The sequence below is a fragment of the Emys orbicularis genome, chromosome 8 (assembly GCF_028017835.1).
Source record: "Emys orbicularis isolate rEmyOrb1 chromosome 8, rEmyOrb1.hap1, whole genome shotgun sequence".
Classification (NCBI taxonomy): Eukaryota; Metazoa; Chordata; order Testudines; family Emydidae; genus Emys; species Emys orbicularis.
The window spans coordinates 23,946,596-24,229,058 of record NC_088690.1 but is presented as its reverse complement, the minus strand read 5'-3'; the positions used below and the strand labels follow the sequence as shown (position 1 = coordinate 24,229,058).

Below are 282,463 nucleotides of genomic sequence, written 5' to 3'. Positions count from 1 at the left end.
GAAAGCCACTAATATTTGTTGCTATGCTCGGGGGTGCAGTGCTTGTAATGCTAGGAGGTGATTGGTGCAGATGATACAATTATGTTATACCCACATATTGTATGTTGCTTTGCAGGGCTCTTTTTGCTTTCAATTAATAGGATAAAGTTCAGGAGCACTTGTGGCACCTTAGAGACTAACAAATTTATTAGAGCATAAGCTTTCGTGGGCTACAGCCCACTTCTTCGGATGCATTGGCCAAACCGGACAGTCTCTATGCAAAAGAATTAATGGACACAAATCTGACATCAGGAATCATAATACTCAAAAACCAGTGGGAGAACACTTTAACCTGTCTGGTCATTCAATGACAGACCTGCGGGTGGCTATTTTACAACAGAAAAACTTCAAAAACAGACTCCCAATGAGAGACTGCTGAGCTGGAATTGATATGCAAACTAGATACAATCAAATTAGGATTGAATAAAGACTGGGAATGGCTGAGCCATTACAAACATTGAATCTATCTCCCCTTGTAAGTATTCTCACACTTCTTATCAAACTGTCTGTACTGGGCTATCTTGATTATCACTTCAAAAGTTTTTTTTTTTCTCTTACTTAATTGGCCTCTCAGAGTTGGTAAGACAACTCCCACCTGTTCATGCTCTCTGTATGTGTGTATATATATCTCCTCAATATATGTTCCATTCTATATGCATCCGAAGAAGTGGGCTGTAGCCCACGAAAGCTTATGCTCTAATAAATTTGTTAGTCTCTAAGGTGCCACAAGTACTCCTGTTCTTTTTGCAGATACAGACTAACACGGCTGCTACTCTGAAACCTAGGATAAAGATGGCTTTCAAACCAACACAATTCTTTTATTAAAAAACAACAACTGGAGGAGAGTCAAACAAAAAAAACCCACATCAGCAGTGAGGGGGATGGGGGAAGGGAAGGTTCCAGGAGGAGGTGGGGTCCAGGGACAGCTAAAGATTTGTGTATGTCCAGGGATCATATCCAACCTTCTCCTTTGGAGTACAATGCGCAGGTACTGTACTTCAGCAGGGCCAAACTGCAGAGGGATGGGTGTTGAGTGCAGTGGGTACTGGGAGTCCACGACCGAGAGCCAGCGGGCCTGGGAGGGGTGGGGGAGAAGTGTGAGGGGGAGGAGTGGAATGCCGCAGGTATAGACTGGAACCAGGAGGTTGATAAGAGTGTGTTGGCGGTGTCTGGGGGGTGCATGGGAAAGAGTTTTGTGATAGCAGCTGCAGGGGAGGGTGGGTCGGAGCTGCTCGGTTTGCAGTGCTAGTATTGCCTGGAGCATGTCCGCTTGGCGCTCCATAACCTTTAAGAGCTGCTCCATGGCCTCATTCTGGCGTGCCGCATTCTCCTTTTGGTCCCTCTTCTCGCTGTCCCGCCACTCCTTCAATTCCTGTTTCTCGGTGGCGGAGTGCGTCATAACATCATGCAGAAAGTCCTCTTTAGTTCTTCTTGGCCACTTTCTAATTCTGCGCAGCCGTTCAGCCGTCGATAACAAAGAGGGAGGCTGTGCTCCCAAGGTCATCTCTGTGAAGTTTAAACGCAACATTTTACAGAAGCAGTATTGTTTGCAACACACACAACACTGATTCAGTGATTTAAAACACAGCCAGTACTCACGCACCTGTCACTAACTGGCTGACCCCAGGCAAGCACACATGAGCCACAAGGCCCCCAAAATGGTGAGTAGCCGCAGGGGCAGGGTAAATCACTCTTCCCAGACCCTGCTGTACACTGGGCACATGGCTCTTGGGGAGAGCCAGTACTGTAGGGGGGCCTGATAATCATTCCTGTCCCCACACTTTCCACAGGAGGTGATCATTATGGAAGATATCTCGCTGCTGATGGTGAGCAGGGAATCAAGGGAGGGTCTTCTCCAAGACTGCAGCTTCCACCCTGGCTCCTATGCAGCTCGCCTGTGTGCAGCAATGGTCTGCACCCCACCCCCCGTGATGGCACAATGATGCGGGAATGTTACTGTAAATGGGGCAAGAAACAAAGCAGCTCTGCTGAAGAACCTGTAGCAGCGGATCGCACAGTATCTTCATGAGAGTTTCCTGGAGATCTCTGAGGAAGATTCCCATGAAGTGAGGGAGTCAATCAACAGCCTGTTCCGCTGCTCAGACTAGGATCTGGGGTGGGGGCACTGAAGGTAATGGGGTGGGAGCTAGGATCTGGGGTGGGGGCACTGAAGGTAATGCAGACTTACACATCTGAAATCCAGAAAATGAATAGTTAATATATACATTTTCCTGGTGGGGGGTGAGGGGTGGGGCTGATCAGAGTGTGTGGGGAAGGGACCTGGGCTGGTTTGGAAGAGGGGGTCAGAGTGGAGGGACCTGGGGCATGGCTTCCCAGCCTGACTGAAGCAGGGCCTGGGCCTGGGAATCCAAGCTGGAGGTGGGTAGTGGGAATGAGGGGCCCAGCTCAGAATGCACTCAGGCTACAAAACCAAGGTAGCATGCAACCCCCACCCTAGTAAGACACTGCCCATGATATGTGTACACAGCAGCATAGGGCAGAAAATAGCAAGGAGCAATTTCTTACATGTTAATGGCTTCTACTATGCCAGCTGATGGCTTAATTGGAAGGGGAAAGGAAGCTGGAAATGTTGGTGGGGGAGGGGTACATATTGCAGGGAATGGTTGGGCAGGGGATGAAGAAGGCTTCTCTCATATACTTAGTTATTATAAGTATCATGTGATAAAACTGTCACAGTTTTGGCACATAGATTGATGAGATTCTCTCATTGGCCCTGTTAGTAACTATGCATTGCAAACATTTCAAAGCAGCACCATTATCCTCATTCTGCTATAACAAAATGTAGAGGAGCGGAAAGGAGCACAGATGACATACATACCAACTGGGTGGCCTCGTGGAAAGAACACTGGACTAGAACTATTCCTAGTCTTGCCACTGGCCTGGTGGGTGACTTTGGGCAGGTCACGTTACCTCTCTGTGCCTCAGTTTCCTTTCTGTAAAATGGGGATAATGATGTAAAGTTCTTTGAGATCTATTGCTGAAAAGTACTATATAAAAACTAGGTCTTTTGACTGTTGTCTGGCCACAGTTGTGTATCAGCTGCAGACCTATGTGAGGACTACAACTGTCTAAATGAGCACTCGCTCCTACCAACATTTCTCTTTCTGTTTAAAAAAATAGGAAATTAAAGGGCAAAAACTCAAACGTCTGAAAACTAGGAAATACAGAGTTAAGGTAAATTAAAAATACAGTTATGTGCATCCTTAACTCTACTCTGTGTGATCAATGCACCCATATCACATACGTTCCCACTCTGCCTTTTCACTGTAATGGACAGGCACTACCTGCACTCGTCCTACGCTCCAACACTGAACCTGTCCCCCAACAGAATTCCAAACTTGTAAAATTTAACAACCACTTTATACCCTTCTATCACCGCTTCACATTTGCTCACATGATATCACTTAAATCTGTTCTTTCCCTATCCATCATTAAATCCACAGATTGCTTTCATATCCCACTAGTGGGAAGAAGACCCTAATGTCCTGATACTGACACATCCTACACAATTCTATATTGAAATGGTGCAGACTGAAATGAAACCTCTTTCCTTTGATAACACTCATGGGAGGACTCAGACCCAGATCTCTTCATATCACAGTCACAGCTCTCCCAAGCTTGTCTAGTTTATTCCTCCACCATTTAAGACAATTACATTTAACAGTGAATGCAGCTGCAGTGCATGAAGCTAATTCCCAGTGGCTATTGCCAGCTCCTCGGAAGCAGAGTTAAGGTTGCATGGGCATTCTGCATTACTTGGTTTTCAGAAGGCTGAATTTTGTGAACTCCACATGCTGAAAGGGAACAAGCTATCAGCAGGCAACCTTAACACTGTGTTAACGTTTTTTGCCATTTAATTATATGATAGTTAGAAATGAAGACGTCTGTAGGAACTTTGGTTTGTTAGATGAATTAAGAACAAGAAAATGGCTAAATTTGTTGAATTGTGTTACAGGTATAAAAGACAGTTATTATTAGTGTTGTGTCATTTTTGCTCATTAAACAACAACAATAATGTGAAGATACTACTTGGGCACAGTTGTCCAGGGATGCTGGAACAATTTTTATAGGGGGGGTGCTGAGAGCTATTGAACCAAACTGTAAACCCTACATATAATGGAATCCACTTCAAGCCAGGTGATGCGGCAGCAGCACCCCCAGCACCTCGAGTTCCAGCACCTATGCAGTTGACTCCCAGATAATTATGTTTATTAATTGTATGCAAACATAAAAGACCGGGCTTAACGCATATTGCTGATCTGAGTGGTTTCTGATGGGGTATTTTAAACTGATGTTAATTTTCACATAAATTTCCCAGTAAATATGGGGCATTCGATACGAAAGTGGTGGATGCTCTAGTCTATAGATAAAAAGATTTTGTAAGGATACCTACCTATCTTTGAGTTATATATTAGGACAAACGGCCCACGGACATCATATCATCCTGTAATCACCTACAATTAATACATAATTTCTGGACTCCCAAAAAAGGTTATTGGGGATTTGAATAAAAATGCTCACTAACCACTTTCAAAATAAATATACATAGTGAATTCAATTTCTGTATAAAGGCCAAATCTAAAAATAATGTACCAAATAACCTGTTTCCCTCACTTTTTTCCCATTAATGTTTGACAGAATCCTCATTTTAAAGCAGCTTGCTAATCTGAAGACATATATGCTGGAGAGCAGTTTAGATACAGTATCAGTTTAATGGACAGGTATTTTAAATCTCCATGATTACTTTGATGAGTTTGATAAGCCATGATTGTCAGTAATTTAAAAAAAAGGCAATTTTAGGCAGGAGCGGCGCCAGGGTTTTTGCCGCCCTAGGCGGCAGCGCTCCTTCACAGTAATCGGCGGTAGCTCCTCCTCTGAAGCTGCGTTCTCGGCGGCGGGGGTCCTTCCACTCCGGGTCTTCGGGGCACTTCAGCGGCGGGTCCCAGAGCGAGTGAAGGACCTGCCGCCGAATTTCCGCTGACGACCCGGAGCGGAAGGACCCCCGCTGCCGAATTTCCACCGAGGGTGGCGAAAGGCCGCCCCCCACATCCTGCCGCCCTAGGCGACCGCCTAAGGTCGCCTAGTGGAAACGCTGGCCCTGATTTTAGGTAATAGCTTTGTATGGCCCCACATATCAGATTACTCTTGTGGTGTTTCCTTCTTATTAGAATCTTTTCTGTGTTATTTCTTGGAATATGTACTTACTGACTGATAAACAGAGGCTGATTCTGATCTCACACAGGCTTTACATCATGAGTGTAACTCCTTCGACTTCATTGAGGTCACACCTGACTTGCACCAATATAGTTGGAATCAGAATCAGGTCCATAGTCTCATTAACTAGTATCCTATAACTACTTTTGATAGATGCAGTATAGTTGTAGCCCTGTTGGTCCCAGGATATTAGAGAGACAAGGTGGGTGAGATAATTTCTTTATTGGACCAACTTCTGTTGGTGAGAGAGACAAGCTTTCAAACCACACAGAGCTCTTTTTCAGGAAGCTTGTCTCTCTCACCAACAGAAGTTGGTCCAATAAAAGAAATACCTCACCCACCTTGTCTCTTTACTTTTGATAGAGGCATTTTTCCAGGTGGAGACACTTGATTAAATAGACAGACCACTGGTTTTAACTCCTTTATCAGTACATGTTTCTGTTCTCACAAGAAACATAGTTCAATAAAAGGTCTAGCCACAATATAGGACTCTGTCTTGTTTAAGTAAATCCTCAAGATTTTGGTGTATGCTAACTATATATTTCTAATGTGCTAATCACCATACTACCTAGGTCACAAATAAAAGGATTCCAAGTTTCAGTGTTCTCTTGGAATGGCTACATCCTAAATAGGGTGGTATCCCATAGGTCATCTTCATGGGAGATATCTAGGTGAAGAAATTCATCAGTCAGTATATTATTGCCTCTATTGAGGCAATTTAACTACTTAATTTATTGAGCAGTCCACCTTTCTATCCATCTATCACCTATTTCTCTAGGTATTTATCATTGTAATAAGTGAACACCTCTGAGTGAATTTATCCTCACAACACCCCTGTGATATAGGGAATTATTATCCCCATTTTATAGTTTTGATACTGAGGCACAGAACAAAATAATGGCCTGATTTTGATAGCCTTATTTCTACTGAATAGCACCTTACTTCATGTATAGTCCAGCTGTGACTATTCATGGAGTAAGGTGCTAATAAACAGGAGTAAAGGTTTCAGGATCTGGCTATAAGGATGGGATTCACAAGGTATTTAGGCACCTAGTTTCAATTGAAATCAATAGGAAGTTAGGTGCCTAAATACTTTTTTGAATCCCACCCTAAGTAACTTTCTCAAGATGACACAGAAGTCTGTGGCAAAGCTATGAATTGAACTCATGCTGTGCATGTCTTACATTGGGACAATTTCTATTTCAGTGATGTCCCTTTGATGTAGCACCCTTCCTTGACTGAGCATGGCCCAATGAAACTGTAGAAAGCTGCTGTAGAAGTAGAAAGAAACGTTTTTTAAAAATTGGTAGGACAGTCACAGTTTTCGTAATCTGGCCCTGCATCTTGCAGGCTTTTTAAAAATCTTATATTTACTTCTGGTTTGACACAACAGCAGTTTGTCCACATCTTTGAGTTGCAATATGGGGACAGGCTGATGCAAATATCTTGTCATGCAGTTTAAAAATAAGCAGATGTCCTTACTGACAGTCACAACCTTAACATTACATAAAACTGAAATGAGAGAGCTGTACAGAAATCATTCTAGACAAAAGATACCTACTGCCCGTTACGGGTCCTACACCACTGTGTAATATCCACATTGAGTTGGTTAAAGCACTCAAGCCTAGCCTACACTAAATGGTTAGATTGAAGTAAGCTGCCTTGTGTCAACCTAGCTGTGGAAGAGTCTTCAATTAAATTTGGTTCCCACTGACATAAGGGCCTCTCTACTCCAATTTAGTAACACCACCTCCCAGAGCGGCATAGAGACATGGTCGATGTAATTAGGTCAACACGGTGTCAGTGTAGACACTGTGCTGCTTACATCGACTCTTACTGGCTTTCAGGAGCCATCTCAGAATGCCCCGCACTGACAATACAATCAATACAAGTGCTACTAGTGAGGTTGCGCACCACCGACACAAGGAGCCAAGTGTGCGCGCACACAAACGATTTAATAACTGTGGTGGCTGTATGCTAATCTAAATTAGGTCGACATAATTTTGTAATGTAGACATGGCCTCAGGGTCTTCTATGGACCTATCCAGCAAGCGTCCTCTCCTGTTATTATTCACCCCGTCCTCCACAGTAAAATGGTATGTTTGTGTTTTCCCTTATAGACAAATCCTATAGAATTTAATAGGGATTAAACCAGCTGAATTCTATAGAAATATAATTGGGTTCTATAGACATTACTTTAAAATGTCTGTAGATTTGAATAGAAAAGGCTATCCTTCCATTAGGTTTTAAGTCATTCTATAAAATTCTACAGCAGAAATATAATTTTTCAATAAATTCTATAGCATGATCAAAAACCCTTGTAGATCAATGACTGTTTTCTATGACATTCAACATCCACAAAGGTTTATGAATTAAACTGAACTAAAACAATTGTTTTAATAAAATCCTGTGCAAACAGTAGCAGCTAACTAAGGTGCTATATATCCTACAAAGATAAAAATGTTTTAAACATGGTTGTTACCCTACCATGTTATAGCATTGTTGGTTTGTTTTTGTTTTTTTATCTTATCTGTGTGAAATGGAAAAAAATGTAACTCTGTTAGGCAGGGAACTTGTTTCACTCCTTCACTTCAATCCCTCATTTCTCTTCCTCAGCCCCAGTATCTTGGCTTCTCCTTTGCTAGTGAGCCTACAGTACTTTTTACGTTTCATTCCTCCTGTGAGATTTCCCCCCCTCAGTGTAGTGTCCATGCTGGCCAGAAAAAAAATGTCACATCCTGCTTAAATGTGGCTGTGATGCAGTTATTTTTGAAGTATAGATGGAATGTAGAACAGTCCCATACCTCACTGTGGGGAGGAAGAGTGCAGGGGTAGGTTTGTTGAGGAGGATGCAAGTGGAGGCAGGGACAGACTGGCCAGTGGAGAGAGTAAGTACAGAGACAAGATCTGGCTTGGGCAGGGACAGTCCTGCTGGAGAAGAAAGACAAGCTGGCTGAGAGTGGGTAAATTGGGAATAGGGACAGACTGGCTGGAAGGATAGAAGTGGAGACAGGGACACCAGGATGCTGGCCAGGTGATAATGCTGCCGAAAAGGATCTGGGAGTTCTAGTGGATCACAAATTGAATATGAGTCAACAATGTGATGCAACTGTGAAAAAGACTTTTCTCATTCTGGGGTGTATTAACAGGAGTGTCGAATGTAAGACATGGGAAGTAATTATCCAGCTCAGTCTGCACTCTGCTGGAGTACTGTGCAAATCCTGTGTACCACACTTTGGAAAGATGTGGACAAACTGGAGAGAGAGCAACAAAAATGATAAAAAGTTTAGAAAACTTTATCTATGAGGAAATATTAGAAAACACAGGCATATTTAGTCTTGAGAAAAGAAGACTGAGGGGGGAACCTGATAGTCTTCAACTATATTAAGGGCTGTTATAAAGAGGACAGTGACCTATTGTTCTCCATGTTCACTGAACAGGGCCGGCTCCAGGGTTTTGGCCGCCCCAAGCAGCCAAAAAAAAAAAAAAAAAAAAGCCGCGATCGCGATCTGCGGCAGCAATTCGGCGGAAGGTCCTTCGCTATGAGCCGGAGTGAGGGACCGTCCGCCGAATTGCCGCCGAATAGCTGGACGTGCCGCCCCTCTCCGGAGTGGCCCTCCCAAGCACCTGCTTGACAAGCTGGTGCCTGGAGCCGGCCCTGTCACTGAAGATAACAAGTAGTAGGTTTAATCTGAAGCAATGGAGATTTAAGTTACATATTAGGAAAACCTTTCTAACTATAAGGGGAGTTAAGCTCTGGAATAGGCTTCCAAGGGAGGTTATAGAAACCCCATCGTTGGAGATTTTTAAGAGCAGGTTGAACAAACACCTGTCAGGGATGGTCTAGGTTTACTTGACTCTGCCTCAGCATGGGGGTGAATTTCATTACTTCTGGAGGACCCTTCCAGTCCTACATTTCTATGATTCTATGAATAGGAGGCATCAGCAATAGCTGTGAGGGAGATTAGAAGAAGTCCCCAGTCAAGGGCAGCAGCAGTAGGCAAAGGCAACTCAGAGCTAGGACACTAACCCTTCACACCCCCAAATAATTGCTTCCCCACTGCTACTTCTCATGTCTCCTAGTGGCAGTGTGGGATATTCCATGTCAGACTTCTCCAATGCCTCATCAAGACCCTGAGACACTCAAACTTTGAGGCTCCCAGAACAGGTTCAGCTTGTTCATGTTGTGTATTGAGGACTGTGTTGGAATTGCAAGCTATCACTTTAAGAGTGGGGGGTTTTCCTGATCCTGCAGTCAGAGTCAGCCTGGAATGAGCAAGTCTAGAACAAGCTAGGGTGAGTTACACCTCACTGCCTTAGGGAGCAGCCTGCTTTGTCTCTCTCTGTTTTTGGTTACTGTGTATTATTGTTCTGGATTAAAGAGTGTAGTGAGGCTCCCCGCCTCCCCGGAGACGGAAGAGCCCGTCCGGAGGCCGGAGTGGGCGGAGCTAGGGAGCTCTGAGCCCGCCCCTCAGAGGGTCAGGTGGCGACCCGGAAGTATAAAGGCTCGCCCTCAGAGCTCAGTAAGGCCCCAGCCGCCGGAGAGGCCAGATGCCTCCAGCCTAGCCCATGACTGGGAAAACCTCGCAGCCCAAGGCCGCTGCCAGGATTGGTCGGGCCTGCCCTGTGCCGCTTGCTGAGGAACCTATGGTGCTGGACTCCCCAGAGTACAACACCCTGACTCAGTTACTACCCGAGGGGGAGTCTGGAAGTAACCCAGGGGCAGCCGACCCTAGTCTGGCTGCAGCACTACCAGAGCCCATGTCAGTGTGTTGCGGCCAGGATCCCCACTGACTAAGCAGCGGGTCTTCTGCTGCTGCTAGGGCCCCGGGCTGGGACGCAGTGGAGTGGGAGGGCCTGCGTCCTCCCTGCCACCCAACTTGTGGGTGGCAGTCTCCCCCTCTTCCAGGCCTTTGGAGGCTTGGGCCTACTGTCACTGCTCAGCTCTGCGTGAGCCCCTGACTCATTACTGTTTGTACTGTGGTTGCTCAGCCCTGCCTGAGGGCCTGAGCTCCTGACTCAGCATTGTTGCCCCGTCCTGACCTAGGGCCTGGGCTTGATACTGTTTGTACTTACTGCTCAGCCCTTCCTGAGGGTCTGAGCTCCTGACTCGGCATTTGTTGCCCTGCCCTGACCTAGGGTCTGGGCTTATTGCTACTGTTTATAGTGCCAGTGCTCCGCTCCGGCCCGAGGGCCTGAGCACCTGACCCAGTGTTGCCCCGCCCTGACCCAAGGCCTGGGCTTACAGTATTTGTTCCTGTTACAGCAAGGGCTGCCGAGGGAGACCCCATGGCCAGACTAATTCCCCAACATCAACTGTGTGTAGTGAGCCGGTGTGGCTCCCCGCGGCCCCAGAAAGGGTCAAGCCCCGGTGAACCCTTGTACAAGGAGTCAAAGTAGTGTTACATTGCAATCTTGCAGTAAGGTTATTTCATATTTTCATCCAACTTCTCAATATGCATACCATGAACATAAGAGTTCACATGAGAAGTGAACATGCAAAGAATTTTCTACATCTCTGTTGGGCAGGGGTGTCGCATTTCCAACTGGAATCCTACCAGAATCATCACAGGAGAGAGAAAGACAATCTCTCTTCCCGCCCGCTTTTCCTCTGCGTGAGCATCCAGGCTACCCCTTTGCTAATAAGCCTGCAGTAATTTTACTTATTCCTCCTGTGAGAATTTTTTTCTGCAGTATAGATTATATATTGCTTAGCCCAGTTCATTAATACAATAGAACATCCTATTTCATGCTAATGATCAGGAGACCTATTGATTATTGCTGAATTGTATAAATTAGCAAGTAAACACAATACAAAAATAAGGATAATGTACTGCAAAATATACTCAGTTCATTTATTTTGACAGTTGCAGTCTAGGCCTAATTATGTATGTTAATATTTAATAAGATGTTATAGAAGTGCTAAGTATTTTTATTATTCTTATTATTACTAGTAAATGTACTGCAGTATATTTTTTATTTAATTAAGTCTTAGCAATATCAGACCTCACTACAGCATCTGCTATGAATTTTTTATTAGAAATTTTTCTGTGTGGCCATGTAGTGCAGATTAGTGAGGCTCTAATGCAAAAAAAATAATAATAAAATAAAATAAAATTGTAGCATTGGTATCCTGAAGTCAAAACCTACAGACTAGGATAACTTCAGAATAGGGCAACCTAACAAGCATGGCAGTTTCCCTTTAATAAAATTACGGAATTTATTTTTTATAAAAAAAATATTAATCATTGAATGTACTATCACAGTACTGACTATAGATAAGGCTGAGATAGAATCTTTATTCTAAGTGGCTGTTTTCAGACTCTTGCAACTTTATCAAAAACAGTATTTTCTTTAACTGGATAATAGTTCGAAAGTGATATATGTATTTTGGAAAGTTTAGGAAAAAAGCCTACATGGCTTTTTTTTTTTCATGTGAAAAGTATAAACTGTTCAGTTGTAAACATTTTCAGATATTTGTTTTATTTTGTGCTTGGATAACTCAAATTGCTTTGTTTCACAACTTCAGTAAGGACCGATGGTTGTGCCTCATTGTTATTACAAAGCCACATTTGTTCAGTCTTGGAGTTTTTTAGATAGGACACTGAGCATGCCTACACACAGAGTTTAATTTCTTGCCTTAACTTCAGAAAAAAATACTCAGGTATGTTTATTTTAATATCTAACACATACATTTGAGAATAATGGATAGTAATGGATACCAATTTAAAACATTCATATTGGATTTATAGAAAAATTTGTACAATTAAAGAGACTCAACCTGCATTCCTGGCACACTCAAAACTTCCATTGACTCGTCACTGGGAATTTTGGATGTACAAAAATGCAGGCTCAAGCCACAAATCTCAGACTTTTAATGACACACATAATGGTACCTTGCACTCCTTTAACATCTGCCTACTGAGGATCTCAAAACACTTTATAAAATTTAAGGAATTTAACCTCAAGTAAGTAGTGATTTCGGCATAAGTGATTGACCCAAGCTAATACAGGATGTCAATGGTCGATCCAGGAAGAGTACTTATGCCTCATGCTTCAGTGATAAGACTATCCCATCCTAATTTGTTTTAAAATATTATGTATTCTCCTCTATGTTATGTGAATGGTAGATTCAAACCTAGCTTCTGAAGAATTTTTTTAGAAACAGTTTAGTTGGACAACCATGGTTTTAATTTGCTCTGTGAGTGAAATATAGGCAGGTTAAAGACGTAAAACCCCCAAACAAAACAAAATAGCCATTGGGGGCAGGGACACTGCCTACCACTGGATTTGGAAAGCACCAGTGATACTAATCCAACCTAGATAATATTAAAATATTTGCTGCATTGAGCATTTTAGCAGCTGAAAAAAACTTTCAGATATGCTGCTCTTATTCCCTTTCTGCCTGGGAGAGCCATATTTTAAATATTTAACAGAGCTGCCTAGTTGCAATGAAAGCATCTACTTGTCAAAAATATTTACCATTTAGAGTAGCTCGGAAGCTGGAACAGTAACTTAATAAAAAGTATTTTATGGTTAGAGCTGCTGTGTGGGTAGGGTAAAACTACTTATAACTCTAATATTCATAGCCACTAAGTACCTTTGAAAGGAACTCTTTGTTGAAAACATCCTGTGTTTTACCACTTAAATGTTTGAATAATGTGAAAAATATTGTGCACAGTGAAAGAGAGAGCATATTTATATACATGTATATGTTTTCAGTGGCAAGTCCTTTTGTACTGTGGAATTGAGACGTTTCTTAATTTTGCCTCAAGCTGAACAAACGTTAAATTTATTTCTAAACTGTTGTTAAAACTTTTTTTTAATTACTTGATTTAAGAATGAGACAACAAAACCATGCTGAAACAAAGAGTTGCTTTGTGGGCAGTTACATCTGAGGAAAGGGAGGCACTGTGTGTGATTATTTGAAGTGGAAGATGGTTTTCTTAAATTATACAGTTAAAAATTCTGTGTGAACTACTGTTCATAAAAGTATGAAGTTGTAGTTTTGGAGTCCAAAGTCATCTCTGCCATAGAATTGTAGCAGAGCAAGCTTCTCTAAACTGTCCCACCAATGTACCTCAACCCTGCTCTAAAGTGTCGCTGGGGTGAGAGGGGAGTTCAATATCCAGTATCAACATGGGGGAAGATTATTGCCAATTGTAGCGTTGATTGTTCCGCATGGATCCCTGTCGACAGAGAACTGAACTCAGTCCACTAAACTCATTTCACATGGACTACAGAATAGTGATCAGATTGTAAGGACTTTTGGTCACTAGTATCCAAGATTGTATTTGAAGTGGTAGTTTTGTAGATCAGTTTTGGAATCACTGGAAGGCTGAATGATGATGTGCATTGAATTATAGAAAAACCAGGTAGCTTCCATTTTTATTGTACATCAATAAGACTAACTTGCGGTTTGTCCTATCCTGTCACAGAAGTCATTATTTATCTACTTATAATGTGTAAATTCAAATTAATATAAAATTTAAATCGCAAAGTAACAGTAGAGGGTGCTGTGGTAAGAGACTGCTGTCTGGATTTTTAATAAATGTTTGTATTGACATTGTCAGTAATTTTAAATAGATAAAACAACAGAAATAGTCATCTAGTGATAAATAAAAGCTACATATTGAACAGCAAAGTATAAATGGATGTTGGCTTAAAATGCAGTTTTAAGAATAATTATATAGTGAACTTCATTTATTTTTAGCAGCTGCAGCAAAGGACTGTATGCAATTTACACTTTGAAGCAAATTCTCCCCTCAGATACCTGGGTGCAATTCCCTTAGGGTATGTCTACACTACCCCGGATCGGTGGGCAGCGATCAATTTGGGGGGGGGGGGGTGCTTTCCCATCGACTCCTGGACTCCACCGCCGCGAGAGGCGCAGGCGGAGTCGACGGGGGAGCGGCAGCAGTTGACTCACCACAGTGAAGACACCATAGTAAGTCAATCTAAGTATGTCAACTTCAGCTACGTTATTCACGTAGCTGAAGTTGCGTAATTTAGATTGATTTCCCCCGCCCCCCCCCCCCGTGTAGACTAGGCGTTAGTAGTAGAGAGGAGTTGTGCCCATCTTTTCAGGGAAGAATGAGATGCTGATTATGCTGATACTGGTGCTGATGATTATTGTTTTTAATTGTCTGACAGTAATACCTAGAGACCTCCACAGAGATTAAAGCCCCATAGAGCTAGGTGCTGTAAAAACACATCAAAATGAGCATTGTCCTAAAAAGAGTGGTGTATATATTTATATGACAGACAATGAGTGTGAAGGAAGACCTAGAGACAAAAAGGTGAAGGCTTTCAATGACTTAATATGGTAGCTGGGTGCCAGAATCCCTTAGACCCCTTTGACAATCCCAGATGAAGCGACTGGGCCAAGTTCACACAGCACATGAGTTAAACTTGTTTTAATACTACAAATGATGCTGGGTTACTCTTTTGAGAAAATCATAGGAGCCCAATCATAATAGTTAAAAATTGGCAGTTTATTAAATAAACAACCAAACAATCCTAACCAAAAGAATGCCTAGTGTGCATGGCTGTGTTCTGTCAAGACAGACTTGAGAGATTAAACTACAGAGAGGTGCCTGGTTCTGGTAATTATGCTGACTGACATCCATAGGTGTCAGATTTTAATTTCACTTTTTTCCTCCAGCTAGACATTGCTTTGGGTCACACTGATGCCCCAGAGGTAGTGCTTTTCTGCAGAACTGGTTCCGTAAATTCCATTACTTCTGGCTGTAACCCTCCCTGAAAGTCAAATCCCATGACCAGTCTGAGTAAGGGGTATCCACATGAGGGGAACAGGGAAAGGAATTTCCCCCCATATTCTGAAGTAGTGAAATAGTGGTGGAGCTCCATGGAGACTATTTCAGCTCACTGGTTAATGTACCTCTTCATACACCCAATGCTTCACCACTGCAGTGTGGAGAGAGCCAGAGGATCATTTTGCCATGTCCTTGATTATATAGAACTGTCCCCCACATAGCCCCTCTCCCATATACAGCCCATCCCTTTGCACAGTGGATAGTTTTGCTCTCAGGGGGACCTGTGGTAGTGGGGTGGGTCAGGATTTGCCCTTTAATCATCAAACTCTTCCTGGAGCAAGACTCTTGGATGAAATGAAGCCTTCTGTTTAAGCTGGTAAATATCTCTATCCCTTTATTTAAACCTCACGTACAATAAGGCTGAGAGCCTATATACCCCTACATTCACTCTTACAATTGCAGCAACTATTCTCCATCCCTCTACAGTCTACACCATCTATTAATTTAGAAAAAAAGAGAAGGAGAAACATGGAAAGAAATCAATACAAGAAACAGATATGAAGAAATAGAGAGTTATGGTAGCTGACCAGGCTCTCAACAAATGTAAGTTGTAAGTCACTTGTTCAGCAGGTACTGTCAGGGCAGCCACATCATTGCGAATTGAAATAGGTGCCTGCTATATGCGATCTGCCTGCATCCCTACTATCGAATGATTGTGTTTGCAGTGTGAGTGTTAGCGGCACTGGGGTCATATGTCTACATTGCCACTGTGAGTGACCCTCCTAGCCGACACAGACAGACTCAAGCTAATTTGCCTCCGGTTTCTATAAAAAGAAGTGTAGAGGTTGCAGCTGGGACTGCAGTTCCTGCTTTTAAGGCCCCCTGATCTCCTGGGCTGAACTCAGGTGGCTAGCCTGAGTGCTGCCAGAGTCTCAACTTCTACATGGCTATTTTTAGTGTGTTAGCTCCAGCAGAGCTACTGCCAATCTGTCTACCTAGCTGGGAGGCTGCTCCCAGCTGCAGTGTACACATACACTTACACACACCCACCCAGCTCAGGTGTAAAACCCCACTATAGTGGAGTGAGAGTTTTCTGAGTGTGGATGGGACTTAGGTTAGGGGCAACACTCAAGTAAGAACCTGAGTTAACTTTGCACTGAAGACAAGCACTCTCTGAGTCAGCAAAGCCCTGATGCATGTACCCAAAGCCAAGTACACATTTACATACTTTGATGAAATGGGGTCACTTTGAGGCAGTGGTTCTTAACTTATTTACCATCGTGGGCTGCATATGCAGCTCTTTATGTGTTATATGGGCTGCAGCCACACAATATATATACTATGTCTATGGCCCTGAGGATGTCACATGGGCTGCAGCTGTATGCTGATTGGGCTGCAAACGGCCCATGAGCCACTGGTTGAGAACCACTGCTCTGAGGGAACATCTTATCCCAACACATAGGGGTATCAATCCTTGCTAACTGAGGCAGGAGGAAGGCAAATCTCCCCTCTTTCCCCCCCTCCTCACCCCATGTTCAGGGCCGGATTAACTCTCCTGTGGGCGCGGGGCTATTAGATTTTGTGGGGCCCATGTATACAAGTCTTTTTCCTAATTTAAAACAAAATGATCACAATTATGGCATCAAGTCTATTAATGCTATACTAAACTTGCCTTTTAATTAACATAAAGCCATTCTGTGGTTACATTTCAGTCTTAAAACATGTGGAATATAGTTGAGTTAATTCAAAATAGCCTACTTCTTACCTTAGAACAGCTGTTATATTAGTTTTTTTCTGGGAGGGAGTTTGGGTGCAGGAGGGGGCTCCAGGCTGGTGCAGAGTGTTGGGGTGCAGGAGAAGGTGAGGAGTGTGGGCTCTGGCAGGGTGTTTGGTGCAGGAGGGGATTCTGACCTGAGGCATGGGGTTGAGATGCAGGAGGGGGTGAGAGATGCAGGCTCCGGCTGGGAGGCGCTTACCAAAGGTGGCTCCCGGCCGGCGGTGCAGCAAGTCTCAGGCAGGCTGCCTGCCTGCCTGCCATAGCCCCACACCGCTCCCGGAAGCAGCCAGCTGCTGGCACGTCTCTGCACGCCCCTGGGGAGAAAGGGACAGCGTGTCTCTGTGCACTGCCCGTGCCTGCAAGTGCCTCCCCAGCAGCTCCCATTGGCCGGTTCCTGGCCAATGGGAGCTGCAGGGACAGTGCTGAGGGCAGGGGCAGTGCGCGGAGCTGCCTTCGCCCCCCGCCAGGGGCCACAGAGACGTGCCAGCAGCCGTCTGCTTCCGGGAGCGATGTGGGACCATGGCATGCAGGCAGCCTGCCTGAGCCCTGCTGCGCCGCTGGACTTTTAGTGGCCCAGAGATCACGATCAACTGGCAGAAGCTCCAGGATCGACCAGTCGATTGTGATCAACAGGGTGGTGACCACTGAATTGTATATAATTATGGATTTATTTTTGCGGGGGCCCTCCTTAGTCCGAGGCCCTGGGCTGCAGCCCCTTAAGCCCCTGCGTTAATCTGGCCCTGCCCATGTTCTGGGCCCCTCTCCTTTGAGAGAAAACCTGCCCTGGGCATAAGCTAAATTCAGATTTTTGGAGCAGGAATTCAGCCCTTCTCTAACCTACCCATTTTCTTACCACTAAAGGTGGTTATGCTCTGAAAATGACTTTATAAATGGTATTGCAGAGCTCCATGTTTACTGTTTCAGTGATATTGAGACCATCCTTGCTCACTTTACTTGTAACAGGCACATAGACAACCTTTTTAATTGGGGGGAAGCAGAATTAATTAAAGGACACATAAGAACTGGAGAACAAATTGCAGGAACTGCAAATACTTTCTCATGATATTGGGTTAGAAGTGAACATGTCGAAGACCAAGTGGATGCAGAATGAGCATTGTGCAGAAGGAATCATCTCTGTAAACGGGAAAGAAATCGAGGCGGTCAACAAATATATTTATCTGGGTCAGCAGCTGAGCAGAGACAACTCATTCGAAGGGGAACGCAGTAGGAGGTGAAATGCGGGGTGGGCAAGTTTCAACAAAATAAAGGCGTCTCTAACGGATGATGAACTGCCCAGGAAGAAAAGGAAAGAACTGTTTAACTCCCTGGTTCTGCCAGCAATGATATACAGAGCGGAAAGCTGGTCAATGACGAAAGCAGAGGAAGAAAAACTCGCTGTCACCCAGACAGCAATGGAAATGCAAATGTGTAAGATATTGCTCTGTGATCATATACTGAATGAGGAGATCAGAAGGCGTACAGAGGTGACTGATTTGGTGCAGGCAATATACGATGCAAAGCGAAGATGGGCGGGTCATGTAGTCCGCAGGCAAGACCATAGGTGGATAACCTGCATCAGTGACTGGATTCCCAGAGACCACAAGTGACTGCTGGGCAAACCAAAAATGCTCTGGGCCAATCCCATGACAAAACTCTTTGGCCAGAAATGGAAAGAACGTGCTCGCAACAAAATAGAATGGTGTGGTGTCAACTTGCATTAGTGGAGGGACGGACTGACAAAGGTGAGAATTAAAAATAATAAAATAATATCTGTTGAATCTCACTCTAATGAGTAGTTTTGTACCAGGATTAAATTTGTACCAGGATTAAATTTGCCACTTTTAATTAACAAGTTTATGTTCCAAACTCATGTTTCCTTTATTTATTAACACAATCCCTAATGGGCGGGGGGGGGGGGGGGAGAGGGAAGGGGTGCTCAGGCCCCTAAGCTCCCAGTTGTCTATGCCCATGGTGTAAATAGATGGGTTTTCTAATTGCTAGCCCAGACATCTCAACCTAGAATCTGTAGGTTAGATTGTGTTCTCTTTCTGCCTTATACATCAGGCCACTTTGGCAACAGAGATTTAGTGAACAGATCTGTTGATGTTACCTGAGCCAAGGAAGAATCTTATTTGTTGTCCCAATGTTGCAGTGGCTCTGCAGTGCTAAAAAGTAGCAAAATCTTATTTTTGAAAGCAATATAAAATGCTAGAATTCAGAATACACACAGGTATCAGAGCTGTTGAACAGTAACTCTTCTGGCTGCAACGGCATTGCAAAGGGAAAACAAATGTTGCCATAACCTGGTGAAACTTGACTCCCTCACAATGCACAGGGATGAATGTATAGGAATGACTGATTGCAGCTATTACTTCAAAACTTGTAGGTAAAATAACTGAAAATCATGGTCTTCCTTTTGTGTTTTTATCCTGCTGTCTCAGTAGATGTATGTGAACAGCTCCCATAGTTTAGTTTTCACATGCACATGAGTATAATAAGTAATATTATTTGGCACTTATTAGCACCTTGATTTGAGGATCTCATCCTGCTTTTCAAAGAAAGTATTGTCACAGGCATTCTTTCCTTCAGGCTTTGGATAGTATCCTTCCCCAATGTCTTTTCTTTATATACCGACAAACTATAAATCTTGGTTTTGTAGGCAGGCTTGTGTCAAGAATTACATAGGGATATTGCAAAAGCGGGAAGGGGGACCAGCGATCAGAAACGTACTGCTTAATCATCTTAATGGCACCGTGCTAACAATGGACTAAACTGTAAATCTGAGGCTGGGATTCGATTACAGGGCCCTTTTGCTGCAGCACTGACTGAGCCATACTGATTTTCAAAATGGAGCTCAGCACTGGATTAAGCCTTCCCCGTTCTTCCCGAGTGACCCCTTTAGCTGCTACAAGAGAAGGTTCCTATCGTCATAGCTAACGTACACTGCTGCTGGGATGATGCATCGACTGAGATGGGTCTTGGCCCTTTACCTGATCATGAAATGCATTCAGATCAGGAGAATGACAAATCTCCACGTGCAAGTCTTGGAAAAGTTCCGCCGCACTCAGCCCAGAGGCCATTGGGAAAGCATACAGGATGCCCCTTCTACCTCTCCGGACACAGCTATCTGACTCGTGGTAAGACACAACCCGGCTGTCCCAGACACTCATCAGCACGAGAGGAAAGAACAGCTCCATCATGGCATAACAAAATGGAAAGGAAACTTTCCAAGTCCAAAGGCCACTTGCCAGAGGCTCAAGCAACAAACTGCTGGTGAGTTCGGCATAGTTTCTATGCGTGACAAAATGTCTCAAGCAACAGTATGACCCTGTGGACACGACACAGCTTGCCAATCTTTCCAAGAGGCGCTCTTCCGACGGGGAGAGCGCTCCTTGCTGTCCTCAGCTGAACCGATTCACCCCCATCAGCAGCTCAGCTTCCGGCCTCCACCCTTGAAGCCAGATGGGCTTTGTAACTTCCATCTTCCTAGTGCAACCTCCCACGCCCAACAAGGTGCATTTGAGTTACGCCGCTACCTTCCTATCCTCGCTCCCCCAGGGCAGGCCCCGCAGCCCTGCTCAGGAGTTGCCGAAGTTATTGTGTCAGCAGGGGCCAGGCTGCAGGAGAAGTTAGGGAGGCTGCTTTTTGGGGCGGGGGGCGTGCAGCGCTCCCGGGCCGCCTGCGTGGTGGTGCTGCTGCTGCATTGTGGGGGGAGGGGGGCTCTGCGCGCGAAGTGTGGGGTCCGTGCGCTGCAGGAGGTGTCACACGCAGCCCCCCGCCCTTGCAAGGCCAGCCCGGGTTGGCTCCCTCCGAGCACACAGCTCCCCCGGCTCCCTCTCTCCTGCCTGCCGCTGCCGAAACGCCGCCCCCGCAGATTCGGCGCAGTGGCTGGTTGGCGCCCAGACGGGACAAGAGGGGTCAGTGTTGGGCGCAGGAGCTGGGACAAGAGCGGCGGCAGCAGCAGCGGAGCGGAGCCCAGCGCCAGGCTGCCCGGCCGCTGCTGCCTCCCATGCCATCACAGCAACAAAGAGCGCGCTGAGGAGCGGGGAAGAGGCGCCCGGACTCCAGGCTCCGCCAGCACAGAGGGCAGCGGGGGAAGATGGCCAGGAAGGGGGAAGCCTCCACCTCTCCCTACGGTAAGCCCTCCTGCCCCCCGCCGCCGGGAAAGGGGCGCCAGGCTGAGCGGGCGCTCGGTGCATGCGGATGGGGCGAGCCGGAGCCTCCGTCTGGCCTGTTTACATCGCGGCTCCAGCAAGTGAACAGCCGCAGCAAGAGTTTGTTTCCCTCGGCAGCTCCTGGGGGCTGGGCCCCCTCGACTCCCCGCGCGGAGCGAAGGGGCTGGGGCTCCTCTGCCTGCCCCTTGCGCGGGGGGACAGGGGTTTGGGAGCAGCTCCCTCCTCGCGGCGCGGGGGGCTTGTTGCTGCCTCCTCGGGGAGCTGGGAAAGTTGGGGCTCGGTGGGCGCAGGGCTGCGGGCGAGCGGGGGCCAGAACTCTTCGGAAAGCCGCCTGCTCCCCGGGGCCGGAGCAGGTGCATCGCCGCCGCTGGGCTCGGCTCTGGGGGGCTTGTCTGGGGCGGAGAGGTCCGAGCATCTGGTGCAGGGAGCTGGCCTTGGGCAGGGGAAGGTGCACTCGGACGGGGGTGCGGGCGGGTGCTCAGGCTAGGGGGGATCCGGAGCCCAGGATTGGGCGGCGGAGGAGGGGGGTTGGCTTTGGGGAAGGTGGTGTGCTGGGGAGGGGAGCTGGAGCATTGGATTCGGGTTGGAGTGCTGGGCGCGTGTAGACAGTATTTTGGAGCTGGGGATTGGTGGTTGTGTACGCAGGGTGGGGGGTGATGTGGCTCTGGGCGGCTTCGCAGTGTTCTGATTCGGGGCGTAGGGGGAGTACTGGTCTGGACAGGAGGTGCAGAGCCTGGAGCCGGTGTACTGGGGCTCGGTGAGCAGCTTGTCTCCTTGCCCGAGTCCTGCCAGCCGAAACGTCGCTTCCTCCAGCAGAAGGTCACCGGGGGGCACAACTTTATCTCCGTGCTTGAGCGCTGCTTTAATTGCTCCTGAGTAGCTAATTCATTTGCAGCAGAAGACAAGGTTTAGCAGGCTCCTTAATCCGTTTAAAGGCGACTCCATAAAACCAAGTGCAGTTTTCCTTTTACAATTATGCATGAGATTTCCATGGCAAAATATTTCCCTCTTTAATCTGCAGACTGAGCAGAAACCTCTTAGAAACAAGCCTCCTTTTCTCTGCATCCCAGTGGGCAGGTCATACTCACAGATAATTTACACTAAGGGGCATACATGGAAAATAAAACTCTTGCTTTGGTGTAATATGCATATTGTGTGACATGGCTGTAACTCAGAAAACCCAATTTTATGATTTAAGAACATAAGAATGGCCATACTGGGTCAGACCAAAGGTCCATCCAGCCCAGTATCCTGTACCGACAGTGACCAATGCCAGGTGTCCCAGAGGGAGTGAACCTAACAGGTAATGATCAAGTGATCTCTCTCTCCGGCCATCCATCTCCACCCTCTGACAAACAGAGGCTAGGGACACCATTCCTTACCCATCCTGGCTAATAGCCATTAATGGACTTAACCTCCATGAATTTATCTAGTTCTCTTTTAAACCCTGTCATAGTCCCAGCCTTCACAACCTTCCCAGGCAAGGAGTTCCACAGGTTGACTGTGCACTGTATGAAGAAGAACTTCCATATATTTGTTTTAAACCTGCTGCCCATTAATTTAATTTGGTGGTCCCTAGTTCTTATATTATGTGAACAAGTAAATAACTTTTCCTTATTCACTTTCTCCACACCACTCATGATTTTATATACCTCTATCAAATCCCCCCTTAGTCTCCTCTTTTCCAAGCTGAAAAGTCCTAGCCTCTTTAATCTCTCCTCATATGGGACCCGTTCCAAACCCCTAATCATTTTAGTTGCCCTTCTCTGAACCTTTTCTAAATGCCAGTACAGATGCTCCCCGGGTTACCCAAGACCTGACTTATGCAAATTCGCACTTATGGAAAAAATTCCATAAACCAGAAATAGGATTTCTGAGTTGTGGAAATTTTTGCATAACATATGAGTATATGTTTCCGACTTACGCAAAATTCGAGTTACGCAAGGCTTTCCGGAATGGAATGATTGCGTAAGTCGGGGGGCAGCTGTATATCTTTTTTGAGATGAGGAGACCACGTGTGTACGCAGTATTCAAGATGTGGGCGTTCCATGGATTTATATAAGGGCAATAAGATATTCTCCATCTTATTCTCGATCCCTTTTTTAATGATTCCTAACATCCTGTTTGCTTTTTTGACTGCCGCTGCACACTGCTTGGACGTCTTCAGAGAACTATCCACGATGACGCCAAGATCTCTTTCTTGGTTAGTTGTAGCTAAATTAGCCCCCATCATATTGTATATATGGGGTTATTTGTTCCAATATGCATTACTTTACATTTATCCACATTAAATTTCATTTGCCATTTTCTTGCCCAATCACTTAGTTTTGTGAGATCTTTTTGAAGTTCGTCACAGTCTGCTTTGGTCTTAACTATCTTGAGCAGTTTAGTATCATCTGCAAACTTTGCCACCTCACTGTTTACCCCTTTCTCCAGATCATTTATGAATAAGTTGAATAGGATTGGTCCTAAGACTGACCCTTGGGGAACACCACTAGTTACCCCTCTCCGTTCTGAAAATTTACCATTTATTCCTACCCTTTGTTCCCTGTCTTTTAACCAGTTCTCAGTCCATGAAAGGATCTTCCCTCTTATCCCATGACAGTTTACGTAAGAGCATTTGGTGTGGGACCTTGTCAAAGGCTTTTTGGAAATCTAAGTACACTATGTCCACTGGATCCCCCTTGTCCACATGTTTGTTTGACCCCTCCAAAGAACTCTAATAGATTAGTAAGACATGATTTCCCTTTACAGAAACCATATTGACTTTTGCCCAACAATTTATGTTCTTCTACGTGTCTGACAATTTTATTCTTTACTATTGTTTCAGCTAATTTGACCTGTACTGACGTTAGACTTACAGGTCTGTAATTGCCGGGATCACCTCTAGAGCCCTTTTAAAATATTGGCGTTACATTAGCTATCTTCCAGTCATTGGGTACAGAAGCTGATTTAAAGGACAGGTTACAAACCATAATTAATAATTCCACAGTTTCACATTTGAGTTCTTTCAGAACTCTTGGGTGAATGCCATCTGGTCCCAGTGACTTGTTAACTGTTAAGTTTATCAATTAATTCCAAAACCTCCTCTAGTGACACTTCAATCTGTGACAATTCTTCAGATTTGTCACCTACAAAGGGCGGCTCAGGTTTGGGAATCTCCCTAACATCCTCAGCCGTGAAGACTGAAGCAAAAAATTCATTTAGTTTCTCCGAAATGACTTTATCGTCTTTAAGTGCTCCTTTTGTATCTCGATCGTCCAGGGGCCCCACTGGTTGGTTAGCAGGTTTCCTGCTTCTGATGTTCTTAAAAAACATTTTGTTATTACCTTTTGAGTTTTTGGCTAGCTGTTCTTCAAACTCCTTTTTGGCTTTTCTTATTACATTTTTACACTGGCAGTGTTTATGCTCTTTTCTATTTACCTCACTAGGATTTGACTTCCACTTTTTAAAAGATGCCTTTTTATCTCTCACTGCTTCTTTTACATGGTTGTTAAGCCACGGTGGCTCTTTTTTTTTTAGTTCTTTTACTGTGTTTTTTAATTTGGGGTATACATTTAAGTTGGGCCTCTATTATGGTGTCTTTGAAAAGTGCCCATGCAGCTTGCAGGGATTTCACTCTAGTCACTTACCTTTGTGGAGTAAAACTTTATAACTGTAGCTGTTTAATCAAAAATTGACAATTTGAGTTATTCACACTGAGGCCCTTAAGGACCACAGCTGGTTAGCGTTCCTTCATGGAAGTGAATGGTAACCTGAACAAGCACTTGATCCATTAGTGCTTCCCCAGTAGTGGGTGTTTTGCCTGAGAAAGGATTGCAGGATGAGTCTAAGAAAACCAAGGAATTGTTTGCAGAAAGGGTAATATAAACAAACCTCTAGGGGGGAAAAAACCCTCACCAGAAATCAGAGAACTTCAGGGAAGAAATGTTATATGTTTCCAAAATATTGACTAATGCCTCTGAAGTTATTTAACTCCTCACAGGGCCTGATCCAGGGAAGTCAATAGTTTTGCAGTTAACTTCAGTGGTAATAGTCTCCAATGCATAGAAAAGCAGATAGAAGAACACTCGTCTGAAGGATCACAGAAACACAGTATTTAGATAGAATTCATACTCCTGTAAGTGCAGCATATAATTCCCTCACTTATAATCAGGAAAGCTCTGCTTTGGAAAGAAGACTTGGAAACTGTATTGTGTTATCACACAACATTGTTTTAGCTTCATTTTTAAAATATGTTACTTTGGAACATCTGCTGTCCTTTGGCATGATACTGTTACCTGTATTTACATGGAAAAATGCATTTGGAAAAATTTCTTGTATTTCAACTTGTAATTTTTCAAAACTACAAATTGAAATGTACTAACTAGAATATTTGCTGTTTTAGCAATTTCACATTCATCATAATTTTTTTCTTTCTTTTATCTCTCCGTTTGCATGTGCTTATTTTCTTAGAGGTACTACTTAGCATGTGCCTCCTAAGGAGTCATTGGAAATAATTACTTTAGTCTTATAATGAAGAAAAGCAAATTTGAATTAATCTTTCTACCTTACTGGCCTTATACTATGAAATAGTGCAATACCTTCTAAATTCAGGATCTGCAATACTGTATGCTTCTACATGAAATTGCTATAATAGTCACTCACCATCTCGATTGTTTTTTCTGACTCTGCTAATAGTTGGCTATTTACCTTCCCACTAATTTGAAGGAGTAGGTGCCCTTAGCCTCTCTTCTTGGAACCCTACTTCACCAGATCACTGTTGGTTTTACTATTTTATAAATGACAGAGGCAAACCTTTCTCAAAAGCTTCAATCTGTTGACTTCTGGCATCAATTGAATGCCTTAAAAGAGAGATCTCAAGTCAGATTCCTGGCTGACAGCAGACTGCAGGCTCCCTGGACAGCTTATTAGCTGTCTCTCTCTCTCCCTCTGAGCTAACAAGTTCTCTAACTGATGCTGGGTTATTAGATTTGGATTGGCTGATGGAAGTCCAAGATACTGGACAGTGTCTGGATGGCTATTGGAGTGAACATAGCTGGATAAAAGGCTTTAATAAACATGCAGACTTTTTTTGGGTGGGGTTGGGGGCATCTCTTCTAAAAACTACAGTACATCTTTTTAGCCATATTGTTTCTCTGCATGCGCATGAAGGGACTAGAAGATCATCCTTGAGGCAAGCTGCTTATTAGCTTTCTAAATCTAGGTAATAGGATTCATTCTTCCCTAGAACAGCTGTAAGCCTGCGACAGAGAAATGTGATTTCTTGCCCCCAGAATGGAGAAAATAGGAAGGGTTTATCAAGAACAGTGATGCTGACTTTATCAAGGCTCTCTCTTCAGCAGAGATTTTTTTTTTTTCAGTGTGAAAGGGAAATAACTGTTCCCTCAGGGAAAAAAATAAAAATCTTTCAGTTGCTATCTTCCAGTGGAAAGATATCAAGATGAAATGGAATACAGGTTTTCCATGTGTAAAAGAGCAATTACCTGCCTGCGGGGCCCCATCCCCCCATACTTTGGTCTGGTGTTGGATCATCTCAGTAGAGAAGATTGCCACTGGAAGTGGAAAAACAAAGAAATTCTTGAGCACTTGCTTTCCCATCATAGCTTAATATTGAGTTGTTGTTTTTTTTTAAATAACAATGAGAGAGCTTTTATTTTTATAATAAATTACTCACCTCTGTCACTTGACTAATTCTTGTTCTTGTTGAAACCAATGGCAGAACTCCCACTGACCTCAGTGGTGCAGGACTAGGCCATTAGCAATGCCAAATTTATGTGTTTGTGCCGTCACAGTTATTTCCATAGTAACTAATAGTGAAATAAACCCTAGATTATAACATCACTGAAAAAATGGTCGGGGGGGGAGGATACAGAATTAAAAAAAATCTTGTTTGACAATATTTTAGTAAGTAGCATTGATGAGAGGAGATACATATATAAGGGCCAATCTTTATTATTTTCAATTCACCTTGTTAGCCCTCTTTTCTTTTTTTTGCATCTGCAAATGGCAGGGAACAAGTCCTCTGAGGCAGTGACTGTCATCTTTGTTATTTGTATGTAGCCTAGTTCAACGTGTCCTTGATTGAGGTTCTTAGGTTGCAATCATAATGCAAATAAATATTAATAATTTAGGTTGGTTAGATATATAAAATCTGCTTGCTTCTCTAAATCAGTCACCTAAATTTCACTTTCAAAGTGCCTCTGCAGTTGTGTCTCAGCACCAAAAGTACTGTACAATAAACATCACCCTGTAGAATCTTACAAGATCTCTTAGGTCATCTAGTTCATTTCCCTGCCAATGCAAAATTGATCCTATTGTACATTTACTATTCTTTCCCCTGGTTTTAGAGTTCCAAAGACTAATAGACATCACTATCATTACTTTTTCTTGAGAGTCAGACTACATATTCTCTTTAATTTCATCCCATTACTAGTCATACCTATGTACTACCTGAAACAATTTCTCTCCTTTTGTGGTATTTACACTTCAACAGGCAGGTGCCAGGCACTTCAAGGCGGAATCTTCCATCACCTCTTAATTCATACTTGGCCAAATTCAAATATGATATAAGTGAGTGCAATTCCACTGACTTAAATGGATTCGAACCTTATAAATTATCTAAATTTGGTCCATTTTATAAAGGGCTTCCACTGTGTATAGTATGTCAGATCAATCAATAACTCTTTGGATACCACTGCAGCACATAAGTACAAAGAGTTCATATATGACTGAATTTTTCTAATTTGTATTGACTTAATAGAGGTTATGCACAATGGAATAAACTTGGGAGGTGGGAGAAGAGAATTCAAAAGGTAGCAACTTACTTTGTGTCCTGTTGTTTAATTAGCTTATTTTTGCAGATATTTCTTTTTGAATAAGAACGTTCTCCCTTAGTACCTCACTTCATCTTCTGATTGATCCTTTGGTGAAGTCTTGATCCTGCATGTGTTAACATTTCTCTCTCACTATCAAAATGAATTTAGGCATTTAAACTTCACTGTAGGATCAAACAGGAGGAGCATATGGATTTTGAGGACACAAACGTTTGTTCAAACTGTCATTTCTTTTATCATTAATACAAGTAGCAAGGAAAATTATTAAAAAAAACACATGAAAGATAACTAGATCCAAGATTTTTTTATTGTTTGTCCCACTATGAAATTCCACGTTGAAGAATCTAAATGTTATTTTGGCATAATTATTTTTGGGTGGGAACATGAAAACATTATTTAATAAATACAATCATATTGAATAATGATTTTGTATCTCTGTTTATGTGTTGCAAACTTTATTCATTGTAATATTGTATTACAGTGTATTCATTGAGATAATTATAAGCAACCATTTAAAGCGCGCTCGCTCTGTGTGTGTGTGTGTGTGTGTGTGTGTGTGTGTGTGTGTATATGTGTATGTGTATATATATATATATATATATATATATATATATATATATAATATACACATTTGCAAATCCATATAATACTAAAATGTCTGATCTGATTACAGTCTAGTGAGACTAACATTTATAGTAATCATTCAAAGAAGAGGAAATAAGTTGCAGACTTTAAGTGCCTTATTTTCAACTATACCTTGTGTTTCAGAGAAGTTAGGAAAGATAACTTTACATTTGTACATAGCTGCTTCCTCTTGGGGTCTTTCAAGAGAGAAATAACCATATGGCAAATGCTGTTAAATTTAGTGTACTGAAATATTTTGATGATTCTTGGCAGAGAAATACTCCCAAAGCCAAATCCTCATTTGGTGTAAATAGGATGACCAGATAACAAGTATGAAAAATCGGGACGGGGGTGGAGGGTAATAGGTGCCTATATAAGAAAAAGCTCCAAATATTGGGACTGTCCCTATAAAATCGGGACATCTGGTCACCCTAGGTGTAAATCCGAGTAGCTTCATTGAAGTTTGGCCTCCCGGTTTATACATGTTGTGAGCAGCTAATATCTAGAGATGTGTCTGTCTTTTCCTGCACTTGAAGTAATGTAGAAAGAAAGATTAAAAAGCAATCCAAGGAAAAAATACCGCTAGGCTGCGTCTTTAGCAGACATGGCATTACTGTAACATAATATTTAAAACAGTCTGCTCACTGATTCTTTACGGGAACTTTTCTGTACAGTCCCTCTAATTCCCATTAGCCAATATTGTTTATGAAATGCCCAGGAAATGCCATTTTGGTTGCAGAGTCAGGTGGTAATGTCAGAACTTTGCTACTGTTGGGCCTGGTCCTACTCCCATTGAAGCCAATGACAAAACTCCCATTGACTTAAATGGGACTGGATTAGACCCATATTTCTCTCTTTTTTTGGGGGGGGGGGGGGAGATTATAAAGAAGGATTTTTGGTGAGTTTTTGAATAAATGCAACAAAATCAGCAATAGCTCTTTAACACCACAGAGTTGGTTTCAGTAGTAGTGAGAAAATCCTTTTTTGTTTTTGTTTGTGTCCTGTGCAGTCTTAGTCCAGTTCATGACAATTTTGTTAACATTTTCAGAATACCATAACTTTAAAACTTTTCTGAATTTTACCAAATCTATCGATACCCTGGGATGAGTCATGCCATATGATGCTCCAGGAAGATAGTTATGTTTGGGAAGTTGCAGGGAGGGAATAGAAAATTGGACTCCTAGTATGATATCATCAACTATTGAGCAGCTACTGCTATTCTGTAATGCTTTTAATAGATGGCTAGGGGACTTAACCATCTTAATCTTCAGTGGGGATGGGGGAAGGATAGGGGAAAGGAGGTGTATGTCCACGTTCTTCAAAAGCATTACAATTTACCTTAAAGTTCGGTTACTTTTTGGAGAAAAAATGTTTTGTTCCTAGCTGACCATGTGTTTTTTATTATATACATTATCCGTGTCTCTCTATGAATTCAACAATTAACCCAATCCATGCCTCTAAATGAGAGAGTTGCAGATCGTGAAAGTTCTCACAATAGGAGGAAATATGGCAACAAAATTAATATAGAAAAGTGGGAGACTACATGAAAGGAGAACTAACAGTTTAACAGGTGCTTAGGCAGTATCGTGAAATAGTGTACTAGACTTTCACCTCTTTGATGAAACTTTGGACAGTCACAAATGAAACTTTGATTTCCTATTGCAATTTTGCCTATTTTAAAAAACAAAACAAAACAAAAAGCAAACCAATAAAGTTGTGTTATCTGCTCAGGAGAGTTTCCAGACTGGATTAATGGTGGTGTTGCAGTGCAGGTCATAATTAAGGTACATGTGGCAGAGCTATGCGGGGACCCTCACACAGCACGTGCCCACACAATACATGGCTCTAGCTGGAAGTTACTATCACTTCAGTTTCATAAGCATTAAATGAACTCGCACATTGGGGGGGGGGGAAATCACAAGGCCATAAATTATATTGGATGTGGGTTTGCTGATCCTTAAAATTAACACATGAGTAAGATCCCTATCTGCTATAAATATGAGAAATGCTTAATCTCAGAACAGGATTAGGCCCTACATTAGGAGACTGACCCCCTAATTAAGATGAATTAACTATTAGCTGGCTGCAAATTCTGAGAGTACTCATTAATTTTCTTGTGCCATGGCTGTGTAGCTGACAGATATATTATTTAAACTATGGAAATTCTACCCTTAGTTGGTTTTCTTATGCTTATGTATTCCAAAGTATAGAAGTATGGAGCATCATTCACTGAATAATCTACATTATCTAGAAAGATTTAAGACTAAATATCAGTTTTTTTCATGTTTTGCATTACAGTTTTGTGGCTCAAATTTGCACCCCTTACAGTCAATAGGGAATTGTCAGAGGCTTCAATGAGAGCAGTATTAGGCCCTTGATTATCCTATTTTTCCCCCCACATGAGTTAAATGATAGTATTGAAAAAGACAAAATTAAAGAGACAAATCCCTCACAGAACTGTGTGAGATTAGACACAATGGATTGCAATTGCTTTTTACAGAGATTAGTCTATTGTGTAAATATGTATTTCAGGACTGTTTAAAGTATGGATTATGTAAATACGTATTTAAGGACTTTAAAAATGCATCATATTGACAGAGCCTACTATAATAGGGTATCATGTAAATATGTGTCTAGGGAATTTTAAAGATGTATTATTATCGTTAGACTATTGTGAATATATGTATTTAGGATTTTTTTTAAATGCAGATTATTTACCCAATAGAATGTAAAAACTTTTTCAAAGGCAATATTGTTTATCATGTAAATGCATAGTGAGGGCAATTTTTGAAACTTTGGTTACTTGATAACTGCAACCTTTTTAGTCTATTGGGCAATTGTGATATTTCAGGAATTCGTGTCACTGTCAGTGGTATCTTCATGGCCTTTATGGATACTCATTATGGCCCTGATCTTGTAAATGGTTAAACACGTTGATAACTTTACTTATGTGAATTTTCCCATAAACTTCAATGAGACAACATCCCTGAGTAAAGCTATGCATGTATATAAGTTTTTGTAAGATCCGGGTGCAAAAGAATTCTTGATATGGTACAAATAATAGCCTAAATACCTTATTTGCCACATCAGACAGCATCTCAGACAGCAAACCTCTTAAGGCCAAATCCTGTTAGCTTTATTTATGACAACATGTCTGCTCATCATGTTCACACAAATATCCTAGCTGAAGTCAATGTGACTTCTGATGGACCAAATCCTAAGAAGCACTAAGTATTGGATTAGGTCCCATGTAAGTTAGGAAAAAGGATTTGGCTCATATTGCAGAACTTATAATGAGCCCAAATGGATGTTTTGTTTTATTTACTTTTGTTTCTTGAGCCAAATTTCTTATGCTAAATTTCAGCCCAGATAAGTCATAAAAATTCTGTGTGGAAACAACCTGGGCCTGATTCTGCCACCTTTGCTCAGGTTGAATAGTGAGCACTTTACTCCACAAGCAGTCTCAGTGCGGCCATTCACAGAGTAAAGCTACTACGCAAACTGAAAAAGGGTGGCAGACTCAGAACCCCCTAGACACTGGGATTTCCAAGTGGAAAAGTGGATGTAAACCTCATTACAATACACTTGCCTCGATATACAGGTAATGCACAATTCAGCTGTGGTGGGTTATTTGTTGCTTAGTGATTTGTCTCACCAGAGTAAGCACAACACCACTGAAAGATCTCCAACAGGAAAAAGAGGGTAATGAGCTAGATTACTTTCTGATGGAACAGACTTGTGTCAGAACTTGTTATATTAACATGCAGGTATTAATACATATTGGGGGGGGGGGAATTGAATTCTCCCCTCCAAAATACTATTTAACTGTGATATACTGAAACAACAATCTAATATCTTTACTCCCATTCAGGTTTGATATATAGATTTGAGCAGTTGCTCTCCCTGCACACTCTCCATATCAGTGTGGGTACATGATGATGTCACCACTCTGGAGGAAATTAACAAAATTGCAGCCTAAATGCAGCAGGCTCAGGCCTGCAGCATCTAATAGAACTCCTTGTCTGATTAGCTCTTTGTATGGCATGTTTCAACCTACAGTGGTGGTCTTTCTCTAAGCTGTATCCCTCTGAATATAAGGGAGTATACAGAAATGTCAACAGAGACCTAACTGTAGCAGAGTTATAGTTAGTGCTGTTTTAATAACCCAATGGATTAATGGCAGTTCTGTCAAGCTTGGTGAATCCTTCCATTTAGCAATAGCTTAATTGTTCTCCCTAGACTCTTTTCTTAACCTCCTGCTGAGATTTCTCAACATGACTGTTAAACATTTTAGAGATCTGCTCCTAGTGAATGAATCAGCATTTTGTTTGTTTCCAACAATATGATCACTTTTACTATTCAAGCCAATACAAGGAAACATACAAACAGATGTAATGACTGCCACTCAGACCAACATGATGATAATGCAGTAGTGACATAGAGCCTGACTGATTACTGCTTGGCATGATTTTACTGTCTGCAGTGTTGATGTGGCCGTGTTGATCCCAGGATATTAGAGGGACAAGGTGAGTGAGGTAATATCTTTCATTGGACCAACTTCTGTTGGTGAGCGAGGCAAGCAGAAGAGCTCTGTGTAGCTTGAAAGCTAGCCTCTCTCACCAACAGAAGTTGGTCTTCTAAAATACATTACTTCACCTACCTTGTCTCTCTATGATTTTACTGTGGTATACAGCCCGCTGTGGTCTACTCCTAGATAATACATCAATATCTTTGTTTCCTGTTTTCCAAACCAGCTGCACATTAAAATGTAAAATAAAAAACAGCCCTGCCTTTCGCCCTCTCCCACTCATACATGCAGTGTACTTGTGTTGTATATCTTTAGAAGCCTGTTGGGAATCTCAAGACAGGTGAGGTGGCTCATTCATACAATGCACAGGGTGAAACTGACAGTCCATGATATATGCATTTCTTCTATGTGAAACAGGCATTAAAAGAAGAATCACCTTTTTCCAGAATCAGTTTCTCTAGATAGATGTAAGAGTCCTCAGATTTTACTTTTATTTCCTGGGCAGGGAGTGAGTCCTCTGAACACTGTTTCTTCCCCTTTTATTCTTTTTTTCTGCCCGCATTTCGTAAGGCCCCACTTAACAGCAATTCTGCTCTAAACGGAAGAGGGCTGGACAGTGGTCTCTTCAAAGTCCATCAGCTCAGCTCTCTGTATGGCCCCAGGAGATGGGGAGGATTGTTAGTGAGGTTCTCCCTCTCAGAGCCTGAGCTGTCTGGCTTCAATAGCTTTCCTTGCCCCAGCCAGAGTGAGAAAAAGGGTTAATCTCTGGACATAAACTCTGATTCTGTGGGTAGCAGTGTGTTTTGTTACCACTAGACCACTGGACTGGCTTGCTGCTTAAAAAAAAAAAAAACAACCACCACACCACTGAAAGAGAGAAGAGGAAGTTGGGCCATAAATCCTCATACAAATGGAATGCAGTCACTGAGGCATAAGGGTGCATCTTCAGGAATAATGGTGGATTTGTCTCATTTACCTCTTCTGTTATCAGATTTTAATAGATGGAAGTCAATGCTCATGCATTTCTAGGAAGCCAAGGTTTTGAAGCCTTACCTGGATTTACATGTGGCTCAGGTCTTGTGCCATGGCTGCACTCTTGTCTGCCTTCCACACCTAGCATTGCTAATAGTTTCAAAATAGAAGAGTGCACTACTCTACTTGGGAAATGGATAAAGCAATTTTTTTCAGACACAGAGAGTGTTTACTTCTTATCAGCGTCACTACAGATGCAAAGTGTTTTCCCACCAAGCTTTTGCAAAGTTTTGCATTTTTAAAATCTTTCTTGAAGACCCTGTCCTTTGAAGCAGTTGATGTGGTTTTAGCCATACTGTCTTTTCAATTTTCCTTTGCTGCTTATCTTTTGTTTCTGTGTCCTGTTACAAACATGTATTCTTAGAAATAATAATACATAGCATTTAGATGCTGTTTTTATGTTTAAACACACTGGTCAGATTCTGATCTTGGTTACACTGGTGTAAATCTGGAATTACTCTCTTGAGTGACTCTAGATTTATACCAGTCTAACTGAGGTCAGAATCTGGCTAATTATCTGGTTAATCTGAAGTGAGAGCAGGGGCTTGGGAATCAGGAGACTAGATTCTTTGTCCTACTCTATTATTAGATTTCTGAGTGTGGGTTTCCCCTCTGGTGATGTAGGGAAAGGAATACACCTCTACCCCGATATAACACGAATTCGGATATAACGTGGTAAAGCAGCGCTCCGGGGGGGGCGGGGCTGCGCGCTCCGGCGGATCAAAGCAAGTTCGATATAACGCGGTTTCACCTATAACGCGGTAAGATTTTTTGGCTCCTGAGGACAGTGTTATATTGGGGTAGAGGTGTATTTACCAAACTTTGTAAAATCAAGGAGGCCTGTGGAGGAAAGGTGCTGTGTACAGTAAATGCAAAACATCGTGAGTAGGGTTTTCAAAAATGTTCAACATTGGCTTAACTCTGCTCCCATTGATGATAAAACTTCCATTGACTTCAATGGGAGCAGAGTTAGGCTAATGATAAGAGATTCTGAAAATCCCACCTAATGGATATAGGTCATATGAAACCACCCACTTCTCAGTTATATTTCTGTATACATACAATGTAGCATCTGTGTATTAAGCTCTTGCTCATACAGCTACTTTCAGTTCAACCAATTCTGTTATTGTAGCCCTAATGCTCTAAACAGTTTGAGCCCAGGAATGTGAAAAAAACACATTACCTAGACTTTTTTCCTAGCAAATCTTGGTTTTAAATTTAATTCTCATTCAAGGTTTGTTTTTAATGGTACTTTTCTGAAAAGGGGAGGCTGTTGGTTGCAGTAGTTTTGGTCATCTGTAAAATCAACTGTATCGCCTTAGCAAAAGTCCACACTTGCACCATCTTCAGTGGAACTCCTACATGTCCCTTTGGCTGTGAGCTAAGAGCCTGTTACTAGTATTGTCACAATAGCAACAAATATCTTTGAACACTAAGAATACCTAATGACTAATCAAAACATTTTGCAATAAGCTTACTGGCCATATATAGCAAACGTTCAAAATGAAATCCTGCATGATAGCTGTTGTTGGAAATGTAGGGTATTAATTACTTTTTCAGAAACAGTGCACAGTTCATGGATGCTTATACCTAAAGGCTGCTATTCAAGATAGGTTTAGAGATAAAACAATTTGTTTTATTTATGATAGGTAATTACCTTTTGTTTGATACTATTTTGAACTAATATATTCAGTTTAGTCGGTGTGCTGAACATCTCTTTCCAGTACTTTATTTCTGTTATAGTGTTACTGTTAGTAAGCAAAACACTGGCTAGTTTCATGGTGGCCTGAACAAAATTCCAGGATTAGGAGTGTTCTGCAGGGGAAGTGTCTTGTGCTAGTTATGAATCTGGATGTAGTGAAGTAGAATGAAAAGTCTGAATTGTTTTAGTGCATTATGATGGGGAAGTTGCAATTCTCTTTATAATGAACTTCAGCTTCTAATAAAGTTATCCTGTGGAGAAAAACTTGGCTTTACTTATGTAAGGGGTCTACTGAAGACCCACATCTGCTGGGGTAGTTAGAAGACTAACTGGCTGATAATGGCAAGGCTGGGGGATACTTAAGGACAGTCTATATATCTTTCTACTTTAAAAAAGAGAGAACACATTTTCAGGATATGGCCAATGATCACCATCTGGCTATTTTGCTTCTATGTTCTACTCTTTACTTCTCTCCTCTGTCCCTCTCCTTGTTTTGCCTTTTTAGAATATAAGCTTTTTGCAGCAGGGATTGTGCCTTCTCTTGTGTTTGTACAGTGACCAGCCGATTATAGATGCTACTGGAAACAAATAACAAATACTACAATCAGATGTGAAATGCGGTTTGTTACAATAAATTGGCTTTAAATGGTAAAAGCAAGTGCTGAATTACAACATGGAGGTGCTGCTGATCCAAGAAAAGTTGTTTTGAATAGACACCCAGAGCTAGATTGTGGCATTTAACCACAGTTCTGAGTTGGTGCAGAGTCCTACTGCCCTAGGGGGAGATCCAAGAGGGATGAGGCCTTGAGGGAGTTTTCTTGCTACCTCACCAGGGCCAAGGACAATCTAGTCCTAAGGTTTTCACTGAGGACAAATGTAACTAGATTTGAGCATCTCACCTATCAAAATGCAAACTTGTGTACTAGTGAGAAAACAAACAAAACTGCCTCATAAATAACCCACCTGTTCCATGAAACATTTCAGCTATTAAGTCCATATGACACTGTTGCCTATTGTATCATGTGTGCTGATGCCTCTTAGATTGGAAGCTGCTACGGGATGAGGCCCTTTCAATGCTTATGCCACTATGCAGATAAATAATGTCAAAACTGGAATGGACAGTATTTCTTGGAGATGGCTAAGGACAGGGAGGAATTAAATTTGTCTATTCTGCAGTGTGTTTCTGCCAGTCCAGTTCCCAGTATTTTCTAGCCTTTCTGTTTTCATTAGTTAATTGGCTTGCTTTCCTCCATGTTAGCCAGTTATGTGTCCTTATGCTTCAGTAGAAAGCATGTAGAGTAGCAAGCACAGGGCTCTTATAGATGAATGTGGGTTGATTATGCTGCTTGCTCTTGTAATCAAATCATGCTCAGTAATCTATCTTCACTTGGATATGGAAGCACTCCGTTTGCTGTGCACTCACTCCTGAAGTGTAAAGGCACATAGCCATCCACAGCTGCTCAACACTGAGGGTCTGTTTCTTCCTGTTGCTCTGGTACCTGTTCCAGAGACAGGCAGACATATAAAAGCAATTGCCTAGAGTATATTAATTGGGTGTTTTTTTTCTATCTGGATATGCCAAAAAAGCCAGGGAGGCTGAGTATGCTTGATGAAGACTGTTATCCTAATACAATCAAAACAGAAGCATTGATCAGGATAACATAGCTTGAATTGATTTAGAACTATTAAAACACTTAAGCCTTCAGGGTGGGTGATTAGTCTGTCTCTGATGTTATCGGCAGGCTGGGTTTGAGGAAACATGATTATTCCTGTGCTTTTAGAAGTGAACACTAACTCTGTTCTCCAGTTCTTTACCTATTTTATTTGTAATACTGCAAAGGCTAACCAAAGCGTAATATCTGATTTGGGCAATGCAGTGGATTGGTGGTTCCTAAACTTGATCATACCATGGCTAGACATCTGCCACAGGCAACTGGTCTCCCTTAGCTGAACTGCAAATTCTTTTGCACTGGTTCCCATGGTACTTCAAAGAAGATGCTGCCGGAATTGGCACCGTGGCACATGGTGTATTTTTGCTGTAGGAGCTGGTGATAAAATGGCTGAGGAAAATCTTCTTGGGAGAAGGAGAGAATAGGACCATGATCACTTAGATAAACGAATGTGACCTCCTTCAGGGTCATGGCCCACTACAGGCTATGAACTGCTACACTGGAAAAAAGCAAACTAAGAGAGATGAGGTAATAATCATATGCAGGTACTTTCTAAGGTTTCAGGATTATATACCATAAGTAAGATTTCTAATAAATAGATAATGGGAAAGACTGAAGTTCACCATAACCCACAAAGCCGCCACCTTCCCTGCCCAGAGTGGTGATTTCAGTCCACCTAATCCTAATAAATCACTCCTGTGCAATGCTCCACAGAAAGGTGAAAACCTGCAAGGCCCTTGCCAGAATACCAGACAGGGGACGTTCCTGCAGAACTTCAGATTTAGTGATCAATTTAATCCTGTAACAAGATTCAACATTATTAACCATCTAATCACACAAACTTCTAGATGCCATTAGTATCCAAGAAATGTCCTTCTTGCCTTCTTTCCATTGCATCCCTATAAAATGTATTTTGCCTTACCTCCAGGGGCAACGGATTCCAAACACCAATTGATTAACTTCTGGGGCAAAAAGCCCCCCTGTAAATTTAATCTAAACATTTGTTTTAATTTTCTGGTATGTCCGTTTGTTGTTTCCTGTCATTGTTCAATTTGAATATGTTGGTACCAAGCCTTTTGTGGTCCCCTTCTAGGTAGTTTATTCATTGCAAGAAAGCTTTTTATCTTGCCTCTAGAATTTACCTTTTCTTATAATAACTACAACCCTTATGAAAAAACATAAGGCCACTGGGGAATATCTTTATCAGGGGAAATCCCAGCAGGGCATATAGCTGATGTAAAGGTTCTGTGTCGTTCCTCAACAGGTCCTGTCACAGTGGGTCAGTAGGGGGCATGAGTGAAGTGCTGACTTGCCCCAGCTAATCCGAGCTGTTGACCAAAGAATTCTTAGGCCATAGGCACCAAGTACATCTAGGACAGCCCTGACTCTCCTCTGACTTTGACTTGTACTAGGGATCAAAGGTGCCCCAACATCATCAAAATAGTGGAGTTGCAGAGAGGCATAAAGTCATTTCTGCCCCCTTGGTACCTTGGTTAAGAAGAACTCAGATGCAGCAGTGAATTAAGCCCCGTGAGATGATTGTGCCCAAACAGTCACTTTGACATTTCAGTCCCACTCATGAAGCTAAGCTGAAGATATTAAAATGTCCCTCCTCATTGACCACAGCCAATTGCTAAGTCAAGGAACCATGGCCTAAAGGGAACAAAAACAAAACAATCCCACCACCAAACGTAGTATGTTGAGCTCTCCAAAGAAGGGAGAAATTCTCCCTTGGCAGGAAGCCCAGTGTATATATATATATATATATATATAATCTCCAACATGTGCATGATGGGAACATATTCCAGTCTGGGACTAAAATAACTTCCAGGACTGTAGCTGTGTATTAAGCATAAATTCCAGTGATCATGCTGTTGCCTGCAGGAAGGGGAGCTCTCATTTATGTGAGCTTCCCAAGCTTAAGACCATAAGAACGACCATACTGGGTCAGACCGATGGTTCATCTAGCCCAGTATCCTGTTTTCTGTCAGTGGCCAATGCCAAGTGCTTCAGAGGGAATGAACAGAACAGGTAATCAATAAGTGAGCCAATCCCTGTTGGCCATTCTGGCTAATGGAGGCTAGGGACTCTTCAGAGCATGGTTTTGCATCCCTGCCCTTCCTGGCTAATACCCATTGCTGGACCTGTCCTCCATGAACTTATCTAGTTCTTTTTTGACCCCTGTTATAGTCTTATCCTTCACAACATCCTCTGGCAAAGAATTCTACAGATTGGCTATGTGTTGTGTGAAGAAATACTTCATTTTTTTTGTTTGTTTTTTAAACCTGTTGCCTATTAATTTCATTTGGTGACCCCTGGTTCTTGTGTTATGAGAAGGAGAAAATAACACTTCCTTATTTACTTTCTCCACACCAGTCATGATTTTATAGACCTCTATCATATTTCCCCACCCCCCTAGTTGTCTCTTTTCCAAGCTGAAAAATCCTAGTCTTATTAATCTCTCCTCATATGGAAGCTGTTCCATACCCCTAATTTTTGTTGCCCTTTTCTGAACCTTTTCCAATTCCAATATAGATATATATTTTTTTGAGGTGGGGTGACCAGATCAGCACGCAGTATTCAAGATGTGAGCGTACTATGGATTTATATATAAGCTTCTACCCGATGTGGTGTGCGTGTGTTTTTCTGTACAGCTTGATATGCAAAAGGAGGGAGAGATCTTGCTGAATGAGGTGGCCCATTGCAGAACCAGTTGTGTGCAGCTCCTGTGGCCTTGCGCAAGTTTTTGTGCCATGAAGCCTAGAAATATTTTTAACTGAATTAGGGTCCTTCATAATCAATGTATTTTGAAATAATTGAACACCTTCAATAATGGCTCTGGTTCTTATTTGTACTGGATGGTACAGTACAACTGGTTTTTCATCACTTGTAGTTTTTTCCATGAGAGTTAGGATTTCTTGGACGTGATCAGATTATTAAAAAGCAGCTGACTAACAAATAATGTAGTAATACAGTATTTATTTTTAGATTTTTGCAGCAGAATAAGTAGTTTTTGTGCCATTGCTTCGCTGGTAGCTGACAAAGGGCAACAAACTGTATGTGTGAATACCCCCTTCTGTTGGTTTCAGTACAATGTGATATCTGTGCTAGTATCTAGACAGCAGTTACAAATAGCAAGAAGATAATAAATGTTATGTCCTTGTGGCCAACACACTTGAACTCTTGTAATGTTTATTCCAGTAAATAATTTGAAAGAATGAGAGGGATTTGTGAAGTATTGCGGTTTGAATATAGATGGTATTATTTCTTAGGAGCAAATGTTCTTTCTGGCATGCTCCCTTTAATTCTGGAAATGGAAAATTACTCTTGGACATAAAAGTAAAGAAAAGTTATAATCATGAGAAGTAGTTTATAGGTGGAAAAAAGTGATATATGTATACAGTGTGCATGTGCGTATGCATACATCATCTGTATTTGCTTCTCATTTATGCAATTCACATCCAGTAGAACCTTGCTAATTTGTACTAATGGGTGGGAGACCTTTGTGAATTACTGAATGTTGTGACAAGTAGAACATAGCAAATATTCCAAGCGGCCTACCTACCTGCATTGTGGGAATCCCATCTGCAAGAGACTATTCCATTCAGGTGTCTTAAAGCTCATTTTGCTATCACCAAGGCAAATTAGAAAAAAACCCAAAGTGAATGTTGTGCTGGTGAAAGGTGCTCGTCTGTTTGATTCCTGTGTAATGAGAACAGGAAAGACCTCCCTTTCTACAGAGGGGAGAGATTAAAAAAACAACCCACAGGGATCAGCTGAATGGCTTGGGACAATGAAAAACAAAACAGGAACAGGAGTGGGTCAGAGTTCAAAAAAGGGATACAAAGGGGATACTAAGCAGAGAACTCCAGACTGCAGCCATTGCTTAAAAAAGGTGAAAGGGAGTCAGTAGACGCTGCCAGTGTTTAATTTGTAATGAAAACAGTGCTGGGGTTCAAGCAATTTTTTTACATTCATAACTGATGCAGCAAGCCCCAAGGTGCCAGGGCTATGAACTTCTAAGCCTAGAGGTGCTGAGGCTTAGCCCTGGCAAGCCCTGACACAAATTAAGCACTGGACACTGCCCAAATGAACTGTCTGGATATGTGAGTTGAAAAGTGGAAGTAAGTAGGCCCCACAATCACAGCAAATCATACTGCCTCCATCCAGCTGCTTCATCCTGGGCCGCTAGATGGCCACTTTGGCTAATGCAAGACGAGGTTGATGAGGAAGTCTCTGGGTTTAGTAGGGCAATGGATAGGGTGTAGATAAACAAAAAGGGGGGTAAAGTTCAGCTAGAACTTCAGTGAGATGTTCTGGAGGTGATGGAGAAGGGGCTGCAATCTTGAGTACTGGAGATAAGTGTGCATCAGGATAACGCTCTCACCAGAAAAAAGACCAATATTGGCCCTAGGTGGAGGGAGAGGAATTACCCCAGGGGAGGTGAGTGAATCTCATGTTTTTTGGGGGGGAGAGAGTCACAGTTATTGAATGCTTGAGGATGCTGCTTTGCCAATACCAACCTGTGCAGGATGTGAAACAGATAAGGTAAAGGGCTCCTTATGCCATCACCAATCCTCTGAACCATAGTAACCAAAATAAACAATATCCACATATGCTTTTGCAAACAAAGCTTTTAAAGATTTAAAACAGCTCTGGGGACTCATTCTTTCTGATGAAGGAAGCCAAGAACTAGTATTGCAGGATTTTGCTGATCGCTTGGTGTAAGTACCCTTGAGATCTGTGGATCCCCTACAATTACAAAGTGATGGATTGCGGCTCCAAAAACACTATCTATTTTAGGGTTTGGGAATGACTGAAGGGGAAATAAATGGGGGTTTATAAGGAGGAAGATGCTGATGGAATATGGAAAGGTATCTTAGTACCTAATCCTGTGAATTGTTGAGCCAAAGGGGCATGCAACGAATTTGAAAGGTGACCTTTAGCCTACTTACTTTGTTTTCTCAACCTTTTCTCTCTTTGAAAACAATCCACAGGCTTTTCTTGATCTGTGAAGTATGCTTCTGCCAGGAGATGGACTATGATATAACAAAACAACATCATGCACTTAATTTCACAGTGAGATTTTCATTATCTGCTCTAATGGGATGTGTTTATATTTACAGGATGGTGGTGTGATTTACTTAAAATGAACAAGATTGAATGAATTAACAAGTTAATACTTTTTAATTTCTCAGTTTGAAAAAAGAATGAAAAGAAACAGCCATTATTGGAATGTATTTTTATCAGAGTGGGTTAATAGGCTTTAAAAGAGCTGGAGATCAATAATAAAAGAAAACAAATCATTTGAGATCACACAGTTGCGTACAATAATGAAATCTTTCCTTCATTATGCACTGTTATTGTTAGCATTAGAGGGCATCCTCAATTTCTGAAAAGTAAAGAGCTCAAGAGGGGTATTCTTCAATGCCTGGATTATTAATTACCAGTATATTTTATTCTTCAAAAGAGTTTTTTTCTTTTAAATAATAAAACCCTTTTTCACAAAAGGGGAAAATGCTTATTCAGTCAACTGAAGCTTTAGTGCATATTTTTCTGCAGAAATTTGAAACATGGCATCTGTGTGTCTATGCACAACAACAATTGTTCTCTGTATGTATCTGGATATGAAGGAGGGATTTAGGTGAGGAAATGCATAAAACCATATAATGCCACCAGTCTGCGGGCAGATTCCTATTGTTGGCAATCTAGCCTGATTATGGAGTCAGTAGCTGGTATTTATGTGGGATGTTATCTTTAAAAATACACTGTGCACTGGCTGTATGTCTGTTTGAAAGAGCAGTGAAATTAAAGTTATAGATCCCAACCCTCCAAACACTTCCACACGTGAGAAGTGTGACTCAACGGGACTTCTTACATGCATTACATTAAGTACATGTGGAGGTGTTTGTAGAATTGGGGCCACAGTGGCATAGTCTTTCAAAAGATTTGGTTTTCTTTTCCAGTACATCAGCAGAATGGGAGCATAGTGAATTTCAATTTATTTCTAGCCTGAATACAAAACAGAATCAAAGATCAGAGCTGATAACACAACAGGAGGAGAGCAGAGGCAGCATTTTAGAGAAACAGATGCACTGTTCCCAAATTACTGCCTGTTTTTTTTATTTTATTTTATTTTTTTAAAATCTTTAGTTGATACTGACAGCAGTTCATTAACATTAAGCTAAAAAGAGAATGGGAAAATATATTCCATGCAAAGGTTAGAAGCATAGTTTTAAGACTGCTGATTTGAAGTTGCATATTTTCAAGTAGTGGGGTATGGGAACAATAGAGACATAATGGAACTAGGAAAGTGAATAGGGGAATTTGAAAATCAAGGTTTGGAGTTTACCAAATGACATGAAAAATAAACTGGGAGAAGGAATTGCAATTGGAGCTGAACCAAGACTTCTGGGTTTTGCCTTGCAAAAGGTTGCCACAAAATGTTAAATTCCATTGTGAAACTTTTCCTAACTTTGGCAAATGTCTTGAAGCATGCAAAACTCTTTATAAAACCTTTTAATAAACAAATTATTTGAACAACTAAAAATGCCATCATTATTAGTGTATTGCTTGTGAGCAGAACCAATGTCTAGTGCTCAGAGCAAGACGAGGAGCCAGGACTCCTAGGGTCTGTTGAAAGTTCTGCCATTGTGACCAGAGACAGGTCATTCTTCTGTGCTTCTGTTTACAGATTTGGTTGATGAAACTAACAATAGTCTGTTATCTTACATAGTGCTGTAATTAAGCTTTGAAACACCAATCTGTAAAGTGCTCACATGAAATGCCCTGTAGAAGTTTCAAGTATTATATAAATAATGTATTTATTATATTAATATAACTATATAAATATTTATTAGTAGTAGAACTACTTAAATTGTAAGCTCTCTGGAGTAAGGACCATCTTTTTATTGTGTGTTTGTAATGGAACCCTCATCCTCGATTGGGGCTTGCTGGTGTGACTGCTATGCAAATTATACACCTCCCAAGTATTAATAAAATAATAATCTATTAACTTCACTGACCAGTATTGATAGGTATTGCATGACAGTCATGATCTAGGCAAACATAAATATTAGTCCTGCAAACACATTAGTACATGCTTAATTTTATTACCATATGTAGTCATGGTAGTGAGGTTAAGCATGTACATCAGTCTGCAGGACTAGTTGTGATAATAAAGCTAAACACATGCATGAGTAGTACCAGGAACTTATGCACATGTCTGACTTTACTACTGTAACAGTTCATGGTAGTAAAGTTAAACATGTGCGTTAGTGTTTGCAGGACTGGGGCCTTAAGTCATAGCACCGCTGCGCCCTCTCTCTCTTCCCCCCCCCCCCAAATAAAACAAAAAAACAAACCCAGTAACAACCCAGCAGCGGCGCTGTGGTAGCAGAAAGTGAAGCTTGTAATGATGGGTATTACTGAATTATGTAGCAGAGAGAACTTTAGAATGGGAATGGAGGTTCCTCATGTTTATGCCTGTTCTACTTCCACATGCTGCTGTAAGCTGGGGGGGTGGGAGATGAGGTGGTCCACTGGCATGTTTGTTTGCTATTTTTGGCTTAGTCTGTTAAAATTGTTGGATTAATTCCATTACTAATAGCTTTTAAAAAACCGTAAGAACTAAAATCCCGTAGATGTTTACTAATCTGTGCACTCTGTTATCTGCACTTTTCCACAAACTGGTGGTGTTGCAATCTCTCAGCAAATATTTAAAAGAAGAGTGCTATAGTGAGGTCTCATACTATTAAGGCTTCATTTATTAATACTTTTACAAGAGATCCCACAGTGCATTTACTAGCAAATGTTGAAGTTGCATGTATAGTTAATACTAAGCTATGTTTGTCCAAATACATGAACAAGTACAACTTATGATGTCTGCTCCCTAACCTGTATTACTGAATTTTCTCACTTTGGCCAAAATCCTGTGCCCAGCAAAGTAACTGAGCTGGAGTTACAAGAGGGCAGGATTTTACCACCTGCAGCCCAGATGACTCCTTCAGTCTAATTGCTGGTGTAGCCTCCAAGGTCTTTGAACCTCTCTGGGATACGGGTGAGGAAAGAGTTGGACAAGGGATCTGCATAACTGCCCTCCTCTTGCCTGTCTGTTATCCTGCCCTGCCCCCACACAGCTGGGAGGCTCCCTCTAGTGCTAGAGCTGGGGCAGGATTTGCAGTGAGTTTTCCAGTTCCAGGCCAAGTACAAAGTAATTCTGGTTTCAGTAACAGATGTCAGAAGGTGGAAGGACCATTTTTCTATTCCTCCATGTCAGGAGGGATCAGGGCTGGATTTCCAATTAGGCACAGTAGGCACGTGCTGAGGGGCGCCGGCATTCTAGGGGCTCTTAAAAATTAAAAGTGGGTTAAAAGTTTCTTTGTGTTTTCTGTAAAAAAAAAAAAAAAAAAAAATCAGCTGTAGGCAGGGGAGGGCTGGGGGGGGGGGAGGGGGCGCTGAAGATGCTGTGCCTAGGGGTGTGTAAGGTGTATACCCAGGCCTGGGAGGGATACTGTCTATTATTACGTGATTTTCCTTTACAGTGTGTGGTTGGTTTGCTTTTAATCCCAGCCATACGCGCAGACTCCATGGGTGATCCGGGGCTGGAGCACCCACGGGAAAAAAATGGTGGGTGCTCAGCACCCATCGGCAGCCCCCCTATCAACACCTCTCCCCCCCCAGCGCCTCCTGCCCACTGGTGGGCCCCGACGATCAGCACCTACCTTCCCCTCCCCCCCCACGCCTGCCACGGATCAGCTGTTTCATGGCGTCAGGAGGCGCTTGGGGGAAGGGGGAGGAGCGAGGGTGCAGCGCGCTTGGGGAGGGGGCGGAACTGGGCGGGAAGAGGTGGGGGCAGGGGTGGGATGGGGCATTGGGGAATGGGTGGAGTGGGGGCAGGGCCTGGACGGAGCCGGGGGAGAGCACCCCCCGGCAAATTAGAAACTCAACACCCATGATCCCTGCCCCTCACAAGTGCTTTTTTAAAAGACAACAGCAAAGCCAAACTTTCAGTCAGGAAGAGTGGACGGACTGACCTGCCTCTTTGGATGCTATATTTTACCCTCTGATTGGTAATTGCTCACAAACTGTAGTGTATCTTTCACTGATTCTTTAATTGCACTCCAATGGTAGCAATAAGTCTCCCCTAACCATCTGAGGGGAAAACATCCTAGCTGGGTGCTGCTTGTATCACTGACATAGGGGTGTCTCAGTAATCCTGATGGAGAACTTCTGCAAGAATAAAAAGAGGGGTAGGTGGAGATCTTAGTGGGGAGGACAAGTAGATTCTTGTACTGTAGTTGTTGTTATTAATGCATCTTTCTTTGCCTCTTTTGTTGTTGCTGCAGACTTTGCATCTGCGTTGCCTATTAGTCTTTTAAATAAAAAGGTGGTTGTCCAGATCCACACAGGTATTTAGGCTTCTAATTTCCATTGGAATTAATAGCAGTCAAGAGCCTAAATACCTCTGTGGATCTGGGCCTTGGTGCTAATAAAAGGGATACATCTCCAGCTTTGGTTTATCCTCTCCTCTTTCTCTATCCTCTTTAATTTTGGGAAATTTGTACACTCCACCCCCGTTACTGTTTCCAGCTCTCCAAATCTGACACTATCTCCAGAACAAAAACTAAATAAAAATAAAAGAGCTTGGGGGAGAATAGAGAAAAAACATCTGGTGTCTTGTCCCATGTCCCTACCTCGCACCCCCTCATCATCTGCTCAACATCCTCGCTGCCTAACTTGTCACTGTTTTGTTTGTGATCATTGATGGTCACATGGGTAAAAACATAATCATATTTAGGGTACAAGTTTCATAGCAAGCTGATTTTACTCTTTTACCTCCAGCTCTACATCCACTGTGATGCATACCTTTTATTTATAGGGAAAACCACTTCTTGCTTATGGCAAAACTTCACCAATGAAAAATGGTTGTTGGTAGACTTCTGAGCTCTCTCGCTCTCTTGTTTTGTTTTGTGTCTTTCATAAAACTGGCAGCCATATTTTAGCAGATTTTCTTTACAGCTGAAAATTAATATTTGCAAACCCTTCCAGGGTCTGTTGGTGAGTAGTGATATTTGAATCTGCAGGCAGAAATAATAAATATTTGGGTGAAAAAAATCTGAGTACAAAAGCAGGCATGGGAGGGATAGCTCAGTGGTTTGAGCATTGGCCTGCTAAACTCAGGGTTGTGAGTTCAATCCTTGAGGGGGCCATTTAGGGAACTGGTGTGTAAAAAAACAAAAAAAACAACAACTGGGGATTTGTCTTGCTTTGAGCAGGGGGTTGGACTAGATGATCTCCTGAGGTCCTTTCCAACCTTGATATTCTATGATTATAGACCAGGGGTCGGCAACGTTTGGCACGCGGCTCGCCAGGGTAAGCACCCTAGCGGGCCGGGCCAGTTTATTTACCAGCTGACGCGGCAGGTTCGGCCGATCGCGGCCCCCACTCGCCGCGGTTCGCCGTCCTGGGCCAATGGGGGTGGCGGGAAGCGGCGCGGGCGAGAGATGTGCTGGCTGCAGCTTCCCGCCGCCCCCATTGGCCCGGGACGGCGAACCGCGGCCAGTGGGGGCCACGATCGGCCGAACCTGCCGCGTCAGCAGGTAAATAAACTGGCCCGGCCCACTAGGGTGCTTACCCTGGCGAGCCGCGTGCCAAACGTTGCCAACCCCTGTTATAGACCTTGATGTGGGTTATAAAAAGTAGATCAGGAAATCTTTTCATAGATCAGGAAAGCTGCTAAGTTTGTTGGATTTCAGTGACTCAAGTAGCGATCAGGACAACAAACTTGCAGAATGTATGGAGGGAAGATCATGTTTCAAGAAATAGAACAGGCCTATTTTTTAACTTAGTTTGAGCAGAAAACACTCAATGCTATTCTAAATTGAATACTAGGAATAGAGATCAGTGATGACAAATAAGATTGAAATTTGGAGCATCTAGCTATTATCTGATGATCATAATACCATTCAATTTGATATACAGTTCTTACTACTGGCTATGAAAACACCAACATTTTTGACATTGGGAAAGATGAGTAAGAGGGAATGTGAATTATGGTACAAAATCCTGCCTGAATTCTCTAACGAGTGGGACATATTTAAAGAGACAAAATCCAGACCTGGAGGTCCAAAATTCAATGTTGTATTCTTGTATCTGCATGTTGATTTTTATATGTATTTTGAAAACATCACTGCTTCAGTACTCCAACACAGGTTGGATAGTGAGTAAGACAGGATTCAGCATGGAAGGTGGCTGGGTCTGGAAGTTCAATGAGTGAGGCAGAGGGTATATGGTAAATGAGACTGGGATGTTGGGTGAGGGGGAAATAACACATGAACATATAATTAAAGACTATACTGTATCATAACATGTTCACAAGACTACAGAGTTAACAGGCAGGCAGTCTTAACTTTAAGATGCCCTGATTTCTGAATGCTATATTCTGCAACTTTAACATTCCTTTAATGTAATTTTTTTACGTAATGAAGCCAGGAGAAAGGCTGATGGCTGGAATTATTGATTAGACACGCTTCTGGGAGTCGAGCACTGGGTTTCTATACCTGGCTGCTACAGATTTCCTGTGTGACCTTGGCCCCTCTGTGTCTTAATATCCCCCATTTGTAACCTTAATATATAATAACTTACCTACCTCCCAGGGAGTTAAGGCTAAATGTGGTGGTGGAGATCCTTGAATGGGAGGCATTATTTAAGAGCAAGATATTTTTATTAATTCACTGTATTACTCAGCCCTTCTTGTTTGTAAGTTTTTTAAAAATGAAAAAAGGAATATAAATGACTGTTGCTCAGTTCACTTATTTCTGCAATTAAAGAATTTCTTAAAGCATTGAGGACTTATTTTCATTAACATCTTAACTCTGTGCAGTGCTAACAAATGCTATTCCTTATCCATAAGGATCTGTTAGGAAATCACCTAGAGAACTGTATATTTCTTTGCAAACATTTAGGAATAATTTCATTAGTGTTTCTTTCCAGAAACCTGAACAAGTAATTATGCATTCTGTCAAAACTGTCAAATTCTCATAGATACTGAATTTACCGAGTTATAATGTGGCATAGTTGGATTCACTTGAGGGGAAAACAACTTTTAGATACAAAAATGTAGTATTTACATAAGCATATATTCCTGTTAGAGATTATTACAATTATGGTTAAGATCAAATAATATTATAGCTTGTCGTGCAATATATCTTCAAGTCATGCTTGGATTTGATATTCTCTCTTTCTTTGTAATTCATACCATCTGTATGCAGAAAGTAGCAATTTTCTACATACAAAGTGTTAATCCAGAAATGGATTTTGGAATATTTAATTCTCTTCCTCAGTATCATTTGCTGTCAGTATGACAGAAATCCTATTTTAGTTTGATGCCACATGGCCACCTACTGAGCATAACTAGTGGGCAACTAATTTTTTCTGGTGGACATATGGACAAGCCTGCTGTTGTTCTTGGCCACAAGATAACTCCTGTCTACCCTCCCACACTTACTTTGAAATGTGTCCTCCAATAGGTCCATAAAACAAGCCCCTAACTGCACCAGTCCATCCCCAGTTGGCTGCATGAATAGGTGTTGTAGTTTTCGGCCATGTTGAGGTGCATCCAAAGCTCTTTGCGAGCACTGTCTTCACTCCAATTAATCATGCTGCATTAATTGCAGTTTAAAGGGAGGTCCATGTTGTCTTTCCAGCCACAGGGTAAGTACTGTACTGCAATTGCAGCTTCAGCAGGGGAGAGAGGCTGGGGAAATGTACTGAAACATGACAAGATACAGGCTGCAAGGGGAGGATTAATGTATAATAAAACACACATTAAAATTTTAAATGTTTAATTAAAAAATCTTAAATAATTAAAAAAAAGAAGTGAAAAGACCTGTCTGTGCCATTCTATAAGCAGTAGGTCGGGAAGAACAGAAACACTACCATTGCATAGACTACATCTTCTTAGGAAAAATGTCTGGCTTGTTAAGCTAATTGAGTAATCTGAATGGATGAGCATTTGTAGTTGCTTCACAAGGTTAAAATTCAGGTTGCATGAACTGTATCTTCTTTCCACAGTCAACAGCTAATACACCTAAACTATCTTAATCAGAGCATTTATTCCCCCCACCTTTTCTGCAAAGTCTTAAATTCTAGACATAATTTGATCCCACTGTATATGTTTTTGATGTGTAGCTTTAGTATCTTTCAAAGTACTTCAAATATCTTATTTATCTTCTTAAATAAGTGAATGGAGTTGTGGCTGGGTGCCTGGGATGGACCATACTGATGATGCCACATTCAAGGCAGATTGCAAGAACTAGGGCAGACAATCCCCAACGATGGTGGTTTACTCTATAATTAGATTCACCAAGCCAGGCACAGACAAGCTTCCACAGTACCACACTGGTTAACCAGAAGCCAAAACACAGTCCGTTTTAGGCATTCCAGCCTTTGGCTCCCATCCAGACAACCCAATCTAATATAGTGAGAGGTTATTGAAAACCCATTTCACCATGTGTGAGGTTCTTTCTAATTGAAAAGTATGACACACATCCTAGATAAAACACAGCTTTTGAGAGGAGAGCGACAGTTTTAGAAAAGTGTTTTAGAAGTCCCACCTCCATATGTGTTTCTCAGTTTCTTGGATATCTATTATGATTCACAGAAAAGCTACTTTTTATTTGGGGCTATTTAGGATTATAGCCAAAGGAATTCCTTTATATCATAAAAGATTCTTTAATTTGACACTAGGATTCCCATAGTGAGTATTTTATAATGATTTTGCAGTTAATAAATTTAATCTGAGAAATTTCAGTAGTCCGCTGACAATTGCTTAGCCCTGTGGTTTTCAACCTTTTTTCATTTGCAGACCCCTAAAAATTTTTGAATGGAGGTGCGGACCCCTTTGGAAATTCAACCTGTGGTCCACAGACTCCTACCATAGAAGTCTTAGATTGAAAACTGACTAAGCAGAATTCAACTATAAATGTTGCACATACTTGGCATGGCATTTGACATAGTATGAGACAGGGCGCTAAACTGTGAGCTTCTACGGTAATGACAACACTTCTGGGTTTTGACCTGTAGGTGGGGGTATTCACATACTTTTCATTGATCAGAAAAATCAAATGCCTATTCTAGGATCTGAAACTTTATTTTCATAGTCACTTTTTGCAGACCCCTTAGATATAGTCTGCAGACCCCCCAGGGTCCATGGACCACACACAGTTGAAAATCACTGGCTTAGCATGTTTGCAATTCCTCTGGAACATTAATCACTATGTATTGGTGCTGAGACCTACAAATATACAGAGAATTGCTTTAAATCTTCAATCTGCGTTGGAATGATTGATTTAAATTTAATATTAGTGTTTGTTTACTGTAACCTCTGTTTATCGTAAAACAAAATTCTAGTGGGCTCTGCTCAGATGTGACTAGAACTGACCGGACAATCTCACCTAAAGATGACTTCAAACCTAATCCATTTTCTGTGTGGTTTTTTTGCTGAACCGTTAAGCCATACTAGTAATATTTGTTTTTGGACTGCTTTCCTGTTTCTCCACACTTTGTTGCCTCCCTCACTGGCCAAAACTGCCCCAAAGTACATACTCTTAGAACAAATGTGTTGTGAAATGGATAAGTCAAAATCCCCCTTCCCCCCCCCCACCCCCACCCCCGGTCAGATCATCTCAAGTATCTAGCACTGTAATGGAGATACTGTGGGCTGGATCCTCAGCTGAGCAGAACAGAAGGCGCAAAGATGTCTCTAAGGGCAGGTCCAGGGCCGTTCCTAGCCATTTTGGTGCCCTACGCAGCCCCCCCTCCCCCAAGCGACACAAGTTACAGCAATGTAAGTGCTGTCCACACTGGCACTATGTCAGTGGGAGATGCTCTCCTGCCGATATAGCTTCCACCTCTCGCAGAGGTGGAGTAATTTATGTTGACGGGAGAGCTCTCTCCCATCGGCATAGAACGTCTTCACCAGACTCGCTACAGTGGCACAGCTGTATCCGTGCAGCTGTGCTGATGTAGCACTTCTAGTGTAGACTGGCCCTAAGTCATCTGTGTGCCTCCCCATTCCTGGGGCTGGCTGCATGCTGAACCAACCTCTGGCATAATTTAGAGAAGCCACAGTGCCTCCATCCTACTCCTGGCCCTGGCCTGCTCCAGAATGCCTTCTGCATAGATGGAGTGAGTGATGCAAGGGGCCATAGGGAATTTCCCTATCAGAAACTCTTTGGCTTCACTTGGGTGTCTGGAACCTGAGTGCACAGGCCTAATAGCAGGGTGAGGGAAAATGCATCCTAAGAAGAATTTACTAGGTCAGTGGCTCTCAACCTTTCCAGACTACTGTACCCCTTTCAGGAGTCTCATTTGTCTTGTGTACCCTCAAGTTTCACCTTGCTTAAAAACTACTTATATTTTTATATCTGATTTTGTAAACAAGAGTGTCACAGCAACTAATACTGAAAATTACTTACTTTCTCATTTTTAACCATATAATTCTAAAATAAATCAATTGGAATATAAATACTGTACAGTAATTACATTTCAGTTTATATAGAGTAGTATAAACAAGTCATTGTATGAAATTTTTGTTTGTACAGACTTCACTAGTGCTTTTTATGTAGCTTGCTGTAAAACTAGGCAAATATCTAGATGAGTTGATGTACCCCCAGAAGACCTCTGTGTACCCCCAGGGGTACATGTACCCCTGGTTGAGAACCACCGTACTAGGTGACACCCAATGCTGGCACAGAGAACAGAACAGTTAAAGAGTGAAAGACACAACAGAAGCCTTGTTACCAGTTCCAGGATAGGCAGTCAATGCTCACTTAATGAGAAGGAGGAAATGTATTGCTTAAAAGCATGAAGAAATAGATACCACAGCAGATATAGCTCTCTCTTTCCATATAGCTGTGTTTCTATTTTCTGGATTGTGAATTTTTTTCAAATTGTGGCTAGCAATGTGGTATATATATATTTTTTAAAACTTTGCAAAAGGCATAGGCTATTGTTCTTGCAATAAATAAATAAAATAAATGAAGGTCACAAAAGAGTCATGAAACATAATGAGTAAGTCCCACAATACCACGCCTACTTCTCTGTCTCTGGTTTGCATATCATAATGACTTTGCAAGAACCCTATTCAAGCACCGTAACCCTTGCAATTAAAATTGCTCATAAATATTCCCTTGTTAAATTAAATTTCTTATTTCTTTATAGCACTGTTAGCTAGACAGGCTACTTCACTGGAAAGAATATTGTGCTTTGCCATGCTAAAATCCCATTGGTCCTGATGTTGATCCAACAGATTTTTTATTAGACTTTTGAGAGCACTGACGGTAGCTTAATTTCTCTTTGGTATAAGAACAATCATTAATCTAAGAAGCCCTAATTGCTGTATGAGATTAAAACTACAAGACTGAGATTTATGCAAATTTCTTTCTTTCTTTCTCCAAGATGTTTTTGGGAATTTGCCTTTCTAGACAAAATGTTAGGAATTGTTGATACTGATTTTTATCTTTAATGTTTTGCTTTCTGTTATGAATATAATGTGATAGTTATTGATAAATGAAGAGAAAATAGAAAAAAAATCCCATTGGAAGGGTGGGAGAGCCTGGGCTTGCCCATGGGTGGGAGAGCCTGGGGTTGAACCCACTATGGCTACAGGATGAGCCCCACCTGAGAGGGATCAGGTGATTCCCCTGTAAAGAACAGCTGGAAACTACGGGAGGGGGCGGAGAGGGGAAAGGGATGCTTAGGGGGAACAGAGACTATGAGGAATGAGCAGGCTCTAGCGATGTCCTGGGATTAAGTCTCTAGTGAGGAAGGGCTGCGAGTAGCCCGGTAATACAGGAGAGACCCTGAATAGGTAAGGGAAAGAGTGCCAAAGCTCCTCAGGAGGGGAGACCTGGGAGTAGAAAGAGAAATGCTTGTTTGTGGGACTTTAATTTTGGACTTCCTGAGTTTTATTTTGAGTTATTTTCTGTTAATAAATCCAAATCCCAATGAAGTATTTTGACCTCAGAAAAAGTGTGGAATCTGAGTATTGAGCCTTTTGAGGGAGAAGTTATTAACAAGGGTAGCCTAGAGACATTCCTGGCCAGGAAGGGGTACATGGGAGGCAGCCAAACCCTGTTACACAGGGGAAAAGAGGATCAAGGAAACGCTGTATCTCCTTGTGGCATTTCCATGTGTGCATCACAAGGTGAAGGATTTGGAGGGAGGGACCTGTGCAGGAGGCAGGGATGTGACTTTCTGGGGAAAAGAATCTGCAACCCTGTGTATAATCTCTTCTTTTGTGTTGCCCTTCATGTTGACTGTATTCGTTCTACCCTATACAACAGCTGCATGGCTTTCTGAAGAGCTGTACTACTAATGGCCATGCCATGCCCTGCCCTGCCCTGATCTGCCCCATGGGGGAGTAGACTGCCTTTAGTGAGACAACATTTGGGAGTTCATATTTCTAGTGTTTCTACCTGCTTCAGCTCTGGAAAGCTTTTTTTTTTTTTACATGGGCAGCTTGTGGTTCTCCTAGCATAAGTGTAGGTGATAGAAAATGTTCCACTTGCACTTCAAATCCATTGGGCCTATTTCTCTGTTCTCTTGCACCAGTTGTAGTCACTTGCACCCGTGATATATGCCAACATGTGCCAGCAATGCCCCTCTGCCATGTACATTGGCCAAACCGGACAGTCTCTACGCAAAAGAATAAATGGACACACATCTGACATCAGGAATCATAACATTCAAAAACCAGTAGGAGAACACTTCAACCTCTCTGGTCACTCAGTAACAGACTTAAAGGTGGCAATTTTGCAACAGAAAAGCTTCAAAAACAGACTCCAATGAGAAACTGCTGAACTTGAATTAATAAGCAAACTAGATACCATCAATTTAGGCTTGAATAGAGACTGGGAATGGCTGAGCCATTACACACATTGAATCTATTTCCCCATGTTAAGTATCCTCACACCTTCTTGTCAAACTGTCTGAAATGGGCTATCTTGATTATCACTACAAAAGTTTTTTCTCTTAATTAATTAGCCTCTTACAGTTGGTAGGGCAACTCCCACCTTTTCATGTTCTCTGTATGTGTATATATTTCTCCTTACTATATGTTCCACTCTATGCAGCCGATGAAGTGGTCTGTAGCCCACGAAAGCTTATGCCCAAATAAATTTGTTAGCCTCTAAGATGCCACAAGTACTCCTGTTCTTTTTGCGGATACAGACTAACATGGCTGCTACTCTGAAACCTGTGCAAAGTGAGTGTAAAATGCTAACAAATCAAGATGGCAACAATTTCAACCATTTCACATTGGGGTAAATGACTTCTCAAGATGGTAAACACTGGAGAAATTTGTTAGTCTCTAAGGTGCCACAAGTACTCCTGTTCTTTTTACTGGAGAAATAGACCCATTATTGCTCGTCATGTCGTCTTTTAAGAATTGCTCCCTGTTATCTTGATAACATCCTTCTTTGTACTTGTAAATCACTATTGGCTGCCCCTCTGCCAGCTGTTCTCCAGTCTACACCTAGTTAGCTCTCCTTGTATATTTTATTTTCTGAATCTTTTATTCTGTTAGTTGAACTCTCTCTCCAGCTTGTGTGGGTAAGGAAGCCAACCTTGATAAGGTGCTTTCTTGACAGAAATCTTATGTTGCCACAAATATTGTGGGCAGCTAAAGACTTCCAGGGAAAGATGATCAAAATTCAGTGAAGATAGGTCAGAGAAAGGACATGGGGGGGAGAGGGGGAGAAGGAAATTATTCAGAGATAAATTTATGTCCCCAAAGGAAAGGTGTATACTGAACAGTTATCAATACATCAGGATTATAAAAGGCTAGTCTGATGAACCAAAGATTAACACTCAATTATTTTTGGCAAAGAAATTACCAAAAGTACAGAAAAGTTAATAGGTTACGTATGAATGGAAGAGAGGAAAAATGACAAGAAAAGCAAAGGTGGAGGAGAAGAAATGCAGATAAGATTAAGAAAAAAGGCCTTTTAATATTACAAGTACATGAGGCACGAAAGGTCAGTGAATGTGGAAGAGAGGTCTCTAATGGATAGACAGGTAATTTATTGACAGGGTATTGTAGACATTGATTTGGAAAAAAATATTAAATGAATCCTTTGCCTCAGTGCTCACAAAAGAGAAGGAAGGAAGGGAGTAAAATGCCTAAAGCAAGCAGGGTTATAAAAGAATAGGTGGTCAGGAAATTAGAATGAAGATGCACAAAATTTCTGGGCCAGGTGGGATCCATTTAATAATTCTGAGGAAGGACTGAAAGAAATTAGAAGATATTCAGAATGTCTCATGACCGCAAGGAGATAATAAGGGACTAGAAAGAAAATATCTATATTTCAGGCAGAGTCTAGGGAAGATCCATGAAACTACAGTCTTGACTTTAGCATTAGGAAAATAATACTTAGTACTTTTCATCTTCAAAGCGTTTTACTAATACCACACCTTGTGATGGAGGTAAGTGGAATTACAGATAGAGAGCTAAGAGCAGGGAGGTTGTGACCTATTGGGACACTTCCTGGGGGTACCATCTGCCCTTAGTGTGAGGAAGCCTTGTCTGTGCCTGATGTGGGTCAGCTCCTCAACCCCACTGGTCAGGGGCAACACAAAGTCCCCTCTGAGCCTCACAGGCTAACAATAGGCACGCTCAAGCCCTCCAACTGTCTGCCTGGGGAGTCCTGCTCCCGTTCCACTGGATACTCGCAGTATTCACCAAATCACTGCCTCCAAAGAAACAGCACACCCCAGCTTACCAGTTCCACTTCCCATCACTGCTCTGCTTAACTCACAGCACTTAATTTGTTTATAGTGAAAACAAACATGTTTATTTAACAAAGCATAGCGATTCAATACTAGCAAGTAGAAATGTGGGAAACAAATTGTTCCATACAAAATAAAATCATAACATGCATGCTTGAGCATAGATTTAATCAACAAGACACTCTCATGTCTAGTAGAGTATTGCACATTCAAGATCCTTGCAGCACTTTACACCAGGCTGGCTGTGACCATGAGACATACGTGCTGTCAGTTTGCCTCCTAGGTGAAGGATTCAGTGTGTTTTCTTTGCACTCCAAGGTATACCAGACCAATCCGTTGCCTTTATTCTTATACAGGACACCCTCTTGCTGTTTGTTTCTTCCTGTAGATTTTCTCTCTTGCAGATTTCACAATCTCTCACTTTTTTCACACAACTTACTAGTCAACCTGTGGAACTCTTTGCTCAGAGGATGTTGTGAAGGCCAAGACTATAACAGGGTTCAAAAAAGAACTAGATAAATTCATGGAGGATAGTTCCATCAATGGCTATTAGCCAGGATGGGCAGGGATGGTGTCCCTAGCCTCTGTTTGCCAGAAGCTGGGACTGGGCGACAGGGGATGGATCACTTAATGATTAACTGTTCTGTTCATTTCCTTTGGGGCACCTGGCATTGGCCACTGCTGGAAGACAGGATATTGGGCTAGATGGACCTTTGGTCTGACCCAGTATGGCCATTCGTATGTTCTTAATTTGCACCAGCTTACTATGCAAACAGATGTACAGTTTGAGGCACAAAAAACATACATGCCAGACAGGGAGGGACATGTCAGATACCTCCTGCCTGAAAGGAACATCTCGGAGGTATGTCAGCTTCTGGTGACCTGCTTTAACTCCAAGATCTTAAGAGCACAATTTTCAATGAAGAAACATAACTCCTTAAATATTATCCATACATACATTTTGCAGTGATTATGACTATTATGCAGATATCCTACCTACGGAATCCCTGTAAAACCCTATGTACCCCCTGTAGGCCAAATAATGAATCGGTGTTCATCCAGTGTTCTGGATGATGGGATGGATTGCACCCTTAGCAAGTTCGCGGATGACACTAAGCTGCGGGGCGAGGTAGATACGCTGGAGGGTAGGGATAGGGTCCAGGGGGACCTAGACTAATTGGAGGATGAGGTTCAACAAGGACAAGTGCAGAGTCCTGCACTTAGGATGGAAGAATCCCATGCACTACTACAGGCTGGGGACCAACTGGGTAAGCGGCAGTTCTGCAGAAAAGGACCTGGGGATTACAGTGGATGAGAAGCTGGATATAAGTCAACAGTGTGCCCTTGTTGCCAAGAAGGCTAATGGCATATTGGGCTGCATTAGTAGGAGCACTGCCAGCAGATGGAGGGAAATGATTATTCTCCTCTATTTGGAACTTGTGAGACCACATCTGGAGTATTGTGTCCAGTTTTGGGTCCCCCACTACAGAAAGGATGTGAACAAATTGGAGAGAGTCCAGCGGAGGGCAATGAAAATGATTAGGGGGTTAGGGCACATGACTTATGAGGAGAGGCTGAGGGAACTGGGCTTATGCTGCACAGTTTTCTGTGCAATGCAAGACAATACAATTTGGGTTTACACTCCAGAGGAGGAGTGCACTGGAGTACTGGGCAATTCCCTAGATGAGTCCTCCCATGCAGAGCTGATTTTAGTGTCTGTGTCTGTCTGTCTTTCTGCAGCTGGGTGTGTCCCTACCTGTGTGTGTGCTGGAGGAGGCTTGAGGGCCTGGCTCAGCAGGACAGTGTAAGGGAGCCCAGGGCTCGGTGGTAACCCAATACATCAAGTAGCACCCTGGAATGGGGGGAGGGGAGGTAACCCATCACAATGAACTCATGTATATTAGAACTTTGTGCATTAGAGAAAAAAAAAGATGCAGTGGATATAATTGTTGTATAGGAAATAGACTGTTGCACAAACGGTTGATCTACTGGGTTGATAGGCATGGTACATGGAGTGCTTTGCTTAAAGTGTGAGTCTGCGAAAATGGCACCTCCTTACTGAGCAGATGTACTCCCTGTGTGTGTTCATAGTCATATCTTCAGTGATGAAATAAGTATTCATTATTTTTTACTCCCATGAGCCTGGCAGAACTACCACCACCATTTGAAAGTGAGCTGGATTCTATTCAGGCTCCCATCTCATCAACAGAGTGTTCACTAATGCCTGGTCTACACTTAAAAGTTCGGTCCACATGGCTATATTAGACAGGGGCAGGAAAAATCCACACCCCGGAGCACCATAGTTTTGCTGACCTAGCACCCAGTGTAGACACAGCTGTGTTGATGGAAGAATGCTTCCATCAATGCTGCTACCATTGCGTGGGGAGGGGGTGCTTCTACACTAATGGAAAACCCTCTTCTATTGGCATAGGCTGCATCTACGCTATGGAGTTATACTAGCATAGCTAGAGCAACCCTGCTATGCCGTATAGTCTCCACAGTGTAGACATAACTTAAGTTTCAATTGCAGGGCTAAATTCTTCCCTGGCTACATCTTTGCAACCCTAGTGGGGTTCCATGGGTTTAACAATGGGCAGAACTTGGCCTGTAAAATTATTGATTGTGTACAGGTCAGAGAAAACCCAGCTTAATATTTTTTCAGGTCCCAAGCTGCACAATGGGCAGGTAGAAGAAACATATTTTTACTAGTAAGCTGAAGAAATGTGATTGGGAAGCCACTGAGCAACAATAAGACATGGAGCCCAACAATGCCATTTTTTTTCCAGTCATCTTTCAGAAAAGAACTGGCTTAGACATGGCAAACTGAGTGACCTGTTATATTAATGTTGATGGAATATATGGGTCCAGAGAGTCAAAGGCGTTATCATGACCCTAGAACTGCCCAACGTTAAACAGTTTTAAACACGGCTCAGGCTTAGAATACAGAGATCTCAGCCTGCTTAGTATCATGGACAATATACTATTAAACGTACTTTTTATTCAAGATGCGGGCGGGGGGGAGAAAAATCCGCTAAAGCATTTGAAATGTAAAAAATTAAGGCTTTTATTTTAATCATACTCCTTCTTCCCTTTGCTGGAGAGAGTTCCTTTTTTTTTTTTTTAAATAATGTTTGACAGTCTTTTAGATGATATTGAAGATGCTAATAAGTGTCCTTTGGGGAAAAAGAGAAAAAGTTAGTTGATATGGGCTGGAGCTGTTTTTGTTAACACCTGATCCCATTTCCTCAAAGCCAAAACGATACCAACTCATACAAAAGGGGAAAGAAGAGAACAGCAAAGACAAAGTGCAGATTCTATCTCTGGTGTTGACTTTTACTTCAGCCTCACTGCTGGAAAGCCACAAACATAGCACATGGTTTTGTCAGCCAGTCTGAGACCTCGCAAATTTGTACCAGCATCAGGCTGTTTAGGATATTGCTTTTAGCTGTTTTTTGTTTTAGGTTTACAGCAATTTTGCAAAATATACAGTGTTTGCTGGCTAAGTCACTCTTATTAAACAGCAACAGAGGGTCCTGTGGCACCTTTAAGACTAACAGAAGTATTGGGAGCATAAGCTTTCGTGGGTAAGAACCTCACTTCTTCAGATGCAAGTAATGGAAATCTCCAGAGGCAGGTATAAATCAGTATGGAGATAACGAGGTTAGTTCAGTCAGGGAGGGTGAGGTGCTCTGCTAGCAGTTGAGGTGTGAACACCAAGGGAGGAGAAACTGCTTCTGTAGTTAGATAGCCATTCACAGTCTTTGTTTAATCCTGATCTGATGGTGTCAAATTTGCAAATGAACTGGAGCTCAACAGTTTCTCTTTGGAGTCTGGTCCTGAAGTTTTTTTGCTGTAAGATGGCTACCTTTACATCTGCTATTGTGTGGCCAGGGAGGTTGAAGTGTTCTCCTACAGGTTTTTGTATATTGCCATTCCTGATATCTGACTTGTGTGAGGTTCTTACCCACGAAAGCTTATGCTCCCAATACTTCTGTTAGTCTTAAAGGTGCCACAGGACCCTCTGTTGCTTTTTACAGATTCAGACTAACACGGCTACCCCTCTGATACTTGACACCATGCAAGGCACTGCATTTAGCCGTATGGAATGGAAATCTATCAACCTCATGAAGAAACTTGCACAAATACAGACAGATATCATCTTCCTTTCCAAATGCAAACGGATGGACATCATACCAAATGGACTGAAGGTGAAAAATCCATTGCTAACTACATACTGCACAGACCACAGTGAGAGATTATGCCATACACTATCAAAGAAACTGAGGAACCACCTGATCAGCATCCTATACAGCAAACAGAAAAACATCAAGAAAGAGCTCTCCAACCTGGAGACTTTCATAAATAACCAACCTTCCACACAAATGGACTTTACTAAAATAAGACAGGAGATCTACATTACACACTTCACCTCTCTACAAAGGAAAAAGGACCGTAAGCTGTCTAAAATCCTACCTGCCACATGGGGTCACAACAGGGGTACCCCTAACTCACCCAGCAATATCGTCAATTTATCCAGCTACACACTCAACCCAGCAGAAGAGTCTGTCCTATCTCGGGGACTCTCTTTTTGCCCCAGCACCCCCACAAACATGATACAGTTCTGCGGTGATCTGGAAGCCTACTTTCGCCGCCTCCGACTCAAAGAATACTTTCAAGATAACACTGAACATTGCACTGATACACAGATACCCTCCCACCAACAACACAGGAAGAAGAACTCCACATGCCCTCCTCCTGAGGGTCGAAATGACAGTCTGGACCTATACATAGAATGCTTCCGCCGACGTGCACAGGCAGAAATTGTGGAAAAACAACATCGCTTGCCTCATAACCTAAGTCGTGCAGAACGCAATGCCATCCACAGCCTCAGAAACCACCCTGACATTATCATCAAAGAGGCTGATAAAGGAGGTGCTGTTGTCATCATGAACAGGTCTGACTACCAGAAGGAGGCTGCCAGACAACTCTCCAATACCAAATTCTACAGGCCACTTTCCTCAGATCCCACTGAGGAATACACTAAGAAACTGCACCATCTACTCAGGACACTCCCTACACTAACACAGGAACAAATCAACATACCCTTAGAGCCCCGTCCGGGGTTATTCTATCTACTACCCAAGATCCACAAACCTGGAAATCCTGGACGCCCCATCATCTCGGGCATTGGCACTCTCACTGAAGGACTGTCTGGATATGTGGACTCCCTACTCAGACCCTACGCCACCAGCACTCCCAGCTATCTCCGTGACACCACAGATTTCCTAAGAAAACTACAATGCATTGGTGACCTCCCAGAAAACACCATCCTAGCCACCATGGATGTAGAGGCTCTCTACACAAACATCCCACACACAGATGGAATACAAGCTGTCAGGAACAGTATCCCTGATGATGACACAGCACAACTTATTGCTGAGCTCTGTGACTTTATCCTCACGCACAATTATTTCAAATTTGGTGACAATATATACCTCCAGACCAGTGGCACCGCTATGGGCACCTGCATGGCCCCACAATATGCCAACATTTTTATGGCTGACCTGGAACAACGCTTCCTCAGCTCTCGTCCACTCACGCCCCTTCTCTACCTACGCTACATTGATGACATCTTCATCATCTGGACCCATGGGAAGGAGACCCTGGAAGAATTCCACCATGATTTCAACAGCTTCCACCCCACCATCAACCTCAGCCTGGACCAATCTACACGGGAGGTCCACTTCCTAGACACCACCGTACAAATAAGCGATGGCCACGTTAACACCACCCTATACCGAAAACCCACCGACCGCTACGCCTACCTTCATGCCTCCAGCTTCCACCCCGGACACACCACACGATCCATCGTCTACAGCCAAGCACTGAGGTACAATCGCATCTGCTCCAACCCCTCAGACAGAGACCAACACCTACAAGATCTTCACCAAGCATTCTCAAAACTACGATACCCACACAAGGAAATAAAGAAACAAATCAACAGAGCCAGACGTGTACCCAGAAGCCTCCTGCTACAAGACAGGCCCAAAAAAGAAACCAACAGAACTCCACTGGCCATCACCTACAGTCCTCAGCTTAAACCTCTCCAACGCATCATCAGTGATCTACAACCCATCCTGGACAATGATCCCTCACTTTCACAGACCTTGGGAGGCAGGCCAGTCCTCGCCCACAGACAACCCGCCAACCTTAAGCATATTCTCACCAGCAACCACGCATCGCACCATAACAACTCTAACTCAGGAACCATGCAACAAACCTCGATGCCAACTCTGCCCACATATCTACACCAGCAACACCATCACAGGACCTAACCAGATCAGCTACAACATCACCGGCTCATTCACCTGCACGTCCACCAATGTTATATATGCCGTCATGTGCCAGCAATGCCCCTCTGCTATGTACATTGGCCAAACTGGACAGTCACTACGCAAGAGGATAAATGGACACAAGTCAGATATCAGGAATGGCAATATACAAAAACCTGTAGGAGAACACTTCAACCTCCCTGGCCACACAATAGCAGATGTAAAGGTAGCCATCTTACAGCAAAAAAACTTCAGGACCAGACTCCAAAGAGAAACTGAGCTCCAGTTCATTTGCAAATTTGACACCATCAGATCAGGATTAAACAAAGACTGTGAATGGCTATCCAACTACAGAAGCAGTTTCTCCTCCCTTGGTGTTCACACCTCAACTGCTAGCAGAGCACCTCACCCTCCCTGACTGAACTAACCTCGTTATCTCCATACTGATTTATACCTGCCTCTGGAGATTTCCATTACTTGCATCTGAAGAAGTGAGGTTCTTACCCACGAAAGCTTATGCTCCCAATACTTCTGTTAGTCTTAATGGTGCCACAGGACCCTCTGTTGCTTTTTACAGATTCAGACTAACACGGCTACCCCTCTGATTCTTATTAAACAGAAAACAAAAGGAAAGAGATAGGAAAGTGAAAAAATAAGTTAGGGAAGGAAAAGAATGTGGGGGGGGAGAGGGAACAACAAAGTCTCAAATCCAATTTGGGTGTTTAGGATTTATCCAGGAGAGGTAGAGGTGTCATCTAGGTCCTTCTGTCTGGCCCAGTCTGGTCAGGACATCTTTCAGGATTAGGACAATGAAAGCCCAATGGTGTCACAGTGGATCCAGGGTCCCAGGAGAGGGCAGGGGTGATACCCATGATGGTGAAGCTTTCTCCTTGCCCTTCTTTCAGTTAGCAATTGTTGCATTTGCTTCTCCAATTTTTCCCATAAGACTTTTCTTTTAAGGACCCCAAAAGGGAGTGATGGACAGAACAGCTGATCCCCTCATTATTTTGTTCACCACTGTAACGATGCTGGTTCTGGCGGGACCCAACTGAGACTGCCAATTCAGGACAAATTGCTTAAAACAGGGCAGTTACAGCCCAAGGCTGGGGTTTTTCCACCTCTAAGGCAAACCAAACCCGCCAGACAAAGAGGACTTTGGTCTCACCCCATTGGCTAACCATAAGTCACACAAGCAATTCCCTTAGACACTCCAGTTTCCCAGTATCACCACCAGTGCCACTCGTTATGGGGACAAATGGTTATGAAAACCAATACCCCAGTAAAAGAAAAAAGGTTCTCCTGATCCCAAAGGACCAAGCCCCAGACTCAGGTCAATATACAAATCAGATCTTACCCACAAATCACGCTGTTGCCAATCTTTTAGAATCTAAAATCTAAAGGTTTATTCATAAAAGGAAAAAGATATAGATGAGAGCTAGAATTGGTTAAATGGAATCAACTGCATACAGTAATGGCAAAGTCTTGGTTCAGGCTTGTAGCAGTGATAGAATAAACGGCAGGTTCAAATCAAGTCTCTGGAGTACATCCACAGCTGGAATGGGTCATCAGTCCTTTGTGTAAAGCTTCCGTTTGTAGCAAAGTCCCTCCAGAGGTATGAAGCAGGATTGAAGACAAAATGGAGATGAGGCATCAGCCTTTTATAGTCTTTTCCAGGTGTAAGAACACCTCTTTGTTCTTACTGTGGAAAATTACAGCAAAATGGTGTTTGGAGTCACATGGGCAAGTTCCTGCATACTTTGCTGAGTTACAAGGCGTATTTGCCTTCTCTCAATGGGTCAGTTGTATAGCTGATGGTCCTTAATGGGCCATCAAGCAGGCTAGGCAGAGCTAACACCAACTTGTCTGGGATGTCACCCAGAAGCATTGCATAAGTTTGAAATACAGACAGTATAGAGCCAATATTCATAACTTCAACTACAAAATTGATACACACATATAGACAGCATAATCATAACCAGCAAACCATAACCTTGTCTTAGACACCTCATTTGACCCCCCTTTATACAAGATTTGGTGCCACTACAGGACTTTGGTTGCAACCATGTTCTATATGGTCCCAGTTCAAATCAATAACGTGACAGCCACTTAGGCCTAATTTCCTCTGCACCAATTCTGGTTTATTAATTTTTGGTCCCACACCTTTCTTGTTTACCAGGGATGATTTGTAAAAACAGTCCTTGAATTATACCAGTAAGCCTTTTTGTATGGATTAATTCAGTCTTTATCTCCCTTTTGCACCTTTTCCCGTCAACACTTACTATGATAGGTTATTGTGATATTTTATGAACTTTCACTTACTTCTTACAGTTGAGCTCACAATTAGGGTAAATTTGTAGGCCCAATTATTACAATAGATCCCTCTGGCCAGTTAGAAGAGGTGTTAATGGACTCCAAATGGTCCTTGGCCAGAATCATAGTGACCATAACAAGATGCTTCAAAGTTGTTGGTGGAGCTTGTAAAATATAGAAAAAAAGATATGGGACAATTGCAGAACTGCAACAGGAAATGTAAGGTTTTGCAAAGAAGGAAGGGGAAGGAAGTCAATGGGAGTTGGGTGCCTAAATGCCTTTGAGGATTTGGGTGTAAGAGGTTAGATAAGTATTTAGAAAACAGATTGGGGAATACAACTGCCTAGTTTTTATAATAGATACATTTTATTGCTGAAAAGAATGACATAGACAAGCAAGGCAGATGGGAAAAACCCATAATTGAGACATGATTTTAGTGGTTCTTTGTAAATGTTGGGCACTAACCTTGTAAAAATATTTTCTCCTTTTTCTCACATGGCCTGATTTTCAGGGGGCTAAGAACCCACAACTCCCTTAGAAATCATTGGGAGCTGTAAATGCTCTATACCTCTGGAAATCAGGCCATTTGTCCCCAACATCACATGTACAGCTTCACCTAGGATGGTATGAACTGTACTCTCAGCTGCTTCTGTTCTGAACTGAAAGCTCAACTCTGGAGAAATTTTGCTGAGTCATAATGTGCAGAATTTACTCCCTGGAATTTTTCCCATGCAGAGAGGAACACTTCAAAGCAATCTTGGGCATGCAGCAGTATGGGCTTCAAAGAGCACATTTTAGGATTTTTTTTTTTTTTTTAAATATAGATGGTTGAGACTGTTAATGCTAAAAATGTAAAGGTTTTGTATCCTACTGCTCTGATAGAATATTTCTGTAGCACTTGCATGAGGCTCAGAATTTGTTATAGATGCCAGAGGTAAGCACAGTGGTTTTCAAACTGTGGGTCGCGACTCGGAACTGGGTTGAGGAATGGAAGGCTCTGGGTTGTGGCGGCTCTGGTCCGCACCGCCGACTGGGCTGTTTAAAAGTCCCATCGGCAGTGCTGCCCAGCTAAGGCAGGCTAGTCCTTACCTGTTCCGACACCGTGCTGCGCCCCAGAAGCGGCCAGCAGCAGGCCCGGCTCTTAGGCGGAGGGGCCACTGGGCTCCGTGCACTGCCCCAATCACCGGATCCACACTCCCGGCCAATGGGAGCTGGGGGGGGGGAGCGGTGCCTGTGGGCGAGAACTGCTTGTAGCCGCTTGCGCGCCTCCACCTAGGAGCTGGACCTGCTGCTGGCTGCTTCTGGGGTCTGCGGTGCAGGACAGGCAGGAAGCCTGCCTCTGCACCTGTGCTGCGCCACTGACCGGGAACTGCCCGAGGTAACCCGGCACCCCAATCCCCTGCCCCAGCACTGAGCCCCTCCAAACCTGGAGCCCCCTCCTACACCCCAAGCCCCTCATCCCCAGCTCCGTTGGGTCGCGGGCATCAACAATTTTCTTCAACTGGGTCACCAGAAAAAAAGTTTGAAAACCACTGGTATAGCACACACATATTTCCCCCCCCCCCATACCAACATTTCTTAGTTACAGGTGGGCTAGGGAGCTTTGTATCTCTCAGCTGTGCCTTATTACTTGACCACACTGCCTTCTGTGGGCTGGGGGCCAAGGGCGCTTGGATTCTCATTAAGGTTCTGCCACAGACTCAACACGGGCCTTGGGAAGACACCTACTATCTCTGTGTGCCTGCAAAATGAGGGTCATGGTAGTTGCCTAATATGGACGTTGTGCATATTAATTAGTGAGGGCCAGATCCTGAGGTGAATTAAGGTAGTGCAGCAACACTAAAGTTAATGAATCTACTCTGATTTACACCAGCTGAGGAGCTGGCCCAGAAGGTCTAAGTATACCATGTGTTAATTATTATTGTTGAACTAGATTTACCTCTATTCCAAGCAAACCTGAAGTCAGAAAAGCTAGTGCATAGAGGAATAAATTATGCATTTGCAAACCACTTGAGTCCAAAGGGCATTAATTCAGTGAGTTTAGGTGGTGTCAGTTGTTAAGGCAGATTGAACAAGAGGGGAGCCTGTACCAAGCCTGGGAGAGGAGAGACCGTTCTCCCTCCACATGTAGCAGAGAAGAGGGAGCTGTGCCCCTCCCCCCTTCTCTCCACACCTCATCCTTTTAAACTCTTGGCGGAGTTTCTGTTAACAAACCTCGCTTGGGATTTTCACTGTAGGGCAGTTTTAACTTCTGTCAGACTCCAAAAGAGCTGTGCTGAATGGAGCCAGCCACTAATGTTATACTCACCACCTGTCCTGATCATGTGTCCTTCCTAATTGCAAAGTGACTCACTGCGCCCTCCCTTTCACCCAATGAGCAACTGCATCCTGCTCCCATGGAGCACGCTTTTCATCACCAGACCCCTCTGCCAAAGTGGGATTTTCAAAACACTTAACGGAGTTAGGTGTCCACCTCCCATTGAAAGACGATGGGAGTGAGATGTCCAACTCGCTAAGGTGCTTTTGCAAATCTGAGTCTACACTAGCTTATGTAAGCGTAACGAGGGTGAATCTGGCCCTTGGTGTTTCTCGCTGTTAGTTACTATCTGCTGTTTAAGGTCTGGGATAATAATAAACAATGTTAATAAATAAAAATCTAATGCTATAGAGAATTTTAAACATATTACAAAACCTTAATTCCCATATCACTTCAAGCTTCCTGCTCTCGCTCTCTAAGAATATTTTTGTGCTAAGCTCTTTTTCATTCATTTTAAAGGGTAGCATCTCCCATTTGGGTTTTTACAGAGTGGGAGCTAAGGAGAGGCTAGATTAAATCACAAATGAACTAAATAAAGGGAGCAGGTTGTCTTTGTCACAATCACTTTTAGTGCTAATCACTGTCAGAGTGGGATTTAAAAAACCCCCATGAAATTCAGAAAAAAAAAATCTGCTGCAGCGGCAGATAATTTTAAAATTACACTGCTTGCCCCACTGACTTAGTTATATGCCTAATGGCAGAGAGAGTTCAACCAAGTCCAATTATCAGCAGCACCGGACATTCTCCTAAATTAGCAGAACTGTGGGATATCTTTCAAGAACATATTGCAAAAATGTAGGAGGTAATATGTTTGTTAAAACTCAGTAATTTAGAAGCTCTGTGCCATTTATTTCCTTTTGTTTTTTCTTTCTGGACCCAGCTCTCCTTTTTGTCTGTTCTCATTAATGTGTGCTTCTGTATGTCTGCTTCTTTGATAGGGCAGCTACACCGCTTTTACTGGTGCTCTCTGTCATCTCTCATTTCTCCTTCTCTCTTCCTGCTCTCCCACCCCTTTCTGGCTGTCTTTTACCCATTCCCATTTTTTGGATTCTTGTCCCCCTCTATTCTTCTCTTTTCTCATGTTGGCTCCCTTCTCTGTAGCTGTCCTGTTTCCCCACTTCCCTTCTCTGTTTATCTCTCATGCACCGCCCCCTCCTTTCTGAGTACACAGCTCTGTTAGGATAGCCAATAAGTTTCATTGTGCAATCCACAATCCACTTACAGCAAGTGGCATTTGACAGCTAAAGAAGGGAGAGGAGGCAGCTACTGATGGATCGGCAACCAGGAAAAGGTATACATCGTGGGGGGGGGCCATGGGCAGGGTCTCCAAAAAAAAAAAAAAAAAAAAAAAGGCATCCCTGCTCAAGAAAGTCCATGCCCTGGGTACTTTAATTGATAGGAACTTTGAGCTGTGAAAAATGCCCAGAAGTTTGAATATGTTCTAGCCAAAGGTGTTAGGGTGGCTAAGGTTGATACAGTTTGACCTTTCTATTTGCCTGGTACTAGCCTCATTTGTAACTAGGGTTATGAAAACCCTGCAGGGTTCAGTTTATGAAGAGGGTCAGGAGTGAGGGAGGCTGGTGCGGAGTTGGCGAGTCACTGAAACAGCCACAGATCATATGTGCGAAACCTTAGTTGAGCCTGAGCTAAAGTTTGTGAAGTGACACAAGGCTCATTTTCAGTGGTTTTTCGTCTGATGCGAATGTTTTTGCTTAGTACTGGTTGTGTCAAGGGGTCTGATGAAAAACTCCTTTCAGAGGCTCACATTCTGATGGGCAGCAGGACACATTTCTTCCTTCCTATCCCCAAGTTTTCTTGTGGCTTCCAGCCTCTACTAGCCTGGGGAACAAAGGACTGATATTCTGATACACTGCATGGTACTGCAGGTCCTCAGTATCAAGCCACTGAACTGCATATTGCTTACTAAGAGACTGAAAACACTCATAATACTAACATGGGTTTGTTTTCCAGTTAGATCGCTGCTCCTCGTTAGCCATGCAAAAGCTATTTTACAGATGATGAAAACAGTAACTCTAATTCTGTTAGTCAAACTGTGCACATAAAATTTTTAGACCTACCTAGTGTGCTGCCTCCGATTTATACTAATACTTTGGGCTCTTCTTCCTAGACCGATGCAGTTTGTTTGTATATTGTCAGTATATTTACTTCAAGGCCAATCAGCCTTTATTCATAATCAGACAGTTAAATCAAAAGTCTGTAGCTTTTGTCACACGCATACTGAAATGAACTGCTTAGTTATTACAATCAGTGTGTTTTTTGCATTGATATGTGAGCATTTGCAAATATGAATTACCTAATTAGGTACTATAAAATATAATCCATCTCCAAATCAAACTCCTGTTAGTAGAGGAAAGAGATTAATGTGATTATCTTACATCAGAGAGGAAGCAAAGGAGAGCGAGAGAGAATTCTTTTGCCATATTTTTAAGTATTGCTTTAGAGACTACGTGTCACATGATAATCAGTGTTGTTAATTCTTCACATGCCAGCTGCACTGACTCATCTTGAAATATAACACATCCATAGAGATTGCTGTTACCCTCAAATCTTGGTGTGATGGGCAGCTGTTGTCTGGAAAGCAAGTATGCAAAGAGCAGATCCGGCCCCCAAGTGCATGGAGATCAGCTTCTAGGCAGTATCAGGCAACATAGGTGTCCTCTAAAGAATTTCAGCTGCAAGCTTTCAGCTCTATTGAGGAAGAGGAAAACAGGCAGCACTAGAGAAAACAAAATAGTTCCAGTAAAATACCTCAGTATTACTTCTAATATGGGGCTGGGTGGTACAGCAGTTAGAAGAAGGAATGGTGTCTTTTTGACTCTGATCTCAATCCAGCAGAGTATTTAAGCACATCTGTAATTTCAGTGGGACTACTCGTGCTTAAAGTTACATGCTGTACTGGAGCAGGGTCTCGGTCACTAGCTTGCTGCTAACGTTGGGCAAGTTGCTTGGTTTCTTTGTGCCTCAGTTTACCTGAAATGATAACAATGCTTATCTACCTCTGTGTATTAAGACCCTTTGAGACAGTCACATGAAGTGGGGCATACAAGTGCAAATTATTAATAATAATATCAGTTAAGAGCTTTTATTTGAATGAAACAAATTTCAGCCTCTGAAGAATACCAGGGATTCTTTTCATTTTATGAAAAGACAGTAAAGGTAGAGAACCTGATGGCAAAAATAATAATTTTCCCATGTCGGCCCTTTTGTATGTATTTAATGGAAGATAACACTTACTGCGGTGTTCTGAACTCATTTGTAAAATTTAGAAGGCATCCTTTAATACTAAGCGGATTCTTCCCTGAAGAGTTAAGATTTGTGAAAGCTCTGGGATTAATGAATGTTGTCAGCAGAGAAACAGACGCTAGAGATCCAGGGGTAACAACAAAAACAGGCTTATTTTGGTTTGGTTTAGTTTACATTGATTTAAGATTAAGAGTGGATTATTACAGTTTAACCAGAGTAAGAATGAGTGTCCACACAGGGGTTGGTATTGGTTTAACTAAATTGGTGTAAAAACTGATGTACGTTAAACCAGTGCAACTTTCTTGTGTAGACATGAGGAGGTGAGACTCTATGCTTAGCTCATGGCTGCCCAGAAGGAACTGGCATTATGCTCACAGAACCAGAGGAAGAGATGCATGGGAAAGTCACAAAAGGGTTGGGCTCTAACAGAGATAAACCCCAGACAGTACAGACAAGTAGACTGCAGTGAATGTTTGAATGAAGATAATGGTGTCATTTGAACGCACATGGACAGTGACTAATACAACTTTAGGGTTAACAATGGGGTGAATTCACCACGATTCCTTGGGATATACTTCCTAATCACTTTTGTACTCCCGGACTAGCTCCAATTGTTATCTAGGGTTTGAATATCACCATGTCAGTTGCTAACATGTTTCTTTTAAAAAAGCAAATATGCTAAAATATTCTATTCTACTACTGTCTAGGCTTCTCTGCCAACCATAAAGCTGCATATTGCTGCTGTGTTAATGTTTCTATCCAAATTACACTGATAATCCAGTTGTTTGAACTGGGTGTAAGGATCCGAAGGTGCACATCTAGAAAGAACCCAGGGTTGTGGGAGCCCTGGATCTCTGACATTCCCTCCTCACCACCAAGGGAGATGTGCAAAGCACCATCTCACTAAACCTGGAAAGTCAGGCCCCACAGGAAGTTGTATCAGCACACCCCAGGCTTGCGGCCATCTGAATGGCCCACACTACTAGTTAAGCCTGGAAGTGACCTGGCTGGGCTGTCTGAACAACTCTGCAGGCTTCCTCCTGGTGCTGCTGCCACCATGTTGGACCCTGTTCTGCTCCTGCTTCATGCCTGATCTTTACCCCTTTCCAGTTCCTGGCCTTTCACCTTGCTCCTGACTATCAGCTCTGACTCTGGCTCAACCCTTGGCATTTGGTATCAGACCCAGGTGCCGATCCTTAGCTTCGATTCCTGGTCCTGACTCTAGCTCAACCTCCTGGCTCTGGTACCTGGCAGCTGACTCTGGCTCTGATCCCTCCCTTTTGTTCCCTGACCTGGACCCCTGCACTGCCCACTAGATCAGACTTCCTACGTCCTGGTTTCTAATATTGAAATTGTACATGCTCTGACCAAAGTGATCTACAGAGCTGGAAAAACAAAGGATTTACACTCCAGTTTCAATTAATACCATTCCTTACAACCCACATGCACAGATTGGCAGGTCATAGTTCTGGTGCATCGAAGTGTTTTATATTTTAGCAGGAAATGAAAAGGAGTTTTGACTTGTATCAAACTGTTGTTTTCTTGGACATAGAAAATCTTTCTGTTGGGGAGTGGCTTTGAGTGGTTTTATTCATTTATTAATTCAAATCTTAATGGCCCAGATCTTTGACTGCAGCCAATGAGTGCAGAGCACAGCTCAAGCAGGACTGATACAGAAATGTCTCTAAGCTACCACTGTGCCTCCCCAGTCCTGAGCAAGCTGTGTACCAGCCTGGTCCCTCAGTGTAAGTAAGCCTACAGGCTGCTCTAACTTGTGCTGATTACAAGGGGCAGATACAGTGGGTGGTCGATCACTGGGGTGTAGGGAAGTCCCTGTCATGCCGTTTTGCTCCTAGTCATGCCCCTAGGATTGTTGCAGGGATAGGGGATGGCATAGCCATTGCAATATAGCTCTATGCCATTGGAGCATCCCCCGACAGTAAGGTTAATTTCCTTTCACTAGCATGCTTTAGGTCCGGTGTCTACTGATAGAACAGCACAAAGAGGCTGTAATATGGGGAGAACGTGAGCTGAAATCTTTGAGAGAATATTCTTCTGACTGATGTGAGAGATTTTGCATATGTGGCTACGAATTCTCCGTTTGCTCTCAAATTTTTCTGAAAAACATTTTGTGCTCAGATACACTGTGCAATTTTTTCTGAAAAAGATAGAAACTGGCCTGGGTATCTAAAGGCAGGATTGGCTCCTTAATGTACTGGACCTTGGTTGTAATCGACACTTCAGCTTTTTAGTGGCTCTTAGATGCTGTTATGAAGCTAATTATGATCCCTTATTTGGGTTTTTAGCTTCTTAAACTGATTACAGAGAGTATTACAAATAATTGAATGCTGGGTTTATTCATATACTGTACCATGTGTTAAAGAAATGTGATTCTTGTGAATCTCTATGGGTGGATGGAATTGTGAAATCCTTTTAGCTTGTATATTCTTCAGGGCATGCACTCTGCTTTCCTTTGTGTTTGTACAACACATTTTGGGTGCTATAATTATACAAATCAATAACAATCCTGCTACCTATATAAAATATTCTTAATTTTAAAATCTTTATTTGTTAGTTTTCATAGAATGAGGTATCTACAGATGCTACAGACCATCACCATTCATTTATCTTATTCCAACTTGAGCTTCCATGATGCTCTTCTTTCCTGGTTCCCTTCCTAGCTTGCTGATTACTCCTGTAGAGTTTTCTTTAGTGTAGACCTGGGCTTTCTCTCTGTGTTGCATCTAGATTTCCTGTCTCTTTGTCTCTTTCTCTAGGTCCTCCAGAGCCTAGCTTGATCCCCCTCAATTTCCAAGTGAGTTTATCTGCTCTTACGGTTTCATGAACCACTTTTAGTCTCTTGACTGTCACATCTAGATCTCTGCCATTGGGCCTAGATCCTCAGCCCAACTAAGGGCCTAATTCAAAGCCTATTCAAGTTAATAGACTCCAACTAATGTCAATGGACTGTGACTCAAGCCCTCAGTCCTCTTTGTGCCACTCTGTCTGTCTACAGCATGGGGTAATGTGCTCTATGGAGGTGTGATTTCTAAAGCTTGCTAACATATTGCACATTAATTGGTTCAAAAAATCAACCCAATGATTGAAGCACCCCAACATTAGTGGACACTTTTGCATGTTTTATTCCTAATCTCGGTGTCTCTGTTCCCTCTCTATAAAATAGGAATAATGAAACCTCTCTGCCTCATTGGGCACTTGTGAAGATCCATTCACAAAGGTTTGTGATGTACTCAGATAGCACTGTGAGGAGAGTCATGGGAAAGCCCACGAGGAAATTAGTAATTCAGTGCAGCAGATAAGACTTGGGACCACGCATTTTAGGGCCCAGTTGAGAAACTTGTTTAAGTGGATGTTCAAGTATGTACTTTAAAATTAAGTATATTCTTAAAGTGCTTTCCTGAATTGCATCATAAATGAATATTGCAACAGTTGCTTCCTTCACTTAATACCATCCCTCTGGTGAAATAAATGAAGCAGGGTCTTGTGGGGGAAAATAGTATGTACTTTAAGATGGTATCAAATGCATATGCATAAGGGAGGCTGAATTAAAATTGCAGAGGCAACCTTAATTCTGACATTCCCTAATTTTCAGTGCTTGGCTTTTTAACCTGAAGTGTGTTTTAGAGGGGAGGGATTGGTATGGGATTTATATACATATACATCTTGTGTGTGTCTGTGTGTAAACATTATAAACAAGTCAATTGATTTTTCTTAGTCTAATTTTATTAAGTGTTCCTTCAGACACCAGCAGCATGATTCATTGCCATCTGTTTCTCGGAGCCATGGCCTCTGACTAAGACAACAATTGATCAGATGGGAGAATTATTTAACAGGGGCTTTACTTAAAAACTTACAGCAGAAGTTATCGCTTGCCAGAAGAGCCATGTTGTGCAGTGCAGCAGTATAACAGTTTCTTGGTTACTGTCGGGAATGTGCCTAGAGCCTGAATAACATTTAGGGAGCATTGACGCAGCACACCCGTACCATGCAGGGGGTCTAGTCATAACAGAGGTTGGTAGTGCCTGCATGACAGGACTACACTGTGTTATAACCAGGGGTGGTAACACTGTTCCATAATAAGGTTATAACACTATTTGATCTTGCCCAGTGGGACAGGACCAAGTGAGGTTCCAAGACATACCTCCAGCGTAATAAAGTCTGGGCCTTTGGGTTGAGGTTTTTGACTGGGACACCTAATACATTTTTCTACCTCGTATTTCACTTTAGATACAGATGGCTTCTGAAATATGTAAGTGTTAAAGTAGATTTACCTTAAAATTTACAAATGAAGGAAAAAGAAAAGATATGAAATGAGTTCAGGCAAGAATAGTAGTAATTAGTAAAAGTGCTGCTTTGAATTACTGCATAGAATTAATAAGCATAACAGGAAAAATTGACTATTTCTCTCTTTCTCATATTTGGGTGTTACAACTTTACTCCAAATGCTATTTAAAGACGTACAGTATGTTGGAAATAGACATTAGACTTTGGCATACATTTGTCCAGATACAAAGGAAAATGTGTCTGTAATGATTTAATTCTGTGTGTATTGAGTTTAACAAAAAACAGACGTTTGGGGAGATAATTAAACTGGAAATCAATAAACATAAACAAACAAACAGTATCATTCACAGTTATACTGAAGCTCTAACTTCAGCCCTCCTGCAAAAGAAAATCACGGGGTGCTAAAAATGAGTTGCCTGAAAGCAATCCATTTGGTGTGCTCACATAAATAAAGTTCCTCCTCTTCCCAAGTGGTGGCAGGATTGGGGATCTGGATATTTACCTGTTTCCTAAAGATAATATGCTTTTGTAGTATGCCACTGTGAAGATCCATGTTTATTGTATCTCAGTGACTTCCAGAGCAAATCTGCTTAGTTTAAAAAGGAAATATTTTGAAGGGATAGATATTTTATATCACCGACAGCCCTGATATAAATATATCACTGACAGAACTGTGATCTGAGAGGCAAGCTGGGTCCATTGCTTCCAGCACATATTCATTAGTAATAAAGCAGACCAGATCAGATCCTCCCTTACACTTGTGCAACTTTATTTCTTCCTGTTAGGTCCCCAGTGATACCTGTGGCAGGTTTGCACATGTGTAACACATTGGCACTTAGTAAGCCATTCTCTTTGCATATACATCTACCAAGCTTTATATTAGAATTGGAAAGGGTACAGAGAAGGGCAACAAAAATGATTAGGGGAAATGGAACAGCTTCCATATGAGGGGAGATTAAAAAGACTGGGACTGTTCAGCTTGGAAAAGAGACTACTAAGGGTGGGAGATATGATAGAGGTCTATAAAATCATGATTGGTGTGGAGAAAGTTAATAAGGAAGTGTTATTTACCCCTTCCCATAACACAAGAGTCATGGGGTCACCCAATGAAATTACTAGGCAGCAGGTTTGAAACAAATGAAAGTAAGTACTTCATACAACACACAGTCAACCTATGGAATTCATTGCCAGGTGATATTGTGAAGGCCAAAAAAATAACTGGGTTCAAAGATGGATTAGATAAGTTTCTGGAGGATAGGTCTATCAAGGGCTACTAGCTTAGATGGTCAGAGATGCAACCCCATGCTCTGGATGTCCTAAGCATCTCTCTGCCAGAAGCTGGGAGTGGACAACAGGGGATGGATTACTTGATGTTTGCCCTGTTCTGTTTATTTCCTCTGAAGCATCTGGCACCAGGCTCTCCCAGAAGCCAGGATACGGGGCTAAATGGACCATTGGTCTGACCCAGTATGGCCATTCTTATGTTCTTAAGAAGGATTAGCATCCGGCTTACTTTCAGCTCTTCAGCGCTGACAGGAGTGAAAACTTACTGTTGTAACTGAAGTTGGTAGATATGACTCTAATACACATAAGGTCTTGGGAACAGGTCTGTTGATTAAGAAAGCACCATTTTTACACAGTGGATCTATGCTTTAAAATATAATTAAAACTCAATAAAATGCTGAGGACAGCAAAAGATCAAACGACTGTAGATTTATATGCAATTATGTTAAAGTTTTATTCCTCCCACACATTTCCGTTTAGGAAGAATAGAACTGTAGTTAAAAAAGAAAAGAAAGAAAAAAGGCTGGCTGGTTGATGTAGTGTTCTCTAGATTGTAAAATTAAAACTGGATGGTCTTTAAACGTACAGGTAACTTTCAATTAAGTTAGTAGGATTTATGTTGCATACGTTTGTTGCTGATTCTTTATTTCAATATTTTAGGAGCAAACACATTTTTCTATGGCCAGGATTTCTGATAATCAGACTTGCATTGACTCTCTTAACCCCTCATATCTGGTACAAAATAGAACATCTCAGTGACTGTTCTGTCACTCCTTGTTTCCATGGATACTCCCTTTGAATGCAGTTATAATTAGCATGCTGTAGCCACAGTAGTTTGTCCTCTGAAAGAAAGAAGAACATCCTAGGGAGGATACGCTAAACTGTCAATGCCAGCACACTTAAACTTAAGTAATTTCTATGAACTATGAGGTCAAGTTAGTAAAAAGTGTTCTGGGGCTTAGGAGTTTAGGTGAAATGTTAAACAAACCAGCTAGAGCCAGATAGACCAGCTACAGTTGTTGGCAATACTTGTAAATGTGATTTGGTGCCTTACAGAAGATAGGATCAATCTGAACCCCAAGTTCCCCTTGTCTGTCCCCTGGACTCTATGAATGGCAGTTTATGGGAATTATGTTCTGTTAGGGCTCCTGCAGTAGTGAAATAGTGATGAATAGTGCAAGACTACATTACAATGTAGCTAGATCATTTAAACAATCTCCGCTATTAAAAGACATTATTGTTGCATGACTGCTGAAAACTATCTATCAAAGTTTCAGAAAGTACAATTCGCCTTAATATTTTATTTATAGGCAATTTCTGGGTGCTCAACATGGTAGTGAGTACCTCAGAGGGGTGTTTTGAGGTAAAGTATTATCTCTATTTGTTAAATAGGGAAATTGAGGCACAGGGCAATTAAGTGACTTGTCCAGTTCATGCAGGGGAAGTGTGTGGCAGAGTAGGGAACAGATTCCAGATGTGTTGACTACTAGTCCTGTATCTTAACCATATGACAATCCTTCTGCACAGAAGGCCCAATACTGTAAGATTCTGAATGCTCTCGGGTCCCATTGAGGTAAATGGTAGTGAGGGCCCTCAGAGGGTCAGTCCATAGCAGATCTGCTATAGCAGAGCAAAAGCTTTGGGGACCAAAAAAGGGCAAGCCTGAGGTTTACACTTCCTGAGTCATTTTCTTAAAGAGCAAAATCAGTTGCTTCTAACACTAGGTATGGTCAGAATTGGTTTTTCTTTCCTGCACGGATCAGACATTTCTTGCATCTTTCCTTGAAATTACCTCTGTGTATACTGATGGCTACATGAGTACTCCCACTCTTTATTATTAAAAAGAGCTGACCGAATGTGGGAGTTCTTGAGACAGCTGAAGTTTGTCAACTATCATCTTGGGCCAAATTCAGCTCCTATTAAGTCAGTGACATGGCTATCGTTTTCTCCAGTGGGAACAGATCTGAGCCCATTTTCTCATCTTTTAGAACTGAAGTAGAAATATATCCTTTACATTAAAGCCACCATCAGCTACAAAAGAAACGAGATCATTACTGCAGAATACTTGGTATACAAATGTAAACAGCATTATCAAGAATAAAGCATATTAAACTAAAAAGAAAAGTGCTTATGACAATGGTCTGACTAACTTTTAAGGTCCAGATGCTCACCCTATGTATATTAGTGGAGCTCCATTGAACGAATGGGTCTATGCTGACTTATACCAACTAGCTTCTCTATGGAGATTTAGGGCCAGATGCTTAAAGGTTGAATAGGCCTCAACTCTAGAGTGGTCATTCCAGATCATGTTGGGATCATATTGTTTGGACAGAGTGGGATAGCTTTCACTGCAGCTGCCTTTGTTATCTCTTTTAAGAGGCTGACTAGAGGACTTCAGTCTCTAGGGCTTCCATAACCACTACATTTTTCTTTTTAAAGAAAGAAAAATAATTTAAAAATATTCAAGAGCATAGAATTATTTATTTTATATTCCCTCTCGCCTTTCTAATAGCAATAAAACTTCCTTAGCTTGCCAACCAGTCCTTAACGTACACTAATTCACCAGCTCTCTAAAATACCAAGGGCTTTCCTTGCCGTTTCCAAAGAATAATATTGTATTACATTATTAGAATCATGAGGAACTGTAAACATTCACTTTACTTAACACATGCTGTAATTTCAAAAGGGCTTAGGTGGAAGTGATCTTTCAAAATATTGCAACATGAATGCGAAATAAAATAACTCACTTAGGGGGAGATTTGAGTACACTATTTCTAATAGTATACCAAGTTCATTGGGACCTGAACTCAGTGTGTGTGTGTTTGAGCAATGAATCACATAATGGGGCCTCCATCTAGGTACTTCCATAATAACATGAAATGAAGCAAAAATAACTAAATGAGCCAGAAAGTTTTGTCCAAAGAGGGCGGAATTGGTTGTAACATTCTCATTTAATTAAATCCTTAGTTATAACTGCCAAACTGATTTTGGATTATATTTTAAAACGTTGTATTGGGGGTTTGTTAATTAATGGCTTTTGCTGTGAGCACTCGAGTGAAGCAGTAAACAGATTGTATAATAAATATATATAATATAATGTTTGGTCTTAATGACATGGAGCAGCAATGAGCTAAGCTCTAATTCATACTACTGTATTTCTTCAGAAAAACTGAACAAGTCCTAGTTGATATTTCTTTAGAGATGACTATGTGTAGTCTGTTTTGAGTGAAATTACACAAACTTAATTAAACCAGTGGGCATTTCATGAACAAATTAAACAAGTTTAGGGCCAAATTTTACTCTTAGCTAAACAGGTTTAAATCTGTAGCAAATCAGTGGCATTCATGCATAACTATACCTAGAGCAGAATCTGGCCTTGAGTGTTAAATCTAGATATGGGCTTGAATCTAAACACCACCTCATTTTAGGGTTGCCAACCCTCCAGAATTGTCCTGGAGTCTCCAGGAATTGAATATTAATCTTTAAGTAAAGAAAATGTCGTGATAAAACCTCCAGGAATACATCCAACCAAAATTGGCAACCTGACCTCAGCTTTTGATATGGATTTAAAACTCAGTGGCTTGGAGCCCATCGCTAGTCATAAACATGATTAAGTGTGTATGAAGTGGGTCTTTGGCTGGCTGGAAGAGAAGTGTTTGACCCTTTAAGGGCACCCTGTGCAACTGGTAGCATAAGGGGAGGGAGGAGAAAGTTTACCTGGACAGAGTTGGGTAGGAGCAAGAAGCCGTTGGACCAGATTTGAGGGGGGGCACTCCCCTTTGAGCTGACTGGAAGTGGGGATGGTATTTGTACCCTGTGCAGTCTCAGAGAAACCTCTTTCAGCTGGACCAGGTTGGCAGCACCCACCCTCCCACCCATGAAGTCTAAAAAAGGACTGGCTTCCTTCATGATCCACTATGGGCATCACGCTAGTCTCCTGTTTTTCCTCCGGGCCTGGGAAGGAATTTTGCCCTCACTGCCAGATTGGCTGAGATGGTTGGTTTTTTTTTTTTTTGGCATTCCTGACGGTGAGTTTGGGACCTGGTGGCATGGGGCTGGGTTTTTAGGTTATAATGTTGCAATTTAGTACATAAAGCTTGTGGTGGATGTCTAGTGCAGGTACTCGGTATGGAAGGGCTACCATTACCGGATATAATAGATTGGAAAAGGATGTAAAGGAAAAGCATTCCCAAAGGGAGCTGAGGAAGGGGATTCGGGGCTCCTACATCTGGCACAGCAGGGAGCTGCCCCCTCCTTTTAGAACCCCTTTACCCCTCTTAAGAGGAGGGGACAGTATGGTCCCAAATATGGGGTGGCTGGAACCAGAGGTGGGGATTGTGTAAATTAAGGAAGCAATGATGACCTGCACTGTAGAATTTATTGCCGGTTACTGGGTGCTCTCAGAATTCTCTCTCATTCCAGAAAGTCTCTCAGAACACCAAGAATACACACACACACACACACACACACACACACACACACACACACACACACACACACACACACACACACACACACAGATGCTCTTCCACTTCCTAGATCGGAGGACTCCATTGCTGCTCTGCTGTCCTCAGAGCACCATCCCATGGTCGAGGAAGCAGAAGCCTTCCTGGCGATACCATCCACATAGCCATGCATTCACCTCCGGGAAATGTTTGTATTACTTCAAGAAATTGCATTTCATTTTACTCCTCTCCCATAGTATAGAATCATAGGCCTCTTCACCAGGTCATTTCAACCCTCCCTTCCTCTCTCCTCCTGACAAGGCAGGATTACTCCCAACAGAACATTTTTCTAGTGCATTGTCCCTTTCTAGTTTCAAAATATCCCATATGCTTCTAATTAATTATTTTTTTGAGTTTAACAATTAAACTGAGTTTCAAAAGTGAAAGTATAATGTCAGAAGATAACAACGTACTCTGCACAAGGCATAAGCATTAAGAGTAGGGACCAATCTATGAAAATATTTTCAAAACATTTGAGGCCCATATTTTAATCTATTTTTCAAATTAGGGAAAATGAGTTTTGCAGTAAGGCGACAAGCAAATTCAAGATTTAATGATTTGGTTCACTTGTTAGATCCATTTGTTTGCTCTAAATGTGCTAGGGTTGCCAGGTGTCCGGCTTTTCACTGGAACGCCTGGTGGAAAAGGGACCCTGGGGGCTCTGATCTGCACTGCTGACTGGGCTGTTAAAAGTGTGTTTGGCGGCGCAGCAGGGCTCTGTGCGGCTCCCGGAAGCAGCGACATGTCCCCGCTCTGGCTCCTATGCGGAGGGGCAGCCAGGGGGCTCTGCATGCTGCCCCCGCCCAAGTGCTGCAGCTCTCATTGGTCAGGAACCATGGCCAGTGGGAACTGTGGGGGTGGCACCTGCAGACGAGGCAGTGCGCAGAGCCACCTGGCCGCGCCTCCATGTAGGAGCCCGAGGGAGACGTTCCGCTGCTTCCGGGAGCTGCCTGAGGTAAGTGCATCCCGGATCCTGCACCCCTAACCCCCTCCCGCCCACTGAACCCCTCGGTCCCAGCCCGGAGCCCCCTCCTGCACCCCAAACCCCTCACCCCAGAGCCTGCACCCCCGGCCAGAGCTCTCATCCCCTGCATCCCCAGCCCGGAGCCCCCTCCTGCACCCCAAATCCCTCATCCCTGGCCCCACCCCAGAACCCACACACCCAGCCCAGAGCCTGTACCCCCTCCCACACCCCAACCCCCTGCCTCAGCCCGGAGCCCCCTTCCATACTCTGAACCCCTCGGCTCCACCCCCACAGCCTGGAGCCCCGTCCTGTATCCCAAATCTCATCCCTGGCCCCACCCCCTAGAGCCCACACCCCCAGGTGGAGCCCTCACCCCCTCCCGCATCCTAACGCACTGCTCCAGCCCGGAGCCCCCTCCCACACCCCAAACCCCTCACCCATGGCCCCACCCCAGAGCCTGCCCCCCCAGCTGGAGTCCTTACCCCCTCCCGCACCCCAACCCCCTCCCCCAGCCTGGTGAAAATGAGCGAGTGAGTGAGGGTGGGGCGAGCAAGCGACAGAAGGAGGGGGGATGGAGTGAGCAGGGGCGGAGCCTCAGAGAAGGGGCAGGGCAGGGGTGAGGCTTTGGAGGAGGGACGGGGTGGGGCAAGGGTGTTCAGTTTTGTGTGTGAGGAGAAAGTTGGCAACCCTAAAATATGCTTTTTAGGAAGTTGTTTAATTTCAGATTATTATACCTCTCTAATCTCTCCTTTTCATTGACAAAATAGTTTTAAAAATACCCAAACATATTAATTTAAAATTCTTAGTTTTAGTAGTGTGCTTAAGGCAGTAATGACTCTTAAAACACTTTTGCCTGTCACTAGTTGTTGGTGCATGGTTCATTTTTCACTGCTCTGGAAGAAAGTGTAATAACAAAACTGAATGAGCTACATCCTATTCTTATTGAAATCAGTGGTAAAACTCTCATTGTAGATTATGTTGGGCTCCCACTAAAGATTTTTTTTTTTTTTACAGCCATATACAATTTTATTTAGGACTTTTCCATTTAACAATGTATAATTTTTTTTGAAAAAAAGGCCCCATCCATTGTGTTACTGCTTTACTGTATGGCAGGATGTTGCTTCATTTAATGCTTTGCTATTAGCCTTGTTAAAATATTTTTTACACCTGTCATATCTGGCCTGAAGGGAATGTCGTATTTAATAATCTATAGTTCCTGCTCCCTTCTCCTCATAGATTACTATGATGGAAGCCATTAAAGTTCATACTCCTGATTAAGTTGATATGAATGGTTTGTACATTTATTACAGACGGGATCAGTTGTAACAATCATTGCTCTTAATTAATATTTTAACTTTTAAATTGTGATTTTTGCATTTTGAGGAATAAAATCTACAGGTGTAAAGAACAACTCTGGTGGTGTGGTGCATGCTTACTCTGTTGAAATAATAGACCTTCCACAAATCCCACTTCTGAGGCAGCTTACTCTAGTGTGATAAAATTAAACCAGTTAGTATCACAGCTAATATATCTTATGGTTACAGCAGTATAGGAGCCCCAGAACAGAGAATATCAAAGAGGAAGTAACTCAAAGTTCCTCAAAGGCAGGTTTGTTTTAAGCATATGAGACAATACTAGAATCCTGCTTGGATATCCCTGGAATTGGATTGGTCTGCAGTGTTTGCATCCCTAATGGACTTGCTAGAACAGTTTGAGTCAGCAAAATCAATGCTCTAGGCTTGGTAGAGAGACCAGATGAGTGAGGTAATGTCTCTTTATTGGACCAACTTCTGTTGGTGAGAGAGACATGCTCTCAAGCTGCACAGAGCTTTTCTTCAGGTCTGGGACATGTACTAAAAGTGTCTAGGCTTGGTAGTCAGCTATATTATGGCAGCTAGCTGGTACAGAGGGACTGAATTCCCATGGAAGATGATGTGTTGATTTTCAAGGGCTTAGTTTAGTACTGTTTTTAAAAACTACTTTTTATAAGGCTTTGATTCCAAATACTCCTCTCCGGTTATAAGAACTTTTGATATACCTTCTGTAAAGCACTACTCCTACCGTAAACTTCACATTATCTTGAGTGTGCTGAAAAATGCTTATGAGTGATTTCCACTCAGAATAAAAAAACACCAAATTGAATGCAAAATAGTAATTCAATCAAGTGGTATTCTAAAGCTGAAAAGTACAGTTTGAATGGTTTATGAATAGCACCACAACAGATATTAAATTACAGCCCGTATAACCAGGAGGACTATGAATACTAGATACATAACATACTTTTATTACCAGTTACCTATAAGGTTGAGCAAAATGAAAATCCATCATGCAGGTGCATGTTATGCTATACAAAGCACACGGCTCTTTTATAGAGGAGAAGGCAAAAACGCCGCATTTACTGAGAATACAGCAGTTAGCATATGCTTTTCAGTCATACACATGCACACACACACACAGAGTCCTGCCAGTTGATGTTTATAGTTACCAGTCCAGAGTCTGGATCAATCTAGTGGCCAGCCAGATTGGTCGCAGAGGGGAGCCGGGCTCTGTCGGTCGCAATCCGATGCTCCTGGAGTGTGGCAAGACAAACCCAAACCCCATGGCAAAGCACCCTGTTCTTAGTCTTTTTTTCCTCTGTTGAAGTCTATGGATTTTGCTGTGTCAGTCTCTGTTATCTTCTGATGTAAACATTCCAATACACCTCTGAGAGGGTCATCCTGTCCTGATTTCGATTCAGTTAATTCGTTTTGTCCTTAGGGGTGCCAGCCTTACCTCAGGGTTGTCAATCTACCCTTCCTTCATTATGGATGCGCATTGATGGTGTCCTTAAGTCTCTTCACTCCTCCTTCCTTGACCATCTGGCTATAACAATGGCCTTCACACCTTATCTTTTCCTGATACATACATTCCTCATTAACACAAACAGTCTTTGACAGTTAAAGGTATACAGCAGTTTTTATGTTGAGCAAAAAAAGGCATTGTAAATTAAGCCTTCCTAAATCTTATAATCAAAACAATTTATATTGGGGCCCAGGCCTTCAACATTCCTCTAATCTCCTTAACATAGACACAATATAAGATCCTGTCTCTTACTTTCTAAACCTTAAAACAAAGAAATGTATATTTAACTAGCATGCCTAATTTGTAATACATATAGGAAACCACAGTAGACATTATAACTTATCCTAAAACAAAAGGAACAGGAGTACTTGTGGAACCTTAGAGACTAACAAATTTATTTGAGCATAAGCTTTCGTGGGCTACAGCCCACTTCTTCGGATGTAGCCCACGAAAGCTTATGCTCAAATAAATGTTAGTCTCTAAGGTGCCACAAGTACTCCTGTTCTTTTTGCAGATACAGACTAGCACGGCTGCTACTCTGAAACCTAAAACAAAAGGGTGACCATAATCAGTCATAAGGATTGTTCTGGTCTGTCATTCCTTTCTGATATTCAAAAAGGGTGGCTGACAAGATAAAATCAAATCATACATTAATTCTCATAGTACAATTATAAAATCCTGCTCCTACAAGCAGGCCTCCAGCACATATTGCACAGCAGGATTATATTATATATGTGGAGGAGAAGAGTTTGAGATTCAAAATGGAGGAGGATTTGAGGGCATGTGATTTAGGAAAATGAGGAGGATTACAGGACATATGATACAGGAGGAAAGGGATTACAGTGCATGTGATGTTGGAAGACACAGATTACTGGAACATAAATTGTAAACCCTCACACATTTTATTTATATTTTAATCAGAGAAACTCCCTGGAGATCTGCTTTTTAACAAGGGACTGCTATCTTAACAGAACAGTCATTTTAGCAGAGTTAGAAAGGAAGCGTGAAGTCTGTTAGCTAAGGCATAGATGATGGAAATGTTATCATGCAATAACACATGGACACATGTCACCCTGGGGTGTTAATATCTCATATTCCAGTGTAAGAGCCAAGAAAATCCTGCTTGTTAATTGAAGTTTTAAAAATATATATATATATACAGAAACCAATTATGTTGGTAAAATAGGATGCCTGTAAATTTGCTAGCTAATAGTGATTTTTTTAAAAGATCTGAATAGATTACTGAACCCTTTGCAATATTTAATGTCTGTCCAGAATGAGTTTTTGCTTTTCCTCTCCTTTTTAAAGACAGTGGGTTAATGTAATGCTCAGGAAGGAAAGCCTAGCATACACAGGCAATGTGGAAGCTTCCCCTCACCACACTGCCAACCCAAACTGGCAAAGCCCTTTGCTATCCCAACCCAGAGGCTCTTCAGAGCTGAGACTGCATTGTGATGGTTTAGTAATGAAGACAAATTCTCACTTGAGGCTACCAAACTTTATTTTAATGTGCAACCTTCTCAAAATCCCAAGAGGTCAGACTGGGGTAGTGAGCTACTGATCTCTCATTTACTTAAGTACTGTATTTGCGGCCCAGTCTTGCAGCTGTTACTGATCTGAGTAGCCCCGCTCTGACCTCAATAAAACCAGTCTGAGTCTGGGTTGCATGATCAATCACTTAGGGCCCAATCCTGCGAGGTGCTGAGTGTTTCCTGAAAAGTGCTAAGTACGCTGGCACCCAGGATTGGGTCCTTTATTAGCAGTAACTTCAATTAAAACTAAAATATTCTTTAGTTTATATCCCATAGGGCATCCTATATCTTACTCTTATAAATTCCAATCCTTCCAAGCACTTAAGTACATGCATAACTTTAAGTTGCTTAAGTGCTTTGCTACATTTGGTTGGGGCTATAGGCTGATCTGTCTCCCAGTTCACCTCGGTGTGACATTGAATAGGTCATTAATGTACCTCAACCACTTGAGGAAGACGTCAGCCAAATTCAGCACTTGGAACAACCTGCTCAGAAAATTGGCTGGCTGGCTGAACCTGGGGTGTGAGCGCCTGGGCACTTAGAACATCAGCCTTTGCCCTCTGCTATTCAACAGCAGAGTACTGCCCTCCTGTATGGTGTCACTGGTCCCACACGAGGCTGGTTGATATAGAGCTTAACAAAGCAATGTGTATTGTTACTAGGACTTTGCATGCAACTCCATTGCCTCCGTGGCTGCCAACACTTAGTAATGTAGTACCTTGCCATATTCACCATTAGAAGGCCTCTGTCATGCTGCTGTCCCAGATCCATGAGAACAGCAGCCAGGCTCTGTGCCACCCACCAGCTCACCTGTCTTCTAGATGCCTTTTATGGTCAACTGCTTGGCCCAACTAGTGGTTGGCAATGACAGTTGTTAATCACTCGCTCGTCACTGACCCAACCATCTGTCCCCCAGGTTTTGATCTGCCAAGGTACCTCTGCCAAGGCATCTCTGAACTGGTTTCAAATAGGACAGGGCAACTGTGCGGCCAATCTGTATACATGATGTTTTCAAATGTGCCGCGATGCAGCTGTGGTCAACTTCAGATTGTCGCATATCCTTGATGACAATTCTTATTTCGATGTAGGGCTACCAGCTCTCCATCTGGCTGATGATGATGCCATCAAATGCCTGGACATATTGCATATGCTCTGAGAGAGATCCCCCCTGATCTTGCAAACAAAGATGGAAATTACTTGGGTGCTGACATAACCCACTCTAATTACAATTTTTCTTTGGGACATTTATCATATGCGACTAAAGAAGTTCTGTTTCTTAAAAATACCTTTGAAGGCAGGGCATTTCCAATGGAAAATATATGGTGGCAGATTCAGCGGACAGTTATAAAGCTGAAGAGCCTATTTTGCTGCATTTATTTCTGCTACTGATTTCTAGAAAATTCTCTTGCTAGTTTCAGTACTTTAAACCTGAGAAGTGCTGCTAGTCAGTGCCAAACTTGGTCAACTGTTGGGAGAGAGAGGAACTCAAGTTATACTTTTATCCTGCCTGCCCATGAGATTCTGTGTTTTTGTTTTTAACTGTGCACTAACATAAGCTTATCCCATATCTCCATATTCATACTGCATGCATGTGTATAATCTGTCAATTTGTAGGGAGAAGTTGGAGGTTAAAGTAGAACTTGATCTTTAGGTATCCCATGCAAATATTAAGACTTTTAAGCTAATAAAGTAGTCCTAGTAGTTTCAGCCAGAAGTCTCTTTTTTATATGATTTTAATATGATTTTATTGCTTAATGTCATTGAGACTGGGGCTATAAAATGCTAACTTTCTGTGACTTTTTTGTTAAGTGCGCTTTAAGATCATGAAGCATGTTTTATTTCTGAAGATGGGAAGGAATTGTCTGGTTCACTGATAGGAAAACAAGTTGTCTTTTTTTTGTTTGTTTGTTTCTATCTTATCTCATCTTTTTGTAGCTCATTTAAAAATACCTTTTAATTGTTGCATAAAAGAATAACTGTTCTTAAAATCTCCTTCCCCACTCTAGATTTAACCTGTTGGTCTGTTCTCTGGCGGTTTCTTCCACTGCAAGTCTTGTCTCTGAGAAGTGTATCTTTACTCAGGCCACATCTCAATCTGCTAACATTAATTCGTTCATCTAAACAGAGTTTTGCCATTAGACTTCAGTGAGAGCAGGATTGGGCTTTTCATGTCATTTGTGTACAAAGTTTGGAGAAGCTGTCAGAAGTGGTTATGGCAACTCGGAGAAAGACTTTCTTCATGCCTAGATAATAGCAGTCACAAGCCTGAACCAGAACCTCAGATCTGACAAATTCCCACATTTTGGGTCTGTCTAACATCTGAATTTGGTTCCCAGTTTTGCATTTTCAGTCCATTTTTGATCTCACCGTGTGTCTGATCTCGCTCCCACTAAAGTCAACAGCAGAAATCTCACAAAGGGAACAGAACTGGGCTGGATTTGCAAGCAGCTCTCTTGAACAGGATTTCTTTAGCTTTCCATTCGTTCCATATTGTAGAAACAGCCAACATGGGCGGGTGTGTGTGGGTGTAATTTTCTCTTTACCAATTCCATGCAACTTTGGGCTGGTCCACGTACAGTTTTTTGTTTTGTTTTGTTTTGTTTTTTTTAAAGTGCTCTTACTATATCAGTTTAGAATCCCATAAACTTTTGAGAATAAACTATATATAAGCGCCTTTATACTGCAACAATACTAGGGCAGTGTATTGCTTTAAATATGTCAGTTTTTAAACTGATATAACAGTACAAAAACTGTTCAGACAAGCCCTATGTTGCACTAAGCAGACACTAATGTAATCTGTAAAGTGTTTTGCTTCCAAGAACACCTGATTATTATAAAATAGATGTAGTGCATCTACTTTGATGTCAAAAAGAAGATAGATCATCACCCAGCAATGAATGCTTAAATAAGTAACACAGCATCTGCTGTTAAAAGAGCAGCTGACTTTGTGTAAGATTATAGCTCACACAGTGAACTTGGAATGAGGTAATGTGGATCCTTCTATGTGAGGTATGTGTGCAGTGTATACATTGAAAGGGCCCCTATTAGTATTGAGTGCACCATTCATGAGCGTTTTAAGACTTTATGTATAATGACATTATTTCCTAAACGTCATGATATTGGTAACTTGGTAGTTGTTTCTGTTATAAAATGCTAATATGTTCCTGTTCGGAAAGAAAACTTAAGTGATGTTGGAGTATTTAACTTTTAATATTCATATGCCCCAGTAACTGAGCCTGGTTGAAAGTTGAATGGCTAACTACGCCATACAACTTTGTCTGAAACAGCAGTTACGCTCTCAGGGGGGCTGCCTAGCCAGAGAATGGCAACTTTCACAAGCCATGTCTCATTTCTAAAAACACACAGTTCTGTTTAAATTCAGGCATCTGGTTCTGGATGAATTTTTATAAAAGGGAAAAGAAAAGGTAGATTGAAGACTGTTTTTTGTTAGTGTTTAGTGAATGGAAAATCTTGGAATAAAGGGTCAATTCTGACCATTACTCTAAAGGTTTTATTTGATCAAGCAAATGTTTAAATTCAAATCGGCCTATGTTATCATTTTGTGAATATATTCACTGTTAGCCACATAGAGCTGCTATTAGTGTAAGACTGCACAGAACATCCTACAATAAATGGCAATGGTTTCAAAGATGAAGGCAAAATAAATGTAGAGTGTGTTCTAATATGGCTGCCTATTAAAATATTAGAACTAATTAACATAATGTTACAAGCTCCACTTGTAACTACATGCCTAGTGGTTCAAGCACAACCATTCAGAGCGGGTGCATTGTTCATTGTAACAGACAATGTGCTGCACATGGACTATTCAGAAAGGCTAGTGCTCATATTCATGCAGTTTGTATGTGTTATAGAGACAGTAATTTTAATACAGTTGCCCTCATTTTTAAGAACATCTGTTAAAAGAACAATAGACTTAAAAGTCCACACATCTCCAGGGAGCCATTATCTGCCTGTATGGTGGTAATTCTGTTTTTAAAGAACTCTGCCTACTTATAAAAATATATTGAAATGGTAATTATCTAATAGTAGGTCTTTTTTTTTTTTTTTTTACCCTTTAAGATTGGTCCATGGTTTTCAGAGCCTGATTTTCAAAATTGTGCACAACTGTGGATAAAAGTGCACGTGCAATTGCATTCCTAATTTGCATGTACAATCACTGAGAGTGCACAAGCAGATTTATTTACATATTCAAATAGCCAGTACACAATTTGTATATTGTAACAAATAATGGTAACCAGAGACAAAACTTGGCATACAGTTGTGCACGTCAGTGCATATGAAATGGCATTTGCAAACTTTAAAAAATCAGGCCCCCTAAGAAAAGTACAGGGACGATAAAGGTCCATCCAGCCCAGTATCCTGTCTGCCGACAGTGGCCAATGCCAGGTGCCCCAGAGGGAGTGAACCTAACAGGTAATGTTCAAGGGATCTCTCTCCTGCCATCCATCTCCACCCTCTGATAAACAGAGGCTAGGGACACCATTCCTTACCCATCCTGGCTAATAGCCATTAATGGACTTAACCTCCATGAATTTATCTAGTTCTCTTTTAAATCCTGTTATAGTCCTAGCCTTCACAACCTCCTCAGGCAAGGAGTTCCACAGGTTGACTGTGCGCTGTGTGAAGAAGAACTTCCTTTTAAACCTGCTGCCCATTACTTTCATTTGATGGCCCCTAGTTCTTTATATTATGGGAACAAGTAAATAACTTTTCCTTATTCACTTTCTCCACACCACTCATGATTTTATATACCTCTATCATATCCCCCGCCCCCTTAGTCTCCTCTTTTCCAAGCTGAAAACTCCTAGCCTCTTTAATCTCTCCTCATATGGGACCCATTCCAAACCCCTAATCATTTTAGTTGCCCTTCTCTGAATCTTTTCTAATGGTTTCTAGTGTTCTTATAAGAGGATATAATTGTACTAACTTTAATTTAAATAAACTTGAGTTTTCATTGTGTAGTTCTATGGGAAGGATTAATTAGTCATTCTCTGTGTAATTGTTTTGCACTGCTTTTAGTCATGCTTGTGCCATAGGTTTAAGTAAGGGCAGAATTTGGCTTGTTCTATTTCTTCTCACCAAGTTTCCTTTTGAGAAGATTCCTACCCAGAGAGGCAAGATCTCTGAAAAAAAGAAAAGGAAGATGCAGAGGAATGCCAACTAGTAGTACACATATGTGCTTATGCCATGCAAGAGAATGATAGCAAGAACTGGCTATTCTTATCATGTAATGCAAGGAACGGAGTCTGAAATGTAGAGAGATAAAAATTACAGATAAGAAAAATAAGTTGGTTGGTTTGAAACTTTTGGTTTTTGAGATTTTATTCTCAAACCAGTCACTGCATTAAAAATGATTGGGGGAAAAAATGGGTAAAAGCATGTAGTCGCTTTCATGTTTTCACTCCTATGAAGGGGGACGTTGATCAGTGCTCAACACGCACTCCCCGTCAGTACCCGGCCTGAGCCGGGGAAGCTAATGATCCAACCAGCGGTCCAAGTTCGGTGATGAATCTGGTCATATGCCGCCTGAGGTACGTTGTGCATACGCTAAGAAGAAGACTCCTATGAACTGGAAATGTAATCATTTTGGAAAATTAAACATTATCAGCATGTATTATGGAGTAATAGGATACAAATGATGATTATAACCATTCTGCATCAGACGTTCATGCACCATTTATCTTTTATGATGTCTAAAGTCTAATTTTCACAAAGAATCCCTACTGCTACAGCTTAGTGAGTAGGACCGAGGACAGGCAACATCAGGCATTCTTAGTCTAACTCACTTGTCGTTAGAATAGCTAGACAAGGCATAGATGAGGTGTCAAGATTTTAGGGTTTCATTCCCAGTTCTGCTAGCTACTTACTGTCTGATGCTGGGCAAGTAAGTGAGGCCCAGATATTCAAAATTGTGCATTCACATTTGTGCACCAGGCTTGTACATGTAATTACTGAGATGCACTTGTGAATCAGGTAATTGTGCATTCAAATAGTTATGGGTGTGGCTGGCCATTTGCTGGAACAATTTTTCATCGTACATGTGCAAATGCAGTAATGACATACATTTTTGCACATTTAGTTGTGAAAATCTGGCCCTGATGATACTCACATTCAGTATGTAATAGCATAAAATAAACTGGAAGAAATTACAGCACATTGAGATATTGATCTGCATCTGACAGACATTACAACACAACCAGGGCTGGAGACTCAGATGAGGGGGAAAGGCAACAGCAGCCCCCCCCCCCCCCCATTCCTCTAGATTAACCAAAGAAAAGAACCTGGACCCAGAAGTCTTCCCTGTTTTCTGATCCTGAGCTCCTTCCCAGTTTACCAGCAACTGTGTCCTAAATCTTATTCCAAAATGTCATTTGCTCCAATTCAGGAGTCAGCACAGTCTAACTTTCTGGAAGAGAAAGCACCTAAAACCTATACGAAGTATGTATCAAAAACTGACATCCCTATCCTGCTGGATTAACACTTAAATACAGTGGAACAAGGAGGAGATGTAAGAGTGGCTTGTAAAGTAAGAAAACACCTCATATGATCAGCCTCCCACACAATTGCATATGACCAAGACTCGCACCTTTTGTAGAGTGGCAAAATCTAGAGAGGCCTAATCCCGCTGCCCTCACTTCGGCTAAACTCCTGTTGACGTCTTTCATGTTCTATTGATGATCAATTAAATTTTTACTTCCGTGAGTATTGTCCAAGGAAAGATGGTGAGAAGGGATCCAAAAAGAGAGCATTAGAACACGTGGAAATAATCTGGGCACTCTTTCCACCTCTGCAGAGGAACATATTGTTGCATGCATTTTGGCTTATGTCAAATGCCTAATGCAGACTGGTGCAGGTTCATTAGCAGTATACTGGTAGCCATGCACTCCTCTGGAAATAGCTTGAATTGCTACATGCCATAAATGAAGAATGGGAGCCTCTCTTGGGGCTAAGAGTAATTTATATCCCAGATCCTTTTTTCAGAGGGAGAGATGAGGCATTTCAAGGTAACAAGGTTGTCAGGCACCCACTGATTTTTTGGGGGGGACTTCTTTTGCTTTCTGTTACAATCATTTTTAAAATGAAATTCCCGCTTTCATGGATCCACAAGGCCTTTTACCTTTACACAGTCTCTGGCAGTATACCTATGCAGTGCTAGGCCCTCCAGTTTGTACAAGGGAGAGTCCTGCGGCTCCGCTACTCCCAGGAAGACCTGCAACTCCATCCTTATCCCCCAAAATTCAGTTTCCATGGAGGGAACCCAATCCCTGTAAAGGTATCCCTTCTCCCACAGGAATCTTTCCTGCAGACTTTTGTACGAGGTTTATACTGCCAGAGCTAGCTATCATTCTTAGCTTCTCTGAAGAGGACTCACTCTGATGTTCTGTTTGAAACTCTGCTGCTGGGGCAGGGTGAGTAACCCGTCCATCCTCACCGGCTGGAATTTGAGTCACAGCACTTCTAAGCTGTACCTCAGTTTTCCTACTTCTGGATGGACTCTCAGTCCCAGCTCTGTCCAGCTCTGCCCCAGGGAGTGCACTCTCCCAAGCCAAAAGCAGCAGCTTTCTAGCCCCATGCATGCTGGTCTGTGACCCTAGGTAAGGACGAGGTGATGTTCTCTGGCTCCCGGAAAGAATCAAGGCGCTTCGGTCTCTGCCAGGCTAGTCATCCAAATCATTTCCCATCAGCACTTCCATAGACAACTGGTCATACACCCCAACCTCTTTGTGCCCCTTCTTGGTACCCCATTTCAAGTATATCTTTGGGACAGGCACCTTAATTGGGAATCCAAACACCCACTCAGGGTTAGATACTCATTGGGTACAAACTTATTGGGGTCAGCTATGTCAGGGAGAACCAGAATTACCTCAGCACTCATGTCTCACAAGTCCTGGACCTTTGTCCATTCACCTCTATGCCCTCAACCCCCTAAGCCTCCTGCCCACACCCACTACTTGACCTGAGGAAACCCTGTGAATTTGGTACACCAGAGCCTAAGGGTTAAACTCAGCAGTCTAAACATTGTATCTCCTAGAGGAGCTAGTTGGGAGGCCCTCTCCCTCTGGATCCTCCATTATGCCATTAGTACCAAAGACTTGAGGAGCTGACATTCCCTCCAGTTGTTTTTTTCACTAGGTTAACCCTTTCCGGCCATGGCCAGACCCTGGAAACTGTGCCTGAGGACTCTGCCCACTTATGCCCAGGCCTATTACAGACATAATGTCTTGGGTCCTTGGGGATCTCTCATTGGTGGTTTGCTTGAGTTGGCCAATACCTTCACTTTGGGTTTACCCAAATCCCATTTCTGAGAAACCCCCTTATGGGACCTCAACTTGGGCCTGTCCCATTTTGGGTTTTCTTATCTGAACCAGGCCTACTATCCACACATCCACCAGTCGGGCTGCACAGTGTAACCCTTGGGTTCTGGAGCATTAGCCGTGTTTTAAGATTATGGGGCACACCTCCAAAGTTGTTCTAACCCCACCGATCAGACAAGCATCCAGGATAGTAACTCCTGCACCTTTTCCCCATTTGCAGAGGTGCTCCCCCATCTGGGTTGCAACCTCCATATATGGCACCCCCATATTCTTTTGCATGCCCCAAAACCGTCTGCTGTAAGCCTCAGGCATCAGTTCAAATTTAAGCAATAAGGCTTTTTCAAAAAGCTCACTCCCTGAATCAGTTCCATCCATTTGATTATACACACCTCTATACTTTGGTCCTCAGAAAGGGAGTGAGACCTTGGAACCTATCCACAGGGAGAACCTGATTTAAATTGCAAGCTTTCTGAAAGGCAGTGGGGTAGACATCAATACCCCCCTTTAAACTGGGGCAATAAGTTAGCATCTGTGTTTCCTGTGATCTTGGCATCCCATGGTTTCTCCCAGCTTACCATTCGCATGTGATCTCTTGCTCCTTAGGTTCTCAGTTTCCAAATTGCTTTCACTGCTGTTTCTCATGTTTGGCTCACTCAGTTTTGTCTTTTCCTTCTGACATTCCAGCTCCAATTCCTGTTCCTCTTTTTTCCAGCTGCAATTTTTGCCACTCTAGCTGTTAGGTTGGGGAACTCCGCCTTGAGGACATCCTGCGATTGTTTCGGCTTCTGCAGATACTGTGATTGTCCTGATTTGACTCTGTCTTTATCCCCCCAGCCCGATCCTCTGGGAACCTTGTCCGGGTCTGGACTTTAATTCTTTGCCTGGTCGTCCTCATGTAGTAGGTCAAACATTTGTGCCTTGGTTCACTTTTACAGTTTAACTCTCCCTTTGCACAGCTCCGTTGTCTGCCTCTTAAGGAGTTGATTATATGTCATTTTTCCTTATCTGTCCTTTCCTTCTGTCTACTCAGAACATAAACCACTTTCTCTGTACCGTAGGTTTTGACTAAGCTTGTTTTTACTGTTGTGGTCGCTTTTTGCAAAATACTATCATTGCAGACAGCGTCCCACTGCTACCACCAGCTGCCATCGATCCTCTGGCCGTGCTAGGCCTCTGACCTTTACACAGCCTCTCTAGGAGGATACTTCTTTAGTGCTGGCCCTAGACCTCCACTTTTACAAGGAAGACCCTGCAGCTCCACTACTTCAAGACTGGGTCTTTGGATTCAGCACCTCTGTTTCTCACCGTGGTTCCTCCAGCAGTTCCAAATGAGTTAGACTGTCAGAGACTTACCTATTCAGTGACACAGGACCCAGGGCAGCCTTTTCAAAAGAAGACAGCTTTTATTAGCCAACTGGAATACAGTATTTTAAGGCCCTTAGGTTAGACTTGAAAAGCAAGGTTTACATGCATGTCCATGCTCACAACATTACCTGCCTCTCTGACTCAAAGATGTCCAGGATTCCATCTCTCTATCTGCCCATTTGGCCGACACACCAGGGACTTTCAGAGCTAAAAGCGTAAGCTGCTAATGCTCTATAGCTCCTATTTTCTGTGTATTGGCACAGGGGGGGACTTGCAACTCCCAGTCACCAGAGTGTTACATAAGCATGGAGTATTATTTCATTTTCTTGTCCACCTTCTGTTGGAGAACCCTACTCTTCTACTAAGTTACTGAGAATTTTAGGGCCTAGGGAATGTTAACCTAGCATGCTTGCAGCTGTAAATGCCGCCCCCAGCCCTTCCATGCAGCTGTGTCTCCTGTCTGGGGTCTATACAGCCCCACCATGGGGGGCTGGGAGCAGTACAGCTGTGTTGGAGGAGCTGCTGGTGTGGGGCGCTGGCTCCTGGGAGCAGCGGCCTCATGTTCTGCTCCTTTCGCCGCTGCGGTTCCTGGGACCCCTGAAACGTGCAGCCCTGATTAGCTTCCTCTGGCACAAATTCTCACAACAGTGACCCATTTCCATGCAATTGTTTGGCCTGGGCATGAAGGCAAGGGCTCCAGGTAAAAGGCCATGGCTCTTTAATGGTGAATAGAGCCTTAAGTAATGAGTGACAAATGGGTGATAGTTGTGATACAAACTGACATTGTACAACCTGAAATGTCTTTAAAACAGACTTGCTTTACCAGTTGGAACCATCCTAGTGGCCTTCAGTCTGAGTGGTTGAAAGTTATTAGGGTACACCACAGGGCTAATTAGCCAATTGCTTTACAACAGAGATGTGTATGTTGAAGATTAATGATTATTAACACTTTCATTCTGCAGTAGGCATGATTTTGTTCTTTGAGTTGATAGGCAGAAAGAGAGACAGACTGTCCAGGAAATGCTTCACTCCTGAAGAAGCATATGGGGGAACATCCAATAAGCAAGCTCAGAAGGAGTTCTAAGGAAACTCTGTGTATAATCCTTTCCGTAGTTTGTTATTGCAAACACTGTATCATTTCATGTCAAAAGGAATTTTGTAAAATCTGCGCTAACTCTTGATGTTCTTGCTGGCCTTGTGGGATTACTATTCAGTGATCAGCTAAATTACAGTATATTAACTGCCTTAATATACAGTTCTGTGCTTCCTGTGGTGGCAGTATAAAAGGTAGCATGTTAAAAATCTCAGTGGTATCCCATGATGTCTTTAATTTCAGAAGAATTTTAGTGTGGAAACTTTGGAAATTTGGCCACATGGATGAGGCTGGAAACCTATTTGGTCTGATTTTTAAGAGGGCATGGACACAGTGTTAAGTACCCAGCAGCCACCCCAAGAAAGCACTGCCTGCTCCTTGTTTATGCATAAAGTAGCTAGTTGGGTGTGTGATTTGCTGTCATTCATTTTGCCTTGTGACTAAAATGCAGAGGACGACCCAGCATGTTGCACACATATGATTAATGTAAGACAATACAGTGAAATAAGGCTTAGGGGCCTGGGCCAGATTTTGCTACCCTTTTGCACAGCTGGGAGGGGGATCAGCATCCTCCACGGCCACATGCCTGCCTTCCAAAGCCTCCCAGAGATCTCTCCGTGGGGTTGAGATCTGTGCGGAGGGAGTTTCAGAGAGAACATCAGCTCCTGGATGGTCCCCAGGAAAGGGACTATGTCCTCAGGCTGTATTACTTTGCATGTGGAGTCGTGGCGGGGTGATATCTGCGGGCAGCAATGCCTAGGAGGAGTTTCTGAAGCCATGATGCCAGGGAGCCCAGGGGGCTGCTCATGGTATAGAGCTGTCACAGAAGTACAGGACTTCAGTGCAGCTGGCCCCTGGCCTCCTAAAAAGCCTGCTAGATCCTGGAACTTCACCTGGGTTTTTCCTCCCTTACCATTCTTGCAGGTTTTATTGCAGAAAGTGCTATCTGGCCCTCTTAGAGATGCCAAGTACCCTCAGCTGCACCTAGAGTCACTGGGAGCAGCTGGGGTGCTCAGCATTTTTGAAAATCAGGTGCCGAAGTATGGACATAGGAGCCTAATTTTAGGCACCTACATTTGAAAATCCTGGCCAAAATTTGTCAAAATGTACGGCTTGAACCTGAGGGGAACTGAGCACCTGTAACTGCTGATGTGGCAGGCACCTTAAAAATACGAGAGAGAGAGAGAGAGAGAGAGAGAGAATCAGCTCATCCTGAAGTCAGCTGAAGTAGCAGATGGGCAGCATCTCACAGTATCAGGCCCTCTGAATTCAAAGTAAACTCTGTTATGTATGTAATGTATTGCAAAATGTATTACATATAGCCCCTGTACAGAAATGAAAATGAACCTGTGCTGGTTTGTATTTTTGACATGTCTAGTTCCTGCTATATGACTTGCACAAATAATCATTGCAAAATGTTTTTCTGGGGAAACTAGATGAGGCAGAGTATCAGAGGGGTAGCTGTGTTAGTCTGTATCCACAAAAACAACAAGTCCGGTGGCACCTTAAAGACTAACAGATTTATTTGGGCATAAGCTTTCGTGGGTAAAAACCCCACTTCTTCAGATGCATGGAGTGAAAATTACAGATACAGGCATAGAGATACTGGCACATGAAGAGAAAGGAGTTACCTTACAAGTGGAGAACCAGTGCTGACAAGGCCAATTCAGTCAGGGTGGATGTGGTCCACTCCCAATAATTGATGAGGAGGTGTCAATACCGAGAGAGGGAAAATTGCTTTTGTCGTGAGCCAGGCACTCCCAGTCCCTATTCAAGCCCAAATTAATGGTGTTAAGTCTGCAAATGAATTGTTGCTCTGCAGTTTCTCTTTAAAGTCTGTTTTTAAAAGTTTTTTGTTGTTGTTGTTGAAGGATGGCTACTTTTAAATCTGTTATTGAATGTTCAGGGAGATTGAGGTGTTCTTCTACTGGCTTTTGTATGTTACCATTCGTGATGTCTGATTTGTGTCTATTTATTCTTTTGCGTAGAGACTGTCCGGTTTGGCCAATGTACATGGCAGAGAGGCATTGCTGGCACATGATGGCATATATCACATTAGTAGAGGTGCAGGTGAATGAGCCCCTCATGGTGTGGCTGATGTGGTTAGGTCCTGGTCACCACTCTGTGTTTTAGATGAGGCAGCATTGTCATAGGAAGGGGGTAAACAGCTTTAATTATTATTAAAAATTTACCCTTCTACTTTGCTGTTCCATCTGCAGTGTCAGCCAGTTAGATCTTTTAAAAGCATTGCATTCTGGGAGCTTGCATCAAGAGGCATAGGAGAAAGTGCTCAGTGTTGAAAGGAAAACTTAACCTTGATATGTACTGCATTATGTAAATTGCTTGCTTAAAAAATTAAGAGGAGGGGAAAAGTTAGTTTTCACTGTTAGACAGAATTAGCTTGACATTGAACCATTTTGCGTCTGTCTGCATCTGACTATTATTTATAGATGGACAAGTGAATGATGTATAGTTTAGTAGTGTGGAAGAAGAGCTACTACTGTAATCCAATTTAAGATCTGAGAATTTTTAGCAAATATTGTGCACCATTCTACCTTTATTTTGTAAATAATTAAAATATTACACTCCTGAACTAGGGCCTTGATCTTGCAATGAGTTCTACAGGGGCAGACCCTCTGCACCCACACAGATCTCATTGACATCACTTGATCACTAACTGCCATCTTGCCATTTTTGTTAACTAACTTTTTTTTTGCCACATCTTCACAAATCTTGCACATACCATTTGTTGAGCCTAAATGAGTAACATTTCACCCACAACATGCAATGCTATTAAACTGATGTAAAGGCAAACAGTATACAGTACTTCATATCATTATTTTAAAAAGCTCAGTTTATTAATTCTTAATGCATAAACCAACCACAGAGCACAGGGACCTGTGGGAGTATCAGGAAACTACTGAAGTACCTAATTAACCACAGCAGCATTCTCTACAACAATTTTCAATTAACTTTTAAAGCAATAATTCAATGGTACCATTCCATAACAACATATTGTAAATGATCTTATAAAGAATGCATGGTACGGTCTGCCATATAATGAAGTACTGAGGTAAGAAACAAAGACCTCAGACATTCAGTGACTGCATAGATTGAGTGACAAGTAGACTCATGGCTTTTGCACCAAATTACAAACCTCTACTACCATTGGCTCTCTACTACAAACCTCTACTACCATTGGAAAATCTCCACTAGCTCTTTGTAGCAGTAGGGCTGACATCCTTTGTATAGGTTTCAGAGTAGCAGCCGTGTTAGTCTGTATCCGCAAAAAGAACAGGAGTACTTGTGGCACCTTAGAGACTAACTAATTTATTAGAGCATAAGCTTTCGTGGGCTACAGCCCACTTCTTCGGATGCATATAGAGTGAAACATATATTGAGGAGATAGATATATAGATAGATATATACACACACATACAGAGAGCATGAACAGGTGGGAGTTGTCTTACCAATTCTGAGAGGCCAATTAAGTAAGAGAAAAAAACTTTTGAAGTGATAATCAAGATAGCTCAGTACAGACAGTTTGATAAGAAGTGTGAGAATACTTACAAGGGGAGATAAGTATTCTCACACTTCTTATCAAACTGTCTGTACTGAGCTATCTTGATTATCACTTCAAAAGTTTTTTTCTCTTACTTAATTGGCCTCTCAGAGTTGGTAAGACAACTCCCACCTGTTCATGCTCTCTGTATGTGTGTGTATATATCTATCTATATATCTATCTCCTCAATATATGTTTCACTCTATATGCATCCGAAGAAGTGGGCTGTAGCCCACGAAAGCTTATGCTCTAATAAATTAGTTAGTCTCTAAGGGTATGTCTACACTACGAGAGTAGTTCGATTTTACTTAAATCGAATATGTGGAATCGATATTACAAAGTTGAACGTGTGTGTCCACATTAAGGACAGTAATTCGACTTTGTGAGTCCACACTAACGGGGCAAGCATCGACATTGGAAGCGGTGCACTGTGGGCAGCTATCCCACAGTTCCCGCAGTCCCCGCTGCCCATTGGAATTCTGGGTCGAGCCCCCAATGCCTTCTGGGGAAAAAAATGTGTTGAGGGTGCTTTTGGGTAACTGTCGTCATCCAGCCGTCACTCCCACCCTCCCTCCCTGAAAGCGCCGGCGGGAAATCAGTTCGCGCACTTTTCTGGTCAGTGACAGCGCGGACGCCACAGCACTGCGAGCATGGAGCCCGCTGCGACCATCGCTGCAGTTATGGCCGTTGTCAACGCCTCGCAGCTTATCATCCACCTTTCCCAGAGGCAGATGCTGAGAAATCGGGCGAGGAGGCTACGGCAGCGCGGTGAGGACCTGAAGTCTGAGAGTGGCACAGACCTGTCACAAAGCACGGGACCCTGCGCCGAGGACATCATGGTGGCAATGGGTCATGTTGATGTTGTGGAACGGCAATTCTGGGCCCGGGAAACAAGCACGGACTGGTGGGACCGCATAGTGCTGCAGGTCTGGGATGAATCACAGTGGCTGCGAAACTTTCGCATGCGGAAGGGGACTTTCCTGGAACTTTGTGAGTTGCTGTCCCCTGCCCTGAAGCGCAATGACACCCGGATGCGAGCAGCCCTGAGTGTCCAGAAGCGAGTGGCCATAGCCCTCTGGAAGCTTGCAACGCCGGACAGCTACCGGTCAGTCGCGAACCACTTTGGCGTGGGCAAATCTACCGTGGGGGTTGTTGTCATGCAAGTAGCCAACGCAATCGTTGAGGTACTGCTCTCAAAGGTAGTGACCCTGGGAAACGTGCAGGTCATCATAGATAGCTTCGCCGCGATGGGATTCCCAAACTGCGGTGGGGCTATAGATGGAACTCACATCCCTATCCTGGGACCGGACCACCAGGCCAGCCAGTACATCAACCGAAAGGGCTACTTTTCAATGGTGCTGCAAGCACTGGTGGACCATAGGGGACGTTTTACAAACATCAACGTCGGATGGCCGGGCAAGGTTCATGACGCTCGTGTTTTCAGGAACTCTGGTCTGTTTAGACGGCTGCAGGAAGGTATTTACTTCCCGGACCACAAAATAACTCTTGGGGATGTGGAGATGCCTATAGTCATCCTCGGGGACCCAGCCTACCCGCTAATGCCCTGGCTCATGAAGCCCTATACTGGCACCCTGGACAGTGAAAAAGAAGTCTTCAACTACCGGCTGAGCAAGTGCAGAATGGTGGTGGAGTGTGCTTTTGGACGTCTCAAGGGGAGATGGAGAACCTTACTGACTCGCTGAGATCTCAGCGAAACCAATATCCCCATTGTTATTGCAGCTTGCTGTGTGCTCCACAATCTGTGTGAGAGCAAGGGGGAGACCTTTATGGCGGGGTGGGAGGTTGAGGCAAATAGCCTGGCTGCTGATTACGCCCAGCCAGACAGCCGGGCAATTAGAAGAGCCCAGCGGGACGCGCTGTGCATCCGGGAGGCTTTGAAAGCTAGGTTCCTGAGTGAGCAGGGTAACCTGTGACTATTAAGTTTGTTTACAGAGAAGCTGAACCTGCCCCCGTTTCTTTACCCAGTAAATGTTCACTATCCTCTCCAGTTACATACCCCGTTCACCCCGTTCCCCCCCTTCCAACACACGTTTAAAAATAAAATCACTTGAATTTTGTTAATGAACACCGTTTTCTTTATTACTGTTTTCTCGGTAAAGTGTTGAACCTGGGACGCAGACTGTGGTGGGGAGCGGGTGTAGTGTAGTGATGCAAAGGACGCTTCTAAACTCCAGGAATGACAGGCTCCGCAGTGGTGGACTGGTTGTTTCAACGGAGCCTGCCACCCCTCCTGTTCGGGACTCTGTGTGTGGGGGCTATGTGACTTTGTGGCAGGGGGAGGACGGTTACAGATCCCCTGCTGCGTGGCTCTGTGATCCAGGATAAGGACCGCTGCATAAGATCTCTAACCGCCCTCCCCCGCCACAAAGTCACATAGCCCCCCCACACACACAGAACATGAAAACCACCTCCCAGACTGACCAGGGTAACTAGTGACTGCAATGTGTGTGTGCACTGCTGCTGAACCTGCCCCCGCCTCTGTACCCTGGTAAAGGTGACTGTCCTGTCCAATTACCAACCCCCTTCCCCCCCTTCAGACAGACTCTTCTCTAAAAGAACATGATGGAAACAGTAATTAACAGAAACGTATTTTTTATTAGCAACTACACATGAAACTGGGGGATGAAACTGGGACGGGGGCTTGGGTGAGGCGGGAAGGAAAGGACTTATCAAATTTTGGGGAATGAGAGCCTTCTGGTACTTGAGCAGTCTGCAGGGGTGGAGTGAGAGTTTTCACGGACTCTGCCTCCCCTCCTTCTTGGGACTTTGGGTGAGGGGGGTATGGGACTTTGTGGCGGGGGAGGGCGGTTAGAGAGAGACTGCAGCGGGGCTCTGTCCTCCTGTCTCCGGTCCTGCAGAACATCCACAAGGCGCCGGAGCGTGTCCGTTTGCTCCCTCATTAGTCCAAGCAGCGTTTGAGTCGCCTGCTGGTCTTCCTGCTGCCACCTCTCCTCCCGTTCCATGTGTGATCGGTGCATTTGGGACAAGTTCTCCCTCCACTGGGTCTGCTGGGCTGCCTGGGCTCGGGAGCAGCCCATAAGTTCCGAGAACATGTCCTCCCGTGTCCTCTTCTTCCTACGCCTAATCTGCGCTAGCCTCTGGGAGTGTGATGCCAGGCTAGGTCGGGAGACAGTCGCAGCTGTGGGATGGGAAAAAGGGAGTGAATTCCTCAGAAAGATAAATTTAGTTGTGAACAAAGAACATAGTCTTTCTCTGTGAACAAGACCATGCACAGCACCTATCACATGCGCACTCAGGACAAGGTCGAATTTTCGGCCTTCGCATTCAGTGCCTGGGGTCTTGCAGTGCAGATCAGAGAAGCGGGGCAGGACACCGGAATTTGTGTAGCAGGCCGACATGGTAAGCCGTAGACTTGTGGCTGCTTAAAATTTTAATAATAGCACTGGCCTCCTTTCACGTTCAAAGCAATGCCAGTCCCTGCTGCCAGCAATCCGGCAAGCATGAACTCTGCCCCTGTCCCACCCCCTCGTGGCTGTCCCAGGGAAAGATCCCTGTATGCTGCCCCTCTCCCGCCTCCACCGCGTGGCTGTAAACCGCCGGTTACTGTTCTGTAAAGGAACAGGCAAGCAGTCCCAATATAACATTCCCCTACCTAATTCAAAGCAGGTCACCATGAGCGACATCACTCTGATGAGGATTTCAGAGACGGAGAAAGAAAGGATGCTTCGGGAAAGCATGCAAAGACCAGGGCCGTATGCCGCCATGCTCTGCAAGGCAATGATCCCGGAGTACTTGCTTGTCTCCTGGCGCGGAAACGTTTCGTACCACGGAGGACCCAATAAGGCCGCTCTCCCCAGGAACCTGATGCAAAGGCTTTCCAATTACCTCCAGGAGAGCTTCGTGGAGATGTCCCAGGAGGATTTCTGCTCTATCCCCGGACATATAGACCGGATTTTACTGTAGCTGCACTGGCAGGGACTAAACAGTAGAGCGCCTAGGGCAAACCAATCATGCTAAACCGGACATTGTTAGATTTTTTTTCAGTAGTTGCACTGCCAAGGACTGAAACGTGAAGCGTCTAGGGCAAACTAAACATGAAAAACCCATTGTTAATATTGTTAATATTCCTGTTCTGTTAAAAATAAATGTTTACATGTTTAAAACACTTACTGACTGATCCTTCCCCTGATTCTGTGTCCGGGTTAACGCCTGGGGACGGTTGGTAGGGGATCTCTGTAAGGGTGATGAAGAGATCCTGGCTGTCGGGGAAATCAGCGTTGTAAGCGCTGTCGACTGCCTCGTCCTCCTCATCTCCTTCCTCATCTTCCCCGTCCGCTAACATGTCCGAGGAAGCGGCCGTCGACAATATCCCATCCTCAGAGTCCACGGTCAGTGGTGGGGTAGTGGTGGCGGCCGCACCTAGGATGGAATGCAGTGCCTCGTAGAAACGGGATGTCTGGGGCTGGGATCCGGAGCGTCCGTTTGCCTCTTTGGTCTTCTGGTAGCCTTGTCTCAGCTCCTTGATTTTCACGCGGCACTGCGTTGCATCCCGGCTGTATCCTCTCTCTGCCATGGCTTTAGAGATCTTCTGGTAGATCTTTGCATTCCGTCTTTTCGATCGCAGCTCGGAAAGCACGGACTCATCGCCCCACACAGCGATGAGATCCAAGACTTCCCGATCAGTCCATGCTGGGGCCCTCTTTCTATTCTGAGATTGCATGGCCATCTCTGCTGGAGAGCTCTGCATCGTTGCCAGTGCTGCTGAGCTCGCCGCGATGTCCAAACAGGAAATGAGATTCAAACTGCCCAGACAGGAAAAGGAATTCAAATTTTCCCGGGGCTTTTCCTGTGTGGCTGGTCAGAGCATCCGAGCTCGGACTGCTGTCCAGAGCGTCAACAGAGTGGTGCACTGTGGGATAGCTCCCGGAGCTATTACCGTCGATTTCCATCCACACCTAGCCTAATTCGACATGGCCATGTCGAATTTAGCGCTACTCCCCTCGTTGGGGAGGAGTACAGAAGTCGAATTTAAGAGACCTCTATGTCGAACTAAATAGCTTTGTGGTGTGGACGGGTGCAGAGTTAATTCGATGTAACGGTGCTAAATTCGACATAAACTCCTAGTGTAGACCAGGCCTAAGGTGCCACAAGTACTCCTATCCTTTTGTATAAGCACTTGAGCAGATCTGTTTACTTCCAGTAGAGGGAATCAGTGTATATACGTACAGGCCCCACTACATTATTTGTTAATGTGTACTTAAGGGCAACACTTTTTCTAGCCACATGATGGTGTCATTGTGGCTCAAACATCAACAAACCATAAGAAACTAATCATGTTCTAAATAGAAAACAGCAGTTCATTAGGGTTGATTAATAGCTTGCTGGCAAAATTCTAAGCTAGTGTATATCTGTGCTTAGCAATGTCTGTTGTGTGCTTTCTAATATGCCCCTCTGTACTCTAAATTTACTTTGACAGCTGATATAGATGTGTGTTGTATGATAGTCCAATATAGGATTTGTTGAAGCAGACTTTGAGAGAGGCAGTGCAAATGGAGCCAGGCATATATAAAAACTGTAATCATTTGGCTACCCTGCTTCTTTTAATTCCATTCTCTTAAAGCATAGCGAAGAAGCAGGGAAATTGGGCACTTACAGTTGGTATAATGAAGAGCGCTCACTCACAGTGAGATTGGCTCACACGCAGTGGTTAATATTTTAAAATAGGTAAAAAATCAGTGTTCAATAGTAGTTAGATATGCTGGATATGATAAGTAGCTTGATTAGTAAATATTACAATGATGCTTTGTTTTGCAGTGGCAGAGTATGTGGTTTCATATACAGACTGTGTAGAGCTTTATTCACTTGGCCATAGTGAACTACTGGATGAGATTTTTTTGCATCGTTTACCACAGATTCAGGCAACAAGGTTGACCTTATTAAGCAGTCTGTTAACTTTTGTTGCTATATGGTTTAATCTAGCCTTGTTGTGTAAAATTGTCATGGGAATCAACAGTGCTGCCTCTGTGTGTGTGTGTGTGTGTGTGTGTGTGTGTGTGTGTGTGTGTGTGTGTGTGTGTGTGTGTGTGTGTGTGTTTTACAACTGAAATTTCAGAATTGGTGTTTTAATCATATTCACTACAAGTAACACTGAAACTAGATACCAGTCAGGATTGCACATTGGGAATTTACTCTCAAATACTGTACATGGCTAAAGGGAGGTGTGGCTAGATTATTTCATAAAAACAACTTCAAGAATTTAGATTTGACACAACAGCTGCAATTTCACACAACAGCTGCAATTTCTTTTGCTCATTTTCTAATGCAGATATCACAATACCTAGAGTAAACAAACCAGACATGTTGGCACTGGCTGCTGTTCACAGTGCATTTTGTATTGTATTTCACATCTATGGTAACATAATGTGAACATCAACCCATTTTGTGTATTTTTATTTGTTATCTTAGTTATCTTATTTGTTATCTCAGTTAATAGCTGTTGATGGACTTATTTTCCAGGAACTTATTTAATTCCTTTTTGAACCTGTTACAGTTTTGGCCTTCACAACATCCCCTGGCAATGAGTTCCACAGGTTGACTGTGCATTGTATAAAGAAGTACTTCCTTTTGTTTTAAAACTGCTGCCTATTAATTTCATTGGGTGACCCCTGGTGCGTGTGAAGAAAATAACACAAAGAAAAAATGTTCCTCCAGTTCTTAGCCCAGTGACTCAAACCTGATGAATCTATTAGAGAGGACATCCAAAAGTAGCCCCTTCTGGGAAAGCTCCTGAGTCTGTAGCTTTTTGCAGGCATGTTAGTATTCTGGCTTTGCATTTTCCAAAACCTGCTTGCTCTGCCTCCTTTCAGTTACCTTCTTTCCTTTCACACTAAATGGGGAGGATGGGGAGAAGTCATTAAAAGACTGACATTTAGTGTTTTCCCTCCTCATGTGAATAATCACACTGACTTAGGTGGAACTACTTGGATTTGGCCAACCGTGGGTTATGTTTTCTGTCATAATAAAACTGGCTGCAAAAGCACAATTATTTTTCGGAATGTAGTATCTTGTTTTCAGTTAGTAAATAAACAATCAGTCCATTTCACAGAGAGCAGAATGTGGTGCATGCACAAATGCACCCAGACATTTTAGTCTGCTCCCAGATCACAAGTACTAGCATCATGATCTAAGAGCTATTAATGTGGGAACATTTTGTAGGCACTGGAATAAAACATCCAGTTTTGTTTCCAGCATTCTTAGATGCTGTACAGCTAGTTAGATAAATGAGTATTCAGGCCCTACAGTAGATAGGAATTTTAGAAGAAAAGTGGGTGTGTTTTGATGTGTTCATGTGGAAACCAATACCCAAATGTTTTTCTAGCTCACAGCTGGTTCATAGCACTGTTGGTATTTTGAGTTCTGAGAGCAAGGCAAAAAATGTGTGTATTTGTGTGGAGTTTTGAGTAACCATAGTAAACTGTTAGGAGCCATTGCTCTTGTGTGCTTACCTGGAAATAATCCAAACTTTTGTCAAACTTAAAAAAAATAAAAAAGAGGAAGAATCCTTATATCCATATTTGACTTTCATGAATGTACATTGCTCTAAATCCAACTCATGCAAGTGTGTAACCATCCACAAGATTCTCCTTATGAATGGATATCTGGATTTGCAGATATAAAATCTGTAGAAACAGCTTAACTTAACTGTGTGAATAATAATAATTCTAGCTTATTTTTGTAGTTTATTTCAAGCCAAAGAATTCCAGAGTACTGTACAATCTATGGAGCTGATTCTCCTTTTGCTCACACTGGGGTAAGAGCCTGATACAAAGCCTGCTGAAATCAATGGAAAGGGCATAAGTCAGGAGTAATTCCAGTTAAGTCATTGGAATTTCAAAAATGTAAAAGAATTGTGACTCCACAGTCCGAATCCCTCTATTAATACACAAAAGCTTCATTGTGAAGCATTGAGGGTTGCTGCACATATAGTGTACCTAACACACCCCAAAAGCAAAGAAACTAAAATTAAAACACCCAAGAGTACATACTTTCTCCTCCTCCACCCACCTATACCCATCTTAACATTGCCACAGCTACCGTACTGTACACCACTGCCCATGCACCACAACCTTAACTTTGCCCCCCTTTTGCACATCTCCACATACCCTTTAGGAGACAGGTTTTTTGTTTTCCCCCCAACACTAGTATTTGTGGGTGTCCAGTGAAGCAGTTGGTTATGTTAGGAGAGGGTTGCTTAGTTAAAGGGTTCTGTGGAGAAAGGCTGGCAACCCTACAGGGCAGATTTATGTCATGTGCATAGCAGTCCTCCACCCGTTTCCTGGGAAAGAAGGCAGGAGGATTGCTGGTTCTTTCCCAGGCTTCCTCTCCACAGGGAAGCACTTCTCATATCAGCAAGCCACTGGTCCTGCTCTACAGACCTTGTCACTGATCTCCAGTGCCCTGTCTAGACTCCTGTCCACATTCTCCTTCTAGGTTCCTTACAGAGGCCACGGTCTGGGTGCCACGGCACTACATCATGTAACAGCAGAGAGCTAAAAAGAGACAAGTTTTTAAAGTGCGCTTATACAATGCTAGAAGTCTAAATAATAAGATGGGTGAACTAGAGTGCCTTGTATTAAATGAGGATATTGATATAATAGGCATCATAGAAACTTGGTGGAATGAGGATAATCAATGGGACATAGTAATACCAGGGTACAAAATATATTGGAAGGACAGAACAGGTCGTGCTGGCGGGGGAGTGGCACTATATGGGAGAGAAAGCATAGAATCAAATGAAGTAAAAATCTTAAATTAACCAAACTGTACCATAGAATATCTATGGATAGTAATTCCATGCTCGAATAATAAGAATATAGCAGTAGGGATATATTACCGATCACCTGACTGTGAAATGCTCAGGGAGATTACAGAGGCTATTAAAATAAAAAAATAATAATGGGGGATTTCAACTATCCCCATATTGATTGGGTACATGTCACCTCAGGACAGGATGCAGAGATAAAGTTTCTTGACACCTTAAATGACTGCTCCTTGGAGCAGCTAGTCCTGGAACCCACAAGAGGAGAGGCAATTCTTGATTTAGTCCTAAGTGGAGCACAGGATCAGGTCCAAGAGGTGAATATAGCTGGACCGCTTGGTAATAGTGACCATAATATAATTAAATTTAACACCCTTGTGGTGGGGAAAACACCACAGCAGCCCAACACTGTAGCATTTAATTTTAGAAAGGGGAACGACACAAAAATGAGGAGGTTAGTTAAACAGAAATTAAAAGGTACAGCACCAAAAGTAAAATCCCTACAAGCTGCATGGAAACTTTTTAAAGACACTATAATAGAGGCTCAACTTAAATGTATACCGCAAATTTAAAAAACAGAGAACCAAAAAAGTGCCACTGTTGCTAAACAACAAAGTAAGAGAAGCAGTGAGAGGCAAAAAGGCATCCTTTAAAAAGTGGAAATTAAATCTGATTGAGGAAAATAGACAGGAGCATAAACTCTGGCAAATGAAATGTAAAAATATAATTAGGAAGACCAAAAAAGAATTTGAAGAACAGCTAGCCAAAGACTCAAAAAGTAATAGCAATTTTTTTTTTAAGTACATCAGAAGCAGGAAGCCTACTAAACAACCAGTGGGGTCACTGGACGATCGAGATGCTAAAGGAGCACTCAAGGACAATAAGGCCATTACAGAGAAACTAAATGAATTCTGTCAGTCTTCATGGTTGAGGAGGTGAGCGAGAATCCCAAACCTGAGCCATTCTTTTTAGGGGACAAATCTGAGGAACTGTCCCAGATCGAGGTGTCATTAGAGGAGGTTTTGGAACAAACTGATAAACTAAACAGTAATAAGTCACCAGGATCACGTGATATTCACCCAAGAGTTCTGAAGGAACTCAAATGTGAAATTGTAGGACTAATAACTGTAGTCTGTAACCTATCATTTAAATCAGCTTCTGTACCAAATGACTGGAGGATAGCTAATGTGACGCCAATTTTTTAAAAAGGGCTCCAGAGGTGACCCCGGCAATTACAGGCTTCAGTACCGGGCAAACTGGTTGAAACTATAGTAAAGAACAAAATTGTCAGACATGTAGATGAACAAAATTTGTTGGGGAAGAGTCAACATGGTTTTTGTAAAGGGAAATCATGCCTCACCAATCTACTAGAATGCTTTGAGGGGATCAACAAGCATGTGAACAAGGGGGATCCAGTGGATATTTAGATTTTCAGAAAGCCTTTGACAAGGGCCCTCACCAAAGGCTCTTAAGCAAACTAAGCAGTCATGGGATAAGAGGGAAGGTCCTCTCATGGATCGGTAACTGGTTAAAAGATAGGAAACAAAGGGTAGGAATAAATGATCAGTTTTCAGAATGGAGAGAGGTCAATAGTGGTGTCCCCCAGGGGTCTGTTCTGGGCCCAGTCCTATTCAGCATATTCATAAATGATCTGGAAAAAGGGGTAAACAATGAGGTGGCAAAATTTGCAGATGATACAAAACTACTCAAGATAGTTAAGTCCAAGGCAGACTGCAAAGAACTACAAAAGGATCTCTCAAAACTGGGTGACTGGGCAACAAAATGGCAGATGAAATTTAATGTTGATAAATGCAAAGTAATGCACATTGGAAAACATAATTCCATATAAAATGATGGGGTCTAAATTATCTGTTACCACTTAAGAAAGAGATCTTGAAGTCATTGTGGATAGTTCTCTAAAAACATCCACTCAATGTGCAGCGGTACTCAAAAAGCGAACAGAATGTTGGAAATCATTAAGAAAGGGATAGGTAATAAGACAGAAAATATCATATTGCCTCTATATAAATCCATGGCATGCCCACATCTTGAATACTGCATGCAGATGTCGTCGCCCATCTCAAAAAAGATATATTGGACTTGGAAAAGGTTCCGAAAAGGGCAACAAAAATGATTAGGGGTATGGAATGGCTGCCATATGAGGAGAGATTAATAAGAATGGGACTTTTCAGCTTGGAAAAAAGAGGACTAAGGGGGAATATGATAGAGGCCTATAAAATCATGACTGGTATGGAGAAAGTAAATAAGGAAGTGTTATTTACTCCTTCTCATAACACACGAACTAAGGGTCACCAAATGAAATTAATAGGCAGCAGGTTTAAAACAAACAAAAGGAAGTATTTTTTCACACAATGCACAGTCAACCTGTGGAACTCCTTGCCAGAGGATGTTGTGAAGGTCAAGACTATAACAGGGTTCAAAAAAGAACTAGATAAATTCATGGAAGATAGGTCCATTAATGGCTATTAGCCAGGATGGGCAGGGATGGTGTCCCTAGCCTCTGTTTGCCAGAGGTTGGGAATGGGTGACAGGGGATGGATCACTTGATGATTACCTGTTCTGTTCATTCCTTCTGGGGCACCTGGCATTGGCCACTGTCAGAAGACAGGATACTGGGCTAGATGGACCTTGGTATGACCCAGTATGGCCGTTCTTATGTTCTTACTGGGTTTCCTGTCCAGGGTGTGCAGGACCAGGCTTGCCCTTTAAAGTACTGTAAGTGCTGTAGCAAGTCAAAAGCAGGAGAAAATAAAATTAATATTAAGGAAGGCAAATCTTTCCTATGGGCTCAATGCCACCTTTCCTTTGACAGTTTTATTTCTGAAGTTGCCAAGGCCTTAGCCTTAGCCACTACAGAAACAAAAATAGATTTTTTAAAAAAATATTTAAGTATTGACACTTACCTGCTTTTCATGAGGTCTGTGGGATTCCTTTAAGAGTCTTTCCTTTTGGCTCCAAAGAGCTGCATTTGTGGAGCCAGCCAGAGGAGAGGTTTTCAGGTCTACACACTGCTCAAATACATTGTCACTGTTGAATCTGCTAGCCCGCAAGGAGGCGGTGGGAGGGAAGGACGCAGCCCACTGACAGCTGTAGGAGTTATGCATGCAAGGTGAAGACAATAAATGAAACTATGAATTCAAATGTATCCATACCCTCAGGACCATTATCAAATCAGCGTATCTGAATCTCATCTGGTTTTCTGGGACATCAATTCAGTTAATCAGGGCTTCATTTTAATATTCTCCATTAAAGTAGAGTAGTATCCATAGATCATTATCTTCAGGTTTTCAACTATTTTCCCATTCAGCCTCATAGTTATAAATAAAACTTGTTAACTTTTTGTAGCAATTACCACTTGACACATGTCCAGCTGCTCACTAATGTTTGCATACTTCTATTAACCCTGTTGTCATGTCAGAAGTGAAATGTGCACCTTTGGGTACTTTGAGACTAAAAGCAGACAGATGTTCTATGGTGGGGGCTGTGAATCACAAATCTCCATAGGACCCCAAATTAATCCTTGGTATTGCAGGGTATCTCCAACTCCCAGAAGTTAATAGTACTGTCTATTCCTCTGTGTTTGGGGAGTACCTTACGCTTTCTGGGCACTACCATCATATCAATAAATAATTAATATTAATAGAAAAGATATTGCAATTTAAGGTATGGTATTTTCAAGCTGTCTTCCAGAGTTAAAAACAGAGTAATTTTTCAGCTCTAACAGCACCCCTAAAAAAAAGAAACAACCTCCCAAACAACCCCCCCAACATTAATTGCCATATATAAAAACCCTCCACACTTGCAAGTAGTTAACAGCAAAATTTTCTTTCTACATAGATACAATTTTTACTGTATCAAAGCAAGACAACTAGTGAGTGGAATTAATTACTCCAGGAGATCTGAAAGCTTCTACTCTCCAGTTCCCTGGAATTGATGAAAATGAAAATCTTTTGAAATCCACAATAAATTGACATTGGCACTCATCATAGAAATTTTTTCCACCAAATGTATGGGCCGTGCTTAACTGAGAGTCTCATTTTGACTTAAACTAACAAGCCCCATAGCAACAAAAAAGACATCATGGAATTACAGCTGTTACAGAATTTAAAAAAAAATCTGGAAGCTTGTGTGTTAGAGTATGTGTATCTATATAATATAGATTTGCATAGAGTATACATGTGTATGTAATAGCAAGAGAAGCGCACGCGCACACACACATACAGAGATTTGCCCAAGAACAGCAGAATTTGCACCTTTAGTGACCTCCCTTACTCTTTCTTTGCTGGGCATGTCGATACTGATATCTTCCCAAAGACTTCTTATTTTGCCATGTGTTGCCAGTTTTTGTCGCTGATTCTTTTTCTAGTTTGATAGCGGCTCCATAGTACTAGTTGTAAGTCTGTTGCTCTTATGTAGTAAGCCTGACTTTGATCCCCACTCTCATTTTCTCAGATGAACTCTCATTTGATGTTTTTCCCCTATAAATATGGTACAACTTAATAAGAGCTTTAAGAGAGCTTCCCTTTACTCTGTGACATTTATAGCCCCAGACTGGTCTGGAGTAGGTAGGTGGAGCAGTGGGTGATATCATTTTTCTATTAGCAGAAAGCCCTGCCTCCTTTGTAAGTTTCCATTCCTACTGGAGGAGCCTATGCCAGTCCAAGCAGCTTTATTTTTAAACCTGGTTGAATAGTACTTTTGTGGATTAAGCCTACTGGGGAAACTGCTTCCAGCACAGAAGTCTGCAGTTAATACCCCTCTTAGACATAGCTTGCTAAACTGATCAGGAAGCAGTAATATGGCTAGGGAAGAAGAAAACTACTACGGAAAACATGGTAATTTACCTACCTCCTTGTGTTCTCAAAAAATGAAATGCTTCATAAGGGCTCTAGCCAATGCCCTTTGAAGTCAACTGCAGTCTTTCCATTGACTTCAGTGGGTTTTGGATCAGGCCCTAAGTGGCTTTAGCTAACTTCCTCCATTATTTGCAAAATCATGTAATCTTTTCCAGTATGGAGCTTGCAGCTACAATTAATGGCAGATAGAAGGTAGAATTTGTATAAATATAACTGATTTTCATTTTAGACAAATGATTTAACTTAAAAAATCACTGCAGTGTAATAAAGTGTGACAGAAGTAATTTTGTTTATTATTTAGACTTTTTTTTAGAGTTGGAATTGGGAAGTTAAATCTCATTTGACGTATTTATTGTAATGGAACAATAATTCAACCTAAAATTCCTATTATAAAATAGTCTATGAAATAGATCTGTCTAGTCTGTGAAGAGTGATTATCATCTCCATTTTTAATTCCAGCAAGAAAATGACTGTAATTATTCCACACCAGTGGCTACTTCCCCTATGCCTCCCAAACTCTTAAAGGTTTTAATCAGCTTTCAGAATTAAATGTTTTGTTTTTGTTTTCAAAATGTTGCTGATATGACACTTAGCAACTGAGCTGTATTTTTTTTTTTTTTTTTTAAGAAGGAGTTACCTAGAACAACAACAACAAACCCCTTCCTGCGTCTACTCTCTCTATTCCTTCTTTAGAGACAACTTCAGTAATTGGGGAGAGGTTTTGATGTGTAACTTGGAGAAGGAGAGTGAGAACAAGCAGTGTGGGCCCATGGTTAGTTGTTATGTGAAACTATAATCACAGATATATGTGTGTTTCAGTGAAGAAATTGCTATAATGCTGAAGCGTACTTTTGTCAAGGAATTTGATTGTGTGTTTGGCTTTTAATGTATTTAGTGTTTCTTATGTAAACAGTTATATTCCATAATGGGTTTGTGGCAAAGTTTAGAAAAAGAAAAACAAGCCAGGCTGAGCGCTGATGTACTGCTCTGTGCCCCAATAAGCATGGTGACTTTGGTGGTGAGCTGTAGTCCTTGGAAGAAATTTGCAGTAGTGCGGTGGCTTTCTTTTTGTTAATCCTGTCACTGTCGGATAACATTCCCCAGTTGGTTTGATTGCTGGAGAAGAAAATCTCCATTTGAGTTAGAGATCATATTCTGGAGCACTTTGTCTATTTTTATCCTCTTGCCTATAAATTAGAAGGTATTGACTTTCATTGTAGAAGTATTGTGGAGTTCACTTACACTCAGATGTGATCCACAAATGTATATATCTTCCAAGGTGCATTTTCTTTGCACCAAATCAGAATCTATGCAGGTATGCTGTAGCTAATCCAACTGAAGTCTATTACCATGTGGGTGTACTGTTAATAGAGATGATCTTGTTTGTAGAAAGTAGCCCACTTGCTGGTACACATTGTATTGTATCTTGCTCCACTGGTTATGCTATCAAACCGTTCCATTGAATACAGACATCCTGAGAGCACAGGAAATTGCCCCTATTAACAAGCTTCATCAGTACAATGTAGGCCAAATGGAGGAATGTCTATAAGCAAAGTAAATCCCTACTGGAAATTCATTATGCCTTTGAAAACCTGGCCTGCTCCTATTTTCAGGGGCTGAGAAATCTTGCCTGCCTGCCTGATAGGTGGGGATGGGTGGGAGAACAGACCTGTTAAATATATTTATTAAGGGCTAGATCTTGGCTGATGTGTCAGTACAGAGGAGGAAGGGAGAGAAAGGCCTCATTTCCCATGCAAACACCCAACATCTGGGTTCCAGCTGCTGGGAGAGACAGAGCAAGGGTTGATCACCTGGTACCCTACCCCAAGAGGTGGGTGGGGATTGGGCAGCTCCTAGTGGGCGGGGGGAGGAGGGTGAGTAATCTGTACCTAGTAAAGCAGGGGGTACAGATTTTCCCCTTTCTAAGTCCCATTTCCTTTTGCTGGGATGCTCTTGGGTAGTGGGTGGTGGACACTGCCCTTTACACAGGGCAATAAACTCGGTCTAGTATCCTGTAGGTAGTAAGCCACAGTGTGCTGGTATGTAGTAAAGTTACAGGTTCTAAATCATACCATAAAGAAGTTATTTTTTTAAATGTTTAATCTATGGAAGGCCTTACGCTGCAAACTGAGGCAATACAGAGTGCAGGCCTCTCCACAGCACAAGTTATCAGGTTTCTTCTCAATTTGCCCTTACCTTCTGTTCTGGGCTCACTCTTGGTTTAAGTGGCTTGCGTGTGACAACATAACCTGTGTCCTGTACTCGCTAGCAGTAATACTACTTACACAGCGACTCCGGAGCTATAAGCTGCCAAAGTTCTTTTGTGGTAAAAATTATATTTTAGGGGCTTACTGAGGGGGAAGAGAACAAACAGAGTCATGGGGTCTGCTGTGTTTATTGTACTGGGCCTGTGAATATTTTGATAAGGTTTTTCTGATATGAGGCTTGAGACCAAAGTCTGAATTTCGTTAATGAGTAAAGACAGCTTTTAAAATATATTTCTTTGAGCTCCTCTCTAACCATGGCCCTTTGTATTTAGCTTTTATTTTGTTAAAATTTCCCAAGAACTTGACAGTGTTTATTACAAAAAATAAAATTAACTTCACAGTTTCCAGGGTAAATATTGGGGGACAGAAGGACAGAAAAAAGCAACAAATAGAGAAAAATAAGAGTATTGAAAGTCAAAGCAGGTTAATTCTGGGCTTTATTTCATGAACTGTGCATTAACGGTACATATACGTATGCATATGCATCTGTATCTTTCACTACATTGCTTTACTTAAACAGACAGCCTTGCATTTATACTTGGACTAATGTATTATTAACATAAAGACATCTACCTAAAGTAATGGATTGGATTTTCTTAGTATAATTAGTGCTTTTCAGGTACTTGACTGGTTCAAAATTGTGTGGAAATTGGTAAAATCTGAATAATACTATTTGTAAAACCTGGGGACTTTTTGGTAAAAATGAAAACGAAGGGCCTTATTTTTAGTCTAACTGCACCAAAATGGGCACAACAGGTTTGTCTTGTCACATAGGCTCTCCTCCTTCACCTGGAGAATTCCCTCGCAAAACTTCCTTATTTGTTGCTTCTCTTCACTAGCCAGGGACATCTCCTTGGGAACAGTGTGCTGCATATTGTCCCTGCAACATAGTTAAGCCGACCTAAGTCCTAGCTGCCACCTCTTGGGGAGATGGCTTAATCACAGTGATGGGAGAACCTCTCCTGTCAGCATAGATAATTTCTATACTGAAGCACTGACATTAAACTGATGGTTTCTAATTCAGCTTTGGTTGTACAGCATTGCGGGATGCTCAGTGAATAATGTTCTGTACAGCAGAATTGTAGTAGCAGCTTGCAGTGCAGTGCTCCCCATAGTCAACAGAAATATACGAGACACTCACATTGACACAGTGCTGTATCTGTAACTTGGCATGTCAGTGGGTTTGTTATAACACGTGACTGGGCTCACAGTGTTGAGCACATGTTCTGATGAATAATGAATATTGCCTATATGCAGCAGATATTTTTTTCAAACTTGAACATTTTGACTAATAAAAAGCTAAACGAGCAGATGGTGTCAGTCCATGCTAGGCCAGATTTCCCCTCCACAAGATTTATAGAGAATGGTGGGAACCAGCTAATATTTTTGACATCCAGCCCAAGACTGGGGGAAACTTTGGAAAGGGGGGGAAAAAGGTTAAATAGTACATTTCATTGTTGTTGCCCCTTTGCCAAGACAAAGCACGTTTGGGAGCTTTGTTGGTCAGGTGCCCGTTTAGAGCAGAAGTTGGTGACATGAAGTCAGAGAAATTCTGCTAAGAAAACACCTATGTATAAAATATACGAGTCTGGTTCCCTTGACTAGCAGTGCCAGCAAACTGCACATGGGCAGCTCTCTTCTGCAGGAACGGCCGATTAGGCACTACTGCCTTGTTCCAAGAAGCAGCTGCCTTGGCCCCCATCTCTCTCCAAGACGCAAACAGAATCCAACTGCTTAAACATAATCTGGGCCCATTTTTCTCCTGCTGCCTCTTCACTTTACACCTAGTAAACCGCAAGTCCAAGGTTCCCCTCAAATGAATGGTCTGGAACAGGTGGCAGGCCATTAGCCCTCCTTTTGTGTATCCACATCTGCAAAACAAAGGCGGCTCAGGCTATGTTTACAGTAGAAAAGGTGTGCTGGGATAGCTACGCTGATAGCATGGTGAAGTACATTCCTAGTGTAGGTGCAGTTCATACCAGCAGAAAAATGCTTTTGCCAGTATAGCTTATGCTACTTCCCCGTGAGCAAAATAAGCTATAATGCACTAATATGCTGGTATAACTGTGTCTACATTAGGGCTTCTTCCAATATAGAAATATCTTAAAAATCACCCCCCCTAGTGATTTTCCTATATCAGCAAAAGTTTCTAGTGTAGAGCTGGCCTCAGAAAGGTCTAACAGACCATACAAAGAAGAGTGCTCTAACTCATGCAGTAGTACCCTTAACAACAGTTAAGGGCAGTTGCTGCATGGCATCTCAAACTCTTTCTATGGATAGTTTCATGCTGTGTGCTTATGTATCAATGATCTCTAGTGTGCGAGCCATTAGTACCTTTCACCATAACATTATTACTTTGCAGCTTGATACTGCTAGGTGCTGATCAGCCTTTCCTCCCTGGTGGGAAAAGAGGGTACTGTCTGACATGGAAGATATTTTTTTATTATTTCCAGCATGATCCTATTTTATGAATACTTTATAAACCCAGATAATATTAATTCAGAGGTTTTAATGGAAATGCTGATGGAATCCTAACTTCATCAGCATTAGTGGGTGGCACAGTATTTAAACATTATCGAGGAAACTAAAATGCACATTGAAATGTTCACTAAAAGAGTATACACTACTATTACATCCTGACTTTATCTTCATTATCTTCAAAAAGGAAGTTCGAAATCTGCCGTTTGCAGTGCCAGTCAGGCTTTTTACATGCAAATGCAGCTGAGCTTTTAAAGTTTGGACTCTTTTTGTTTGTGGAAAGAGCTCTGAGATACTTGAGTGAACAATACTGTGGAAATGTAGCTTACAACATGCTGTTATGAAATGATTGACAAGAATGAGGCAGAACTGAACAGTTTTCAAAGATGGCGGATTTACTGGCCCTGAGTCTGAAGAATGGGGTCCATACAAAACCTCATTGCTTACATGATTTTAGACAATGTTCGAAAAGAGAATATTTACACATATGCATACACATGGCCAGCTCCTCAGTTGGTGTAAATTGGCATAGCTCCATTGACTATACATAATATATATGTAATACAAATGTGTGTGTAAATAATTCATTCCTTTTCGCACCACTGCTAAAATCATATGGCCATAATGGTTGTAAATTTGAGCACTGCGTGGTCTTGATGCTGCTCCTTAGTTATTTTATTAAGGTAGATGACTTATTTCTCTGTCACTTAGATGGATGTCATTGCTTATGGTTTAACTTACTGTAAGTGTTGTTTATTATAGGTGGGGTTTAACTTTCAGACTTGCCTTTATTATCTTCTGTATTACCTCTTTTCGCTGCCACGGAGTCCCTCTGACACTGACATTCTCTGTGTTGGAACTTTGGTTGTAGTGCTGCTCTGTCCGACTAAGTATCACAGGCAACGAAGTAAAGACTATTTGACATGCGGCACCAGAAATGTGCACCATCCTACATTTCCTTTCTGTAATACCTGTTGCAGAAACAGTGATGTTTTCAGGGGTCTTTTATTTTACATCTTTTTTGAATTGTTGAGAGAGGCAGAACTGATAAACCGGTTTAATTTAGTTCTCATCATTAACCTGTAGAAGATAGGAGATTTCTGGAAAGTTGTTACCACTGGTCACAGAACTGCTTTGCGAACTTGTGATAAATTGACTTATCCTAAGCATTTTTCTTTAGTGGCTCGTTTGCATATAGGTGTAAATGGAAGAATTTTACTTTTAGCATAGTTATTTTAAAAGCGGCCCTAAAAACAAGTAAGCTAGGTGAACAAACTGCCTATTGAGCTCACATTTTCCCCCTCAATAGTTTCTTATGTTATTGCCAACACATTACATCCCAAGAGGTACACCGGAAACCACTAGCTTTGCTATGCTTGGGATGACTAAAAGATGCTATTTACGTACTGGTTTGCACCAGTGAAATTAGCATTTGCTATATATGCTAGTTTTAAAAACATTGTTAATAATAAAAATAGTCTCTAAAATGAGATCTAGTCATGTTACATTAACTTTTTTTGGTAGAATAAAAATATAGATGACATGTTTAATATTGGGTTTCTTAGGATCTACCCCCTTAAAAGCAGGCTCAGATTACATTGGATACAACAGGAGTTGTGTGTGTGCTTATTTTAGGGTAGAATTTGGCCGAAAGTTAAAACAAACATTTCTAAACATAGGTCATACAGAACAACAATCAATACTGTTATAGTGCTTATTAGGAAATAATGTTGTTTTGCACCTCCAAATCCACACAGAATGTCTCCATTTATACCCATATGTGTTCCTCTCATAGATCAACAATGAGTCAGCTTTACTTATTTGGAGAAAGAATAAAATTACCTGCTCCAAAAGCTCATGCCCTTGCATATTGGTAGAATCATTATCATTTTTAAATACAACTGTAAGGTTCCCTACATTTAAAAAACAAAATATTGACTACAAAACATACCTCTCTCTTCAGTAATATGAACTGAAATGTATATGGTTTTCCCTGTATTAACAGTGGTTACTTCTTTCATTTTTTATGTATTCTCAGCTGACAGTAAAGCAAGAAGTCACTGTAAACATGTATAAGTTTGCAATTATTATTGAAGTCTTATATAGGTGTATATGTATTCTTTGAAATATACAAACAATTCACAATGTCTCTTTTGGAAATCCCTAATCTCTATACTGACAAAAGTTACCCACTAGAAACTTCTGAATGAAACCAGCAGACTCTGGGTGTGCTTCATACTCAGCAGATTAGGGTAGCTTCAATGGGCCTAGTGACAGTCACAGCAGTAAGTACCTACCCCTGTAGCAAGGGCCTCAGGGACTGGACCATGTGACAGAATGTATACAATCTAAGGCTAGGTCTACACTACAGCGGGGGTCCGACCTAAGATACGCAACTTCAGCTACGTGAATACAGTAGCTGAAGTTGCGTATTTTAGGTCGGCTTACCTGGCTGTGAGGATGGGGGAAAGTCGACCGCTGCCGCCGACTCCGCTGCCGCCTCTTGCCGTGGTGGATTTCCGGAGTCGACGGCAGAGCGATCAGGGATCGATTTTATCGCGTCTTCACTAGACGCGGTAAGTCGATCCCCGATAGACCGATTGCTACCCGCCGGATCGGCGGGTAGTGAAGACAAGCCCTAATGCAATGGGAAGGGCTGTTCTGTAACTGGGGCATGAGAATTTTCTCATAATGACTTGTATACAACAGTGTCTACACTATCCCCATACCGACGAGTGGTTGTCGACTGAAGTGCTACATCTCTCGTGGAGGTGGAGTACAGAAGTTGATTTTACAAGCCCTTTGGGTCGGTGGAAGGGACTCGGTAGTGTAGACGCAGGTTGAGTTAATAATGTATAACGCGGTTTATGTCAACCTAACTTTGTAGTGTAGACCAGGCCTCACAGTACATTGTCTCACTCTTCTCTCATAATCAGCCGTGCCATACAGAGGTGCCTAAATTTGGGGTTTAGGATGATGCTTTACCTCTTTTGGATCTGGGCCTTGAGAGTTGAAGTTGTCAGATAGATTTGACAATGGCACTAATTTAAGTTATTAGCCATGTGAAACATTAGTAATTTACATCATAAATGGGAAATCAGCCAACAGAATTATTACAAATCTTCAAATTTTTGTTAAAGAACATAGCAGTTAAAATTAACTCTGGATGAAATATAATGTTGGGTTAAAATAATACTGGTAACTTTTTTAGCTGTTAAATTAAAACATTGGAAAACAGAAAAATGCCTTCTCTTATGGTGCTGTTTTGGAGAAGGTGTATAAACTTGGGGATTGGTAAGCTGTTTTGAAGATACAAACTGCTTATATCAGGTATTCCGGCAGAGAGAGAGAGAGAGAGGAAAGTACAATTAAAAGTCTAACTGTGTAGTTTATTTGGGAAAGAAATTTTGAGAAGACAGTCATGAATCTTATGTACATTGTATTTTTATATATTCATTTTTTTCATTTGTATGAAGCAGACCTGTTTGGCACATGTATATAATCTTATTGTAATGGATTAGATAGATATGCGAATTTGTGCTGTAGTAATATATATATATTGATAGTATTGTGTACAAAAGTTGTATTTTGCTTCTTTCTTCATGGAAAAAATTAGTAGTAATGTATTTTAACATTTTAGAGAGAAGTAGGTAATCTTTCAGATTGCACAAGACCAGGCTGCGTGGGGATTTTGGGTGTCCCATTATGTCTTGGAGTGGCTGAGCCTCAGGTAATCAAGACAGGTGCTGATAGAGGGAGGAGAAGCAGAGAGAGACCAGGAAAGCTAGCAGAACTGCTTTTGTGGGAATTTTCTACTGACCTTAATAGACAATGAGATCCTTTCTAGGTAATGTTTCAGTGGCCCTATAGAATTCTATTGCAGGGATATGATTTTCTATTAGAATGTATAGATTGGTTTGCAAATTTCTTGAAATAGATTTTATCTATTAAATTCTGTGGGTTTTAGAATGAATTTTGTAGAAGCCTATTTAGTATCTATTGAACTTTGTTGAAATTTTATAGGTGGTTTTTTGGGGGTTGGGGGGAGGGAATGAGAGGAGGAAAGAAGTCCAGGGAAATTGGTACATTTACTATAACATTCAGAATGAGTCTTGATAAAATAGTGAACCAGTAGAAAAGAGAAACTTTTGGAGGTCATGAGAGAGATTCTAAATTTTTCAGTGAAAGATTTTTAAATAAAGGTTTTTCATGCCTCTTTTTTTCCCTTGAAGAATGTTCATTTTTGGTTTCTTTCTAATAACACACTCCCTCTTCCAAACCCTCTGGGGCTTATTATGAGTTTAATGAACAAAACCACAACTTCAACAAAAGCAAATTTTCTGCTTAATTTGAAACCTGAATTAATCTGCAAAATACCAGGTATCAAATGGTTTTGGTTTTTTTGTGGTTTCTTTTACTGAGCTTGGGCAGGGAAAGGAGTTGCAAAGAAAGCATTTTATTTCAAACGAACACTTGCAATTATATTCTCAGTGAGTAGTTTTAAGGAATAAATAGCTACAAGCCCAAAAGGAATTGAAACAGCATTGAACATTTTCTCTCTTATGAAGTATGAATCTAGAAGAAACACATAGGGAAGAGTGCCCTGTTTAAAATAATTGCAGAAATGGCCACATATAACTTCTTTAAAAAATCACTCTACTTTCCTTATTTTGGCCAGATGTATTTTATAACATATGCTCATAAGACATCTTTGATTAATTTGTTAACAAACGCCTGATAACAGTGAAGTTGTGGCTTTGCAAATGCTTATCTGTAGCAAGGAATATCTGGTTATAGTTACTGGTATCATTTATATCATAGCTGATGTTTATTTTTTGTTACTGTCATTCTCAAGCCCATATATCAGCCCAGATACAGTTAAAGTTTTGTTATCAAAAATGCACTTCTGCAGGCTTGCCATTCTCTGGGATGAGGCTTGCTGTTGACCATACAGCCCAGTTCTGCGCTCTTTTCTCATGCACTGCTCCCACTGATGTCTGTGGTGGATTTTGTTGACACAACAAGGCCTGTAGGGGCCAGGTAGAATAAAGGAGTGTAAGTGGCAGGATGGTTTGCCAGGTGGATTAGCAAAAACCTTAAAAAACAACAAAAGCTGCCTGTGTTGCTCTTTGAGGCTTTCGGCAGGACATTGAGCAAGAAACCGTTTTAACAAATAAACAAAACAATTCATCTGATGCGGCAATAAAATAACAGAAACTCCAGCCTGTGTCATCACTTCACTCCTGTATGAGGTTTGGCATCTTTCTTACTCCAGAATAGGGGTGCTGGAACAATTTGTATACTGGGGGTGCTGAGATCCATTGAACCAAATTGTAAACCCTGTATATGATGGAAACCGCTTCAGGCCCGGAGGTGTGGCAGCACCCCTAGTTCCAGCACCCATTCTGCAGAATGTCCTCTCCTTCTGTGTTTCAAGATCCAGGCCTGATTCACCAGTGCGTGACACCCAGTGAAGTCATGCACTGCAAATGCTACCTATTTCAAGTAGCAGGATGGAATGTTCCATTCACTTTGCACTGGTATAAATGACTACAGAAGATGCAGGGCAATGGTAAATCGGTAGACCCATAGAGGTTTCCTTCCTGCCTGCTGGACAACTTGACTGGCCTGCAGTCTCCAGGATTGCCTCATTATCTCCTGTGAGCACCTGTGCAAAGAAGGGCAAACTGAGCTAACGTTAATCCCCTTGTAGGCTAATGACCATATATTACCCCTGCATAGTGCCACGATGTGGCATTGGCTCCTGTAAAAGCCATCGATTCCAAGCAGCATGGTATAAGACCCTGGAGTGAGCATAATTCTGTTAGCCTCCGTATAGATTCTGTAGTTGCATGGGAGCTGCAGACATGGCTCCAAATCATTAGCTTTCTTGAAGGGTGATCCAGTGGTTAGGGCATTCGCTTTTTATTCAGGAGACACAGGTTCAATGTTCAATTCTCTGTTCTGCCACAGCCTCCCTGTGTTGACCTTGGGCAGATCAGACTCTCTCTGCCACATTCCTATCTGTAAAATGGTGTAACAGCACTTCCCTACCTCACAAGAGTGTTTTCAGATTGAATACATTAAAGATTGTTTGGTTCTAAAGTAATGATGGCTATATAAGTACCTAAGATAGAGAGATACCCAAAGCTCTGACCTCTTCTGCAATCACAGAGCAGGTCAAAGTAAGTGATGAGATACTGGTATCGCTCCCAAGAATTAATTTACTAGAACGGGTTACACTGGGCATCTCGGAAGGATGTTCCTGAAGGACTGCTGTTAAAAGAACATCGTTCGTATTTTTACCAGGATCTGTTTTTTATGATATCTTATTTTAAATGCAGGTGAACCAAGGAAATTTGACCCAAAGTTCAGAGGACCTATTCACAACAGGTAAATATTTTCATTTAGTATATTTATACTCCGATTAGTTTTACTGTAAATAGAGAATTAAGAATGCCATTAATGCAGAAATGATGTTTGATTTGGCTCAGATATAGATATATATATATATATATATATATATATTTTTTTAACCAGAAGAAAGTGCTGGCGGTTATTCTTGCTATAATTCAGGACTTCCAATTGCTAGGGGGGGGAGTCAGTGGGTGTACATCTTGGGAACTTCCAACACCACCCCCATATCCAGGGACAGCCCTTCTTTGTGCAATACCTTCCTTATAATATTACATTGATTTTAGTTTGACTATTCCTGAGTACTACTTGGCATGAATCAGGCTCATAATCATTGGACTGGTACCAGGGCCCAATCTTGCAGCTCTTACTCACCTGAATATTACTTACTCACATGAGTAGTCCTATTGAAGTTGGAGGGCCTACCTGTGAAAGCAAGGATTACAGAACCAGAACCCAAATGTTTCAATCTAATCATATGTTTAAGCAGCCTACTAACTGTGACCTCTCATGAGCCTGAGGAATTGTGACGTTCTGAAGCTGGTAACCAAGAAAAAAAGCAGCGTTACAGGCTTTGAGCTTGATCCTGCAGTGCTGACTGAGGTGAAATTTCCATTAGAGCTAATGGATGTTCAACATCGGTCAGGATCAGACCTCACTGCTTTGCAACATTTCTTGGGCAGCCTAACAAATTAACGTACAATGCTTGGTTTTATCAACCTGTTTACTCTGTGATTCACTATTAAACAAATATGCAGTTACCATGACAATCTCTGCCACACCAGGTATTTATGCTATTCTAGTTGTAAGTTCTACTGCAGCTTTTTAGAGAAACCATTATGTCATGTAAGCTCAATGGATTTTATAATGCTCTGGGGAGAAATGCAATCTAGGGACTTGATATTTTTCCTGATGTCTTACAGCCCCTTTTTTTTTTTTTTTTTTTTTTTTGTTAAAATTAATGTGTAATTTATGGAATTTTACTTTTTTCCTAATCTTTATTTTTTCTGACTAAACAAGCAGCAAGTGGGAGGAAAGATACTCCTTGGCAGTTTTTTCCCCCCTTCTGTTCCTGATCATCTTTTAACAGTAATGCCCTATGATATCAAAGAAGCATCCCTATAATTCCAGATTCTGGACATATTTTTTAATAATTTATATAACTAAAAAGTTTCCAGTGGCCACATTGGTATTACTATTGGCTAAAATTGTTCCTGACCCCAAATCATCCCCTTGTGATAAATTGGTTAGTGTGCATGTGTGAGATTGTCTCCTATTGGATGAAATCAGAATAGTTCAACTGTGTGTCCTACGACCTATTCTTCTGACAGCTAATGGAGATTTCTCTTGTATGAAACACACACACAGGATGGTCTAGTGCAGTGGTTCTCAAACTTTTGTAGTGGTGACCCCTTTCACACAGCAAGCCTCTGAGTGAGACCCCCCCCTTGTAAATTAAAAAAACTTTTTTATATTTAACACTATTATAAATGCTCGAGGTGAAGCGGGGTTTGGGATTGAGGCTGACAGCTCGCGACCCCCCAAGTAATAACTCGCGACCCCCTGAGGGGTCACAATCCCCAGTTTCAGAACCCCTGGTGGTTAGCGTACTAGCTTAGCACGTGGAAGAACCAAATTTAATTCCTTGCTCTGTCACAGACTTCCTGTGTGATCTAGGGCAAGTCAGTGAGCCACTCAATGCCTCAATTCCCAGCTATAAAATAGGGATGATAGCACTTCTCTATCAAGAGGACTTGTGAGGATAAATATATTAAAGACTGTGAAGTGCTCAGATACTGCTATGATGGGCACCATATAAGTAACTTAGATAAACAATATACATAAGAGAAAACTGGTAGAAAACATAATTATGTTACAGAAAATGTCCTCTAAGATATCTCCCTCCTAAAGGAGTGTAAGACATTTATTAAAGTGCAATGAGCCATAACAGGCAATAGAAGTTCCCCAAATATGGAGCTGGACCTAACATCCTGCACCAAAATTCCAAGCTAATACAATCCAGCTAGTGGCTCCAGTGAACCAAGTGCATCCTCAGAGAAACTCCCTGCAGAGTCGACAGCAGTCAGAGGGACTTGCTCTGGCCTGTTTGTGGCCCAGGGACTTCGGAAGCCTTCTACTTCCTGTAGGAGAAGGAGAATAACAAAGGAGGCATAGACATATTTTTTGCCTATATGAGCAAAAATTCTAAAAATATGTGTGCAAGGCAAATCTCATCTCCATTTGTACACACCTGGCCACAGGACATGTAAATCTGTATGTATATAATGGGTGGGGGAAAATGTGTCTCTAGTGCCTTCTGATAAACAGACTGACCTGGTCCTAACTTCATAATTAATCTGTTTGTATTGATAGGAGAATAAAGCTGTGTTCTTTTTTGCATATGGGAGGTACCTGAGACTCCCAGCTGCCAAGTTGTTCTTGTCAATATGTGAAGGTGTGGTTGCAGAAATAATTGTAGCAATGGCACATCCCATGATGGATGCTATAGAAGCTGATAACTCGCTGATAGAGAGGGCTATAGACTATTTTATATGTATCCCTGCATCCGCCTTAACTAGTCACCCTAAATATCAATTTGCAATACCTTAGTCCTTCTAAGTTCTCAGTTGGGCAAAGGGATCTGCAATGTGGCGCTCCATTGAGTTCCATTGGACTCTGGGCAAAGGAGCCTAAAACAGAGGCATTGGAAGATTTCTTCCTCTAGTACTCCATCTAAGTTTAAAGAGTGGTTCTTCTCTGCAAAATAATTATGCGAAATTGGCATTGTGAGGCTTCATGTTCATTGTGTTTCTGTGATTCCATATAAAATGTACTCAGTTCACAATAAAAATATTTTGTTTTGAGTCTAATTGCTAGGGAACTACCAGATTTGCAGATGTGAAAATCGCATCATGGACTGTGAAATCTGGTCTCTGGTTGACCAGCTTGGAAGGCAGAGTGGTGAGCAGCAGCTGCTGGCCAGGTGTCAAGCTCTGAAGGCAGTGCTGCTGCCAGCAGCAGCACAGAAGTAAGAGTGACATGGTATGGTATTGCCACCTTTACTTCTGTGCCACTGCTGGCGGCAGCGCTGCTTTCAGAGCTTGGCGCCCCGCAAGCAGCGCTGTTCTCCTGCCACCCAGCTTCAGGCATCACTGCCAACAGCAGCCACACAGCAGTAAAGGTGGCAATACTGGGACCCCCCTACGATAAGCTTATGACCCCCTTTTGGCTTGGGGCCCCCAGTTTGTGAAATGCTGCAGAGAAATCACACATTTTTTGTGGGTTGGTCATGCACAAATAGCAAATTTCACAGATGTGTTACACATCTGCGAAATTTATGCTGTGACCAACCTGCCAAAAAATGTGTGATTTCTCTATTTAAGTAGACCCCTACTAATTGCCAGTTCTGTAAACGCTACCTGGAATCTGAGAGTCAAGCTGAGTCCTTAGTAATTTGTGCTTTGTCATCCTAAATACCAGGTGGGCTGAGCTGGGAAGTGCCTGTTTTCTGCTGCATGCTTTCCTGGGGATTGGATGGATGTGCAATGAGAAGTGGCTGCTGATAGAACCAGCAATAACTCTCCTCTGCACCTACTATCCTACCCACATCTTGTAATAATAAGGGGTTTAGAACACAGGCATGGCAACAGGGGAAAGGAGGCAATGAAAATCTTCCAAGTAATCCAACTGCTGGGGGAGGAGGGTGTAGGTTGAGGAGAGGTGAGGTTGCTTCATTGACCTGGGTCCATTCCCTTTGCAAGCCACACTCATTACCTCTGTACTGGGACATTTGTTTTACCATCCTGTGGCTTTATCTTCAGGAGAGCAGCATGTGGCCCAGAGACTGTGGTACAGATTTTTCCACCGTGGGTTAGTTAGCTGTGATGATTCTTGTATTTTCATTTCTTTTTGTCCCTTTTAAAAGGAGGGGGAGTGATTGGCAATCACTGATTGCACATACTTAAAATGTTAAACAGCAGTGGATGAATAGAATGTTAAAGTAGCTTAAGGGCAAGTCTACACTACAAAATTAAGTCGTCCTAACATACGTTGGCATAGAGCCACCACAGTAATTAAACTGCTTTTGCACGTCCACACTATGCTGCTTGTGTCAGCGGTGCGTGTCTTCACCATGAGCGCTCGCACTGATTCAGCGTGGGGCACTGTGGGATGGCTTCTGAAAGGCAGCAACAGCCCATGTAAGCAACGCAGTGTCTACAGTGACACTGCATCGACCTAGTTACATCAACCTAAGTGCTATGCCTCTCGTGGAGGTGGAGTTATTGAGTCGGTGTAGTGGGCGAGGTACAGCAGTGGGAGCTGCATTTTAGTGCATCTGACGAAGCTCATGCATCTGACGAAGTGAGTATTCACTCACGAAAGCTTATGCTCCAGTACATCTGTTAGTCTATAAGGTGCCACAGGACTCTTTGTCGCTTTTTACAGATCCAGACTAACACGGCTACTCCTCTGATTTTAGTGTAGACACTTACCGAGTTGGGTTGAAGTAAACTGCCTTACGTTGACCTAACTCTGTAGTGTAGACCAGGGCTAAGTGTATAGGCTTTGCTAATACTGTTGTTTTTGGGGATGTTGTGTGGGGATTTTGTTGTGTTTAATGAAAAAGCTATTTGAATTAAAAGGATTAAAATGTAATGGCTGTGCTGAGTGACTCTCAGCCAAACAACTGATGCTAATTCCAAGATGATGTTATCAAAAAGACATCTTTAATTGTTGTGATAACACACTGCAGTCCTCTAAATTTATTCAGTTCTCATTCTGCTGTTTCTGAGACTGTCTGCCTGCCTCTGTCCTCAGTCAAAATGTGCAGCATAATATGGAAATGTCAGGAAAAAGAAAAGGGTAGTATCCATCCTATAACTAGAAGAAATATATTAGTTCTGAAACATTTCCCCCTTTGTTACAAAATCTCCTGTCAGTACAATCTGACCCCAGTGCATTTAGTGGTCAGTGCTGCAGGGGAAAGCATGTCTGTTAACACTCAAGTGGGTTGAGTAGGTTACAGAGAAAGTAAAAGTGGGCAGAATACAGCAAAGAGATTACGTGGAATTGCTAATTTTTTTCTGAATACAATTTCAACATTGAGAATATATTTGACACTGGCATTTACCATCCTCTTGGTGAACAGAGTAAATAAGAGAGCCATCAATTATTTATCAATTTTATTTTTCTCAGCAGAAAAATGGCAAAGATGAAAACTGCAGCATAGTTATATTCAAAGCTGTCCCTTAAACACACACCATTCTTTTTCACCCACAAATATATTTCTTCTTTTCCTTTCCCTTCCAAAAACGGATAGTTTGGAAATAAATGGAAAATCATGAATGTTAGTTTAGGGAATAAATCCTAATATAAGATCTCTGTTCACAAATTTGGCAATGAGACTTTGTAAGTCTGTGTCTGTGTATGTACAGAGGAATTTAAGTGTTAGCTTTTGGAATGTTTTACCGTATTGAATGCAGTACATATTACTACCAAAATATATTCATGTAAGGATTTAAATATCACTTCGCAAAAGTTAGTAAAATCCCACGCTGCAGCAAAATAACCCTGTGGTATCTAGGTTCAAGGGCTTCAATTGAGGACAGCAGTAGCCTTCAATCTCTATTTCCTGGATTTTTATCATCATCCTTTTTGGGGACTAGATTGCTCATAGGAATGGTAATGACATGTAAACATGCATTTACATAGGGGATATATTTGTAATGTAAATGTTGGATTTAAGGGTTTCATAATGGATAGTTTGGATGGAGTCAAGAAAAGTTGCGTAAGAAGGACTTGGCCACTGGGGGAGGTAAGAGAGGAAGTTGCCTGCTCCTCGATCTCGTGTTTTCTGTGCTTTTATCAATTTATTGTTTTCCTCAATTCTCTTCCCCCGCTCACTTTCTCTCCCTTCCCCAGTCTGTCAGTCTTCTCCTCCTTTCTCTCCTCTCTTGAGCACTCAACTTCCTGCCTCCCCATTTTCTGCTGCCACAATCTCCCTCTTGCATTCACTCTGAGTCCTCTGTGTCCTTCCTGTCAATCCCTGCCACAATCTGTTGCTCCCCATGGTGCAGCAGAGGTGAGCACAAGCATGGATAGCAGCCAAGGGTGGTAGACAGCCACCTATATATAGTAATACTGGTAAAAAATGAGTTGTCTGCAAGTTCGTCGTTCATAGCATTGTCCGTATCCTGTCAGTCTGGATCTGACTCTGCCTGCAGGGGAAGGTGCAGTTGGAGGTGGGTGCTCATTCTGAGATTTCTCAGTGGGCAAAGTGGAGTGTGCTTGTGGTGGGGTGGTCCTTAGAGTGCATAAGCATTTACCCAGCATGGCGTCAGTTCCACCAGCTCAGCTGGCTGGCAGCTCTTTCTCATGAACAGTATGTTGGGGGATTTACAGGGTTCCCGGTGAAACACAGAGGCACACTGTGAAAACAGGGATGTTCCCTGTGTTCAGGAACACATGGCCATCCTATACATTCTTTAAATGGGTATGTGGTTCTTTGTCACAATGCTAACCAGATTTTTCACAATGCTAACCAGTGCTTCTCTAGTGCTGTGCTTAAACAGTGTGCCCAGCAGGAACACATGGCTAAAAGTAAATAGCTGTACATTTATTCTTCCTCATAGTTATAATGGATGAGAAATGGGGAAAATAGTACTGACAATTGAGCATACTTAGATTCATGTGGTGTGTTTTAAATAGTGGGATGCTGAGTTTGACTGCTCTCTTTGTAGGGCTAAAAGCCTGATCTAAAGAGTGTGGCTGTTTTGCCCTGTACCGCTGGTACAATCTGTACTTAAAGCCAGTGTAATCCAGCCTCAGTGCAAGGAGGATCCTTTCTCGGAAGAGAACTGGCACAGAGGATATTAGGCCCCTCTGTCTCCCTACTTGCAGGCAGCATGGCAGAGAAAAGGTACTGTGGCTGCGTAAAGGAGTCCTGGACGGGACAGCTCGATTTCATACTGATCCCAGCCTGCAGTTTCAGCCCCTTGGGACTGTTTTTAGTCTATGTAAGTTAGAGTAGCCCTTAGGCTGCTCCAGGGGCATGCACAAGGGGGGCAAGCAGGTGCACAGGCCCCCCCAATAATCAGTGGGTTCCTGGGCTGTGGTGGGGAGAGTGAGAGAGCGGGGTTGGAGGAGCTCACTCTCCCTGCTGCAGGCCGGGGAGAGGAGTTCTCTTGTTTTCCCCGCTACAGCCCCGGGGCTGGAGGAGTCCGAATTCCTGCACACGCCCTGCTGCTGCTCTAACTCAGTGCAGGGGGAATGGCCCTGCCTGAAGAAGGAACAGAGGAGTGCAAGGTGAGTTTTAAGGCACTGTTGTGCACACATACAGTACATTGCTGACTTACACTGCATGCTGTTCAGCTTTAGCTGGGTGTCTGTCCTCCAGCTTTTAGTCAGGTAATTGTCAGAGTCCCACAGACACAAATCAGAACATGTCTTTAGTTTCTTCTCCACCTTTAATTTAGGGTTGTTCAGTTGCATGGGGTAGCCCAGTTGTAGGATGCACATGTAGAATTAGAATAAAAGGTTGCTTTGTTGTCGTCAGTGACCTATAATAAAAGATCTGGTGGCTGTGAGGGAATTTTTCTTTACTGGTATTTAAACTGTGAGACAGTGTTTGTATTATTACGTATATGGGATTATATCTTAAATATGGATGAACTTCATCCCTTTCAAGTTCTAATGCCAAATGTCATTTTAAAACATTAAAGAGGTCATTTAAAACATGTATCAGCTGAAGCAGGAAATGAAAGTGATCAATGTAAATAGAACAAATTCCAAAATTAGATTGTAACCTTTTCAGGGGAGGGGCCTGTGTACAGTGCGGAGTGCAGTGGAGTCCTGCTCTGACTGGGAACTTTGGGCCCTTCTAAAATACAAACTCTTTGATTCCAAGGGCAGAAGTGACCCTTAGATGTAGTCTGACTTCCTGTTTCACGCAGGCCAGAGAATTTCAGTAGAACAACCAAGTTTACCAAAATTGTCCCCAAACATCAGAATTGTGTAAGATTAAATTAAGGTTCCATACATTAGAAACTGTCTTTTTTGGAGCTGTTTTCATGGGCAGATTTTTGTTTTAGGGATTTCACAGGCATTGTTGCACTTTTGAATGCCAATAAGGAAACATGTAAACTATTTGTAATGTACTATTTCTTCACCGCTGCAGCCAATTAATCTTTACAAGCAATGTTTAATAAAACTTGCAGAAGATTTTTACTTAATATTAAATGAGTTATCTGAAAAAAATAGAGCTCCTAACACAGTACAAGTAGTACCTATATTTTCTGTGTGCCTTCAGAGAACTTCTGAGACCCAGCAATTAGAGCAACCCTTCTAACCTAAATAGAGATGTCCTCAGCTGCTCTCTGATAGAATGCAAATAAATGATTAGGGCCCAAGTTCTCTTTGACGCAACCTGTGCAGAGTTTAGCTGTTTGGCATAACATGACTGGCAATCTACCCATCCACAAAATGTTGATATCCAGGGCCAATCGGGGGGGGGGAGGTGTCCAGGAGGGCCATTTGGCCTGGGCCTCAAGCTCAAAGGGGGCCTCAAATTTAGACACTTGTTAATTTTTTGGCATTTGATACTTTTCACAACTTGTTTTTATGCGCATCCCTATCGGACCAAAATGTGACACACACACTCAGCTTAGAGCTGCAAATTTAAGCAAATTAGAGATGTGATTTGGTAAAAGACATAATTTTTTTGTTAACTGATATAGATTTTGTCATACTAAAGAGTTAAAAATATTCATAAATATTTATAAAAATATATCGGTTCTGATGGCACAAGATTAGACCAGGTGTCGTCATTTTGTGTTTTTATTATGGCTAGGGGCCTCAAAAGCTGGAAGTGGCCCGGGCCTCTCTGGACCTCTGAGTGGGCCTGTTGGTATCTACAAAAAGTTTACAATGGGAACTTCAATTGACAAGCCCCTAAGACAGTCGTTTTCAACCTGTGGTCCGTGAACCCCTGCAGGTCCGCAAACTATGCCTAAGATTTCCAAAGGGGTTTGCACTGCCATTTGAAATTTTTTTTAGGGGTCTGCAAATGACAAAAGGTTGAAAACCACTGCTCTAAGAAAACTATTTTGAGATGAAATATATGGTTATAAAGGATAAATGATTTCAATTAATTAACACATCCCAAGGTGTCATTTCCACCTTTTTACAAATTGCAGAGATAGTGAAGGAGAAGCTATATTTTATTCTGACAAGGTGAGATTTGTTAAGTGTTGAAAACCTTTCTGTTCAACTTAAACCACAGTTGAGTGACTTATGTTTTAGGCATAGCATTTTCTTATTATTTTTACAATGTGTTCTTCCCCGGGGAATACTGGGCCACAGTTCCACATTGTACCATCATGAGAGTAGGGAAACATGGTACACATTCATGATTATAAGTGACACTGCCATATATCGCAGGCTTATTAGTGCCGCATTGATCTTCCCCATCCAACTCTTGAATCCTTAAAGGAATTAGTGGGTGAAGTCTGCCAGAGTATATGAACAGCAAATTCAATAATTGGAGCCAAAGGAAGGCCTGAAAGATCACAGACACCCAGAGAAAATTTTGTTCAGTCCGCATGGTTATGGAATGGTAAGAAAAGGCCACTGTCATTCAGTGATTTATTGGGTATTCTTAAAGTCAGAAAACTGCATTTGCCAACAAGAGTTGGAGGGGTTCACGATCTCTCAGGATCAGGCCCTATAGCAATGGTGAACACACTACCTAGTTTGACAATGCTAAAGACAATTGGTTTTCTCCCAGACACTAAATTGAACTCTTTTTACTGATGTTTTGGGCTGCTTTGTCAAACAAACTGGGTTTTATTGATTGGTCTCAGCGCGTCATTCTGTGAACAGAGGCGTCTGAGTATGTCACAGGGGAGGCTAGCCATGCTGTGCTCATAAGAAGTTCAGTAATCCATGCTGTGCTTGTTTAGGAATAAGTTTCACTAATGCCATTTTGAGATATTTTAATAGGTTCCTAAATATAACCTTGATGACAATGCTGTTAGGTGCAAAACCACAAATTGCTCCAGTTTTTCTTCCAGCACTTAGACTATTTTCTTGTATGAAATGCACTGTCTTCTTTCCATCCAGATTTTCTTTAAACTGCAGCAAGAGAATATCACTAATGTCATAGCACATTTTTGAAACTGCTGTTATATAACTGAATCATAAAGCTACTTTTGAATTGTCTCTCATTTCGGAGTTGGTCTGAACTATTCCCCTATCCTCCTTGGTTATTTTTCCTCCCTCTTTTATGTAGTTTCTTTATTTTTCTCATGCGTTCCTCTTTGCTTAGTGGTGTTCCCTGTTATCTCTTGAAGGACACAATTTCTCTTTGAGGTGGTTGCTAGCTCTTGCTATCCTTGAAAGCAACTTTAAATTTAAAACCCACAGTCCAGCTGACTGAAGATTGTAAGACCCAGCTACTTGGCTTTTCTGCATATTTAACTTGGTAACATGTTTGCAGTTCATGAACCCGTTTTCCTTTGTGCATAAATGAATGTCTCTTCATTTGCACATTTTAGCTATACACTCTTAGGGTCATGGAACTTCAAAGAAGAGCTGAGGTCTGGTGAGAAAGGGGACTCCCAGCTTGGGAATCAGGAGCAAAACTTAAGCATACTGTATCCACAATAAAGTGGAGGGGATCTACAGTAAAGGCTTTGATGTGTAACTGTTTTTTTCTTTTTCTTCCTGCCTATCCCCTAGTAAATTCCACTAGTTGTGATTTTATTTCATTTCCTCTATAGGAATGCCTCTTTTTGGGCTCTTCTTTCCTTCCCTACCACGATGCTCTAGGAAAATGGTGATTTCCTTTTCTTCAGAACTCTTTATGTTCCTTCTTTACTTATCTCGAGCATACTTAAGAAGGGTAGTTTCACGGCTAAAGCACAAGACTAGTTGCTAGAAGATCTGGGTTCTGTCCTTGTCTCTGCCTCAATTTTCCCATATGTAAGATAGGAACAATAGTGTTTGACTACTTTATAAGGTTTATAAAGCACTTTTGAGATGCTGTAGAAGAAAGGCAAATATTTTATCATTCAAAGTTCAGACTTTGGCATGGCGCCTTCTGTGCAGTAGAATTTTACCTTTGCTGCCTTCTGCAAGCACAGGTGGCCTGACCCACTCCTATTCCTTCCTGGATTTAAATGAGCGCGAAATTTGGGGACCGAACCGAAAAAGGAAAAAAAGTAAATCCAGTTTGATCTGACCTGAAACCCTTTTTTTTCAAGATTTTTCATTAAATTGAAAAACACAAAAAATAATTTTGAGTCAACAGCGATTTGACCTTTTTTGGTGTTTTTCGCCCTTATTTGTGAGAGGTTTTTTATATTGACCACATTTCAAAATACATGTTGTTTTGAAATGAAAAACTCAAGCCAAAATGTTTTGAAATGGTCAAAATGAAAATTTTGACTTTTTCTAGCGAAAACAAAACAAAACAAAATATTTTTTTTTTAGTGGCCCACACAAGCCGCACCCTGGCAGGGCCCTTCCCCCAAGCAAGAGGCAAGCCATGAAGAGACAATCAGAATTTTAAATTAACAGCCTATTTTGGAGCAGCTGTTCTAAAACTGAAAACAAGCAACTAGATATCATTACTGATGTTTGTCAGTGTTTAAAAACAAAACCCTTAAATGCTTGGGCTGGGTAGTTAAAGGAGGAAGAGACTGCATCAGGAAAGATGCGGGATGAGAGTAAATGTTTTTTACATGTGGCCACATAGAGGCATGTTCTTACTAGTCTTATTTTCTTTCTTCTTTTACTACTAATTTAATAAGGATTTGTAAACAGCAGTTGAAAGCTATAGAGTGCTGCGTTTAGGGCTCTGGGACAGCTTTGTCCTTTTGTTACACTTTTTAGTTGGCAGTGGGTAGTGCCTATATATGTGGCTGTTGAGTAAAGGTAACCGATAAATCCCATATCAATCAATCAATAAACAAAATTTCACTTTCAGACTCAGTTTGCTTCCTTCTGTCTTCTCCCCTTTTCTCTGGTTGTTCTGTAGACTGATAGATTTTAAGACCATTATGATCATGTAGTCTGACATGCATAACACAAACCATAGAACCTTGCCCATTAATTTATGCATAAAGCCTATAACTTCTGTTTGATCTATTGCATATCTTTTAAAAATATATCCAGTCTTGACTTAATGACTTTAAGTGATGAAGAATCCACCACATCTCTAGGTAAGTTGTTCCAACAGCTAATTACCCTTAGGCCAGGTCTACACTACCGCGGTAGTTCGACAGCTGGCAATCGAAGTTCCGGGTTCGATTTATCGCATCTGGTCTGGACGCGATAAATCGATCCCGGAAGCGCTCGCCGTCAACTGCGGTACTCCAGCTCGGTGAGAGGAGTACCGCGGAGTCGACGGGGAGCCTGCCTGCCGCGTGTGGACCGCGTCTGAACCGCGGTAAGTTCGAACTAAGGTATGTCGACTTCAGCTACGTTATTCACGTAGCTGAAGTTGCGTACCTTAGTTCGAATTTGGGGGTTAGTGTAGACCAGGCCTTAGTGTTAATTTTGTGTGTGTGCCCTATTTCTAGTCTGAATTTGTCTAGCTTCAGGTTCCACTCAACAGATCTCATTTACACCTCTTTCTGCTAAATTGGAGAGTTACCTTCTATGAGAAATCTTGTCCCCATTTGGGTGCTTGTACACTGTGTTCAATTCACCTCTTATCCTTTTCTTGGATAAACTAAATAGATTGCGTTCTGAAATCTCTCACTATAAGGCATGTTTCTCTGGTATTTGAATCATTTTTGTAGCTCTTTTCTGAACCCTTTCCAATATGTCAATGTTCTTTTTGAAGTGTGGGCACCAATAATGGGCTCATTAATGCCCTTTCTCTCTACAACATTCCTGTCCTCGCCTCTGATCCAACTAGGGTGATCAGATGTCCCGATTTTATAGGGACAGTCCTGATATTTGGGCTTTTTCTTATATACGCACCTATTACCCCCCACCCCCATCCTTATTTTTCACACTTGCTATCTAGTCACCCTAGAGCCACCTGTGGGGAGCTGGCTGAGACTGAAAATATATCCCATTAAAATGCCACAGACATTTTCCTTAGCACACAAATCATAGTCCCCAGGAGTGATGTTCTGAATCAATTATATTTTGATATGCTTATGGCTCTGATTTGAATTTGGAGTGAAATCCTGGCCCCACTGAAGCCAATGGAAAAATTCCCATTAGCTTCAATGGAACTAGGATTTCACCTCAAGACACTGTCTTCCTGCATCCCACTTACTGCACTAATAAAATAGACAGGAATTTTTTCTTCTCTTTATCTGTGTAACCATCTAGAAAATAAACTTAGAACCATATGATGTGTGAATGGCCTTCATGATGATTAGATTTACAGGCAGGTTTGGTGGTGGTTTTTATTGTAGCTTCAGACAGAAAATATGTCTCTAGACTAAAATGCCTGTTTTAATATACATTGTCATTACACTACAACATAGTTATCAGAATTGGGTTTAACATTCAGACATCTTTTGGTTGAACTAGACTGTGAAAAAATATTTAACCATCAGAATATGAAATTTGTTATTACCTTCTGATAAGATCCAACAACTTACTGTTTTGTTAGAATTTATATCAGCTCAATCCCAGGCTCTACTGGGAAATAAATCTTAGTTTGGTGTGCACTTGCGCTGGACAAGGTTTATACAGCGTTCAGCCTCCCTATGTTAATCTTTTGGGATATGTTTAATATTTAATACTGGTAGTTGCTGAGAAAATGGAGTTTTTTGACATAATCCATTTCAGTCTGCTGATGAGTAGCACAGACGTGAACATAAAATGGGGAAATGATATGCATTGGACTCGTGATGATTACAATATTTTATTAGAATTGCCTCCAATTTTTTAAACTTCTCAGAAAATATAAAAGCAAATGTTAGCAATAGACGAGAAGATTGCATGGTGTGTCAGTGTCACAGCCTCTCCCTCTGGAAACTTAAATTTCAGTCCTGAAATTAGGTCACAAGTCAAATGAATTCCATGGTCCCAGCCTATTTAGTTCTCATGAACATTTATCCACATTACACAAAATGCTGCACTTCAGCACAGTGGGCTTCCTAATGGAATAAGTGGGGTCTCTCAGGTCAGAACAGGGGTGCATTTGCAGAGCTGTGGGAGGAAGCTTGTACAAAGCATAGCCACACTATGCTTGGCTCTAGCCAACTGTTTTCAATTCTCCTCTTCACTGAGCATTAAAATTTCACGCACACTAGAAGACTGAGGGAAAACAACATGATTATGTACTTTGTCTGCAAGCATAGACTTTAAAATATTAAGGATCACATTTTACCCATAATTTTTAAAATAAGCTAACAATAGAGACACTAATTTTGTAGCAAAACTTGAACAGATACAAATGCTTCAGGTCTTAACCCTTTGTATACACTTATTTATCTGTGTAGACACACATCCGATCATACATATATACACATACATTGCACTGAAAATAATATTGAAAATCGTCTTCCAAACAGATGGGTGGAATCCTCCCCATTCAATGGGTCTGGTTTCCTTTTTTATCTCTAATTTAAATATAGGAATATCTCTTGAGCATGTATGTCTGATGTGCTCAGAGTCAAAAAAACTAATTGGAAACAAGCTAAAAGCTCTCTGTCCCCAGGATAACACTCCAGCTAGTATTAATCCAGGGAGTGTTTGACTGAAGTGGTACAGTTGATTTCAGTCCTCAGTCTTTCTTTCCACAATAACTTTGGGCAAGATCCTCAGCTGGTGTAAATCAGTATCTCTCCATTGACTTCAGTGGCGCTATATTGATTTACACCAGCTGAGGAGCTGGCACAGTGATTATTTCTGGATGTTTTAGACAGACCCAATAAACAGTATGAATACCACAGAGAGCTGTTCAGCATTTTCATAAATAGTGTATTTCACATTCTGGGGGGCAATCCAGACCAGTTGAGGCGTTGTCGTTGCCTCTAACCTTGAGTGCCTCAGAATGCTTTGCTGTTTATAGCTCCCAACCTGGGCTGCTTACAACCAGCCTACCTGCATGCAGGTCACACCCTGACGGTCTGTGTGTTGGTTCAGCATCTCTGACCCAAGCATCCGTTCTGCAGACCCACTCTGGCTTCTACCAGCCTTAGTTGCTATTTGCAGGGTGATCCCAACACACTTCCAGTCCCAAATTTCCCTAAAACTGTGTGCTCTGCAGTGTCCAGCCCTCTCGTGGACAGATCAGAGAAGTAATAAGGTTTGTTTGTTCCTCTAAAGACACACAAATACATGACAGCTTATTAACTTAAATAGGGCTAAATAACCCCTCCCTTTAAACACCACACTGAGTTGGTTTATAGTAAAATAAAACATAGGTTAAGGCATGCCGAATAAAAGGAATAAAGTTAGAAAGGGTTACTAGCAAATAAAAGTGAAAACACTAAAAGTCTAAAACTTAATCTAGCAAGATACAGGCTTTGTTCAAGATGGTTTCACTCACCAGTCATTCTTCTTCCCAGTCATAGCTGACTTTCTCCTTTCCATAGAAGCATGGCTTCTTTTCTTCTTAGGTGAAAAATCTTTGCCTAAGCAGGTTTTTCATCTATGTTCAATTCCAGAGACTTCAACCCCACCTTGGTTGAAGGACCCATCTTTCTCAGCTGGCAAGAGCTCTGGCCTGTTGTCTGTGTAGTGACGGTGCCAAAAATGGCTTCTGTCCTTGCTTATATCTTCCAAGTTCAAAGAACTGGTTTCAAGAGGCAGGATGACCTCATGCTGTTCTTCCCTTCTTGTGGGCTTCCCATCCTCCTGTATGATTTCTGTGTAAATGGTGCTTCCATTGTTTCTGATTCCACCATGCTTAATTTACAAAGGAGACAGGTAGATAGCTGGGACATTCCCTCCTGTATGGGCAGACTATATAGCCTAATATCAATGAGTATCCATAATTCCTTATATAGAGTTAATACATGCAGTTCACAATTATATGAATCACAGTGTGTCATTAGCTTTCAGAAAAGACCTCACTATGTACACTTTTATAATACAGCAATATTGTATACAATCATAGACTCATAGACTTTAAGGTCAGAAGAGACCATTATGATCATCTAGTCTGACCTCCTGCACAACGCAGGCCACAGAATCTCACCCACCCATTCCTGTAACAAACCCCTAACCTATGCCTGAGTTATTGAAGTCCTCAAATCGTGGTTTAAAGACCTCAAGGTGCAGAGAATCCTCCAGCAAGTGACCTGTGCCCCACGCTACAGAGGAAGGCGAAAAACCTCCAGGGCCGCTGCCAATCTGCCCTGGAGGAAAATACTTTCCCGACCCCAAATATGGCGATCAGTTAAACCCTGAGCATGTGGGCAAGACTCACCAGCCAGCACCCAGGAAAGAATTCTCTGTAGTAACTCAGATCCCACCCCATCTAACATCCCATCACAGGCCATTGGGCATATTTACCTGCTAATAATCAAAGAGCAATTAATTGCCAAAATTAGGCTATCCCATCATACCATCCCCTCCATAAACTTATCAAGCTTAGTCTTGAAGCCAGATATGTTTTTTGCCCCCACTACTCCCCTTGGAAGGCTGTTCCAGAACTTCACTCCTCTAATGGTTAGAAACCTTCATCAAATTTCAAGTCTAAACTTCCTAATGTCCAGTTTATATCCATATCAGTTGATTCAATTGCTTATCATTTGAGGTTCAGCATCCCTGTCTTTATAGACCAGTAAGCCTTTGAAATGGATTCTTCTGAAAAAGTAAAACCCAGACGTAGCTCTCTCCTGCTGGGTGTAGACCAGTGTTTCTCAACCTTTCGATACCAGGGACCAGCTTGCTGCCTTCCTAAACTGTGTCAGGGAGATCTCAGGGACCGGCGCCAGTCCATGGTCTGGTAATTCAGAAACACTGGTGTAAACAACATGCTGTCTTCTCTCCCACTGGTTAATGTGAGGTTTGCCTCCACTTCTTGTTACCTTGATAAGTCTGTTTACTGCTTATATGTATGTTGAGGTAAACACAGATTCCAGTCTCTACGCAAAAGAATAAATGGACACAAATCTGACATCAGGAATCATAACATTCAAAAACCAGTAGGAGAACACTTTAACCTGTCTGGTCACTCAGTAACAGACTTAAAGGTGGCAATTTTGCAACAGAAAAGCTTCAAAAACAGACTCCAACGAGAAACTGCTGAACTTGAATTGATATGCAAACTAGATACAATCAACTTAGGCTTGAATAGAGACTGGGAATGGCTGAGCCATTACAAACATTGAATCTATCTCCTCATGTAAGTATTCTCACACTTCTTATCAAACTGTCTGTACTGGGCTATCTTGATTATCACTTCAAAAGTTTTTTCTCTTACTTAATTGGCCTCTCAGAGTTGGTAAGACAACTCTCACCTTTTCATGCTCTCTGTATGTGTATATATATCTCCTCAATATATGTTCCATTCTATGCAGCCAAAGAAGTGGGCTGTAGCCCACGAAAGCTTATGCTCAAATAAATTTTGTCTCTAAGGTGCCACAAGTACTCCTGTTCTTTTACAGATTCCTTTGTTTAGAGTAGACCTGTTTAACAACTCCCCCTTACATACCTGGTTTGTATGCAGTGTTATTGCAGCCCAGGAAATGACAAGTGGGTGAGGTGATATCTGAAAAGAGCTATGTAAGCTCAAAAGCTTGTCCCTCTCACCAACAGAAGTTGGTCCAATGAAAGATATTACCTCACCCACCTTGTCTCTCTAAGTTCCTGGTTTGAACACATTTTAGTTATAATTCTAGTATACCCATTGTGTTCATACAACATGCAAGAATATTAATGATCAGTGAGTTACTAGTTTTCAAATGATACCTCACAAGACATATTTTGTACAAAGATTTTACCATAGTGTGTAGGATGTGAATAGAGGGATGCTTAGTGTCACAGTGTATAACAGGTATTTTCACTTCTGTGAAGTGTTCGTAACAACAAAGGAAGTGACCTATATTGGAAAAGTCACATAAGTGAGCATTAGCATAAAATCATGATTAATAAAGGTTTCAAGGGTGACTGTCAAGAAATGCTTCAGGCCAGAGCCACACATTTTTTTTGTCTTGACTCTGCCACTACCAAGAATATGATATAAATCACGGTGAAGTTTATAAAACACAGCATTACATCAATGGGGGTGATTGCTGCTTAGATACCTAGGTGATCGTTGCCTTTGACTCTACCTTGGATATCCACATCCCCTCCCTCTTTTCCCCACTAGATCTTGAGTGTGTGTGTGTGTGGGGGGGGGGGGGGTTCTCAGAGTTCTGTTCTTAGTCTGCTCCCCTTCTATCTTTGCCCTCTTTTTCTAAATGATATTGTCCATTCACACAGCTTCAACTACCATCTTTACACCAATGACTCTGAAATCAGCCTTGCTATTCCCGACCTCCATTGTCCATTCGCTCCCACATCTCAACCTGTCTTTCTGATGGTCTGAACTTTTTAAAACTGTGGGGCAAGGCCTGTGTCTTCTGCTGTGATTGGAAAGTGCTTAGCAGTTTATGGGTGCTTCTGCCATATAAATATTAACTTTCAATGATCTTGTGGCTATCTTCCTTAGGCTGAGGAAAAAAACATAAGTGTTAGTCATTTCCTGAGCTCCATCCACAACACAAACTCTGCCCACTCACAACTCTAAAATGAGGTGCTGCTCACAGTAGATCAGGGGTCGGCAACGTTTGGCACGCGGCTCACCAGGGAAACCACCCTGGCGGGCCGGGCCAGTTTATTTACCTGCTGACGCGGCAGGTTCGGCTGATCACGGCCCCCACTGGCCGCGGATCGCCGTCCCGGGCCAATGGGGGCGGCGGGAAGCGGTGCGGGCGAGGGATGTGCTGGCCGTGGCTTCCCACCGCCCCCATTGGCCCGGGACGGCGATCCGCGGCCAGTGGGGGGCCACGATCAGCCGAACCTGCCACGTCAGCAGGTAAATAAACTGGCCCGGCCCGCCAGGGTGCTTACCCTGGCGAGCCGCGTGCCAAACGTTGCCAACCCCTGCAGTAGATTATGCTGATCTTCATGATAAGATCATCTCACTCCTTTCTTTGGTACTGTGGTCAGTACTGAAACAGCTGACAATTTAAATGTCAACATCGTTATCATCAGGCTTCAGAGTCAAAACCTGAAAGAGTCTGACCTAGAGGAGTGCTGGCAAGAAACAGGTTATTTCTTATTGCTAATGGAATTTTAATCAGTGCCTGTATCTTTGGCAGCACACTGCGATCTATATTGTTGTAGTATGTTATACACACCACTGAGATGAATGGGCAGTTTTACTTTTCTTAGAGCTCCTGTTGCAGGCTCTCAGGAGACATCACTTCATGGCTTTCTTCTGGTTCACATTTTGCAGATTTCCTTCGCAGCCATAAAGGCTAGAGAATTAATTTTTTAAAATTAAAACTTTCTGGCGCACAGTATTCAGCCACCGGGAGGAAGTACAATTCAGTGAGACAACATGGGCCAGCTCATTTCAACCCCTCTCATTAAAGATTCTCTGAAGAAAACTTAAGAAAATCTAGTGTTTAGGCTGATAGGTTAACAAAGCACCGTTTGCATTAAAACCTTTTTAGTACTTTCCTTGCGGACTTTTTAGTCTCCATAGTAGGAGCGTATGCTCAAAAGGAAGTATCCCTGAACACACTGAATCTGCCACCAACTCAAATATTTATTCAGCTTTGCTGAATAGTGCCCTTTGGTCTGGCCACACTGTTTGATAAAAGTACCAGCCACTCTATTTAGATCCATACCAGCTGAGATGATCTCTCAGTTCAGGCTACAGTCAAGTAGGGGATCCTGAGTTCTGTTCATAAACCACAAAACAGACAAAAATTCTTTTCCCTACAGCATGGTTTCTTAGAGTGATTTCAAAACATAGGCATCAGTCCTCCAGAGAATTCTGTGTGAGCAGACCCCTGCATTCAGGCAGAGCTCCATTAACACTGAGCTCTGAGCAGCATTGATGCCTTAAACGGTCAGCTTCAAGTTTGTCCACAAAGGATGAGTGATGTTTCCCATTGTCTATATTCATACATGTAGATGGTGAGCTCTCTGGGGCAGAGGCTGTCTCTTTGTTATATGTTTGCACAGGGCCTAGCACAAAGGGATCCAGGTCTGTAAGTGCTGTCATAATACTGGTACAACTCTAATATTAAGAATAATGGTTTCTTGCTAGTGCAACATCTTGGACAGAATTGCACGCGTGAGACATTATGAACTGTAAAAACAACGAGAAGTCCCTGTGGCACCTAAATTTGTTACTCTAAGGTGCCACAAGGATGACTCCATTGTTTTTGCTGATACAGACTAACATGGCTACCACTCTGAAATCTCTCATTATGAACTGTAGAATTGGAGGATGAAGCCAGCAGAAGCAAGTAGTCCCCAAGCAGAATCATTAGCCACGAAATGCATGGTTTGTCAGTGAATAAGTGCTTCCAATCTCTGATACTCAATATTCAGAGTCATTATTTATTTATCTGAATTCCGTTAACACCTCCTATGTACTATGTAACTTCCATGAAGACACAGGAACAAAGTGTTTTCTTACTTTGCGCTGCCACATATAACAAAGCGAGTAAGCCAATCCATTTCTGAAAGGTGGTAGAAAGCAAAGCAGTACCCATAAACTAAACAAAATGACAACAGTAGGCAATAAAACCTGGCATGGGGGCCAGAAATATGCACTTATCAAATGAGATTATTTTATTACTTCACCTGGCTAAAAATGAATCTGTTGGGTTTATCAGTGATTTATTTCTATGGAGACAGCAATGTTCAGGTAGAATAGTTAGGCTAACAACAAAATTTGGGCAAGATCTTGGTTGTGCAACTGAACTGCAAAAAGGTAAAAGAACATTGCAAATTTCAAATACAGCCATACTTTCACAATGACTTTCATGTTGTCCAGTACATTTTAATTCATGACACAAATGAATCATCATAAATATTGTCTATATGCATTATCATACTCTGTTACAATATCCTGTTGTCCGTGCAGTCATTGCTGCTGGGAAAAGGTTTGGACTCCATTTGAAAAAATGGTTATATTTTTCCTTTTGTAATTTTTGCGTCATGTATCCCATGAAGATGGTGGGTATCTTTGTGTGTATGTACAGGTATATTATAAAAACGTGGCAGTGATATCCATGTGAAAGAGTGCAGGGGCATATGATAAATTACATTTATCATGCACTCTCCCCTCAACACTCTGCCCACTAATCCATCTCCCCTAGCATTTATTCTACGATTTCACCCCCTGAGCAGCTTCCTGCAGTTTCATTGTCTTGAATACAAATACAACAGCAAAATCAATTCGCCATCAAAATGTTTCTATTTTTCCCCTAAATGTGAGCATTTCTGCTCCAAAAAAAACCAGTTCAAAGCCCAGCACAGGCAATGCTCAGTCCTGGTTACAGCAATAAATGTAATATCTCAATATCTTGTGACCCTTCAGGGCTAGAAATGGGAGTCTAATCCTTTTGGGGAGGGGAGATTCCCAGCATTCCATTTGCTCCAGTTTTGAAAACTCCCAGTGACTTTAAGGGAGTAAAATGGTACGTGTGGAACAGTTATTTTAGGTCATTTGGTGAGGTATCTTATATATTTGGTTTAATTTTTCTCTCCTGCTGAGCCTTGGATTTCTAAGGTGAAATCCTGGCCCCACAAAGTCAGCAGGACTTTTGCCATTGATTTCAGTGGAGCCAGGATTTTACCCATGGTAACAAAGGCACCTGGCTGCACAGGCAGAGGGGTGCAAGAAATAGTCCCAATAAATTTATTTTAAAACTCTCCAAACCATGCCCAAAATAGTTTCTGTGCAATTATTATAATTATTTAATATTTATATTATAGCAGCACCCAGAGGCCAGGATCAGTTGTACTAGGCACTATAAAATCTGTGTCATACCCAGAACAGAAAACGGTGTGAGGTGGTAGAAACATTTGACACTTGAATAATTGCAAAACTTTAAGGGATGAACTGGCACAAACGGGTATGGGCTCTGATCATACATAATCATAAATACCACGTGTACAAGAGGGTTCTGACAACAAGAGACTTATAATTAAAGTATTGCAGTGTTCTAGTTCGTCTCCCATTAGTATTTTTACCTGAGTTATCTTTTATTAAACACTGTGCCATTTAACAGCCACTCTGGAGGGTGAGAAACTGAGCCTGAGTAAAGTATCAGAATTCGTGTGAAACAGATGTTAGCCTTACATTTAAAAAGGTTTAGTGCTTCTGCTGGTGTTAAGAGAAGGAAGCAGGTGACCCTATTTCCATTCATTATTTATCCATTTTGTGATTCCAAATAAAATCTAAATCTTCAGATTAAAGCTCTCCTCATAACTGTAACGTGCTGTCATCTATTCTCTGGGCAGACACTCATTACAGGGCACTTGAGAAAAGCTTCATCTATAACAACTGCAGCAAATGATAGCTTAAAGCAGTGGTTCTCAACTAGGGGTCCAGGGCTCCCTGGGGGGCCATGAGCAGGTTTCAGGGGGTCTGCCAAAATAAACCAGAGAGCAGGGTCAGCATTAGACTCACTGGGGCCCAGGGTAGAAAGCCGAATCCCGAGCCCAAGCCCCTTCTCCCCAGGCTGAAGCAGAAGCCTGAGCAATTTAGCTTTGTGGGGCCCCCTGTGGCATAAAGCCCTGGGCAATTGCTCTGCTTGCTACCCCCTAACGCTGGCTCTGGCTTTTAATCTACTGAAAAACAGTTGTGTGCATGGTGGGCTGTGTAATTTTTATAGCATGGTGCGGGGGGGGGGGGGGGGGTCTGAAGGAAAAAGGTTGAGACCCCTCTGGCTTAAAGAACAAGCGGGGCTCCATTGTCAGTTCTTTCAGTTTAACTAACTCTCATTCATTAGATTGCCTCAACACATCCCCATAGTCACACAGACCTGGAACCTAGGGTTGAGATTGTTTCTCTATGGAGAGGCACATGGGTCATACATGCTTAGTTCCTTTTTCACACCTAGAAGTGTCTCTCCAAGTTTTCCAATTGTTTAAAAGTTGTGTAATCTTTTCCCCTCTTCCCAATCACTGGGATCTGGATCTACTCTTCACCCCCTCCTTTCAAACCCATAACTAAGTGTCCCCTATCCTTCATATCTCTCCAGATTGGCCTCTCTAGTGCAGATCACTTTGGCCAGAAGAATCCGAGAGCTATAAGCCCTTATGTCTAATTCTCCAGTCTTAATTTTTAAGGACAGTATTTCTGGGCTTTCTTCATTATACCCGTCATGCTGATTGAAGCTGAATGATGGGACTTTTAATAAAACTCTGGCAAGATCTCTTCAGCCATTTTGGGGGTTTCAGGGCAGGGGTGCTGGAACAGTTTGTATAGTGGGGGTGCTGAGAGCCGTTGATCCAAACTGTAAGCCCTGTATATAATGGAAACCACTTTAAGTCAGGGGGTGTACCCCCACCACCCCTAGTTCCAGCACCTATGTTTCACGGTGAATCCTCCCTACACATACACACACTTTATCCACTTTAAAAAAGAAACTTTAATTGATCCTTTCTAGATGGGGCTATGGCAAAAATAGATGTTTGAAACTTGAAACTCACCATGGCTAAACCTCTGATTGAGAAGTAATGCCTCTTCTTGTGCTTTAAAAAAATGGTTTTAATTTACCAGAGTTGGTTTGTAATTGTATCCTGAACATGTGCAATAGACAATTTTGTTAAATACATAGATACGTACAATAAATATATATATACATTAAAGAGTACTGCTAATTAAGTCTGCACTTTTCAAAACAGACTGACTTTAAAGATCTTCAGCTTGGCCTTGACCAGCATTGGCTTCAGTGGAACTATGCCAATTTACACCAGCTGCAGCTGGTAGCCGTTGGGACGTTAATTCACATGTCTGCTTGTTTAGACTCCTAGGCCAGGTTGGAGGTGGTTTAGTTTGGTAAGGCAATCCTTTACTTTCTTTTTAACTAGAAACACTCCTTAGCCCACCTCTAGAGTGATTGTTGTTTAGTAGTCATCGAAAGCAAGGACTTGTGAATGTAAGTTTATGAAGGAGAATTGGAAGCCAGATAAGTTCAGACTAGAAATAAGGCACAGATTTTGAATGATGAGGGTAAATAACCATTGTTAGAACTTATGTTGGGTCGAGGTGGATTCTCAATCATTGACAATTTTTAAATCAAGATTGGATGTTTTTCTAAAAGGTATGTTACACTTGAAAAAGAAATTAATTAAGGAAAGTCCTGTGGCCGGTGTAATTCAGGAGGTTAGACTATATGATGTCTGTGGTCACTTCTGATCTTGTAATGTATGAATCAATCATTTACAAAGGAGGAGTTATTTTGGACACTTTTCTAATTCTTTAAAATGTTCCCTTCTGTCTTTAGGCACTGTACGGATGTTCTGTGCTGTGTAATCTTCATAGTCGTCATTCTGGGTTACATTGCATTAGGAATTCTGGGTAAGTAAACCCAGCCACGGTAGTGGCTTCTCTTGCAGGGGGAGTAAATAAGTGAGTCATTATTTTTAATTGAAGAGTCCATTTAATTTTAAACTTTCTAATCAATGAGCCATGTGTTTCCTAGGACATTAAATGTCTGTTATAGTCAGGGAGAGGTTGAAAATGATGTGTTTATTGATGGAAAAACCCAAAGTAAAATATATGCAGGTAAAAATGCCATGGTTCAATCATTTTGCTATCATAAACTATAATTGAGACAGGAAAATCCTGGCACTTGTCACTCGTCAAAAAACAAAAGCTAGAGAAAAACATTCATTTTTTTAAGAGGCTTTGCATTCTTTAAAATATTAGCAAGAGACTCTATGGGAGCAATGAATGGAGCAGAAAAAACTTCATTTAATTGTGGGGAACAGAGCTATTTGCTTATCAGGATATTCCGTGGTAACCGTTTAGTTTGCTTGTCTGAGAGAACTTCACTGAGACTGTCTAAATGAGTGAGGGCAAATGCCAGCTACCATAAAAGTACAGTTACTATGTGTTTGCATATTTGACTGAACTTAATTTCCTAATAAAAGACCATATGGCCCTGGCTTAGACACACGAAATGTCATCACTCTTTTTAATTCTGTGTTAGCAGTTTGGCTTTGTACAGTAGAGAAAATACTATGTGTAGTGTCAGAAGATGACAGTAAGCAAGATTGATTTTACACAACCAGTAGAAATCAGTAAGTATACGGGAATGTACATCATCCTCTCGTTAGAATATACTATTGGCACAGCATCCCAAAAGTCATAATTTGTTCTCTGTCTCTCTTCAGCTCCCTGTCTCTCTCACTTTACCTTGTAGTATTTAAACACTGAACAGGTAGTTAAGATTTTGCTGCTTCTCTCTCCAGGTGCTCCTGTGTGCGTGTGGTGTTCATTCCCTTGTTCACACATACTAGTTGTCCCTTCATGGAACATCCTGCTTTCAGAAAGGGGGAAAGGGAAGGAAATAAAGTGAATACACTCGGGGCCGGCTCCAGGCACCAGCCGAGCAAGCTCGGGGCGGCAGATTGTACGAGGCGGCATTCGGCCCAATCCTAGGGCAGCACGGCCGCTTTTTTTTTTTGTTGTGTTCTGCTCTGGCCGCCCTGTAGCGGGCGGCGGCACGGAGGAGGGGAGCGCCCTGCAGCAAGCCCGGCAGGGCAGCCCGTGTCCTTCCCTCCCAGCTGACCGCGGCGCGGAGCCCTCCTGGCAGGCGGTGCGGCGGTTGGGGCCGCGTGGCAGCGCCCCCCTGAAGCCCTGGCCGCCGCCTTCTCTCTCTCTCCCCCCCGCCTCCTCCCCCTCTCCCCCGCTAGCCGGGGCACCAGCGCAGGGAGTCCCCCCGCACCCTGGCTCCGGCCACGCCGCAGGTGCTTTTTTTTTGTTGCTTGGGGCGGCAAAAAAGCCAGAGCTGGCCCTGACTACACTTGCAAGCAATAACAGTCAAGGGGGTCGTTGCAGTTGAAAGGTAGCACCACACACTGACCCCATAACAGGCAGTTGTTGTCTAATGAATGGAGCATGATGCTGGCAGGCAGGAGACCTGTGTTCCACTCATGACTGTCACTAAGTTGCTGTGCCACGTCAGGCAAGTAACGTAACTGCTCCGTGCCTCAGTTTCTCTATCTGTAAAACCGAGAGGAATTATTTAAGCTCAGTATCAATGTGGACACAAGAACAAATGATATAAACTGGACATTAGGAAGTTTAGACTTGAAATTAGACGAAGGTTTCTAACCATCAGAAGAATGAAGTTCTGGAACAGCCTTTCAAGGGGAGTAGTGGGGGCAAAAGATATATCTGGCTTCAAGACTAAGCTTGATAAGTTTATGGAGGAGATGGTATAATGGGATAGCTTAATTTTGGCAATTAATTCGTCTTTGACTACTAGCGGTAAATATGCCCAATGGCTTGTGATGGGATGTTAGATGGGGTGGGATCTGAGTTACTACAGAGAATTGTTTCCTGGGTGCTGGCTGGTGAGTCTTGCCCACATGCTCAGGGTTTAGCTGATCGCCATATTTGGAGTCGGGAAGGAATTTTCCTCCAGGGCAGATTGGCAGAATCCCTGGGGGGTTTTCGCCTTCCTTTGCAGCGTGGGGCACGGGTCACTTGTTGGAAGATTCTCTGCACCTTGAAGTCTTTAAACCATGATTTGAGGACTTCAATGGCTCAGACACAGGTTTGATACAGGAGTGGATGGGTGAGATTCTGTGGCCTGCATTGTGCAGGAGGTCAGACTAGATGATCATAATGGTCCCTTCTGACCTTAAAGTCTATGATTCTATGATAATACCTACCTTTGTAAAGCACTTTGAGATCCATGGATGGAAAAAAATCTGTATAAGGGCAAAGAGTTAACTAATAAGCTCTTAATACAGGTCCTGTGCCTGTGTGCCATACGTGGATCCAGTACTTTAATGGTTTCATTAGCTATGGGATTCTTCTTGGGGACAGTAGTGGGTAGAGGGTGAGGGAGAAGGGTGTCTCTAACTGTACTTCATGCATTATTTAGTCACATTCAGACTAGCTTGTCTGAAGTCCTTTGGCTTCCTTGCACAGCTCAGACTCTGATGCTTCCTTAACATCAATGGCATCCTACTTGGGGGTGGGGATCTGTCTGGTCTGTATCTGCTGCTGCTACTGGAGTGCATATGAATGAAATTTTGCACATGCTCTCTCATCTCTGCCTCCTCTTTTGATCCTGCTGCTTGTACTATTTGCTGTAGAGTGATGCTACGATCTGAGTTGCCCCTACTTTAATTGCCCAGTTACATTGTCTGTATCTCACTGGCCTCTTGTTTCATTCCAAGCTGGTACCAGCACTCATTTGATGCGTGCGTGCGTGTGTGTGTGTGTGTGTGTGTGTGTGCGTGTGCGTGCGCATATACAGACCTGCCAAGCAGGGCTGGCACCAGCACAGCAAGCAGGTGCTTGGGGCGGCCAAAGGAAAGAAGGGGCGGCACGTCCGGGTCTTCGGCGGCAATTCAGTGGCAGGTCCCTCAGTCCCTCTCGGAGGGAAGGACCTTCCGCCGAAATGCTGCCAATCGCGGCTGCTTTTTTTTTTTTTTTTTTTTTTTTCCCCCCGCCGCTCGGGGCGGCAAAAACACTGGAGCCGGCCCAGCTGCCAAGCCTCCCACCTGAAGCAGGAGTATCCCACATTTGGAATATTTTACTTCCCCGTTCCCCCTCTAATGTTCCTCCAGCTCTTTCTGCTCCCTGTTCGCTCAGCTGGTGTGTTACTGTTCTGTTCCTGTCCTTCTTTCACCGCTCAAACACACACAGCCCAAGTGGAGGAGCTGGGCTCAGATCATGGGAGCATTCCTTGTTCTCTTTAATACGTGAACACTCCCCTGACAGGTGAGTGGCCCCTACTCTGGATGTTGTGTCGGACAGAGTATTGGCACACTGATGAACACACAGAGAGAGGCAGAAGTGAGCACTGGCAATTTGTAGTTGTGCAGCATTCTTGTGCATTCAGATCTTCTGCCAGCCTGTACAATCTCCCTCCAGCACTGCACAAATCTCCCTTAATCCTTTGGCTAGACTTCCATGGCAGCTTTGCATGTGCTGTTTCCAAACATCATGTTCTGCACGAAATACGTTGCACAAGCCGAGGGAGGCAAAAGATGAGTGGTTGGCCAGATTCCTCTCTTCCCTGACTCTGTGGTCTCAGACAATGGGATCAGTGTGGTGTGTGATGGTGAATTTGTCCATATAGGGTACATTTGCACATGCCTTGGAATCCTATTATGAAAAAAACCTTCTAACCAAACGCTTAGGTATAAAACATTGAGGGGTTTGGAATCCAACCCTGGATCCAGATCCAAATTTTGTGGCTGGCCACTGTTTTTTTTCCAAATTTTTGCATCTGAACACCCCTATTACATATCCAAATCTAAACCCCGTATGGTGCCTGCTTTTTCTTTGTCCTCAGATTGTGATTCATCCTTCTTATTTTAAATGAAAGATGAGATCAGCATGAGTCCTACTCCAAAGGCCAGCCCTGCTCCAAATGCATGAGTGTCAATAAAGTTCATATGAAGAGAAAATAGATTATAAATCAATTCTCCGTCATGAGTTATGCCTTAAGCATCTCCTGTCCTTTGGCTTATTATAGAAATAAAAAAGTCGATTTTCCTGGTTTCTTGACTATGTGAGAATAGCTTCCTCGTTTCACATGTCATTGGCTGGATAAAGAAAGGAAATACTCAAACTAGGGCTGTTGATTAATCGCAGTTAACTCACACAATTAACTAAAAAAAATCAATCACGATTAAAAAAATAATCATGATTAATCGCACTGTTAAACAATAGAATACCAATTTAAATTTATTAAATATTTTTGGATGTTTTTCTACATTTTCAAATATATCGACTTCAATTACAACACAGAATACAAAGTGTACAGTGCTCACTTTATATTATTTTTTATTACAAATATTTGCACTGTAAAAATGATAAAAGAAATAGTATTTTTCAATTCACCTCATACAAGTACTGTAGTGCAATCTCTTTATCATGAAAGTGCAACTTACGAATGTAGGTTTTTTTGTTATGTAACTGCACTCAAAAACAAAACAATGTAAAACTTTAGAGCCTACAAGTCCACTCAGTCCTACTTCTTGTTTAGCCAATTGCTAAGAGAAACAAGTTTGTTTACATTTACGGGAGATAATGTTGCCCACTTCTTAAATAAATGGTATTCGATTATTGTTTAATAGTGCGATTAATCGCAATTAATTTTTTTAATCACTTGACAGCATCAACTGATTCAAACCCATCACTTGGAGCTGCTATTGACTGAAAATCTGTGGCTCACTTTCTACTCTCTGCTATGTGTGCACAACTCCCACTGGCCTCAGCTGGGCATGCACTTACGTAACCGCAGGTATAATTTGGCTTGGTATGTGTTTCAAGAGGGCTGAAGTGGGGTCTGGGAAAAAGGTAATCAAATCTCCTTGAAAGATCAAACTCAGTGATTTATGATAATAGCCTATCTCCATCCTGCTTCAGTGGTGGTTGCTGTTGAATGATTATACTGAACAGAAATATGTATTACATGAGTTATTTCTTGCCATAATTGTGTTACCTTTACAGATGATTTGATAAATGAAAGGGGGGGTAGCTCCCTTTTATGGACACCCAGCCAGCCAGTTAGCTATAAAATCCCTCTTGGTAGCTGTTCTCTACTTGCTTTACCTGTAAAGGGTTAAAAAGTCTGACTGCATGCATAGGTAAAAGGAAGGGAGTGGGCACCTGATCAAAAGAGCCAATGGGAAGGCTAGAACTTTTTAAAATTGGGGGGGAAAATAAACTTTTCCCTTTGTCTGTCTGTCTGTTCTCCGGCGATTGGGGACAGAGCAGAGACAGGGCTGGGACAATGCTGTAAAAAGCTTTAAAACCAGGTATGACAAATCATCAAATCATACCTCGAACCTACTTATCTGAAACCCCAGATATGTAAGGAGATCAGGGAATGTCTAGGATGATGCAATTAGGTTTATTTCTTTAATTCTTATTGGCTTGTGGACTCCTCTCTGCTAACCCCCAGATGCTTTTGTTTTGCTTGTAACCTTTAAGCTGAACCTCAAGAGAGCTATCTTGATGCTTAAGTTTTGTAATTTTTTTTTAAGATCTAGCAAAAAGCCTAAGTTCCAGATGTATTTTCTTTCTTTTTGTTTTTAATAAAATTTACCTTTTTTAAGAACAGGATCAGGTTTTTTGTGTCCTAAGAAGTTTGTGCACATGTTGTTTAATTAGCTGATGGCAACAGCTGAGTTCCTTTGTTTCTGTCTCAGCTCTTCCCCGGAGGGTGTGTGTGAAAGGGCTTGAAGGTACCCCACAGGAAGGAATTCCCAAGTACGCCTTTCTGGGTTCCAAAAAGGGGTTTCATTGCATTTTGGTGGTGGCAGCATCTACCTATCCAAGGTCAGAGAGAAGTTGTAACCTTGGGACTTTAATACAAGCCTGGAGTGGCCAGTATTAATTTTTAGAATCCTTGCGGGCCCCCACCTTCTGCACTCGAAGTGCCAGAGCTGGGAAACAGCCTTGACAGATGAAAAAAGAGTGTCAATTTAACAGTCAATGAAACTTTTATTCCTTAGAGAACTAATTCAGTCCTTCCTATTTATTTGGGAGATTTGGGGCTTAACAGGGAGAGACTTTAAAAAAAAAAAAAATCTACCAGACAGCCTAAAATCTATGGTAGTTTTCATTCAGCAAAATGCATGTGAAGGGCAGCTAATGAATTATCATAGAAAGAGCTCAAGGCTTCAAAGGATGGAGTAATTCAAAAGGAACAAAACTGAGTATGATTTAGATTTACTCCTGAACTGTGGTTCATATACTAACCTGATCACAGCCTCCTGAAGAGTTTCTGGTACAAAGAGAAATCACTACCCCCCCCCCCCAATCAATAGTTTCACCATATGTAGTTCAGATCCTCTTAGAGCAACATTATTATTTGCAATAGCAAATTTCTCCAGATGTGTCTCTTACATTAAAGGAACAATGGTGTTTTTATCCTTTATTGCGCTTAGCCAAGCCAAGAGTTATGATCGTGTATCGAAGTAAACCATCTCCACAACTTGTAAAATCTTACCCTCAAGAGTCCACTTCATGTGTATAAATTCTTCTTACATTTTAACATAATTTTGTCTTCTAGTAAAGGATTGATGGATTTAGAGTCGAAATGGGAACTTGAGATCATCATGCTTGTTCTTCATCTAAGATGCGCCTTGCTTTCATTTGGTTTCCCTCCTCCCTCCCCCAATTTCTATAGCTCCAGCTATGAAAGACTTATTCTTCTAGAACAGAATTCTTCTGATTTGTGTTCACGGGCACAACTTGGGACTAACCACTGGGCTGGTAGGCCACCTGTGAAGTAGTGAACAATATGTTGCTTATGTAGTAGGCCTGCTTCTAGTAATGTTTATGCAACAGCGGTGTCATCAGCATGGGTTTACAAATTCAGTATCATATGTCCTATTATCTGCTTCACTGCATTTGTAAATTGTTTGTGTTAAAAAGCCATAAGCACAGTTGGGTAGGCCTGTTCTTCCACATATTAAAATGTTAAAAGCATACCTTTAAGGGAAACAAAATAATGATATGAAAGCCTGTATTCCCAAGAAGCACACTGTTGAGGGAATGACTCAGATAAGCTAAACAGATTTGCAGTTATTTTTTAAGTGTCAGTGGAAGCTGTTGTTCTAATCACAGTTTCTCCTTGACAAGGAGTTTTCCAGTATTTGCATCCACTGGCTCAACCATACAGCAAAAAAATAAAAATAAAAATGTATTTGATAAACATTTAAAATGATAGACATTAGCCATTTCTGATATCATTCTTGTGTACTTGTGTACATCAGTGACAGGATAATGACATAACTTCAGCCATCCCGAATGTGGATCCCTGTCTGTCAACTGCTTTGCCTGTGTCATATGCTGCCCCACTGCTACACTGACGGCTGACTCAGCTGGGTTGGTTGATGTATTTGTTTCAGCCCAGCTGTGTATGCCAGCATTCAAACTGTGATTTTACAAGCATCAGACCACGCACAACCTTTTGCTGGCATGAAAGTTCTATATACTTGGATTCAGTTTCATTTAGTACTTGATATTGGGTCACCAATAGGGCAATGAAACAAAGACTCAAACACTACTCTTTGAGGCTAATCATGATAATAACCTTCCACTGTCAATGGAGGCTGCTGATTTAGGTACAATTCTACACTGAATAGGATATTTATCATATGGGATTCTTTTCCCAACATTGTTCTAACTCACAAAGAAAGTAATAGTTGTTTTTACTCTCCTGTTTTCTGCTGCAATATTAATCAAATGCTAAATCTCCATCCTCTATAATGGACCAATTCTTCTCGGTTTCTCTCTGAAAATTAGTTGAGATGTACTTTCCCCAGCAGATGTGATTTCAAACTAAAGGAAACCAATTTTACAGCAAACCCAGATAAATTTGTTTTCTAAAGCTGTTTTCTAGATAAGGGGCCCAGTTTTGATTCCAGTAAAGTTGACGAGAGCAAGTGTTGACATAGAAAAGCTTGTTTACCATATTTTTTAAACCAGGTTCATCCAACGCTGGTTTAGTGCCCCAATATGACTGAGGCCTCAGGCTTGTAGGAAAGCTACAACCAAGAATCAGTAGGTATGGGCAATTGGATGAAGGCAACTGGACAAGAGTCCCCAAAGACTGGAAATACTTCACAAAAACAAAAGTATGAGCAAAATGTTCCAGCACTTGTACTTCACTAATTCCCACGAATGCCCAGGAAGCCCATTGCAAAGGATCACGTTTGGAGAATTAGTGAGTTAATGGCCTAATCCAAACACAGTGAAACCAGTGAGAGTCATTCCAATGACTTCAGTGGGCATTGGATGATGGGTAATGAGAAATGATAAAACAGTAAGGATACATAACAAAATGTACTTCGTTTATCTGTATATAATTGTATTGCCAATGATGTTTCAGTGCATACAAGCATCCAATTTTTGTCCTCTGCAAGCTTAATTAGAAGACATAAAATCCTCACTGATGAAATTTGGAGATGACACAAAAAATGGGGGAGTCACAAATAATGAAGAGGACAGGTCACTGATACAGAGCCTTTTGGATTGCTTGGTTAGCTGGATGCAAGCAAGCAATAAGCTGTTTTGATACAGCTAAATGTAAATGTATACAACTAGAAACAAAAAATGTAGGTCATGCTTACAGGATGGGGGATTCTATCCTAGGAAACAGTGACTTTGAAAAAGATTTGGGGGTTGCGGTGGATAATCAGCTGAACATGAGCTCCCAGTGTGGCACTGTGGCCAAAAGGTGCAATCCTTGGATGCATAAACAGGAGAATCTCACGTTGAAATAGAGAGGTTATTTTACCTCTATATTTGGCACTTCTGTGATGACTTACTGTGTCCAGTTCTGCTGTCCACAATTCAAAAAGGATGTTGATAAAGTGGAGATGGTTAAGAGAAGAGCCACGAGGATTAAAGGAATAGACTCTCAGAGCTCAAATGTGGGTGACTTGATCACAGTTTATAAACACCTACCTGGAGAAGAAATATTTTATAATGGTCTCTTCATTGTAGCATACAAAGGTGCAACATGATCCAGTGGCTGGAAGTTGAAGCTAGAAAAATTGACACTGGAAATAAGATGCACATTTTTAACAGTAAGGGTAATTAACTATTGGAACAATTTACCAGGGGTTATGGTGGATTCTCCATTACTGGAAATTTTTAAATCAAGACTGGATATTTGTCTAAAAGCTCTGCTCTAGGAATTATTTGGGGTAAGTTCTCTGGCCCGTGTTATACAGGAGGTCAGGGTAGATGATCACAATGGTGATCTGGCCTTGGAATCTATGAATCAATTCTTTGTAAAAGTAAGAAAGAGCCTTAAGGCAAGAAGAACAAAGAATGATCTGTTGCAGGATGGTTGAAAAGGGAGCTGCTATCATAGAGACCATTTATGATGGAGTCAAACATTTTGCTTTTGGACAGACAGTGGTGGGGAAAATGGGTTGCCTCGTGGGCCACTAGGCACAGGAGATTCTGGATATGTCTACACAGCAAAGAAAAACCTGTGGTCTGGCCTATGCCAGTCGACTCGGGCTTGTGAGGCTCGGGCTGCGGGGCTGTTTCATTGCTGTGTAGACTTCTGGACTCTCATCCAGTCCCTGCTATCACAGGCAGTCTCCTTACAGCACTCTGGTCTTTGCTGAGCAGTGGGGAGAGGGTTGCTTTCTGTGTGTAAATGGTGTTCTGGGATGATTAGCAAAGTTATACTGCAATTTTTCTTTTTTTCCTAATTGTGATTGATGGGGGGGGGGGAAATAATTGTAGATAAAATATCCTACCTAGGAAGGGAATATTGTTGGCAGTAGCAGATAATTATCTATACCCTGCAGAAGACGTTTTGCTACTGAAATCTCAGCACTATTTTGAATCTGATTTGACAGGTTTTATTCATGCTGCCTTCTGCTATGCTAGTGTGAGGGGAAATACAGTCAAGAAGGGAACAAATGGTTTCTTTTAGTAATTTTCAAATACTTTTAAAAACTAATTTTTGGCGGTGGAAAGGTTGATAAGAAAACCCATCTAAGAGCATACAAATAAGGGATTAAACCCATTTGGTGTCAGCAGCAAAACTGATCCATTTGGCCTTGTCTTTTAACTGCATGAGATGCAGGAAAATATTAAAGAACACTCCCTATTGTCATACAGTCACAAAGGAGGAAAGCATACAATAGAACACAGAAATAGCCCACTCACTCAACATTTAGATTATTTCATAAGCCAAATTTACATATATCTAAAGACTGACTGTATGGATTCATATAAGGAAGATCATGTCTAATAGGTTACATTACTGAGTGAAGTCAATGGGACTTCTCACAGGTGAGGAATTTTCATACATTGCAGAATATGGGCCTTAATAGATAAGGGAGAAAATAGACAGAATTTATTTGAATGTCTAGAAGATATTTGAGACCAACTAGCAGATTATTTTACAAACTAAAAAGCATGGTGTAATTGAGACATATTAAAAACTAGCATAAGATCCAGAAACCAAGAGTGCCAGAAAAATAAAACCATTTAGGGTGAAAGATAACATGGCAAATTCTGAGTTGGTATGCAGTGGTGCAGCTATATTAGTCAATGGAGGGTATGTTGCAGATCTAGCCCATAGTCTGCAAGGATAAGTATTACATCTACTGTTCTGTGATTTGCAGAGGTTCTCTCTCCATTCCACCCATCACCGTAGTATCTAAGTGCCCCTGCTACTGCAATGACCTTAAGGAAGATTTAATTTCTAGTGTGACTAAATTTAGCACACAAAATCAACAGAAAAGTGGGGCAATTACAGAAGAACAAGTTCAAAGTAATTTGTATAGATCAGGGCCTAAAGTGGCTTCTGACATTCAGTGTACACTCTGAGAGGAGGACACTAGGGGCTAAAAATAATCATAATGGCTATAGCCTCCTCTACACACTACAGAGCAAAGAAAAGGCTGGAGAATTATCACAGTTAATAAAACTAAATCCAACCACATTTTGCAGCAGTTGTATTAGTAAGCCAGATCTAGGGATGTACGGGTATAGGACATACTGTGTGGGCTAATATGCTGGCACCATCCTGCACTTGTAAGGTGATATTTAGAATGTGAGGTGAAGTTCTGATTATTTTGTTATGGGGAGGATATAGATAGAAATTGTGATAGTCAATGGCAGTCAAAATTATTCAGAGCTTACTGGGGAGTTGTGAAGATCTGTAGCTTAGAAAAAAATGATACTAATGATGATTTTCCTAGTGGTGTACTAGATCCTGGATGGGAACGGAAATAAGCAGTTTGAGAAAATGAGATTTTTCAGGAGCAAGAAATCCTCGCCTGAAGTTGAGGAAGGAATAGAAGCATCCTCCTGCAGTTCAGGCTGAGGTTCTGTACTCGTACAGTTGTGTCTCTACTTCTATGTACTGAACAAATCAGCATAGCCAGCTACAGCACTGAGAGCTGAGCACGTGGTTTTATATCCTGAAATGGGGGGTTGCATCCCTTGTTAATGTGACTCGATAGCCGCTAGATTGTCATCCCCAAATCTTGCCTTCTCGCACACCCATGTAGCCCCATTCGTTTCAGTGGGGTCGTGGGTATAAGCAAAGGCTCAGTTTGGTCTGTGAGGTTTAGCTCCATAGCACAGTGTGGCTTTAAGCCAACAAAGCTTTTGCAATGCCTCCTCTTTCTCCTTTTAATAACCATTATTTTCTAAGTGCATTACCTCATATTTTGGCCACATCCCAGACGTGTGTGTCCTGAAGGAAAAAAAGAGAAATGTTTTACTGTCTGACTGATTCATCCATATTTTATTTTATTTTTTCCTTAAGAAATCTACTGTTTAAGGAAAATCAATTCTCTTCAGTAGCTTTGGGAGAGGTTAAAATAGTACATGACAGATGGTGCATTTTAATTGCTAGAGAACTTGAACTATTAGCAAGCTACTGCTGGACACTTGGAATGTGGTGTTAAAAGATCTGTCTATCTCTTTATATATTTGTAGCTTGGGTGCATGGTGACCCCAGGAAGGTGGTCTATCCAACTGACAGCTATGGACAGTTCTGCGGTCAGAAGGACACCATAAATGAGTGAGTACTCAGAGGGCCATATACAATTAATCTTTGTTGTCTCCTGTTAATGCCAGCAGCCATCAAACACCTCAATGTGAGAGTAAAACAATGTGTTAATGACATGGGCTGTGCTGAGTCACTCACAAAGAGTACATACTCCCAGGGAACTCTTACAGAGCAGTGATATTTCAGCCCAAAATGTTACTCAGTTGATTTGAAGAAATAACAGCTAAGGATTGGGAGTTTTATTTGCAAGGAGTGTATGACTATTTCCTTAACTAGTACGTGACTGAATGTGTGAGAGTGAAAACATCCTGACCTTTTAAAATGTCAGGCCAGATGAGCTACTCCCAGTTGCACAGAGAGTTATGGTTTGCAACACTTACATGTTATGAGCCAGAGTGGGCCTTGAAGGCACAGCCATGCAGTGGGTGGGAGGCAGCTGTGGGGGTTCTGGAGGAATCGCACGCTGCAGGGGATTTGCCCTTACGTTTTGCAAGGCTGCAGCATGCAGTCCTCTCGCACCCAGCTAACTTCACTGCCTAGTGTGGAGGGGGCAGGACCGTGGCCTTGTCCATACCTGCTTCCTTTGAGGAGGTCTCCACTAGAGCTGACCGCAGGGCGACAATTCCATTTCACAGCAACTTCTGAGATTTCAAAATTTGTTTTCATTCCACATTGGAATGAAGATGTTCCAACCAGCTCTAGTCTCCACTGCTGCTGATGCAAGTCTACTGCAGTAGCTGCATGCCCTGGCCACATTGTGCCTGGCCCTGGCGTAAGGGTGAAGGGTCAGAAGGCTATTTCCCCTTCCTTTCCCCATCATGCACACAGTCTCCCCCTTACTTCTGACCAGCACTTGGGTTTGTGAAAGTTCCTTTCAGGTGCTGTGTTCCTGTTTTCCCAGGCAGCTGCTTCAGGTTTTGAGCAACAAAAAACTCGTTTGATTTTTGGTGCCACCTTCTGATTAACACAAAAACATCAGCTGGTACAGCTTGCTGTGTGCTAGTAGTAATTTCATATGCTGTCTGTACAAAATAGGTTCAGCATATGCAGGTGAACTACAGAGCATGAAGAGGTGGTTTGCCATGTAAAGCGCAAGCCTTCCAGTTCTCGAGCCAGGTTCTGGGCCATCTCGAAGAACAAGTGGATGTCAGCTAAGGCTCCTGTGCAGGAAAACACTCCTCAGAATGACTACTCATCAAACAAAGCAGTTTGACTTAACATACATTTAAGCTTGGGCACTTCAGTTTCTGCTTGATTTTCATTTCTCACCTGGGATTTGCAGTAGTCTTTTAGGATAACAGTATTTAAAATTGATAGTGTACATTGTAAATCCATATATGGTATGTGAGTACTATGGTCATAAACGTAGTATATAAACATCTATACATATTAAAATAGTTATTTTTATTCCTATTTCTCTATAGGAACAAGACCAGTTTGTTTTACTTTAACATTCTGAAATGTGCCAGCCCAATAGTGCTAATAAACCTACAGTGCCCTACAACACAGGTAAGTGAAATACAGGGAGAAAACGTTCTCACTGCCTCTTGCTTATTGCTGCTTAAAACTTGACAGAAGTTATTTGATTGACTAGTTGCATTTTATAGAATGTAGTTTGCTCATATTGTAGAGTGCAGTGTGTGTATAGCATGTATCTGAGTGTACAGTGTAGCAGATTCAGTGTCTATTGTTAACAAGGCAGGAGAAAATAAATAGAAATGCATAGAACTGTTTGTTTTGGATTTAGAGTTGAAAAAATTCCCAATGTGAGTGTGACTGGGTTTGGCTAATTGTCCGTCATGAATATAGCACGAGTGACTGTGCAGCAATGTAGTTCCTGCACATTATTATAGCCATTTTTCAGAAAATCATTTTGACTGGCACACAGATTTTTCCAAACCAGCTATGTTTAAAAAAATGCATATTTTCTTGTTTACAACCGACAATAGTGTTCGTTTGTCCAGACGTGTTACATGCCTTCTGAGGAATTGGTAGTGGTCAATGCGATTGTTTAATGTTAAATAACCCTTAGGTTTGGCTAATCACTTGTTGAATGCTCACTAATCAGTATCCCAGTAGAAGAGAGGCATACATAGCTTGTGTAGACAGAGGCTGAGCGCTTGTCAACACTTACAGCATTGCAGCGGTGCCACTGTAGCGCATCGTGAAGATGTTACCTATGCAGATGGGAGAGCGTCTGTAGGTACTCCACCTCCTCAAGAGGCGGTAGCTATGCCGATGGCAAAACCCCTCCTGTTGACATAGCACTGTCTACACTGGGGATTAGGTCGGTATAACTACATTGCTCAGGGGTGTTGAAAATCCCTGAGCGATGTAGTTACACCAGCATAAATTCCTAGTATAAACCAAGTAATATAGTCTGGTCCTGTCACTTTGGTAGAATATTAAATGAATCTCTGTGTTGATTTGTGCTGCTGTGGTCTTGACTTTGTTACCTCACTGTGCCACAGTCTCTTATGTTACAGGGAACACTGTATAATGTTAAAAAATATATAGGTCAATGCTATTGCTGTTGTGCAATGCACTCTTGGATTGGGGCTTGTGCTGTAATAAAGTAATCACTACTGTGAGGCAAGCAAGGTGGAATATTCGTCACAAACAGGTTGTGTTTTAATTTGTCTATTTTCAGGTTCACAACAGATCTGTGAAACTGGAGGGGGTTTTCGACATTTTCTAGTCTTTGGATGATAATTCAGATTAAAGGTTTTAACTCTCTGGCTGTTGTGAAAATGCTGAAGAACCACCTGGGCTTAATACGTCACACTGTGACTTTTCGAGGAGGTTGTGGTGGTCCCCCAGATCATTTACATGTGTGAGCGCAGGCCTGAGAATCAGGGAGGGCCTGAGTTCTGTTCCTATTTCTGCTGCCACTGACAGGCCTTGCTAATACTATGGATTTTAGAGGCCTGTACAGACAATGTTTAAATGTTGCTTTGCAACACTAATGCGTGGCAAATATCAGTGCCAGTTTTACAGATGGGGAAACTGAAGTTATAATAAGTGATGTGCAGACAGCGATTCATTGTCCGAACAAGGATAGAATTCAAATTTCCTCATTCCCTGATCCAAGGCTAGTCCACTAGACTCTTGCACCCACCAGGTTCTGGCCTATTGTATAAGATCCCTTTCTAGTATGGACATTCCCGTTCATAATGTGAAAAAATGACTTAGGGCACTTGTAAGCTATGCCCTTGAGGGGAAATTCACTTCCTTCTGTGGTAAGTCTCTGAGGAGGAGGGGGTCCAGCTTTGCAGGGGGTGCAGCCTCTCTATGCCACAGAGGCGGGCTCACAGGAACATTGAGGAGGGCAGAACATGATCATGGACCCAGTGATCAGGAAGTCCGGCTTAGAGTGTGTGCTGGAGCAGCAGTCACTACTTCATACATGCATCTGAATAGCAGCCTACCTGTGGGTGGATCCAGTCATTCCCAGCTCTTAGTTTCTCACACACATCTTGCTTACTTTGGCTTTAGTTGGGGAGATGTGAATTTCGCCCTTGGCATGTGCACCTGACTTGCTTTGACACCAGCGGGAACTCTGTCATGGGTAAAGGGCAATTTACAGTCTTAATTTGGTACACCCCCTTAGAGGCATGTAAAGCCAGCATCATTGAAAGTGGATTTGACTGAAACTACTGTATAAGAGGGTGAAGCAATTTTTAGCTTCATCAGATTTTATTGATCAAAGTGGTCTTGTGTCTTGTGCCATGCCACATGGCTTGTGCTGCTGCACCAGCATATTCATATACACAGCTGTCTGTGCTTAGGGGGTTAGATCAAGGCCTTTCTGGGGATTTTTTTCATGTGTATGTTCAATAAAAAGTTTTAAAAAACAAACTTAAAACTGTACATGTGTATCAGAATGTATGGAGACCACTAAGACATATGGAGGCAGAGCGATTGGGAGATACAGAACTTGGGGAGAGATTTGAAAAGGTCTATCAAAAGCACTAAAAAGTGTTTTTATCTAGAGATTCTAACAATAGACACTGTCCCTTTCTAAATGCTACAATAAGCATTGCTCCAGGCAATCTGATAAAACAGGGCACTTTTATAGATGGCCATTTTTTTTTGTCTTGCTGTTTTGATAGCATGAGTGGGTTGTTTTGGGAGGGTTTTTGTTTGCTTTTTGTTTTGTTTTTTTCCAATTTATAATTATGCATTTATTCCTTCCTTACAGCTTTGTGTCTCAAAGTGCCCAGACAGGTTTGCAACATACATAGACATGCAAGCTTCCTACAGATATAACAAAAGTTATTGGGAGTACTACAGGCAGTTCTGCAAACCTGGTTTTAATAAGCCTTTGAAGGTGCGTATATATACATACATAAGTATAGATGGGATACATTCTGCTTTAAACTATAGATGAGCCTTAGTGTGCATAAATCAGTCTAACTCCATCAAAATCAATGGAGCTGTGCCAAATTATCTCAACTGAGGAGCTCTTCTGTAAGTATATTTCAGCTCTGAGTTTGTCAAGAGTTAAGATCTGCTAGCCAGACAAAATCCCCAAATCTTTAAGTGATTACTGAAGGCTCAGTTCAATGGAAAATATCTGCCGACTTCCATGCTGTGGATTTTTGGTTCTATAGGGTATGTCTACACTGCAGTGTAAGCCCAGGATTTGTGGGACTCAAGTCAGCTGACCCTGGTTTGGAGAACCTAGGGCTTGAACATCTACACTGACTGTTAACCCTACATTAAGAATTTTCCAACTTGGGCTTAAACCTGTGGCTCTGGCATCCACACTCCAGTGCACAGACCTGAGTCAAACCATGCATATACCAGACTCCCTAGCGCCCTCCCAAAATGTGGCCGCTCTAGTCCTTTGACCATGGTGAAGTGTCCACCTTGCACATTACAGCAAGTTTGAACAGCCCGCCAACACATCCTTCCTAGCTGTCTTTTTGGTGTGTGCGCACCCAGGTATGGAGCCAGCAACATGGAGGAGACACATTTTCAAGAAATTCTCTTGCTTGCACTTTCGCTCTCGTGTCAGAAAACAGGCAGAGCTTCTGTGAGATGCTGGTGGACACTTTGATGGCATTTTCTGACCCACCAAAGGCACCTGACAGAGCTTATAGTGGAGCAGCAGGAGGAGGAGGAGGATACCCAGGCATGGTAGACTCTCACTGGCTGATGCTGCTCAGTACACTCAGTATAGCCACTGATAACGTCTATGTGAGGGGTCGGCAACCTTTCAGAAGTGGTGTGTCGAGTCTTCATTTATTCACTCTAATTTAAGGTTTCGCGTGCCAGTAATACATTTTAACGTTTTTAGAAGGTCTCTTTCTATAAGTATATAATATATAACTAAACTACTGTTGTATGTAAAGTAAATAAGGTTTTTAAAATGTTTAAGAAGCTTAATTTAAAATTAAATTAAAATGCAGAGCCCCCCGGACTGGTGGCCAGAACCCGGGCAGTGTGAGTGCCACTGAAAATAAGCTTGCGTGCCGCCTTTGGCACACGTGCCATAGGTTGCCTACCCCTGCTCTACGTAGACCAGCACTTCTGGCACAGGGCCACAAGCACAGACTGGTGGGATCACATCATCATGCAGACCTGGGATGGTCAGTAATGAATCCAGAATTTTCACATGAGGAAAGCTTCCTTTCTGGAGCTTAGTGGGCAGCTTGCCCCAAGACCCCAGCATAAAGACACCTGCATGAGGTCAGCCTGTCTGGAAGCTGGTTGCTATAACCGTCTGGAAGCTGGCTAACCCAGACTGCTACAGGTTGGTTTCCAGCCAGTTTGGCATTGGAAAGTCAACTGTGGATAAAGTGGTGGCAGAGGTTTCTGAGGCAGTCAGGCATGTGGTTTACCCCAAAGTGGCAGGCATAAAAGGTATTCCTGAAGTAACTGCTGGCTTAGAGAGAATGGGGTTTCCTAATTGTGCTGGGAACATTGATGGGACTTATATGCCCATAGGTTGCCATCCTTAAGGAGCATGAATACATAAACCACAAAGGGTACCACTCCATTGTTATACAGACCCTCTGGACCACAGAGGTTAATTTATGAATGTCAATGTGGGTTGCACTGGAAAAGTTCTGGATGCCTGTGTTTTTTGACAATTGGGAGTCTATATTCACGGACGGGCTGGGATACTATTCCCTCCAAATGACGTTGTCATAACCGGAGTTACTGTCCTCACTGTTGTTCTGGGGGACTCTGCATACCTCCTTTTGCCTTGGCTTATGAAACCCTACCATGATTTAAGGGGACTTGGCAAAAGATGGTTTAATTATGCTATCAGCAGGTCTAGAATGATTGCTGAATGTGATTTTGGCAGATTGAAATCCCATTGGAAACACAATGTATAGTGACTGAACAGCACATGTATGAATGGAGTGGGCTGGCTGGCTACCAAGATAGCCCTGGAAAATACGTCCTTCCCTGAAATGTGACTACCTGTCTGGAATTCCTGCTCAGAAAAAGTTTGTAGCTATCAGCATCCAGGATTGGGTCAGAATCCATGAGGGAATCAGTAGGATGCTGTGTCAGCTTCCACATGGCTTACCCTGTTATGGCTGCATGCAAACACACACAACTTAACAGCCTTCCTCCTCTGCCCCCGGCACGTTTCTGGACACAAATTCAAATCCAAGTTGAATTTGGCACAATTGATTTTGTCACCTATGGACTGCATGGACTGTCTCTAATTGAAATGGAGTGGACAAGCTGCTGCCATACAATCCGCCATTAGCAGGATACATGTTGCTAGCCGTTACGTGACTTACGTCCAATAGTTTTTGCGTTGGTTCATAGAATGGAAATTCCTCCTATTACTGTATTAATAAAATTAAAATGGAGCCAGAAATTCACTGCGCTCAGGGACAGCTTCTGTGTCTGGTGCATGCTGTGCAATGGGCTGTTTGTCAGGGGAGGGGGCATCAAGCAGCTCCAGAGTTTGGCCCCAGGGTGTGCAGCGGTTCCAGCTCCAAAACCTCTTTTGGGGCTGGTTTCAGCAACAGACTTCACTGTCCTCACTCAGCACCTGCTGCTGGCTCCCATCAGTCCCCATCAGCCATCCCAGCTGACCAGGTCATCGTGCACCACCGTTGGCTCCGTGCTCAGAGCAGTGCCCAGCACCTGGTCCAACTCCTCATAAAATGGGCATGATGTTGACGAGTTGCCCGAGGTGCAGTTCTGGTCCCTGATTTCCCCGTACTCCGTCTTGAGCCACTCAGTCCACTCCGTGCACTGGTCACTAGTGCAGTAAAGTTGCTACAGTGCCAGTTTCTTTGCCGGTATGTCTGATCATTCCTGGTTCTCTTACTAATGCCCACTGTTGTGCTGGACTCTCAGCAGAGACTTATCAAAATCTGGCTGTGCTCCTGTGACCATAAAGCAGTGTGCTGTGCAAAAGGCTGTTTCTGTTCGGTCTCCATTGCAAGCATAGAAGGCTTTCCAATGGCGTGATTGCAGCTTGCTGGTCAGAAGTGGATGGAAGGGTTAACGCTGACTCACCAACCTGCAGGAGTGCACCAAGGGGGGCGGGGGGTTGCTTCTATTTTCACTGGAGTCCACTGGAGATTCTTGGGATAGAGGAGAAAGGAAGTTGGTCCATGACATTGTGGGATACTTTTGGCAGACTCCCAGGACCTGGGTCGGGGGGGCTGCATCTATACTGCAAAGCAAAAGGGGTCAAACTCTGGGTCCTGGCTTGACTGGGCTTGATCCCTCCTCCCCCACCGGGTCTTAAGACCCTTGGTCCGAGCCTGAGGCTGACAGATTTGTGTGTAGACGGAAGAGGGGGTTGGGCTCAAGCCTGACTCTAAGCCCGAGCTTACATTACAGTATAGATGTACCCAGAGAAGCCAATTTTCTCCAGTATATAGATTTAGGCTGCACTGATCCACAGTGGAGGAGAGCTCAGACTAGTACTAACAAGTTCCCCTTCATCCTAGAGAGTTTTATATCTGAATCAGCAGGCATTGTAGTAAGTCACCTGCAGCTTCTCACTCAATTTTTTTTAGCCAGGGAATTACTCCAGCTTTGCAATAAGATGACCATTTTGAAATACCATGGGTTTGCATTTGAACATACCTTAATATTCCTCCCCCAATAAAAAAACTTGCAACTCTAACATCAGCCTGAAGTTAAATGTACTAATTATGTTATAACAAACTTTTTTTTCTATGAGAGACAAAAACACCTGCCCAAACACCACTGGTTCGTAGGCAGGTCTGTTGCCTTCTGTTTTTATCTTATTACCATTAGAAAAGCCAGAAGCATATTTTATTCCTCATCCATGACTGTCCAGGGATGCTTAGGTCTCTTGCTTCCATCCTGTGAGTGTCAGGCAGATGCACCAGTCAAATCATGCCAAGAGATTAAGATACAAATGAAGGGAAATGGGACATTTTCTTGATTGTAAAGATTTCTCAGATTGAGCGGGTTTTATTTGTTCTGAATTGTATTCCCCAATTCCTCTTTGGGTTTATTTTCTTTTAGTCTGTTGCTCAAGTGATCCGTGATGAAGATTGCCCTTCGATGATCATTCCTAGCAGGCCTTGTGAGTAGTTATACTTTTTGCACATGTCTCAGCAGAGGATTGGTGTGTATGTTATTAAAGTGCAGCTCCACTCTGAAAGGAGATCCTGACGTTGTCATGACGGGGCTCTGCATTGACTGTCAGTGACGGCCAAATCAATGTTACACCATGTAAAAGTATAAAGATGTTTTTTTCAAACTTCCAGCTGTGAAAACTCAATCTGGGATCAAGTCAAGCTGGGTTCTTTCTGCCTCATGAATCATCCCCAGTAATGAGGACTCTGCAGGCTAAATTACACCTTCAGAAGCATGAGGGCAAGCAACCCTATTGTCTTTGGTTAACGGCATAGCTGCAGTAAGGGCATAACATGGCCCTGTATTTGGAGTTTAGATGAGTCCAATTAGGATCTAACCTTCTATAGCTGTACAGGCTCTGCAGGGCTGAGAGGTAAAAAAGGAGCATTGTGTCTCTGAATACATACACTGGGTTCCAGTGCTAATCTCAGTTACAGAAGTGTTTAGTTATTTAGCCACAATGGAACAGCTTCAAGAGGAGACTGAGAAAGCCCCACATCAGAATACTGCTTACCTGAGTAGTTAGAGCACTTTTCTGATCCCTCTTCAAATCCTTTCTTCACATCAGGCAGCTGTGGGAATTTAACCTGGGTCTCCCACATCCCAGGTGAGTGCTCTAACCTCTGGGCTAGACGTCATGGCATGGGCAGCAATAGCAGCACCACCACCTGCTCCTCTTCTGGCCTGATCTGGTAGATGGCCTCTGAGCACACTGGGCCCCCAAGGTGAGATAGGCAGGGGAGTGCCTACCTTTACTGGATTGTGCTGGGGCTTAGGTGGGAGATAGGTGTCTGGACACCTACAGGGAGATGACAGTGCGCATGACCAGAGGCAGAAATTTAGACACAGAAGGACTTTTACAATGAAAATTTAGGAGCTAAGTGAGTGTAGGCTACAAGGTTAAGCAGCAGCCAAGTGGGGATTTTTTGGATTGCAGTGGTGCCTAAAACTGGGACTTAGGCACCTAGGTCTGGGGTTTAGGTGACTGAATACCTTTATGGATCTGGGCCTCACTACCGATCTGAAATGATTTACACACAGCTAAGCACGAATTTGATGGCCAAAAAACATAATTTTAAAGTGGAGTTTGATAATAAATAAATGTATGTTATTACCCACCTTTTTCATTACTTAACAGTTCTTAAAAGATGCTTTCCTGACTTCTCCACGAAGAATGGGATTCTGACGGTGGCAAATCAGACGACATTCAAAGATGGAAGAGGGAAAACAAGAAATGTAACTGATCTCAGGGAAGCTGCAAAGTAGGTTTTTCCTTCCTCTTGTGCTTTTCTTTAGTGTGATACCTTTTGTGTATGTTCCGGGTCAATAAATTAATATATAGGTAGAAAAGAAATCACAATCAGTTATAGCAAATGACTGACATTAACCAACTGAGACATTGGCCTGGTCCACACTAACCCCCCACTTCGAACTAAGATACGCAGCTTCAGCTACGTTAATAACATAGCTGAAGTCGAAGTACCTTAGTTCGAACTTACCGTGGGTCCAGACGTGGCAGGCAGGCTCCCCCGTTGACTCCACGTACTCCTCTCGCGGAGCAGGAGTACTGGCGTCGACGGCGAGCACTTTCGGGATCGATTTATCGCGTCTAGACAAGACGTGATAAATCGATCCCAGAAGATCGATTGCTTACCGCCGGACCCGGAGGTAAGTATAGACGTACCCATTGTAATGAAGTGACAGATCTGTACTTCAGTGCTTTTAAAATTCTATACCAGGAAACTAGCAAAGGATTTTTTTGTAGAGTGCTTTTCCATTTAATTTGGAGGTGTGTTGTTTGTGACTGATTGTCAGCTTGGTTTTGTTATTTGATTAGTTCTCTCTGTGAAAGGTTAGCTTCACACAAAGCAACGAGTATAAATTCTAATGCTTCAGGGGACAAGCCACCCACTAAGGCTACCCCTGCCAACAGTTCTGGGAGCAGATCCTCACTGACATCAATGGAGCTATGACAGTTTACACCAGCTCTCTGGTTTTGAATACCTGTCCCGAGGAGTGGGTATCCTAGCCAATGTTGTGGGACTGGTGGCATGTGGGAACCTCTCAAGCCACTCCAGATAAAAAAACTAGCATCTCCCATGCTGGGCCTGAGCCAGGAGGAGAGGGAACTGCTGGCCCAGAGTAGCTTCTCTAGCCTCCATCAAGTCCCCATTCAGACTGGGACCAGAAGGCATCCCCCCTTCCCTTCCCTCAAACGTACCAGTGCCCCCTCTCTTGCCTCACCAATGCTGACTCCAGACCCCACAATTTACCAAGCCCCCCACTCCAGCTGTCCCCAGCTATCATAAAGCCCTAGCTTTATTTCTTCCTAGCATTGTGCTAGGAAAATGTTTTAATGTTGGCAACTATTCTGGGGTTAGGAAAAAACCTCCCCTATGGGCAGGCTATTGTTTTACTGTTCGCTATGCAGGTTTTTTTTGTGGCTTTGGTACTGGTAATGTTAGAGCCATTATTTGTATGGATTCTGGGGGTTTATGGCAGATCTTACTACCAGCTGACTATATTTTTGTGACGTAATAAGTGATTGCGTCTTGTGATACTAATGTTATTTAGAGTTTTTTATTATATTTTTTTTCCAGAGCTGTACAAGTGTTAACAGTTTGGGGGGCCTTTCACCCGCAGTGGAATTTCCTTGCCTTAATATTACTGTAACTGATGTTCATTTGTGCACAAAACCTGAGCTACAGCATCGTATTGTAACTTTATTACTGGCAATGACATTTCAAACTCTGTTTTGCTGAAAAACCAAATGCTACAAATAAAGGCATGTTCTAAAAATGCTTTGTGGCATAACTTATAATTTGTTAGTACATTAAGGACCTATTTGCTTCTTAAGTAAGATCTGTAGTATCCTATATAAACCAAACTTTTTTTCTGTTTTGTTTAAGTGGTATCAATAATGTCCTTGATGCAAGATCAGTTGGGATGAAAATTTTTGAAGACTATGCCAGTTCCTGGCATTGGATTTTAATGTAAGTTTATTTACAGATATTGCTGGCTTCTACACTTTGTATCTTCCCAGGTGTGAATGGAGAAGAGCTATTAATTTATGTGTATGTCTGACATCCTACTGTTAAACTCCAAGAGTCTCCTCTTATCACATACTTCTATCATGCACTTTTTCATAGATCTTATACACGATGTGAGGCTAATCCAGTATCCTGCTATGTCATCCATAACTACAGCCTGACATCAGTCTGTGGTAGATCTACAAGAGATATGGGCATCTTCCCACACACAACATTGATGTGGGTTCTTCTCTCTCTTCATGGCCCATCTGTTTTGTTATTCCAAACCCAAGAATCCTTATGTAAAAAAACAGTTTAGTTTGCTAAGCGACAGCAGGGTAGTTACCTGTCATGTCATTTACAAAACAAAACAAATGAATAGTTAAGGCCATCATAAATCTTACACTGCTAACATAGTAGGTGAATGTATTGCATAAAAGAAATGCACAGTTTATCAACTCTTAATTTGCACCTGAAATAAATTCTTCCTGTTCTAATCTCGCAATATACATTGAACACTAAAATGTTAAAGTAAAAAGATTGACTCGGAAGCTGAAAACTCAAGCACATGCTTAACCTTAAGCCAACAACAAGGAAGTCAATGGAACTACTCACAGCATGGAAGGTTAAACACGTGGGAGTCTTTGCAGGATCGGTGTCTATATAATGTGCATATTAATGACAACTTGTCAGGCTTGAATGCAGTACTATGGACAGATATTTGTGTTAAGAACTGTTATATGTAGTATGTTATCAGAAGTATATACTAGATTATTCTAAGAACAGCAATTACAAGTAGTTTCTACAGTCAGTTGATAAATATACTGATAAGTGTACTCATTTTTCAGAATGATCCATACTTCTGAAACTGTTGGATGAATTTTCTTTATACTTTGCCAAAACTTCCTTGTTTGGTTTCAGAATAGATCTCGCAGTTTTCAGACTGAACACATTTTCCAGCTATAGAAGGTGTCTTAAGGTATGTCTGCACAGTAGTTAAACACCTGTGGCTGGCCTGGGTCAGCTGACTCTGGTTGTGGGGCTATAAAATTGGGGTGTAGATGTTTGGGCTAGGTCCCAAGCTCTGGGACCCTCCTCCACCCCTGCATGGGGTCCCAGAGCTCAGGGTCCAGCCCGAGCCGAACATCTACACTGCAATTTTAAGCCCCGCAGCCCAAGCTCCATGAGCCTGAGTCAGCTGACCTGGGCCAGCCATGGGTGTGTAATTGCTATGTAGACATACTCTAAGCTTCTTTCTACACTGCCCCAACCAATAGAGGGCAACTTCCTCACATACTCATAGTGCTTGATTCTGCTCCTGCTGACGCCAATGGCAAGAAACCCCCACTGATGTCAGTAGGGGCAGGATTGGGTCCATAACTCCCACTGAAATAAATGGGAGCAAGATTGGGTACAAAATTATCCACACCTAAAATCATGAATTTATTTTCTACATCAATAGCTGGGCCATGAGTTTACAAGGAGACTTAACTATACAGGAATTTGAAGCTAGAGGGAGACAAAGTAACGTTACGCAAAAGTCAAAGTTTCTAATATGGTCATTTTTCAGAATGATCTGTACTGTTGAAACTATTGGATGGATTTTCTTCGTACTTTATCAAAACTTCCTCCTTCGTTTTCAGAGTAAATCTGGCAGTTTCCAAACAGAATGCAGTTTCCAGGGCAAAGTTATGGGTATGATACTGTAGGGTTTTATAGTGGAAGCCAGTTGGTTACAACCTTAACTATGGAGAGACTCCTGCTTTTCCACAATACCCAGGAAGATCTGCAGCTTTCAGTTCTCAGACCCCAAAGCATGTCTATTCACAGCAGCTCTGAAGAATGTGATTCACTTCAGCCACATGCATGAGTACTAGTGAAGACAGTGAAACTAGTTAAGCATGTACTTAGGTTAAGCATGTACTTAAGTGTTTTCCTGAATCAGGGCCCCAACCTCCAAATAGTGTTTTTGAGGCGGAAAGTTTTGAATGATGAACCATTCAGTGAGAAAGCAGGAGATGTCCTTGAATGAATTTTGGAAAGGGAGTAACCACACAGGGCAGAGAGGAGATTTATGAATGTCTTGTGCAGGTTATGGTGAAGAGATCTCCAAAGCAAGCTGTGGCTCTTTCTTTTTCACTGTCTGCTGCACAGTTGTAAGGTTTACAAGCCCAAAGAGATGGCTTACCCATCACAGTCATGTGGTCCTGAGTCTGATCAGTCTCACCTCTTTGATAACCAGCTAGGTAAGGGGGACATTTCAGAGAGCGATCACTAAACAAACTCTAAATTAATGGTTATGGATTTTGTATTTCAGTGGGTATGTCTTCAAAGTCCAGGATTCATAATCATTTATTTTGTTTTGGACCTCTGCTAACGTCATCAAGAAAAGAAATATTTTACTGGTGTGTCCCACTTGACTGTGTGTTGGGATTATATGTGAGAGGAGACTGGCTGTTATCTCCTATGGCTGTACACTCAGATACCTGTGTGCGTGTAAAGAGTTTACACAGCCATCATTGTTGTTTTTTCCTTTGTGACTTGCATGCTGGGAATGAAACCAGAATTCACACTGCCTTACCACTGATTTGAGTAGGCTAAAGGAAGACACTCACTGGGTAGCTGTTTTTTCCCCAATTGCACTGCTGGTAGGTCATTGCCAATGTCAGCTTTTCTCTCTTTCTTTTTAATGCACGTTTTCTTCCCAACTCCGATGCACTGCACATGACTTGTTTGGAAGGATAGACAGGAAAGTGTTTTATTCTCAAATTCAAAGTTCCTATCTACTTTTTAAAATAATGTTCTTATTTAAGAACCAAAATTGAACTAACCACACGTGTACACCTCCTTCCAGTTTGACACTTCTCTACCCTTGCCTAGCCACGGCCTGAAGACGTCACTGTCTCAGAACCTCAGCTGGTGTAAATCAGCACAGTCACAGCAATGAAGCTATACCAGTTTACACCAGCTAAGGAGCTGGCCCATCATTTATAAATGTGGCTATGAAATGTAATCAAACTGCCTAGAAACTTATCGCCCAACAGACTGGTTTCCAATAGTTGATGGTATCCAAACTTTAAAACACTCACCACTCATTAGACTTTCAAAAGGAGGTTTGGAATAAAATTTTAGACCTGTCATTCTGTATTGTGTGAAAGAGTGGCCCTCCTTTTGCAGTAAATAGAATGCGCAAGGAGGAGGGATGCTCATGCCTGTTTCCCTTATGTTCATGTCGCCTCCTGTCTTTCCAGTGGTCTGTTCATTGCAATGGTTGTGAGCCTGCTCTTCCTTGTGCTCCTGAGGTTCACAGCGGGGGTCCTCTTCTGGATTTTCATCCTTGGCGTGATTGGAATTATAGGATATGGTAGGTGTTAGCTCCTACACTCTCTAATGAGGAACTGCAGAGAGATTTTGTTCTTACTGCTGATGTTTGTACAAGGAAATCTGTAATAATCAGGTGAAATATTGCATAGGTTTGACAGGGTATTGAGGGTTTTTTTCTTTAAAGAAACTTATACTATGGCCTCGATCTTGCAAACGTTTACCACCACGTGTACACCCACATGTAAGCACTTGCAGGATTAGGCCGTCTGTATTTGCACCATGATTTCTTTTTTGTTCGTGTGGGTTTATAAGCCACTAGTCTTATGATCACCTGTAGTTTTTACCTGTATGGCATGTTGAAGGCAAAAAAACCAAAGGCTCATTCATGTTTACAGACTCTTCAGAAACACTCAGCTCTTACTGGTTTGTTTTTCCAAAGGTATCTGGCATTGTTACTGGGAGTATGATCATCTTCAGGGGACACCTGGATCTGACCTCACGATCTATGATATTGGCTTCCAGACTGACTTCAGAGTATACCTGCAGCTGAGGCAAACATGGTTAGCATTTAGTAAGTGCCTTTTAAAATTAGTCTCTGTTAATGCTTAACCAGGAGAACGAATCATCAGCTGGTTGGTGCAACCTATGAAGTACCCCTTGTTACAGATGCTGAACAAATATCTTCCTTTAGATAAGTTTCTGGGATCTCAGTGCAGTGAAGGTTTTTATTATATTGTGCAGTTTTCAGGATTACTAGTTTATCTGGCCTAGAATTTGGTCCATTCACATTACTAACAAATGTGGAAAACATGCACAACTGGTAGAACACCACTCTTATTGTGCTGGGTTTAGCAGGCCAATGCTCAAACCACTGAGCTATCCCTCCCCCCCTCTTGGTGGTGGTGAGGGAGAAGGGTTTGACTTGATTAGTAGAGAGCAAGACACTCCCTGGGGTCCTGGCCAGGTTGCAGGGGAGAGGGGATTTGCCTTTCCCCATCCATCCATGTACCATTCCTTCTGTATGGGCACCACATGCAGTGTGAAGGGAGGAAGGGATAGGGTGTTAGATGGGGACCGGATGGGCCATTGTCTGCATGACTGGCCAGTTCAGGAGAGGTGGCTGACCATGATTGGTCAGCTGCACTCCACCCCCACTGGCAACTGCCCAAGCAACACCCACTCTTTGGGAGTTATTGGGGCCTAAGGTTTGTAGAACTGGGTCTCCTGCATGCTGTGGGCCTAGCCAGATCAGCCCTCATGGGAAATAATTTTTCCTCTGGATAAAATTGGGTGACCCAAAAAAGATGGGGTGTTTTTTTTAACTTCCTTACAGCATGCGGGAGGCCTGGTTTGGTGGGCACAGCATTTATGGTGTTGCAGCTTTGTGGTCAGTGTCAAGCGTGGGGTATCTCCGGGGGTAAACATAAGCACAGGACTCGGGCATCTGCTGGCCAAACTTTGGTCTTGCTGAGGTAGGGGTGGTCTCTTAGGTCTAGTGCAGATTGAGGCATTTCCCATCTCTGCTCTCATGCCTTTGAGCCAGGGGGATGATAGGAGATCTCATCAACTGACTGGATACCAGGGATGATTTAGGCACTGTCTCCCTTACCTCCCTGACTCCAGGTTTTGTGGTTTTGGCATAAGGCTATGTCCTCCCACATTGGACCCTTGCTTTGCCTGCTAGGGCTTGGGGTACCATTGACCCGTTGTTAAGATGATTTAACAAAGCTGTAGTCTGCTGCACAAAACCTATGTGCTGTGTCTCTGTTTACCTGCATGTCTGGGACAGTGAACTAATGGGGGCCACTCACCACATGTTGCTGAGGTGAATCTCTTTAAAGTAATGCCCCTAGAGAATACTAGTGTTGTACATGTGTCCCTATTCTCTCCTTGTACCTCGCTGAGATGCTGGCTTGCCCTGTATAAAACTGGGCCATTGACTTCAATGGAATTACTTCTGCATGACACCAGTGTAATGGAGATCAGAATCAAGCTCTCTTAATTAAAAGGCTGAATGTCCATCTATGTTTTATTCTTTTTCCTATGTCCAGAGACTACAAATTAGCAGCAATATAGTATAATCATTGAAAAACGCTTGTTTCTGAATAACCCAAAGTTTACTTTCATGGAGTGCATTAAGGATAAATGATATTTTATGCTAAGTGCTACAGACATATGTTTTTAAATAGATGACTATATTTGTGAACTGTCTGACATTGCAATGCTCCACTTTCCTTTGTAAATTACAAACACTAATGTCATCTGTCAAGGCTAGCAGCTTCTGTGGGATTTCCCAAGAATGTATTAAATGGGGATTGAAAGTCGGCCTTTGCAGTCACAGAGAGAGCAAGCATGTTCTAGCATAGGGTTTCTTGGCATTCATGACCAGGATTGTAAAGTACAAGGTGAAAACCACCAATGTAGAAAGGCAGTGTGTTGGTTTGATTTTTGAGGAGTTTAATTTTCGTGCTTGCAGTGATAATACTTTGTATTGTGGAAGTCTTCATCATACTGATGCTGATCTTCCTGAGGAATCGGATCCGGATTGCTATTGCACTCTTGCAGGAAGGGAGTAGGTATGTTTCTCTGATTTATTGATTTTTTTAAAAAAATTGTAATATCCTCCTTGTAATACTCTGTTGGGACTTGATCCTGCACTGCCAGGGGCAGAATACGGTGGATAGAAGCACAAGGGAAAAAGTGCTAAACAGTCCAGGGAGTGCAGGGGAGCCTGATCCTGCATGAATGAGAGTGTGGCTTTATGGCTGCTAGGTTACTCCTGCCTAGTAGCAGTAGGAAGGGCTCATAGGAGAACATGTAGCTAGGCACATCATTTGCATGCTGAGGGAGTGCACTTAAGCCTTTATATCCTCAGACACACCTATTCTCTGCCCCCACATCTTCCCATTTTAAGGTAGCAGACGTACAAAGGTCTTCAAACATACGTTCATTCAGCACAGAGGACTACATCTAGCGCTGAATCTTGCTTGTGCCAACGTGGAGCTTCCTTTCATACTTGCAAAGGGAGCATAAAAATCTTGTGTGGCCAGCTGTGCACCAGACATGGGCTTGTAGGATCAAGACCTTGGCATCCATCATAAATAGGGTCAAGTCTCATTGGCAACTAGCAGTAGGATTTTCAAAAGTGTTGCAGTGACTTAGGAGCCCAGTCCTGTTGATTGAGGCACTTTTGAAAATCCCACACTCAAAAACCTTCTGAAAAATTGATTATGCAGAGAAAGTACCCTTTGAGAGTAAATACCTTTTAAATGTCTCCTTTAAACATTGGCGTGGTTACTGTGAGGGGTTTAACTGTATTTTTTAGAGTGAGGTGTGTATGTGCGGGGGAGCTTGATATAATCCATTTGGAAGGCTTAGATCCACCCTGCAACTTAGCTGACTGTCATATAGTGAAAAAAGTAACTAACAAGGGTCAAATTTTGCCTTCAGATCCAGGTGTGTTATACACATTGATTTCAGTTATTGCTCAGATGAATTAGTGCCAGCGATGATATGATGTAGAGTAGTTAACACTTCTTCCTGTTAACAGTCTCACAGGCAGTTTCCAGGTAGCAATTTATAACTTCCCTGCAATATACTTGGTCCTTCTAGTAAACACAGTGCATCAAATTCTCTCTGTTGCACCAATGCAACCCAATTGACTTTGATGGAGTTGTGCCAGTGTAAATGAGGACAGATTTTTGGGTCAAGTGGTAGGCTACACATGTGTACCCAAGAACAGAATTTAGTATAGAGAGCTAGTAGATGGTTGGTAGTCACGGTGCTACCAAATTCATCAGAGCAGTGCCGAATCTGAATCTGAATTGTGACCTCTTCCCTTCCCTGATTTTTCTTTTACAGTCCTGGGCATCCCAGTGCCTGTAGTATCAGGACTTAGGGAGTCTTTTGTGGAATTAGGGAAAGCTGAAGTTCCATAATCAACCTACTTATTCCCCTTTCTACAGCTATGCATGCAGGAAATAGCAGTCAATTTTGTCAGCACTACACTTTATCCTTTGGATCCTGTTCATTATAATTCAGAAACATTTTACACACTAAGACACTTTTATTCAAAAATGTGACAGATAGAAACACTTCAGAAATTTCATAAACTTCCTGCTGGGAGGTAATAACATCCCCTAGTTTTTTTAGCTACACTGAAAGGTCACTTGAGGGCAGTACTTTTACACTCATGTATAATGCCTGAGGTGAAACACTGTAAGTAATTACTGTACACCTAACAGACCATGCCCTGTATTCAGGATGATGGGAAATAAGTTGCTAATGACTGGGAATGAAATTATTTTTTTCAGTACAGTTTAACTATTCTTTCAGTAAAATTACAATTTATAATAATAATAAGCTGTTTGGAATCCATTGATAGACTAGTTAACAAGCAGTTTGTTAGAGTAAACTGTCTGTGGCTTCACTGTTAACTAACAAGCCTATCATTAACTGCTGGAAACTACTGATTTGTGATTATTTCTTAAATAGCATAAAATCGTGCATGTCTGTATGACTCATAATGCGCTTATTGTGCCTGTAGATCCAGGTATGATTTGGCAATAAGAAAACACTACTAGAATGTTGCCATTGACCTTGTTATCGCACAAGACAGATTAACTTATCCCCAGGGTCTTCTTATTTAACAGCAGGAGTGGAGTAAATTTGTCTTCCATTTGCTTTCTGGGAACTGGCTCCTGGAAGGCAGCTGGCAGCAGGAGTGAACAAGTCAGGGGAGAAGCACAATGGGGGAAGGAAAGGCAGAGGGAGAAGGGAGGGTGGAATGGTCAGAGGAGCGCGTCAGGGGGCTGTGGAAGGAGAGGTTCAGAAGGAATGGGATGAGGTGGATTGGGGGAATGTAAAGGAAAATGGGAGAGCAGTGTAATCAATCCACATGCTTTAGACAACAGGCACACTTTCTATAAGTCACATGCAGTGAGCTGCCTGTACAATTATTTCCTATCCCATCACCACAGTATCTAAGAACTAACCATCCTCATTATTCCCCTGTGAGATAAGTGCAGTCATTTTCTAGAGAGGCACTGATGGCTTAAGTAATGTATTTAATGCCACAGAGGGAATCCTTGTCAGAGCAGGGATTAGAACGCTCAAGTTCCTAGTTACCTGTGTCCACGCTCTGACCACACCTTTTATTCATTGGGACTAGTGTCTGGTTTGTCAGCTACTAAAGCATAGGCCTCTGTCTCTTGAACTAAAGAAGAGCTTCCTTAGCTAGTAGCAGTAGAAAGCCCTTTATCCTTTCTGTGGGCCAGCAAATTTAGGCAACATCACATATACACACACACACACACTCTTACACAGAAAAATTATAAATACATTACAGTGGTGAGGTAGCAAAATGGACTGTGACTCAAGAGAAAAGTAGAATGTCAAGGGTCCAGAGCATGCAGTGCTCAGTACAGCAGAAGGTCCCCGAGCAGACTGGATCTGTGAACACTAGGAGGAAGGCAGGAGGGAGGATGTACAGGGGCCCAGGGGAAAGAGCAGGTCTAGGAGTTGAGTAGTTTAGGAACATGGAGAAGACAGGCAGTGGGAGGGGCAGTGTCTGAGGCAGACAGCAGTTGGAGGGATGTGGGAGCAGAATGGGTTTATGACCCGGGATTGAAGGAAGGTAGCAGGGATAGGATCAGGGAGGGCAAAACCAGTGGAAAGAAGGGGACTGGGAACAGAATATAGCAGAGATTTGAGGAGGGCAGCCAGATGAAGGAGGGGGAGGAGAAGAGACAAAATGAGACGGTGACAGAAGTGAGGCAGTAAGGAGATGGTACTGGCAGTGCTCTGGGATCCCAGCACTAGGTGACCCCACCAGTATCAGTGAAGAGAGAAGTAAAAGGGCTAATGCTAAAGGGCTAATAAAAAGTAATTTTTTGTTTTATCATCATTCTAGATTTCAACCTTATTTTGTTTCCTTTGTAGGGCTATTGGCTACATAATGTCCACATTATTCTACCCCATTATCACCTTCATTCTCATTGCAATCTGTATTTCCTATTGGGCAGTGACAGCTGTGTATCCTTCTATATGTCTGAGTATTTGTACCTCATTATCGCGGTAGTATCTGAATAGCTCACCAAATAACTCTGTAAATGCTCACATCGGCCTTCATTCTCAACGAGCAGTACATTGGAGGTAGAGGCAAAATCCTTACATAATTGTTTGTTTCCACTAAGGTTCTTCTCTTGATAGCTGATGTGGGATGAAGCCACTGTAGAAACCGTCACTTTGCAGTATTGAAATCCCTTTGTGCTTTCTTAGGAGACTCTGAAGAAGACTAACACCAACAGATTGTATTTTTCACAAACATCATCACCTGGAGACATACTTCACACCCACCCTATGTGCCCTACTGTTTACACAAGGAATAAATAAATGCACTTTTCTTCTGCCCTGCTTCTCCCAAAGTGGCTGGTGTGGCTGTGCGGGGTGAGATGCAGAATTGGGGATGGCAGTGATGTTCACACACGTGACGTGTTAGTGTGTTTGTAGATCCAGTGGACAATACAGTGGGAAATGTCCTGCACCTGGATGTGTTGTATCTCTTTCCCTCTCATATCTTATCAAGTGGGTGCCTGAGGTGCTGTACGTAGCTCCTGTCTCATTGAGCTGTTCTGTTCCATCATGCTGGCTGAGACTGTATTATAACACCGTCAGAGAATCATAGACGTTAGAGCAAGCTGTTAGGTCACCTAGTCCATCTCCCCACCAAGAAAGGATTCTGTACACTGGGTTATGGTGTACAAGCAGGACATTATATTTTATTTAAAAAATAACAGTCTCAGGGAGGAATTCCCCCCAATGGGCTCAAACAAGGCCCTGTGCACTATTTAAGTCCTTAATATGGGTCTTAAATGGTACATAGGGCTTTGGGTGAGCCCACTGCACGGGGTTTATTCACCCATGGAGCGTATGGCCTGCACAAGACTTCACGTTCCTTAGCCCTGCATTCATTGTTTCTTAGTTAATTGGGGAGCTCTTATTTGCTCCTTTGCCATGTTTTTCACTGGCAGCTGCACAGCCTGTTCTGCTCCCCACCCGGCATAACCACCACCAACCTCTCTGTAAAACTGCCTGCTACACAGAGGTTTGCCAAGCAGCAGAGGGAGGAGTCAGGAAGCCTTCACTGGGTGAAGAAGAGTCTGTTATTTCTGCTCTGAGCAGTATTAACTCATCCTCTCTGTTCCCCACTGCAGCAGTCACCGTGCACGGGAGCTGGCCAAGAGCCGCTGGCAGTAGGGTCACCAACTAGTGCATGCTGCCATAGTGATGCACGCAGAGGGGACTAAGAGCAATGTGGAGGTAGCTCCTTCCCTGAGTCTGGGACGTGTGCAGACTTCAGGGCAGGGTTTTCCACAGTTCTCTAGCTTATGAGGAAAATTTAGATGTTACTTGTTAGCCCTTCTGCTTATATGCTGGCCACATGCATAGGAAGAGGTGGTGCTCTAAAACTGAATCTCTCTCCAACCCACACAAGTTTCAGGGTTAGTGATCCCCTATTATATTGTTTAATGTGTGATGGAATTTAGGGACCTGTGATTCTGTGAGTTCCTCCTTAATACAATTCACTCAGTTTCCTGTCTACATCAGGGGAACCTGTGTATAAAGTAATGGCTAATCAAACACTGTGCAAGTATGCAAACCTGACCTGTGACCCAGAGGTAAGCATAACTAATAACTGCCTATGGAGGGGAAAAAGAGGGGGCATGCTAATTATATTAATTTATTGACATTCAATATATGTGCAGTGCTTGTTTAAAGACCATGCATAGTTGTATTCCACTCATTCTTTGTGTTAGGTCACATAATACTCGTTCAAAGCACTTTACAAGCACCAGGTAATTAATTCTCACAGCACCCCAGTGAGGAGGATAAGTATGAATAGCCCTGTTCTACAGATGAAAAAACTGAGACACAGAGGTAAAGGCTTAAATTTTCAGAAGTGTCCACTCATTTTTGGTGCTTCAATTTTTGGATGCTCAGTTTAAGAGATACCAAAAGGCATCCACAATCAGTGGCCAGTTTTCAAAATTAGGGACTTAGAGACTTTTCCAAGGCTGCTAAGCAAGTTAATGGCAGAAACCCAACTGGGTACCACATCTCTCAGCTTGCAGTCATATGCTCTTGCTACTAGACAATACTGCCTATCATAGCAATGAGGATAAATTAAGAAAATTTACAAAACGCTTAGCAAATCTTTTGGCATTTATTGGGAGCAATTAGGTCACGTTGGTCTCTAACTTTGTTTTGGGAGTTCTTCAAACACAAAAAAATGTTTATGAAGCCTAACATCAGTAGAAATGTTTCCAGATATTTTAAATGCCAATGGAAACAGCTTGTTTTAAGTAATAGATAGCATTCCCGTGAAATGCATGCCTCCCAAACACTACAGCACTCTGCTGATGTCTGTGAACCAAAGGAGAAAGAGATTCAAGTCTGACCATTCTGTTTTCATTGTCCAAGCTGGGCAAATGGACAGAGTAAACAGCACAAATAGAGAAAAGTAAATTCAATTCTAAATTTTTTTATTGTTATTATAATCTCAGGGGAGACAGATAAGAAATTCTGTGACCGGAGCCTCAGCTGGTGTAAAAAGTCATAGCTCCATTGACTTCTCTTGAGTTAGTGATTTAAACAAATTGAGGATCTGGCCATGAGTTTTAAATAAATATGACTAGCTGCTCTGTAAGGAAACTGAACAAGTTGTGTATCAGGAGAGGGGATTTGTGTAATTCAGATTCTGAATTGTTAAGCCCCAGTCATGTAAAGACTTGTGTATGTGCTCACATTTATCCATAGTGAACGGCCCATTCACTAATCACAGAGAGTTAAGTCTTTTTTAGTATTGGGTTTTTAATAAGGCCCTATTTGAATCATGGAATGATTGTCAAATAATTGCAGCTGAGTTGCAGACCAGACATGGAAAATCGTGGAAAAGTAATAATGGACCTTTATTAATTGTGGTAATTTGGAAAAGCCAGAGAAGATCTTTGTTTAAGAAATTTTTGCTGGAACAATATAAACACTCAAGTATTATGTTATATCTGCTATTTTTTTTGATAACTGGACATTTTGCTGCAACTATATGACAGTCATTAATGCGCGGGGCTAACAGTGGTGCTGTCAGCCCTGGCCGGCCGGCGGCCGGGGCTCCCACTGTCAGCCCCAGGCTGCTAACGAAATTGTGGTAAAAGCCTAATATTGTGGGATCTGCAATTTCCCCAATATCACAAATTAAGTAGGGCTTAGTTTTGAATTATTTAAATGAATTAAAAAACATTTACGTTGAAGTTAGACTTCCACTTGTAGCAGGATTGAATGAGTTAGTGAAACATCTAGCAGAATATATGAGATTTTTTGTGCTCAGCCATTTAATTTCAGAAATTGTCCTGACACATCCTGTTCATTGCTTATGATTATTTTTGTTGTTTTTCTTTCTAAACAGACTTTTAACACAACCAATGTGACCAAATTATGTGTTGGTGCTCAGTGTACTTTTGCTTTCTATGGGGGAGAAAGCTTCTATCACAAATACATCTTCATCTTTCAACTCTCCAATGCTTTTGTCTTTCTGTGGCTGGTAAACTTTGCAATTGCACTGGGTCAGTGTACCCTTGCTGGTGCCTTTGCCTCTTACTACTGGGCCTTTAGAAAACCTGCTGATATTCCAACATGCCCACTCTTTTCTTCATTTGGACGAGCAATACGGTAAGGATAAGAATCTGGAGTTTAATCTCTTTGTGTTTCCTAGCGCTGCTCATAACTCATAAGGAAACAATTTCATTATGCTTAGACTATCAAAGGAAAACAATTATGTAGAAAAGCTTAGTCATTAAGGGCTCAATCATCCTAGTCATTACGGACCTGCATTTTGCTTTTGACTTCAGTGTGAGGAGCAGATCCAAATTCATTAAGTGCCTGAATTTCAAAAGAGTAGAAGCTCTGAGAAATTGCATGCCTAACTTATACAAGCAATTCCTGCACCTGCATATGCAAATCTGTTATAGCAACCCTCTAATGGCTGTTAGACACCTAAAAAATACAAATGATCTTGCTGCAAACACAATAGCGATGTGTGGATGTATACATTTTTGTGCATGGGTCTGGACTTTTTGTTTTATTGAAAAATCAGGAGCATATTGACCTATTGTGTAATTATTAAAAGCACTGTACAGTTTAAACTTAAACCCAATATTTAAATTTGTACATTTAAATTATATCAGTAATAATCTTTAGTTAAAATTAGCAAAGGAAATCACATTATGGATATAAACATTTTTACTACAACACAATTTATAGGCCTTTTGTAATTGTAGTATCTCTTATTCATGTTGTATCTAGCAGGGCAAATTGTTCAGCTAACACTAGGGTTATTCAGAAGCATTTAGTAGAGGCAACATTTCACAATCTTTCGTCAGCATCCCAGTTCTTAGCAAATTTTGCATTGTTGTTAATCTTTTTCAAAAGACTGTTTGTTTGCAGATTTCACAGTCCATAAGATAGTTTTTTGTGATATTTGCGAAGGTCAGTTCAGTTACGTATTGCTGTTGTCTCCTGTAACATGGTAAAATACCTCTTTGTTTTGTATTAGATATCACACAGGTTCACTAGCATTTGGATCATTAATTCTTGCAATAGTCCAGTTGATTAGAATAATCTTGGAGTACCTGGATCACAAGCTGAAAGGTGAGATTTCTGAACTTGCTGTAGAATATTAAGAATTCATCTTGTTTTCCTTCCTTTTCCAAGATGGTTCTTCAGCTATAAAACATCTAAGAGGCAAATCCTGGGCTGGTAATAAATCACTGTAGTGCCATTTGAAGTCAATGAATCTATGCTGATTTACCCCAGCTGAGTGTTTGTCCTTGAAAGTTTAATATAAGAATTTATGTAGGAGATGGATATGATATAATGTAGGGGTAGTGGGCTAGATTCACTCTGGAAGGGAGAAAATTGCAACTCCTTGCTCCAGTGATGGGACAGGATTCTATCTTGGGGGAGAGCTGGCAACATTTCAACTACTGACCTATCTCCGGGGATCCAGCCATTGTGGGCAGCCTCTCCATATTTTAAAGACCACTCATCATGTGTCTGCATGTTCTGCTCTCCCTCCTTTTCTGCAGGTACACAGAACTCCTTTACGAGATTTCTGCTCTGTTGCCTCAAATGCTGTTTTTGGTGTTTGGAAAAATTCATAAAGTTCATAAACAGAAATGCCTACATCATGGTGCGTATTTTCTCTCTCAGCATGTTCTAGCATCATGCCTGGGGCACTACAATCAGTATCTTAGATATAAGCCTCAAGGCATAGGCGTCGACTCCGTGGGTGTTCCGGGGTTGGAGCACCCACGGGGAAAAATTAGTGGGTGCTCTGCACCCACCGGCAGCCAAGCTCCCCGCCCCACTTCACCTCCTCCTCCACTTCCACCTCCTCCCCTGAGCACACCGCGTTCCCGCTTCTCCGCCTATCTCCCGTCGTCAAACAGCTGTTTGGCAGCGCTTAGGACTTTCCAGGAGGGAGGGGGGAGGAGCAGGGATGAGGCACACTCAGGGGAGGAGGTGGAGAAGAGGCAGGCAGGGGCGGGGACCTGGGGGAAGGGGGTGGAATGCGGCCGGGAAGGGAGCAGGGACTTTGGGGAAGGGGTGGAATGGGGGTGGGGCGAGGGTGGTGCAGGGGCGGGGCTGGGGTCGAGCACCCACCAGGAACAGTGGGAGTCGGTGCCTATGCCTTAAGATATGCCTACACTGCACACCAGTGGCGGGGATATGTAGGGTACATGTAGCTACATGCTGCAGTGACAAGTAGGCTGTTTCCACACTTATGTATAGCTACATGAAGCAGCGATAGGCTCTGGCAGCTCCCGGATGCCAGAGCCTTTCCCTGTTGCTGGAGCCTTTCACTGCAGTAGGGAAAGTCTTCAGCAGCAGGACACTACACTGCTAAAAACAGCCTAAACTGTGGCTCGCCATCTAAACTGCTGTTTATACCTGTGCTAGGGGGGCGTGCAGTGTCTGTAATCTACAAGCCTCCATAAGGAGCGTGCAGTATAGATGTATCTGCAGTCATCAAAACGTTAATGTTTTGCTTTTTAGCTATGTCAGGCTTCACTTTGGCTACAGTCTGTCACTGTTTGATTCTAGAAGGTAAAGAATTGGATTTTAGTGACTTTGGGGGAATTCATATGTCCCTGCCCCCCCAAATGATAGTATCCTTTTTCCCCTCCCCCATCCCTCTTCTCCCCCCCCCCCCCCCCCCCCACCAGTACCCATCAGAAGTGGAGATACGGTATGACTGGTTAACATTGCCCCCCACCTGCAATTCAAACACTGATTTCAATAGGAATGTCACCACATCCTGCAAACGCTGTATACTACATACCCACGTGATGTTTTTGTTAAAATGTGCTGCTGTGAATAAGGAAGCTACAGAACACTCAGCACTTGTACTCGCCAGTAAGATCATAGAGCCGAATTCTGCTCTCAGTTCCAGTGGTGTAATTCCAGAGGAGCTGCATTGGTTTCAGGGGAGAGATTCCAGATTTACCCCATTGTAAATAAGAGCAGAATTCACCTGTGTTGTCTTGTTTTGACCTGAAACAATTTCAGTAAAAGTGTTTTGCAGTCTAAGAGCTGTTATCTCAGAGGAAGTGACTCTAATGCTTTCATTAAAACCCCATTTGCTCCAAAGGGATCTCAGAATTAGTGCAGTCTTCAGGGGAGGAAATTGTTCTTTCTACAGCCTTATCTGCATGGGGAAAATTGACCAGCATAGCTATTGTGGTATAATGTAACTATTCCAGAATATCTCCCCCACGTGGAGACACTGTTCTGGAAAGAAAGTGAATTTACTAAACTGCGTGAGCTGGGAAATTACTCTGGAATAAAGTCACTTTTATTCGAGTCTCCACTCAGGCAGCTATTCTACAACAGCTAGTACAGAATAGCTTATTCTGCAGTAGCTATGCCAGACAATTTTCCAACATAGACAAAGTCTTGACTTTTGTGTTGTTGTTTTTTAAAAGCATTTAATAACCTATATTAAAATAATACTGAGGTTGTCCAGGAAAAGCAAGGCATGTCCCTATTAAAGTTGTTGCCCTTTGGATACCCTGTTCATTTAGACATGCAAATGTAAATCCAAATTAACTCAACTAAAGCTCATTAGAAGTAGCAGTGAGCAGAACCTGGTCCCTGATAATGCTGCAGTTTTGCAGAGCTCTGAACAAGTAGGGCCTGTTTTGATCTTGCTCCCATCTTACACTGATGTAACTCCATTGACCTCAGTGGAGTTACTCCTGATCTACTTTGGTGTGAGATCTGAATCATGTCCAGGGCATCTGATCTGTGTAATAAGCAGCATTAAGGGAGGGGGGCCTGCCTTAGATGGATTTTGTTAGTTTGTGCCTCCACTAGCAAAAGGCCTGAGCTGCAGAGTTGAGATCTGGACTGAATTTCCCCAAAGGTCAGGGGCATTTGGAGCCTGGGTTTTGCTTCAGGTTCATCTGTAGCCTTAATCTTATTTTAAAGTGGCTTTTTTGCATTCAGTTATTGTGCCTAATCCCTGCACAAATCCCAGTAGTGGCTTTAGGCTTGTTTGTGGATGGATAGACCACAACGCTTCTCCCTATATACCCCTCAACTTGCTATCCTCAATTCCTCAACTGTAGGCAAGCTGTGGCAGAGACTGTGTTCCCCAGCTGCTCTATTTGGAAACCTAAGTATTATCTCCACCTCCTGCCTTTCCCTCCTGTAAGCAGGTCACCAGAGACTGCAGAGCCCCACAAACAGATGATTTGGAGAGGTGGGTGGGCTGAGAGATATTCTGTGACAGTCTGGTGAGAAGTAACAGGAAGCAGGAAGTGTATTGTGGGACGGTTTATGGATATGTGGAGGTGGGTGGATTTGGTCACAGGTGGGAAAGAACTATGTAGGGCCCTACATGTGTTCATTTGCATAGGGCCCCAGAAAACTTAGGGCTGTCCTTGATTAGCTATATAGTTAACAATCAACTGTTACTGTTTTGCAGATTGCGATATATGGTAAAAACTTCTGCACCTCAGCAAAGGAAGCGTTCTTTCTGCTAATGCGGAACGTGGTGAGGTAAGAGGCCGTGTTTCTTGTTGCTGCTATTACACTCTGAAAACTCACTTTTCCCCCTAGAAAATTAATTGTAATGGGTCCTGCCTCTCCCTTTTAGCAGCTCCTCATGCATCTGGCAAGCCATAGAGCTAGTCAATAGCCTGAGCTAGGATGATTTTATTTAACCTGACAGACAGCTTTGCTGCGGGTTAATTGGTTGACATTGTAGGTGGCTAGGCATCCCTGGTAGCTCCAGCAGGGCTGTCAAGAAAGAGGTGGTGCCTACTGACAACATTTCTATTGATTTCTTACACACCTCATAAGGCACCCATCACCGTGGTATCCAGGTGTAGCTTGCAAGGGTTGAGGTTGGATTCACATTTTTTAATAAGAGGAACAGCTAGATCTAAGCCTCAAAATCCCTGGAAGGAAACTTGGGGAGGGGGCAAGGAAGAGGGAAGGGGGCTGGGAGGGTGACAAGGAGGGAGGGAATGTTTTTGCTTTTAAAAACAAAGTCTATAATAGGTATCTCTCCTGGTGTTGAACCCCAGCCCCCTCGCTCCATCGCTAGGGCTGCTGCTGAACTCATTATGCTAATCAGCACTCCTCTGCCGTGCTCCTGGCTCTTCCTGTAATATCTGAAGATCAGAAAGAATGGGAGCAGGTTGCTGATTAGAACAAGCCCTTAGGAGGAGGCCATGTTGGAGCAATAGGAGGTAGCCTAATTACCAGCAAGAGGCACATTTAAGGAGGTTAGGTAGTTTAAATTATTCAGGAAAGGATAAGAGGACCTGGATGGTGAGAAGCAGGGAGGGAGAGACACTGAATGAGAAGAGAATGCGGACAAAGACTGGGGGAATGGAGTTTCTAGACAGAGGCAGGAGGAGAGGACTGAGCTGTATGTAAAGGTTCCTTGTGGGTGCAGCCATTCAGTTAAGCACCCCTGCCCATTGCATACCAGAGTTAGACAAAGGGCTGCACCTGAGGAGTCTCCACTCCTGTTATCAAGTGTAAATACCAGAACAAATGTCACTTCCAGCTTGCAATCCCATGCCACGGGGTGCTGTAATGGTTCCTCGCTCTCCCATGGGGAGGGAGGCCACTCAGTCCAGTCCCGTCTGGCCAGAACCAGAATCCGCAGGACAGTGAAGAGCCCACAATAGGGCTGGGCAACCAACAGTCACAGTCAGACTTTAGCCTGGGTTTGGGCGGCTCATTCTGCCAGCCCTTAAACAGAGTCTATACCTGAGCTGGGGCCTGGGCTTGAGGAGGCTCAGGCTGCCAGCAATAAAACAGGTTCAAGTCTGGCTTTAGCCTGGGCGGGGCTCAGGCAGCCAGCCAGCAAAGCAACAGTCTATAAGGGAGCTGGTAAGGGAAGCTCCTTCTTCAGAGCTGGAGCTTCCTTGCACAGTGTAGGGAGTCGGCCACCCCGGGGTGTGGTGGCAGGGGAATGCGGGCCCACCCTACTCCACCGCATCCCAGCCCAGGGCCCTGTCAGGGGCAGGGATGGCTGCCCCTGTGTCGGTGGGGATCCAGCCCCAACATGCCGACTGAGCCACCCCTGGCTCTGCAGCCAACTGTTCCATGACTGCCCCTGGACCACTTCCTGCCTCCCCGGGGTTCGGTACCTGTGGCCTCCAGGCCTCTTCCGGCTCCTTGGGGTACACCGTGGCAGGCACTCCGGGCCAGTCCTCATTGGCATCTGGGGATCGGGAACAGCCAGGCGTAGGTTCCCCTCTGGGATGCTGCAGAACAGGCGGAGCGTCCTTCTCCTCCGCAGGCTCTGCCACAACTGTGCTGCAGGGCCTGCCTTTTATACTTCCGGCCACGCCCCGGTACTTCTGGCGAGGGGGGCAGGGCGATCTAGGCTCTGCCCTCCAAGGGGAGTGTAATGGTCCCTCACTTTCCCGCTCGGAGGGAGGCCACTCGGCCTCACTACAGGCCCCCGTAAAGCTAAGTTCAACTTCAGCCCTGGGTGTCGGGACTCAGGGCCACAGAGTTCAGCCCCCATGTGCTGGGGCTTTGGCTTTGTTCCCTGGGCCCCAGCGAATCTAACACTGGCCCTGCTTGGTGGACCCCCTGAAACCTGCTTGCGGCCCCCCAGGGGGCCCCGGCCCCCAGGTTGAGAACCACTGTCTTACAGCACGTGTTAACTGTGTATGCTAAACAATCTGTTGTATATAGCTGTGACACTCTGAGTACCTTTCCAAGAGCTCTGTGGGCCATGTCTGCATTACAAACTTTGGGCAATGCAAGTTACATCGGTATAAAGCTGCTGCAGATAGTATATCACTTCTGCGCGTGCGTATTTGGCTCCTTTTACAAGTGCTGCATGTACTCACCAGGGGTACTTGTATCGATGCATAATGCAATGCACCATGGGTAGGTATCCTAAATTGCAACCCACCACCATCCAGCACACTGTCTTTTGAGGAGATTAGGCAATGCAGGGTTGGGCAGACATAAGTCACGTGGCTGATTGGGGCCAGGGGTCAAGTTCCCAGCGTGCAGCTGTCTCCATCCCATAATGTCACTTGTATCCCATAATTTTCTTGCCCCTTTTTAAAACTCCCACAAACTTGTGCAGCCCTCCTCTCTGTTCTCCATCTCTGACGGAAGCATGGAGCCTATACAGCTCTGCACTATTGTCATAAGCATTGCAAGCACAGGATGCACAATCCTCCAGCATTTGGAGAGCCATAAGAATAACCAAATCAGGGCAGAACATGACAATTTCTTGGAGGACAGGTTACTGTGAGACATAGCAAGAACCATTTCAGGGTTGTTGGTGGCATTCATGGAGGAGCTGCAGATGGGGGAGTGCCACTTCTGAGCTTGAGAAACTAGCACTGACGGTGTGATAGCATCGTAATGCAGGCTTGGGATGATGAGCAGTGGCTGCAGAACTCTTGGATGCACAAGGCCACATTCCTGGATCTGTGTGCTGAGCTCACCCCAGCACTCCAGCGCAGGGACATCAGAATGAAAGCTACGCTGACAGTGAAGAAGTGAGTGGCAATGGCACTGTGAACACTTGGAATGCTGGATTGCTACCGGTCAGTAGGAAATCATTTTAGAGTTGGCAAATCCATCGTGGGGGACATTGTCATGCAAGTGTGCAGGGCCATTAATTGTCTCCTCCTGGCAATATGCAGGACATAGTGGATGGATCTGCAGCAAAGGGGTTCCTGAACTGTAGTGGAGCGATAGATGGCATACATGTCCCTATTTTGGCACCAGACCACCTTGCCACAGAGTACATCAACAGAAAGGGCTGCTTTTCTATAGTTATGCAAGCATTGGTGGATCACCAGGGATGCTTCACTGACATCAGTGTGGGCTGATCAGGGAAGATGCATGACACTAGCATCTTTCAGAGCACAGGACTGTTCAGAAAGCTAGAAGCAGGGACTTTCTCTCCCGACCAGCAGATTACGATTGGCAATGTTGAAATACTTGTAGTGATCCTGGGGTACCCAGCGTACCCCTTGCTCCCCTGGCTCACCTTGGTAGCACCAAGGAAAGATTCAACTACTGGCTCAGCAGGTGCAGAATGACAGTAGAATGCACTTTTGGTAGATTGAAAGGATGCTGGCATTGTTTACTCATACTGTTGTAGGGTTACCATACGTCCAGATTTCCCCGGACATGTCCGGCTTTTTGGTCCTCAAATCCCAGTCCGGGGGGAATTTCCAAAAAGCTGAACATGTCCGGGGAAAATAGGGAGGCATAAGCCAGGGTCCGCCCGGCCCCAGCACGACCCGCCAGGTCCGCAGCGCAGCCCAGCCGCCCCAGCTACATTGTAGCGAGCTCGGGCGGGGGGGAGTGGGGGGGGCGCAGCTGCAGAAGGCGGCGGAGGGGCCGCTGCTGCCCCCGCAGGACGGGCAGACCGCGCGCCCCAGCTGAGCCCGCAGGACCACGGGAAGGCCGGGCCCAGACAGCAGCTCGGGCTTCCCTCGCGGGCGGGGGCCCCCCCCAGCCACTGGGGGGGGGCGCAGAGGCTGCAGGGGTGGGGGGGTGCAGGGGCTGCAGGGCGAGTGGGGAGCAGGGAAGCACTTAGCAACCCCCAACCAAGATCAGAGCGGGAGGAAGGAGGGGGAATGCGGGCTGCTCAGAGGAGGGGGCAGAGTTGGGGCAGGGACTTTGGGGAAGGGGTTGGAATGGGGGCGGGGTTGGGGCGGGGCCGGGGGTGGGGAAGGGGCAGAGTTGGGGCAGGGCCAGGGCCCCCGTGGAGTGTCCTCTTTTTTCAGTGTTGAAATATGGTAACCCTATATTGAATCTCAGTGGAAAAAAACCCATCCCGGTGGTTATAGCTGCCTGCGGTGTCCTACATAATATCTGTGAAGAAAAGTGGAAAGTTGCCACCAGGGTGAAGGGCAGAGGTGGAAAATATCTGCTGAGTTTGAACAGCCAGACACAAGGGCTATTAGAAAAGCTCAGCATGCAGCTATAGGGCTCAGGGAAGCTTGGAAGAGCACTTTAACAGCAAGCAACAATAATGTGTTGTGGTGTACTCTGCTCTACCTGGCCCTGCCGTTTTGAGGCCTTTTAGGAATTGTATGATGCTTGGTGCACATCTATGAATATAACACTGTCAATGCACCTATTAATTTTTACAGTGTACATTTGTGATTATTACCCTGTGTTTGTCACTGGTCCTAAGAGTTGTATCACACTGTACAACAAGAAGTGGCTGCTTTCAGAACTGCGAGGCACTCTGCAGCATATGCTGTGAACTAATAAAGATGAATTATTTTCCAGTTTTGTTTAGTAACAAAACTAGTGCAAAGAAAAATCTGTGCAATCTAACAGCAAATACATTAAGAACTTAATAAATTAATGGATCAGAACTTAACAAGGGGAAAGAACATTCATGTCCATTTTACCTACACATACTGCAACTGTGGATTTCACAGGTCAGTGTATGTGAAACTGTGTTTGTCCTTAATGTCCCCTGGGGTGAAGTGGTAGGGAAGGGATATGGCCCCTGACACCACCTGGAATGTTGAGGGGAATATAGGGAGATGCTGTAATGGAGTTCTCTGTGGACTGCAAAGGGAGGTGATCCTGTGATTGTTGAATCTGTAGCGTCTGGAGAAGTGCCATTATGTCCTGGTGAATCTCCCTCTCCTAGGACTCCTGGGCCAAAACCCTGTATGATCTTTCCTTCTCCAGGATGTCTGCAATGTTTACCTTCCAGGCCCTTTGCCATGATATGATTCAGCACTGACTTGTAGGATCTCACTGAACATGTCATCCCTAGTCCTCTTCTTTTTCCTCTGTAAGTGGCTCAGGCATTCCATGGGTGTGGAAGGGGAAACCCCTCAAGATCACAACAGCAGTAACTGCAGATAAAACACACAGAGGTACCATTGTCAATATAGTCACAATGTAAAGTGAAAGTTAAGATTCAGAACTTCCCCCTTTCCTTGTTAAACCAGACATGCTTATGCACACTTCTGCTGTCGAGTACTTGTGCATGGCACCACTCACAGCACTGGCCAGAGTAAGTAAGGCCCACACGGGTGAGGGAAATGAGGAGGAAATTTCTCGGTTGCATGAAACTATATGTAGAGGGCAATAGCACACTTACCTGAGGTTCTTTCCCCTGCATCGGGCTCATCCATGCTCAACTGCCAGGACTGACTGGATGGGTGGAGTCTCAAACAGGTCCCGGCTTGTGGCATAGCTGGACCTCCCGGTCACATGTCCCCCATCCTCCTCCTTCTCCTCCTCACAGTTCACACCAGGATCCCGTGACTTGGGCTCCTTGGAGGTATCCACAAGGTGTTCTGCAGGGTGGTAGTGGGGTCTTTGCCAAGTTCAGCATGCAGCTCTTTGTAAAAATGGCAGGTCTGTGGCTCAGCACCAGATTGACAGTTTGTCTCTCTGGCCTTCTGATATGCCTGCTGCAGTTCCTTTGCTTTCACAAGGCACTGCGGCTGATCCCTGTTGTACCCCTTCTCCTGCATCCCCTGAGCAATCTGCTCATAAATGTCCATGTTTCTGTGACTGGTCCATAGCTGTGCTTTCACAGTGTCTTCTTCCCACAGGCCAGGAGATCCAATATCTCCTGTCTACTCCAAGCCAGAGCACATCTGGAGTGTGTAGCCAGCATGGCCAGCTGGGCAGTTGCACACAACAATGGAGAACTGCTAGGTGTGCTCACCAAGCTGGATAATCAGGAAAACACATTTCAAAAATGTGCAGGAGTTTAAAGGGGAAGGGGACCTTCCAGTCTCAATGACCCTGGGCAGTGGAGCTATCAATTGTGACCAGAGCAGTCAGTGTCTGGCATTGTGGTATAGCTGCTATAGGTCTGTTAGTTTGACATAAGTAACAGTCACATTGCATCGACCTCAGTACATCGACCATGGCTCAACACTGCTTATTGCTGTAACAAGCCACTTAGATCAGTGGGAGACAAATTTAAATGTAGACACATGCACAACTAGGTCAATGCAAGGTGGCTTATGTCAGCCTAACTATGTAGTGTAGACAAGGGCTGTAGCTTGAAAGCTTGTCTCTTTCACCAACAGAAGTTGGTGCACTAAAAGATATTATCTCACCCACCTTGTCTCTTTAGTAAATTTTGTGGCAGAGATCTGAGATCAGATCAGAGATCTAACGTATTTTTCACAAGAGTACAGTGGGGGATGCTGAAAGGTAGTCCCAGAGGTATGTGTCTCGGGGGGAGTTTGGAGAGCAAGCCTGACTTGTACTCACCCTACAGCGGCAGCTCTTGTCTGCAGAGCTGGGCATTACAACCTGGCACACAGGGTCGCAGCACTACTTAGGTTTGGCCTGTCCGCCCTTCTGTAGATGAAGGCAGCTGGGCCAAACCTGATTGGTACTGTGACGCCGTGCACCAGGTTGCAACACTACTCGATTTGGGGCCTAATCAAATATGTTTTTACAGCCATTTCCAAGATTTCACAGACTTTACTTAAATTCATGATTACCATGACCTCCATGACAAAATCATAGCCCTAGCTATCGCTTCCACTTCTCTCCCTTATGCTACTGCTGTTAATCACCAAGAGCAATAGCTAGGAGCCAGGCAAATCTTGTATTATTTTGAATTAGGATTTTCTACTCTGTATATTCTAGCTCTAATTCCTAACTCTGACAGGCTAATGATGGTTTGTTTTCTTTAATTTGGTTGTTGAATGTTTATTTCATGCTGGTACATTACATTACCATATACATAGCCTTCATTGTTGTCAAGTGTCTTGCAATACAAGTCTCATTTCCATGCCATGAGTCAGGCAGGATTTTGATCAGAGGCTCCCTACAATAAGCCCCCATTCTGGCCTCCTTTCCTTCCTGTTGTTTTCAGTCTGATTACAAGGAAGACTGAGCAATGCAGACTTACTGTCAGTTTTTCTGACTCCTAGCATTCATTCACCTGGGGCTGATTTCCTGTTTTGAGATTGCCCCCTGCTGTGCTGTGCTGTGCTGTGCTGAGACACCTCAACAAAGCCTTGAGGTTTCAGTGCATTCTGAAAGCAGAGACAATGTGGCTAGCAAGGAGTGAATGAAATGGACAAAAGTCTGACACCATGCACAAATGCTGGGTCTCCTACGTTTTAGTGCCCAGTTCACCTCCTGCTAGGGCTGGCCTGCCCAGGATCCTGCTATGAAGAAAAGGCTGAAATAGAGAAATATGCTAATTTCTTTATCAACAAGAGCAACACCCAATTAATAGCTTTCAAGTGCTGTCAGCAGTTTTGCTGTCCTATGGCCCTGTTCAGCAATGTGCTGAGTGCTCATAGACTCATAGACTTTAAGGTCAGAAGGGACCATTATGATCATCTAGTCTGACCTCCTGCACAATGCAGGCCACAAAATCTCACCCACCCACTCCTGTAGCAAACCTCTAGCCTATGCCTGAGTTATTGAAGTCCTCAAATCGTGGTTTAAAGACCTCAAGGTGCAGAGAATCCTCCAGCAAGTGACCCGTGCCCCACGCTGCAGAGGAAGGCGAAAAACCTCCAGGGCCTCTGCCAATCTGCCCTGGAGGAAAATTCCTTCCCGACCCCAAATATGGCGATCAGTTAAACCCTGAGCATGTGGGGAAGACTCACCAGCCAGCACCCAGGAAAGAATTCTCTGTAGTAACTCAGATCCCACCCCATCTAACATCCCATCACAGACCATTGGGCATATTTACCTGCTAATAACCAAAGATCAATTAATTGCCAAAATTAGGCTATCCCATCATACCATCCCCTCCATAAACTTACCAAGCTTAGTCTTGAAGCCAGATATGTCTCTTGCCCCCACTACTCCCCTTGGAAGGCAGTTCCAGAACTTTACTCCTCTAATGGTTAGAAACCTTCATCTAATTTCAAGTCTAAACTTCCTAATGTCCAGTTTATATCCATTTGTTCTTGTGTCCACATTGGTACTAAGCTTAAATAATTCCTCTCCCTCCCTGATATTTATTCCTCTGATATATTTATAAAGAGCAATCATATCTCCCCTCAGCCTTCTTTTGGTTAGGCTAAACAAGCCACGCTCTTTGAGTCTCCTTTCATAAGACAGGCTTTCCATTCCTCGGATCATCCTAGTAGCTCTTCTCTGTACCTGTTCCAGTTTGAATTCATCCTTCTTAAACATGCTCTCACCTCTCATTGATTTCGTTAGGAGTTAAAGGTCCTTAGTCCCTCACAAGACTGGGCATTTAATAACCAGAATTCTAAAATGCTACCCTCCTTTATCGTCTCCATGTTGATTCCTTGCATTGTTATATTGTTGGCCAAAGGACCAGTGCAAGACAGTGACTTTTCTGAGCCAATTTCATCAACTTTCCATGGATTTCATGGAATATGAAAAGAGTAGAGATGTTCTGTTTTGAGGTGCTCAAACACCGTTTGTCCTCTGTTGAATAGAGTTGCAGTGCTGGACAAAGTTACAGATTTCTTGTTGTTCCTTGGGAAACTTCTCGTTGCTGGCGGTGTAGGTAAGTCAGTTATTTCAATGTGATGTTGATTCTTATTCCCTACTAGCCTAGAATGTGCTAAACTTCTGTGCTCAGACAACACATTAAGGACTTGCTCTTGCAAACCTTGATACCATAAGTACTAATCACATGAGCAAAGAATTGCAGGATTGAGCCCAAAGAAGCATGTTTTCCCTCTCTTTTTTTTCATCTTACTTTGTGCATTTGACAGTATTTTTTGTATAGTCACTTCCACTGTTCTTGTGGAAGGCTGACATCTTAGTTGACACACTGGGGATTGAACTGGGGACCTCCAGAACTAAAAGCATAAGCCTCTACACCTTGAACTAAAGTAGTTTGTCTTTGACTGTAACAGACTCATATCCTCTGTGGATCTGGCAGAGAGGGGAACCTGTAGTATACCATCCCCAGTGTGTTACAGGTGCACATTCTTCCTCAGTCTGTGCAAGAGGGTATTTATCAGCAGCAACAGCAGCACTGTAACTGAAACTGAACTGTCAGCAAGCTGCATGCAGGTGTGTGTATGGAGAGACGGGGTGGGCCTAAGCATCTTTGTAGTGTTGCATTCAGGCCTGTCCAAAGGACCCTTCCAAACCCAAGCAGGGGAGCAGACAAAACCTAACATTTTTACAGTTTTTACTTTCATACTAATAAAAGTCAGGACATACTCTTCAGTGTGCTGCGGCAGAAAACCGATTTTCTTTTTAATTGGTCCATTTCAAAAATTCAAGTTGACGGTGTCCCCTTCAGGCCTTTTAAACTGTCACAAGAGTTTCAAAACATGATTTCATTGATGCCCATCTTTTATATTTTGTGTATTTTTAAAAAAAGTCTGAAATGGATTATTTTTTACCAGCAGATGAAAATTAGAATTGAGACCAAATCTGTAATGTTTTTGTCATTACTATAGACTGACTTTCAAAATGGGAAGGCAAATGTGATTTGAAACTGTCTCTGAAATGTGAGCCATGAAATGCTGAAATTGATTCATGTTTTCCTCCTCCTTAAGGATACATTCTGTAGGATAATTCATTAACATGTCTTTTCTGTTCTGCGTAGCACAGATATGATGATGAATTAATGTATGTAGCTCTAGATTTATCATTAAGTGTATTTATCAATAGCTATGCCATTTCTATTTTTAATCTCAAATAGTTAAATATTCCTCCAAGAGGTGAAAGCTAAAGCCACAGGCTTTTGCTCACGTATGCTTTTTAATTTATTTATTTTTCAAGATCAGTCTGATGGTCTTTTATATTATCATATTTTTTGTATCATATATTCTTATTTATTAGTTTTGATATAAAACCCAGTCTGACTCATGAAATAAAACAATTGAGTCAGGTCTTTCTGGCCCCACAAGTATCTTTATGATAATGCATTTATATGCCATTTCTGTTCTAGTCAGAATACAGATCCTGGGGATAATTGATATCTAGAGATTTATTGCTCAAAACCTCCTGAGTCTGTTTTCAGCTGTGCCTGTCTTACCCATTCTTCATGAGTGTTGAAGTCCCAGATACCTATGTGAATAACTAATGGCCTGTGCTCTGTGCTTCTTACAGGTGTTCTAGCCTTCTTTTTCTTCACACATAGAATACCAGTGTTCACACAAGAAACCCCAACATTAAATTACTACTGGGTACCCCTGTTGGTAAGGATGCAGTTTACATTCTTAGGACACTGTGGGAGTTTTGAGGGGCAGCTCTGGGTCAGTTCTTGGGGAGCACTTACTGGCAACTGCATCTCCACCATCCTGTCAATGGGCGCAGCATCCTCTTCTGTGGCTAGCCAGCTCTGCCAAACTCCATCCCTCCCTGACTCAGTTCAGGTAGCTTTGTACCATTCTGGTGCTGCAGTGAGCCTCAAGGGACTTGGTACCTTCTGTGTGCAGGAGAGTTAGGTTCCATGCCAGCTCTGCACAAACCTCCACACACAGCACTGGGGTAGACATTGAGGAACCAATTGCAGCATGTCTTCCTAAGGGATGAGGTCTACAGAGCAAAGAGAAAGCACTTGGCTCCTATGTAAATGCTTTCCCTGTGGGTTCCCTCATAGATCTGGGGATATCTGCAGGTTGGGTGGTGGGCCCTCTTTCTTGAAGGGGCAATCTGAGAGAACTCCATGAACTGAAACAGAGTTTCATAGCCCTTTTGTGGGTTTTCCTGCACTGGGAACAACATGATTCCAAGTTGCCATCTTAGAAATTGGTAACAGGTGTATGTCACCACACAGTGACTTTAATCTGTGATCTTTTGCCTCAGCAGCAAGCCTACTGCAGAGTTATGGAACTGTAAATAAATCCTTTCCTGTTGGTTTAGCAGACTTTCTTGTTTGTTCTTGTTCTTTGAGGTGATGTTGCCATGATGGTGTCAAATGTATGTGTTTGGGTTTTTTTGCAGACTGTCATTATTGGCTCTTACCTAATTGCACATGGGTTCTTCAGTGTCTATGCAATGTGCGTTGATACACTTTTCCTCTGCTTTTGTAAGTATTGAGTTCTCTTTCATTAACACTCTTCTTCTGATGACATGCAGGTAAAGAGTCACCTTGTCAGTTTCCTTACAGAATTCACGTGACATGCTGGCATATTGTGGGAATAAGGAATTGCTGCTGTTCTTAATACAGGTGGTTTAATTTTACTACCGAGGGGCTTGTAAAGCTCTGTGATCAGATATGCCTTCATTAGCCTATTTGCCAAGCTAGTGAAATGTATCTGGGGCTCACTGGGGTATCTGGCTTTTTGTTTATTAAATGTTTCCTAATTTTTACTAACACTTTGCTTCTGGGTGTTTTGTAACCAGACGTGTCCAGCGACAATTCACTCACACGTCTTACTAATGCCAATGGACTTTGCACTCAGGTGTTCTCCTTCAGCAAATGCTTTATGTGGCTGATAACGTCACTGTCCTTTGGTTACATACTAATAACCACGACAAAAGCTTCATGCTGACTTAACATGAAATTACCTTAAAATACCATTTTAAAACTCTCAGTCCCATGTGACCCCCATAACAAACAGTTGCTGATTCTTGAAAGGGAGGCGGTTAGGGGCATGTTTGACTTCTTGTTCAGGAATGCTCAAATTACCAGAGAAATCAATTGGTCTCAGTTTAGACCCTAAGTATAAGAACAAGGTGTGCTCACTAAAGGGAACTCATTCCATTTGCCAGACTTAATAAAATTTAAAACATAAAGATTGGATTCTACTGTAATGGGAGCAGTAGAGTAGACCTTGGCAGGTCAGAGCAGGAGTACATTGCACTGGTTAACATTGCATCTGGCTGCATTATTTGACTGTGCTAACTAGTCAAATAGTCCCTATGGCCAAGGGTTCCTAAGTGCATATTGTGGCAGTGGGACCTTGAGGCAGGTAAGCACAACTAAGGGCTTAATTGCCTCCCCCACCTCCTATCTAAATAAATTCTCTAACTCCTCTGAAATCTAGCCCCATTGTTAGAAACAAAGTACAGTAACTCCTCACTTAACGTTGTAGTTATGTTCCTGAAAAATGCAACTTTAAGTGAAACAATGTTAAACGAATTCAATTGTCCATAAGATTTAATGTAAATGCAGAGGGTTAGGTTCCAAGGAAATTTTTTGGGGGCAGACAAAAGGCATTATACTTTATACTGTACTGTACTGTGGTTGGGAAGTGCCCCTGGCTTACCCCACACAGGCACAGCCCGCTGCAGGCAAGGATGCTAGGAAGTACCTTTGCAGCAGCAGCGGCAGCTTCCCCAGAGAACAGGCTCAGATTTTGCCGGAAATGCTCCAGGCCCGCCTCTTCCTGTCCCCGCTGCACTCCAGGCCCACCTCTTCCCACCCCCCACTCCACATCCCTCCCCCCCAAAGTCCTAAGCACTGCCAAACAGCTGTTTGGCGGTGCTTAGGACTTTCTAGGAGGGAGGGGGAGGAGTGGAGATGCGGGGCTTCCTGCTCCTGCCCCTCCCTCCCAGAAAGTCCTAAGCGCGAAGTGCTGGGAGGGAGGTGCAGGAGTGGGGAAGCCCCGCATCTCCACTCCTCCCCCTCCCTCCCAGAAAATCCTAAGCGCTGCTAAACAGCTGTTTGGCGGCGCTTAGGATTTTCTGGGAGGGAGGGAGGGGGAGGAGCAGAGACGCAGGGCTTTCCCGCTCCTCCCCATCCCTCCCAGAAAGTCCTAAGCCCGAAGTGCTGGGAGGGAGGGAGAGGAGCAGAGACACAGCACTTCCCCACTCCTGCCCCTCCCTCCCAGCACTTCGCGCTTAGGACTTTCTAGGAGGGAGGGGCAGGAGTGGGGAAGTCCTGCGTCTCCATTCCTCCCCCTACCTCCCAGAAAGTCCTAAGTGCCGCCAAACAGCTGTTTGGTGGTGGGGGAAGCGCTGGGAGGGAGGGGGAGGAGGCGGAGAAGCAGAACTTGTGCAATGCTCCCTTGTAAAGTCGCTGCTCTTCCACAGAATCTTACAAGCAGGCAGCCAAACAATGTTATAAGGGAGCATTGCACAACTTTAAACGAGCATGTTCCCTAATTGAGCAGGGACTTAACATTGAAACAACGTTAAGTGGGACAACATTTAATGAGTTACTGTAGTGAATTGGACCCCAAGCTCAGCCCTTGCCGCCTGGAGCCTCCGTTCCCTTGGAACAGGCCAGAACACCAGTGACACAGGACTTGGAGCACACTGGCATGCCGGGGGTGACACAGAATAAAGTAAATCAAAACAATTTCCTGACCTCCTCCTACCACCTTTAATAACCATCTGTATTTATTTATTGCAATGGGCCCTGTTTCTCCTTTCACAGCCATGTAAATCAGGAGTAATCCACTGATGTGAGAGAGGAATCAGAGAGGAGGCGTTTAGAGGCTCACAAGAATCAATCAGTTTCCTTCTCCATTTGATCACAAGACTTAAATGAACAAGTAGTTTGTCTTGGAGCAGAGAATTAGATGTCAGGAGACATGAGTTTTTTTATTTTGAGCTGTGCCACTGACTCATTTTGTGACATTTAGACTGAATCCTGCAAAATGATCTGCACAAGCAGCCCCATGCAGATCACGTGGCTCAAGGTCTCATTTTCCCTATCAGTAAAATGTTCATCTATCTTTGCAAACTGGTTGGGATCCTTGCATGAAAGGGTCTGTACACACATGCAAAATATTACAGTTTATTAGTGCAATCAAGGCACAGCAAATCTATTCAGTCTTGAGCATTCTTTAGAAGAGTACAAATCATTCTTTTATAATTTGAGGTATAATATTAATAACCAGCAGTAACTCATGTCACCGCTCTGAAGATATCTCCTAGTTTTCACTAGATCATTCACTGTTTAATGTCTCTTTTGGGGGGAGAGGGAAGGTAGAAGGGAAATGCATTAAAATTAATGGGAAAATTAATATTTTCTTGTAGGTTTCTTTCCTTGTATGGCAAAACTCTGAGTCTCCATGCCATTATTCAAAACTTACATTCCACTCTGCTTCCCATGTCATATACAGCTGTGTATTATGGGAGCAAAATTGTGCACTTATGGGGTCAGATTTTCAAAAAAGCTCTGCTTCCTTTTAGGGATGGATTTTCAAAAGTGCTCAAAACCCAGCAGTTTCTTGTATGGCACTTTTGGCCAGATTTTCAAAAAACTAAACACCCACAATACCAGGCTCTTCTGGCCCTAGTTGTGTGTGCTGAGCACGTCTGAAAATTCCAGTGCAATTTTTAAACAAAAGAACTGGAAGAATTAAAAGGATTGATGTGCATAACTTTAGAATGTCAATGTAGCTCTTCACTGATGTTTGTCTGTTTTGGTGTAAAACCTCCTCTGATTTGGAAAAAAAGTGGAACTTGGTGCTTTTTCCAGTGTCCACCAGCAACTTAACAGTGCAGCTAAATTGTCTGGTATCAGATTTTCTAATGTTGGTTTTTCTGCTTTTTCTCTTGTTCAATTCTCTACCCTTTTATGTTTGTTTGTTCATTTTTTGTTTGATTGCACTGCTGCTTGCTGCTTTGGCTGCTTTGGCTGATGCAAATTCAGGTGAAGATTTGGAAAGAAATGATGGATCCACAGCAAAACCGTACTACATGTCAGCTAGTCTGCACCGGATTCTGGGAAAGAAGGAACTAAGCCCTAAGAAGGCAATGGGATAACTTTAAAAAATTGCTGAAAATCAAAACAATGTCACTTTTAAGTGGGATGTGTATAAACTAGGCAAAAGTTAAAACTGTAAATGATGCTTCTGGTTGATGGGTGATTCTTTTTCTTTTTGCTTGTATCTAAAATCAATTAGCAATTTGGTAACATCTAACTAGATAGGGAAATGCTTAAACTAAGAGCTGTGAAACAAGGCCACGTTTTAGTTTATAGAGTGCCTATGAAAAAGGAAAATGTAAATTTGAATCATTTTTTATCCATAGCTAAAGGTGTTTTAATAACTTTTGTAACACAGGTTGCTGTTTCAAATGACAGCTGTTTTGATAACATTTCTTTTTTTATAAGTGTATCTTTGTAAATGATATTCAGGCAATTTTTGAAAGCACTACAATGTAACCTAATTAGCCATAAAAATAGATCAAGAGACTCTAGCAAACCAGCAGATGGTACTAAATTTGTAAATATGGTGCTATGGTTGTATTTTTACTGTACAAGCTGGTTGGCAGCGATTTAAACTGTGATTATATATGTACTAATAGTTCCCTACATAGATCTTTTGATCACCTCCATTACAAACTGTATATGTTAATAAATGAGAAAGGGTATCACACAGGTTCAGTCTCAAAGAAGGTAGCTAGAGTAGACTACAGCTAAAACTGCTTTATAGTGAAATCTGTTATAACATAACCCCCTTTAGAACAGAAGTTGGGTTAAACATTAACCTCCATTGAAGGAGTGTTCCACTGTACTTGAAGAACATGGTTTGTGGTTCCCACAAATTTTCTATTTCCATCTGGTGCAAGATGAAAAATGTATAGCTTTCAGCTGATGTGAATGGGAGATGCCCTTGTATTAGTATCCCCTGTGCCTAATGGTTCTATGATTTTATTCTACATGATGTTGAGGTTGAGCTCCACCTGCAGTATGGAAAGGAAAAACTGAAATGCAGCCATTTTCCTTAGAGGCAGGTCTTCATGGCCCTCTATAAGCTCCAAGGAATTCTTATTTCCTGTGTCCATCTCAGATGGGCTTCCTCCCTCGTTCCACAGGCTGAATGCATTGTCTCGGTGGGACTCTCAGCTTCTGTTAGCCCATGGAGTAAGTGGCGAGGGCTAGAAATAAAATCTGAGTCTCTCACCTGATAAAGCAGAGCACTAATTATTTAGACCAAGGAGCCAGGCCCATAATGTTTAGTGTATGTTTAAATCATTAAAATTGCATGATTATAAATGCAAAGACTAGTAGTAGCTTTATACTATTGGTGTAATACATGTTAGTTTTACACTGAGGGCTTATTTACATGGTGCCAGCAAAGCGCACTAGAGGGGTGTGATTTGTAAAGCGTTTTAATGTGTTGCACCCTAACTGCCCTGTGTAGACCTGCTGATACACTCTAAAAGGACTATAGAATATCAGGGTTGGAAGGGACCTGAGGAGGTCATCTAGTCCAACCCCCTGCTCAAAGCAGGACTAATCCCCAGACAGATTTTTGCCCCAGATCCCTAAATGGCCCCCTCAAGGATTGAAATCACAACCCTAAGTTTAGGAGGCCAATGCTCAAACCACTGAGCTATCCCTCCAGGAATATGTTAAGGCAAACTAGGTTCCTTTTAGAGCACACCAGCAGGGTCTACACAGGGCCGTTAGAGTGTAATATGTTAGAGGGTTTTATAAATCACACCTATCTGGTGCTGTGTAGGCAAGCCCTAAAACCCAAATTCTGCAAGCCTTCTGTGCATGGAACTACCACTGAAGTCAAGGACAGTTCCACTTGTGCAGGGCTCACAGGATCAGCCCTATGTTTTATCTGAGGATTTATGAAGAGTAATACAAAGAATTCATGATTACTGTAAGTAGGAGGAATGGGGTAACCTTTCAAGGTGATGTTATTTTTGTGAATGGGGCTAAAAATACTTTAACCTATTTAAATACTAATGTAGAATAATTGTTGTAAAGTTTAAGGGGGCCCAATGGGCCAGCATCCCATGAGCATCCAGAGATCCAAAGCCAGTGAGGCTACGTTCTAGCCTTCATGGGCTACAGAATTTTGAATTAAGTATTCCATGGCAGTCCACTTAACAGGGGTAGAATTGGCAACATCATCCAGCTCTGTTGCTATTACAGAAAGTGAGCTCCTGGAGTTCAATGAGAACCTCAGCGTCAGAACACAGGGGCAGGTTCTTTTCCAGTTGGCTGAAGATTCAGTCATATGGGAAAGAATTTTTAAGAGCCCATACTTTGCTCTCTGGAGGACAGCTCCATTCCCAAGGTCAACCAAGAAACAAGGGTTGGTATAATACAACAGAGATTAAAGGAGGGCCTTCCTCCATCCTGCACTTGGGTGAATGGGAGGGGAGTAGGAAATTCCCATCATGCCTGAGTAATTTTGTTTATTAATACTAGCCATAGGTTGAATCAGTTGACTACAGGTGAGTTATTCCACCCATATGTTTGGAGTAACTCCTGGGGAATGGAAGGATCTTAAGATCACATGGCCTATGCTTTCAAAAGTGACTAGTGCTTTTGAAGGCCTTGATTTTTTGAGTGTCCATCTTGAGACACTTTAAAGGAGCCTGGCTTTCAGAAAGTGCTGAACACCCACTCTTTGAAAACCAGGCTCTTTTACAAGGCTTCTCAAATTGGGTATCCAAACATTGAGAAGCAAAAATGCAACTCTCTTTTGAAAATTTAGGCTAGAATGAACTGTTTGGGCTGTGTGCAATCATTCCATCACCTAAAAGTCTGCTGATCTGCTATTCTGGATCAGGCCCCAGTGTAATATAGGATGGTACTGTAATTAGTTCATTAATTTGCACCCAGAAAGACTGAGCAGAGCCATCTATAGTTCTGCAGTGGATTGAAGAGTTTTACTGGGTGCTCTACTGAAAAAGCGTATTTCTGAGTAAAATGCGCTTTTTGCCATATGAATGTAACCGTAGAGTTTAATATGACATAATAGAATATGAATATGACATAATAGAAATAGTAATAATAGTCATATGATTAGAAGTTTTCTTAATAAACCTATGCATTTGCTAGAAGAATTTCTAAAAGTTTTAAACTGAATTGATTGTTTATATACCATAGATATATATATAAAGTTCCTCCATTCATTACTATTTTGTGAGAATTAATTTAGACTATAAATTTACAATGTTTCTGAGAAGAGCATTTAAAAGCCATTTTTTAAAATGAAGCAATTAAGAGAACTGTGAAAATGCAAAGCAATATCGCTTAAATTCTCCAGTCAATCAGCTGAAATACTTTTTAAAATTATTTAAAATTAAAATTGGTAAAAGAGAACGGAATATTTTGGAATAATGTAGGCAGAAATTAATACAAATATTAATTTGCAAAATAAATCATACTTTTTAAAGAATGTTTAAGCCTGATTATTATAATGATTCCTAACTAATCCTTTGGGCCAAATTCTGCCAATTTATGACCTACGCAATCCCAGTGAATTCAGTGAATTTGGCACTTTACTCTGTTATTTGCTTAAACATGAAGATAAAACTTAATTACTATGTATTTCCTCACTTTAGGGAAGTGGAATATTGGGCTAAGTATGGTATGTTAAGATTGTTTATTATATAGGTTTTGATCCTACACCCACTGAAGTGAGTGGGAAAATTCCCATTGATTTCAAAGGGTAGAGACAGGCCCATATAGTGACAAAAGGCTGATTATTATTCCAACTGTTTACAGTATAATAAATGCCAAAACATCAAGTATTGAAATAAACCTAGAAAGCTAAGAGAGCTGTTGTGCATTAAGAGTTCAGCAGGTGGTGCTATTACTTTTCTTATTGTACTGCTTTGATCATTTACTTTGTGCCATTCTTCCTCCTAGTGGAAGATTTAGAAAGACACGATGGCTCTGCAGAAAGACCCTATTATATGAGTAAATCTCTCTTGAAGATTTTGAACAAGCAGAATGTAGAAACCAAGAGACATTAGAAAATACCCAATGTTGTAACCACCCAATCGTGTTGGATTTAGTCCTGGTTTGATGCATTGTCTTCCCAACACTGTATTAATTGTCGGCTTTTATTTGCATGTTTTATACCAAAGCTTCTATGTAAAGCCATCAGAATTGGTAAGGAAACTGTTTAAAAAACAAAAAACCCAAGATGTGACCATTTTTATACTGAGATTTGTTTTTTTCAAGTTGTATTTAGCTTTTAATTCTAGTGGCTTGGATGTTTTGAAGATGCGGAATATTCTTTTAAATATAAGCATTTAAAAATATGAAATGTTTTCCTGTTGCATATTCTGGTATAGGACAGTAAAAAGATTTCAGAAATCATCATATTAAGCTTATTCTAAAAAGAGAGTCTTTAAATATCCTTCTAAAAATAAATGATCATAAAAATGATTAGACTTAACAGTTTGTCTCTGTATTGTAGTATAGAACTTCAGTCTTTAAACTATTGCCAGTCACCCAGCCTGTACAACTGTGCCCTCTATGACAAAAGTGCCTTACTGGCTATTATTATTACCCAGCTTATATTTTAAAGTTTACATACATAATTTAAACCACAAAATAGAAATTGCTAGATAGGAAAAACAAGACTCTTCCAGCTTAGTTGAAATGAAGTGATATAAAATCAACTGCATTTTATATACATTTGACAATTTTGCTAAATACTGCAGCATGCACAATTTCCCTATTACTGTTGTCAGATCATGCGTATTTTATGCTCCAAAAAAGAAAGTAAAAGAGAATGTTTTTGTTACAAAAAGAAAATCATGCAAGACTGTTTGGTTTGCTTTAGTAAACTTTTCTAAATCTAATTTAGGGGATGCTGAACTCTTTAACTGGGGGCCCTATTTTGTCTTCAGCTTCAGAGATAGCCCATTGTATTTAGATAATTGAAGGTAGAATTCGGCCCTTGGTATTTAAAATAGAATGAAAAGGGAAGTTAGTAGATATCTGTTACACCAATGTTATATGTTTTTTAGGTTCCCAAATGTAAAGTAGATGCTTCATTTTAAGACTGATTATTTACTATTCTGGAAGTGTTTTATAAATGACCTTTAATTTTCTAACTTTTGATACAGACTATTGGAATATAAGTGCTTCATGTTTAAAATTACTAGTGCTATTAATATAAAAAGTGATTGTCTGTTACTATATGTTACAGAAGGGTCCATAAGCATTTATTTCAAATATGTACATGTAAAATCACAAAAAGACAATTTAAAAGTTGAGAAATGAGAGAGAAGTAACTGTCATTTTCACTTATCACATTTTTCATTTTAATGTGACTTTTAGAGATTTATCATTTTCATGCCAAAACCAAACTAATGTGAGCACATGACAGTCTGAGCTCTAAAACCTGTTTGCTTCTGCTGTGCAGAAATATTGGGAATGTATTGTTTAAATATCTTTGATAACTAAAATGTTTAATATTTAATGAAATTTGTTGTTACTTATTGTTTTACAGCTCTTGGGGTTTGTTCTAATAAAGATTTAGATATAAAAGAAGGATGCCTTTGTGCTGTTGCTTTTATTTTGGTGTGTGGCTTTTTAGGTAAATCCCTTAATGAAAACTCACTGTAAAAATATTTTAGTTAGATTTATACTGTACTACACCACACAAGTGCACCCATCTCATGTCCTGGGCGCCACTGACATCTTAATACATCTCCTTAAATAAACAGACTCCAGCAATTACCTGCAGATAGTACAGCCTTGGCAGCAACATGATTATAATAAACCTCACCAGCAAAATCACTCCCAGAATGATGCATCAGTGCAATGTGGCGATTAGGAGTATTCAGCTCTTGGCTCAATCCAAGAGCTCTCCTTAATTTGATTTATTTCAAGCCTCTTAGTACCTTGTACAACTTTAAAAAAAAATTGAAGGATCAATATCCATAACATGAAAGCTACTAGGCTGACACTAAAGTAAATGAGTGGTGAACTGAAAATCCAGAGGTGATAGGAAGATTTAGTATTATTATTTATATTGCACTAGTGACTAGGGCTCTCAATCAAAGATTGGGGCACACTGCAAACACATAACAGAAAGACAGATCCTGCCCAGAAGATCTTACAATCTAAGTAAAGAGCCTAATGTCCTTACTTCAGTTAGATCCCCATTATCATGAAGGGGACAGGAAATTCCAGTTAATATGGATGGACAAATTCCCCTTTAATAAAGTGGCAAAATTTCTGTGAGAAACTAAATAGGACAAAGCTCATAAGACCTGTGGCTCTTGCCATAGCCTCAGGATCAGATCCAAAGCATTCTCATTCAAGGGATATTTGACTTTAGAAAAAGTGACTGAGGGGCAGGATATGTTTGGTATGGAGTGTTGTATTGTTCTCTGGTTTATTACACAGTTTATTAAACTATGTGTGGGTATCAGACCCAATAATCAGTGATTTTAAGAACACTGTGGCAATCCAAGATGGAGTCTGGAAACTGTCATTTTGTGACTCCATCTTGTGACCTTCTGTACACTGTCAGTCTGGTCTGGATAAAACTGGCCTGAACGGGTTTTTCCCGCCACTGGGCGAGCCCCAAGGTTCCATCACCTCAGACTGTTTCCTGCCTTTCTACAGATTGTACCATGTTTTCCCGCCATAGATTCTATAAAAGAACTGTGATCATAGGCTGATGGTGCCTGAGCTTCACGCTCGCAGGGAAGAGCTGCTGCACCACTGGGTTTGTTTGTTATATAGCTATTAGTCATTTACATTTACCCCTTCCCTAGCTGTGTAGTAATATCCCCTAATACATTTACCTGTTTGTTTTGAACCTTATCTCTTGTCAGTTATATTTATTGGGCACCACACAAGGGGAGAGGGGAGGAGATCTGCACTAGTCCGCCAGTGACAGATATAGCAGAGGGCCTTTTTTTGTTTCTATTCCGATACCGACACCACTTTACGCATTCAGAGGTATCTTGGCTCCCCTTTGAGATAACAGAAATAAGCCCAAACCTGGGCATCTACAGAAGACATGTTGCAAGACCCATCTATTTTCCAAAGCTTTCCTGCGATAGCAGAAGACTAGGAAACGCTAACATTTTTTAGAACCAAAAAGAACAAAACAACTTGAAGAGCTTCTGGAACTGGGTAGATGTGAAGAGCCTACACTTTTCATTGTCAAAGCTCCTGAGGCACCTATATTTCAGAGCCCGGGGCATGCACGCTGCTGCCCCATTCTAGATGTCGGGATGCCTATGTCCCACTATACCCTAGAACAAGTTGTGAATGGGTGTAGGGTTGCCAACAGTCCCTTATTACAAGGGACGTCCCTCGGAGGTGCTGAAACTAGAGGCAGCACCCCCAGCTTGAAGTGGCTTCCATCATATTCAGGGTTTACAGTTTGGTTCAATGGCTCTCAGCACCCCAACTATACAAATTGTTCCAGCACCCCCGACGTCCCTTCTTTTTCCAGCTCTGTACAACAAGATTGGGAGTTGATGAGTGCTGCAAAAAGCAGCAAGAAATACCCCTAGTAAATGTAGGTGAGAACTGCTTAGTAGTAATTATTAATAATAATATTATAATAATATCACAAGGTGGAGTGAGGCTGGAGGGGAGGGATAGCTCAGTGGTTTGAGCATTGGCCTGCATAAACCCGGGGTTGTGAGTTCAATCCTTGATGGGGCCATTTAGGAGTCTGGGGCAAAAAAAAAAAATAGTTGGGGATTGGTCCTGCTTTGAGCAGGGGCTTAGACTAGATGACCTCCTGAGGTCCCTTCCAACCCTGATATTCTATGATTGGAGTGCTAAGAAATCAGTCTCTTATTTTTGAAATACAATGTTGGCAACCTGAGGTGGAAGATAAGTATTTGGCCACCTATGTCACATGCAGGGCCTGATCCTGTAGAGACACATCCTCTGCTCACACCTACCAGAGCAGGCCCCATTCAAAACCTAGCTGCCAGAAGAGCAGGTGCTGCTGCTGCCTAACTTATGACCCAATGGTTGAAGCATTTGCCTGGGGTGTGTAAGACGCCGGTTCAACTCCCTTTCCCACCCCCCATTCCCCCTGAGGGGGCAAATGGCTTTGAGTAGGGGATCTCCCACTTCTCAGGACAATACTCTAGCCATTGAGCTATGGAATAGTCTGATACCCCTCAGTCTCTCTGGTTGAAGCTGTTCCATATAGCATAATTAATGGAGCACGGGAAATGGACTGGACAGTCATTGGTAGAGCCCTGCATGGATACACAAATGTGTATCCACATCCAATCCACAAAAATAATCTGTGGATATCTTCATCCGCGGGCGTAGATATCCGTGAGTTTGCAGGGCTCTACACTGGGGGCTGGGCTGAGGCTCCGAGGCATGCCTCCCACCAGAGCCCGGGTGGGGAGCCCCCATAGCATCGCGGACCCTCCACCTGCTCTCGGCCAGGTGGGGATCCTGGGGAGTGGGAACATGGCAGGGGGCCGCCCACCCCCCCCCCCCACACACACACACACCACGGTCAGGTGGAGGGTCCACCGTGGCTTCCCATGGCTCCCCGATTGGGCTCCACACTGGCCTGGCTGGGGGGAGGGGGGAGACCTGTGGAGCTGCCTGAAGGCTGCTCAGGCCCCCTGCCCAGGGCAGGTGGAGGGTCTGCCACAGCTCCCCACAGCTGCCTGCCCGCTCTAACTGCCCCGCCAGCATGGAGCCCAACCGGGGAGCTGTGGGGAGCCGCGACAGACCCTCCACCTGCCTGTGCAGGGGGGGGGGGGGGGCTGAGAGCAGCCCCCCGCCCAGTGTCCCTGCTCCCCAGACTCCCCCCCCCCCCCCCCAGGGTAGGTGGAGGATCCGTGCTGTGGTTCCTCAGCGCTGCCCACCTGGCTCTTACCGTCAGAGCCCAGCGCGGATACAAAATTTGTATCTTTATCCGCGCTGCTATCTGCAGAAATAGTCCGTGGATATAAAGCAGATACCAGCAGATTTGCAGGGCTCTAGTCATTGGGCCAGAGAGAGAGGGACTCTGGCATCCAGTATGTTCACAGAGGCCAAATAGGTGCTTCATTTTATGATGCATTTACTGTTTTAAATAAATTTCCTCCAGTGTTCTAGCCCCTTCAGTGCCCTGAGTAGAGTGCAGCAAGAGGCGCTGGTGTCGTCCGTCCATTGAACGTCTAGAGCAGTGCCAAGGGCTGCACATACTCAGAGACTGTCTTTTTAGTTCTCTGGGACTAAGGCACTTAAAAGTCTCAGTCTCAAAGCAGCCTCAATTTGGAGTTCCTCCCCCACCTCAGGAGCAGCACCAGGGGCTCAGCAGGGGAAAGCAGAGGCAGAGGGAGCGAGGCAGAGACTGGCTAGTGTGGGATTTCAAAGAGTGAGCAGGTAGGGGCCTCTCATGAAGGAGAAAAGGGGGAAGGTGGGGGGCCTGTGTCTTGGTGAAGTAGCATGTGGTAGGGGAAAGGGAAAGCAAGGGGGGCCTGTGACTTGGTGAGGGGAGGTGAAAGGGGGAGCAAGTGCATGGCATAGGTAGGGTGTGGGGTTGCCTGCTCATTTTCAGGAGGAGGGGAACAATTGCAGCAAGAAAGCTGTTGTGCAAAGGGCAAGGGCCCCAAATCCTTCCCCAGCTGTGGGGAGCTGTGGCAGACCCTCCACCTCCCCTGTGTGGGGAGGAGTATAGAGCAATGGTATCTAATTGCCAGCCCCAGCTCCACCACTCACTTTGGGCACCAGCCTCTGCTGCTAATTACAGCAGAAACACAAATGCTAAAGACAGCTGGTAGATCTACGTTAACTCACCACTTCAGCTGTTCTGCCCATTAAAACAACACTTCAGATAGACTTTCTTCTAAAGCGCAAGCCTGGAGCCTGATCCTGCACACACTTACTGTCAGGTGGAGCGCTTACCATGGTGAGTAGTTCCCGTGACTCTTGGCAGTAAGCAACAGGTCTGGTAGTGAGTGTTTGCAGGATTAGATCCTTGAACAGCAACAGTGGCCATGTATGTGCTTTTACTTTTACAGATGGTACCTCAGGAAATTGCTCTTTAACCAGGATCAGCAATATCACACACTATCTAGTTCTTAAGCTGAGACCATGATTTATAAATTGTATCTTGGCTTGAGATAGTAATAGTAATATTTTCTCTGGTCTTGATGTACAAGTCCTTAGTGGATAGCAGTACTATCCCATCTCAGAACTATCCCTTATCGCAGCAGGTACTGATTAGCATAACCTTAGGTGACCATCGCAGCTAGGAGGCAAAGGACTAAATAGGCAAGGAGACTAAAACCACCATTTTACCTGCTCCAAGTCCGGGCTGAGACACATTGACATTGTAGGAGGAGGACGCTGCCAATACGACTGCCTGGGCCATGTTTGTTTTCTGGCCAAACAGAGGAATCCAGGGCCAGATCCCCAGCTGGTGTAAAAAGGCACCTCACCACCGAAGGCAATGAGCTTTGTTCATTTATACCAGCTGAGAGCAGGCTCTGGGCCTCAGTCTTTGGCACTGTGCATAGAACAACTAACTACAAGTTTAGAGATGGGAAAAATAAATATGATTTCCTCTCTTCTGGCTTTTACAGGCTTTACTCTGGAGTTGTATGTCTCTGAGTTTTGCACAGTTTACGTGCTAGAGATGAAAGTAGAACTCTGCCACGTGAGCAACATTATTACTCATGTACTGCCTGCTATGAAATCATGTGCTTCCCAGCAGGGAAGGAGAAACAGGGTAGGCATAATTCAAAAGGGATGGGCTGTGTCTCGAACTGGATTTTAGCAGAGGCAATGTATCAAAGCACACTAGCATTTCTGTAGAGGAGGTAGTGGCTCATTACAGATGCAGGAGCAGAGAGAAGAGCAGGCAGTTCAGAGTCAAGGATAACACCAAAGATCTGGACAGTGAAGGCACCAGGGAGGTCTAAGTATCAAAAATTGAGTTTTGGTTCAGGAAGCGCCTGGTTTTGAGATGTGGCTAGGTTGAAGTGCAGCAACCCAGGCCTTGGCTAGGCTATGCTGACAGTGAGGAGGAAGAGGCAAAACAATACAGTGGAGATAACCTTCAATTTTAAACTTTATAAAGGAAAAGCCAGAAATTTGGCAGGAACAATAATATATGAATAATAATAGAATATAAATAACATAGTAGCATCAAATACTTTCTCAGGAAAATAATAAACTGTAATTTACCATCACAATAAAAGAAGTTTTTGACACTCCACTGAATCACTTCACCCCAAGAGGGAATCAGCTCCGCTTCTTCCAGGCTCCAGCTTCAGCCCAATTGTCCTACTTTCACCTCTCTCCAGCTTATGGTGCTCCTTTGCTTCGAAGCTATGATAACCAGACCTTTTCCCAACAGGTTCACCTGTGAACAACAGCTCTTCACCCAGTTCCCCGGGCACCCAAACTATATTCCTTCTGTCTGTGTCCCAAAGGTCCACCCCACCGCTCTGTGGCCAGGTTCCTCGCACACTGCCCTTTGAGGTCCAGCTTCCTTTGGCTTACCCCAGCACTGCTTCTTATCACCTCTCTGACCGCTTTCCCACTGCCTCCTTGGAGTGGATGCTAAGCCCTCTCCCCCAGCTCGAGCTGCCCTCTCATTGGCTGTCTCTCTCCAGGACACCATTCTATGCTGCTGCATCACCATTGCAGGCCCTAACACCACCTCTCTTGGTAGAAACTGCAGCAGGTGCTAGTGCTAGGGCCAGGGTTACTACAGAAGCCCTGAGTTTATTCAGTGGAAAGAATCAGAGAAGAATCACTAATGGTTGAAAGACACGTAGCTGAGCATCCCTGCAATCTGGTATGGGTTAGGCTGGAGAAGCAGTGATCATAAAGATTTTTAGTTTTCTTGTGAATGGGATTTCAAACTAGGCAGTAAAAGATGTCAGCAAGAAACATTTTATCGGAAAAAGAGTGAGTATGTTCTGATACAATTTGATTATTGAATAACAAATCAAAAATGCCGTGTTACTCTTCCCTCCTTTGTATGCCACACAGAGGCTCTTAATTCACATTTACACCATCTCTCATTTTAAGGGACTGTTTCAATTTGAAAGTCACACCTCCATCTGAAAACGTTCTTATCTATTCCAGGCAACTCCTAAGTTATTTTAACTGAAAGAAAGTAGAGCATTTTTAAAAAAATGTGCTTACATTGCGCATAGTCAGCAGCATTATTGTGTTGTTGGTCAGTTGCTGGTATGATGACATCATCACTGCCATGTGCTTCTCTGGGGGAGTCAGGTGTCTGTTGTTTCTTATCCTTTCCAACAGGGTGTTTACCAGTAACAGAAGCAGGCAAACTGAAATTGAAGAGGCAGCAGGCAGCCATGCATTCAGAGAGGAAAGGGAGAGAGGCAGGCAGGAGTCAGTTTGGTGGTCATGCTCTTGGGTCTGCACTAAAGATCCTTTTAAACAGAAAGAGGTGAGCTGGAAACCCTTATGAAACTCTTCTTAAACAGGACCTCCCCAGAAAAGAGTGGTTTTTTTAAATCAGTGAGTTTAGAAACACAAACAACAAGTTGCCAGTGCCCCTTTAACCACAGAAGTAGAAGCACAAGCCCAAAAAAGGATCCATGAATGCTACAAACAAGGAGAGAAGGGGCTGAGGCCTAAATTCCTCCACATGCAAGAGCGGGCTTAGGGCAAAGAAAACTCTGCTTTGGAGCCAGCTAGGGCTTCCCTGGCTATGCTGCCCCCAGTACTTCCCCTTAAGGCAGTTTCCCACTACTCTTTAGGGCAGGTGGGGGCATGACTTAGATCCTTAACATGCCCACGTCCCATGTGGAGACCCAGGAGGGCAGCAAGAACTTGCTGTTGAGGTTTCTGTCCCTTCCTCTTTCCAATGGAACAGAGGAGATCTGTACATGAGAGGATCCCTGGGATTACTCAGGCTGTGTCTACACTACATCTTACGTTGGCATAATTTATGTCACTTAGGGCAGTGAATAAACCACCCCACTGCGCGACATAAGTTACACCAAAATAAGCACCAGTGTGGACAGTGCTATGTCGGCAGGAGAGTTTCTCCTGCCAACGTAGCTTCCACTGCTGGTGGGGGCTGGAGTAGTTAAGCTGATGGAGAGCTCTGCCCCGGTGGCTTAGAGCGGCTACATTAGAGAGTTTACAGAAGCGCAGCTGCATTGGTGCAGTTGCGCTGCTGTAAACTCTCTAGTGTAACTATAGCTCTAGCCCCAAGGATTCCTGGCCTATGAAGCTGAGGAAGGGAATGGTGACCCCATGACACCCGGCCGGCAGAGATGAAAGATGCTGTCATTAAGCTTTTAAGAGTCTAGGAAAAGGAACCATGGTTTCTCTTGCATCACATTGTGAAAGCATGAAAGTTATGAACTTGGTCAGGGACCCCATCTTTGTTTGCTCTGTTAAAGCACCTAGGAGACTTTTGAGCATAATAATAATAATAAATTAATAATACAACACCATGTATACTTAAGCACAATATTATCCATCATCTCTGAATTCAGCTGATGGAGAGCCCAATGTAATCAGTCATCTTGGATTCAGATGCTGAAAGAGTGCCTTTGTAATATACAAGCTATCATTAGGGGATTTCAAAGAGAACGAGACCTGGTCCCCCATATGTACAGAGTTATTTTTAATTAAATCTGCCTCTTTTTTTTTTTGAACTACATCAGCATCTTTTTGTCTGTCAGAACTGGCTGTGGCTATTGGTTGTTTTGTCCTGCATCAGAAAACTTCAAATTTACTGCAAATCTGCCTTCTTTCTTCCTTTTAAAGCATGCTCGTAAACAGACTTTCAGCCTGATGAGTTTTATATATCACATAGTTTTCTTAACATTCATATTATATTTAAATCTATCATTGGCTGCAGGCCATAGAAACTTTAATCCATGTCCAGATGACTTTTAAAGCCTAGACTCATTTTCTCTAGATTACTGATGTTCTGAGCTGCAGGCTTTCCCTGGTGATCGTATTTCTGCAGCAAAGTTAGTTGCCACTAAGTGCATATTGCCCAGGGGAAGCATCACTCCCTATCATCTTCTGCTGGGGTCAAGGTTCAGTAATTTGTGGGGTGCAGCATATGCCCCGCCACATTGCTAGCCAGTTCTCCTTGCTAGCACATGGCAGAGCCAGAGATATGGCTTGTCTTACTCCTCGCCGACTCACTCCTACAGAGGAGGATCTGCACACTGTCTCTGTGCTCCCCAAGCCCCAGAGCTGTGATCTGGCTAGCCCTACTGCAGGCTGCAGAAGGAGGGGGAAAGTCCTTACTGACTTGCATAGCAATGTTAGGGCATGGCTTTGTGTGGGCCTTAGTAAAGACTTTTGCTTGACTCCCTTTTCATTTGCTGGTTGCAGAGGTGGACTAAAAGCCTGATTCTGCTACCCTTATTCCCACAAGCAATCCTCTTACAATGGGACTACTTGTGGAATAAGCGTGGCAGCATTTGGTCCTAAATTTGGGATCAAAACACATCTGTACTCTACTGCATCTGCCTTTGTCTTGCTCTGATCTTTCTCATGTACTACCCGGGCTTGCTTTGTCCTGTTACTTTACAGATGCACATTGATGTAGGGTTATTTCCCTCCCAGAAATCTACGCGTCTGCAGATAGCTTGGGGAGGGAAAGGAAAAGATTGTTTTATACAGCACTGTATAATGCAGTTTCTGGTTGCCATCATTTTCTACACATCTGCCCAAGTCAATTTCCTGTCTTGGATCAATTTTCATTTCATGAACTCCCAAATTCTCATTTCTGCTGGTTTGGCTTTGCCGGTGATCTCTTTCAATTTTGCTGCCTGAATGAGTCCAAGTTTTTACCATTTGGAAAAGAATCTAAGTAGTCTCAGGGGAAGGTCTGATGTATAATTTGTTCCAAATGATAACCTCAAAAGTCACTCTCCCCCTTCTGTCGTTTGTTTGTTTGTTTTTATTTATTTGTTTATTTATACTTTATACAGCTACAATTCCTTAAGACAATTTTTGAGTAAGCATTTCAATAGTTCATGAAGAATTTTTACTATTAAGCCCACAGATGTTCTGTGTTGTGAAATCCCTTATGGCACTTAAAACATTTTAACCATTATAATGCAATAGTAATATTTAATGATTCTTCTGGCATTTGAGTTTACAGAAGTAGATTTCCATTCTGAAAGCTTTAATACTATTTTGTCTCTTGTTGCATGTTTCAATTACTCTTTCTGAAACTAACGACAAGCTATAATGATAAGAAATTTATAACTTCACACATGTAAAGAGAGATTAATTTCATAGACTGTATTTTCAAGCATTTCAGTGAATTACAAAGATATCTGGACAAACTCCTCCTAGACAATTTGAAGATCATACTATGTAGTTTAAAAGGTAATTTCCCCCATAGATTTACAGTAGAGTTTCAGAGTTTAATACTGCTGCATTGTTTTACATTTTATAATACTTCTAATCCTGAAAGATCCAAATTCACTTTACAAACTATAATTAATAATAAAACATTAAAACAGTATACTATGCCACTGTACATACCATATTAATATAAAAATGTATGTCCTTGAAGTTCTACCATTGTCATTTTAATAAAAATCAATATTTCCACTAACAAAGATCTAAAGAAAAGAAACAGATGTACTAATCAAGTGCACCGTCAGTAGAAAAACTGGAAAACTGACAAATGTAAAACCTGATGTTTTATGGAAACAAAGTCAGACTGCAACAGATTTTTTTTTATTCCACACTAGATATGAGCACATAATTTATAATGAAGAAAAAACTGCCCTTAGCCCCTCAAGAATCTTTCTCAAAGGCCTCTGTCTTGCAAACACTCAGCTCCTATAGAAGAGATGAGGACACTCAAGGCCTCACAGGATTAAACTCTGTTTTAGGATCTGGCGATTCCAGTAAATGTTCATAAAAGTGCAGCCTTCATTAAAGAGGGATTGTAAACAGTTTCCCATATGGTCTTGAGAAGTGCTAATGGGATAAAATGATATGTTATAAGCTAGTAATTGATTAAAGTTTTGATACAAAATGTCACTGTAAAATGGATTAAAGCTCCAGTGATTGCAGTGATGACAGCTACATCTGCCTTGTCATCTTCTTTCACCAGTAACAGAAAGGGGGACAGCGGAGAAAGAAAAGTACTTCCAAAGAGGACACCTCACAGCCTCTGGTGAGTGTACCCCACATGTATTTTTGGAGTCACTCAACTTTTACATTAAATTCATAACACAGAAAAACAATATGTGTGTTGGATTGCATATGGAATAATATTTTCAAGACCACTGAAGCCTAGTCTAGAATACTGAGCATAGTGCATCATTTCCCCCCTTCCCTTTCCCTATAATTGTTAAATAACAAGATTTGTTTTGGTTTTGAACTCTGAAGAAATAGAGCTAACATGTTGACTCACACACAGCAAGTGTAAAAATAGTTTTGGAAGGTTCTGTCCACCCTAGAAGGTTTAACTGAAACATGTGCAGCAGAGAAAGCAGTAGTATTTTTTTATAACTAGTCAATTGCTCTTTGCCACACTACCTTTAAAGTTCCTGTTTCCATATTGCTGGCACTTCTACTGATTGCTTCTGAATGTACAGAACGCATGGCTGTTAGTGGCTCTTATGCTCAGCAAACTAAATCTTGCATGCTGTTTGAATTACATTTCTAATGATATTTTCACGTTAATAGTTTTCTTGGCTGACCTACTAACTTGTATTAAAACTCAAAACAGTTTCTTGTGCAGTTTTAATATAACAACTTTCTTAAAAGCAATGGCTTAATTTAAACCAGGAAAAAATCATCACTTTTTTAACATGCTGGCATATTGTTACTTATTCTAAGCTGATCATATTTTGGTAACAGGGTTTGTCTGGAGGAGGGTAGGAGCTCTTTTCCCATGGGGACAACTTGGGAAATAATATTGGTGTGGTTTGTGATGGCAGCTGTTTATCATTGTTTAGGGGTTGGGGCTAGTTCCTGTTGAGATGTTGTGGGAGGGCTTTAAAAAAACAAACTTAGATCGCAATGTCCAAAACAGTTATAGCTGACACATGGTAATATATATACCGAACAGGGAGAAACTGTTAGAGTGGGATGGGGAAAAGTCAGAGGGGGGGTTGTATTGAGGGAGGAATATGCAGTTTTCATGCAGAAGAGGAATTTAAGTCAGCCTAATAGGGAGGCGGTGCAGACCAGTGGATAGGACACAAGATGGAGCCAATAGTTCTGGGTTCTTTCCCAGCTCTGCTGCTGACTTGTTGTGTGATTGTTTTGGGGGCAGGTCACGTAACCTCTCTGGTTTCTTAGTTTCTCCACCTGTAAAATGCAGTGTCGCCACTTCTGGCAACTTTCTGGTAAGTCTTGCAATATTTGAAGTTTTTTTTAAGGCCCCAGCTGTTGGAATCAAGAGACTGCACAAGAATCTCAGCTTTCATTTAAAAAAAACCCATATGCTAGCCCTCATGGTTGCAGAAAGAAGCTTAAACATAAGCAAATGCACCCTACAGATTCACAAACCAGAAGGCAAATAAAAAGAATTCCAAATTCATGTTATAAATCTCATGATTCTTAAGCCAAGTCTGTGATTTTCGTGGCCTGTGTGGGGCCAGCAATACTAAAAATGGGGATGCTCCTTTGTAAAGTTCTTTGAGCTATGGACCTATGGGACTGTGTTAGTGCTAAGTATTGTTATTAATACAGTGCCATCAATGTGTAGGTGCTTTACAATACCAAAGCAACACTGAGAGAGAGAAGCAAGTCACTATCCCTTGTGAAGCTTGCAGTCTAAGAGCCTGATACTGATTAATTCAATGGGAGCAGGATTGATATCTACGGACACAAATACGTGCTGTATGGATTGCCAAATACGGAACAACAGAGTTGTGTACAACCATGACACACAAAGGCCCCACCCACAATGAAAGTTAAATGTTCCCCATTCACTAATGCTGACAGATGTCTGGCTCCACACACAGCTTTTGCAATGGTATAACTGTTGGTTAGGGGTATGATTTTTTTTTCAATATAGTTATACTGGTTCAATCCCTAATATGGACACAATTATACTTGTATAAACATGCCTTATACTAGTGTATAGCTGATTCTCATTCCCATATGAGTATAAACATATTTTATACTGGTATGATTGTTGTACCACTTGAACTATACTGATATAGTTAAAGCAGTGTGTTTTTTGTGTGTAGGCAGGCCCTCAGTAAAATGTTCACCTTAGAATATAGAGGTGAGTCCCCCCATGGAGTGGGTCAATGGATAAAGTGAAAGCTTGGGCTCAGAAGCCTATTTCCCCATAACAGAAATGTGTTGTACTCAACAAAACATTTTGCATATCCCTCTTAATACAAAAAGGACAGGCGTGGAGCATTTAGTATCTAAACACCAGTACCAAAAAAGAGGTTTATGGCTCCAGTTCAAATTCCTGAACCACTTTGATAGTTCGACAATGCAGTGAGGTCCTGCCCTGTAACTTGACTATATGGAAATAGCACTGTGGCGCACCAGGGTCTATTTTTGTTTTTTATTGTTTCTGTATTAGATTTGTTCAGGTTTAGGCCTCTTCAGTCTAAGTGGCATTTCACTCTATCAGAATTCCCTCTAGGCAATTTCTGCTGTAATAAAGTTTGTTACATTTAAAAAAAAAAGTTAAGAGTTCTTAAGTTTTGATGACAATCCATTCATGCATCCAGCCCTTGGTGACTGTGATCCAGAACTCTGCTTATCTGCCATAATGCCCTTTGCTTGCACTTTTTCTCATGTGCCACACTTCAGCTATAGTGCATTTTCATTAGAACTGGATGGTGCTTTCCTGATGCCTGTACAAGTTAGAATTTGGAAGAGAGGAAGCAGACTTAAACTTAACCCAGATAACACTGAGCTGATGCTGGTTGGATGGATAAGGTTCTGGAAAGCAGGACAAGAATGGTGCCTTCCCCTTTATTGCAGGTGTGTCTTTCCTGTGTAAATCAGGTTCACAGTTTAGGGATATGTCTGGACCTGTGCTTACTGGAATAAACTGGAAGTGTGCCTGGTGGCTGGAACTGCCTTTAATATTAATAGTTTCTGCATTTATTACAACATTTTCTGTCTGATGTGGATCTTATCAGGGTCATCCACACCTTTGAGATCCAGACTGAATTACTGTAACATGAATCCCATGGGACTGCACCTGAAGGCTTCATTATACAGAAAGCACTGGCTCAAAGTGTTAGCAGGGTTGGCCATAGGGCACATATCACTTAAATGCTCTAAAGTATATACCAGCTCCTTGTCTGCTTCCACTGGCAATTTAAACCTTGATTACTTTTTTAATCTGCACAGTTTGTATGATTTAGGGTCTAGCTGCATGTTTTTCTTCTGTGCACCGTCCCCATGATTAAGGTGTAAGCAGCGGTGCTCTTGCTAATAGGGCCTGGCTTTAAACATCTGATGGCTTGTAACAGGTTTTTCTTAGTGGGCAGTCTGACTATGAAATCTGATTTACCAACTTCCAGAGCCCAGAGTTTAATCTTCAGGGCCTAATGCAAAGCCTCACTGTTCACTCAAGCTTCTGCCTGAAATGGATTAGCTGTGATGGATGTTTTGTAGCTAGGATTTCTGAAATGAGAAGTTGAGATGTTTATCCTTGGATCTGATTTAATGTCAGAAGATAGCTGTAAGTGTAAGGCATATTCTCAATGCATTCACTTATAAGCAGTGCACTGTGTGTGAGCACAGTACAAGCTGGAGGTTTCTGGGTAAATAAAGTAATTGGAGGTTTTTTATTTAAATGGTTTTTTTTATTTAAATCTTTTATCAGTTTCTTTCACCTGAGTCCTTTTCTTCCTGGTTTCAGACCCTTGCTGTAGGAACAAGCTCCACTTGGGGAAGGAAATGAAGCCAGCAGTTCAGCAGAAGGGTTCCTCCCAGTGTCTCTCATCTTCTGACTCCTCTGGGAGAGGATCCATGCCCAGGGCTAAGGTCCAGGAGCTGTCCTACAGTGTCTAGGGGAAGGGGCAGAAAGTAGCTGATGGGACTTGTGGACTACTCCTTTGATGTTTGAGGCATGGAAAGTGGAGTAATGGCATGGGAGAGGTAGTAAATGGGAACAGGAATCTACAAAAAGTGTGTGCTAACAGGGAGAGAAGAATACATAGGCTGGTGCTGTCTTACATTAATGACATAGAATCATAGAAATGTAGGTCTGGAAGGGTCTGCGTTAGGTCATCTAGTCCAGCCTCCTCCACTGAGGCAGGACCAAGTATACATAGACATAGACCATCCCTGACAAGGGTTTGTCCAACCTGTTCTTAAAAACCTCCAGTGACAGGGACTACACATCCTTCCTTGGCAACCAATTCCAGTTCTTAACTATCCTTAGAGTTAGTTTTTCCTAATATTTAATGTAAATCTCCTTTGGTGAAGATTAAGCTGATTACTACTCATTCTACCTTCACTGGACATGGGGAAGGGAAGCAACACTTCTTCCAGTCTTTAAAGAGGACTCTGGTCCTGTCAAGCTCCCAACTGCTGAATGTGCGCTGTAGTAGCAACTGCGGTTTTCAACCACCCGCTCCCTCTACAACATGTGTTTTGTGGCCAATAGCCATACATACCCTTGGGCTGCCTACCACCCCTTAACACTTCTACAGTGGGCTGGCTGGGAGCCAAGATTAATGATGAGCAAGGAGCTGCCAAGTCCCTCATAGCCTCCCCCTGGCTTTTCATAGACTGATTCCTTTGCATGTGTTGGACAGAGAGGAATGGGAGAGGAGCAGGTTTTCACCCTAAGGGAATGAGGATTTTTTAAAAAATGTATATATAGCACTCATAAGGAAATGTCAGGCTTAGATTGATCAGTGCTCTGTCCCTTTAATGATTGGTAGTCCTCGGAGGGTGTCAAAGGGGACAGTTCTAGGGAATAGGGTGTGGTAATAGCAGGAGAGAGTAATGTATGCTGGGAGGGATTCAGAAGCAGAGGGCCTTGTGCAAGCTGTATGTGTTTGTTTTGGGATTCTAAGTTGAATAAAACCCCACTTTTAAACTAGCTCTGGTCTGGGAGTGTGACATTCGGCAAGTCAGCCCATGGAGGCTGAATTGAAGTGATCTGACCTCTAAGTCTAACCTGGTTGTTACAGTTTATTCCTGAAAAAGCTGCCAGAAGATGTTGCAAACAGAAAAGTGATTTTGAAAATAAAGTTTTCTCTAGCTGCAGAAGGGAAAAAATAATTGTTTGCAAGCACTATGGCTGGTAGAACGTTAGAGGTCCTTCATATGGAAGTAGGAGGACTCATCTAACAGGTAAAGGATGAGCATTTAAGAGAAAACTCTGAGCATTTCTGGGCCAGGGTACAGTACAATTGCTGCTAAAAGAAGTTTTACTTTAGTTAAGTGGTTTGTTATATATTTAAATAGTGAAGAGCTGGAGGTCAAAGATAAATTTGAACAGCCAAAAGGACAAAGAGCAGGGTCTGGACAGATACCTGGACTGAGCAACACCAAAGAGTTTTAAAGCAGCTGATTGATTGCCTAGGATGGCCACCAATAGCCTATCCCAAATTTGCCTTACTCTTTATCCTACATGTAGATATTTCCCATAAAGGCTTAGGTACAGTCTTAATTCTTATATCAAGTCAGGAAAGTCAACTAAGAGCTTGTCTACATGGAGACTTAAAGCACAGGAAGCCAGGTTATAAATCTACAATGCAGCAGTTTGCCACACACTAACTGGATGCGTGGACCCTGCTACTGGGCACTAAAAGTTCCATAGTCCACTTTGAAATACTTCTGCTATTGGCTATGGATCAAGAATACCAGCTAAAAATTATCACCTTCACTTAGGAAAGGTGGCGTGTCTAACTCTGAAAAGGACTGTAACTGACATTTTGTTGATTACCTCTACTAAGCAAAATTCTGCACAGTTTCAGTGATAAGCTTTCAACCTATATTTTTCACCTCTGCAAGGCTGAATGCCACAGCACACTGGTGGGTTGCAGAGTTAGCTGACTAATTTCAAAGTGAAATATTGTCCAGGGGAAATCTAATGTGGAGGCAGATGCTTTATCCAGAATGCCTCTTAATATGGAGAAATGACAGAATGCACACAGGAGATGAGCAAAGATTGTTAATGATCAGTTCTTGGATGTAGAAGGAGATGGCAAGTTATCTTAGCAGCTATTACTACCACCCCTTTCGTAGTAGAAGGCTTCTCCATGGCCATTACATCTAGCAGAAGTCCTATTCCATGAGAAGACATTTTGGCAGCCCAAAACCAAGTTTTGGCTCTTGCTAAAATTATTCATAAGTCCTTGGGGCACAAGCCTAATAACCAAGAGAACACAGGAGAATGGTAAGTTCTCTGCCATGCTGCATGTGTAACCCCGTGCGGTTTAGAGAGCATGGCCCCTTTAAATCTTTCTCCTAAGGGGGGAGGGAGAGCAGTGGGAGTAAGGAGGGAAACTCCAGGGGGTACTCTGGAGTTCCAGAGAGAAAGAAGGGCTGCAGCCTGCAGGCCCTCACAAAGTGAAGCAGCAGAGAACCTGCCTGAAACCTGGGAAGGACAGGACAGCCGATCAGGGACACCCCAGGACAGGAGCACTGTGCCAGGGAGGAATCGCCCAAGAAGGACAGGCCGGAGGTGGACCCAGTATCACTGCTGCCCAGAGCTCCATGAGGCTGTAAGTACTGGGGCTTGTGACTCTCATTGGGAACAAGGAGGGAGGTTTGCTAGCTAGTTAAGTAGGGAGGTGGTCACTCTGTGTGGCTTTGCAGAGAGCGGCAGAAGAGGGCACCGGAGGGGTTTGTTGGGGAAAGTTCACTGGCACAGAAGACAACCAGGAGCACCCAAGACTCACCACTGGACTGGAACTTTGCTCAGGACTCCTGAACTCTGCGTGCAGACACATTGCTCAGTGTCTGCCCTTCCAGACTGCGCTTCCACTGGGCCTTGGCTTGGATGCAACCCTGTTTTACTGCTCCCCCTATATTTCCCCTTGTTGTTTTTCTCCTCTCATCCCTCTGTAAATAAATGTTTCCCTTTCTTACATCTATTGTACTTTTCCTGTGGGTGGGCGTATTCACTTGGGGGGGGGGGGGGTTGGAACAGGTGCCCCTGGGGTGAAAGGGATTTTTTCCTGTTGCATTCCTGCGCGCGCTCTCTTAGCCAGGGCTGCCTGCAGAGCAGACTCCATCTTGGCTACGAGGGTGCTAGAGTTACACATGGAAGGCATCTCTTGCACCTGGATAAAGATAGTCTATTTCCTCAGAAAGCCAAGTCAAGAAATCAACTGGTATTATGTGGAAAATCCCAAAAGCAAGTATGTTAAGAACATCATGAAGAGATGGGACATCTAGGAGCAGAGCAAGTAATCAGTCTCACGAGAGATTGGGGTTCCGCAGGGGTCTGTTTTGGGACCGGCTCTGTTCAATATCTTCATTAACGACTTAGATATTGGCATAGAAAGTACGCTTATTAAGTTTGCGGATGATACCAAACAGGGAGGGATTGCAACTGCGTTGGAGGACAGGGTCATAATTCAAAATGATCTGGACAAATTGGAGAAATGGTCTGAGTTAAACAGGATGAAGTTTAACAAAGACAAATGCAAAGTGCTCCACTTAGGAAGAAAAAAATCAGTTTCACACATACAGAATGGGAAGAGACTGTCTAGGAAGGAGTACGGCAGAAAGGGATCTAGGGGTTATAGTGGACCACAAGCTAAATATGAGTCAACAGTGTGACGCTGTTGCAAAAAAAGCAAACATGATTCTGGGATGTATTAACAGGTGTGTTGTGAGCAAGACACGAGAAGTCATTCTTCTGCTCTACTCTGCTCTGGTTAGGCCTCAGCTGGAGTATTGTGTCCAGTTCTGGGCATCGCATTTCAAGAAAGATGTGGAGAAATTGGAAAGGGTCCAGAGAAGAGCAACAAGAATGATTAAAGGTCTTGAGAACATGACCTATGAAGGAAGGCTGAAAGAATTGGGTTTGGTTAGTTTGGAAAAGAGAAGACTGAGAGGGGACATGATAGCAGTTTTCAGGTATCTAAAAGGGTGTCATAAGGAGGAGGGAGAAAACTTGTTCACCTTAGCCTCGAAGGATAGAACAAGAAGCAATGGGCTTAAACTGCAGCAAGGGAGGTCTAGGTTGGACATTAGGAAAAAGTTCCTAACTGTCAGGGTGGTTAAACACTGGAATAAATTGCCTAGGGAGGTTGTGGAATCTCCATCTCTGGAGATATTTAAGAGTAGGTTAGATAAATGTCTATCAGGGATGGTCTAGACAGTATTTGGTCCTGCCATGCGGGCAGGGGACTGGACTCGATGACCTCTCGAGGTCCCTTCCAGTCCTAGAATCTATGAATGGCTATGTCAGGCCAACTTTACATTTATGAGGGGGTAGTGTAGCTCTCATAAAGAATGCCAGCAGTCGGTCCCTTTAAGGATTGGAGGCCAAAGGGGACAGTTGGGGAAGCAGGATGTAGTTGTAGTTTGGTGGGTGGTCAGAGATTCAGCAGCACTGGGGTTTGTACAAGGTGCTTGGTGGGGTTTTTATTTTAAGTTTAATAAAACTCCAGTTTTAAAACCATCCCTGATCTGAGAGTGGAACATATAGTTTACCTAAATCAGGACCAAGTGTGAAATACAGTAATGACCTTCCCCAAGGAGGGTGACTAACTGTTGATAAGCCAAAAGGGGTAGACCAGTCGCTTTCAAACTTTTGTATGGCTGACCCCTTTCACACAGCAAGCCTATGAGTGAGACCCCCCACCCCTTATAAATTCAAAACATTTTTTATATTTAACACTATTATAAATGCTGGAGGTGAAGCAGGGTTTGGTGGTCGAGGCTAACCACTCTCAACTCCCCACATAATACCCTGGCAACCCTGGGGGGTCATGACCACCAGTTTGAGAACCCCTGGAGAAGACTAATGAATAATAGGATAAGAGAGAAAGTAGGTTGAATATATTACAATAGACTTCATTCTGAGAAAAATCAAAAGGTCTGTAGAATAGTCTCCCAAGAGAAGTCACTGAGCAGCAAGGGCACAGTGCATTACTCATTTAACACCAGAATAGATAAAGCATGTGATAAAGTAGGGATCAATCCTGCAGGCACTTTGTGAAGCTATGATATGTTTGCACTGCCATGATTAGAACCACATTTACTGGAAAAATCTGTACATTGTTTTCAAGGAACGTGCACTCTTATCACAAACATACTCCACAGTTTGGGGATATAAAATTCCAAGTAATCTGAGTAATGTAATATTGTCTGTGTTAGATATACTTTGTCTGACGCACAGTTTTAGTTCTTCAGCCACCAGAAGTAGAAGAGCTCTTTACCCTGCAAAGGCACAAATTTCCAAAAAGTGTTGATTGAAGCACACAGATACCTGCTATATTCCTCTTATCTAGAACTACCTGGGAACAGACATAAGCTCACACATGTACTATACCCTGCATACATGCTTAGTTGGAGCCTGGTGCAGAATTTGTCACTTTCACTCCTGGCTCAATTTCACTGTAAAAGGTAGCTTTAGTTTAGCTGGGGGGAGGGATAGCTCAGTGGTTTGAGCATTGGCCTACTAACCCCAGGGTTGTGAGTTCAATCCTTGAGGGGGCCACTTAGGGATCTGGGGCAAAATCAGTACTTGGTCCTCCTAGTGAAGGCAGGGGGCTGGACTTGATGACCTTTCAAGGTCCCTTCCAGTTCTAGGAGATAGGATATCTCCATAAATTAAATTAAATTAGTTAAAACAATGCCTACTAGGGCAACACTTAAAGAAAGGCAGGGGGCTGAAGAGGCAATTAAAGTTATCATTCTGCCACAGTTTGAGAGAGAAGTCTTATTCTCAAGAAAGTAGATGTTCGATACAGGTATATCATTTTATTCAGAGCCTCAGTCCTGAACTACTTCCACCTTACTACTGCAACCCAAGGCCACTCATCTGCAAGCAGAAATGCCCACTGAGAGAGTACAGTGTGGCCTAATGTTGGGGACACTCACTGTAGAGAGCTGGCGAGAACAAATCATCGGACCCTGTTAAGTGGTAAAGAGCTATCGTAGTGTCCGCTTTATCTACTGAAAAGTGAGACTTTTTTTTTTTTAACCAATGGGGGGGGGGGGGGGAGAGAAATGAGTCTAAAGCAGCAAAAATATAAACCTGAAGTCTAGCGTGAATCAGTTTAACAACAAGTTTATACACACACGCTGACGGGGAAAAAACCCAATAGTATGATATATTAACCTCACAAGTAGCAAATCTGGTTTTATAGTTTTCTGTCACTAGATGTCACTGTTTTGGGGGAAGGCTCTCTATGTGCATAGCTAAACCAAGTGGAATAACCCATTTTGGTTTGTCTTTCCTGTTTAAACAGAACCATTTAGAGATAACTAGGGCAAAGTTTTCTTAAAGAAACTGAAGATGTTTTTTAAATTGCACTAGTGATTTGATTTATTCTACAGATGTGACATTTTTAAAGATTAAATTACCAAAATATTGTTTATGAAAAGTCTATTAAGTTATTTTTCAGCTTCTTTGGGGATTTCTAGAATAGCCAAGAGTTTAAGAAAATACAAAAGGGTTAAATATTTAAGATTAATAAAGTCAAGAGTGACAAAAAAAATTCCAAGGGACAATACGTTGAGATTAGCTAACAAATCACAATACTGGCAGCTACGCAGGGAGTTAAGTTAAAAAGTTGACAAGGGATAGATGACTTAGAACAAACTTGCAAGCCTCTCTCTCTCTCTCTGTAATTTGGATTAAGGTTGCAAGATCTTCAGAGTAGGGAATTACTCTTTTCCTCTCCCCTCCACTTGTCTGTATGGTGACTATAAAACACTGGGTGCTCAGAGCCTACTCCGGCACAATTCAATGGTGCAGGATCAAGTCCTCAATTTCTTAGATACTGAAGTAGAATATTAACACAAACAGTTGAAGTATTTGTGCAAAAGAGTTAAAAGTCTGCACCTTAAAAAAGCATAACTCCCTTTTAACATTAAAAACTGGTATGTTGAATACTATAAATTTATGGGTCATGATTTGTCTGTATTACACAGCATCAACTTCATGACATTTTCTATAATGCACTGTTTTAGGGTAGGTGAGTAGTGGTTTAAGGTGGGTGCAGGAAAGAGGATAGGGAGAAACTAGGCAAAGGAAGGAAGGACAAGTGTGTCTATGAAGAGTTTTTCAAGGTTTCTGTTTCTTCCCACAGAGAAAAGTTTTGTGAATTTTTTGTGCCCACAGCTCCCACATTACTGCCCTTCCAATAGCAGGAAGCAGCAAGGGGGAGATCTTTCCAGAATGAGGAGAATATAGCAGTAAGGGCGACTGAACACCAGTGACTGCAAAGGCCAGACCTCCTTTCAGGGAATCAAGTACTTTCCAGTCCAGGCCATAATGAGGGCTTGAATTATGAGGAGAGTTCTCCTCAGCAATTCTACCAGACAAAAAGATGGTAGCCAGCTGGAGAAATTCCAAAACTAGTGGCAGAACAGGGTGCATAATTTGCATGCTCAAGGGGAGGCCTGCAGGAGGCAATGGCTGCTCTGCAAAGCTTGAAGTCTTGCTGGAACTGCCAGCATCCACGCAATCATTTTTCTAGCCTTGCATATAGACAGTTGCTCAAACAATAGCAGCAGCAAATGCGAATTCCCCCTCCCCAGAGCCTTTTGACTTGGGTGTGAGCTTCTGAAGCTAACCCCATTTCACTTCAATGAGATGGTGACCAGGGCTGGCTCCAGGGTTTTTGCCACCCCAAGCAGCAAAAAAACAAAAAAAACCACACACACAAAAACACTGTGATCGTGATCAGCTCTACCGCCGCCGCTTCAGTCTTCGGCGGCAATTTGGTGGCTGGTCCTTTGCTCCGAGAGGGAGTGAGGGACCCGCCGCTGAATTGCCGCCGAAGAGCTGGACGTGCCGCCCCTCTCCGTTGGCCGCCCCAAGCACCTGCTTGCTGGGCTGGTGCCGGCCCTGATGGTGACCACTGAAGTCAACACTAGGAGCTGCTTCAGCAATATCCTCCTCCTAAACCAGATTATAGGGTCTGTGCTGTTTCTCATTTACTTCACACATGGTCTGAGAAGTTTGTTTTGAACCGTTCTTCATTCCCCACCCAAAAATGTTTACCTAGTATTTTTTCCCCTCTCCACAGAAGATCCTGGGCAGTATTGTGCTCTGCGGTACAGATATGCATTAGTTATAGTTTCATTTTGTGGAATATGTTTGAAATATTTCAAACAATGTAAGCTTATCAAAAGATTTTTTAAGTTAATTGACATTGCTGCAGAATCCTGGGGAAGGTTGAAGTTAACTCCATCATTTAGGTCTAATGTGCCTACTTGTACAAGAGGCCTGGTCTTAAAATTGAAGATTAAAACTATGCTATCCTTTATAAATTACTCATAGTTCAACCATAAACAATTACGTGTTCGTTTAGCAGGCTGCAACAGAGGGTTTATTCAGCTCATTTTGAAAATATTTGCAAATGAAATTTATTTTGCCAACTCACAGACATAAGCTTTAAAGTATAGGCTGTATATAACTCAAATACAGGTAATACTTTTTATAACAATAACTTACAGATACAAACTAATGATAAACTACAATTTCACAAAGAATTGTAAACATTTTGCACAATTATCAGTCCTTTCTTTTAGGCAAAGTGCTCTTGATGATGAATAAATTAACAAATACATAACTAGAGTGGACTACTTCCAGACAATACAAAAAAGGTGTTTAATAAGCCTTGTAAACAACATATAGTTATTTATGCAGAATCCATAAAAGTGTCTTGCAGGCCAACTATACTTACGTACTTGGGCAGCAAAATGGTCTTGAAAATGCTTTGGATGTTAAATAAAAAATTTACATTAATATCTTTTCAACGATATTTTAATACACAATAAATGACTCTTAAGAGTACATCCTTACTAGCTTTTATCCCTGAAAGAAAGGAATTAGGTGTGACTTATTGGCAGTTGTGTCATTGAATGGGGTAGCAAGGGCTGGAGTCCAAGTGCTGTAGGTGAATGAGCTAAAAAAATAGAAAGATTTATTGGTCAACTACATTGAAAGTAGAAAACATTGCAAGCTAGTAAAAAAAAAAAAAAAAAAAGGACACTGTACTATGATGACTGTGCCACAAGGGAGCTGCACTAATTTCACTAACCTCAGCAAGGGCTCTTCTCTAGCACAGTGGTTCTCAACCTTTCCAGACTACTGTACCCCTTTCAAGAGTCTGATTTGTCTTGCATGCCCCAAGTTTCACCTTCCTTAAAAACTTACTTTTGCTTACAAAATCAGACAAAGATACAGAAGTGCCACAGCACACTATTACTGAAAATTTGCTTACTTTCATTTTTACCGTAAAATTATAAATAGACTGCAATATAAATACTATATTTCAGTGTGATACTTAAACTGGTTTTTCACTTATGAACCTTGTCTGAAGAAAAAGCTCTGACGCCTGGGGCTGAAACATGTAACTTAGCTTTGTGGGGCCCAGGCAATTGCCCTGCTTGTCATCCCCTAATGCCAACCCTGCACTTGCAACCCACCAAAACCCATCCCATGACCCCCTGTGGGCTGCAACCCTCAAGTTGGGGGGGAAAAAACAACCACCAAAAAAAAAAACCCAACAACAAAAAGCCACACACTCCTAGATGAGTTGAGTACCCCCTGGAAGACTTGAGTACCCCTAGGTGTACACACACCCCTGGTTAAGAACCACTGCTCTAGCACAATTACAGGATCTAGCCAGTTTTAATGGCATTACAATTGTTTCCAACTTCTTCATTCTGGGTCACAAGCTATTAGTGCCATTTCCATCCATGCATATTATTCTGCAGCTTGGGAAGAAAGCAGACGGATCCTGTCTACATGGCAGATGCAACCATCTCAGGAAACCTGGTTACAATACAATTGTTCCCTAACCTAATTACAAACATGGTTCAAATTTGTGTGGTGTTGAAACAACTGAAGTCCAGCCTACATTACAAACTGGAACTAGATTTTGGTAACCTGGTTCATAGGTGCTGACTCCATGGGTGCTCCGGGGCTGGAGGACCCAGGGGGAAAAATTAGCGGGTGCTCCGCTCCCACTGGCAGCGAAGCTCCCCCGAGCGTGCCGCATCCCCGCTCCTCTCCCTCCCTCCCAGCGCTTCCCGCCCCCCGCCGCCTAACCACTGTTTGGCAGCGCTTAGAACTTTTCGAGAGGGAGGGGGAGGAGCGGGGACACGTTGCGCTCTGGGGAGGAGGCGGAGAAGAGGCAGGGCACGGACTTGGGGGAATGGAGACGGGGCTGGGGCTGGGGCGGGGACTTTGGGGAAGGGGTGGAATGGGGATGGGGCAAGGGCCGTGCAGGGGCGGGGGTTGAGCACTCACTGGGCAGAGGGGAAGTCAGCACCTATGACCTGGTTTGGAGATCACTGTAGTAGCCAGGTTTCTCTGTATGCCAGTGTGGAAAGAGCCTTAGTCTGCAATGAAGTTGCTAAATGTTCCACTAATCTCTAGTTCTCCTTTCAAGTCTTCAAATACAAATTCCAAACTAAAAGTGTCTAAAAATCCTGAATTGGAAAATAAAATGTTTAGAGTAAACACTTTTTCATTTAAGATTAACTAAAAATGAGCAATAATTACATTTTTAAATTAACAGCAACAAATCAAGCGTGTTTAATATAATTTCTCATCACCAGCATTATTATTATGTAGAACGGTGGTTTTCCAAACTTTTTTTCTGGTGACCCAGTTGAAGAAAATTGTTGATGCCCATGACCCAACGGAGCTGGGGATGAGGGGTTTGGGGTGTGGGAGGGAGCTCTGGGCTGGGACAGGGGGTTAGGCTGCAGGAGGGGGTCAGGGCTGTGGTCTGGGGATGCAGACTCTGGGGTGGGACCAAGGATGAGGGGTTTGAGGTACAGGAGGGGGCTCCAGGTTGGGGGGGGCTCAGGGCTGGGGCAGGGGATTGGGGCATGGAGGTAGGGCATGGAGTTACCTCAGGTGGCTCCCGGTCAGCAGCACAGCAAGGTTGCCAAGGCAGGCTTCCCACCTGTCCTCGCACCACGGACCGCACTGCGCCCCGGAAGCGGCCAGCAGCAGGTCTGGCTCCTAGGCGGAGGCGTGCAAGCAGCTCTGCGCAGCTCTCGCCCGCAGGCACTGCCCCCCCCCCCAGCTCCCATTGGCTGGTGCTCAGATGGGGGCAGTGCACGGAGACCTGGGGGCCCCCCGCCTAGGAGCCGGATCTGCTGCTGGCTGCTCGCGGTGTCAGAACAGGTAGGGACTAGCCTGCCTTAGCCGGGCAGCACCGCCACCGGGACTTTTAACGGCCTGGTCGGCGGTGCTGACCAGAGCCGCCGCGACCCAGTGCCTTCCATTCCATGACCCAGTACTGGGTCGCAACACGCACTTTGAAAACCACTGATGTAGAAAGTACACAGTGATCTTTATATCCAAATCCTCAGCTATGCTAGTATAACAAAGGGAGCAGCTACAGTAATAGGTAGGATCCTACCAAATTCACCACCATGAAAAACACATCATGAACCGTGAAATCTGGTCTCCCCCTGGGAAATCTGGTCTTTTATTTACTTTTACCCTATACTATACAGATTTCCCAGGGGAGACCAGTGTTTCTCAAATTGGGTGGCCTTACACAAAAGAGTTGCAGAGGGGTCATAAGGTTATTTTAGAGGTGTTGCAGTGTTGCCACCCTTATTTCTTCGCTGCCTTCAGAGCTGGGCAGCTGGAGAGTGCTGGCTGTTGACTGGGTGCCCAGCTCTGAAGACAATGCCCCGCCAGCAGCCGCGCAGAAGTTAGGGTGGCAATATGATACCATGCCACCCTTACTTCTGCGCTGTTCCTTTCAGAGCTGTGTGGCCAGGGAGTGGCAGCTGCTAAGAGCTCAGCTTAGAAGGCAGCAGTGCAGAAGGGTGGCAATACCATACCATACCATCCTTACCGCTGCACTGCTGCTGGTGGCAGCACTGTCTTCAGAGCTGAGCTCCCAGCCAGCAGTAAGTATAGCAGTACCGCAAACCCATCCCACACACACACCAGAGACACAAAAACCTTGTGACACCGACCCAGCCACCCACCCCACCCCCAACTTCTTTTTGGGTCAGGACCCCTACAATTACAACACTGTGAAAATTTAGATTTAAATAGCTGATATAATGGAATTTACAATTTTTAAAATCCTATGACCGTGAAATTGACCAAAATGGACTGTGAATTTGGTAGGGCCCTAGTAATAGGTGTTGAGAGATTAGAGAGAATACTGGAAATGAGAAGTGATAGTCAGATTTCTTTACTATATTATTATTTACATTACCTGATAAATCCTCTTGCTTCACCTAAAGAAAGCATTGATAATTTTGTACTTAGATCTGAAGAGAGTTACAGTAAGTTACTGTACCTACCATCCATGTAACTATGTAGAGCGGTTAACATTGTCCCATCTTGGGGTACATATGCTGAGTATGCCATTTCTTCTAACATTGGTGGAGACAGCCTAGAGGGCTGAACTGCTGTGACAGGAGCAGTCGATGAATGATTAGGACTAACGTGTTTCTTATGGCGTGCTCTACAGTTTTGAAACCACACCTGAAAAGGAGCAAAATATAAATCATGTTTGATTGTATTTAATTTTGACATTTAATTTAATAAAATCCTCAAGTTTGAATTCAGCTTCAGCTGAACTATAGTGTCAGTGTCACAGAGCACACGGAACTGTGACTAGATCACCATTACATTGCTGACAAGAATGTTGAAATATTCTTGGTATGCCAGGTTGGATTTTTTTTTAAAGTAATCTAGCCTCCATTTTTTTAGAAGTTTGAACCCGTTAGCCAGGGATTATAGAAGTCAGCCATTCTTATAGAAATATTCTGTGAAGTTTTTAACCCAGGGATGAGTGAAAAGAGAAAGGAAAGCCCTTATACTATGGTTGGATCATAGTGGTATTGTTTAATGAAGGGGGTCCCCCAGACACAAAGTTTGATTCTGGATTTGAACTTCCTTTAAGTTTTAGATAGCATGAGGATAGGTTTTAGCTCAGGACCCATATTGAAGTTGATCAGTAGATGTCCTCTAAATCTTAGTCAGTGTTTGTACAATGTATTGCAGCAGCTTTGGGGGAAAGTGAGTAAATGCAATTAAATCTTGCTCAGGAAAATGAAATCAATAAGTTTCATTTTTGTCTCTAGCAAATTTCGTATCAACATAACGTATTCATTGAAGAGACTTTTTTTTTTAAACATAAAACTCATTTAGGTGTCTGTATATTGTATCCCCCACCCAAAGTATGTGATGCATACAGTACATTTTTCGTCTAACAGATATGAGTGTTCTAAACAATCTTTGCACGAAAGATTTGATCTGCAGTTATGTTTAAACTACCAGATTAGATCTCTTTCCAACTAAGGAATTAGCAATTTTCTTACTTGCAGTACTACGCACTTTGAGTAACTCAGATTTTGTATAACTTGGACTTTGTTAGTGAAATAACTTTAGTACAGTCACCTGTATCACACGCCTGCTCAAGCCTGTTCTTTCTGCCAGTTTTTGGAGCGTTTGTGCATCTGGATTGTTGTCTTGAGCAAACTGTGCTTGCATAACCTGAAAAGGTAAAAGGTTGATTTTTAAAAAAATTAAGTACTGTAAATGCTAGCAAATCAGATATTACAGGCTTCTCTCAAATTCATGGTCATATCCCTTCATCAGTGTAAGGGAATAATGCTCTTTAACCCCCAAGCATGTTGTCCCAGTTTATCCTTTTAAAATCATCATTTTCAGAGATAATCTCTTACTCGGAGTAATAAAATGGCCACATTCAGACACTTAGAATTGGAAGAGGCATTTTTCTTTGTTCTGGTTTGCAGTAGTGGTGGGAGAAATGCAGGTATGACAACTGCACTAGAGAGGGATTATGGCAGAGAATTCACTGCAGACTAACTTAAATGTTGTTGCTAGATAAAGTGTATAAACTGCAGACCAGTGAATACATAATGGGGCACAGAATGAACTTTCCATGGTTGACAGGTTCAAAAAGACCAATCAATCTAGGTCCTGTATTCTAAAGAGGATCCCCACTTAATCCTTTTCCAGCTGCCCTGAAATATGTATGTAATTTTGAAGTCCTGAGTTTATGCCACATTTACCTTTAATCCATCTCTGAATAATACACAGGCTGCATATAACAGACCTACTACTGGCTAATCTCACTAAGCAATGCCAGACATAGCTCAGCATAGGATTAGGGTGATATGGTGCAATGTTTTGAAAACTGAAAAACTGATCATTTGTCATTAAAAATGAATGGCATCTTTTGCAAAAGTGGATGTCAGTTTAACTTGTGTCTTGACTAAATTCTAATTTTGCCTAAATTCCTTCATTAGCTTCAACTGGAAAATAAATTTTCACTTTCTGTCCTAAACTGTGCATCATTGAGCATTTCTGTTTTACCCTTAGAGAAGGACTGCATTTTTGTAGCTGGTAAATGATTCATATGCTCAGAGACAAACTATATATACACCTCTACCCTAATATAACGCTGTTCTCAGGAGCCAAAAATCTTACCGTGTTATAGGTGATATTGGGTTATATTGAACTTGCTTTGATCCGCCGGAGTGTGCAGCCCCGACCCCCGGAGCACTGCTTTACCGTGTTATATCCGAATTCATGTTATATCGGGTCGCATTATATCGGGGTAGAGGTGTAGTTTGTAAAGCACTTTGGAGTCCATATGAAAGGACTCCAATTATAAAAGGTGTGAAAATTTTCCTAATCTAACAAAGTGAAACTGCATGGCCTTTTGCTGGTGACTCTGTAGTGGCAGAAAGGAAAATCTAAATTTGCTCATTTTTGGACTTTGGGGACCAATGATGCATTTGCCATGTATGTAGGGTTACCAAATAGCAACTGGTAAAAATGGGACGGGGGGTGTGTGTGTGTGTAAATGGGCACCTATATCAGAAAGTCCCCAAAAAAGGGGACTGTCCCTTTAAAAACTGGACGTCTGTGTTTGCAAACTTTTTCATAGCATGGACCAAACTGAGTGTTTCATGGACCACTTCCTCTCTCTTTTCCGATATCATGGACCAACTCCTCTCCTATGAATAGTACCATAAAATTCCAGTGGCAACTATAGCAATTGCTTCCATTGAGAAGTGTGGTACAAAAGAGGCCCACAAGTGTTGTGTCTTTTTTGAGGCAAGGTAATCACACTCCCCAATGTAGATATTCATTTAATGTCCCCTTTCCATGTATTCTGTTTCTCTTAGAAACAATAAGAAGGGTCAGCCTGTTACCATCTAGTTCTGCATGGACGACAGTTTGTAAATCGGTGTGGTACTGCTAGATAACACACTTTTGTTTCATATGTGTAAGGGAACATTTGTAGGTTAGATGCAGTCTAAACTAGCGGGTTCTCTTCTTAGCTCTCCAGTTCACGCAAGAAGCTCGTTGACATCTTGTAGAGGTGAATCCAAAGCAGAAATGGTTTATCAAGATTTAGGACAGCCTTAGAAACAGAATCACCTCTTTACTACATCATATAGCCCTCAAATACCACCTTGACTATATTCTCCAGTCCAACACTTTAGATACAGATAATTACCCACTCCATTTGACCCACACCAGCACTTAGATTTGCCAATGAGTTTGCTTTGAGTATGAACAACAATAGAACCCAGAGAATAAGAGCATAAGAGACTTTATTGATAAAGTACTTTGGTTTATACATATTACCTTTTAAATTGGTTGTGGAGATAGAATGATTTTGCCCATTGGATATTACCATATATTAGTCAATTTTCAGTTTTGCTATAACAATTCACCCATCCCTCTAAGATTTCATAAACCAAAGCTATAAACCTGAATCTATTCCATAATTTGACTTAGCTCCATAATCTATTCCATAATTTACAGAGCTAATATTTTACATCAGCAGCTATTTTCTAGTTTGTCTTAAATAAAAACCCATTCTGTCACTCAGAGTTTTATATGAAAAAAAGAGATAGTTTCTTACTTGTTAATTGGGTTCTCCATGTCCCAATATGCCAGCCCATATTGTGGGTATAAGTCCTCCTACCAGCAGATGGAAACAGGAAAAAAGTAAAGCTCTTGTGAAGTCAAAGTTTGTAAAGTGCTTTGAATACAGAGCACTACGTAAGAGTCAATTACTATGTTATTCCTCCTATAAAGGCAGTTAGCTGGATGAACCTCTTCAGACTTCCTGAGCATTAAAAATTCTATTCTGTTCATATTAAAACTCCATAAAAACGTTTAAGGGAGAAATTAGTCCCATCTTCACCAACACGAGAGATGGCAGGGTGGGATGCCTAGGCTGATCGAGAATACTACCTCTCAATTTTCTGCCTATTGAGCGTGAACTTGAAAAGCACCTTCCAATTCCAAAACAGGCATGTGGTGGGTACCAGAGAAGAACAGATGGATGGATTACAACATCTATAAGCCTAGACTTCCATAAATGCGTTTCTAGAGGCTTCCCACATCAGGTCTCTTTAGTGATATAAAAGGGTATGCAACACACACCCAGGGAGTTGCTTTACATATTTCTGGAAGAGAACCATTCCCCACATCCACAATCTCCATAGAAGCACTTGTCAAATTATTCTGAATAGGAGACAAAGCTATCTATACCTGCCACCATGTGCTGCTTCAATGCAGTTTTAAAACCAGAGATGATGGTGAAGCATTAGAAGCTGTTCTTAGAAAGTCAGATCCTTTGTGAATGCCCCAACTTAGAGAGTTCTTTCGATTTAGATAGAAGGAAGCCTTAATATGCCTGATATAAAGATAACACTGCATGTGTTCTTTCATGGCTCCAGGGGGAAGCTTTCTGACCCACGAGGAAAGACCAAGCAGGACCAGGTGCCTGGTGGGATAGAACAATCTGAGCCCAGATCAAAAGATCATATCTAAGGTAGAGGTGGTGATTTAGAAAGAAGCATTAACTCCAGAAGCCAAGGACAATGCTAAATTTAGAAAATGCAATCTTCAAAAAGGCTCTGCCCATCGAGGTTAAGGGCAAAGTACGCTAAGGTTGACTTGGACAGCAAAAGTCATTCAATCCTAAATCTAATGGGCCCTGAAACCTGAAGAACATTCCTCTCAATCATCTTAAGGAAGTAGGATACGATCAGTTTAACCTGAGAGGGGGCTTAAAGGTCTCATCTGAGGCAATTCAGAAGGTGCGCTGATTAGCGCAATTCCTATTTTCTTGGTGGGTTCTGGCTCCAGCTCTGCCAGTTGTTTTGGATTTCAGAATCTTAGAAGTTTGAATAGCAGCAAGAGAAGGGAAATTTCTTCTTGCCAAGGAGTAAAAGATACTTCTTTGTTCCCTCCTCCCCCACATTGCTGATATATACAATCTACATATTGCACTTCTGTTTGGATTATCACTGCCTACTCCTTCAACTTGGGGCAGAAATGGCAAAGTGGGTTTTTGACAGCAGACTGAAAGACCAGTCTCCACCAAGAGCCAACAGCCACATTACTATGTCTTGGCTTAAGTGCTTCATGTCCACTACTACCACTCTATTGGGCCACTCTAGGGACAATTCCTACTGAATACTCTTTTTACAACTGCCAGGGAAGGAGGATAGGCTGGCCAGACAGAGCTCAGATCAAGGCAGCAGAGAAGCCAAATTTAAGAGTGGCTACATGTAAAAAGCTTGCCAAGCACACTATATCAGGCTGTTTCTTTAAGAAATCCAAACCACCAATAAGAACACACTAGACTATAACAGTAAAGCACTGTTAAGGAACTGAATTGCATCTTCGGTTTCAGAAACTGAGTCTGCAAAAGAAACATCTTGCTGACCTAAGTATCAGACCTGACCTGAGACACATGAATTACTGAGCTGAAAAAGATTCTCAATCATTTGCTTCAATTTGTCACCCAGAGTTCCCAGAAAAGACTGCATCCTACTCTCTACCAGGCACATATATGCTTCTGATTCTACCTGCAGCAATCCATCAGTCAGGTCAGGGATGACAGAATGGCTCTATGGAAGGAGAGACACAGTAAGGACTACCATTTTGTCTTGGTGATTCTGGTAGTCACCACAGAAGACAAGGCCCTAAATGTTCAGTGCTGACCCAGAATGAAAAACGGAAAGAGTGTGTTACACCATGTGCACAAATATGAAATGGGACACAAAGGGATGCCACCTTTGTAGCCTGTAGGAGCTGGAGTCTATTCCTGCTGTTACCCCTGTAATGATTGGGTTGACACTGGTCATAGATTTTATCTTGAGAAGGCTAAATCAGGTTTTTCCTCAAAGATCAAATGATCGGAACTATTCCATGACTGAAAAGCTATTTATTTTCATGGGGGATAGGGACCAGTGAACAACTTCACATCAGAGACTAGGTCCAAAGATGTAAATCTTAGTGGGCCATAATCAAGGCAATCATGATGCAGGAGGAAGCCCTAGTGACAGAGGAGATTCAGCCAGCCAGCCCCCTTTAGAGCAGACTTGACCACACAAGAGTTTTGATTCATCAGCCCCCACAACATGCGGAGTCTCCCATCTCTTCATCATAAGAAGTATATCCACTGACTGAGCTGGTATAGAGGGATGTTGGAAAATGCTTCATACTATACAGTATGTCCAAACCAAAAGAGTAAATTGTGACCATGATATTCTCACACTGCTTAAGTTTCAAATACACTCTTTCAGTATTTAACTTTGCCCCAACCCCACCCTCTCTATGAAAATATATTTTTGACCTAAAACAGTTAGCGCTGAGTAGTGAAATGAAGATTCTGAAAAATAAGCCAACATTCCACTCTTAAATATAGAGGAGAATATGCTTTAATAGGTAGTCTCAAGATCTGAATGTTTTGGAAAAGTCACTTATTAAGGGGGTGGGGAGAAAAAGCAAGGAATATTCATTTGACAGTCGTCATTAATACTTGTTTTATAAGTCACATATATTTACAATCTTCAGTATACTTAAGCATACCAGAGAGAGATTGGTCCTTCCTCCACAAAAGACAAACCAGCAGAAAGTAGTTCAATTATTCCAACCCCCCCCCCCCCTCGCCATATAAAATAAGGACGGGTTAATTTGACTGAAGCCAACCTGAGAGTTCCTGTTTATGCTGATGTGAACATAATACTTTCCAATTCTGAGGACACAATCTTGATGGTCATTAAAAGGCTGATTGTGGTGGTATAATGAAATCTAAAAATCCAACACACTAGTGTCCTGAGAAGGCATATGAAGTACATTTCCTTTGTATATTTTTTCATAATACATAATTCTGAAGATATTTTTTCTTTTCCGTAATTATGCATAGTGATCTAAATGTCTGATTAAATGGATTTCATCCAGCAGTCATACTAGATCAACATTTTGGTTTCCACTTTGCACAATTACTAGCTGCCCTGAAGGAAACAAAAAAAAAGCTAGAGGAGTAACTATTTCATATTAAACTGCTAAAGCTAACAAAGTATTCAAGAAATATGCCATGTCTTGATAATTTGTTAAATAGTTTAGAACATAGAGAATAGTTTGCTCATATGTAACTATATTTATATCAATTTGCAGTCATTCATTGCATAAAATCTTTATGCATATCTGAACTGTCAGTTTTCAGTGCTCACAATGCTGCCTCTACCTGGAGTTGATCTGCTGTGAAGCTGGTCCGAGCTCTTTTTGCTGGTTTCGGATGATTAACATCTTGTTCCGTTAGTAATGCTCCTTCCACACTAATCCCATTCCCTGATGTGGAAAAAGAAATTCTGTATATTGATGATTCAGAATGATATTAGTCATAAGTCACACTACTCTGGAAAAGATTTCTAATGTTTGTTAGCTGGTTATTATGGAATTGTACAATGGGTCCTGTTTTATTCAAAATGACTTTGGTATTAATTTGGAGTAATTCCATGGACATCCAGATTTCACTGACATAAGGGAGAGCAGGATTTGGTCCAGCATTACATCTACAATGTCTCAGACCAACTGGATAAGCTAGACATATTTTACTTTGCTTTCTTCAGAATGATAGAAAGTGACTTGAACATATTATAATGAAAGAGTTACATATATTGGGTAGTTTGAACATTAATTGAAATACATGCACCTTTATCCTTAATAAAGCTAGAGTACTGCTTTTCTTATAAAAGAAGAAGATGAAATAGCAGCAAATTTAGTTAAGGCTAAATGAGAGTCAAACTAGGAATTTAATAAAAGCAGCATATTACCATTTTCAACTTCTCTTTTTAGATTGTCCAACATACAATCATAATGTACTCTACAAAGGACTTTCTCTTCAACCAAAGCAAATTCCTCTCCAGTGGAAAGCTGTCTTTTGCAGGAGAAGCAGGCAAAACATGCTAGGTGATACACATTTCCCTTAGCCCTTCGGACCCAGTCAGTAGAATGGATGTGCCTACCACAACGAGAACAACGGGTTCCATACCGCCTACGGCAAAGAAGGGAAAACAAAAGGCTAAGTCACAGAAATAATCATCTAAAACATGACCACCACCCTAGGAAAATTAGTGACAATTTGATGGGGAAACAGTCCATGGGATTCATAGTAAGTGCACTGACTCTGTTCATTGGTTAGATGACGGTAGAATTTACGTTGTTTTTCTGGAAAGCAATTTTAAAAGTTTGCATCCGGTTGTTTTAAAAACAGGGCTACAGTCCAATTACAAATTTAATACTTTCCTTAAGTCAGGGGGCAAAATGTATTTAATCACTGAAGTGGAATCAAATATTCACTTACCCCACCACTGTCTAAATACCCCTTTTAATCCATTGTCAACTGTCTCCCTGTCCTATTTATCTAGTGTTCTACGACCTCCCAGTTATCCAAACATATTCCACGTTGCCCAAATAATTTGGGTCTTAGTTCAACTGCTAACTGAAAGTTAAAACAGAGAAAATAGATCTAGAAAGCTTCTAGAGGGAAAGAGATTAGATTCCAGGAAATAACAAGGGGTAAAAAGTACAGCATCTAATTTTGTTATGATCTTTAGAAGAACTTCAAATATCCAACTTTATCTAGAGTATGGAGATAAAATATTTTTCCATCAAAATCTGACTGTATTTTCAAGAGGAAATAGTGACTAGAATACATATATTATAAGCATGGATATTTATTCTTTAGGATTACATGTGACACCAATATCTTCCAAAATGGATGCTTAAACTGAGGCTCCAAGAAACCTAAACAACTAGCCTAGTTTTTTCAAAAGGGCTAAGCACCCATCAGTGGATTTTAAATTACTATTTTGTTTAAATTATTCTCTTTTGGTATTACAGCGGTCATCAGATGATCAGTTTATTTCATGGTTGAATATTCCCTACCTGCTTTGGATTTGCGGTGAAATCTTAGCTCCACTGAAGTCAATGGCAAAGCTCCCATTGACTTCGAAAAGATGCCAGGACTCCACTCCTGATTTTGTCAATTGCAAATTCCCCTCAATTCCCTTTGAAGCCAGTACATAATCCATATTTCACAGAATCATACCCTAATCTTGCACTGCATGCCACCACACCTCCGAAACCAACTGTTCATAAATCAACACATTATAATTATGGGAACATGCTGTTTACAGGTTGCATGGAGATACAAAACAGTAAAATAGGATTTTTAAAAAATTAATACTTTTCTATGGTGTTCTAAGGGTCTTGCTTGTGTTACAAGGAATTCTATCCACTTTTTCTTGGAATAGAACATCAAAGCTCTACTTTGTAATCTTGAACCAGCACTATTAAAAGAAAGTATTAATCTGATGACTTTAGAGTCTGTATTATTGCAGACTTCTATTGTGGATAGTTTAGTTGCCTCATGGGCCTCAACAGTGAGGGATCTTTTCCATAAATGCTGAAGTTATTATACACAACATGGCACATTAAATAAATAATATATTACAAACTATTATGATGTCATTACATTTAGAGAAACTGCTTAAGGTTTCCCCAATCCTTTCTTAAGGAAATTGAGGCTCTGGTGCATAATGACTATTGAAAATAGTGAAGGTGAAAGACAACCTAAATACCAGCCTCAGTGAACGTCCGGGTGTCTCATTCACTTGTTGCCCCAGAAAAATGAGCTCCATTTTTAAGAGTCATATGATGTACCTGAAATAATCAAGTTTGCAGAAAATATCTTTATCTTTGATGTAGCAGCTGGTATGCCTTCCTAGAGAGGTTCTGCAAACACTGCACGAGAGACAGCGTACATGCCAGCAGAGATCATTTACCTATGAAAGGGAGAAAGAAGACGACATACCAATTTGGTAGCACAAACTGTGAAGGAGTGTTTTTGATTTATGTAAATAGGGAGGCAAAAGTCCATACTCTTATATGTACCACAGACTATCAGCATATACCATACATAATCAAAGTTTGTATTTATTTTTTTAAGGCAACACATTAGGATTCTATAAAATAATGTTCCAAATTTCATCTATGTCAATTAAGAACTACGCTTGAAGTTAATAGAGATCCTCAGTACGAGCTTTTGTGGTTTTGTGTTTAAAGCATAAAAATGGGATGTAGGGGATCTGGGTTCTGTTTCTGGCACCAACATGGACATCTTATGCCTAGTTCTGCTCTCACACCAGCTGAGTAATAAAGCACAATTTGGCCTCAAGTGACTTTGGAAAAATTATCTAACCTCTGTGCCTCTGTCTGTTCCCCTATCCGCAAAAAAAGATGCGACTAACAGAAAGCGCTAAATTCAATTGATATATAAAGTGCTTTGAGATTTAAGTGCAGAGAACGTTTGCCAAACAAAACAAGCCACGAATTACATCTCAACTTTGTTTTACCAGTTGAGTCTGCACTCTTGTAATTAAGTTTATGGGCTAAGATTTTCAAAGCAGTTTTTGAACTATAGAAACAATGGAAATAAGTCCTAATGTAAAATCTATAATGCGGTTTGACTTAGGTCTGGTCTACATCTAAAACTTAGGTCAACCTAGCTAAGTCATTCAGAGCTGTGAAAAATTTCATGTGCTGTGTGATGTGGTTAAGTTGATCTTACTCCTCTCCTTCTTCCTCCCTAACCCGTAGATGCAGCTGGGTTGACGGAAGAATACTACAGTGATAGAATAACCCCTTTTGTTGGTGTAGCAAGTGTGTACACTACAGTGCTACTGCAGCTGTGCCACTGTAGCACTTGTCGTGTAGACGTACCCTTAGTCACAGAAAGTGACTAGTAGGTTGTCAACAATTCTGAAAAGCTCTATAAATTTTTATTATCAATAGTCTATCTAAAGTGTTTTGGAAACATAAGTTGTTTGTCTATAATGTTAGTATTGTGCATTTTTATTATTTGATAAAGTGTAGAACAGATTTTCTACATTGGTCTCATTTAATATTTGCAAGGACAATAAATTAATTTGGTCAGAAACCAACACTGAATGTTAAGGACTCCCAGTTATGATAAAAAGTAAGTAATGACATTATGGATAATACAACATTTTAATGAAAGTGGCAACCAAGCAACAAACTAGATCAGAAATGTTCATTCTCAGAGCCAGATTCTAATCTCAGATGCCTCAAACAATGAGATCTTCAAAATCTGTTTGCTACATGCAGCAGAGTAGCAGATTTGATATAAGTAGCGTTGTGTCTTTAGTCAAAGATCAGAATGCTGCCTTACGAGTTGTAGTTAGGGTGACCAGACAGCAAGTGTGAAAAATCGGGACAGGGAGTAGGGGGGTAGTAGGAGCCTATATAAGAAAAAGACCCAAAAATCAGGACTGTCCCTATAAAATCGGGACATCTGGTCACCCTAGTCATAGTTGACTTATCACAATAACCTACAAAATAATGTATGCATATGAAGGATGTTTTGAGGAGAAAAATTTCAGCCTATTATACTAAAATATAAAGTTGTTTGCATATTGTCCAGCATTCTCTCTCAATATATAATCATATTGGCAGCAGTCTTTATTGAAACAAAAACAAAACAAATTAACAGATTTATTAGAACATCACAATTTAATGCTGATCTACACCTCTCAATATCCTTGTCCATGGTAAGAAACTGCCCTGTTGATAATGGCTGTCAGCAATTGATCCTCCCAAGCCAGGTGAAAATGGTTATACTGCTAGTGGAAGTGGAACAAAAGCATCTGGGCTGAACCAAGTCTCTAGGAAAATGGTCTGTACTAAGTATTTCCCACTATTGCTAACAATGGTTTTGGCTTTACTAGTGTTAGTAGAAGTAAAGATGAAGACATTCTTTTCTAGCTACTTTTCCCTCTATCTAAACCCATCAATGAATAATAAAGCGGCATAAATATATAATATATATCCCCTACCCTTACCCCTCCAACCCTCAAGATAACGTTTGAATTGAAAGGGCGAACAGAAAGTGTAGAAAGAGAAAAGAAATGTAAAATGCCTCGAGCAGTGCTAACTGTTCTGACAACATTCTGAGAGTGTTGGGTAAGTGGTTGTTTATTTATGGAGCTTATGGAGTCAAGTGATTAAGTGACTTTTTTAAAAATGATAGGTAAATTGTCTACCCTCATGGCTGTGGACAAAAGCAGGATATCCTGACCCGAGTGCACCCAAAAGCCTCTAACCCAGACCCAAGTGTATCCTAAAGGCTCTAACCCAGACAGCAAATGAAAAACAGGTTTCATAACCAGTCCCTTGATCTTTTAAGGTCTGACTCATGATTTTTGAACAATTGAGACTGGTAATACTGCTCCAGTGCAGTGTAGCTCCTTCTCCTGCTACAGAAGCTACTAAACCATCCCAAGAGGTTTAACTTATTTCTATAGCTCGAGAACACTTCTGAAAAGCAACTTTCCCTTTAGAATGTCAAAATGCACAAAATGTCTTTTTATTAGCTACTGACAATGTAACTGGCATAATACAGGACAGGAAAAAGAAACTGCCCATGGCCTGAGCAGCTTACTAACTTATTTTTAAAGAAAGTGTTTTCTGAGGCAACATATTCCTGGAATTCCCAAAACACTTAATTCTAGAATTCTCTCAAAGTAGCATCAACAGTTTGCCTTTCAACTAAAGCCCCCCACTTCCTGTAAACACTTACTCATATGCTTAACTTTGCACATGGGAGTAGTCCCATTGGCTGCAATGAGACTGCTCTCACATGTAATGTTAAGAACATACATGTCTGCAGGATCAGGGACAAATATCGGAAAATAAAATGCCCAGGCTGCCAGTATTTTTGGGGTATGGACGAGGAACAATTGTATAGAATGTGTGTCAAGGACGAGGCAAATGTCATTAGGCAGAAATTAAGTCATCCATAATGCAGATAGACTGTACAGAACTTCCATATCTGTGCAGCTCCCTGTTCAAATCCAACTGTGGGCAACTTCAGGGCCAACTGTGAGCAGAGAACACATTTTTAAGACTTTAAATTCTATTTACACTCAGTGCTCCCACATTTATGGTATTACTTGAAATATTTTTGCTAAACAACCTTTTGTCTGTTCTAGACAAGGCCTAAGTTGTGGGTAGAGATCACCAATAGTGTGGTATTTCACTTTGTGAATATGCATGTTAAACTCCATGAAGTTCAGACCATTGGTTTTCTCTTCAACAAATCCTATTCAAACTCAGGTTAGTGGCTGGTGATTTGTACCACATTACCCACATGTCATTCATCACTTACAAAGTATGCTTGGTAGTGCAGCTCCACAGATATTAAATGAGGGATTACTGTACTTTGCATAACCCAGCTGCACTAACAAGGAACAAGATTGTGAATTAAGCACCCCAGTATTTGTGGTTGAAGTGAAACCAGTAAAACTCATATATAAATAGTGTGGCTTATGGAGAGATTGTTCTGTACTAGATACTGTAAATTCTCAACACTTAATACAAAATAATATAACTCCCTTTCTAACAGTTACTGATTAGGGTTGCATCTGAAGAAGTGAGGTTCTTACCCACGAAAGCTTATGCTCCCAATACTTCTGTTAGTCTTAAAGGTGCCACAGGACCCTCTGTTGCTTTTTACAGATTCAGACTAACACGGCTACCCCTCTGATACCAGTTACTGATTAGTCAGACTGAAATCAAAGTGTATGATTCATTTTTCCTGGTACTTTCACAATACAGGTACTTAGCAGTTTGTTTGGCATTTTACTCACAGAGGTTCCCATATTAGCAGCCATGTGCTTTTGATGTACTTGTTTTTATGTAATTTCAGAACTAGTTCTGAATCAACAATAGGAGTTGCCCATTCAATTAATTATGCTTATTTAAAATACTTCATATCACAAAATGTTAAACATTTATTTTTTGTAAGACACCAGGGATAACTCAATTATATCAATGGGAGTTTTGCCATTAACTTCAGTGGGGCCAGCATTTCACCGGACCCGGGTATTATTTTGCAGTTTTAGACAGATGCAATTTGAAATGGCCAATATATGAAACCATGAAAAATGAACATACTGGATTTTAACATGGTGGTGGCAAAAACAAAGAGAGGTCAGTATTTTAGTGTTTTCAAATTTAACTATAGACTGCTAGCAAAAGTTATCTTTTCCAGAATGGAACAGTTCAAGGTGAAGATAGGAGGGCAAAGAATCTGGAACTCAGTGTTTTAGGTTTTGCTGATCATAAGATACAAATGGTGAATTGTTTGAAGTAAAGGCAAAAAAGTCGATAGTCTCCTGAGTCAAATTCCTGATATGATTTCAAATGGAAAAGGCTTTGTATTCTTGCCGCTAAGGCTCTATAAAGGTTTGCATCATAGACCGGGGACAGGAGCGGGAGGGAAAGAAGCAATCCCCCAAGAACCATTATAAAAAGAAGGAGGCGGTTTTAAAAGAAGGAAGCGAAATTATTCACTGAGCGCTCTCCGCATTACCAGCCCTGCTGCCGAGCCTGAAGTGCGAGCAGCCCGTTGCTAAAGAGGGATCCCACACAATAGTTTGCAAGAGCCAGATACTCTGATGAAACGAATCAGGGTGTTTCGGACACAATCTGTGTTCCTCTCACATTGGTCTCCCCAGCGCTTTGTACACAAGGGAATCGAGGGGGGCTACATTCGCCTCCAGTCTAACGCGAGCCTGGGAGAGGAATGGGGTGAACGAACGCGCAGGGGACTAAAGTCCTGGCGGCCAGCCAGTCTCCCCTATTTCACTAGGCTGGGGAGGCGACCCCCGCCCGGAGGACATTGCAGGCAAGGCAGCTGATGCTAAGGAGTTGGAGCCGGGTAGGGTTCAAGAGGGGAGGGCTCGCTGCTGAAGCCAACAGCGCCCTCGGACTCCAGCTAGCTGGGGGCGGCGCTGCAGCTCCCCGGTTCCCTGCGCGGCCAGGCTGGCGGGGCCCAGCGGTCGCGGCGCGCACTCACTCACCTTGAGCAGGTACTTGTCCACGATCTCCAGGCCGCAGCTGCTGCACAGGCACTTGCTGGGGGCGCAGCCGGAGGCCGAGGCCATGGACCGGGGCGAGGAGGAGGGGGACAGCGGGGCAGAGGAAGAGCAGGAGTCCTCGTCCCCTGCTGTCTCGGGGCTCACCTGGGGGAGAGTGGGGGGCCTGTTAGCGCGCTCGGACCGCCCCGCCCTCTCCCCCCAGCCCCTGAGCCCCCGCCGCGCCGTCACTTACCAGCTCCCCTTCCCCGGCGCCTTTCCGCCGCCTTCCCCCAGCCAGGGCCGCCGCTCTCCCGCACTCCTCGCCCATGAGCCCCGGGAACTGCAGGGGGAAACGGGAGAGCTGAGCGCGCCACAGCCCCCCTCCTCCTCCCCAGGCGGGGGGCTGATGAGGCCACCTGGAGCCGGAGGCGATGCCCGCGGGCTCCTATTGGGGGTGGTGGTGGCGGCAGCTCCGGGCTGGCCCCACCGCGAGTGCGCCCCCGGTGCCCTAGGAGCGCGCCTGACCCCCGGGGTGGGGGCAGGAGGTTAATACCCTCCCCCCTTCTCCTCCTCCAGCCGGGCTGGGGGGGCTTATTTCTTTAATAACTGCAATTAAAAGGGCACGGCTGGGCCGTGCACAGCGGCCCCCGCGCTGGAGAACCCCAAAGGGAGAGAGCTTTAATGGGACACTTGAAAACTAATTACAGCGGGATTTCAGCAGCCTGGTGTTTGTTCCAGTGACGCTTTGAATGAAAATGCTTCGGAGTCAAGGGAGCCAGCGGCTCTTGGTAAACTTGCTACAATTAGAGCCGCCAGTGACTTGCACTCGTTTCTTTAAGGTGTAAATTGCCACTTAAGAGCTCAATAAGAGACAACAGTTGAGCTCCTAAAGGATTATTTTTAACTGGTGCAGAAAGCGGATCGAATAATGGAAAATATCCAGCTGAATTTAATTTGGTGCCATTAAAAAAAAATCGCACCTTTGTTCAATCGCGGGTCAACATTTTTTAAAGCAATACAATCGGGAGCGCTATTACACAAATCCTCCCAGCTCTACCGTACACGTTGCGTTTCGGAAAGTGTGTGTGTGTATGTGCGTGATTGTTTTGATACACACACCCCGCAGTTACTTCCTAGTTTTCCAAGCTTACTGAAATCACACTATAGCTACAGGGGGGAAACATCCACTTTTTGGTTCCTTAAAATGAAATAAGTAAAGATTAAAGGTTAAATCTTCGTATATACAAAATCTACAGATCAGCGGATGTGATATTGCTTAAAAATCCCTAAGCGTTGAATATTCACTACGCGTGATAATTTTCCTAATCAAAACTACTATTTTCACAGGGTTTTTTTTTTTTTGAACTTTTAACCAAAAATGGAAGTTTTGCTCTGGTCATAAAATAACCGCGAGCTCCTGAATACTTTAAATATTCCTAGGCAAGTTAATATAGTCACAGCCTATTTCTCTCTCGCGCTCACTCATATAGGTATATTAAAGGCTCGGTCTCTATTTTGTGGGTACACATTTGCCAAACTATGGTCTATTTAATATAACCAGCTTTTACCGCGTTGGTGACTTAAATTAGGAGTACTAGTATCAGTTTACAGCGTTAGTGTTCAAATTATCGTGCTGATTTGAATGTTCATTTATTCAGACTAATTTAAAGGCCCTAGTGGGTATAAAAGCTAAACAATTCTCTCTCTCCCCCCCCTCCTTCCTGGCGGTACACTTTAGCTATCTAGAGGTGCTTCGCAAATTATAATCCACTGCCACGTCTAAAGAAACTCGAAAAATTATGTAGCCCGAAGGTTGGTAACATTAGCCTACATCTCTGAAAAACCGACCACTCGCGTTCCCGGCAGCGCTTCTGGGTTTTGCCTAGGATCAGCTCACCTTCTCAGTGGAAATACCAAGCGCAGGAATATCCTTGTCTTCCAGTTTACACACAAACATCTGATCGCTCTTCCAATACATGGCACTGCTAGGACCTCTTATCACATACCAACTCCAGAAAGGGCAGCGCTTCCACCGACAGAGAAAACACAAAAGCACCTTTAAAGGGCGGAAAAAAATAAAGACTCCAAGGCCCGTATGTTGCCACTACTTGCAAGGCTGTTCTTAAGATCCTGTTCCCAACTTCACTGGTGTGAGGCCCTTCAGAAAAAAAAGTTTTGTTTTCAAGTGGGTGGAACCTCGCAAAGAAAAAAAAAAAAAACAACCTCGCAGCCTTTTGCTGGCTTTCTAGCCTCACCTCCTTGTGTAAAACCCGCCTTCTATACATGTTAAGATCTTTATCGTTACAAGCAAACCTGTTCCAGATTTTTGCTCTTAAAAAAAAAAAAAAAACAGGCACCGCTAACTTTTTTTTTTTTTTTTTTTTTTTTTTAAAAGCTCAGTCTTCATCGTTTGCCACAGCTTCTCCTCCAAACCTAAACAAAGGTTCGGGTTACACCTCTTTCTGTATTAACAAAGAAGACAAATATCAGGGAAAGCAAGAGTATGCGTGAACTGTAGGTTTTATCTATTCTACTGAACTCCGAAGCCTGATATGTTTGTTTCGCCCAGAGAAACGCAGCAAATTCTAAAACCACCTAGCTATTTTTTGTTCTTACCCATATCGCCAAGTTCCTATCATTAAAACCTTTCTCATTAAGATAAAAAAAGGAACATCTGAGCAGCCTAAAGCTTATGGCATTGCTGTAGTTTTGAAATCAAGCCTAAAAGAATAAAATATGTTGCTAATTAGCGTCCGTATCTTTTATCTTGACCTGGACAGAGCCTGTTGTGAGTTGGCTGTCCACTACCCAGAGAGTTTCTGAAAAATTAGAGGTGATTCTAATCGGTAAATGATTCTGTGTAGATTATTTGTGCGTTTTTCTTATGATTCTAGGGACAATCCCCATAGAGTTCCACCAAACAAAATAGTACCGATGCGTTCTGAACTCTTTTATTAGAATAAAGCAACAACTTCTGCAACTTGCAGGTGAGGAGGTAATACTCTGTGTCTGCTTCTGTGTAGGTATTTAACTAAATCATATCCATGTGGTTTTAATTAAAGTTTTGTTTATTTTCCCATTCCTCTCTCCCGTTGTTTTGTTTTAGTTCTGTCTAAAGGTAAATGTATAGATGCAAGGCATTTTTGTCAACGCTATGTAAAACAGACTACAAGCGGCTGTTTTCGCTGTTTATACATTTGGATACAATGCAAGTTTCTCTGACGATAGGGTGAGTCTTCTTATTTTCAAGAGATCCTGCGAGGAGATAAACTTCGTCAACATTGTTGCTTAATGCACACCCCCAGCTTTCTGAAAATATTATCCAGATTACAGACCGATGTTGCGAAATCTTAAATACCTGAATAACTTTCACACCGGTGGATAGTTTCCATTGAGTTCAGAAAGTCACTGGCTACAGTTACTCATTCACTTGCAAAGATGTTTGCCTAGATCGGGCCCGAGGAGATTTCTCCTTGGACAAAAATCGACTCTAAACCCGATCGGACCTTAGATAGGAAGAGTTTAGCTTTCAACCTAATCCTAATATCCATGTCAGCTATTGGCAGCGTAAACTCGGAAAGACAGCAAGGCAGACAGTGTTTTTTTCTTATTATGACTAGGTTTATGACAGTTAGTATGATAGAAAGCCTAGCCACCCGAAATTGCTGAACTCTGAGAGCTGGAGGACTGGAGCTAGGGTTTCGAACAGAATTTAGGGCTGTGTATTTAAACATTCCGCCTAATGCCTTGTCCAGAGAATCATCCTGAAGTGTCGTTAGCTCTCTACAGATTCAGACGGAGGATGAAGAAACTTCTGCTCGCAAACTAAAATCGAGAGGGGAGCACAAAGCCTACCGAAGAGCTCCAGGAAAGGTTGGTTTCTCTAATTTCAGAGATTTGGAATTAAAGAGGGGGGCTTTCCCCTCATCTTTCTCCCTCAATTACAATATAAAATGATTTGAAATATACAGTATATTAATATTTAGATTTGTATTTACTTATTTTGAAGGGGACAACTAATGCTGGAGGATTTCAAAATACCAACTCCCTTTGGAAAATACCTGCCAGTTTGGGAGTAGAGGTTGAGTTAATCGTTTATGTCTACATTGTAAACAAACATCGGTTTTATATGTGACCTTCGCTTTACAAATGACTTGTCGGGCAACTTTGCCACCAGAATGATGTTGTGAGACCACTTTTACCAGGCGTTCACGTGCTGCGGATTCGCCAGTTATCTCTCTGATGTGACTGGGCTACACTAAATGTTACATTTACTTTCATGTTAGGACAGCACACAATAGAAATCTAAACAAGTAATATAGGTGGTAGGTTCCTGCTTCCTAGGAAGTTAAATTTCCCAAAGCGTTTGACTTCAGCTCCCCTCTTATTCTATAGTTTTTAGGCTCTGTAAGCGAATCTCATTTTTTCCATGGCCTTTAGGGGTCCTTTGGTTTATCTATAGCTTCTAAACCAATGTCACTAAGGCTTAGGTCCCAAGATTAAAGAGAAGGAAACTCCTCTACCCTTGCTGGAAAGAGGATTTTCAATCAAGACGCGCGTTGAAGTACACTTGATGAGAATTATTCCAAGCTGGAAAAATAGTACCTTGGTTGTATGTAATAAATGGATCTGCACCTATATAATACACGAGGCTGCCCTTAGAATACCTTCTTACACGTGCATGGAGGAGATCCACCCCAAACACCATAACCTCAGCAACGGGCACTTTAGTCCCGTGGGAAGATAAACGAGTGCTCCTCTGTCCCCGGGCTCTCCCGAATTAAGGACTGGCACACGATGCTCCGGGTAGAGTCACTCGGCTGCTCTGCATTGATGGAGACCCCGGGAGCGGAGGGCATGAAAGGACAGAGCCCATCTTGCCGGATGCAGGCAGGCACAATATAATTGTACAGTGCTGAGCCGTAACGTGTAATCGCCTAATAATGTATGTGCCACCTTGACATTCTTAGCGAAAGCATCAAACTGATATTTTCCCCCTTGGCTTTCACCGCAGGGACCTTTATAAACCCCCTTCATCAGTGGGATGAAATTAAGCCTGCATTGATGGTAGTCCCTTGAAACTCGATATTTAAAGGCAATAAATCTGAATTAGCAAATTATAATTGAAGTAGTGAGGTCCCACTAAGTTGACTAGGCAGCATTTTACATTTGCTCCTCACAGGGAATAACCACATGTTTGGGTCCTGAAAATAACTTAACCTGAAGGTGCAAGCAATTATTGAGCTGATCCTAGCATGCCAGGACCTCCCCTCCTTCCTTCCTTCCCTCTCTCCCCTTCCCCCCAAGTTGTTACAAACTGCTGTGTGGCATTAGACTTTATAATCTGTTTTAAATGATTCGATACAAAACAAGCATCTGTTCTGAGGAGCTCGAAAACGGCACGTCATCGAGGGAAATGAGGTGTCGATCTTAGACATTAGAATGTCTGAAGGAATTTTGCTTCAACTCAGGTCCCCTTCTGTATTTGAGGTGCTTGGAGTAAGCTGTGTTTACTTGTCTGATGTCCTTTCTTCACTCTGAAGGAATAGTCCCTTATGTGCTTGTTGCACCTCACTGGGAACTGGAGGTTAGCTTGATCTAAAACTATACATTTTTTTTGAGAGAGAGAAAAATATCAGAAATTGGAGCCAACACAATCAGTACATACATTGCTCTCAAACAGATTTTTTTTCAAACGTGCAGAAGCAATTAGCAATGTATTTCCAGAGCAAAATAGATTTCCCTGTATGTCATTATTATCCATGGATTTTTTTTAAAGATATCCGCAGTCGTGAATGTCAATAGCACTTACCGCTAGAAACACCTCAATCATTCAAGTTTCTTGGCTTCCAATGTCCTAATGATTTCTTATCACCTGTTCCGCACAACCCCCTTCTTCTTGTTGTTTCTTTGAATTAATGCACTGTCACCTTTTGGCATCTATTGGAATGGCTTTGAATTGCCAAGATAAAAAGACCTAGGCTCTGGGAAACGTCTTCGCTACATCTCATTTTGGTTCTGGAATGCAGCCCCGGGAGCTTAAAATGTAATATTTTAATTCCGTTACAGTAGGATAAATTCTTATTGAGAGAGACAGGTTCAAGAGCGCTCTCTTTCTCTTGATCAGTGTCAGGTTGTTCAGAGCACAGTAAAACATTTTGTGCTATATCAAAAGACGGTCCCCCTATGCAGTATCGTATATAATATGGGGCTGCTAAACAGAAACTTCTTTGTCTAGAACACGTTATTTGGGACAGAAAAACACGGTTACATTGGTTTGCTTTAAAAAATGTGAATGTATTTTATTTATTCGGAGTTGATTTAAATTCTACACGGATATTAAAAAAAGACTAACGAGAAGGACCATGTTCAACTCAGTCTAGTTTGTTTGCTGCTCTTTTGCCGCAGAGGGCGTGGGGGGGCTTTTTCGCACTCCTGGGCAACTTAATGGTATCCGTTTAGGCTGTAGTGTAGACCGGCCAGGATTTCGAATGTCGGAGGAATTCTAAGGGTGGCTCTCAACATGTTTCTGGTTGAATTGTTAATCTTGTTGGGAAAGTGGTTCCAATTTTCTGTTCTCTGACATATGTCTTCCCATAGCAGAAACTCATTTGCAAGCACTGCACATAACCCAAGTGATATTACAATTCATGATCAAAGGCATCGGGAAATAATGCCTTAGCTAGAACGGACGTTTTAGCAGACCTTGGGGCGTGTGTGTGGGGGGGAGGGTGCATTTTCTGTCACCGAAAAGCGTCAAAAGGGAAAAAAAACTAGCCTTGTAACTAATGCAAATGGTTGACAGGTAATATAGGGCGGTTATAGTGATAGTCATGATCCTTCAAAAGAGTTGAACATCTCAGCTGAGCTGAATATTGTAATGCTGTAGCGAGAGAGGTGTTTCTGAGGGGGAAAAGGCAAGAAATGCTGTGATTTGGGGAGGGCGGAGATGGGGAGTGCATAAACATCTGTCCGGGACTCCTCCCTTGTTCATCCCATTCAGTGCTGTGTGTCACTCCCCAGCTTTATCTCAGCGGAGCCGCCGCATTCCCTTCACGTGCATCGCTTAGTAACGCTAGTGAACACTTGCAACGGTGCTTTTTGAACAGTTAAAAACTTTCCGACGTGTAGATTGCAGAGAGTTTCCGACTTTACCTTGTTACTGTTTCCTACCTGCAGGAACATAAGCAGTTCCCCCAAACATTCGAGAAATACCAATCCGATGGCAGTGAATCAGTTCTCTATGCTATTGATCATAAAAGGACAGTGTATCTAGAAGAGATACCTACCAAACTCCGGGCCGGATAGAATTCATAAAAGGAACTCTTAGGCTGAGTGTCAATAGAAATTGTTGATTAATATTGTCTGGGAAAGAGAGAGAAACGGACACTGGACAAAAACCTTCATTGGCCGGGTGATGGGCTGGAAAACCTAATGCATCGTTTTCATTTTTAACTCCTGTGATTCTACGGAAAACGTAAAATCATACTAGTTCGGGGGTGGGGGAGGGGATCGCCTCTAAAAGGAGAGAGTATTACCTCCCTTGAATTTAGGGGGGGAAAGTCAGTGGGGGCAGGGAGAGATTTAGTCGGTTTCTTATACCGCTGAGCATTCAGAAATAATGCCAGGAAGTGTGTGGGTGGAAGTGTTAATCAATTGCATATAGGGAGAAACTTCGTAAATATTCTGCGATAAAATACAGCATGAAGAAAATGCTGAACAAAAAGATTTTTACCAGACTCATCGTTTTAAAGAGCTGATACTAGCATATAGAACAGATTAACACGTTTCTCAAAAAAGACTACTTTTAATGCCATATGCAAAGTAATTATAACCATATTAGATGTTACTGTTTAAAATTTTATACAGTGAAACTATTTTACACATGAAAAAATGGTGCTCTTTGGAAACTAACATGACATTACAATCAACTTGTGAAAGCTGGCATTAAAAATCCGTTAAAATAGCGCTGTGGTATGCTTCAAAAGAAAGAATCAGAGAGGAGATGGATGGTAATGAATAGACATGACTCAGTAGGTGGCTAATGTACAGAAAGGAAAGGCACTCCGGGCTAGAAAGAAGAACTGATCCTGATGCTGTTTTAGACTTTAATGTACCTTGTGTGGTCTTTGTGATATTTGAGGTTGCTCTGCATAGTCTGTCTTCTTGGAGAGTATTTAAAAATGAATGTGAGCTTCTGTTTGTTCTGTTGCTAATTAAAGCTTTGTTTAAAATCATGCGTTTTAACTCTTGGTGGGCTCTATCTAATTCTAAATCACACAGTCTCGCAACAGACCGGGATGGAGTGAAGTATCAGAAGACTAGGCAGAATAATTATTCACTTGCTGGAATTTCATATGGGTTTTAAATGAGCAAGGATAACGTGGACTGCATCATGAATAATGGATAGACCTCATTTAAGAACAGAAGTATTTCTGGTATATTTCTCTCGAGTCTTGTTGAAAGGGAATTATTTTTGTGCAAACCCAAGTATATTTCTATCCTTTCCGACGGAAAGTCACCTTCTATAATGGCCGGGAGAGGGACTTAGATAATGACAAGGGGTTGACTGTAGCAACCCCACCTTTGTATGACCGCATCCTCCTCTGTGCCATTGGCTTGCTCTGGAGCCGTTGGGTACGCCTCTCTGCCTCAGTTTTCCCACCTGTGACAGGGAGATGAAGTTACCACTCTATACAAATAATTTTGAAAACATCAGCGCTTCGTAGGCGCTGAATTAGTGCTGGGCCATGCGAAAGGCGAGATTTCCTGGCGGTAACTTCTCCATCAGGTCTTAGCATTCCCAAAGTTACTGCAATAGCAGTGTTAACTGGCCACGCTGGTGGGTGAGGGTGTGCGGTGATTTAAGGAGGCGGTCAGAGGCAGGCCTGCAAAACTTGTCCCGAACTCCAGAATAAATACTAGCAAAGATCCCAAACTCTCACAGCGCCTCTGTGTTTCCCCTCCCCTAGTCCTGCTGCCCATTAGCCCTTTAGAAAAGGTGTCTGCACCGGGACGTTTATATGCTAAGCAATGCCCACTTCTTCCTGTTCTAGGGGAGTTAATCTAGTGAAAAGCAAGAGCAGCTTCCACCCGGCGAATTGTCTTCCTGCTCCTCTGCAAGCAGATAGGGCTGAGGGCAGCAGCACCTGTTCGCCATGAAACCTAGTAGCCTCTCCCCTCCATGGTGCCAGCGTGCTGACACGTGACTTGGCTGCCAGGTGACCTTTTCTATCAGGGAAAAAACGAGCTAGCAGGGCTTCTTCCCATGAACTCTTTCTTCTCTGGCTGGTGTGAACTCCGGCCCGGCCAGGTGATAGGCAGGCAGAGTTGTCGGGGCTGTTGAATGATCTTGCGAGTCTCTCTTCTCACCTGGCAGTATCAGGAGCTCTCAGCGTACAGTGATTTCCGAGGCCGGGCCCTAGGCGGCCCGCCAGGTGGCTGCATTAACATTGTCAAATGCTCTCAGCTGCTTTGGACATTTCCCCGGGATACTAATGTCAAGGTACGCCCACACCTTGAATCCTGCATGCAGATGTGGATCTCCAAAAAGATGTATTGGAATTGGAAAAGGTTCAGAGAAGGGCAACAAAAATGATTAGGGGCATAGAAGGGCTTCCGTATGAGGAGAGATTAATAAGACTGGGACTTTTCAGCTTGGAAAAGAGGCGACTAAGGGGGGGGGGGTATGATAGAGGTCTATAAAATCATGAGTAGTATAGCAAAAGTAAATAAGGAAGTGTTATTTACTCCTTCTCATAATATAAAAACAAGGGGCCAGCAAACGAAATTAATAGGTAGCAGGTTTAAAACACAAGAAAGTATTTTTTCATACAATGCACTGTCAACCTCTGGAACTCCTTGCCAGAGAGTGTTGTGAAGGCCAATACTATAAAGGGGTTCAAAAGGGAGTTAGATAGATTCATGGAAGATAGGTCCATCAATGGCTATTAGCCAGGATGGGCAGGAATGGTGTCCCTAGCCTCTGTTTGCCAAAAGCTGGGATTGGGTGACAGGGCATGGATCACTTGATCATAACCTGTCTGTTCATTCCCTTTGGGGCACCTGCCATTGGCCACTGTCAGAGGACAGGATACTGGGCTTGATGGATCTTTGGTCTGACCCAGTATGGCCATTCTTATGTTCTTAGGATAGCTGGTAAAATTGTGTCAGCCATCCACCCCTTCATTGTCCACCATCTCTCTTTCTAGGGAAGAGGGGGGCAGAGTCCTAAGGACAGGTTCCTTTGGTATCAGAGGACCAAGTGGGTCCAATTCACAGGGCCACAAGGTCACTCCTCCCTCTTGCAGCTGTCTGGCAGAAGTAGCGGAGAGCCACCCTACAGCAAGCTTCCCTCCCCCACCCTCCTGTCAGTAACTGGGAGTTTGTCATGCTACTAAGTGTTTTGTGCTGTGCTGGCTTAACAAGCCCTTTGCTTTACCAGCAAATTTATTTTCCAGGGCTGAGCAATTAATTCACAGCAAACAATTGATTTGCTGAAATTAGGTTCTCCTCTTGTAGGGTAGCGGTGGAGAGGCTGCTACTTTCTCTAGTTTACAGTCGAAGGGGTTTTGGGAACATGTGGCTATTTTGATCCTAAGTGTTCTGAATTCTGTTTGTGTTGCTTACGTGTGATTGGTCAGGTAAATCCGGGTGGTGTGTCTGTCCTGGGATTAGATGAGACAGCAAGCAGTTCCAGAGCCAGTACTGCTATTGGCCTTGGAATGTGCTTTCCTCCAGCCACTGCACCAGTAGCTTGGATGGCTCCAGTATTGAGAGAAGGAGGTGTGAACAGGGTGGGAATGAAGTAGTTTAAGCATCTGAATGGACAGTTGAAGATGGAATTTCATATGGGTTTTAATGTCCTCCCATGCTGTGTTGTAGTGAAATTCATTCGGCTCAGGTGCTAGAAAGAGAGTGAAATTTACAGGCCCAGTCGAAATATGATTTTAATGGAGGAGTATTCCTCCCCTCCCCCGACCTATTGGATATAAAAAATAGATAACAGCTACTGCTGGTGGGTTTGTTTTTTTTAAATGCCCGGCTGCATACCCTTCACATGCAAGGACACTTTTTTATTATAATCTCTTAGGCGTGTGCTCACATTTTATTGTTTAATGGAAGAATAAAAGTTCACAACCCAGGAAGCTCTAGTTGGGGATTGTGTAATGACACTGTAATGCATTATATTAAAAATAAGTGCATCACCTTTCAGAAGTTCCTTAAAACAAACTTGAAGAGCAGGTAAATCTGCCGAGGGGGGCTGAAGGTACAGCGCATAATCAATACAGCTAGCCCCCACAACTCTTTAGGGTTGGGGGACTAGAGCCGGGAAACCACACCCTGAAGGCCTCTGAAAGGTTCCCCTGAGGTATCGTATCTATTCCCTTAATCCCATTCACCTCTGTTTATGTGATGAATAAACACTGCGCGCTGGCAGGAGACCGCTGCTGACAAATGGAAATATTTCCTGAGGGATGGGAACTGGAATTCTTACTGCAATCATCCCACGAGGTTTCCAAACCCTCTAATCCCAGCCCAGGGGAACACTCGAGAACAGCGTCTGTACCTTTCCCCTCCTTCAGTGCATCTCAGGGGTGCGTTTGGGCCTGGGTTGAGGGTGAGAGGTTCTTGGCTAACAAATACCCTAGAAAAAAAATGAAACCCGGGACCGATTTAAAATCCTCATTTTACCTGCTGGTTCTCCCCTGCCCTGCTGGCAACGCTCTCCCTGAGATGTGGGTTTGCCTGGAGGATCGAGGCCTTAACTCTGCCTAACAGAGAGGAATAATTCCCTGCCCCGGGAAGCGCATGTGGCTGTGTGAGAGCAGCCCTGTCTCCCTGCGGCGGCGTGTGCGCCCGGAGAGGCTGGCGCTCGCTCTACCTTCTCAGGAAGGGAAGGGGTAGGGACGATGTTTATTTGAACAAACGGCGAGCAATAAGCAAGTCTCGTTCTGCCTTTCGGCAGCATTAATCGCCCCCCGGCGAGCCCAGGGCAGAGGGCCAGAATGCCATAAGTTACGTGGGACACGTAGTGGAGCTGGAGCCTGAGGTCAAGGCAGGCGTGAGTGTTTCCACTGCTCCATGTTGCTGCAGTCCCGTGGAAAGCCCCGCGATCGCGTCCCAGACCTGTCCGCAGAGTCCCTGGCGCGTCCCCTGCTCCGCACCGCTCGCCTGCATACATTGCCCCGGGTTCATCAACTTCCGCGCCGAGGGGGGTGGAAGCGGCATCACCTCAGTGCTTGTGGATAGAGGATGAAGAATAGCCCCTGTGTCTTACCTCCCTTGCCTGTCTCTAGATCTAAATACTGGTCCCAAAGACATGAAATCACGACAGCTGGAACAGCTGAAGTTCAAGGACTTTCCAGCCCTGCTGCTCTAACTTAGCGGGACACGTTGCCTCTTTCCAAACCCCCTTTGTTTTTCACAGGCAGACTTGAAAGCTGTGCAGTGTCAGGGGCTCTGCACAATCGGGAGAAAGCCCTGACCCAGCCACAGCTCCTGAAGGTGGATTATTAATGATCAGTTTAACGTCAAGTCGGTTTCACAGGGCTTTATACTATTTAGATCTATTTGAGAGTGACCCGTACAGCTGCAGAATGTTGTCAGTTTCCTTATGTATCCTGCCAATTTGATCATCTCTGAGATCAACAGCATTTACCATTAGCTTGTTATTGGTATGTGTGTGAGACTTTTAACCAGAGGATGCAAACTAAAGCAGCTATATCAACCTAATCCGGAGAAATGATTTCAGTGAAACAGCGAGGAGAAGTAGATAGCAGCAGGGACGTAGAAAGAAAGGGAGACTGAGTCACAGAAAAGAGTTTTTTTTTAAAAAATACAAGAAATAAAATGTAAACAATGCAGCTATCGGCGTAAAAACTGAGATGGACAAGAAATAAACTATAATTGTACAAAAGTAGTTATATAAATAGAAGTATTTTTTCTCTCTTGCTGTACCGTTTGATTTTATTGTTGATTACATTTTTGTACCTAGTTTTTAAACAATTTTACAGCGCTACAAAATAAAGTATGTTTTCAGAATATTTTGTCCTAAATTCCCCTGTACAAAGGGTAGTGATTATAATTTCATGTTTTCACTTGGCTCATTGTAGCGAAAAAAAGTACGTTATAATGACTACTGTCTTGAGATAAACTGCTTTTTTTGGAGTGTGTGTGAATGGGGGGAATCAAACGTACAATATCACTCAATGTGTTTGTGTTTATATTAAATGCAATGGTTTTACTTGCAGTTATAATATCCTGCCTGGGTGGGCTTTTTATCCCTAATGCTAAAATGTACTATGCCAGGGAAATTCAGTATTGGTACAATTCATGTAATTGTACAATTCGATACTTTTCAGGTAGCAGTGTTAGCATATTTCCACGCCAGACATTTTTAATAACATAAAGGGACTGCAGTAGCAGCATACGAACAATCTGTATGTGTTTACGTAGGGTTTTTTAGATTATTCTTTCTTTAAAGTGCACACTTTGAATGTAAACAGCTATTTCACCATGATGACAATTTGACTAAATTATACACGAGCAAGAAAAGTAATTATAAAATAACGGGCTTCTTATTTACAGCAATTTATACGAGGGAAAAAATCTTTGTTCTGACCACCCTCTTGGCTCCTAAATCGCAATACTCATGGTGACACACAGGAAAACGTTCACATGCCAAAATGAGTTTGGAAAAATCTCAGTAGCATTTCAGATATAAGGAAATGTATTTGTTATTCTCTCTCTTTCTCCTTCCTCTTCTCCTCCCCCTTCCCTTTTGGCAGTGGGAACCTTTTAAATGTACATCCTACAGTTTATTGTTGCTATTGTTACTTTGGTCACATGTGTTTCTGATATCTCTTCTGCGTTCAACATACGCTGTTGTGTTAGAAAGATTTTACACTCATCTGGCTAAGAAAAAAAAAACTTGCCAACATTATATGATGCCCAGTTGAACGTTGGCCAACTACCTTCACTTTTTAAAGCCTCTTTCCCCACCCATCAGACCAGAATCTGTACAATAAACTGTAATGGAATATGTTTATTCCCCCGACAGACCTCAGCAATGCATTTACACAAGTCGATAGCAATTACACTGAGTGCTTGCTGGAAGGAAACAATATTAAAATAATAAAGATGTCTAAAGAAAAATATTTGGAGACAGGCCTATTAAAGTGAAACTTAATAATCACTCAAACAACCACCTTGGATTTTAAGAGAAATCTACTCAGTGGAAATGGGCTGCAGCAGTGAAGGTGAGGACAATTTCACAGTGCTGTGTGAGCCAGATGGGCCAAATCCTGACCTCAATGGGAACTTCTGTTGAAAAAGCCAGGGCCCACCAAGAACCAAGCTTTTTTGAAATCCAGGATCCAGCAGTGGAACTTGCTCTGTCGTGCTCGAGGGCCGGGCGGAATCCCTCGCTGTTATGGGACGCTGAGCATGTAGCCTAAGAAAGAGAAGAGACCCCCCGGGAGCCACTGCTCTTTCCAAGCAGGGACCCGGCAGTGGGCGATCTCGGGCGCTGAGCTCTGCCCCGTGGAGTGGTGCCACTGGACTCCGCCAGGGTCGGGAAGGTGCAACTAGAAAGCTCATACTGGTTTCTAAAAGCCCAGCTAGGCTCGTTAGCCTTCCTCTGTGGAGCTTCTGCCATGCACGTGGGAGCTACGGGCGGCATCTCCTTGTTTGTGCTGAGGGGAGAGCGGTGGGGGTGACCGCTTCTCGCCACGGTTCAGGTGCGTCAGGCCGACGGCTCAGGGGCTTAGCTCAGGTTTCACGTGTCTGCCCCTTCAAGCTTCGGCTCCAGTATCTCCTCCACTGACCATGGGACCGTGAGCTCCACCTTCCTGCCATCGGCCTAAGATAACCGGGGGGAGGGCAGGAACAAGCGCTCATTCTCTCAGCTGCTCCCTTGGCAGCCCGTGCTGTGCCCGGCTGGATGGTGTGAGCGCGGAGGCGCAGCCTACCTGCCCCTCGGAGGAATGGGGAGGGGAGGGGGCCCGGCTTGCTACCGAGGCACAAATAAAAGCAAACGCTGACCCCCGCTGTTTGTGCAACACGCGCCTCGCCTCGTGCAGCCGCCGGCAGGCAGGAGCTGCGCACACCCAGTTTCCTGGGCACTGCCGCATGTGCTCATTTCAGCCTTGGGTTTACACAGGGCCGCTAGAAAACTCTGCAGCCACTGCGGTGTCTTGTGGGACGGGGAGAGGGATCCCAAGGCAATGTGTGTCTCAGCCTGAAACGAGACCCCTAAAATCCCCTGGGATGACGATGATATTACTGACATGCAAGTACAGGACGGCCTTGCGGATCCTCATGTGTCTGGTTTCAATTATTCTGTCTTGCCTGAGTAATAGCTAAAATAACTGACATGATGTAGCCATTCCGGTAATACCCCATGTCTCCCCTGGCTCAGATTGATACATGTGCATAGCCTGGGCCACACGATGCCCTCTAGATTTGCTCACGGAAAGCTCCCACAGATTTCCCCCCCCCCTTCCTATGATTTTCCCCATGGTTTGGGATGAGCCGAGCCGAGCCTTTTGTATGGACACTAAAACGTCTGACCACTCCACCCCATTGTCCCACAACTCCCAGCCTCTGCAGAGGCGAACAATGCCCCAAGGAACTTGGCGCACTGCTGGAGACTGATTTCTAACCTTCACATGGGAGAGAACTGCTGCACAGTGGCTTGTGCCATGTAGGTATTACTCAGGGTACCTGTGACTCTGCAGGGTATGGAAATCTTGACTCTCTTCCACTCCTCCCCCCCCCCCCCCCCGCCATTTTCTTACCACAAAACGAATCTCCATATGCATTTTTGGAGTTCTGTCTGGACAACCTCGGCATAAAACACAAATGCACAGGTTCCTTGGCAACTAAGGTAAGTGGTGGTCATGGTTATGGGGCCTTGGACCTGTTAGGATTTTAAGTTAACACAGCAAATTAGCAACTGAGCCAGGAGGATGCTCCATTTCTGAGGATGATAATGGCTTATTATCTGATCTCATCAACTGAGGTTGCTATGTATCTGTTTCGGTTAAAATGCCTGTTTGTATAAAGAAGACATGAGATGTGTATACATTTACATTTTGTATGCATAGGGGTATTTGCTACTAGAGTAGGCCTTTAATGAACAAATCTGGGGCTGTTATATTATGGCCATAGGGATAATTGCAGTGATAAATTCACACATATATATTTATGGCACCACTGTCTCTCATCATTACATAGCCTGGTGAAGAATGTGGGTAGGGACTGCCTATGATGCTGGTCAATATTGTTTCCTTGTGCTCCTCCATCTGGCTGTCTGTATCCAGTTGTCTCTTGTCTTACACTCTTTAGGGGCAGGGACTGTCTTTTGTTCTATGTTGTACAGTGCCTAGCGCAGAGGTGGGCAAACTACTGCCCGTGGGACCATCCTGCCCGGCCCCTGAGCTCCTGGCCGGGGAGGCTTGCCCCCTCTCCCCCGTAGTTATGCTGCCGCACGTGCAGTGGGGCTGTGAGGTCCTGCTGCTTTGAGCGGCATGGTAAGGGGGCGGTGGGGGGGGGTTAGGTGGAGGCCCAGGGGGGGGCAGTCAGGGGACAGGGAGTGGTTGGATGGGACGAAGGTTCTGGGGCAGTCTGGGGTCGGGGAACAGGGGAGGTTGGATAGGGCGTGGGAGTCCCGGGTGGTCTGTTAGGGTGTGTGTGTGGATAGGGGCTTGGGGGTCAGTCAGGGGACAAGGAGCAGGGAGGGTTGGATGGGTTGAGGGTTCTGAGGGGGCAGTCAGGGAGCAGGAAGTGGGGGGGCAGATAGGGGGTGGGGGCCAGACTGTTTGGGGGGCCCAGCCTTCCCTACCCGGCCCTCCATACTGTTTCGCACCCCGATATGGCCCTCGGGCCATAAAGTTTGCCCACCCCTGGCCTAGCACAATGGGGTCCTGGTCCATGATTTGGAGTAAATCATAACAATACTATTCACCATCAGAGCACTCCATGGGAAAACACTATCAGTCTGCATCATGGAGGGAAAGAGAAGCACCTGCAGGGGAGAGGAGGGAGGGTTAAAGAAAAGCAAGGAAAACACAGAGCCCCAGGAAGAGGGATAGATGGGAAGGTGGGAATGAGCTAAACCTAGACTTAATTAACCACATTAGTACTTCTTTGTAGGTGTCTCAGCAGGAGTCAGTGGTGCAAGTAGATTTTAACTCTTGTTGGTATGGTACCACCCCCTGCCCACCCGTCACAAAAAATGTTCCCTGACTAGAGCCCTGTGTGGATGCAAATGTATACCTGTGGATGCGGGTATCCACGGATAGAAATTGGTATCCGCTGACCTGCAGGGCTCTCCGGGGAACTGCAGCGGCAAAAGAAGTAGAACATGGGGCTGCCGCTCCCAAGAGCCAGTGCCTCACGCCGGCAGCTCTGGCCCGGCTGTACCGCCGCCAGCCTCACCCCCAGCCCTGTCCTCCGGCAGGGCTGTACAGACCCCAGACAGGGGACACAAATACGTGGAAAGGCTGGGGGCAGGGCTGGGGGCGGTACAGCCACACCGGAGGTGCTGCTAGTGCAGGATGCTAGTTCCTGGGAGTGGCAGCACCACAATACTGATTTCTATCCGCGGATATCCACATTCATGGGTATAAATTTGTATCTGCGCAGGGCTCTACAATTCATTCTTGAAAATGTGTCTTTCTGGTATGGCATACCGGCAATAAACGTCTTAGTAGTACGGCGTACCTGAGCGTACCGGCTTACTTGCACCGCTGGCAGGAGCGTTGGAACTAGGGGTGCTGGGGGTGCAAAAACCAGTTGAAAATGAGCTATTGGTGGGAATAGCCAAGGTTAAATGTAAGCAGCTCTGTAGAGGACTATTTCTAGCCTAGGCTTAGAATCTTGGGGGGGGAAAGTCAAAACTATAGACAAGTTGGCATTTGATGGTGACTTGATTTCTTATCTCTATGCATGAGCTGACTTGCAGAGTATTGCAGCTTTTTCTGTATCTTTCACAGGACTCTCTTTCATTTGCATTATGCCTCTGAATGCCAAGCCAAATGCAGCCTGGGGCAGATACAGGGGTCTACCTGTTTTAATGAAACAATACTTCCCTCCCCCACACCTGAGCAAATATTTTTTCAGATAACATTATCTATATTGTCTTGGGGATCAGATTCTGCTTGCCATAATCAGGCAAGAGAGCCAACAGACCTCACTGGGCCTGCCTGGTCCCCATTTCCCATAATCAATGGTCAGACATGTTTGCAGGAACATTATATACTGAACAAACTGACACCTCTGAGCTGTGATTGCACTTGCCAGATATTTCAGACAATTTTTTCAAAAGTATTAATGACTTTGGGAGCTTCAATTTTTGGGTGCCCATATGAGAGACCTTAAACAAGCCTAGCCTTGAGAAAGTGCTGAGAGAGCCCACCCTCTGCAAATCAGTCCTGTACAACGTGTGTCAAATTGGGCATCTTAAAACTGAGGCACTCAAAATCACTAGTCACTCTTGAAAACCTTGGCTGTCATATAGAGCTTTGACAGAATTCCTCAGTTCCTCTGATTACTACTCTACCTGCATAATGAAGATACAAACAGACATTTTCTTAGAATATATATTACTACTTAATACCAACCCTGCTCTGGAATCTTCTGACAGAATGTCAGATGTGAAGGGCTATTCTTCTGAGGCATGTTAAAGGGCAGATTAATTTAATCTCTAGGAAGAAGTGGTCAGAGCCCTCTCCCTAGCTAATTTCCTGCCCTACATGCTGGTGTAACTTCCATTAGCTATTTATTAAAAGGACCCTACACCCATTAAACAGCAGAAGTTTTTAACTAGACTCCCTGACTAGGAATTATGTTGGTTATAAAGATTAATTAGATGGAATGTTGGGAAGGCCAGGAAAAAGATCATTCAGGTAGCCAAATTAATCTCTAGTGTTCCCATTGAGTTACATCAGATATACAAGTATCAGAGGGGTAGCCGTGTTAGTCTGAATCTGTAAAAAGCAACAGAGGGTCCTGTGGCACCTTTAAGACTAACAGAAGTATTGGGAGCATAAGCTTTCGTGGGTAAGAACCTCACTTCTTCAGATGCAAGTAATGGAAATCTCCAGAGGCAGGTATAAATCAGTATGGAGATAACGAGGTTAGTTCAGTCAGGGAGGGTGAGGTGCTCTGCTAGCAGTTGAGGTGTGAACACCAAGGGAGGAGAAACTGCTTCTGTAGTTGGATAGCCATTCACAGTCTTTGTTTAATCCTGATCTGATGGTGTCAAATTTGCAAATGAACTGGAGCTCAGCAGTTTCTCTTTGGAGTCTGGTCCTGAAGATTTTTTGCTGTAAGATGGCTATCTTTACATCTGCTATTGTGTGTCCAGGGAGGTTGAAGTGTTCTCCTACAGGTTTTTGTATATTGCCATTCCTGATATCTGACTTGTGTCCATTTATCCTCTTGCGTAGTGACTGTCCAGTTTGGCCAATGTACATAGCAGAGGGGCATTGCTGGCACATGATGGCATATATAACATTGGTGGACGTGCAGGTGAATGAGCCGGTGATGTTGTAGCTGATCTGGTTAGGTCCTGTGATGGTGTTGCTGGTGTAGATATGTGGGCAGAGTTGGCATCGAGGTTTGTTGCATGGGTTGGTTCCTGAGTTAGAGTTGTTATGGTGCGGTGCGTGGTTGCTGGTGAGAATATGCTTAAGGTTGGCGGGTTGTCTGTGGGCGAGGACTGGCCTGCCTCCCAAGGTCTGTGAAAGTGAGGGATCATTGTCCAGGATGGGTTGTAGATCACTGATGATGCGTTGGAGAGGTTTAAGCTGAGAACTGTAGGTGATGGCCAGTGGAGTTCTGTTGGTTTCTTTTTTGGGCCTGTCTTGTAGCAGGAGGCTTCTGGGTACACGTCTGGCTCTGTTGATTTGTTTCTTTATTTCCTTGTGTGGGTATCGTAGTTTTGAGAATGCTTGGTGAAGATCTTGTAGGCGTTGGTCTCTGTCTGAGGGGTTGGAGCAGATGCGATTGTACCTCAGTGCTTGGCTGTAGACGATGGATCGTGTGGTGTGTCCGGGGTGGAAGCTGGAGGCATGAAGGTAGGCGTAGCGGTCGGTGGGTTTTCGGTATAGGGTGGTGTTAACGTGGCCATCGCTTATTTGTACGGTGGTGTCTAGGAAGTGGACCTCCCGTGTAGATTGGTCCAGGCTGAGGTTGATAGTGGGGTGGAAGCTGTTGAAATCATGGTGGAATTCTTCCAGGGTCTCCTTCCCATGGGTCCAGATGATGAAGATGTCATCAATGTAGCGTAGGTAGAGAAGGGGCGTGAGTGGACGAGAGCTGAGGAAGCGTTGTTCCAGGTCAGCCATAAAAATGTTGGCATATTGTGGGGCCATGCGGGTGCCCATAGCGGTGCCACTGGTCTGGAGGTATATATTGTCACCAAATTTGAAATAATTGTGCGTGAGGATAAAGTCACAGAGCTCAGCAATAAGTTGTGCTGTGTCATCATCAGGGATACTGTTCCTGACAGCTTGTATTCCATCTGTGTGTGGGATGTTTGTGTAGAGAGCCTCTACATCCATGGTGGCTAGGATGGTGTTTTCTGGGAGGTCACCAATGCACTGTAGTTTTCTCAGGAAATCTGTGGTGTCACGGAGATAGCTGGGAGTGCTGGTGGCGTAGGGTCTGAGTAGGGAGTCCACATATCCAGACAGTCCTTCAGTGAGAGTGCCGATGCCCGAGATGATGGGGCGTCCAGGATTTCCAGGTTTGTGGATCTTAGGTAGTAGATAGAATAACCCCGGTCGGGGCTCTAAGGGTATGTTGATTTGTTCCTGTGTTAGTGTAGGGAGTGTCCTGAGTAGATGGTGCAGTTTCTTAGTGTATTCCTCAGTGGGATCTGAGGAAAGTGGCCTGTAGAATTTGGTATTGGAGAGTTGTCTGGCAGCCTCCTTCTGGTAGTCAGACCTGTTCATGATGACAACAGCACCTCCTTTATCAGCCTCTTTGATGATAATGTCAGGGTGGTTTCTGAGGCTGTGGATGGCATTGCGTTCTGCACGACTTAGGTTATGAGGCAAGCGATGTTGTTTTTCCACAATTTCTGCCTGTGCACGTCGGCGGAAGCATTCTATGTATAGGTCCAGACTGTCATTTCGACCCTCAGGCGGAGTCCATGTGGAACCTCAGAGTTAAAAACACCAGAGTTACTGACTGACCAGTAAACCACACACCTCAGTTGGAACCAGAAGTATACAATCAGGCAGCAGCAGAGACAAAAAAACAAAAACTAAAAAAACCAAACCCCAAATACAGTACAGTACTGTGTTAAACGTAAACTACTAAAAATAAAAAAAGGGGAAAGCAGAATTTTTCTTCTGCATAGTAAAGTTTCAAAGCGGTATTAAGCCAATGTTCAGTTGTAAACTTTTGAAAGAACAATCGTAACATTTTGTTCAGAGTTACGAACGTTTCAGAATTATGAAAACCCTCCATTCCTGAGGTGTCCGTAACTCTGAGGGTATGTCTACACTACGAAATTAGGTCGAATTTATAGAAGCCGGTTTTATAGAAATCGGTTGTATACAGCCGATTGTGTGTGTCCCCACATAAAATGCTCTAAGTGCTCTAGTCGGCGGACCGCGTCCACAGTACCGAGGCTAGCATCGACTTCCGGAGCATTGCACTATGGGTAGCTATTCCACAGTTCCCGCAGTCTCCGCCGCCCATTGGAATTCTGGGTTGAGATCCCAATGCCCGAATGATGCAAAACAGTGTCGCGGGGGGTTCTGGGTACATGTCGTCAGGCCCCTCCCCCTCCGTCAGAGCAACGGCAGACAATAGATTCGCGCCTTTTTACCTGGGTTACCTGTGCAGACAACATACCACGGCAAGCATGGAGCCCGCTCAGCTCAGCTCACCGTCACCATATGTCATCTGGGTGCCGGCAGACGTGGGACTGCATTGCTACACAGCAGCAGCAGCTAACTGCCATTTGGCGGTAGACGGTGCAGCATGACTGGTAGCCTTCATCGGCGATCTGGGTGCTGGCAGCCGTGGGGCTGCGTTGCACCAGCCCTTGCCTTTTGCCTTTTGGCAGTAGATGGTTTATTACGACTGGTATCCGTCGTCATCGTACTGCAGTGGCTGTCAATCATGGGCACCTGGGCAGACATGCTCAGTCCTATCGAACTGTCTTGACAATGATGGCTATCAGTCGTAGTATGCTATTTTCTGCCAAGCGCCCAGTATTTTCTGCTAAGCACCCAGAAGAGGCCGAGGGCGATCTGGGTGCTGGCAGACGTGGGGCTGGCAGACGTGGGGCTACATTGCTACACAGCAGCAGCCCCTTGCCTTTTGGCAGTAGATAGTATATTACGACTGGTATCCATCGTCGTCATACTGCAGTGGCTATCAGTCTTAGTACACTAACTGCCAAGCGCCCAGTATTTTCTGCCAAGCACCCAGAAGATGCCGAGGGCTATCAGTCATGCTGCACCGTCGTCTTAAGATGTAAAAAATAGATTTGTTCTGTATTCATTAGCTTCCCCCTCCCGCCGTGAAATCAACGGCCTGCTAAACCCAGGGTTTTGAGTTCAATCTTTGGGGGGGGCCATTCTGTGTGACAGTTGTTTGTGTTTCTCCCTGATGCACAGCCACCTTTGTTGATTTTAATTCCCTGTACCTGTACGCCATGTCGTCACTCGCCCCTCCCTCCCTCCCTCCCTCCTTCCCCTGGTCCGTCAGATACTACTTTCGCGCCTTTTTTCAGACCAGGCGCCATAGCTAGCACTGGGATCATGGAGCCTGCTCAGATCACCGCGGCAATTATGAGCACTATGAACACCACGCGCATTGTCCTGGAGTATATGCAGAGCCAGGACATGCCAAAGCAAAACCAGGACCAGCCGAGGAGGCGATTGCAGCGCGGCGACGAGAGTGATGAGGAAATTGACATGGACATAGACCTCTCACAAGGCACAGGCCCCAGCAATGTGGAAATCATGGTGTTCCTGGGGCAGGTTCATGCCGTGGAACGCCGATTCTGGGCCCGGGAAACAAGCACAGACTGGTGGGACCGCATCGTGCTGCAGGTGTGGGACGATTCCCAGTGGCTGCGAAACTTTCGCATGCGTAAGGGCACTTTCATGGAACTTTGTGACTTGCTTTCCCCTGCCCTGAAGCGCCAGAATACCAGGATGAGAGCAGCCCTCACAGTTGAGAAGCGAGTGGCGATAGCCCTGTGGAAGCTTGCAACGCCAGACAGCTACCGGTCAGTCGGGAATCAATTTGGAGTGGGCAAATCTACTGTGGGGGCTGCTGTGATCCAAGTTGCCAGGGCAATGAAAGACCTGGTGATATCAAGGGTAGTGACTCTGGGAAACGTGCAGGCCATAGTGGATGGCTTTGCTGCAATGGGATTCCCAAACTGTGGTGGGGCCATAGACGGAACCCATATCCCTATCTTGGCACCGGAGCACCAAGCCATCGAGTACATAAACCGCAAGGGGTACTTTTCAATGCTGCTGCAAGCCCTGGTGGATCACAAGGGACGTTTCACCAACATCAACGTGGGATGGCCGGGAAAGGTACATGATGCTCGCGTCTTCAGGCACTCTGCTCTGTTTCGAAAGCTGGAGGAAGGGACTTTCTTCCCGGACCAGAAAATAACCGTTGGGGATGTTGAAATGCCTATCGTGATCCTTGGGGACCCAGCCTACCCCTTAATGCCATGGCTCATGAAGCCGTACACGGGCAGCCTGGACAGGAGTCAGGACCTGTTCAACTACAGGCTGAGCAAGTGCCGAATGGTGGTGGAATGTGCATTTGGACGTTTAAAAGCGCGCTGGCGCAGCTTACTGACTCGCTCAGACCTTAGCGAAAAGAATATCCCCATTGTTATTGCTGCTTGCTGTGCGCTCCACAATATCTGTGAGAGTAAGGGGGAGACATTTATGGCGGGGTGGGAGGTTGAGGCAAATCGCCTGGCCGCTGATTACGCGCAGCCAGACACCAGGGCGGTTAGAGGAGCACAGCAGGGCGCGGTGCGCATCAGAGAAGCTTTGAAAACGAGTTTTGTGACTGGCCAGGCTACGGTGTGAAACTTCTGTTTGTTTCTCCTTGATGAACCCTCCGCCCCCCCCCCACCCGGTTCACTCTACTTCCCTGTAAGCCAACCACCCCACCCTCCCCTCCGCCCTTCGAGCACCGCTTGCAGAGGCAATAAAGTCATTGTTACTTCACATTCATGCATTCTTTATTAATTCATCACACAACTAGGGGGATAATTGCAAAGGTAGCCCGGGATGGGTGGGGGAGGAGGGAAGGAAAAGGACACACTGCAGTTTAAAACTTTAACTCTTATTGAAGGCCAGCCTTCTGATGCTAGGGCAATCATCTGGGGTGGAGTGACTGGGTGGCCGGAGTCCACCCCACCGTGTTCTTGGGCGTCTGGGTGAGGAGGCTATGGAACTTGGGGAGGAGGGCTGTTGGTTACACAGGGGCTGTAGCGGCGGTCTCTGCTCCTGCTGCCTTTCCTGCAGCTCAACCATACGCTGGAGCATATCAGTTTGATGCTCCAGCAGCCGGAGCATCGACTCTTGCCTTCTGTCTGCAAGCTGACGCCACCTATCATCTTCAGCCCGCAACTTGCTCTGTTCATCCCGCGATTCAGCACGCCACCTCTCCTCTCGTTCATATTGTGCTTTTCTGTAATCAGTCATTGACTGCCTCCACGCATTCTGCGGTGCTCTGTCAGCGTGGGAGGACATCTGGAGCTCTGTGAACATGTCATCCCGCGTCCTCCTTTTTCTCTTTCTAATCTTCACTAGCCTCTGTGAAGGAGAAACATTTGCAGCTGGTGGAGGAGAAGGGAGAGGTGGTTAAAGAAGACACATTTTAGAGAACAATGGGTACACTCTTTCACGTTAAATTTTGCTGTTCACATTACACAGCACATGTGCTTTCGTTACAAGGTCGCATTTTTCCTCTTATATTGAGGGCCTGCCGGTTTGGTGTGAGAGATCACTCACGCAGTGCCAGGCCACAGATTTCAGCTTGCAGGCAGCCATGGTAAGACACAGTCTTTTGGCTTTTTTAACCTTGTTAACATGTGGGAATGGTTTCAAACAGTAGCGCTCTCATTTCCCATACCAAGCACCCGTTGGGTTGGCCATTTAAAATGGGTTTGCAATGTAAAAGGAGGGGCTGCGGTTTCCGGGTTAACATGCAGCACAAACCCAACTAACTCCCCTCCCCCCCACACCCAATTCTCTGGGATGATCACTTCACCCCCCCCCCCCCCCACCGCGTGGCTAACAGCGGGGAATATTTCTGTTCAGCAGAGCAGGAAGGGGTACCTCTGAATGTCCCCTTAATAAAATTGCCCCATTTCAACCAGGTGACCGTGAATGATATCACTCTCCTGAGGATAACAAAGAGCGATAAGAAATGGATGTTGTCTGCATGCCAGCAAACACCGGGACCATACGCTGCCATGCTTTGTTATGCAATGATTCCAGACTACGTGCTACTGGCCTGGCGTGGTAAAGTGTCTTACCATGGCAGACGGGATAAGGCAGCCCTCCCCAGAAACCTTTTGCAAAGGCTTTGGGAGTACATCCAGGAGAGTTTTCTGGAGATGTCCCTAGAGGATTTCCGCTCCATCCCCATACACATTAACAGACTTTTCCAGTAGCTGTACTGGCCGCGATTGCCAGGGCAAATTAATCATTAATCATTAAACACACTTGCTTTTAAACCATGTGTAATATTTACAAAGGTACACTCACCAGAGGTCCCCTGTGTGCCCTCAGGGGATGGGAGCACGCCTTGGGTGAGTTCGGGGGTTACTGGTTCCAGGTCCAGGGTGATAAACATATCCTGGCTGTTGGGGAAACCGGTTTCTCTGCTTCCTTGCTGCTGTGAGCTATCTACATTATCTCCATCCTCATCTTCCTCGTACCCCGAACCCGCTTCCCTGTGTGTTTCTCCAGTGAGGGAGTCATAGCACACGGTTGGGGTAGTGGTGGCTGCACCCCCTAGAATGGCATGCAGCTCCGCGTAGAAGCGGCATGTTTGCGGCTCTGCCCCGGACCTTCCGTTTGCTTCTCTGGCTTTGTGGTAGGCTTGCCGTAGCTCCTTAATTTTCACGTGGCACTGCTGTGCGTCCCTGTTATGGCCTCTGTCCTTCATGGCCTTGGAGACCTTTTCTAATATTTTGCCATTTCGTTTACTGCTTCGGAGTTCAGCTAGCACTGATTCATCTCCCCATATGGCGAGCAGATCCCGTACCTCCCGTTCTGTCCATGCTGGAGCTATTTTGCGATCCTGGGACTCCATCACGGTTACCTGTGCTGATGAGCTCTGCGTGGTCACCTGTGCTCTCCATGCTGAGCAAACAGGAAATGAAATTCAAACGTTCGCGGGGCTTTTCCTGTCTACCTGGCCAGTGCATCTGAGTTGAGAGTGCTGTCCAGAGCGGTCACAATGAAGCACTATGGGATAGCTCCCGGAGGCCAATAACGTCGAATTCCGTCCACACTACCCCAATTCCGACCCCCTAAGGCCGATTTTATCGCTAATCCCCTCGTCGGAGGTGGAGTAAAGAAACCGGTTTAAAGGGCCCTTTAAGTCGAAAGAAAGGGCTTCGTCGTGTGAACGTGTCCAGGCTTAATTCGAATTAACGCTGCTAAAGTCGACCTAAACACGTAGTGTAGACCAGGCCTGAGGTTCTACTGTGTATGTTGGTCAGAATTGCCAGGAGAAAAAGATTCCATACTCTGATGCCTGTCGGCTACAACCATCAAAATCTATGTATGTATAAACAAGTAGGAAGATGTATTTAAAAGGTTTATGCCTCTGTGAGTATTATATATGTAATGATGCTTGTGGCGTTGTGCAGTCTATATGGTTTTATAAAAACTTGATAATAAGTCAATATAATGTAACTGGGATCGTTTTAGAGAAAATATGGTAATAAGTGAATATAACGTAACTGGGACATGCTTCATGCAAAAGGTCTCTTGTAAGGTATCATTACAAAGCTTATAATCTACTGAGTATGATCATTTGATTTGTATAAATGTACCACTCTTGTATCTAAAACTAGAAATATAAAATGTAACTCTGAGGGCCTATTGTAATTATGTAAAGTGTGGGCCATTAATGATGGTTTGGAATCTTGATGACTCCCATTAACCAGGACCATTGTCTGCAGATGGTTGTGTTTACCTGTTAGTCTTCCTGTATATATGTGTGCTGGCAAGTGAGTAATGAAGTCTTGCAGTGACATGTGATCATGTCACCTGACCTGGAATCCATCTTTAACCTGGTGCTTTTCCAGTGAGGGGGGGTGGAAACCCAGAGGAACAAAAGGTTCCCCCCTTATGCAAAAGATATATAAAGGGGTGGAAGAGAACAGAGAGGGAAGAGGAGCCATCATGAAGAATCCCCTAGCTATCACCTGAGCTGGAACAAGAGCTGTACCAGGGGAAAGAATTGTGCCCAGGCCTGGAAGGTGTCCAGTCTGAGAAAAAACTTACTGAAGCATCTCTGAGGGTGAGATTATCTGTATTCAGTTTGATTAGACATAGATTTGCGCATTTGATTTTATTTTGCTTGTGACTTACTTTGTTCTGTCTGTTACTACTTTGAACCACTTAAATCCTACTGTTTGTATTTAATAAAATCACTTTTTATTTAGTAATTTACTCAGAGTATGTATTAATACCTGAGGGAGCAAACAACTGTGCATATCTCTCTATCAGTGTTATAGAGGGCGAACAATTTATGAGTTTACTCTCCATAAGCTTTATGCAGGGTAAAACGGATTTATCTGGGTTTAGACCCCATTGGGAGTTGGGCATCTGAGTGCTAGAGACAAGCACACTACTGTGAGCTGTTTTCAGGTAAACTTGCAGCTTTGGGACAAGTGATTCAGACCCTGGGTCTGTGTTGGAGCCAGACAGGAGTGTCTGACTCAGCAAGACAGGGTGCTGGAGTCCTGAGCTGGCAGGGAAAACAGGAGCAGGGGTAGTCTTTACACATCAGGTGGCAGCTCCCAAGGGGGTTTCTGTGATCCAACCCGTCACAATGCTGTATTAATTTAATACACAATATAATACTTTTAAAAAGTGGGCAGACTGCAGGCAGGTGCCTAGTTCTGATTTTTGAGTGTATTTAAGGTAGAAAAAAAAAGGATCTTACTGTTCTCATTATGGTTTTACCTTGGCTTACACCCATGTAAATGAGGAAAATTGGGCCTGAGGTGTGTGGTTCTGTAGGAGGATGAAGCACCCAGACAATGTGTTTGACACTGTAGGCAGTGTTTTATATTTGGAAAGGATTTCTAATATTCCCGGGA

General features: G+C 42.9%; 2 protein-coding genes and 1 long non-coding RNA gene across 3 annotated transcripts; 1 reads left to right on the top strand and 2 right to left on the bottom strand.

Annotated features, from left to right (window-relative positions):
- Positions 1-68,047: 68,047 nt before the first annotated feature.
- Positions 68,048-211,920, top strand: SLC44A5 (solute carrier family 44 member 5). Its single transcript, XM_065410019.1, has 22 exons — positions 68,048-69,435; positions 125,962-126,010; positions 150,472-150,545; positions 162,648-162,732; positions 164,145-164,229; positions 166,922-167,050; positions 171,202-171,262; positions 172,454-172,577; positions 174,225-174,308; positions 177,596-177,708; positions 178,108-178,239; positions 180,145-180,244; positions 183,609-183,701; positions 185,260-185,347; positions 187,132-187,394; positions 188,278-188,372; positions 188,810-188,913; positions 191,713-191,786; positions 200,660-200,730; positions 202,296-202,384; positions 203,133-203,217; positions 210,706-211,920. The coding sequence occupies exons 1-22, from the start codon at positions 69,414-69,416 to the stop codon at positions 210,810-210,812; spliced, it is 2,127 nt and encodes a 708-aa protein (XP_065266091.1). The 5' UTR covers positions 68,048-69,413; the 3' UTR covers positions 210,813-211,920.
- On the bottom strand, positions 92,151-96,129 carry LOC135882995 (uncharacterized). The gene is made up of 2 exons (XR_010561600.1): positions 95,751-96,129; positions 92,151-92,429 (listed from the first exon to the last, which is right to left on the bottom strand). It is a non-coding gene; the product is annotated as an uncharacterized LOC135882995 (long non-coding RNA).
- Positions 211,921-235,725: 23,805 nt separating the features above from the next.
- On the bottom strand, positions 235,726-256,090 carry LHX8 (LIM homeobox 8). The gene is made up of 9 exons (XM_065409687.1): positions 256,010-256,090; positions 254,366-254,452; positions 254,116-254,277; positions 248,897-249,018; positions 247,006-247,226; positions 246,417-246,520; positions 240,287-240,382; positions 239,185-239,368; positions 235,726-235,802 (listed from the first exon to the last, which is right to left on the bottom strand). Exons 1-9 carry the CDS (start codon positions 256,088-256,090, stop codon positions 235,726-235,728), a joined length of 1,134 nt encoding a protein of 377 aa, XP_065265759.1.
- Between the last annotated feature and the right edge of the window lie 26,373 nt (positions 256,091-282,463).

Coding starts and splice junctions, on each gene's coding strand:
- SLC44A5 (XM_065410019.1), top strand. CDS start 69,414: ATGGATCGGCAACCAGGAAAAG. Junction 185,348..187,131: donor ACCTGACCTGTGACCCAGAG/GTAAGCATAACT, acceptor CTTTCTAAACAG/ACTTTTAACACAACCAATGT. Junction 191,787..200,659: donor CTAATGCGGAACGTGGTGAG/GTAAGAGGCCGT, acceptor TCTGTTGAATAG/AGTTGCAGTGCTGGACAAAG.
- LHX8 (XM_065409687.1), bottom strand. CDS start 256,090: ATGTATTGGAAGAGCGATCAGATGTTTGTGTGTAAACTGGAAGACAAG. Junction 254,278..254,365: donor GCGCCGGGGAAGGGGAGCTG/GTAAGTGACGGC, acceptor ACTCTCCCCCAG/GTGAGCCCCGAGACAGCAGG. Junction 247,227..248,896: donor TGCAAACTTGATTATTTCAG/GTACATCATATG, acceptor TCTTTGCCGTAG/GCGGTATGGAACCCGTTGTT.